Consider the following 288,358-nt stretch of genomic DNA (forward strand, 5'->3'; position numbering starts at 1 on the left):
TCTCCCTCTCCCCCTCCCCCCAGACCCAGGGGAAATGTAGATATTTGCCCCCTTGGGTGGAGGGCAGCACTGGGACCTGAACTCAAAGGCTCATGTTCTTGCTTAGCTTTTTCACTCCAGGCTAGTATTCTACCACTGGAGCGCCATACCTCCACTTCTGGCTTTTGGAGATAAAGGTCTCCTGGACTTTCCTGCCCAGGCTGGCTTTGAACTGTGATCCTCAGATCAGATGGGATTACAGGTGTGAGCCACCACGCTGGACAGGTTGCCCTATTTTTCTCATGCTGCTGCAGCTCCTTCTCAGTTCCCGCTCCGTGGGATTCCTGAACGTGTGAACCAAGGGTGAGGGGAAGTCCTCTGAACAGTTGCTATAACTAAGCAGCAGCAGAGAAAGTGATTTATTAAAAAATACAAAAACAATGAAAGGCTGCTTTTGCTTTGCTGGGGATTGAAGGCAAGTGCCCAGCCACCGTGCTACACCTCAGTCTCAGAAAAAGAAGTTTCTCTGCTGCGTGATTCTGAAAGTCAGGCAGCTGCACCTGCCAGCCCCGTGCTGTGTCGTGACGCAGGCGACAGGCAGGCGAGCAAGAGACACATCCAGAGGAAACCTAACACGAGGAGAGCCTGAGCCCTCGGACCTCGCGGCACTAATCCATTCCCGTGAGAACTGCCCTTGCCCCGCTGCGGACCTCACCACGTCGCCAGCTTCCCACCTCCTCAACACAGAAACACTGGGAACCAAACGAGCGTGGGCTTTGCAGGGGCCCAGCCCCACAAAACCCTAGCATCTCCTGGAGGACAACGGAGGTGGGGAGGCCGCAGCGCGAGCCACAGTCACGCAGCAGGAAAGACACAGCCCGCGCGAACCCCCGATCGCCACGTCCCGTGTCCTCCTAGCTCACCCACGTTTCCCAAGGAAACCAGGAAGCTGTGGCTGGGGGAAGGCCGCAGATAGCCTCTCTGCCCAAACGGCTGTGAGGATGCTCCAGAACCCCAGCCAGCACGGCTGCAAGCCCAGCCCCGAGTCCAACCAACGGCCCTGCAGGAGGCTGAGGTGGACAGACCGCCCAGGCCGGCCCAGCACAGGCCATCTGACACAACATTCAAAGAGCAGCTTTGGTGACTACCGAAGGCGTAAGCCTGGCACAAGATTTTTCTGGAGCAGAGGAATTGTGCCTGGCAAACTATCGGTGCAAGCAATGGTGGCAAAAAATAAGTAAAAGTACAAAGCAGACACGGTGGTAGTCTCCCATAGCCCTGGCTCCTCGGGGAGCTGAAGCAGGAGGATCACTGTAGTTTGGCTTGCGTTTGGGGCTAACGTGAGCCGAGCAGCACAGTAGGACAGTCTCCCTCTCTCTCCTTCTCCCGCCCGCTCGGCAACGTGCGGTTTGAACTCAGGGCCTTGACTTGCTAGGCAGATGTTCCACCATTTAACTCCCCGTATCCTCTCTGCTTTTTGCTTTCCTGGTTGAAGTGTTATTGCTTTTGTCATGGACTGGGCTGTCTCCCCGCCCTTCCGCATGCAGAGAAGAAAGCTCATTCCCAGGAAGCCTGGACCAGGCCCCGCTCCTCAGGTGCACCGGGAAACCTTTCTGTTCCACCAGAGCAGGTTGCGTGTGGGAAAACGGTACCCTGCTGCCACCTAGAGACCTTTGTGCGCAAATTCAGACAGGTTAGTGGGTTTGAACCAGACTACACCAGGTTTGCACTAGGTGGAAAAACAAGCTTTGGGAGGGAGTTAGGCCTGGCCCAGGGCCCTAAATCCTCCCTCCAGGGAGGCTGGCACTGGGGGAGGGAGGAGTCTGCCCGCTCCTCAGCCCCAGCCTTAGAAGCTGGTCCTACAACAGATGTACAACTCCTTAGCTTTGTAAACTACCGGGGCTGGTCATCTCTTCCAGGAAGAGAGAGGATTAGCAACTGCTTCAGGTGACACTTGACCCTGGCAGGGTGGCCACAGACCCAGCCTACCCTGCAGCCTGTGGCAGGTTTCCCAAGGAACTTATTTTTTTCTGTAATGGCTCTGGGACTTACACGGCACAAAGATTTGACAAACAGGGAAAGTTAGAAACTAAAGTGAAGCCAGAGTTGGGAAGCAGGACTGGACTCAGAAGTCAGAATCCCAGAAGCTTTCTGTTCTCGCTTAATGACCTAATTTGCATACATCATTCTTGTACTATTGCAGTTTGTGTCTGTCTTCTTGAAAAAGTGGAGTAAACCTACCAGTTTTGTCCAGGTCACTGAGTCATGGAAATTTCTAATGGCTCAGTTTTCCCTTGCCTTTACCTCCGTCCTGACATCTCATATTTTCTTAATTGCTTTTTCAGTGCAGACAAACAAGGTTTTTTTCTCCCAGCAGCTGCTCTAGATTTTTGCTTCTGGAAGAATGGGAATTCCCACAGCTCAAAAGCAGCCTCTTGATTAACACAAGAAAAAAATGGCCTACTTGAACCCTCTTGTCTGAGACCAGAAACACCTGAGTCCTGGGCTCCAAGCGGAGTTCTCCAGCAGGTGAGAGGAGGGTTAGGAAAGGCAGAGGAGGCTGAGGATGGGAGACCTGAGGGAAGAAGGCAGGAGAAAAGGACTGGATGGGTCCTAGGAGGAACTTGGCTCCTTAAATGTCAGATTTGAGGCAAAAAAGTCCGGGTGAAGACATGAAGATGACCAAGGAAAGGCATGGATACCATCTTCATCCACATATGGAACCCTTGAAGTATGGACACTGGGTCTAACTGGCACCAACTTGGCATCTTGGTGGCAGATGGGGACTTTCTGGAAGCTCTTAGAGGTGAAATCCACCCTCCCACCCCCAGGTGATAGGCCCACCTGAATTCCTAGAGGCAGGGACTTGGACAGTAAGTTACTGGACCTGCCAGACCTGTACCGTGAACTCGAGAGACTCTGAACTCTGCAGGTCCCTGTGACCTTGCCCCCTGGCCATGACCCTATTTAGGCCCCTGGCCCCCTCAGCCGCCATTTCTGCCATGCCTGGTGTCTCCGACGTTCCTCAGGTCGCCATGGTACCCCTCCTCAACTCTCCACTACAGCTGATCTGGTTTGTTGGGATGCTTTTTCTGCTCTTTCTTTACTAGCCTCGTGGCTCAGTTTCCTAACAGTATTAAGTGCATTCAAGGTTGTAAGCTTTGGGGGGACACATCCGCTGGCAGCTGCTGGCTTTCTAATAAAGACTCCCAATTCCACCTCTCAAAATGTGGCTTCTGGGTATCTCGTGATTGAATTCCCGTATTACACCCTTACTCCGCTCCGCATTTGTTTCCCCACCCAACAATTCTATGGAGGAATAAAAGGCTAATAGATCAGTGTCACTGCATGAGAACCACTATACAGGCTTCTTAAAAGCAACTTTCTGGCTGGGAAGGTGGCTCAGTGGTAGCATGCATGAAGCCCTGAGTTCAATTCCTCAGCACCACATACACAGAAAATGCTGTAAGTGGCACTGTGGCTCAAGTGGTAGAGCACTAGCCTTCAGCAAAAGAAGCTCAGGGACAGTGTCCAGGCCCTGAATTCAAGCCCCAGGACTGGCAAAAAAAAAAAGGCAACTTTCTTTGCTACAAGAGTGGACAAAGGGTGCTTGCTTCAACAGCACAAGAGTTAAAATTGGAACGATACAAAGAATACTTCTAGCAAGAGCTGAGACATGGGGATGTAGTCTCACGAAATTCTTCCCTCTTCTCTTCCAACAACTAGTTTTCTCCATGGCCCTGGGTCAGCCGCTCGGGTGTCCAAGCACGTTCAGATGGCAGTCTTCCCACTCCTCACAGAGTGACAGACAGTGTTCCGCCTCCTGTCGTTCTTGGGCTTAGCCAGACTTCCTGCAGTCTGGAGGCACAGCTCTTTCCGGGTACAAGTGGCAGTGCGATGGTGACAACGCAGCCTGTCCATCAACACGGAGAGAGGGGACAGATGACTCCATCAGCAGAAAACCAGCCCCGGCCCTGCCCCTCTGGAGAGCCAAGGTCCCCCGGGTTGCTGTGGATTAGTGACCCGTGCCCACACGGCAGGGCGGGGTGAGGCTCCAGAGGAAATCAACACCTGCAGTCAAGAGATTCCACATGCCTTCCTTCTAACTGAAGGCCTTCGCCACTGAGGACAATCGGCATTTTACCTAAGAAAATATCCACAGGGATCATTTGAGAAGGAGTGGGGAAACATCATTAAACACAGCAGAGATGTTGTTGGCTTTTATTCCCCACGAGGACTTAAGACTCTTCAGTCGATGGATTCTGGGTCTGAAAAATATCTCAGATCCAAAACTTGGACATGGAGTTGTCACTTTTTATCATGGCAGCTGTAGGTTGTTTGAACTGGGCAATGCCTGGATTTGGTGTCCATCAATCCACAGTGCTGTAGGAACACTGTGTTCTGTTCCACACCTCTGGAGTTCTGCCCAGGCCAAGTGGAGTTACCCCCATTTCTTGACACTCATCAAAATCCTAGAGCCTGTCTCTGACAGCCTGTCTCTATGACGTTGGAACCATCCTTGCCCTCCAGGAGTCCAGCTCTACAATGGCATCGGTACCATCGGGGGGAACAGAACAATAGAATGTAGAACTGTCACAGGAGATTAATCCAAACAATGGCCATCTCAGCCAGCCAGGGCATAGAGGCAGAGAAAACAGCAGCTGCTCAGTCTAAGAAGCAGGAAGCCTCAAAACAAGAGAGCAATCATGATGAAGCCAGTGCAAGGTGGAAGCCAGGGATGTGACCTACACAGAGGGTGACATCAGCTGCAAAAGAAAAATAACAACTATGCCCTCTCAAGAAGGCTGACCGTGCACCACGCAGCCTCTACCTTTCCGGCCCATGGGGTCCCGGCCCAAGCACGTCCAGGGCAGGCACTCCCCTCATTTCGCTGGCGCCCACTCCAGCCCTCTCTGGAAGCACCTTCACAGACACACCTGAAAGTGCTTCATCAGCTCTCTGGCTGTCTTTCAATCCAGTCAAGTTGATGCTGACACTCGCCATCATAAGCACCTCCTACAATCCGCGCTGGGCTACAGAGTACAGCCACGGCCCAACTTGCCCCCAGTGCTCCTCTCCCAGACCTTCACCTCTCAGCCGACTGGCCGGGCCCTGCCACGTCTGCGCTCTTCCAGCCTCCCCAGGATGAATGTTCTCCAGGTGCCCACACCGCGGACCTCAGCTCTCTCCCTCCAGTGGACCTGTGCCAGCAGTCGAGCACAGTACAAGACTGCGCATTGCTAAGCCAGCCGCTCAGGACGTCTGCAGGCAGCGTCTGCTCTTCCTCCCAGGCTTTGCCTCGCACTACTCCATCTTGGATCCAGTGAGAGCATCACTAGTTCCTGCTGAGGGCTGTGATGTTCCCTCCACTTGGAGTTTTTGTCCCAGGTGCTTGACTTCGGTCGCTGAGTAAGAATTCCAGGACAAGTCACAATGGTAAGAAAACGTGGCCGGCTTGATTGAGTCAGCTAGCAAGTGGAAGTCAGAGGCATGCTAACAGACTGGGGGTGTGAGCTCTCCCGACATCAGGGGCGGCCCTGGTAAAAGGCAGGGTTTGACTTAAAGTTGTTCCAGGATGAGTGGTTTTTCTTTGTTCCCACACCCGGCCTTATCACTTGGGCTCAGGCTCTCTAAGACCGACCTGCTCATTAAACTTTGGTCACTAATGGCAGGACATTATGACATAATGACGTAAAGGACAGGTGCACTCTGCCATACACTTTTTTTTCCAGACATTGTCCGTCCTTGAGATAAATGCTTTGTGCCGAAGGCGCCTGTGCTTTTCCAGGCGCGTCTTGTGCCAGGATAAACAGCATTCTGGGACGTCCTTGCCCCGTTGACACAGCACACTGATTATTTGGGGCCAGCGGGCGAGGTCAGACAGAAGCTGCTCTCATTCTTTTCTCTTTCCTTGTATGAGCTCCGCAGCTCAGGCATACAGCAAAGACTGCGCCTCTGGGTTTCTAACAGATCCACTCACTAAATACAGTGTTGGTTTCTGAATTCCCGGCTGCTGTTTATCACACCTCTTTTTCCCTATCTGTCGGGTCCCAAGAGTGTTCCCAAATCTATAGAATTCCCTTTGCCCAGGACTTGTTGACCTCACTCAGGGTAAGACAGAAGCCTTGGAAGTGACGGTCAGGAAGGAAGTTTCAGCAAACAGGAAGCACCGTGCCCACAGCCTGTCCTAGCACCAGCACAGGAAGGAGCGGGCAGGGGTGGGGACGCACATGAGCTTGGGGTGGGATGCTGTGAATGATTTCACCAAGCTCTAGGCTGCAAAGAGTGACTCCCAGTCGGGTTCCTGGACGTGGGTGGTTTAGGGCCGGGAACACAGCAGCTCTGTTCAGGAGTTGGGTGAAGGAGAGAGCTCTGGGACTGAGGTCTGCTTGATTGGTGGGGACACCCCAGCTGCTCTCCCAGGAGAGCTGACAGCTTCAAGGAACTGGGTCACTGTGGAGTCTCCCCGGGAGGATGCTCCCAACGGCAGCGCACAGAGCCAGACGCGGTGGCTTACCCCTAGAATCCCAGACACCCAGAAGGCAGAGATGGAGAGAATCCGGGGTCCATCTCCACAAGCCAGCCCAGCGTGATGAGTCACAGCTACAGTCCCGGTACACAGGAGGTAGGGCGGGAGGATCATGGACCGAGGCTGGCCAAGGAAAACAGAAGACTATCTGAAAACTACCTGAAGCAACAAAGGGGTAGGTGCGTGGCTCACATGGTAGAGTGCCCGGCCCAAGAGCCCTGTGCCCGCCGTGAGTTCAAACCCCAGCACCACACTCAAAGTCGCAGAGGACAGCCTGAGAGTACAGCGGAGAGGTTACTTCACGTGCACAATGGCCTGAGCTTGACGGCCAGCGCCCACAAATTAATTTCATTAAAGAGAGAAAAACAGAATATAAGGAAAAAACAAAACTGGGCCATTAAACCCCAGCCTCTCGGTTCTACAGGCCCAGCCCCAGGCCTGTCTACACCGGCCTGCTCGCCCAGCCCTGTCTACACCGGCCTGCTCACCCAGGCTTGTTTACACCGGCCTGCTCGCCCAGCCCTGTCTACACCGGCCTGCTCGCCCAGCCCTGTCTACACCGGCCTGCTCGCCCAGCCCTGTCTACACCGGCCTGCTCACCCAGCCCTGTGTGTCTACACCTGCCTGCTCACCCAGCCCTGTGTGTCTATACCGGCCTGCTCACCCAGGCTTGTCTACACCGGCCTGCTCACCCAGCCCTGTGTGTCTACACCTGCCTGCTCACCCAGCCCTGTGTGTCTATACCGGCCTGCTCACCCAGGCTTGTCTACACCGGCCTGCTCGCCCAGCCCTGTCTACACCGGCCTGCTCGCCCAGCCCTGTCTACACCGGCCTGCTCGCCCAGCCCTGTCTACACCGGCCTGCTCGCCCAGCCCTGTCTACACTGGCCTGCTCGCCCAGGCTTTTTTACACCTGCCTGCTCACCCAGCCCTGTGTGTCTACACCGGCCTGCTTACCCAGGCCTGTCTACACCGGCCTGCTCACCCAGGCCTGCACCAGAGGGCTTGCCCAGACCCATGGACACCGGCCTCCAGGGCACAGTCCCTCCCCTTGCTCTGCAGGCCGCACTTCCTCTGGCCTGATGTCACCGAGGAGGGGAGGGCAGCATGGCTGGGGCGGCCTGGGTCCTGCAGAGACAGGGCCTGGTGTCTTGGTGGGGGGGCACTGCTAATCAGGACTTTCAGTATCTCCTCATTCCACTCTTTACTATCAGAGCCCTGACCAGGCAGAGCAGAGGCCTAGGTTGCGAGTTTCGCCCATTCCACGATTCTCCTGTCCTCACAGTTGCTCCTGGAGCCGTCCTCAGCCTTTCCTGTTCTTTAGTCCCTGGACAGGAGATTCGCTGCGGCATCTCAGGGCGCCTTGGCCTTTCGCACCTCGCTTGGATCTGTGCACGGCTGCCAGCGAGTCCCTGGTCTTCTAGACCACCGGAGCAGCCACCTTCCTCAGAAGAGTGAGTCCTGGGGGCGACCCGGGGGTCTGCAGCCCCTGACCCCCCCTCCTGGCTGAGGACAAGAATGCTCGGAGGCCGCGGCGCTCTGTGAGACGTAAAAGGAAGCTGTGGCGATGGTGGGTACAGCGCCGTGCGAGCTGCCGGGCGGCGGGGGTGGGGAGGGTGCCAGGCCAGCCTGGACAAAACGCGCCGCACCTGGTCTCACCCGCAGCAAGGTGCGGGGATAAATGCCTGTCTTCTCACCTGTCATGAAAGCATAAATCAGGGGCTCGAGCTCCAGGCCAGCCCCGGCAAAAGACCCAGTTCCATCTCAACACGGGACTACAGTGAGCCAGGTGCCAGCAGCCCACACCTGTAATCCTAGCTACTCAGGAGGCTGAGAGCCCAGGATCAGGGTTAGAGGCCAGTCCACGCAGAAAAGTAAATGAGATGCTTATCTCCAGTTAATCAGCAAAAAGCCAGATGTGGAGCTATGGCTCAAGCCCCAGTACACACACACACACACACACACACACACACACACACACACACACACGAAAAAAAAATCATCTCCCACTTGACACTCGATTCTCCCCTTTTCTCCTCATGGAGACCTGGAGAGCCGCTGAACTGGCTCACCCAGTTTTGGGAGCCCCAGGCATGGCTGGAACCGGAAGCTCCCGTGCCTCTGCCAGTGAACCCTTGAAAAAGGGTCAGCACCTCCCACTTACTCTGAGCTAAAAACAGAGTTTGTTTGGGCTTTAAGAACATAACTCCAGCTATGACTCAAGCCTGACTCAGCTCCCTGACCCGTGATTTGTAGGACACACACACACACACACACAGATCTAGGCTGGAGGTGTCACATGGAGCTGGCCTCCTGTCCCCAAAAAAATCTGACCTGACTTCTTAAAAGAACTCCTTTTGGAGAGATGTCAGGAGCATTTCAAACAGCTTTCTTCACGTGCATACATACGAAGGCTGAGGGCCACAGTGGGGCAGTGCTCAAGCAGCACAGCACTTGCCTCGCAGGCCCCAGACCTGGGGTTCAACCCCAGCATCACACACAAAAAAAGAGGAGGATATTCTGATACAGACAACATACATGTGATTAGAGCTTGCAATAAAACGCTTTTATTCAACCACTGTCTGCCATTACTACTACTACTACTACTGATGATGATAATATTCTGGTCTCATTTCCGCCTGTCCCACGCCAAGCCCATTCGCCAGCCACACTGAGTACCACACATATAGGCCAAGGGTTAAAGTATTTCCTTCCAAAAAAAAAGCCCTAACCTTCAATACCTCAAACTATGGGCTTCTTTGGAAGTGGGGTTGTAGTAGACTAAAGACGAACTCATTCATCAGCAGCACGCCCGAGACACAATGTGTCTGGTGTCAGAAGGGGAGATGCTGCCACCACAAGGAAGGCAGAGACAGGCCGAGGGAGGGGGTCATCCTACAAGCCACAGAGCCCCAGGAGTGCCAGGAGACGTCCACCCTCGGGGGACGGGTGAGTGGCGGTCCTCCCTGCCCAAGCCTGGAGGATTCCAGCCTGCAGAGCCATGAGACACTGAGGCTCATATCTTAGTGGGTTGGATCCATGGATACACCATTCTGGATGTCCCAGACACAAACAGGCTATATGGACGTGGGCGTGGACTTTCCACCAGTGCCAGAACCTTGAACCAGAAACCCTTTCCTCCAGGCCACAGTTCAATACCATATTGTACCTAAAATCAGAATTAACCCTTTGAAGATGGGACATAGGGCCCCAGGAGGCCTTCTCAAGCCCGAGGCCTCAGGTTCAAGCTCCAGCACCAGTAAATAAAAACTAAAATATAAATGAAGAGGGAAAAAATCTCCTTGTTGTATATGTGCTGTTCAGAGCTCTTACCACAATGCATGTGAATTATGAGCTAACTGGGACTGTGCCAGTCTACCTACAGGACAAGTAACATGCATTTCTATTTGTGCGCACATGCACGCACACACACACACACTCACACTCACACACACACACACACACAGAGTATAGATTACAAGTCACAACCCAGTTTTCAAGAACAACTTTTTTATTTTCTGGATTTCTTTTCATTTGTGCTAGTCCTAGGGCTTGAACTTGGGACCTGGACTCCATCTGGTAGCTTTTTGCTCAAGGCTGATGCCCTGCTACTTGAGCCACAACTCCATATCCAGCTTCTTGGTGGTTGATTGAAGAGTCTCACAGACTTTTCTGCCTAGGCTGTCTTCAAACCAAGATCCTCAGCTCTTAGTCCCCTGAGTAACTAGGATTACAGGTGTGAGCCACCAATGCCCAGCAAGGACAAAGCTTTTTAAAGCTAATCTTAGATATCAGTAAATCAACATAGTACAAGACCCATCACATGACTGTATGTGAAGGAATGACCTGCAAATGATTAACAAGGCAATCAGTAACTGTAGGAATGTAAATGTGTCAGTAAACTTACAAGATACAATATAATTAGCATGCACTTTGGACATTTATAAGGGTGATTCCTAAACCAAAGCCAGCCACAGGGCAGTTGACATCATACCTTACACAGCTACACCTGACCACACTGGTAGTTTCCACCTAGTGTTAAGTTGATTCCTCTCCTCGTTTAGAGGGGTGTTTTTTAATCTAGTTCGTGGGTTTGTAGTTTGGGAAGTCACAAAGAGAAATACAAAGTAGATACATCAGCGTGAATCAGATTTCCTGAGGCTTGAGCTCAAGATCTTGTACTTTTGCTTGTTCTTTTGCTCAAGGCTGGAGCTCTACCACTTGAGCTGCTCCTCCACTTCAGGCCTGCATATTAGTTGAGATGGGATCTTGCTAACGTTCTACCTCAGCTGGGCTTGAACCAATATCCTGATCTCAGTCTCTTGAGTAGCTGGGATTACAGGTGTGAGCCACCACACACCCAGTCATTTTCTCTAGTTTTTCTATCCATTGTAAAGACACAGAGGTGTTAACATCATCATAATGGTGATTTTGTAGTTGTTTACTTGCCTCTTTCATTCTATCCATTTTATTGCTTCCTGCATTTGAAACTCTTAAAGCATAAGGTGTCTTTCCTAAGTCATTAACCCCTCAATCACCATAAAAGTCTCCAACTGTTAATACAGTTTGTGGGAGTTTTTCAGCTATTTTATCTGTTATTACTGTAGCTACTTTAGCCTTCTCATGCTAACTGCTGGAATGGTGTTTCTTGTTACATGATTTTGCTTTCTTCCCGGCCCAGGCTTTTAAAGGGAGTGTCCTGGAGCGGTACACACTGGAGCCCCATGGCCCTTGTGACACTGTGAAACAGATCCCTGGTCTCTTCTCTGTTCCTCGGCAGACAATGTCTAAAACACTTGGAATCGCCAAAGAACAAGTGTTGTGCACGCTAATGAGCTGTGTGCTATTGATGGCTTGGGGCTCTCAGGTGACAACAGGATGGAGCTGGTTACCAGGGGAACCAGCCCTGGTTCCCTTGAGACCAGAGCTCCCACTCCACACCCACCTCTCCCACTCCAAGCTCCAGGCAGGGAGAGGGGCTACAGCTCGAGTGGATCGCCGCAGCCAGCGATGCGATCCACCGTGCCTACACAGGAAAGCCTCCACAGACATTCAAGGCGCTGAACACAGAGGCAGCGGCAAGCTGGGCACCCCCCTTGCCCTGGCCATGTCTCCCCTCCACATCAGTGTTAGTATTATTATTAGGGTTATAGTCATCACCCTAAAAACAATCCAGTAAATGCACATGAGGATCTCTCCAAGTTCTATGAGCTGTCCTGGGAAATTCAGGATGCCTGAAAGGGGCAGGGGGTGGGGCTTGTTGGAGAGCCTAATCGAAAGCTGACTTATCAGAAGCATAAGGCATCAACCAACCAAACTCAGACCTCAGACGCTGTAAATGTCAAGGACTTTACTCATCTCCCTAGACATGGCTCTGAAACTCTGTTCCGACCAAAGCAGGAAAAGCAGGAGCCCATGTGGGCTCTAGGGTGGTGAGGAGGAGCAGAGGCTGTATGACCAAGAGAAGGTGAAGGAAACACTGTAGACATAGGACGGAAACTTCTATCAGCCAGGGGTCTGACAGCGCCTCAATGTGTACCGAAGCTCTGGCACCATCATTCCCCGGCTTTCCCCGGCCTGAGGTCACAGGGAAGGAGGTGACCCTGTTCACATTCCGGAAGAGCAACAGGAACCCCAAATGGACGCCCAATGCCATTTTGAAAAGCTCTTTCAAAGTGACTTTCATTATACTTTCCCTTTTATTTATTTAAGACTCCTTTGCAAAGGGACCTATCAATCTGTTTTCCAGAATCCTAACTCATTTTGATATACACAAAATCCCTGCTGGGTTTAAAATTCAGATCGCTGAGCTAAAGGTTTTGGCTCAGCACACACTGGTGTAACTAGTGTGGTCAAGATGGAGTCAGGCGAGAACACCTAAGGCTCAGGAACTGGGTCTTAAAGAACTGCCTTAGTTCTATCACTCCTCTTCTCAGGATCTGATGAACTCCATGCTCTTTTTGTTAGTCACTGCATAACAAAACGCCTGAGATACACAACTTAAAAGGATCTCCAGTTCAGATCAAGGCCTGCTAGGACCCGTTTTCACGACTCAAGTGGAAACTTTACCCTAGCACACAACGTGTGGCCTCATGGGTTAGGGTTCTATAAAATGGCTTGACAGATTGGTTAGTGGTGGTATTATGTTTGTTTTTAGGTCTTTTGTTGTTGTTTTTGTATTTTTAAGGGAAGCAAAAGGAGGGTGTAGAAATAGAGGGAGGAAAGGTGAACAGACGCATCACGGTATTCAGTGTACATAATGTGATTAATGAACTACATAACTTGTAGGCAGGAGGAAACGGGGAAGGCAAGGGAGGAGTGAAATCGTCCAAAAGCGAAATGTACTCATTACCTGACTTCTGAATGGCAACTCCTCTGTACACCTTAACAATAACAATAAAATTCTACTTTTAAAAAATGCCTTGACAGAGATAGTGTTTTCCTTTTTTGGCCTTCCTCCTCCTTGCCCATGAGGACAGTGCTTCGTTCTCTCCAGAGGCCACCATCTTGGAAGAAGACAGCAGCCCCCACCTGAGATGCCTGTGCCCTTGATCTTAGCTTCCCCAGCCTCGAGAACTGGCAGAAGTCAATTTCTGTTCTCTATAAATTGCCCAGTCTCAGGGACTCCACACAAAATAATCCACTTCTTGAGCTGGACCGGTCTTTATCTCACAGCTACCAGGAAACTCTCTGCTCAGGTTCAATCTCGTAGGAAGATATTTATAGGCATCGGCTTCAGTTTCATGTTATCTGACTCTCCGTGAAAGGACTGTATTGAAAGCTGTGGTGTCTTCGGAAGGGAGATGGAAGTCACGCCACATGGTGAACCAGCCTTAGGCATGCACTTTAGGCCTGGAACCCTCACTGGGTGAACTTGTCAAGACAGCTGTAGGCACACTGCAAGCTGGGAGTGGTCAGAAATACAATCGGGGAGCAACAGCCTGGATAGCTTGCAGATGGTAGGATATGCTAATAACCCAAACCTGCCTGCCGATCAAATGGAGGTGGAGGGGCTACAAAAGACCAAGGAAGAATGACAAGGCATTGAGGGAATGAGGACAGGTCAGTAAGTCTTCAGTACCAGTTCCTTTTAGGAAACAGAAGACTCGCCAACCAGATAGGTTGACCCGGGTCAAGATGGCAGAGCCCCAGCTGAAGTGTGGCTTTCCTGTGGCATCTCTGTGTCCCAGACTCTTTATCTGTCATATTTTTTTTTCTAATTAACTTTCCTCTCACCTTTACTTATGTTCAGGTCTTGCCTGCATTCGTCTCTTGCCAGACATAAAGACCAAAGTCAACTCAACCGCCCTAACCATCTGATAAGATGTTTGGCTGGCAACTTAGGAATTAAGTAGTAGGATTTTTTCTTTTTTTTTTTTTGGTGGGGGGGTACCAGTACTGGGCTTGAACTCAGGGCCTGGGCACTGTCCCTTCGCTTTTTTGCTCAAAACTGGTACTCTACCACTTGAGCCACAGCTCCACTGTGTCTCTTTACTAGTTAATTGGAGATGAGTCTCACAGACTTTCCAGGCTTTAGACCGAGATCCTTGTCAGCCTCCTGAGTCTGTTAAGCCCGAGCCTAAGTGTGGCTTTTCCAGATGTGGATTCACTGAATGGCAGCCCCAAGACTGAGAAGACAGCATGTACATCACGATAAACCCACTCTGGCCCACCAGCCACATGACCAGCACCCCGCCCAGCTCCACAGCTCTGCCTCCCTCCCTCTCCCTGAACTCAGCCATTCAGTCTTCCACAGAGTCCTGGGATTTCCTCAGCCTCTGGTTTGGTTGTGTGCTATCAGAAACCCCTGGCTTTCTCTCCCTCTGGGAACCACCAGTACTTGCCATGTCTCCTAGAAGTAAGGCCCAGCACAGATACCTTTCAGGACAGGGGGTGGGGGGAGAGGGAGGATGGACTAACACAGGCCAAATACTTTTACCATCCTCGCCATTATCCCTGAGACTTGCATGTCCCTTCATGGCTGGCTACCTGCCGTGTGCAAGGCAGATGCAGTCCTCCAATCTACACATGAAGATGCTACTGCAGCTCTGAGACAAGGACATTCCCCAAGGTCACCTGGCAGGGAGGCGGAGGAGCAAGGATTTGAGGTACAGTGGGAAACTTTGCCCTTACCATTCACCCCAGGCTCCCAGGAGCTGGAGCTCAGCTCCACTCCTCACTGCAAGTGAGTCTGGGTCCTTACTTGCCAATCGCTACCCGCCATTCAGGGCCTTTTTCCTCCTTTGGCACTGAAGATGGAAGCAGGGCTTTACCAAGGTGATCATCTGCCCCGCAGCCCAAGGCTCGGACCTCTCCCCTCTGAGGGCCCCTCACTTGCCCCTCTATGTTACCAACCAGCTTTTGAGAGGAAAGCCAACTCTCTGGGGTCAACCATGAGCTTAAGACTGATTTGGCCACTAAGTAGCTTGTTCTGTGACCCTCAATAACTGCTTGCTTCTCGAAGCCTGCTTTTCTCCTCTGCAAAGTATGGTGATAAAAGCTGCCTCACTGAGCAAGGGAGGTGGCTCATGCCTGCAATCCTTGCCACTGGGGAGGCTAATAGCTAAGAATGACATTTCTAAGCCAGTCCAGGCAGGAAAGCCTGTGAGACTTCTGTCCAATTAACCACCAACAAACCAGAAATGAAGATGCTATTCAAGTGGTAGAGCGCCAGGCGTAAGCAAAAAAGCCAAAGGACAGCACCCAGGGCCCATTGCAGTCACACACACAAAGCTGCGTCACTGTAGCGAACTACAAGATGCAAACCTGACTACCCTCTTTCAACCTGCCACTGCAAAGCTGCTTTCTCTGCCCATGAGTCTGGACTCATTGTTTAAATCTCTTTGTTTTAAAGCCAAGTTGTAAACCAACGAAACTGTGGTGCCACTTGCACAGGCTTTCACAGATGAAGTTCCTATTGAAATCTGCAAATTTGCATGTACACAAAATAGGGTATAACAATGTCACTCTGGCATGTATTCCAAACGCAGCCATTAAACAACAAAGACGCTGCACATCTCAAAACACAATGCTTCCTGAGGACCCGAGGACCATGCCGACAATTTTCTTCAGGCCCCATCAATGTTTTTCGTTGTTTAAAGACACATTAATTTAAAGTCTCCTCCCATTCTCTCTGTAAATTACAGCATTCAGAAGAAGTGGCAGCTGCTGTAATTAAGACACAGTTAATTGCCTATCTCCTTAATTGCAATGATAGGATTTTGACAGTTTGGTAAATAAGAATTGTTTGGTTTCCTCCCGCAACTTCAGTCTCAGCAGCTCTCCAGACAAGTGCTGAGTCACCCAGTGCTGGGACAAAGGGCCGTGGTCCCCGGGACAGGGTGCGCCAAGGGATCCACCCACTGCCCACCCTACTGCCCGGTGAAGTCCTTCTAGAAGTTTCCTCCCAAGTTACTCAACCACCGCCTGAGCTGCATCACAGTTAGACCCTGGAAGTGGTTTCCTAGGCGGTGGGCTAGTTCCGTTTTCGGGGTGCAGTCCGTACTCAGTGGCCGGGGGCACAGGCAGCGGCGGAAGGGGAGCCCCGGGGCCGGGCCCGGGCCCGCAGGCCTCTCGCAGGCCTCCAGCTCCCCAGCACTCGGGCTGGGCGAGGCCGGCTCCTCCTCCCGCGGGCCTCCGGCTCCCCAGCACTCGGGCTGGGCTGGGCGAGGCCGGCTCCTCCTCCCGCAGGCCTCCAGGCCTCCGGCTCCCCAGCACTCCTCCTCCCGCAGGCCTCACCCACCTCCCGGCAGTAGGAAGGCTAACGCAGGAGGTCGGCCTGGTGGTCAGGGCTCGGTACAGGGAGGGGATGCAGGCGATGTCGACGACGTGCGAGCGTGTAGACATGAAGCTAGGAACAGCGAAAGGCGGGGAAGGAAGGAAGGAATCCATTGAACGCAAGAGAACAGATTTCAGCTGTGAAAATCGCAAAAACAACAACAAACCTGCCTCGGGTGGGGAGCAGGAGGCGGGGCTTCCGGCAGGGCTTCCGGCGGGGCTTCCGGCGGGGCGGCCCGCAGCAGCCCCGCGCGTGCTACCACTTCCCCCGGCCCCGCCCCCGGGTCTGAGCATGCGCTACCCTGGGCGCTTTTCGTTGGCTGAGCGCGCACCCACGGCATTGTGGGAGGAGGGGGAGTGGAAGGAGGCCCTGGGACCGGAGCCCGAGGCACTATGGGAACCAGGAGCGCCATAATGGAAGGCCTGTCACCCGCCACGTGGGAGGGCCGCCGCCGTCCGCCCCGGCCGCCGCCTGTCGGAGCAAAGAGGACTGCGAGCGCTCGCACGCTTTCGTTTCGTATTCCAGTTTTCCATAAACCTAATTTTTAGGGCCGTCTGCATTCCAGTTCCCATTCCGGCCTGCCAGGGCGGGGTCTCGCGTCATGGCGCCTCGGCCCGGGGCGCTTCTTGGGACCTAACGCTCGAGTCCTCCTAGACCTGGAGACCATTTGCACTGCCCACGGTGCTGTAAGAGTACTAGGAAGAAGAGAAAAGCCATTTGCACGAAAGCCGGTACACACTCCTGTCGGGCCGCGCCCGTGGCTGCCAGCCCTGCCCGTGTTCTGGAAATCCTATGTTGAGTAATAGCTTCATTAGTCACTTCCCGGGTCCCAAAGAGCATACCGGGCTCGAAAGCTACAAAGAGGACGCAGTGTTGAAGCTGGTTTTCTGTTGTTTTTTGGACCCTAGGCCCAGGAGGTAGACATGTCAGGTTCGGCCACTCACCCCAACAGGCCAAGTACAGAGAAGCGTGAGGGACAGAAGTAGCCACAGGAGGCAGCGCTTCCGCACTTCTTCAGCTACCTTCCAGCAGTAACGTCGTCTGCCTTAGGTTTGGGGGCTGGGAATGAGAAAGCCATAATACAGAGTCCCAAGTCATGGTGTGTTCAGAGGTGGTTTGGTCGGGTGGGGCCTTTAAAGAGGCACTGAGAAGCTGGATAGAAAAGACAGGAGACCGCCAGGTTGTATTCTTTTCAACAAATAGCAAAAGGACCAGACTCAAGTTGAAACTAGGAAGTAAACAAACAAAAAAACCACGGATACCTCCCTTTCTGTTAAATTACAAGTCTAGATGTGGCAAGTGCTATCTAAGTCCGCCTTGCATCTGTATTTCAAATATAAAAGCTGTCTAAATCTGCCTTTTTGAAATGGTAAAAAGCTGGCAACTTCTTTGAGTGGGTAGAGACAAAGAATGGCAGGCATGTCTGGCAAAAGGTAGTCCTCACGGTTTCCTGTGTCATGGGTGAGCCTCGCTCACCTGCCTTAACCACTCAGCCAAGGGTCTGTTAAACCACATGGATTTGCCCAGCTCATAGTAGAAAAACTACAGCTTTAACTCCCATTTCCTGCTTGGGGAACAGGAAATGTTTCCTATTTCTCCCTTCTGAAACCCTGTTATAAGGAAAATCCTGGCTAAAACTTTCAAAAGAAAAGTCACTGATAACCTGGCAGGTGGTCTGACCTTCCCTGGCTTACAAACTGGCTTATGGATGGAATGGCTGAGGACAAAAGTCACAGGTACAAAATAGAGGAGACTGGGATGCCCAGACTTTATCCTGCTCCCAGGAAAGGAGTCAGTGTTTCTAATAAAAAGAAGCAGCTTTAGCCAGGTGCTGTGGCTCACGCCTGAACTCCTAGCTACTCAGGAGGCCGAGATTTGAGAATCAAGATTCAGAGTCAGGGCTGGGAAGGTGTCTCAGTGGTAGAGTGCTTGCCTTGCATTGCATGAGGTCCGGCAGAAAAAGCCGGAAGTGATATTGTGGCTCAAGCGGTAGAGTGTTATTAGCCTTGAGCTGAAAAGCTGAGGGGACAACACCTAGGCCCAGAGTTCAGGCCCATGACCAAGAAAAAAGATTAAGTAAGCCCAGGCAGAAAACACTGTGAGACTCTTAGTCAAATTAACCACCAAAAATCCTGAAGTGGAACTGTGGCTCAAGTGGTAGAGCACCAATGTTGAGCAAGAAAGCTAAAGGACAGGGACCTGGCCCTGAGTACAAGCCCCAGTAATGCCACACACACAAAATGAGATGAAATGTGGTGTTTTGGGGGGTTTTGTTGTTGTTTTTTTTTTTATGGGAGGGGGCAAAGGAGGGCATAAAAATGGAAGAAGGGTAAACAAATGTATGTATTTAGTATATAATATGTAAAAAATGAACTATGCAATTTGTGGGCAGAGATGGAAACAAGAAACTGGGAGAAAGTGAAGGAAGGGGTAACATTTGTCCAAGAAGCATTGTATTCCTTTCCTGACTTACGAAACTGTGACCCCTTTGTACAACTCCTAATAATGATTTTTAAAAGAATAATAATTTTAAAGAGAAGAAATAAAAAAGATGTAATAAATTAAGATTTTTTAAAGCTTAAAAAAAATACATGCTGCAAGCTTTAAAAAGCATCAGGCATAGGGCTAGGAAGGTGGCTCAGTGGCACAGTGCTTGTCTTGCATGCATGAGGCCCTGGGTTCGATTCCTCAACACCACATAAGCAGAAAAAGCCAGAAGTGGCGCTGTGACTCAAGTGGTAGAGCGCTAGCCTTGAGCTGAAGAGCTGAGGGACAGCGCCCAGGCCCAGAGTTCAGGCCCCAGAACAGACAAAAAAAAAGCACCAGGCATAGACTGGCAATAGCTTTATTTTTGTTTTTTTAGTGGCTAATAGGAGATAAGAATCTCATGGACTTTGCTGGTTTGAAATGTGGTCCTCAGATCTCAATCTTAAGAGTAGCTAGGATTACAGGTGTGCACCACCAGTGCTGGCTTTGAATTGTATTGTAGGACAATTAAGAAGCCTTAGAAGCCGAGCGCTGGTGGCTCACACCTGTAATCCTAACTACTCAGGAGGCTGAGATCTGAGGATCGGTTCAAAGCCAGCCAGGGCAGGAAAGTCTGTAAGAATCTTATCTCTGATAAACCACCAGAAAACAGGAAGTGGCGATGTAGCTAAAGCGGTAGAGTGCTAGCCTTGAGCTGAAGAGCTGAGGGATAGCGCCCAGGCACAGAGTTCAAGCCCTGCGACTGACCAAAAAAAAAAAAAAAGAAGAAGAAGAAGAAGCCTTAGATCTCTTTAGTAGCAGCTGGATGGAGCCTAATCTAGTTCTAGACCAGAAAGTCTGGACTCCTCTGCTCTGGTGCCAACCCAGCTTCTTCAATTCCTGCTTGTAAAGGACAAGCACAGCACCACCCAGATTCTTAACCTTCTGTCATCCTTGGAACAGTCTTTACAGGGGAGAAAGTTCTAGCCAGGCTTCCATGGAAACTACAGGAACTTTTATATTCATTCCTGAAAGGTACTACTAGCAAAGCCTAACCAGCCTGCATCATAATCTATGAGTGATGTCAAGCATTCCGCTTCCTCCACTGTGCAGTGTACCCTTGCACTATCACCAACACCAGAGGGTAGCTGAACATTTGCTGCCCCAAAGGACTGCATGTAAGAGCGAGGAGGTCCCGGCTCACGGCGGCCTGTAGGTATCTTCAGCATGGCAGGGCTGCTTGTGCCTCTCTCCACTCCCTAGCTACCTTGCTAACAGCCAGTCATATTTTGAATATCCTAGAGACGGGAACTCACAACTTTAGGGCAAATCCTATGGCAAACTCTGTGCCAAGAATTGTTTGAGACAGTGAGGAGTTTTAGGAGTTTGAACTCAACATATTTGGTTGTTTTTTAAGTTTTTGGTAGTACTGGGATTGAACTTAGGATCCTGAGCTTGCTAAACAGGCACTCTAGTACTTGAACCATACTCCCACATGGGAGCATGTTTTGTCAGTCATGGGGCTTGAACTCTGGGTCTGGGCACTGTCACTGAGCTATTCAGCTCAAGGCTAGTGCTCTACCACTTTGAGCCACAGCACCACTTCCACTTTTCTGGTGGTTTATTGGAGATAAGAGTCTCATGGATTGTATTGCCTGGGCTGGCTTTGATCCACAGTCCTCAGATCTCAGCCTCACGAGTGAGTAGGATTACAGGCTTGAGCCACCACACCTGGCACTCCAAGCCCTTTGTTTTGTTTTGTTTTCTAACAACATCTTGTGTTTTATCCTAGGGCTAAACTGAACCTTGACCCTCCTATTTATGCTTCCCACATAGCTGACAGGAGCACACCACTAAACCCAGCTTATTGGTTGAGATAAGATTGTATTAACTTTTTGCCCACGTGAACCTTGAACCTCAGTCCTACTTTCTTTACCTCCTGGAGTCACTGGAGTGAAGTCTCCAGACTGCCAGGATGCAGACCAAGTCCTTAACATGTCTTTGAGAACAGTCCACCCAAAGTGACTGAGTGCATGATTGGAACTCATTTCTGCCCCAGGAAAAGTTTACTTAAGATGCACCAAAGTAAAAATCTTCTATTAAGTCAACTAAAAAAATATATTTGAAAGATGAAAGTTATATTATTATTGATTCTGAGCATAGCCACTGTATTGGCTATGTTCATACGTAAGTTTATCATTTTCAGATTTTCTATTTGGCTCTACTTTTAAGACTGACTAAAGCAAAGTACCAGTGGTTCACATCTGTTCAATCCTTGCAAGTTGAGAGGCTGAAATCAGGAGGATCACAGATCCAGGACAGCCTAGGTAGAAAGCTCTGCAAATTCCATCTCACTAGAAGAAGGCATGGTTGTACACATCAGTCATTCCAGCTACAACAGGAAGCCTAAAATAGATCATGCACCTAAAATAGGTGCATGCTGGGCAGGAAGCAAACCCTGTCTCAAAAACAATAGTCAGCTGGGTGTCAGGTGTCCCAGGATTCCCCAATGACCTATCTTCTTCCCACTAGGCCCCACCTATGAACTGTTTCATGGCCTCCCAAGAACACCACATCTTCCATATATGGTCCTCTGGGGATCCTCCAGGTCCAGACTGTAGCAAAAGCTTTTATCTTGAAATGTGTGCAACCTAGCAACAAGACAATTCACTCCATAATTATTTTGTTTTAGATTTCCACCTATCATGGCTGCCATCCGACTACGAGAATTTCATGAACGTCGTCCGATGATTCCACCCAGGTAAAGTTCTTAAAGCTGGAGTTTTTAGAGACCTCATGCCTAAACTCCAGAAGTTCCACATGTCCAACTGGGACAAATAAAGACACATGATGAAAAACAGAAAGGAGTTGTATTGTGTGGTAGGCGCTTCAGCACTTCCACAGCCATCTTTGGGGGTTAAACAGGGAAAACTGAGGGGAAGGGCTGAGAAGATATCCATAATTAAAACAGTCCCAAGTCTCAGAGGTAGCAATCAGGTGGTCTGATGGCTGATCCAGACCCTTCCTGAATTCCAAGATGGCCACAAATGGCTGCAGGATGGGATAGCTCAGGACAAAGCACACGGGCACAACATGGAGGAATCTGGGGAGCAGACAGCCTTTATACTGCTCCCAGCTCATCTGTGGGCCCAAATAAGGTCTTCCATTAAGGTCATTGATGCATTTCAATTTGCTCTTTGTACTGAACAAGAGGTAAGGATCTAGTTTCAGTCTTCTGCATGTGAATATCCAGATTTCCCAATACCATTTGTTAAAGAGGCTGTCTTTTAGCTGGGCGCTGGAGGCTCACGCCTATAATCCTAGCTACTCAGGAAGCTGAGATAGAGGTTCAAAGCCAGCCCTGGCAGGAAAGTCTGTGAGACTCTTATCTCCAATAAATCACTAGAAAACCAGAAATGGAGCTGTGGCTCAAGGGATAGAGCGCTTGCCTTGAGCTGAAGAGCACAGAGACAGCACCCAAGCCCAGAGTTTTAAAAAAAAAAAAAAAAAAAAAAGCTGTCTTTTCTCCAGTGTATGTTTTTGATACATTTGTCAAGAATCAAGTGGTTGTAGCTGTGATACTTTATGCCTGTGTTCTCTATTCTATTGCACTGGTCTATGTGTGTATGTTTTTTTTTTTTTTTGGTCCGGTCGTGGGGCCTGAACTCTGGGCCTGGGCGCTGTCCCTCAGCTCTTCAGCTCAAGGCTAGTGCCCTACCACTTGAGCCACAGCGCCACTTCCGGCTTTTTTCTTTTTGCTTATGTGGTGCTAAGGAATCGAACCCAGGGCCTCAGGCATGCAAGGCGAGCACTCTACCACTGAGCCACCTTCCCAGCCCGTGTGTATGTTTTTGTTCCAGTACCATGCAAGTTTTTTATATTATTATTCTGTAGTATGATGTAAATAGGTATACTGTGATATCTCAGTATTTTTGCTCAGGACTACTCTAGCTACTCAGGATTGTTTTGCACTTTAATGTACATTTTAGGATTTCTTGTTCTATTTCAGTGAAGCATGACATTGGAATTTTGATAGGGATTACATTGAATCTATAAATTGCTTTCAGTAATATGACCATTTTCACAGTGTTCTGTCAATCATGAATATGGAAGGTCTTTCCATCTCCTAGTACTTTCTTTAATAGATACACTTTCTTCAGTGTTTTATACTTTTCATGGTAGGGGTCTTTGATTTCCTTTGTTAAATGTATTCTTGGTTTAAAAATGGCCCCCCTCCACTCCCCCAGTTTTTGGTGGGGAAGTTTTGTTATTGTCGTTTTGGTTTCATTTTTGATTTGGTAGTTGGGGGGAACTGCAATGAATGAGATGTAATCCATGTTTTTCTCAGTATGTTCATTATTGGTATACAGAAAAGCTACTGACTTTTGTATTTTTATTTTTGGTACTGAGACTGTAGCCTCTTGTAATTGCTTGGGTTTTTGCTTAAGATTGGAACTCTACCACTTGAGCCACATCTGCAATTCCTCTATTCTGATTTTGTGCCCTGCTATTGCAGAAGGTGTTTATCAGACCTAGGAGGTTTTTCTTTCTGGTAGTCTTCATGGTCCTTTTTGTGCGTGTGCTGATCCTCAGGCTTGAACTCAGAGCCAGGGCACTGTCCCTTAACTCTTTCTCTCTATGCTAACATTCTCCCATTTGAGCCGTGGTTCTGCTGTGGAGATAAGAGTCTCAAGGACTTTCCTGCCTGGGCTGGCTTTGAACCATTATCCTCAGATCTTAGCTTCCTACATAGCTACAATTACAGGTGAGAGCCACCAGTGCCTGATCTCATTCTCTCCTCCCTCTCCCCTCTCCCCTCCCTTCCTCCTTCTCTCCCCTCCCTTCCTCCTTCTCTCCCCTCCCTCCCTCCCTCCTTCCTTCCCTCCTTTTCATGACAAGGTCTCACCATGTAGCCCAGCTGGTCTGGAACTCACTGCAGGCCTGGCTGGCCTCAGTGCCTGGCTGGCCTCAGTCTTGCTCTCTGCCTATCTCAGGCTCGCTAGTTATGCTCTTACAGGTGTGGACCATCATACTAAGTTTCTTTTAGTTTGTTCCCTCTCCCGTTTTAATTGGCATGTGATATGTACTTGCTGTCTGCCCTTAAGTGGAGGAATCATGTAGTTTATTAGAAATAATGCTCTTCTGAAAAACAAGTCATCATACACACATAAATGATTCGTGGCTCTGGCTTAGTTCATTTAACCTGTCTGAGCCTCTTTTTGCTGTGATGGAGCAAGGTGCTCTTACTTCTCACAGGTGGCTTTGGAACTAGGAGTCTTCTTTTCTGCATGAGGCATGAAGCCCCACACACGGGTGGTGTGGAGGAGCGCAGTCCCCATGAGTGGCACAGCTCCCTTGGGCCGCTGCCCAGGCCTTCACCTGGGCATCTTGAATCTTGTCTGTGGCTAAGCCCAGACCCTACTTCAGTTATACTCCTCTCCTGGGGGACAAGTTTGCTCTTGAACACCTCGCGGGAGAGTCCAGCTGTCAGAACCTTTAAATAATGCCCAGGGGAAGCATACCGGCGTGACCACCTGCTCCCACCGAGGAGAAGGCATGCAGGGCTGATTCAGAGATCGAGCAGAGCCCTGGAGGGCTTCGACGCCCAGGCTGGGGTCACGGCATTCGCTTCTGTGCATGGGAGCAGTCGGCATTGCACAGTGGCGGGCTCACCGAGGCATTTCCTCCTAGGAGGGAAAAGGTCTCTTCTGAAGAGTGGAGTTTTTTTATCTCCAAATTGCAAGCTTTTTCGTGTTTGAGAAGGCCACATGGGGAGCTTGGGATGTTTATCCACAGAGTTCCAGGCAGCGTGTGTCATCTTTTCCTCCCCCCGCCCCTGCTCTCCACTTCTCTCTCCATGCTGCCCTCCTTCCAACGCCAAGAGCCTGGCATGCTTTCCTGCCCTCTCCACACTCCTGCCAAGCCTGCCTAGGGAGCTCCCAGATTTGTCACTGGGTGCTGGGGAGGAAGCTAGGTGCTGCACTCAGAGCAGCTGGTGCAGACCCATCTGGGGCCGTGCTGGGCTCACTTTAACCAGGAGCCCCAGGCAGCAGCACCGCTCCTGAAGACCGTGGATGTCCACCCAGCACCCGTGGGCTCTCCACCACTGTCAGGCAGCTCCAGGGAGCCTTGGGAGGGACAGGACAGGTGCCTAGACAACCACGTTCCAGCCCTGCACCCAGACCTGTCATTTGTTCCTCCTTTGAAGCCAACTTCTCTCTCCCCTGCTGTAATCTCCTGCTGTAACTCAGGGCTCAGTCATATTATTCCAGCCACTGAGCAAGTCTAGACAGTCTGTGGTTTGTGGAAAATCTGAACTCCCAGTGTCCTGTTTGCACAGACAAAAGCACAGCCTGCCCTATTCTGGACTTCCTTTTATACAAGAAAGGCAGCCCCCCAGACCCTTGCTGGAGCTCAGATTTTGAACACTCTCCAAAGGTCCATGCGTTGGATGTTTGAGCTTCAGCTGGTGGCCCTTTGGGGAGGTGGTCTCACTTTTAGGTGGGGCCTGGTGGGAGGAAGTTAGGTTATTGGGGGTGAGCTTTAGCCAGGAATTCTGGGGCTCAGCCCTTCCTCTTCTCTGTTTTCCAGATGCCAGGAGGTGAACAGCTTGCTCCACTAGGCACTTCCTTTATTTTTGGCAGTAATGGTGGCTGGACTCAGCCTCACCCTTGTTGAGCCTGTACCCCTGTACCCCTGAGCCAGGCCTGCTTCACCAAGGACTCTTGCCACGATGCATTTTGAAGCCACAGTCAGCACAAAGCAACAAGACCAGCTGGTTATAGACTGGAAACCTCGTCCACACTCTTCTCAGAACCCCTTCCCCATCCCATTTGTTCCCTCTTCACAGGCCTTGGAAGGACCAGAGCTGCTGCTTAGCTCTGTGTCCATATACCCAGCGGAGTGCAGGGTACCCTACCTGTCTGCATGCCGCAATGTGGGCTGACTGGCACAGTTTTAATTTCTGCTCATCACATAGATTCACTGTAGACATAGTGCATCTACTTCATGCACACTGCGTTCCTTCCCACTGGCTCCCCCCCCCCACTACCAAGGGCTCAGAATCTGAGAACGATTAACAGAGACCCAACATACAGACATCTTCCCAGCAATGCTCATCTTCCTGAGGTCCTTCCCAAGGACTAGCAACATTCTTCCCAGTGTCTGAGGCCTGTGCCTTTTCCCGGACACTTCTCCACCCCTCCACATCTGAACCAGTGGCTTCCCAAGAGTGCTGAGCGGGACATCCTGGCTTTACAGGCTCATGTTTATGACTCAAAACAGCCCCACAGGGCCAAGGCCAGCCGGAGACCGCTTCCACACTCCCCAGTGCCTCACAAAAAACAGGGCTATGAAATCTTGTAGCCATATCATAAATAAAGCATGTTTTAGCAATGATCATATCTATCCCATTAGCTTTGTATATTCTGTCTGTCTGTCTCTCTCTCTCTCTCTCACACACACACTCATACACTCATATGCTAGTACTAGGGCCTCATGCTCTTGCTTGGCTTTGTTGCTCAAGGCTGGTGCTCTGCCACTTGAGCCACACCTGCATTTCTGGCTGGTTAATTGGTGATGAATATCACAGACTTTCCTGCCTGAGATGGCTTCAAACCGCAATGCTTGAATCTCAAATCGCATCCTCCTGAGTAGGATTACAGGAGTGAGCCAACTGCACTCAGCTTTTTTTACCCCTGATACTGAACCTGATGTGTCAAATAGGTTCTGATGAATCCTGAAAACAAGTAACATTTGATTACAGCTATAGAGGCTGGGTGTGGGGGTGGGCAGGTCTGGCACAGAGAAGCTTATCAGATGCTGCAAGAAATCCCTGGGCTTTTAGCTGCTAGGAGCCAGAGACAAAGTTCAAAGCTAGTATCCTGTAAAAAAATGATGGTAATGATTGCTGTTTTCTTCCTACTTTCTCTACTAGCATATTCATTAGTCACCAAGGAAAGGACCTCCAAGGTTACTACCCTGGGCAACTAGCAAGACTGCATCGTGATTCCAGTGCAAAGATACACAAGTAAGGCCCATTCCTTATCTTCATTTCCAAGGCCATCAAAGGGAGAATGATAGCATAAGGTGATATAAAGGAACCACATGATCTCAGAAATAATGGTGACGGTAATAATGGTCTGTCCACTTAATAGAAAGCCTTAATAGTTTAAATTTTAAGGCTCATACCTATAATCGTAGGTACTCAGGAGTCTGAGATCTGAGGATTCTGGTTCAAAGCCACTCTGGGCAGAAAAGTCTGCAAGTCTCTTCAGTTAACCATCAAAAAGCAGGAAGTAGCCAGACACTGATGGCTCAGGCCTATAATCCCAGCTTCTTGGGAGGCTGAGATCTGAGGATTGCAGTTCAAAACCAGCCTGGGCAGAAAAGTGTCCATGAGACTCTTATCTCCAATTAACCATCAGAAAACCAGAAGCAGCACTGTGGCTCAAAGTGGTAGAACACTAGCCTTGAGTGAAAAAGCTCAGAAACAGGGCCCAGGCCCAGAGTTCAAGTCTCATAAAAAAAAAAAAAAAAAGGAAGTAGAGCTGTGTCACAAGTAGTAGAGCACCAGCCTTAAGTTATAAAGCCAAGGGACTGAGAGATCTTGAGCTCAAGCTCTGGTACCAGCACAAAGCAAAACAAAAACAAATGAAAACCACTCTTTAGAACATTTAGAAAAGATGGAAAAGCTGGGTAGTCAAAAATTTTTAAATTGAAGATTACCCAAGTCACTGTCCCAAAGTAATTCTTCAGAACCTATTATGCAAAAATCTATTCTAAAATAGTACAGAATGGTATTGTGATACTTCATTTTCATTTTATCTATTTACTATTTTTGGTAACATTTCTATTGGGATAAATCAAATACCATTCAAATAATCCACTTAAATTGTGTTTATACTTAATATGTTATAGGCTTTTTTCCATCTCAAAATTAAAAATCTAAGCCAAGCACCAGTGGTTCATACTGTAGTTCTAGCTATTCAGGAGGCTGAGATCTGAGATTGAAGCCCAAACCTAGCCAGGGCAGGAAAATCTGTGAGACTCTTACCTACAATTAACCATCAAGAAGCTGGAAAGGACTCTGTGACTCAAGGTGGTAAAGCACTAGCCTTGAGTAAAAGAAGTTATGGACAGTGCCCAGGCCCCGAGTTCAAGGTCTAGAATAGGCACCAAAAAAAGAAAAAAGGCACAAAGAGGTTTAATTCTACAGCATTGTTTTTAATTTGCACGTCTATATTACCAACTTAATATTTCCCTATTCTTTAAAAATATTCTTTTTCTGATTGCCATATAGCAGTTGTACACCTGACATTGGGATTGAAATCCATGAACACAGTGTGAGAGTCAGAGCAGGGTAACTAGTATATCTGTCATCTCAGATGGTTCCCTATTTTTTTTTTTAACATGGAAGAATTCCTACTCTTTCTGTGATTATTAAAACACTTTGACAAGCACTGTTAGCACTACATCTTTGCTGATGGGCACCTCCAATTGCTAGACTAGCTACAACAAAATATATGGATATTTTTAAGGTCTCAATACTTACCACCAATGTGTATTTACATTCATATTACAAACAAGTTGTAACAGTGAACTGATACTTTCACAAGGGTCAGGAGGTATGTTGGCTTTACGTTTTGTTCTTGTTAGGTGAGGACAGGTTTTAGGTCTATGAAACGTTCAGATGTACTGCAGGGCTGGTCTGACAGAGAAGGCATTGGCGCCATGGACTCAGCTTCCCGGGATGCTAGGCTGAACCTGGGCTAACTCTCTCGCACCTTTGCTCTGCCCGGCCTCGGGAGGGTGGGGTTCTAGAAGTTCTTGGTCTTCTGGTCACTTCCTGGGGGTAGATGCCTGATGAGAGAACGAAGCGCTCCTCTCTGAGGCGCTCATCTATCGTTTTTGTTTCCATTTAGACCACTCATAGACTTGTCCATTCCATCCAAGGCTCCCTATCAGCCTGAATTAGACCAACAGACGCTCATTCACTATATCTGCTTTCGAAAACACCAAAAGCCTCCTGAACCATGGTATAAGGAAACCACTTACCAAAGAGACTTTTCTCTGCCATTCTACAAGATTGGTAAGTCCAGTCAAAGTGGTCTTAAGTCAGTGAGATCAGCCATGCCTGAGGCACGCTCAGCACCTCCTGTGGGCTGGCTATCTCAGGAAGTGTGCTGAGGACCCACCAGTATGCTGCGGTCAGAGATGTGAGCAAGGGTCTGGTGCAGAAAGAAGTGACTAGGACCCACAGTGCCTTCTTCCTGCTTTGCTGGCTGCCGGTGTGCGGCACTTCAGGATGAAGATGAAAAGGGCAGCTAGGAATATGGCCTAGTGGTAGAGTGCTTGCCTTGCATGCACGAAGCCTGGGTTCCATTCCTCAGCACCACATAGACAGAAAAAACCAGAGGTGCTGTGGTTCAAGTGGTAGAGTGCTAGCCTTGAGCAAAAGAAGCTCAGAGACAGTGCCCAGGCCCCTGAGTTCAAGCCCCAGGACTGGCCAAAAAAAAAAAAAAAAAATGAAAAGGTGTCTTTCTTGGGACACAGCTGGAGTGTGAGCCCAGCCACAAGATAGAACAGTGACCACACCTAACATACAGCTGGAAAAACTTTCCCTCGTTTGCCAGCTTCAGTGATTTTATGACACAACCTGACATATTGGGGCATGGTCTAGAAATTCTGAACTGCCCTGTGGTGTTTCTGTCTGGCAACACAAGTGAGCAGGAAGGGAGGGAGGGAGGGCAGAGGTGATCCCAGATGCACATGACACCAGTTTCCACATTCCTGGCAGTGCTGTCATCCTCAGTGCTGGGCTTTGAGTTGGCAGACCATGCTTTTTTTCTTTGCAATACTGGGTTTGAACTCAGGACCTTGAACTTTCTAAGTAGGGTCTCCACCACTTAAGCTGTGCCCCTGATGTTTCAATTTTTTTTTATTTTTTGTTGGTCGTGGGGCCTGAACTCTGGGCCTGGGCGCTGTCCCTGCGCTCTTCAGCTCAAGGTGAGTGCTCTACCTCTCGAGCCACAGCGTCACTTCCAGTTTTCTAGTGGTTTATTGGAGATCAGAGTCTCATGGACTTTTCTGCCCGGGCTGGCTTTGAACCATGATCCTCAGATCTCAGCCTCCTGAGTAGCTAGGATTACAGGCGTGAGCCACCGGCACCTGGCACATTTTAATTTTTTAAATAAAAGTCTCATGTTTATGCCTGGTCTAGTTCTGAAAGTCCAGTTCTTCTATTTTCACTTCCCAAGTCGTTAGGGTGACAAGCATGAACCAAGTGTACCCAGCTCACTGGCAGACTTCGTGATAAAGGAGAGCAAGGGAGCTCAGGATAAAAGGAAGGAATTGTGAGGCTGGGAGAGGATGCTACTGGATCAGGAAGGGCCAGGATGCCAGCAGGGCTTCTCGCCTTCACAGCTGGAGCACACCTTTCCTTTCTAGATGACTGGGTGATAGCATCTCTTTAGTAGGAGGGAAGCCAGCTAACCTCGGCTCCCAGTGATAGGAAACAGAGCCTTCTTTCCCTATGGGACAGAAATCTTATTAGACAGATTGACATTGAAGGCCTTCTCCTTTGGCTTATTTTACACAGTTCCGAATGAATTCCAAATCTATGAACATTTAGTAAAGCCATGGTCTATTTGCCACCTACTATGTCCCCCAGAAAGTCACCAGGGAAGGTGAAATGTGACACACTAAAGTCTTAGAAAGTAAGTTACTACCAGGTAGAGAGCAGGAGCAGCCTGCCTGCCAAATTTTTGGCTGATAGCACACCCTTCTGCAGAAGTAAACTTTGCCTTTGTTCTTGTCTATGATTATGACTCTGCTAGTTCTTGGAGAGCATATTTATGACAATTGACAATTTGATGTTGGGCTCATTTTTGTTCAGTCCTGCAATAAATTCTTAATAGCGCCTATTTATGTGGCCGTCAGTGTGCTTGGCTTTGATCAATGCTACATGAAGCAAAGAGAGACAGTTTCCACACGAGATTCAGTGGGTGAAAACAGCACAGGCGCACCATAAAATGCCACTTGTTAAATGGTTTGAAGTAGAGACTCTATGTTGCTATGGCAGCCTATTAACAGACCAGAAGTTTTCCTTGCAAAAAAGATTGACTGAGAGCTGAAGGGCAAGGTAAAAGTTAAACTAGACAAGGAAGAGAACAGCACGGTGTGTCCAGGCTGCCCAAAGGTAGGCCAGCTGTCTCAGGAACCTGGCGACAGGTGACAGCCTGAGAGGCCAAACTGATAAGGACTCGGGTGACACCTGCTTTTTAAAGAACCTGCAGATAACAAGACTGAGGTGGCTCATGCCTATGATCCTAGCTTCTCAGGAGGCTGAGAGCTGAGGAAAGTCTGTGAGATTCTTATATCCAATTAACCACCAAAAAGCTGAAAGTGGAACTGTGGCTCAAGTGGTAGAGAGCTAGCTTTGAGCAAAAAAGTCATAGGGACAGTTGCTAAGCCAAGTTCAAGCCCCAGAACCAAGCACAAAAACAAAGAAAAAAAGAGCAGACAGGCAAAAGTTGTTCTGCCAGAGGCCTGATAAGAATGCCAGGAATCTGTGGGAAAGGTTTTCCACAGAGAAGTAAGGTTAAAGTATGTCAAAGCACAGGCCCTTAAGCCACTTGGCCTGTCTCTGGGATTAGATCTCCTCTCCTCCACTTTCTTTCCTGTGCAGTATGGAAGCCAGTGCCCAATACTCACAGGCAAGTATGCCAGCACTGAGCTGTGCCTATGATTGGGTGTTTGAGCACAGTGCTTTGTCTAGATCAACAATGAGATCTGCATTTCAAGCTCAGTGCTCTGAGGCTTCTGACTGGGACTTGTTACAACAGACTAAATATAGACCATGATAGGTGTGGTTATTCCCTTCAAAGAATTCTTCCTCAATTAAAATTCTCAGCCCATTCTATTTCATTGATTTATTTAAGAACTGCTTATGAAACACTGACTACCGTGGAGGAGGAAGAGCAGACTCGTCTTCAGCGTGCTGCCTGGGGGAGGAGACCAGCCCGGGAAGACTTTGTCCTTGTATTACTCACCCCAGTACCCAATGATTCCTCTTTTAAGCTGAGCACTCCTAAGCAGAGCACTCCTATAACCCTAGCAATGCAGGAGGCTGTGAGATCTAAGTGCAGAGCTATCTGGGGCAGGAAAGTCCATGAGACTTACTTGTAATTAACCACCAGAAAACCAGAAGTGGAACTGTGGCTCAAAATGGTGAATGCTAGCCTTAAGCAGAAAAGCTAAGAGATAACACCAAAGACCCAAGTTCAAGCCCCACGACAAACAAAAAAGAAAAAGAAATTTCTTTACATGTAGTTGACTTGCTAAGGATGGTAGAATAGAACAGTAAAAACCTAGGGACTTGGGAGTCTGAGAATCCTGGTCAAACTCAGGCTTCACCTCTGAAGCACTGACAGGGCTTGGCAACCTAGAATTGGGACATTAAATGCAAACTTATGAGGGTCATTTCATTTTACTTACATGTTGGCGTACCTAATAATAATCCTTATCACTTGGAGACTATAAATAAGTCTTTTTTCCATATATTAAACACATTCTTTCACCTTAAATCTCATAAATTATTTTGTTTCAGGGCACAAATGCTAAGAGGAGTATCTGTTAAAATATTGGGGGGGCACTCAAAGCATAGCTCAGGAGGTATCACCCCTGATAAGCAGTCACAAGGGCGAGTTCAAACCCTAGTCCCATCAGAAAATAAAAAGTAGAAGTGGGTAATCTTAAAATAAATCAATTGTTTTAAATTCCAGGCTGGGATCAGAAATTAGCCACAGTTTCATCAAATCCTGCACCACTGAATTCACTACCAGAGATGTATCGTTGTCAAGAGAGAAGCAGCCTTGGGAGAGATGCTTTTAACTAAATAAATCACAGCATTCATATAAAACAACTTTTGGCATTCTTAGTGACAATGGTTGCAGTACTTTTAATTCTGATGTGTATGTGGATAACTCTTAATTCTATATCTACATGTTGCCAATTCTTTTCAGATGAGGTTGTTCAGCCTAGACCCAGGAATCATGACCCAGCCTTCAGAGAACTGACTGGCAGAGCCCTTGCCTAGCCAGGCCCTGGGTCATTATGGGTACTGGTGAGTACCCATAATATTTCCACTCCCAATCCTTGACACCCCCTACCCCCATCCCAGACCCATTGGGAAAAAAGCAACACACACACAACTCAGAGCCCAGGCAGAAGCTAGAGACCTTAGTCTCAGCCCTGTGAAAGGTTACCATGTAGCTGGTGCCTGTGGCTTTGGCAGGGGGAACATGGAAGACTATTGAACTCCATGAGTGTAGGCCTGTTGCTATTCTTTTGCTGTGATGTTAGAGTCCTCATCAAAGAAATAACGGTATGGTAGATCAGGCATTCGGGAAGGTCCCACGCAGCAGTTTGGGCAGAAGTATTGCATGTAAGAAAGCCAAATTGGTATCCAGAGCATCTATTCCAACAGCAGCAAAATACTGCTCAGCCCATAATGGAAACAAGTCAGCTGTCACTAGGAAGCTGGTAATCACTCCAGAGAAGGGATGGTACCATACTGCAGGCTCACATTTAGGTTCTCATTCATCACACCCAGTACTTTCCTATGGTAGCACATAAACCTCATTCACAAGTGTGTGTAGAATCTTATCCCCTACACAATGAATTTCAACAAGACTGTGCTTGCCTCCTAGCACATTCATATGCATAGCATATGTAATTACACCTAGCACATTCATATGCATAGCATATATAATTACATAACTTCCAATACAGTTGAATACTTATCAATGATTTTAAAGACAAAACAGATTACCTCTCGTATTAACAATATTTCACTTCTAAAAAAACACTTGGCCAAAGTTGAACCATCAGTATCATAGTAGCAATATGTGTATTTTTTAATTTCACCAGTCCTGGGGCTTGAACTCAGGGTCTGGGCCCTGAACTTCTATTCCTCAAAGCTAGCACTCTACTACTTAAGCCATAGCGCCACTTCTGGCTTTTTCTGTGTGTGTGGTATTGAGGAAGCGAACCCAGGGTTTCATGCATGCAAACACTCAACAACTAAGCCACATCCCAAACCCGTTTTTAGTTGTTGTTTTTTTTTTAAGGTATTGCTGACTTCTGATTTGGAAAGGAAAAATGAGTTAACTGTATATTTCCTTCTGAGCCATTACTGAAAATGTTTCAATAATGCAGTGCTTATATCCAAGATAAGGATATGGACTTTAAAAGCCCATTCAATTTCCACTAATATGAACAGAATTCACATATTTTAACATATTTACATATTTCAACATACAGATCACTAATCTGTATGGACTTGTAATACCACCTACACTGTTTATTTATTGAGTCTAATGATCTGCTCCTATTTTAGAACTCTTCTTGGACCAAGTATTAATAAAAATCATACACTGGAGAAATATTTAGACCTTCACAAAGATTTTGTTTCTAATGGCTCCTTACCTTGCCCACACCCTGAAAGGAAGCAGCAGCTCCTTTACACCATGTCTCTACTGCCAGAACAAAACACAATACACATAGCATACTAGAAATATTTGGTTCTTTTTAATCAGCTGTTGATGGCATAATAAAATAAATTTAAGTGGTAACTAATTTAAACATTTACTAGTTCACAGAAGGATAATCTACAACACAATATGTTATGCCTAACTATCTAAATAACACACACACCCCTTTTTTGTTTTTCCAAATAAAGGAGAAATGAAGGCATGATCAAATTTATGGCCAACAATTTGGGTTCTTTAGACACTTGCATATGATTTTGTAGATATACTGGCAGGCACAATGTTGAAAACCAATCCATTAGATTTCGATTTTTAAAAAAGGAAAGCTACACATCTCAGTTCATGTCTAAAACTAAACAAAAATATCCACTGAGTATCATAATAGATTTTTTTAATGACTATTTAAAAAAAAAAACATTATGGTAGTTGTTTTGGGGAAGCATCTTTTCTCTTTAAACACTTAACGCATTAAATAATCTGTAGAGAGAAGCAAGTTCTGTACAAAGGGACCCATTGTAACACGCCCCTTCTCCCTGCCAAAGCTCAATTTTGCAATGGTCTCTGCCAAAAATACCAGTTCATACGTTAAGACAGAATCCATGGCATTACGGAGTTCACAAAGCCCATCCTGCCTTCACTTTTTCTAACAACAAAGTTACAATGAAAGAATGATCAGAATGTAGAAATGCTTGTGCAAAACTGCATTGTTCTTACTATCTACAGTACTAGGGGGCAAAACTAAGGAACATACAATGACAATGAAGAAAACCTACACTGGAGGTGACTCAGGTTCAAACAAAAAGGGTTCTACCTATTACTAAACATTGAAAGGAAACGTGGCACCATGAGCGGCAGGAGCAACAGGCGATTCGGCCATTATGCCAGGTGAGGAAGCTGGCACCAGAATATGTCCAAGTCTATCTCCACAATAGCCACCACCTCACAGCCTGGAAACCGGTGCCAGGCTCCACACACATTCCATGTCTTCATTCTGGAACTTGTAAGTCGTAAAGGAATATTTGAGTAAGTCTCTTCCCTCCCTGGTAGGAGTGTTTCTTACATCCCTGGCCATCCTTAAAAGAGTTGAATCATAGACTCTCTGGATTTACCCACACCAATCCATTTCACTGGAAAACAGAACAAAGACAAAAGGACATAAAGAGCATCAATCATCCATCCAAACTTCTCAGGTCACCATTTTCCCTAGAAGCTTGTGCTTTCTGCTCGCAGACAATGCCTGTTCCTAATGGGCCACAGACACAGTCAAGGTAGTCACCTCTTTTCTGCTTTTTTGTGGTTGGTAGTACTGAGATTTGGGCTCAGGACCTCATATTTAGTAGTCAAGTGCACTTCCACCACCCAAGCCATGTTCCCATGCTAACACGCTACTTGAAATGTACAACATTTATAACTTCTTAACCCCTAGTGACTAGTAAACTAAAATACTGGTCTAAACCAGCAGAGACTGGAAGAACTTTTGATTATCTGATACCTAGAAAAGCATCTTTGATAAATAGATAAGTAGAAGTGTCACTGCACCTTCTATACCAAGTAGATACTGAAGTGTCACTGCACCTTCTATAGCTCAAAAAGTAGAATTATAGACCAGCTTGCATGGCCTGCCACACCAGCATGAGGAACCCCTAATCATTTGCAGCCCCTGGCTTTAGGGGATCTGTGAAGTTACTGGGTTCCACATCACTGTTAGCAAAAACTTTTATAAGTGTTCACCAAAGTCTTTGTTAGATTCACTGCTATTTAGTTCAGAAAATGGTAGCCAGTAACAGTAGGCAAATATGCTTACTCAATTTGACACCACACAGAAAGGCTACTGCTCATCAGGAAAACAAGAACCACAATACAAAATCAGTCTATGCATACTAGATTTTACATGGAAAATATCCTGTCTACTTTTTCTTTCAACTCCCATTCATGTAAGAAGATAAACAAAAGCATCTGGTAAGAGACAGACTCCACAGCCGGGCACTGGTGGCTCACGCCTATAATCCTAGCTGCTCAGGAGGCTGAGATCTGAGGATTGAGGTTCAAAGCCAGCCCGGGCAGGAAAGTCCATGAGACTTATCTCCAATAAAACCACTAGAAAACTGGAAGTGGTGCTATGGCTCAAGTGGTAGAGTGCTCGCCTTGAGCTGAAGAGTGCAGGGACAGCGCCCAAGCCCAGAGTTCAAGCCTCAGGACCAACCGGAAAAAAAAAAAAAAAAAAGACATACTGCACATAACTTTATTGTGCCTATCTCCCTGGCCAGCTTTAAGTGTTCATTTTTAATAGAGTTTATCCAGTCCATTTTTTATTTTCTACTAATGTGATTTCCTCTTGTATATAGTTATTTCCTAATGTCTATTCAAATAAACTTCTCCAACTCTTAAAGGTGGTTTCACTCAAATGTGGTGGTGGTGGGGGGGGGGGGGAGCCCATAAACTAGTTTTCAGTAAGGGTGAAAATCAAAAGAATGAACGGTCACGGGGTAAAAGCAAAAACATGTCAGAGAAGCTAAGAGGGAATCTACAAACTTGTGGTAAAGCGCTTGCCTAATAAGTGCAACTGGGTTAGATCCCCAGTAACAAAAAAGAAAAGAAAAAAAAAGTTGAAAAACCCAAACAGAAACAAAGTATTACATTATTGTAAGGTCTGCACCACGAAGGCAGGGCAGACTCCTCCCTCCTCTTGGCCAAGTCTCCACCTGTGTCACCTAGGTAACTGGCACACCTGGAAGCAGTCAATTCACCCTCCTCCAAGACCACATCTTGGGCTGGCCCTGGTCATGCCTCCCATCAGACCATGGGAGGGTCCCGGGCCCTGAGGTCATAGCTGCATCCAGTGTGGCCATACCCTTCCACACACCTGGCTGCACCTTCCCCTCAGTTTCCCACGCAGGATATCAGCTAGCCCCTTTCCACCGTGTGCTCTCCACCATGCACTGCGGGGTAGCAGTTCAGTAATAAACTTCTCCTTCCTGCCTGAATTCTCATGTGGTCTCTTCATCAGCTACCTAATTAAACCAACCTATTCAATTTACCTTACAATTATGTGTTCTAATATACTGCTGGGAATCCTGAGACCTCTTCAAACCAATAATCTTTGCTTCTGTTTGGAAGGTCAGTTAAGGCAGAAAGAGCAGGGCTAAGGTACAGCTTGACTAGCAGCACAAAGCCCTGAGATCCATATCCACTTCCCTGCTCCCGAATACAATGATTTTTTTCTTTAAATAGAAGATCCTAGTTCATAAAATGTTTACCTGGAATCTGAAGCTCATCTTCAACAAACCGAACATACTGTTGTGCATTTACAGGTAGTTCCTTAAACGTCCTTGCACTGGATATGTCTGTGTTCCATCCTGGGAGAGTCTTGTATTGGACTTCAACTTTATTTAAGACATCATGGTTAGCTAAAAGTGAAGGAGTAGATACGTTCATGGTACATCTTGTTCATGGTACATCTTGTTTATTGTCAAAAATCTTTTGGATGAGGGGGAGGGAGAGGGGGGACACACACACACACAAAAAAAAATCTTTTGGACAAAGTTCAAACACTTATCAAAACCCTTGGCATCAGAAATGTGTTGAAATTTAGAAATTTCGGGCTGGGAAGGTGGCTCAGTGGTAGAGCGCTTGCCTTGCATGCCTGAGACCCTGGGTCTGATTCCTCAGCACTACATAAGCAAAAAGAAAGAAGCCAGAAGTGGCGCTGTGGCTCAAGTGGTAGAGCACTAGCCTTGAGCTGAAGAGCTGAGGGACAGCGCCCAGGCCCAGAGTTCAGGCCCCACGACCTGACCCAAAAAAAAAAAAAAAAGAAACTTAGAAATTTCCTAGGTTTTAGAAAGGTAACAATTGCCAACAAAAAGTAACAACACTACATTCACCAAGTGGGGAAGTTTCCTGAAGCAAACATTTCTGGAGCTGTATGTGATCATTCACTCCAAGTAGAGAGAGGCCACACAGTTCTAACATCAGTTCACACCAAATCAGTCCTGCCTGGGAAATGACATTTAATGCCAAACTTAAAACTCCATTTTCAGAGCACCTCAGATTTCTATACTATCAGCTGTGGATGCTGTAACGACAGAACCTCCCAGAAGGCTTGCACATACTTATCTTCTTCAGAGCCTCCCCTGACCTCGTCCTTCACACAAAGGAACCACTGTCCACGTTCGATGGCATGTGGGTGTGGGAACACAGAGGACTGGGTCACTTGGCCTAATGTGGAACAACTCTGAAGAGCTATTCTAGCCCCACAACTCTCCAAAGGATCACCAAGGGCAGCACCACAGCTCAACTTTCTCCACCTGCCTGCTCCCATTTCCCTCACAGCATGCTGCTCACACTTACGAACCGCTGCAAATCTCCACACCAATCTGTTTCTAGAGAACTCAATTTTAGACGTTGATGCCAATAGTTTGAGAAGGATCTAAAATGGGAGCTGAACTGAATGAATCAGCCCTGTTGAGTCCCTTGGTTCCTCTTCCACTGTCTACCACAGCAGTTATGACGCGTCTGCTCCGTGTGGCCCATCCCAGCATGTTCTCAGTTGATCTCTGTCACACTCACGGGAGGGCGCTCTGTATCAGCATACACTCATCCCAAAGTCTCCCTCCACTGCTGCTCCCTTGGTTTGTATGTACCCTCACGCTCACTACCTGCTGTCACATGCTAAGCAGGTCCTTGCAGACCATGTAGAACCTGGTCCCTTTCTGCCTAAGTGCTTTCTTGGTTGGGATTTGGCCTGCTGATGAGGAGGGAAAATAGAGGTAGATCTATGTCACCTGGTGCCCCCTTTAAGGCAGAGGCCTCTACGCATCAAGCAAGGGAAGCCCTAACATTAGTAGATGGCAGTGAATACGCTACAGACTCTGAGGGTTTGGACTGCACCAACCCAGTGTCTCAGCCAACATCTCGTCATAGCAAGTGGCTTGGTCATAGCAGATTTGTTGGAGTTGAGATTATAACATTCTCTAGAGCTCTACTGTCTAGGTAGCCAAGTCCTGAGACTAATTTTCTTCCTTACCCCCCTCCCTATAGGACATGAGATTCTCTCCAGATGCTGCTGAGAAAGGCTTCTGACACATTTTACCTTAAACTGCCTCAGTCTTTATGAATGCATTCATCAAAGGCCATCCATTCCCACTGTCCCAGTGTGCTGAGTCTTCAATGCTCTTGGTTCTCAATTCCTCAGATTCTGCCAGTGTTTTGCTTTGCATTAGTGTGACAAGAACACTTAATAGCTTATTGCTTAATTGCCACTCCACTGCCCACTGGCAGTGATTACTGCCAGGGACCTCCCTTTCCAGCCATGATGAAACTCACAGTTCCAGACCAGTTCTGAAACTATGACAACTGAAGAGTTATCCCAGGAAATGAGACAAAGAGCAGAACAAGATGGTTTCCTGAGAGACAGAAAGGAAACAAGAGCAAGTCCTTTCAAGACACTGGCATGGAGACTGGGAAGGTGGCTCAGTGGTAGAGTGCTTGCCTTGCATGCATGAGGCCCTGGGTTCGATTCCTCAGCACCACATTAGCAGAAAAAGCCAGAAGTGCACTGTGGCTCAAGTGGTAGAGTGCTAGCCTTGAGCTGAAGAGCTGAGGGACAGCGCCCAGGCCCAGAGTTCAGGCCCTATGACTGACGCCCCTCCCCTTATCCCCTCCACCCCCAAAAAAAGAAGACACTGGCATGGACAGAAAATGGCAGCTCTACTAACCTCAAGTGAAGCAGAAACAGATTGGCAAGGGAGAAAGCAGAGGGAGCTGTAGACACAGGGCCCCTGAAGAATGGTCCAATGCCGCAGCCTCGGCTCAGCTCGGCTGGACTGTTGGGGCAACAGCAGAACTGTCAGATCTCAGCCGGTAGCTGTTGTGCAGCTGAGGGGCAACAGTGCTGGTGAAAGAGCAGGCTCCCCAGAGCTCAGTATTGCTGAAGTCTGGAAAGAGCTCGTGAGTACACTTTAGTAACTCTCCTGGCTTCCAGCTGATATGCCAGAAAGGCTATTTCTTAAGAATTAAAGCGGTACCCTTGAGTAAAACCTACCCCCAATCTCCCCACACCTCTCTCTACTCCAACCCCTAATAAAGCCAAATACCACCTCCCCTAAGATCCACAGAGGAGAGAATTGGAAGAATGACACACACGTTTAGGGCACATCTTGGGTTTCCATAAGTACACACTGGCAAAGCACAAAACAAACAATAAAGTTAAAGATGACTAGTCTCAATTTGATGGTGCTCTAAAATAACAATCATTACTACAGAGAGGAAGATAACAGAATCTCAGTCTCTGCACTATATATCTACAGTGTTCAATACTCAGCCAGTCACTAGGTGCAGAAACAGTCCTTAGGCATTTCACAACTAAGGAGTAGATTAGTGAAGAGAAACCAAACTTAAGATGATCTAGAAGTTGCAGTAACAGGAAAGTAGATAATATTAAGAAAATTCAATCATTAGGCTGGGAAGGTGGCTCAGTGGTAGAGCGCTTGCCTTGCATGCATGAGGCCCTGGGTTCAATTCCTCAGCACCACATAAGCAAAAAAAAAAGAAAAACAAGCCAGAAGTGGCGCTATGGCTGAAGGGGTAGAGCGCTAGCCTTGAGCTGAAGAGCTGAGGAACAGTGCCCAGACCCAGAGTAAAGGCCCCATGACCGGACCCCCCAAAAAAGAAAAGAAAATTCAATCAGTAAAAAGGCATGTTTCAAAAGAGAAAAAAAGGCCAGGGGCTGGTGGCTCACGCTAGTAATCCTAGCTACTCAGGAGGCTGAGATCTGAGGATTAAGGTTCAAAGACAACCTGGGCAGGAAAGTCTGTGAGACTCTCATCTCCAATTAACCATCAGAAAACTGGAAGTGATACTGTGGCTTAAGTGTTAGGCACTAGCCTTGAGCTGAAGAACTGAGGGACAGCATCCAGAGTTCAAGCCCCACGACTGACCAAAAAAACCCAAAAAATTGTGAATATGTGAACTATTGAAATATGCCAGTAAGGAACAAAGTATAAAACAGAACCAAGAGCCGGGCGCTAGTGGCTCATGCCTGTAATCCTAGCTATTCAGGAGGCTGAGATCTAAGGATTGTGGTTTCAAAGCCATCCAGAGCAGGAAAGTCCCTGAGACTCTTATCTCCATTAAACCACTAGAAAACCAGAAGTGGCACTGTGGCTTAAGTGATAGAGCACTGTTTTGAGCTGAAGAGTATAAGGACAGCTCCCAAGCCTAGAGTTCAAGCCCCCAAACAACAACAACAACAAAAAAGAACCAAATGGAAATTCTAAAAAACAATCTAGTCATTAAATAATTATATAGCCAATCATTAGAAAGTATCAAGTCTGAAGGACAAAGAAAAATAAGGACAGATAATGACAAGGATTATCACAAAAGGAAAAGAGAAAATACTTAAGAGGCCAGGAACTTACCAGATGATAAAATAACACAGGAATGTCTGTCTAGAAGGACCTCTTTTGAACTCACAGTAATGAGCTGCAGCAGTGAGAACAGCAGCAGTATTGTAAAAGGGTTCAGAGATGACTATCTCAACTCCAGGGCTGATGGAAGGAGATGCTATTATAGGACTAAGAAACCTGACATAGGAGAAACCTGACCTGATGAAAGAATCCCTAAAGACTAAAAGCCAGGCCACAGTGCCTCCTTCAGAGACAAGATGAGCTTCATTAGCATTGGGTATAGCAATCAAGGTGACAGCTAAGAGAGGGTAGTCATCAGAGAAGAAAGCAGTTGGAAGACAGACAAGTAGTCAACAAGGCCATCAGTCAGTCTGTAAAAGAAACTTTCACTTCAAAATGAAGTTAAGGATGGGTTATCAAGGGGCTGGGGATAAAGTCCCAATAAAAAATAATGACTACCAGGGCTGGGAAGGTGGCTCAGTGGCAGAGTGCTTGCCTTGCATGCATGAGGCCCTGGGTTCGATTCCTCAGCACCACATAAGCAGAAAAAGCTGGAAGTGGTGCTGTGGCTCAAGTGGTAGGGCGCTAACCTGAAGCTGAAGAGCTGGGGACAGCACCCAGGCCCAGAGTTCAGGTCCCATGACTGACCCCCCCCCCAAAAAAATGACTACTGAGTAACCTCAGAATCTAAATTAGTTTTCACAACCGTCACACAAGTGGCAGAGAGGCTAAAGCTAAATGGAGGCTCTGCCCCATTCAACACAACAGCTAGTTGACTGGGAAGGAGGACATCTAGGCATTCTGAAGACTTAGACACAAGGATCAAGGTGACACTGAAACCACAGCACCCTGTCAGTGACGGGGCCAGATTATAGATGGTATCTTGACCCAGCTTCAGCCCGCAGCATCTCACTGGCTTCACAGATTTACCTATTCCTTAATTCTCTAATCTTCAAACATAATGTAGGAACATGCTAGAAACTGTATATTGGTTCCCTGGAATGTTATCATGGAAAAGGAGACTTTGAAAATCTTTAAGGCCAGTAAATAATGGCTCACAACTGTAATCCTAGCTACTCAGGAGGCTGAGATCTCAGGATCACAGTTCCAAGCCAACCTGGGCAGGAAAGTCCATGAGACTCTTATCTCCAATAAATTGCTCAGGAAAAGAAAAAAAGGGCAGGAAGTGGCACTGTGGCTCAAGTGGTAGTGCTAGCCTTGAGCAAAAAAAGCTCAGGGACAGCACCCAGGCCCTGGCCCAGAGTTTAAGCCCGAGACTGGCAAAAATAAATAAATAAATAAATAAATCTTTAAACACAGACTGGGGGAATGGAGGGGGGGGGGGGTGTAGAGGAAGAGTACCTGGAAAATGAGGTATGGTTTCACCATCTAACTTGTAAGCAACTCCAACTTTGATTTCTGTAAACATGTCCAAAATGTCCAACTTGGTAAGAGCCAACCTAATTTTAAGGAAAAGGCAATGGTAAGCATCCACTCTTAATACCTATCTGATTGTTGTGACAGGAGGAGAAAACTCATGCAAAGTTCAAAGTTCCAAAGCAACTCTGAAAACAGGTTAGCACTGTATTTTAAGGCATGTCATACATAAAACACTAGAGAGCAACGCATTGGTGTACACTCTTCCGCTGAATTACTTCCTAGTGATGACCACAGGCCTCAATGGGAGCTCCACTCTTGCTCGGGCTTCTTATGACAACACCAACTATGGGAGGCCCCAGGCGCTGTTATGGATGCCTCTGTGCCATGCTCTGGGACACAGAGATCACCAACCCACAGGGGACCACAAGGTCAAGCACACTCTCACACATGCCCTTAAGCTCTCCCTTCTGGTTACCATCTTACCAGCACTTCAACCCTTCCGGTCAGAATTATGAATGAAGAAACTGGGGCTGGGAAGGTGGCTCAGTGGTAGAGCGCTTGCCTTGCATGCACGAGGCCCTGGGTTTGATTCCTCAGCACCACATAAGCAAAAAGAAAAAAGCCGGAAGTGGCGGTGGCTCAAGTGGTAGAGTGCTAGCCTTGAGCTGAAGAGCTGAGGGACAGTGCCCAGGCCCAGAGTTCAGGCCCCACGACCGGACCAAAATAAAAAAACAAAAAAAATTTAATGACTGAAGAAACTATCGCAGGGACCTCTTCATGATATATGAAATTTCCCCCAAAAAAGGTTTCTAAGGGAAAATCTGTGAAAATTAAATATACATTGTATTTCTTCTAGCTAACCTACTTAGCTTGCCTTCTTTACTTTCTTACATGTCAGACTATTGTGATTCTTTTGTGCCAACTTTGGAGAGCTAGAAATACAACTTGGGGTCTCTCTTCTACTTCTACCTAGAACTACAATTTTGATTTGGAGACTAGGAGTGGTATTTTTCTACCAAGGCTTTACCCTAAGTCAGCACTCCACAAAAATCAAACCTGGCCAACAACTCTCCTACGATTTCCTTAAAATGTGTGGAGAACACTCACGCAGTAAATCCATTGATCATATGAGCATATTTGATTGAAACAAGGTCCAGCCAACCACATCTTCTTTTTCTTCCAGTAGTGACACCAAATTCCATACCTCTTGTTTGTAATAATTCTCCAATTTCCTAGAGAATGAAAAACAGAACTTAAAAATTAGGATGCCAATGCTATACACCTAGAGAAATATAGTACCTTATATAATAAGCCAAAGCCTCTTCTGATAAACTCCGCAGAGATGATAGATTTTATCTGAGGGCAGTAAACAGATCACCTTTGGCTTCAAAATCTAATGCTACATAGGTAACTTTGTAAAGTGTAAACTGCAAGATTTTTAAAAAACAGCTAAATTATACCTATTTAAAATAAGTTGTTATGATCTGCACATGTATATGAAGTGTCCCCCCTCAAGGTTTACGTATTGAAGGCTTGGGTCCCAGCTGGTGGTACTACTGAGAGATGACTAGTTCAAGTGCACTAATTTATACATTAATACTTATTATATTAATATAGTAATAGATATATTACTATCTGAATGCATTAATGCATTAATCTACTGATAAACTCATAACTGAATGGACAGCTAGGAGATGGAGTTACTGAAGAAGTAGGTACACCAAGAGTGTGCATCTGAAAACTATTACGGATTCCTTGGCCTCTGCCTCCTCCTACCTTCCTGGCTGTCCTGAAGTGGGCAGCTTTCCTCCACCACACCCTTTGTCTCAATGCTCATCTAACTATTGGCCCAGAAACAGAGCCAGACCATGGACTGAAACCTCCGAAACCATGAGCCAAAATAAACCTTTCCTGTCTTTGTTTCCATAGGAAGTTTGTCACAACAGTGGAAAGCTAAGGCATAAGTAATTAATAAGTAATAGACAAATCCAGTCAATTGTTCTGACCATAGTCTGATATTAAATGAAAGGCATAGGAAACCAGAATACATTATAGTCTGATATTAAATGAAAGGCACAGGAAAAACCAGAATACATTATAGTCTGGTATTAAATGAAAGGCATAGGAAACCAGAATACATTAAGGGGAAAACCTACAACAGGCATGCCTTTTTCTTTCCATAGTTTTAACTGGATTTTCTAAGAACTAGACTTACATTGTCCTGTTCTGTAGGGAAGGCGCCAATACCAACTCTAGTGGTATAAGCCTTCACCACGCCATACACTTCTCCAACATTCCGAGGCGGCATACCCAAACCCGTACAAACGCCTCCAACTGTACAATTTGACGAGGTTACAAAAGGGTAAGTCCCTAAAACAGAAACAAACATTAAGATAAGCACACTTTCATCTATACTTTCAAACAGAATTACCTTGACAAACTCTGCACCTGAGTATATTGTAGGTTTCTGACAGACTTGACAGAGCAGAACTGTCCCTGCCCTCCTCAAGCCTCAATGTCTTCTTTTGTGTTGAGAGCTATAAGGGAAGAAGAGCTTCCCCTAGAGTGGAGCTGGTAGGTGCATGCTGACTCAGCTCTACAGTGGACACTCACTCAGAAATCCACCCATACATTTGAACAGAACCCCTACATTTCAAGCAGATCCAATTCCCCATATAAATATTTAAGGTGCAGCAGCAAGCTGGAGTGACTGTAACGTAGTAAGAATTATGTGAATTCCACATTATCCCCAGCTCTGGATGTCAAGCCACGTATAATCTCAAATTACAAGAATGGTTAAGAATGGTGTACTTTTTCCCTCCTTCACACTAACTGTTCACTCTGCTAGCTGAGACACAACTTTCCTTCCAGACTGGCTAGGCATATGTAATATCACAAGCCCATATCCATTACAGAGAAACACACTCACTTTAGTATATTAGGGGTCAAAAGCCAGTGAGGTGTCAGCCATAGCTGAGAACAATCAGCATAATCTGGGATAATTATGAATGGATGCAATCACCAATAAAGTTACCACCAATAAATAAGAGGGATAGTAGTTTGAAGAAGGTAAGCATTGACCTTCTGGGGATGAAGAAGATACTCTGAATCCACTCATAAATCCTCATGCTCAGTGGAAACAGGTTCTCATAAGTCTAGCAATATGCATGTTTAGTGTATACTTCTCTTTTTTTTTTTGAGCCACAATGCCAATTCCAGTTTCCTGGTAGTTTACTGGAGATAAGAGTCTCACTGACTTTCCTGCCTGGGCTGGCTTTGAACCATGACCCTCAGATCTCAGCCTCTTCAGCAGCTAGGATTACAGGCATGAGCCACCAGCATCTGGCTACTATATATTTATTTAAAGAAAGGTTGAATAAGATTCTTCCATTGAATTTGTCTTATTTTACTATTACAGAGAAATGAGACTTTGGATTAATGAGCCAACTAATGAACTTTACCATTTATAGAATTCCAAATCCACCGATTCAAGATGACTGCATTCCCCTCCCCCGCAGTGAAGTACCAAATTGAACACACATATTGTGTTTCCTACAATATTCCTTTAAAAATCTTGGCATAAGATGACAAACTTCCACTGTGCCTAAGCTCAAGCTAAAAGCATCACCTTGGAGCTCCCTGTGCTCACATGAATTATTTACACCTTAAGTACTTTAGGTTCAGTCAGGCTCCCTATGAATCACAGTGTCACTTACCAAAATCAATATCTAACAGTGCTGCATTTGCACCTTCTACCAAGATTTTCTTTGGTGGTCCATGTAGGGCCTCATATAGGAAATAAACTCCATCTCTCACCATTGGTTTAATCCTTTCCATATAACCCTATGCACAAAAACAAAAACCAGTTTCCATGTACACCAATGTATTCACAAAATAACCAGTATAAGTATAATTACCTGACTTTGTAACAGTGAAAACTGATCAATGCAGAGTAGAGCTGGGCACCAATAGTTCACACCTATAATCCTAGTTACTCAGGAAGCTACAATCTGAGAACTGGGCTGTGGAGCCAGCCCGGTAGACAAACTTGGAGACTCCTATCTCCAATTAACCAGAACAGCTGGAACTAGAAGCATTGCTCAAGTTGTACAGCATCATTAAGAAAAAAAAAAAAAAAAACAGAACAAAACAAAAAACAGGAACACCTATCACCTATTAGAATCTTCTTACCCAATTCCATTTACTATTCTTCATCTACTTCACATTCACATGGAAGATGTATAAGTAGACCTGAAAAGCCATATCCATACTTAGGCACATAAATTATTTCCAAGTTGTGAATAATAAATTTAAAATATTGTTGCATAATAGAACAAAAAGAAGATGGTAGTCTACTTTCTAAACAATTACAAATACCTAATATTTTGGAAATATTTTTTTTTTTTTTTTGGGGTCCAGTTGTGGGGCCTAAACTCTGGGCCTGGGTGCTGTCCCTCAGCTCTTCAGCTCAAGGCTAGCGCTCTACCACTTGAGCCACAGTGCCACTTCCAGCTTTTTTCTTTTTGCTTATGTGGTGCTGGGGAATTGAACCCAGGGCCTCATGCACTGCAAGGCAAGCGCTCTACCACTGAGCCACCTTTCCAGCCCTTGGAAATATTTTTTAATTTGTAAATACGGGCTATTCAGTGAAGACTATTCTAGAACAGCATATAGTCTGTAGCCTCCTGGAAATGATGCTGTTAATTAGCATACATACAGTTCACCAATAACTGTAGAGCCTCCACACTGCTGTCTAACTTAAGCACCACTGACACCTAAAATTTGCCAGTAGGGAGCCTCACCTATGCCCAGTTATTTTACTCTTTTTTTTAGAAATACAATGCTAAGGAAACTGACTAGGGATCACCACTCCTAAGTGGGCTGGTTAGTTTTCTTATCACCCTACACTGCCCCTTTGCTGATCTATACTATAGTAATAGTAAGTGCAAGTCTAGGCTCTTGTCTACTCAGAAGGAACCAACAGCTCTTCATACCCCAGAACAAAAGCTGAATTACCTGTCATTGCATGCAAGTCCCATGCTCTACTCCTGCTCCGTCTAATGTCCCGTCTGAGCCACACTGAGTCACGAACTCAAAAAGTGCTAGGTCCAGGCATAACTGGTAAATTTCTTTTGGCAGTTTTTAAACACAACTGGATTCACTAAAGATCTACTTATCAATTTGGAAACCAAATGTTTTAAGCATATTAAAGAGCTCAGAAAGCATTACCTTGAGTTTCTGTAATTCACCTTCAATGTCTACTTCCAAAGTAGGATATATAGATTTGTACTGGTTAGCCAGAACTTTGAACCTAAGAAATGCAGAGAAATTACAACACTCTCCTTAAAAAATATTTTGAACAGTCAATTCAAATGATTTCTGTAGAGCTTAAGTAGGCTTACTAGCAAATTATTCCTGAAACTCAAAATAGTTGTTTTTGTTTTCTTCTTTGTGCTGGTTCTAGGGCTTGAACCCAGGACCTAGGTACTGTCCCTCAGCTTTTTTGCTCAAGACCAGCACTCTTCCACTTGAGCCACAAATCCCTTCAGCTTTTTTGGTGATTAATAGGCGATAAAGAGTCTCACAGACTTTGCCTTGGCTGGCTTTGAACCACAATCCTCAGATCTCAGCCTCCTGAGATCCTAGGATTTCAAGTGGGAGCCAGCTACAGTGCCCAGCTACAGATAGTTTTTTGAGAAATAAAATTTGAGGGCTGGGCTGGTGGCTCAGTGGTAGAGTGCTTGCCTTGCATGCATGAAGCCCGGGGTTCGATTCCCCAGCACCACATAAGCAAAAAGAAAAAAAGCCGGAAGTGGTGCTGTGGCTCAAGTGGTAGAGCACTAGCCTTGAGCTGAAGAGCTGAGGGACAGTGCCCAGGCCCACAGCTCAAGCCCCACGACAGGACCCAAAAACAAAAAAAGAAATAAAATTTGACACAGGAAATCAGCTGTATGAATAAATGATACTCCCAGGATACTTATTTTCAAGTTTGAAACTAAGCATAAATGTGTATGCTGGGAGAAAAGAAACAGAATGATTGAAACCTGTAAAAACACAAAAAGACTTAAAAGATTTAAATCTGTATTTACTTTTAATTTTTTACTGTGTAAAAAAACCAAAGGCCTAGCTAGGCGCAGGTGGCTCACGCCTATCATCCTAGCTACTCAGGAGGCTGAGATCTGAGGATTGCGGTTCAAAGCCACCCCCGGAAGGAAAGTCCATGAGACTCTTATCTCCAATAAACCACTTGAAAACCGGAAGTGGTGCTGTGGCTCAAGCAGTAGAGTCCCTGCCTTGAGCTAGAGAGTGCAGGGACAGCGCCCAGGCCCAGAGTTCAAGCCCCACCACCGACAAAAACAAAAAAACAAAAAAACAAAGGGCAAGGTTAACATGATATGAGAGAGACAGAGGCAAGTGCTTGCACATTGGCTCAAGACTATCAGTGGAGCTGCCCTGCAGTGCACACACAGTGTTAAGAGAAAGGTGTGCAACAAGCTCGTCACTCCAGCCTTGATGGCACTCACTGATTAGTTACCACGTTTCTACTGGACAGCTCCTACAGAGAGCACCATCTCGCCGGCATTTCTGGTGTAAAGGGTACTTGAATAATTTACCAGGGGCTAGGGAGCTGACTGGTTTGGAAGGAGGACAGGACAGTCTTTGAGCTGCAAATCCCCGGGGTGTGGGACGTATGCCTCGGCACAGTTTCTCAGGAAACCATTTTTTTTGGGGGGGGGGGGGGGAAGTGAAGGGGGGGGGGGGTCAGTTAAGGGGCCTGAACTCTGGGCCTGGGCACTGTCCCTCAGCTCTTCAGCTCAAGGCAAGCACTTTACCACTTGAGCCACAGTGCCACTTCCGGCTTTTTCTGCTTATGTGATGCTAAGGAATGGAACCCAGGGCTTCATGCATGCAGGGCGAGCACTCTACCACTGAGCCACCTTCCCAGCCCTCAGGAAACCATTTCACACACCAAGCCTCCCAATCTGGCCTTGTCTTCTTGTGCTATTATTCCTATCTCATTACCATGTGATTTTCATGAGCTAAATCTGAAATTAAGAACCAGTCAGAAGGTGGTAAAAATAACTTTAGCATTTAAATGACATCTTTTAAAAATCTATCAACTTAACTAGAATACTGATTTTATTATTTCTTTACTCCAGGGTTAAACTTTTTTTTTTTTTTTTTTGGTCAGCCATGGGGCTTGAACTGGGCCTGGGTGCTGTCCCTCAGCAATTCAGCTCAGGCAAGCACTCTATCACTTGAGCCATAGCACCACTTCCAGTTTTCTGGTGGTTTATTGGAGATGAGTCTCATTGATGTTCCTGCCCAGGCTGGCTTTGAACCGTGATCCTCAGATCTCAGCCTCCTGAGTAGCTAGGATTATAGATGTGAGCCACCGGTGCCCGGCCAAGGTTAAACAAAAATCCATTTGTTCTTTCAAATTTGAAACACAAGTTAATTACCTCTCAGAGAAGCCACTGAAGTCAGATACAAGATCACACATCCGAAGTCCACTCCGAGCAGCTTTGGAAGAATAAACTGGGCCAATGCCCTTTTTTGTGGTACCCAAACTTGAAAACAAATTATAACAAGCTTTGAATTATCGGACAATGGCAGGTATTATAAGAATGAATTCACATGACTATTTCCTATTTATACTATTTCTTATAAATTTTCATAATTCTACTGGTTTTCTCTGAATTAAAAAAATATTTAAACTTCTAACCTGAAATTTATACATCAGGATATGGACATGCTTAAACTACAACCAAAACAATTTTAAAATTAGAAAAAAAATCATATTGGAGGGAAAAACAACATACTGGGGAAAGGCAAACAAAGGGGTGACATTGTCCAAAAAGAAATGTATTCATTACATGACTTTTGAAACAGTAGCCCTGTAAGCTAACGGTAACAGTAACATTGCGTATTTTTAATCATACTTTTTTCCTGCTTGCTCTTGTCTTTGTTGTTCCTGGATGCCATCAGCTGCTTGATGAAAATCAAATACTATGGAGAAATAAAACAAAATCAAAGTTGCTGTGGAAATAGACACAAGACAACATATTGTGCTTCAAATTACAGAAGTTCAAAATCCTTCAAAACTCATTATGACAAATTATATGGGTAAATCTGAACAAGTGGTAATGGCAGGAATAAGATTACAAAGCCAATTGGCCTATTAGTTTGAAAATATGCCTATGCTATCTATTACAGACTTTAGTATAGTCCAATTTTGGACCACCCAACCCAAAATTCTAAAGTTCCATTTGCAGAGGATCAGGCATGTAGAAGCTTCTCCAAGTGGAATATGCCAGGTACACACTCAGATTCTCTTCCCACCACCAAGATTCACAAGTATTAAGACAATATCAGTTTATTCTACTAGCTAACTTCCTATGCCAACAAGTTCTCAAATATTTACTCATTGAATTTATGGCTAGTGTTATGATGACGCAGCACTAGAATTCTGGTCCCTGAACAGGTAGCTAAGATTTTTCTTTTAAAACAGCTATATGGAAATAGAATTTAGCAATAAAACTCACCTAGTCCATTTTAAGTGTACAACTCAATGGTTCTTAGTTTATGATTTTTTTTCACTAATGAAGTTACTGTTTCCAAATTAAGAAGTTGAGATGTAGAGATGTTAAACAGAAGGACTGATGTAAGGATCTTGGAAGTAATGGTAATTTTTGTGAAAGACCTTCTAAACATACATAGAAGTAGCACTGGAAGACCAGTGAACTTCTGGACAATGAAACTTGACTGATTCCATGAAACTTAGCCTAGAAGCACAGTCTCCTAGTCTCCTGCTTTTCAGATACTATGACAAACTCTCTTGTTTGGCACAATGATAGCCACAGCTTTGGATAATCAGCAAGGATCTGATGCTCTCACTAGCAGAGCTTGACAGGGATTTTAAATTTCCATTATGTTATTTAAAATTATACAGTAAACCAAATACTTGCACTGGTGACACATAACTAGGTAAACATAACATTCTTAAAATTATATAGCCAGGTGCTGGTGGTTCACACCTAGTAATCCTAGATCTGAGGATCACTGCTCAAAGCCAGCCAGGTAGGAAAGTTCATGAGACTTGTATCTCCAATAAACTACTCAGAAGAAGCTAGAAGTGGCACTGTGGCTCAAGTGGTAGAGTGCTCGCCTTGAGCTGAAGAGTATAGGAACAGCGCCCAACCCCAGAGTTCAAGCCCCACAACCGACAAAAAAAAAAGAAAGAAAAGAAAAAAGAAAAGGAATCCTTGCATCAGTTGTTAAATATGTTGACAATGTACAGAAGCGGTCAACAGGGCTGGGAAGGGGGCTCAGTGGTAGAGTGCTTGCCTTGCATGCATGAGGCCCTGGGTTCAATTCCTCAGCACCACATAAGCAGAAAGAAAAAGAAAAAAGCCGGAAGTGGCGCTGTGGCTCAAGTGGTAGAGTGCTAGCCTTGAGCTGAAGAGCTGAGGGACAGCACCCAGACCCAGAGTTCAGGCCCCATGATCGGACCCCCCCCCAAAAAAAAGAAGTGGTCAACAATTTACTCTTAAAATTTTTAAATAGACAATTCAAAGCAAAGATATTAATAATGTACTGTGGAGTTTACAACATAAGGTAGTCATGAAATAAATTACAATAGCACAACAGTAGACAAGGACACGGAATCAAGCTATTGGAAGAATCTCAAGTCAAATATTCTTTGAAGGTAGATTTTGTTAAGGATGTATATTGTGAATCCTAAAGCACCTACTAAATGCGTAAATAAGTATATATAATAAGCTAGCAGTACAGATAATATAACAAATGCTTAAACAATGAAGACTCAACTCTTTTTTGTTGGTCTTGGGGCTTGAATATACAAATATATATCACATGTATTATTACTAACATCTAAATTTTAGTCTGAGTTCGTGTCTAGGATCAATCCACCTCCATCAGAAATTTTTTTTTGGGGGGGGTAGGTAGTGGGGCTTGAACTCTGGGCTTGGGCATTGTCCCTGTGCTCTTCAGCTCAAGGCCCGTGCTCGCTCTACTGCTTGAGCCACAGCGCACTTCCGGTTTTCTAGAGGCTTATTGGAGATAAGAGTCTCACGGATTTTCCTGCTCAGGCTGGCTTTGAACCGTGAGTCTCAGATCTCAGCCTCCTGAGTAGCTAGGATTACAGGCCTGAGCCACCGGTGCCCAGCATCAGAAATGTTTTTTGGTTTTTTTTGGGTCCGGTCGTGGGCCTGAACTCTGGGCCTGGGTGCTGCCCTCAGCTCTTCAGCTCAAGGCTAGCGCTCTACCACTTGAGCCACAGTGCCACTTCCAGCTTTTTTTTTCTGCTTATGTGGTGCTGAAGAATCGAACCCAGGGCCTCATGCATGCAAGGCAAGCGCTCTACCACTGAGCCACCTTCTCAGCCACCCAGAAATGTTTTTAAAGACATTTGTGGAAAAGGAAAAATATTATTAAAGGAACAATAAAAATATAAATAAAATAACAAGAATTTCTATTTGTCATGTTATAAGTCAACTACTTTGCTGCTACCCTGGATCTCGGGTCTTTCTGCATGAACGCTGCCTCTGGCTGCCTGGTAAGAGTAAAAGCAGCTAAGTAACTTGTCACAACACTAAGCCATGTTGAGCTGTACCGTGTGGTCAAGCCATGGCAGGAGCATCGGCATGGCAGGAGCATCGGCACGGAGGAGGGTGAACAGCCCTGCCTGGTGTTTTGGAGATTTTACATGCTCATACTGACAAATAGCTCTCAAAGTCCTGAGTGCAGTACAAAGATAACCAGCCCACTCAGAGAACACCTAGGGCAATGACACTCATGTAAAGATATTTTGCAGTGACAACACTGAATTGCTTTTAAATTTCACATATTAAGAAGCCCAATAGAGTGTTAACTATATGCTAATTTCAGTAGTTTAGTTCAAGTAAGTTATTTTATTGGTTACTAATATTATTCCCAGGCTCTAAGTCTGTCTGGCTATTTCTGAACACACTACTATCTGATTTTTTTTTTTGGGTCCAGTCATGGGGCCTGAACTCTGGGCCTGGGTGCTGTCCCTCAGCTCTTCAGCTTAAGGCTAGCGCTCTACCACTTGAGCCACAGCGCCATTTCTGGCTTTTTTCTTTTTTGCTTATGTGGTGCTGAGGAATCGAACCCAGGGCCTCAAGCATGCAAGGCAAGTGCTCTACCACTGAGCCACCTTCCCAGCCCTACTATCTGATTTTTATACTTGACTGAGACATTTTATGAAAACTGTGACAAGGCTGCCACTTAAATAAAGGTCAATACTAAATCTTTAGCTGCTATTGACTGAGGCTACATATAAATTTAAATAGTTTCAGTTCAGATCAATCATATAGAAGATTCTTACATGGTTTAGAGTTACTATTCTCTTTTGGCTAATTAACAATCCCACCAGTTCAGAAAGAGTAACAGGGAAGATAAGCCAAAATTTACTGGTAGCAGTTAAATTCTAATCTAGTTTATTCTAATCAATAGAGATTAAACTGGATAAAAGGCAGTAATTATTACATTGTAGGCACTGAGTCATTCTAAAGATTTGCCAAAGGGTAGAGGTACTCTAACAGGAGTTTTACTCTATGCAAATATGTGCTTTGTAATTTGATATGGCTTGTTCTTTAATAGAAACATAGGTGTCTTGTGAAAAACTGTTCATGTCATTCCTTTGCTAATCTTAATTCTGTCTTCAGAAATAGGTGTTATTTCAGCCTAGCCCTTGTCAAAACAGGAAAAAAAAAATCAGAAAGATCTCATATGTTTGGAACTCTACTATAATCCATCCTTCTAAAGTTAAATAAGACTAAAAAAATTAATTATAAATGATTTCACTTGAAAATTTTATAATAGATAGCTGAAATAAATAAATGTCCTCCATACCAATATGAGCTCGGTCAGATATGACAAGTCTTTTTTCCCAGCCTTCTAGACCTAAAGAAAGAGAAGAAAAGATACATTTTCTCAAACATTTTATGTAACAGCTTCTAAATTTAACTTTATAGAATGTCTGTTTCTTTTTTTGAAAAAAAAAAAAAAAATCATGTTAGTAGCTTTTTTCTGCATAGAAATATGTTCAACAAGTTTCTCATCTAACATTTATTCAATATAAAAATTTACTCACTTTCTTTGAGCAGTTCTGGAATTTAAACTCAGGGCCTTGCACTTGTTAGAAAGGTCCTTTATTGGGTCACCCCAACCACTTTCGCTTTTGTTATTTTTAAAATTAGCATACATTAGATGAATAAGGAGGTGTCCCCTGTGACATTTCCACACATAATAAAAATGTATTTCTGTACACCTCCCCTCTTGTTACTCCCCCGCCCCATCCTCCTCCCCTTGAAACAAGTAAACAGTTTCAGTTGGCTGCACTCACCTTCCATTCATCCCAATTCACCTTCTTCCTTAGCCCTCCTCATTGCTGCTGTCTGTGTCCCCCACAGCAACCTGGACCAGCTTAACTTTTCTGTCATTCATTAAGTGTGTATTAACTGCACTGAGGGGTTTCACTATGGTATTTCAGACCTGCATATGTGTTGTTTTGTTCAGAATAATCCTCTATTACTTTCTATTCTCCCAGTACCCTGAACCCCTATTAAGTGTTCACTGAACTTTCTTATGCAAAATGTTAGTGAGAAACAACCCAACAAGCTGGTGTGCACCTATAATCCAAGCTAAGGTAGAGGCATACAGGTAGAAGGACAGTAGTCCAAGGCTGACCTAAGTAAACACATTAAGACTGCACAAGAAAAATAACTAAAACAACAGGGCCAGGGTATGGGTCAAGTAGTTGAAACCCTACCTAGCAAGCACAAAAGCCCTGAGTTCAAACCTCAGTAATACCAAAATAAAAATAAAAATAAAAATAGATGGAGGGACAGATGTAGAGAAAAAGCTTTTGCCATGCACAGGTATCTGGGTTTGATTATTAACGTATCATAAGAATTAAAAACTAAAAAAAATTTAAAATTAGTAAAGAACTATTGTCAGTAATATCCAAGATTTGTTTTGGAAGTTCATTCTTTATAGACTAAGGAGAGCCTCCCCGGTAGTACACTACAAGGCAAGCTACTAGCTGAGCTCAGTAGGGCCTGTTCTAAGGTCAGGATTACAAAGCCTCAGGGGAGAGGATGCAGCAGGTGAGTCAGCCACCAAGGCCAGCAGAGCCGAGCACGGGAACCCCACGGGGGCCCGCACAAGACACAGGTCCTGATGGAGGGAGGACAACAGAGACAGTAGGTTCTGCAGCCAGATAGAATAGTTAAAGACACTTCGGGGCAGACAACATACTTTAACATCAGCAAGCTGAGTACTTTAAACTCTAAGGGGAAACTACACAATGAGTGTCAAATTCTCCTCCCATCGTAAAGAGGCAGCTTAACAGAAAGGGGATGGGGATGGACGGATACACTGCACAGAAGCAGCAATGCCCCTTGCTTGAATAGAAACAACCCCTGTCACCCTGGTCATCAGCCTGAGGGAGCACTCATGATCTAGGCAACTGGGGAATTCCCAAGAGTCCTGTCAAGCACTCATACATTCTAGACACCGTAAGGTCAAGTTTGCAAGTGAACAACCAATGCACAAAAATCTGAGACCTACATAAAGGTATTATTATGAGATGTCTCATGTTGTTTAAAATTTTATAATGAATGAAATTTAGTAAATGACCTAAAATTGCTCTACAATAAATAACCTAAAAATTGAAGTACAAGACAGAAATGTTACTCCTCTGCTAATAGAAGAAAACGACAGCTTAACCGCTGGACTGGCTCTTCCATACCTTTTCCTTTTTGAACGTTTTTCTCTACTTCTTCAAACAATCCAGGCAGATGAATTACCACACCATTTCCTAAAGCAAACACACAATCCTCCACTTTAAACATCTGTACTTACAATGCATACATATATAGAATATAAAACATAGACACTGATAATAATCGTTTAACTAGAACAGAAGCATAAGATAATGATGATTAGAACATTCTGAGTAACCAGGACTTACTCAGAAATTATTTGGGGTTTTACAAACTTTACAATTTTGGTGCAGAGGGTGGGGGGGGGGGGAGGATGGGAAGGGATGGGAAGGGGAAACAAAGGAGGAGGCTACAATGTTTGATAAGAAATGTACTCATTATCTTGCCCATGTAATTGTAACCCCTCTGTACAGTATTTTCACAATAAAAAAATAAATAAAAATAAAGAAATTATTTGGGGTTTTAAACAGTAGTGTAATGTAAACAAATAATACAATACAATATACTGAATATAAAACACTAAAATTATACTCAACAGAACTTGAAATTTGTTTGAAATATTATTTTGAAAAAACTATAGTTTTAGTCACAGTAGAAACAAGATCAATGTCCATCAATTAGGGAATCACATTCTACTAATAGTTATAAAATCAACTTGATGTGTGATTAAAATTTTTAAAGATGAAACAATTGAAAATAGCAGAGGGCGTCACTTGTTGTAAGGGCTCAGAACTAAATCTTCTTGCAGTAAAAATATTTAGAAAACTGATTTGATGTTCCATTACTTCTTTAAAGAATTAAGATTGAGCCTGGCGCCAGTGGCTCATGCCTGTAATCCTAGCTACTCAGGAGGCTGAGATCTGAGGATTGTGGTTCAAAGCCAGCCTGGGCACGAAAGTTCGTGAGACTCTTATCTCCAATAAATTGCTCAGAAAACTGGAAGTGGCGCTGTAGCTCACATGGTAGAGCACTTGCCTTGAGCTGAAGAGCTGAGGGACAGTGCTCAGGCCCAGAGTTCAAGCCCCGCGACAAAAAAAAAAAAAAAAAGAATTAAGATTGTAGCCAGGCTTTGGTGGCTCATGCCTGTAATCCTAGCTACTCAGGAGGCTGAGATCTGAGAATCACGGTTCAAAGCCAGCCCAGGCAGGAAACTCCATGAGACTCTTTTATCTCCAATAAACCACTTAGAAAACCTAATGTGGCTCAAAGTGGTAGAGCACTCGCCTTGAGCTGAAGAGCTGATGGACAGTGCCCAGGGCCAGAGTTCAAGCCCCAGGACCCACAAAAAAAATAAATAAACAAAAGACTTAAGAGTGTTAGCTGGGAATGTGGCTTAGTGGCAGAGTGCTTGCCTAGTATGCATGAAGCCCTGGGTTTAATTCATAAACAGAAAAAGCTGGAAGTGGTACTGTGGCTCAAGCGGTGGAGTGCTGACCTTGAGCAAAAGAAACTCAGGGACAGTGCCTAGGCCCTGAGTTCAAGCCCCAGGACTGGCAAAAAAAAAAAAAAAAAGACGAAAGAAAAGAAAAAGAATTAAGGTTGCCACTGATCACAGATGTACCCAAGCAGTCATCAAGGAACATATCACTGCTGGAAAATCAGAAGAGTTGCAAATAGCCGGTCTTAGGCACATTCTAGAAGGCATTATGGTCAAATTAACAAAGGAGCAGTGAATCACAGTCTAATGATGATTGAAATCAGCTTTTACACGAAAATAAATACCACCATCAATCCCCAAGTAGTTCCATTCCAATACTTACCAATGAATGCAGTAACATTTGGATTAATTATTCCACTGGGTAAAAGATGGAAATCATATTCCACAGAATCTACAACAACTGTATGGCCAGCATTATTTCCTCCCTGAAATATAAGGGAAAATTAAGTGTGACAGTAAGTAATGTATCTCCTTCCAAATTAACTAATAAAATTAAGGAATACCTGCTAGAATGTCAACATAACTTACAGAAGCCAAATATTCTGCATCATAAATCGACCCATTAAAGGTTTGGCTTGAAAAATACTTTCTGTCCATTTGTTAACATGGAAAAGCAAAACCTGAGATAGGTTAGGGAAGCAAGGAGGAAGGATGAGGGAGACTGCTGGCTATGGTGAGCTTGATACATTGTATACAAATATAAACTAGGGAAATGAAACCTCTTATAGAGCGAATTGATGATTTATTAAAAAAAAAAAAAGAGGCTTGGTTTTGTTATGTTCTTTCTCCCTGTATTATATTTGCCAGATGACCCTACAAGGACCTAGAAATTGGAGCATTCAAGTTTCTGGAAGGCAATTTAGGAAAAAAAAGTGAAAAAGTTTAAAATTCATTTATTTGTCTGCCTTTGGCAGTAAAGAGAATATATAGTAATCAAATTACTAATGATATTTAACATATACAAAAATTTCTCTCAAGACAAAACTATATTCATAAATTGCTTTATTGAATGGCAACTCCTTTATACAACTACTTAAAGATAATACATTTTAAAAATTTTCTCTAAGATAGAAAAAGGTCATCTTTATGGCTACACTAACTTGATTTAAATATTCACTTAATTCTCACCATCCTTAGAGTGTGTCATGAAACTTCATGATCTGAAATCTGTATTTGTACATGGACATAAATATTAGTTATCCTAATGCTCTAATTTGTACATTAGCCTTATGTCTTTGACCACCGACAGATCCCTAGAACCTGCTCATCTCTGGGTAAGGTCAGGGGATCTTCTTTTCTTAGAGACTTCTGAGCAACATCTTATCAGATAGCTAAGGCCCACCTTGAACTTACTCTGTAGACCTGCAACGCATCATCCCTGACTCTCTTTCTTTCCTGCTGGAATTTCAGGAATATTCTACTACATCTGGCTTATTGGGGAATCTTTACTGTTCAGAATCACAGCATAAGGCTATGGTGAATTTTCCATTCTTCAAAGATTTTGTCTACATAGTCAATAAAATTTAAGTGCCAAATTATAAAAATTATGTTCAGAAGACTAAAATTAAGTGACCAGATAATTTTCCTTTTAGGTTAAAAAAGCACAGAAGAAAACACAAGTGATGCTGAAACTTATACATCATATTAGCAAGTCACTGCAAGTAAACAATAAACTAGAAGTACACAAGTAAGAAATACCACTCAGGGCTGGGAAAGTGGCTCAGTGGTAGAGTGCTTGCCTTGCATGCATGAGGCCCTGGGTTCAATTCCTCATACCACATAAGCAGAAAAAGCCAGAAGTGATGCTGTGGTTCAAGTGGTAGAGCGCTCACCTTGAGCTGAAGAGCTGAGGGACAGCACCAGGCCCAGAGTTCAAGCCCCATGATAAACACAAACAAACAAGAAATAGCACTCAAAATTATTATTTCTTGCTGTCACTTTTCATTAAATCATTACCGATCCTGAGTACACAATAATGCTGGGAAACTAAGTCCCAACAAAAACACTTCAAGAAGTAAATATTTATCTACACTGGTTTTCACAGTTGTATATCATGTAATTAAAAATTAATCCTGAAACAGGACCCTGCAGAAGGGTCCTGAGGTGGAGCAGCTATACATATGGAATTTCTTGATAAGGTACTCATACATATAAGCTTTTAGTACAGTCGTATTTCATAAAATGAAACAAATGATGATTCACATTTGAAGTATATGCCGGGCGCTGGTGGCTCACGCCTGTAATCCTAGCTACTCAAGAGGCTGAGATCTGAGGATCCCAGTTCAAAGCCAGCCAGGGCAGGAAACTCCGTGAGACTCTTATCTCCAATAAACCACTAGAAAACCGGAAGTGGCGCTGTGGCTCAAGCAATAGAGCGCTAGCCTTGAGTAGAAAAGCTGAGGGACAGGGCCCAAACCCAGAGTTCAAGCCCCATGACCACCACCAACAACAAAAAATTTGATGTATCTAGTTAGATGTTAACCTAAAATATATCTGTATAGGATAGGCACAATTCACCCACAAATTTGGACAACTGTCATCAAATGCATTAAACTGTCAGAGGGAAAGATCACGTATGTTAGGAGATAGCAAAACAAAGTTTTCTGTAGAATATGCAATTCATTCTCAGAGCTCAGACACTTGCCCTCAGATGCACTGAACTACCAGGGGGGAGGTCATATATGCTAGAAGAGAGCAAAGCAAAGCTTTCAAATATGCCAGATGCCCAGCAGAAAACCAAGCTGCCCGTTTGGCCGCTGAATGCCAGGAGCAACCTTGCTGCTGGCCACCCTCACTTCCACCAAACAAATCCCACACATGACTCACAAAATAAATTCACTGCAACACAGTGTGGCTATAGCTGGTTTTCTGAGTTCACATCTTATTGAAGTGCTGACTGAATACAAACACATCATTAGTATTACATGCTACAATCTTAGTAATATTTTATGTTGTCAAGGACAGTACCTTAAAATATGGCATTTGCAGAACATGATAGTTCTTAGTCACTTTGTAATTGTTCATTTCCTCCTAATTTAATGTTAAATTGAAGGCAGTTATTTTGCATTTTATTTCCATACTCCATAGAACCAATTCTACACAAAAAAAACTCAAATAGAAAAATTATTGATATGTGTTAGAGTAATTATGAAGTTCCACGAGTACTGGAGAAGTTTATGGGAAAAAGTCTGTAAGGAAATAAAATCAGTCTGCAAAACTCCCAACTTTGCTATAAGGCTTTTCTTGTCCTTCCCCCAAACCACTCCCTCTTCACACCTCAAACCCTGCAGAACAGTCCAGAGATACAAGATTATCCCTTACTGAAGGAAGGGGTGACATTGACCAAGAAGCACTGTACTCATAACCTGACTGATGAAAGTACAACCCCTTTGTTCAACTACTTAAGGACAACAACAATAATAACAAAGAAAACAAAAGCACATCTAGCCAGTGTCAAGTGTTAAGGGTTGAGGGTTTCATGCACAGGGCCCAGAGCCATCACTCAGGCTACTTAGGCCACTAAAACCGAGGGTCTTCTCTGTCCTGTGTGTTCTGAATACATGACCACTGTAATCATAGAGCTCAAAGGAACTCCAATCAGAGGTCAGAGTCACCACTGTGGATTACTGCAGCCCCTTGTCCTGAACTACCTGGCAACAAAAGGGTGTTATTTCTTGTCTAGAGTGTTCAAGCTCTTAAGCTAACATTCTTCTGAGTCATTGCTCATTATCAATGCTGCTTTCCTGGATCTTTCCCTTTCCAGATGAAACATTTCACTATTCACCAAAACTAATACATTTGTCAAATTACACCAATAAAGTACTTATAAGTTAACTGCTCTTTTTTGAAAGTGTTCATATAATTGCAATGTTTGTGAATCCAAAGTAGACCAGGTTACTACCAGTACATTGATGAAATCATTAGATAGGGTAGAGAAAAATAAAGGTATCTAAACTCCTTTTTAGCAAAGACAAGTGGATGATCAGCAACCTTTGAAAGGTATAAAGATACCTAGTTCCCTTTGCTTATATCATTATATCACAAATGATGACAGCCTCAGTATTTTGAAACAACTCACTGACAGGTGAAGAGGTCTTGCCTTAGAGGAGCTTAGGTTTCTAATGAAGATGCTTTAGACTCTTGGGTACAAACTTAAACATCACACACACACTCACTAAACCATGTCACAGATAGGAGAATGGAGACATGTAAGGGGAGAAAAGTAAAAACCAATGATGTTATGAAGTTCTTTGTAAATGCTTTATAAAACTTTACCTAAGGAGCTATGGCTCAGGTGGTAGAGGGCAAGCTGGAGAACAAAGCTTGGGCACAGCACCTAGGCCCCAGAACTGAACACACAAAAAGAATTCCTTCAACTAGAAAATAAAGATATTTTCTTAAAAACATGCTGAACTTGAACTGGAGATCAAAAGTCAAAGATAAAGGTTTTATGATGAATAAAACCCTTTTTAAAGGATTTTAAAAGCTAGACATAAAAATCCTACTTCTGGCCGGGTGCTGGTGGCTCACACCTGCAATCCTAGCTACTCAGGAGTCTGAGATCTGAGGACTGTGATTCAAAGCCAGCCCGGACTTGGGCAGGAAAGTCCATGAGACTCTTATCTCCAATAAACCACTAGAAAACCAGAAGTGGCACTGTGGCTCAAGCAGTAGAGCGCTTGCCTTGAGCTGAAGGACAGGGCCTAGGCCCAGAATACATATATGTATATGTATATATATATATATGTATATATATATATGTATGTGTATATATGTATATATATGTAAATATATGTATGTATGTGTATATATGTATATATATGTAAATATATGTATGTATGTGTATATATATGTATATATATATATATATATATATATATATATACCCACACATCCTATTTCTGGAAACTTCATAGGGCATCATGTTTTTTAGGAAATTTGATTATACTGAATTAGATACCGTCCCTCATTCTCATGGCGCCAGAGCAGACTGGCTACCCCCCTTTCCTTCACTATTCCTTTCACTGCTGTCTCCAGGTAATACGAAGGACTTTAACATATCTTTTCCGATAAAGGAATTCAAATAATCACTTATCTTTTATGTCAAAACCTGACATTTCCCAAGAGATAATATAGCTAAATTTGTATCCAATTATAGTAACCTATTATGTACCTACCAATTTACTGATCACTCAAGATCTGTTCTAGGCAGTTATTTCTAGATACCTGAATCTATCCAACCAACCCAACCCACTCATTCCTGCCAAACTGAGAATCAGAACAAAATTGCGTTAGACACCACTAAGATTGTTGTGCATCACTTAAAAACTCATGCTTCAGGAAGTGATGATAGCCAGGTACCAGTGGCTTAGGTCAGTAACCCAAGCTACTAGAGACAAAAGGACCATACACAGTTAAAGGCCAACCTAGACAGAAAAGTTCCCTAGACTCCATCTCCAAAGTAACTAGCAAAAGCAAGCCTAGAGGTGTGCTTTAGTGGTAAAGTATCTTCCTATCAGGCAAGAAGAGGTCTCAGGGAGGGAAAGGATGATGGAATGTTAGTATTTAGCAGCCATTTTCCTTTTTTGTTTTGTTGCCAATCCTGGGGCTTGAACTCAGGGCATGGCATTATCTGAACGCTTTTAGCTCAAGGCTAGTGCTCTATCACTTGAACCACAGCTCTACTTCCAACTTTATTTTGGTAATTAACTAGAGAGAAGGATCTCAGACTTTCCTGCTTGGGCTGGCTTTGAACCTTGATACTCAGATCTCAGGCCTCCTTGTATAGCTAGGATTGCAGGCATTAGCCACCGGTGCCTGGTTCATTTTATTTTTGTGGTAAGTTTTCATATACAGCAAGCAGTAGGATATACTTTACAATTTTAATTCATACTTTGTATTACTTTAAAACCATGGGGGAATGGGGCTGGGAATGGGACTTAGTTGTAGAGTGCTTGCCTAGCATGCATGAAGCCCTGGGTGTGATTCCTCCCTCAGTACCACATAAGCCAAAAGCAGGGGCCGTGGCTCAAGTGGTAGAGTGGTAGCCTTGATCAAAAAAAGCTCAGGACAATACCTAGGCTTGGAGTTTAAACCCCAGGACTGGGTTGGGCGAGGGGGGGGGGAGGAAGAGGGGGAGACACGGACAGACAGACCACAAAGAAAGGGATTACTGCTCTAGGATTTCCAGCTCTTGAGCCAGTGCATGTTTGCTGTCTTGTCACCAAGACCACCAAGCTCTCTTTCTCCAAGAATAAAGAAGCCCTTTCTTTAAGCCTGGTATAAACAACCACAGTTAAAATGTCTATAGTTGCTAGTCAACAAAATAGAAGAAACACAGGTATTTTTACTTTGAGAGGATTTGGAGAAATATCACTAGATTTCCTAAGGAAACAACTTTTGTGTGGCCTGAAAAGAGCCTCTTGTTTCCACTTTGGAACCCTTGAAAAACCTGTCCTAGCACCATTCTCCAGCCCTGCCTTGTCTGCACTTGTTTACGTCCACTGGACTGTGGGGCCAGTATGTACTTGATGCTCCTGTACGTCTCTGGTCTTAAAGGTCATTAATCTGAATGCCATCGGTAGTCATTGCCCTTTATTCCAAGGCCTACATACTGACATAAGGATCTATAGGAAGCTATAAATGCCTCCACGTAAGTCCAGAATCTGAAAGACACAGGCCTTATGGTGAAAATGCCTTAAACTCTGCAAATATTCCTTCCAGACAGGCATTCTGGTGGAAAATGACTAGTTTATGTGAGATTTGTCTTTTTAAAACTACATTTCAATATCTCATATTGAGAAAAAAATATTTTATCCTTTTACTTTTAGAATATGGATACATCATTGTATATCACTTTTGGGAAATGATGCTTAGGTTCTGGAGAAATAAAACTTAAGTTCATTGCTTGAATATGACAAAAACCAATGTATAAGTCCTCCAACAGAGGACGTATTTCCACTTAACAAACTTGAAACATCTATACCAAGAGAGCCAAGCTAATAATGCCTTTCCTTAGACCTGACTTTCTTCTCCTTTCCATACAGAGTCGTTATAGCAGTCGAACATTCCAGTTTTCAACTTTACAACTAAGGATAACTTCACTAAGCAGATGCCAAGTTACTCACATGAATCACAAGACAAGCTTCTATCTATTCCTCAGCTACTTATGACTAAGGAGTCTAGTAAGAATTATATAAGGCCCAAGGATTACATAAGGAAGATTATATACCAGATAAGGTAGTTTACAAGTGAGGAAGTCAGCTAACAGGTCAGATCATTTACTCTCTCCATTACCTTCAGCTAACATTCCAATGTCAAACCTGGCTCCTTCTCAATCACATTGTAGACTTTCCAAAGGCATCAGATCAGAAGGGTGGAAGACCTCCCTTAAGACAGTCTTGGTGGGACTGGGAAGGTGGCTCAGTGTAAGAGTGCTTGCCTCGCATGCATGAGGCCCTGGATTCGATTCCTCAGCACCACATAAGCAGAAAAAAAGCTGGAAGTGGCACTGTGGCTCAAGTGGTAGGGTGTTAGCATTGAGCTGAAGAGCTGAGAGACAGGCCCAGGCCCAGAGTTCAGGCCCCACGACCACAAAAAAAAAGTCTCACAGGGAAGGGGCTGGGAAGGTAGCTCAGTGGTAGAGTTGCTTTCCTTGCATGCAAGAGTCCCTGGGTTCAATTCCTCAGCACCAGGTAAGCAGAAAAAGCCAGAAGTAGCGCTGTGGCTCAAGTGGCAGAGCACTAGCCTTCAGCTGAAGAGCTCAGGCCCCACAACTGACACTGACACACACACACACACACACACACACACACACACAAAGACATTCTTGGTAACATAGTAACAGGGCTTGTCTACAAACCAACATCAATCCACTTTCAAGGAAACATTAAAAGTGAGGGTGTTTTGGAATGAATGCTACAAATGGCTACACTGCTCAATCCTCAGAACCCACATAGCTCACCCTTTGCTTAAGGGTTACTGTTTCTAAGTACAGGGGATGTCAAGGACAGAGAGAGACAAACAGCCTCAACCTCTCCTACCCAACTAGAGTTAGGCAAGCTTCTGAGTCTTCCCTGGAAGTGAAGAAGCAGGTGAAGACCGGTCTGAACAGTTCCTACAGCAGTAGGGGCAGGGTTCAGTCATTAAGTGTGTGCTGCCACACAGGTAGTAAGGGTTCAGTCATTAAGTGTGTGCTGCCACACAGGTGGTAAGGTGTTCTAGCTGATGGCTCAGGGATGTGAATTTCCGCATTCAGGCTCAAAAAGACAAGAAAATGAAAAAGGAAAAAGAAAAATAAGAAAAACCAAGTGAATTTGGAGGGCATTTGCATTTCCCTTTCACAGTGCTTAAATGACATTCAGCTATAGGTAGAAAGCTTCCGGTCCCGGGGGCCTGGACACGAACTTGCGGGGCACCCTCGGGGGGCCTCGTCACGTGGCCCACGCACGCGTCCTCCACCCGAGCGCTGGGCCAGGGGGAGCCTTTTCCAAAGGCCTCGCGCGAGGCCGCTTCAAAGGAAGCGACACACACACAAGTCGCACCCCGAAAACCACGTGTCCGCGGGAGGAAGTGCCTCCGCGCTCCATTTCCCGAAAGTGAACTTTCTAATGGAACCGGCAGCGACACCGCTCAAGGTCCAATTTGGTGCCCGGGAACCGACGCGCAGCTCCTCGGGGACCGAGCCCGTCCCCCCCCGACTCGGCAGCCCACGGGATCGCGGAGCCCCGCGGGGGGTTCGGATGTCAACAGGCCCGGCGGCGGGGGAGGCCCGCAGGTGGAGGGGCGGCGAGCCCGCCCGCCGGGGCGTGGCCCGAGCCCGCCCGCCCGCAGGATGCGGGGCCGCCGGCACCCCGGGCTCCGGGCCACGCCCCGGGCGGCGAGCAGGCCCCGGGCGGTGCGCTCGGCTCCAGGTCCGGACCGCGCCCCACCGCGCCCGGGCGGAGCCGCCCGCGCCCGCCCCGGAGTCCGCGCCCGCCCGCCGCCTCCCGGGGCGCCGCCGCCCGCGCCCGGGACGCCCAAGGTGACACCGGGCGGCCGGCGGCCCGCGCGGCCCGGCGCCTCACCTGGCAGCGGCACACGATGTCGGCGTCCTGCGCCAGCAGGTCCACCACCTTCCCCTTGCCCTCGTCGCCCCACTGCGCGCCCAGCACCACCGTCACCCGGTTGCCCGCGCGCCGCGCCGCCGGGCGGCCGCAGTCGCCGTTCGGCAGGAAGGACGCCGCGGGGTTGGCGCTGGCGAGCGACATGGCCCCGGTGCGCTAGAGCTGAGGCGGAAGCAGGCGCGGCCACCGAGAGCGCGCGGGCCGGACTGCGCGGCGCCCGCCAGCCACATGCAGGGGAAGGAACCCGAGGCCGGCCCCGCCCCGCGGCGCGGCGGGGGCGGCCCGGGCCCGGCGGGATCCACACCGCCCCGCGCAGGCCGCTCCCGGCAGCGCCGCCCGCAGGCCCAGGCCCCGGACGCCTCAACGGCCGCCGCCGCCGCCGCCCACGGCGAGGCCACGCCCCCTCCCCTGGCGCGAACCCCGCCTCCGGGCACGCCCCGCCCACCCGCCTTTAAACCCGGGAGGCGCGGGCGGATGTGGGGCGCGAGGGACTACAACTCCCGGCGTGCACCGCTCTGCGCGCGGCGGCGCCGCGGCGCCCCGGAGCGGGCAGTCTGCAGGTTTCCGCCCCTGAAAAGAGTCCTTGTGTTGGGTGTTTGATTTATTCAGGAGCCAGGTCGCGTGTACAGAATACTAGCAGAAGTGCTTCCGAACCTCCCGAGTTTAGAATTGAAAATGAAAGGTCTGGAACTAGGATCAGAGCCGGTGAAGGGCATTAGAAGGGCAAAGTTAAGGGTGAAACGACGCAGGACGAGGACACTAGAATATAAGGGGCTAATCCTTGTCATCCCACTCCAAGCGAGGCTCAGGCAGGAGGGGCACAGGGCCGCTCCCTGTGGCGTGAGGGTCTGTGGGTCACTTGCTCTCCTTGGTGCCGTTATTAATCCTACTGCGTGTGCTGGTGGTGGGGCCTGGGCGCTGTCCCTGAGCTTGCTCACGGCTGACACTACTACCACATGAGCCGCAGCTCCATGCGGACTTTCCTACCCAGCTGGCTTTGAACCACCATCTTGAGACCTCAGCTTCCTGAGTAGCTAGTCATCAGCACCCAGATGATTTTTGTTGTTTTGTTTTTCTGCCAGTCCTGGGGCTTGAACTCAGGGCCTGGGCACTCTCCCTGAGCTGCTTTTGCTCAAGGCTAGCGCTCTACCACTTAAGCCACAGCGCCACTTCCAGCTTTTATCTTTTTTGCTTATGTGGTGCTGAGGAATCGAACCCAGGGCCTCAGGCATGCAAGGCAAGCGCTCTACCACTGAGCCACCCACCCAACCCATAAGGTTTTGTCTTAAACTAGTTTATTTTCAAGATGGAATTACAGCATACCCCAAACTGTTCAAGAAATAGCTGAGAGTGTGGAAATATTTTAAGATTACCTGTGAACTTTTCACCTTTGTAACTGTTTTATTCTGACTAGTCAATCCTGAGCAGATTGTGGACCTGAGCTCAGCCAGTCTGAGCAGAGGGGCAGCACCTGCTGCTAGGGGTAAACACCTGAGCTGACGGCCTGCTCTGTGTGCTGGCTTGCCAGACTTTGGGTTGATGGAACAGAAGACAAGTTTGCCTGGCTGAGACAAATCTTTGTTTTTGTGTCTATCATTGTGAGGGCGGAGGTACTTGGGAGAGCATTATTTGTGAGCGTGGTTAATTGCAGATAAGAATCTCATGAACTTTCCAGCCTCCTGAGTCTAGGACTACAGGCGGGCCTACCAGCACCTGGCTTGCCCTAGTTATTTTCGAGCTAGAAATGAGTGGTAAAAAGTGACGATAGCTGACGTGATGAGGGCTGGCCCGTGAGCTCGAGGAATTGAGGTTTCCCTTTTGTTTGAACACCAGAGGTCACTTTTTAGGCTTTTTCTGGCGATACAATGTAAGCTACATCTACCGTGCCCGTGTGTGCACACTCGCGGGGCGTGCGCCGTGCCCGTGTGTGCACACTCGCGGGGCGTGCGCCGTGCCCGTGTTTGCATGGTCTCGCGGGGCGTGCGCCGTGCCCGTGTGTGCACACTCGCGGGGCGTGCGCCGTGCCCGTGTGTGCACACTCGCGGGGCGTGCGCCGTGCCCGTGTGTGCACGGCCTCGCGGATGCGCGCTGCGCCGGGTTTTGGAAGCAGTTTTGCTCTCCCGCCCCCACAGCCCGGTTCCCGCTTTCCTCCCTCCCCTCCCCTCCCTCCTTCCCCGAGGCGCGCTCCCGCGGAGAGTGTGGAGGACGCACGGGGGACACGCGTGCCGATGGAGAAGAGGAGGGGACGCGCGTGCGTGGAGAAGACGCGTGCCAGGAGGGGACACGTGTCCGAGGCGGGGGAACACACGTGCACGGAGGACGCGCGTGCCCGACGAGGGAGGCGCGCGTGGTGAGGACGGCGCGTGCGCGGCGCGGCCCGGCGGCGGGCTGTTGGGCGGCGGGCGCCATGTCCGCCGGGGCCGTGGCGGCGCTGCTGTGCTGGCTGAGCTGCTGCGGCTCGGCCTTGTGGAGGTAGGGCGCCCCGGCTCCCGGCGCCCCGCGCCCCGATCCCCGATCCCCGCGTGCGTGGAGGCCGCCCGCGGCCGGACCGCGGAGGAGACGTCAAACGACCTAAAACGGAGAGGCCGGGGAGGGTGTGGGCGATGGCGGAGCCGGCCTGCGACCCCAGTGTGTGTGTGAGCACCAGCGACCCCAGCCGCACCCGCGCCGGCCAGCCTGGGCCGCGCAGGTCCCGGCGTCCAGGCCGCGCCGGACGCCCGCCCCGCGTGGGAATGGCGCCGCGCCGTGGTCGCGCGCTGCATTTAACCCGGCACCAGCAGTAGCCAGCCCGGGCAGGGAAGGCCTTGAAACCTCTAGCTCCAATTGAGCACCATCACCAAAGGGGGGGGTGGCGGGGGGAGGCCTGCTGGCAGTGGAGGGGGGGGCTGGCAGTGGAGCTGTGGCTCAAGTGGTAGAACACCAGCCTTGAGTCCAAAAAAAGGCTCAGGAACAATGCCCAGGCCCTGAGTTCAAGCCCCAGAATTTGCACGGAGAGAGATGGAGATTGGGGGGACTCCGGAGGGGGTTTCCTTAGATAATAGTTAAAGATGATCATGGACTCTGAAATCTTCAGTGTTCTGAGTAATAAAAACAAGTTCTTCCTAATCTTATTAATTTTCATGTTAACTTAGGTTATAAATGAAAAAATCAGAGACAATATCTATAACGGTTTTTATCCTACCAGCATATGTAGAGCGTTTACTTCCTATGTCACTTAGTAACTTACTGTAGTGAGCCAACCCAAACACAGTACAGAGAGGGAGGGGTCCCCTTCCCAGGAAGTGGGGTACCAGCCACACAGTCCCTTTCCTTTGGTGGAGAGCACACTGTTAATATTTCCATATTTGCCCTTTTCTCTACAGGTATTCCAGTAACAGCCCAGACTATCGCATTTTTAGCACCAGAAGTGCTGTAAGTGTTGAATGAGCAAATCTATGAAACAGCGGGCATTATAATCATTTATGATCTAAAAAAACAAATCAGTATATCCCCAGACCTCCCTGAGTACCAGTCTCCAGGAGACTGGTAGATGATGGTTGGAAGTAGAATGGGACATGCGTTTGGCCTGGGATGCGACGCAGTGGTAGAGCATGGTCTTCTTGTGTGTGAGGCCTGCATCAATCCTTAGCACCGCGAGTTCAAGCGCCAAGACAGGCAAAAAAAAAAAAAAAAAAAAGCTTAACTTTTGGAGAGAGGAATGTCTCAGGAAGTTGTGATTCCTTTGTCATATGACTTTGCACAGCTTTGAAAAAAACTGGATTTCAATCAATAACCAATAACCAGAAAACTGAACTGTAGAACTGAGTGCTGAGGGGAACATTTTGAAGCACAGCTGCTTCTTTAAGCGTACGATTGAGTCATTTTATGCTATTCACCAGTCGCAGCCAGCACCCTCACTTCCATAGGGAACAAGTTCATCAATCTTATTCCCCCTCCAGCCCCAGCCAACCACAGATCCCCTTTTGTCCCGATGGACGGGCCTGTGTGGGATATTTCACAGCAAGAGCCCCACAGGGTATGGTCCTAGGTGCCTGGCTGCTTTCCCTGAGCATAATGTCTGCAAGGTTCAACCCTGCTTTAGCACAAATCTGGTCCTCGTTCCTTTTTAATGACTGAATACTATTCCAGCATTTGAATTTACCATGTAGTTACCCTTTCATCAGCAACAGGCATTTGAGCTGTTTCTGCTTTGAGGCTGCTGTGAGTGTTGCATACGAGCATTCACCTACCGGTTTTAAAGAGATTTTCCATCTGGGCTCCTTTCCTTCCTTTTGTAGATTAAATTAGAGTATGAAGGAACAGCATTTTCTGAGTGGAGTGTGCCAGCAGCTTGCATTATCCAAGATAAAAGGTACTGTTTACACCACGAAGATCTACACACGTCGATATCTACACCTGCAAGTAAAAAAGACTCACAGTGTAGACATTCAGAATTAAAGCTGTGACATAGGATAAATTTCCTTCCATTAAACAGATGTGGAAGGAAAGACAAATCACTTTAAAATAGAAGTAAAATATTATTATAAAGTTTTCTCCTATTAGAATACAATTGAAGGTTTAAAATTTTAAAATAGTGGGAGGCACTGGGAAGGTGGCTCAGTGGTAGAGCGCTTGCCTTGCATGCATGAGGCCCTGGGTTCGATTCCTCAGCACTACATAAGCAAAAAGAAAAAAGCCAGAAGTGGCGCTGTGGCTCAAGTGGTAGAGCGCTAGCCTTGAACTGAAGAGCTGAGGGACAGCACCCAGGCCCAGAGTTCAGGCCCCATGACTGGACCCAAAAAAAATAATAAAATAGTGGGAAAGCTAGGCATGCACACACACACACAGACACATAGACACACACACACACGGCGTGGGAGAGTGTTTATTCACCTCATATGCATCTCTAGTTACTGCTTTCCTGTTCTTTCTCCACATTAGCGCACCCACAACAGAATTGCGTTGTCCCATTCCTGGTGTTCAGATTATAAAACCAATAGTTACAGGCCCGGTAAGTTGATTTTAGTGATTTATAATTTATTGGTTCATTCTTGCTTAATCATCCTTTTGCCTTTCTTTTGAGCTCGTCAACATAAGTTAATATGTTCTTAAATAGTATTAACTATAACTATAAATAATAATTGTTTAAGCTGGCTGCTGGTAGTTCAGGCTTGTAATCCTAGCTACATAGGAGGCTGAGCTCTGAGGATCGCTATTCAAAGCCAGACCAGGCAGGAAAGCCAATTATCTCCAATTAATCATAGAAAAAGCTGGAAGTGTCCTGTGACTCAAGTGGCAGCACTAGCCTTGAGCACAAAAGCTCAGCGACAGCACCCAGGTCCTGAGCCCAAGCTCCAGGACTAGCACCAAAAATAATAATAACAGTAATAATAATTATTTGAAAGTTGTCAGTGTGCTGTTCTGTGGTTTGGGTTTTTTTGTAATTTGCTTTTTGGTTGTCTAGGGGTTTGTTCTTGCTAAGCAGGTACTCTACCACTTCAGCCATGACACTAACTTATTATTATTACTTCCACTATTACTACTATTAATAATTGTATTTTTGCCAGTTCTGAGGTTTGAACTGTGGGCCTCACCACTCTTGGGTTTTTCACTTGTTGCTTGTGCTCCATGATTGGGGCCATTCCTCTACTTCCAGCCTTTTGTGGTCAGTTAGAGATAGGATTAGAGATAGGATTACAGGCGTACACCAGTGCCCAATGCTTTGTTATTTTTGAATAGGGTCTCATTTTTTGTTGACCTGGACCATGATACTTCTACTAAGGCTTCCCACGGAGCTGGGAATGACAGGCGTCCACTACCCTGCCCAGCTTTGTATTGGTTGAGATGGGAATCTTGTAAATTTCTTCCCTGGGCTGGCCTTGAACCACAGTCTTCCTGATCTTCACCTCCTGAATTTTAGGGTTACGGGCATGAGTCACCATGCCTGATCTGGTTTTGCTTTGTTGTTGTTGTTGTTGTTTGCAGTATTACAGATTGAATTCAAAGCCTGGTGCTGACAAGCATTCTACCACTCGAGCTAGACCCCCATTGCTTTTATTTTTCAAAACAGTATCGTGGTTTTGCCCAGACCAATCTTGGAATAAGAATCCTCCTGCCTCTGCCCCTGTGTAGCTGGGACCACAAGTGTATACTACTGCCTCCAGCTTGCTGTGGGGATAGGTCTTGCTAGGTTTTGCATAGACTGGCCTCAAGCCATGATCCCCCTATCTCCACCTCCTAAATTGTTGGGATTATATAGATGCTCCCACTTTTCCTGCATTGTCGTAATTCTTTATTTAATAGAGAAAAGGATCCACAATCCCCAGGTGGTATCAATAGGAGCGCCCACAGCCAGTGCCTCATTTATTCATACTTTCAGGTCGATGTCTATACTTGATGGCAATACCTAGGGTTAAAAGCAATTTTTTGTTTCTTCCTCTACTTGATTTTCTTCCATTCAAGAACACATATGTGGTGCATTGCATCTGTGAGTGAAGACAGGGAACTGAAACGCACCGAACGCTGTTGAATGATAGGTCTTGAGTGTGGGAACGCGCACAGGAGTGGGCGTGGGGAAAACCCTTTGAGCAAAACATGTGAGTGACAGGAATGGAAAACGGTCCCATGGTGGGAAGAGGGAGGGTGGACAGGGAGAGTGAGTATGGTCACAACACTGCATGAACAGGTGTGAAAATGGAACGTGAAAGGCGTTGGGGAGGGACACAGCGGAGGGTGAGGGAGGGGATGACTGATCAGTCAGGCTGCTTAGCAGGTTGCACTTACCAGGGACAACTCGTTATTGCTAATAAAAACGTAATAAAGCTATGACCTGTAACTCACACCTGTAATCCTCGCTACTTGGGAGGCTGAGATTTGAGGATCACTGTTCAAAGCCAGCCTGGGCAGGAGAGTTCATGAGACTTTAATCCCCACCTAACCACCAAAAAGCTAAAAGCAGAGGTGTGATTCAAGTGTTGGTAGAGCGCTAGCCTTCAGCAAAAAAGATGAAGGATAACACACATACATACAAGGAAGAAAAGAAAACGTGTGTGAATGCACATGAGAGTGATGTTGAATCCTCTTCAGTGTGCCAAACAAAAGCAAAGACAATATAAAGCATTTGAGGCCCTCACTTTAAGTATTCACAAGGAGATACCAGCCAGGTTGGCATGTGGCTGACAGCTGCTGTCCCATGGTGTATCTGACAGATTCCTTGAGAAGCTGCCGACACTCCCTCCCCACGCAACACACGCCTCCTCCCCTCCCTCCCCACGCAACACCCCCCCCATCCTACTCTACCCCCCCCACCCCCCCGCCTCCTCTTAAACAACGAACCTGATTTTCAGGACACCATGGACAGAGTGCTCTGGGAGAGGACTCATTTGTCAGCAACTCATTTGTCAGCCTCCACAGGTTGGGACAATTTGATGCTCTTTTTGAGCCTATGAGCATTTACAAGTTTTAGGTGCAAAGTCATGAGACATACAAGAATCTCTTCCCTTGTTTTTACCCGAAGCCCCTATCAATGTATAATGTGTAAAAATAATGCACACATACATGCATGTGAATGAATACCTTTGTCACGTATGAATCTGAGTGTCATCAGATCCTACAAACAGCTGAGGAAACATACCAAACTTTTGGCATATATTCAAAAACAGTTGTAGCAACCAAAAGGGTTCCCATGCGTCACCAGATGCTCCCTGAGGGGAAGAATCATCCCAGTGAGAACCAGGGAACCAGAAAACTGCAACTCAGTGAGGAAGAAAAATATAATAGAAAGAAACAATAAAGACAGGAAGCCCTTGAAACACCTTCTACATTTGTCCTCTTGACAATGCATTATCAGTTACAGAGAGTAGCTATAGAATGGAGCTAGAGTCTTCCACTCTGAAATCTACTGGTGCCTCTTCCTTTGATCTTAGACGAGTGACTTGGGTGTTCTGTGACTTTTTTGCCACGTTCACATGTGTGTCCATGTGGAAGTCAGTCGGTACAGCGCAGTCTGTTTTTGCTTTTGCGTTTAGGAAGAAGAAGCACGACACTTGGTTGTTGAACACTCTCATGTCTGCTTCATGTGGTATTACACAGCTATGTAAGTCATGCGCCATGGAGTACAGTGTGATGGGACGGTACTTAGCTTTTAATTACTCTCAAATGCACCCTCTGTATTATGGTTTTCACACAAATTTTCATTCACCAGCCAAGATATTCTCAAAGTAATATTGATCAACAAATAATTCAAACATTATACAAATTTATACGACCTGTTCATACTTTACATAAATGTCCTCAATTCTTGGAATAACTACATGAGTGCAAATTATTTATTTAATAGATAGTAGAAGTATAAGTTTGGGTGAGTTAAACAATTAGCACAAAAATTCAATGTTTAGCTAGGTGCCAGAGGCTCACACCTGTCATCCTAGCTACTCAGGAAGGTGAGATCTGAGGATCAAGGTTCAAAGCCAGCCTAAGCAGGAAAGTCTGTGAAACTTTTATTACCAATTAACCATCAAACATCCAAAAGCAGAGCTGTGGTTCAGGTGGCAGAGTGCTAACCTTGAGCATAAAAGCGTGAGCACCAGCACCCAGCTTTAAATATCATTATAATATAGGCTCTCTCCTCTGCCCTCTTCTTGCTCTGCTTTTCAATCCACTTTAACTCAAGAACACCAAGGACACTGAGGAACATTCATCAGAGCTGCTAAATTAGCTTTTTTTTTTTTTCAATATCATCATTTTAATCTCAGCAGAGACTAACTCCTGCTCTACAAGGTGACAGTATCAATGCCACGGCTTCTTTTACCATCTGCACATGTCTTCTGCTTTCAGATTTGCCTTCCCTGATGACTGGGAACTCACTGGTACACCTCTTTTCTTCTTTTTTGTATATCTGATATGTGATATAGAAAAAAGCAGATCTTATTAGCCCTGGAGTCAGGGACGTTTGTGTTTATGTGTGTGTGCACACGTGTGCATGTGTGCCAGTACTAGAGCTTGAACTCAGAGTCAGTGCTGTCCTTTAGCTTTTTCTGCTCAAGACTGGAGCTCTTATCACTTGAGCCACAGATCCACTTCTAGTTTGTGCTGGTTAATTGGAGCTTAGGGTCTCATAGACTTTTCTACCTACGCTGGCTTTGAACCATAATCATCAGATCTCAGCCTCCTGAGTAGCCAGGATTACAGGTGTGAGCCGCCAGCGAGGTTGCTTTGCTCACCCTCAGATGTCACCCACTTAGCTATCAAAATCTTTAGCTCCTTCCTTTGTCATCGACTGAGCACACAAGAAATGCTGTGTTCATGGTAGAGCCTCAGAAACTCACTGCATCTTGTTTGCTGATTATCTACATACCAGCATTTTGTTTTAAGCAGAATAATGTCTAAGCACTGTTTAGTAACCTACAAGTGGAAGATATAATCCTGAGGTGATATGACAAAAGCATATACAGATAGCCAGGAAGTGAGGGGGAAAAAACCTCACTTTCTAAAAGGCATACAACTGGACTTACAATTAGAATCGTTCCTTTCAGGGCTGGTGAATGGATGTAAATCACACCTGTAGACACTGGGCTCTTGGGATGTGAAATGAAGACATCAGTTTGAAGGGGAGGCTCTGGGCCTTGGTGGTACGTGCTTGCAGCCTGGTAGGGAAGCCTGCTAGCACGCACTTGTTCCCGCTGCTGTGGCTGCCGAGGAGAGCGGTCAGTGCACTGGTAAAAAACAAATAGTAATTCCCCGATGTCTGCCTTTGTTCTTGTCTCTTACACTTAGCCTCTAATTATGTAAAAGTAATGGAATATGAAGAGAATAGTTAGAGTTACAGGCCTCAAGCTGTTAGCTAAAAAGTATCTTTCCTCATTTTTTTCTTAACAGAAATGTTATGGAGAATTTAACCCAGGTAAATTGCGTTTTCAGTTTTGTATATCCTTTATTTTTAAAAAAAATCACTATTGGGGCTGGGAAGGTAGCTCAGTGGTAGAGCACTTGCCTTGCATGCCTGAGGCCCTGGGTTCGATTCCTCAGCACCACATAAGCAACAAGAAAAAAGCTGAAGTGGTGCTGTGGCTCAAGTGGTAGAGTACTAGCCTTGAGCTCTAGAGCTGAGGGACAGCGCCCAGGCCCAGAGTTCAGGCCCCACGACGGGACTCAAAAACAAAAAACAAAAAAAAATCACTACTGTATTTTTCTCTTGTGTTTTTCACGTTTTCTAGATGAATATTTTCCCAAAGTAAATTTTGCCATAAAACCTATTTGTGTGTATGTATGTGTGTGTGGTGGTGATCCTGGGACTTGAACTCAGGGCCCAGGTGCTGGCCCTGAGCTTTTTTGCTCAAGGCTAGCACTATACCACTTTGAGCCACAATTCCACTTGGATCTTTTTTGTTTAATTGGAGATGAGAGTCTCTTGGACTTTCCTGCCAAGGCTGGCTTCAAACCATGATCCTCAGATCTCTGTCTCCTGAGTAGCTAGGATTACAGGCATGAGCCACCTCAGCTTCATAAAATCTTCTTAGAACTGTAGGTCTCCACAGACCTTTTCAGGGAACCCATGCGTTCTACCGCAAGCATACCTGAGGATGAGTTGTGGGTTTTTTCCCATGAAAACAAAGCACACAAACAACAGAGCAGAGATGGTGATCTGGCTGTCTTCCTTTGCTACAGATATGAAGGAAATTTAAGAAATATATATTTATATATATTAACAGCCACTTTTCTTACCTCACTAGGTCTTTAGATTGTTTCAGTCTTAAAAAAAAACATATGAAGGCCAGGCGCTGATGATTCACGTCTGAAATCCTAGCTACTCAGGAGGCTGAGATCTGAGCATGGGGTTCAAAACCAGCCCAGGCAGAAAAGTCCGCAGGAAACCAGAAGTGGCACTGTAAATCAAGTGGTACAGCTCTTGCCTTGAGCTGAAGAGCTCAGGAACAGTGCCCAGGCCCAGAGTTCAAGCCCCACGACTGACCAAAAAAAAAGAGAAAAACCAAAAAAAAAACATCTGATTATTTGTGATGTTTTTAAATGGAACAAATGGAGCAAAATCATAAAAAAATGAAACCATTCTGTGGTTATATGGCCATAAAGGAAAAGTGTGATATGTCGAATGTGAAGATGCACACATGTATTTTCTTGCAGATTGTTAGAATCTGGGTGTATGATCCTGAAAACGCAAACGAGGAAGAGATAATGTGGAAAACAACCATCCCATCATCAGTAAGTGGAAGCAGCTTTGCTGGTCAGATAAGATACTTGCTTTCTTCTAGAAGGGCTGTGAGTAATTTATAAGCATATGATAGGATTTAAGTGTCCAGAGCTACCTTAAAACATTGTTGTTACCCAGCTCTTTAGCCATTACAGAAAATTTGAATTTGTGCTTCTTTACTAAAATTAGAAACTTTTCTGGTGTACTCTTTTTTTTTTTTTTTTTTTTTTTTTGGTCGTGGGACTTGAACTCTGGGCCTAGGCGCTGTTCCTCAGCTCTTCAGCTCAAGGCAAGCGCTCTACCACTTGAGCCACAGCGCTACTTCCAGTTTTCTGAGTGGTTTATTGGAGATAAGAGTTTAATGGACTTTCCAGCCCAGGCTGGCTTTGAACCACAATCCTCAGATCTCAGCCTCCTGAGTACTTAGGATTACAGGCATGAACCACTGGCACCCAGCTTTTGGAGTATTCTTACTGAGCATTTTTCTTATTTTCTATAAGCTTCATGATAGGTAAAGAAACTAACCATTTTCTGTGAGCTTCATAATAGGTGAAGAAACTAGCCATGAACATGCTTACATTGAAACCCTCCCTCAAAAATCTTTAGGATTTCCTGAATTGTCAACACAATGAAAATAGAAGTCCTTTCTTTTTTTTTTTTGTTTTTGGGTCCGGTCATGGGCCTGAACTCTGGGCCTGGGCGCTGTCCGTCAGCTCTTCAGCTCAAGGCTAGCGCTCTACCACTTGAGCCACAGCGCCACTTCCGGCTTTTTTCTTTTAGCTTATGTGATGCTGAGGAATCGAACCAAGGGCCTCATGCATGCAAGGCAAGCACTCTACCACTGAGCCACCTTCCCAGCCCCGAAGTCCTTTCTTTAATTTGTTATAAATTTACCTCTTCAAGCTTTAAGTTCTGTCTCCTGTTACAAATGAAATGTACTAAAGCCAGGCATGGTGGCTTACTACTAGCTGCTGGGAAATGGATAGCATGGGACTAAAGTCTGAGGCTAGCCCTGGCATAAGAGTTCATGAGACTCCATTTCAACAAATGGCTGGAGACAGTGGTATACTCCCATCCCATCGCAGCACGAGGAGGCACAAAACTGGAAGCTGCAGTCCAGGCCAGCCCTGGCCTCAAAAACAACTAACAGCCAGGCATGGTGGCTCATGCCACCGGTAATCTTAGCTACTCAGGAGGCTGAGATCTAAGGATCAAGGTCCAAAGCCAGCCCTGGCAGGAAAGCTTGTAAGACTCTTATCTCCAATTAAGCTCCTCCCCCCCCCAAAAAAAAGACAGAAATAGAGCTGTGACTCAACTGGTAGGACATTAGCCTTGCACAAAAATGCTCAGGGAGAGTGCCCAGGCCCTGAGTTCAAGCCCAAGGACCAGCACAAAAAACAGGATGATGGACAGAGTGGTTCAAGTGACAGAGTGCCTGCCACATAAGAACAGGACCCTGAGAAAAAAAGAAAAGAGAAAGTAGGATAAGTAAGCAAGCCAACCATTCCTGTCGGAACTGTTTGTGTAAGAAAAGAAAAAGAGCAGAGTGGTGAACTCAGCAGTCCAACAGGTTTTATTCAGAAGGAAAGTCTGGGAAGGGCTAGTTGGCCTCAGCCGGGCTGAACAGGAAAGGGTCCCTCCCTCCTAAACATTACGTGAAAAAGGTGAAGTCAGGCAGGCGGCGGGGAGCAGGATGAGCTGGAGGCAAGGTGGTTATGACTGAGGCGTTCCAAGGGTTCAACAGCATCCGTGACATTCAGAAGCATTAGCACCAGATGTGGCCTTGGTCTCAGGCTCTCTTCAAGAATGCAGGGTCTAGATGGATTCACAGGAGAATTCTATAAGACCTTTAAAGAAGAACTAATACTCCTCAAGCTCTTCAGAGAAACAGAGAAGGAGGGAGCTATCCCAAATTCATTCTACGAAGCCAATATCACACTCATCCCCAAACTAGGCAAAGACCCAACCAAAATGAAGAATTACAGGCCAATTTCCTTGATGAACACAGATGCAAAGATCCTTAACAAGATTCTAGCTAACAGAATCCTGAAATACATAAAAAAAAAATCATACACTATGACCAGGTAGGCTTCATCCCAGAGATGCAGGGATGGTTTAACATATGTAAGTCAATAAATGTAATCCAACACATCAACAGAGCCAAGGTCAAGAATCACATGATTATCACCACAGATGCAGAAAAGGCCTTTGATAAAATTCAACATTCATTCATGCTGAAAGCTCTGGAGAAAATAGGAATAGAAGGAACATTTCTTAAAACAATAAAAGCCATTTATGACAGACCAATAGCCAATATTATACTTAATGAGGAAAAGCTACAACCAGTTCTCCTAAAATCAGGAACAAGGCAAGGATGCCCACTGTCTCCACTCCTCTTCAATATAGTCCTGGAACCCTTATCCAGGGCAATAAGGCAAGAAAAAGACATTAAAGGGATCCACATAGGCAAAGAAGAAGTTAAACCATCCCTTTTTGCAGATGACATGATACTATACCTTCACGATCCCAAAAATTCCATCCCCAAACTCTTAGAAATCATAAATCACTTCGGCAAAGTAGCAGGATGAAAAATCAACCCACAAAAATCAGTTGCCTTCCTGTACACTGACAATGTACAAGAAGAGAGGGAAATAAAGTGAGCAACCCCATTCACAATAACCTCCCAAAAAATAAAATAGGAATTAACCTAACCAAAGATGTAAAAGAACTATTTAATGAAAACTATAAAAAGTTAAAGAAATTGTAGAAGACACTAGGAAATGGAAAGACCTCCCATGCTCTTGGATAGGCAGACTTAATATAATGGAAATGTTAATACTGCCAAAATTAATATACAAATTCAATGCAATTCCTATTAAAATCCCAATGACACACATCACTGAAATACAGAAAACAGTCTAAAAATTCATATGAAACAACAAAAGACCTAGAATAGCCAAAACAATTCTAGGGAATAAAGACAACATGGGAAGGATATCCATGCCGAACTTCAAACTCTACTATAGAGCCATAATAACAAAGACAGCATGGTACTGGCACAAAAACAGACCCAAAGACCAATGGAACAGAATAGAAGATCCAGAAATAAATCCACAGGCCTACAGTCAGCTGATATTTGACAAAGGAGCCAAAGACATACAATGGAAGAAACACAGCCTCTTCAACCACTGGGCGGCCACATGCAGAAACTAAAAGTGGACCCCAGCCTATCACCATGCACCAACATCATCTCAAAATGGATTAAAGACCTTAACATTAAACCTGAATCTCTGAAACTACTGCAGGACAGAGGGAGAGACACTTGAACTAATGGGCACAGGAAGGAACTTCCTGAACAGAGTCCCAGGGTCACAACAAATTGGAGAGAGACTCGACAAATGGGACTACCTTAAAATAAAAAGCTTCTGCACAGCTAAATCTATCTCAACCAAGCTAGAAAGACAACCAACTAATTGGGAAAAAATATTTACCAGCAATATATCAGACAAGGGGTTAACTTCCAGTATATTCAGGGAACTCAAGCAACTAATCCCTCCCAAACCTAACAAACCAATTACTAAATGGGCAAGGGAACTAAAGAGGGACTTCTCAGATGAAGAAATAAAAATGGCAAAGAAACACATGAGGAAATGTTTACTATCCCTGGTGGTGAAGGAAATGCAAATTAAGACAACCCTGAGATACCACCTTACCCCAGTCAGAATGTCCCACATCCACAAGTCAGCCAACGACAAATGCTGGAGGGGATGTGGAGAAAGAGGAACCCTATTACACTGCTGGTGGGAATGTCCACTTATACAACCACTTTGGAAAGCAGTCTGGAGGGTCCTCAGAAAGTTAAAGATTGACCTCCCTTACGACCCAGTCATACCACTTCTAGGCATCTACCCTGAACAACAGGAACCAATATACAAGGACACATGCACCTCCATGTTTATTGCAGCACTGTTCACAATAGCTAGGATATGGAAACAACCCAGATGCCCCACCACAGATGAATGGATCCAAAAATTGTGGTATCTATACACAATGGAATATTATACAGCCATTAGAAATGACAAAATAGGGACTGGGAAGGTGGCTCAGTGGTAGAGCGCTTGCCTTGCATGCATGAGGCCCTGGGTTCGATTCCTCAGCACCACATAAGCAAAAAGAAAAAAGCCGGAAGTGGCGCTGTGGCTCAAGTGGTAGAGCGCTAGCCTTGAGCTAAAGAGCTGAGGGACAGTGGCCAGGCCCAGAGTTCAGGCCTCACGACTGGACCAAAAACAAAAACAAACAAAAAAAAAGAAATGACAAAATAATGGCATTTGCAGGGAAATGGATGGAGCTAGAAGAAACCATGTTGAGCGAGGTAAGCCAAGAGCAAAGAGACAAACGGTACATGGTCTCCCTGATAAGTGGATGTTAAATTCAAAATGTTAGGTGATACAACAAAATTAACAGGACTTAAGAAACAAAGAACTTCCACTCATCTGGTCGAACCACTACTAAATAACCATGCTGCTGATCACATGTATGGTGTATTGTGTACACCGTTATATGTTATAGACCGTGATAGATTTTGCTCCAGGAAAGTTAGAATGAGCTTGTGACTTTAAATGAGCATCATTATTCCACAATACTGTGAAATTTGGGAAATTATGTAATCACTTAATCACAATAAAAAAAAAACAAAAAAAACACCAGAAAACTAGAAGTGGCATTATGGTTCAAGCGGGAGAGCATGAACCTTGAGCTGAATTGTTCAGGGACAGCTCCTGGGCCTAGAGCCCCACGACTGACAAAAAAAAAAAAAAGAGATCTTTCATGCGATTGTTTCTAACATATTTATAAGATTATGTCTTTGTTGCTTTGTATGTCCCTCCCCCAAGGTACAACCCCTGCTTTCACTATATATGATGTTGGTATATGTGGAGGGGAAGGGAAAAAACAAATCGTTAAAACAGGGATGCAGGAGGACCTATTGCAACAATGAGATGTACAAGTCGTTATGTCGAAAAACGAACTTTACAACTTTGGTGGGGGTGAGGGGGAGGATATGAAGGGATGGGAAGGGGAAACAAAGCAGGAGGCTACAATGCTTGATAAGAAATGTGCTCATTATCCTACCCATGTAATTGGAACCCCTCTGTACAGCATTTTCACAATAAAAATAAATAAAAAGAATGCAGGGTCTGTCTGTTTAGGGCCAGGGGAGGAGAGGTGACTGAGCAGGGTCACAGCAAGGACACTTCTAAGCTATGGCTGGCAGGGGAAGGTGAGTGCTTTCAGTTTAAGTCATTTTCCATGAGTTTATCTTTTCTAAATAATTTTAATTGAGATTAATTACATAAACTTCATAGGATTGGAGGATAGTGATACTTAGTTAAAGTCACACACTTATGGCTGATTTTAGAAATTCATGGCATTAACTCAGATTAAAAGAGTTATAGCCAAGTACCAATGGCTCACACCTAAAATCCTAACTACTCAGGAAGCTAAGATTAGAGGGTATGCTTCAAAGCCAACCCTAGCAGGAAAGTCTGTAAGACTCTTATCGCCAATAAACTACAAAAAATAAAAAAAAAATAAAAACAGAAGTGGCACTGTGGTTCAAGAGGTAGAGTGTAGCCTTGTGCAAAAGAAGCTCAGGGACAGGGCCCAGGCCCTGAGTTCGTGTACCAGGACTGGCACAAAGAAAAAAACCAAGAATTGAGGGTTATAGGTCCTCAATGAGACCCTGATCATTCACGGTGTTTGCAGCAGGGTGGGTGCTGAGCTATGCTTTGATGGCCACTTTGCAGGCTTGGGATAGAAGCCAGGGCTCTGCTCACATGGGACAAGGGCAGCTCCGGGCTGCATCTCCGGCAATTCCTGCTGTTCTCCCGCGGAGGAAGCCAGATGGCTCAAAGAACTGGAGCTGCCTCCTGACAGTGTAGCGCACTCCCAAACACAAACGGTGTGTTAGCTAAAACAAATCCAATACATTGTGGTATTTTTTCAGAAAATAAAAGCCAATTTTGTGTTTTTTAACAGAATTCCCTGGTATTAACCAAGGTGCTGTCTACCTTGGGACAGAAGCCTATAATACATACACTTTTGAAGAGAAGAACATACTCCCCTGATGACAGCATGAATGAGGGGTATGTATTCTGTGTGTTGGGGAGGGAGGGGGAGAGTGGGGGGTGCACATGTATGCACACCCATGTGCACATGCCAGTCCTAGGGCTTGAACTCAGAGCCTGGTTGTTGTCCCTGAGCTTTTGTGCTTAAAGCTAGCAGTCTACCATTTGAGCCACAGCTCCACTTCCAGCTTTTTTTTGGTAGTTACTTTGGGATAAGAGATTCATGGACTTTTCTACTCCAGGCTGGTTTTGAACCACGGTCCCCAAATCCAACCTGAGTAGCTAAGATTAGAGGCATGAGCCACAGGTCCTTTTTTTCTTCTTCTTATTTCAAATATTTTTAGAAATCAAGGACCTTAAGAATTTTTTTCAAACCCTACTAGGATTTTATGGAATATCACTTACATGTCATTTCCAAGAGATTTGTTTTCTTAAAACAATTATGAGAATGACTCCCTGTTTCTCCAGCCCATGGCACTTCTAATCTCCTGTCCGTGGCTCTGCCCTTTTTGGAGATTTCAGCTAGCATCGCGTCTTCTGGTCCTGTGCGCATCGCGTTAGAGTTGCCACATGGGTGCCTCACTCTTGTTCTGTCTGGGGTGTGGCTGTATCGCATTTGGCATAGCCATGCTGCCATCAGTCACAACCCCTCTGGGGCTATGGTGAACAGCACTGTGTAAAGCTCTGGCTCTGGGTCTCCAGCCGCTGTGTGTTCCTTCCTCTTGGGGATGTGCCCAGGACTGAGCTTGCCAGCTATCCTCATGTGTTAATGCCTTGAGCTGCCATGCTGTTCCGCACCGCCACACACCATGTTACATTCCTATGGGTAGTATGCCAGGGGTCCCATGTCTCCTCCACACTCTCTCCAACACTTGTTATAATTTCATTTTTAAATGATCTAACTACCAGAGAGGGTGTGAAGCACTCTATTCCAGGTTCTTCTGTATTTTTCTCATCACTAATGACGCTCAGCATATTTTCATATGTTTATTTTCTACTTAAATATCTTCTTTTCAGATATTTTCGCATTTTGTCTTTTTTTTTTGGGAGGGGGGGCTCTGGTTGTGGGGCCTGAACTCTGGGCCTGGGCACGTCCCTCAGCTCTTCAGCTCAAGGCGAGTGCTCTACCACTTGAGCCACAGTGCCACTTCTGCTTTTTTTTTTTTTTTTTTTGCTTATGTGATGCTGAGGAATCTAACCCAGGGCCTCATGCATGCGCTCTACCACTGAGCCACCTTCTCAGCCCCCATTTTGTCTTTATTTTTGAGTGTGTGTGTGTGTGCATGCACACACATGCGTGCATTTCATTTCAGGACACCAGTCCTGGGCCTTAGGGCTTGGGCACTGTCCCTGAGCTTTTTTCACTCAAGGCTGGAACTCTACACTTGAGCCACAGCTCCACTTTTTGGTGTTTAATAGGAAATAAAAGTCTCATGGGTTGTCCTGCCTGGACTGGCTTTGAACCACAATCCTCAGATCTCAGCTTCCTGAGTAGCTAGGATGACAGACATGAGCCACTGGTGCCTAGTATAATTTCTTTTATTTATTAATCCTAATCACTTTGGTAGATTCTTTAGGATTTTTTTTTTTTTTTTTTTTTTGCCGGTCATGGGGCCTGAACTCTGGGTCTGGGCGCTGTCCCTCAGCTCTTCAGCTCAAGGCTAGCGCTCTACCACTGGAGCCACAGCGCCACTTCCGGCTTTTTCTGTTTATGTGGTGCTGAGGAATCGAACCCAAGGCCTCATGCTTGCAAGGCATGCGCTCTACCACTGAGCTACCTTCCCAGCCCCTCTTCAGGATTTTCTATGTACAAGATCATGTTACTTGTAAATATAATTTTGCTTCTTCCTTTCCAATCTGGAGGTTATTTATTTCTCAGTACCTTTTCATGATAAAATAAATAAAAAATTAGGTATACAGAGACATCACCTCAACACAATGAAGAGCGTGTTTAACAAACCTACAGCCAACTCACCACAACACAATGAAGAGCCTGTGTAACAAACCTACAGCCAACTCATGCTCACTGGGAATTGAAGGTTTTTCTTCAAGGATGTCCACTCTCAACACCTCTTCTCAACAGTACTAGAAACCCAAGCCAGAGAAATAACAGGCATCCTCAAAGGGAAAAGACATGAACTTGTCTCTGTTTGCTGATGACAAGATCTCACACTCAGAAAAACAAAACCAACCAACCAAATCCTTAAGCTCTACCAAAAAGTACTAGAACTCATGAACAAATTCAGTAAAGTTTCACATACAAAACCAACATTGGAAAATATACAATGCTTTCGTATTATCTAAAAATGACAATGAACTGTAGTCCATTACCCAATAAGAATAATGTACCGTAGAAGGGCTCATTGGCCCATCTGCCACAAGGCCCCTTCCCTGTCCGGCCGCAGAGGATCAGCTCCTGGCTGTCATAGCTCACTTCTCAGGGATCCTGATCAGCTTGTGCTTCTCCAGTATACCACTCAGATAAACCCGCATTTTCTCAGTGGTTTGCTGCTCACTGTATCTAGTATGCAAGAAGTAGTAGCACCTCTCTTGCTATTGGCAAGGCATTGGAGTGTGAGTGACAACTCGGGCCATCAACCTCAGCGAAATTCCCAGGGGCCCAGTTGTGGAGTGAGCTGAATGAAAGGTGTGATTGTTCCATCTGGCCCCTTCCAGAAGCATGATGCCCAGTGAACCTCTGTGATTTTGGAGGCACCCTTTGGGTGTCTTACTCCAGACCTTTTACTGATTGCCCCAAAGAACTGCTAGTTTTGAAGGGGCCCAGGACAAGCAAAGGCTCTGCAGGGATCCCTGGCCCCTGTGCTGGCTGCTCTACTCCACACGCCGTACAACCCCACAGATCTGTCAGTGGCGGACTGGGGTGCTGCTTAGAGCCCTCAGCAGGCCCTGAGTTACAGCACAGGCCTGAAGGTACGGATGGTGAAGGACTTCTGAGGGAACCAGAAAACTGGTGACAAATTTGGAGATCAGGTATCTGGGCAAACTCCATATGGACAAAAACATCGTTGGGTCATTCGTGTCTCCCGTGAATGCCCACCAAGGGCAGTGGAAAGGATGACCCACTCGGGGGCTGCCAGTCACTGCGGCTGTTGCACGATGGGCTTCTGAATGAAGTGGCCGAGGGCGCAGCGGCGGCGGTGGAGGTCAGGCACAGGCCCTGCCACAGGGACTCGCATTCACCAAGGGCATGCTGGCCAAGGCCCCTGCCCAGGGCCCCATCTGCCAGCAGCAGGAGCCAACGCAGAGCTCCGTTCATAGGGTGACCAGCCAGGACCTAGTGGCTAGGGGGTGATTAAACACTGGACCTTTCACGATGGAAAGGGAAGTGTTCGTGCCCTTCCTGATGTATGGAATGGCCTCCATGCCCAAAACGCTCTCTCCACAGTTAGAATCTGTAGACTTTCCCAGCACCTCTCCTCCACCCTGGAGGGCCACATGCCACTCATCTTGTTCTTACTTTACTTCCCTCCTGTGTCCCTCAGGACCTGGACAGTGCAGATACCCATGGCCAGCGACGATGTGCTGAAGGAGATCAAGGGGAACCAGGTGGCTTTCCAAGATTGCTTTATCGCGCACCTGCCTTTCCTGCTGACAGTGCCCATGCCCACCATACCTGAGGCTCCTGGCTCTCTCCCACTCATGTCACCTAGTGGGACACCGCTAATAACTGTCTGGAACGCGTGCGTCCCTTCGTTTGTGGTGGTGGTCACCAACATGGAGACCTTTCAAACCAATGATTCCTTCCACACTTGGACCAGAGTGAGAGTGCCTCCCAATGCGCTGAGTGATGCGGAACGGCGCAGTGTGACCGACGTCATCCTGCTGGACCAGGGGACAGTGTTTTTAATAAAGGGCTCGCTCTACCTGAGAACCTTGCAGGAATTTAAGAGGCTTCAGAGCAACAATGGCCTTCCTAAGGGTGGAATCCGGGGCATCGAAACCAGAAGATGGTGTGGGGGCATGTACGTGTATAAGGTTAGTGGAAGATTTCCGTATGTCTATGTCCGCTGTAAACTCTAGGGGTGTTCACCGTATAGTCTACTCACTGTCACCTCAGAGATGAACAGCATTCTGCACTGTCATTTAACCTGAAGCTCTGTCTTTCCCAACTCAACTTCTCAGAGGAAAGATGCATCCCCAATAACAAACAAATTGATTTTGTTTGTTATTATTCAGCTGCTTAGTCATATATGGGGGTGGGGGGTGGGGTACTGGGGCTTGAACTGAAGATCCCACACTCTCCTTCAGATTTTTCGCTCCAGACTGAGACTCTGCCCCTCAACCCATGGCTCCAGAGACAGCATCTGCTTGGCAGTACTCCTGGGTGGCTTGGAGCCATGTGGATATTGTTAGGGTTGAGCATACATTTACTATTCTGGTGTCTGTTTCCTATTAACCCCATTTATTCTCTGTTCCTTTGTTTCTCCTTTCTCACCTCATTCTGGATATATCTACTTTTTTTTGGGCGGGGGGGGGGTGTCCAGTCATGGGGCCTGAACTCTGGGCCTGGGCGCTGTCCCTCAGCTCTTCAGCTCAAGGCTAGCACTCTACCACTTGAGCCACAGCGCCACTTCCGGCTTTTTTTTCTTTTTTCTTTTGCTTATGTGGTGCTGAGGAATCAAACCCAGGGCCTCATCCATGCAAGGCAAGCGCTCTTCCACTGAGCCACCTTCCCAGCCCCAGTGCTTTCTTTTTTTATACACTGTGATTGTATTGATATGATTAAGGTGTTGTACGAGGGGTTGCTATTCCGTACGTCAGGTCATGAGTACATTTCTTTTTTTAGCAGTGTTCCCCTTCCTTCTCTTTTCCTCAGTTTCTCCCTCCCATCTCTACTACCCACAAGTTGCATAGTTCATTTCCACATAGTATATATTGATTTGCATTATTGCATTTATTCACTCTTCCTCCCTCCCTTTCTGTGACCCCCTTTATGCCCCCCCTAAAAGGCAAAAAAAATTAGAAGCAGAAACAAATATTACTAACAACAGCAACAACAACAAAGCCATGTTTCCATTTCCTGAAATTCATTTCAATAAATAATATTTTACATTTTCAGAGGAGTTAACAGCTTTGGGTTCCTGCCTGAAGGGTACCCCCTCTAATCTGTGTGTGAACGCCTAGAGTCCTGTGTAGTTTACCATGTCTGCTTGTGTTTTAGATCTAGCTTCCACATGTGAGAGAAATCATGCGCTGTTTGTCTCTCTGAGCTTGGCTTGCCGCACTTAACCTGATCTGTTGTAGGTCCGTCCATTTCTTTGCAAATGACGTATTCTTTTGTTATTCTTTTGAATGGATGAGTAGAATTCCACTGTATATGGGTACCACATTTTTTGGGATCCACTCATCTATATTGTAGGCCACCTGGACTGTTTCCATAACTTGACTATTGTGAAGAGTGCAGTGATGAACATGGATGGGCAGGTGTCTTCACCATATCCTGACTTGCAATGATCTGTAGATGCCCAAGAGTGGAATGGCTGGATCATAGGGAAGTTCTGTTTAGTTTTCTGAGGAATCTCCACACTGCTGCCCAGAGTGGTTGTATCAGTTTATATTCCCACCAGCAGTATAGTAGGGTTCTTTTTTCCCTATCAACCCACTAACATTTGTTGTTCGAATTCTTGATGTTGACCAATCTAACTGGGGTGAGATGAAATTGCAGGGTTTGATTTGCTTGGGCAGGGGTGATAAGCATTTCCGCGTGAGTCTGTTTGCCATTCTTACTTCTTCCTCTGAGAAGTCTCTAGCTCCTTTGTCCACTTGTTGATTGATTGATTATTTTTGTGATAAGTAATTGTTTTAGTTCCTTATTTGCATATTTTAAATCTTAGGCCTTTGTTGGATCTACTACTGATAAAGAGTATGCTTTCACTTCTCTTCAACCTAGAGAACTTCTCATATTTTCTTATATCAAATGCTCAGCCTAAGTTTGTTGGTGATGTGTGGAGGTGGTTTTGTGTTGTTTTTATTTACGGCAGGGTCTGCTCTTGAAGTCCTAGGCTCGGTAGATCCTTCTGCCTCAGCCTTCTGAGCTCTAGGAGGCCACAGCCTCGTGCTTCTGCGTGGGACTTGCATTTGTCTATATAAAAGTGTTTATCATCTCCACTTTAAAAGCTGTTTTCACTGAGTAAAGAACTATGGGATGTCCTATTATTGTTTTGGATTCTATTATTGTTTTGTTTCAAAAGCAGTTTATAAGCCAGGTAGATTCTATTATTGTTTTGTTTCAAAAGCATTTTATAAGCCAGGTGCCAGTGGCTCATGCCTATGAACTAGGTACTCAGGAGGCTGAGATCTGAGGATCACAGTTCAAAGCCAGCCAAAGCAAGAAAGTTCATGAGACTTAACTCTAATAAACTACTCAGAAAAAGCTGGAAGTGGCACTGTGGCTTAAGTGGCAGAGCACTAGCCTTGGGCACAAAGAGGCTCAGGGACAGTGCCCAGGCTGAATTCAAGCCCCAGGACCAAAAGAAAAAAAAAGCAATTTATAAAGATATCATTCCATTCTCTTATGGCGTCTAATGCATTTTGGCAAAGAGTTGGCCTTCATTTCTATAATTGGTCTGCAGTTCTACAGTTGCCACCATTGCTGTAAGATTTATTCTTATCTTCAGTTTGAACCTATTTTGTTCTGATTATCTCTAATTATCTGCTTGAGGGCCATTGGGGCTTCTTGGGTCTTGTCTGATAATAATTCCAGAAGGTTGTTGGCTATAACATCTTCAAATCTGTCTTATCCCCCATTTCCTGCTTTCTTCTTTTAGGATCTTGGAAGCATGTGGACAGGATGCTTGATACTGAGCCAGAGCTCGAGCTCTCGGAGGGGTCCTTCATTATTTTTTCACTCTGGCTTTCTTTCTTTGTATTTTGGTTTGTATAAGTGCTGTGAACTTGTCTCAAAGTTCATTGCTTCTTCTTTTTTGTTGTTGTTGGTCTTAGAGCTTGAACTCAGAGCCTGGGCACTGTTCTCTGTCTCTGTTTTTTTGCTGAAGACTAGCACACTACCACTTTTAATTCACAGTGCCACTTCTGGTTTTCTGGTGGTTAATTAGAAATAAGAGTCTCACGGACTTTTCTGCCCAGACTGGCTTCAAACCTTGATCCACAGATCTCAGCCTCCTGAGTAGCTAGGATTAGAGGCATGAGCAACTGGCACCCAGCAAGATTTTAAAAGGGAATTCAGATTTGTTATTCTGCTAATAGAAATAATATGTAGCAAGGCGCTGGTGGCTAACGCCTGTAATCCTAGCTACTCAGGAGGCTGAGATCTAAGGATCACAGTTCAAAGCCAGCCCAGGCAGGAAAGCCCATGACACTCTTATCTCCAATGAACCACCAGAAAATCGGGAGTGGTGCTGTGGCTCAAGTGGTAGAGCGATAGCCTTGAGCTGAAGAGCTGAGGGACAGCGCCCAGGCCCAGAGTTCAAGACCCATGACTGACAAAAAAGAAAAGGAAACAGAAACAGTATGTGAGAATAAAGTTGGCATAATAGTTTATTTTTTATGATTTTTATATGATGTGGTATTTTTTTTTTCCATTTTGATTCATTTATGTCAGTTATGGAGGGAAGGTCATTGTTACAGCTCCACACATTTACATTGCATGCCAGTCACTCATCCTTTATAATGTGATGTATTTTTATTTAATACACTTAGAAGTCTGAAGTACCATTCTCAAACATACTACTACAGAATCTACCACTAGTGCAATTTGATTTAATAATGTATTTTCTTGGCACTAGAGGGACCAGGGGCTTCATCGCCTGCTCACTCCAAACCACAGCCCCGCCCCTGCCTTTTCTTTATAAATGGAGTACGCTAGACATCAGACATTGTTAGATGTTTGTCTAAACCTCATTTTTCTGTATTTCCGTTTTTCTTACAGATAAAAAGAGGCCAAAGTGTCATATTGGCCTGGACAGAAAATGAAATTTACCTTCAATATTCTTCCTTCAAGTTTGTCAAATTAATAACCACGACGGAACTGAAACGTATTCTGGGTCTTCCATCAGATGACACCCTGACCGTCCTGAACCTGGAGTACACACTGCACCCCGAGGAGTTTGCCGTGCTAGTCCAGCACTGTGACTCCTGCACCACCACCAAAAAGGTTTACGTCATGATCTATAACGAGTACTCAACACACTGGGTCTGCCAGGACTTCGCCCTCGAGATCCCCATGGATTCTTCACTCATTCCACATTTCTTGTACTCAGCCACGCCAGATATGATACTGTGGGACAGACACAGAGTGTACTATTGTTACCAAAATTTCACTGTGACTGGAACTATACGCACAACTACCGGAGAGGAAAATCTGTCACTGTTATCCGGTGACAGCAATATTCATGACGTTTTTGTAGGTGAGATGCCAACATCCTTCCTGCTGAAAGTATTGTAGCTTTCATCGTAACTTCCCGGAGGGTGTGGTCATCTCAGAGGCTCCATTTGTGGGGCTTTTGATGGTTGGCGGCAAGCCAATGAATAGATCTGAAATTCAACTACTGTCAACTATGATCTCATAGAGCAGCCTGGTACATCCAAATTCTTCTTTCCAGCTTCCTACTGGTCAATGATGCTAAGGAAGCAATTTATATACATAGGCATTGCTGGGGCAGGGGGCCTGCTCTCTAAAGCCTGGAGAGGACCCTTCTTGTGGCTGCTAGAAATCCATGCCTCCCCTGGAAATCCCTGCCTCCTCTGGTCTTTCAGCTCAACCTTGTCATCATATGGCTTCTCCGTGTGAGTCTCTGTCTCCACATGGCCCGGTCAGACTGAGTGCAGGACCACTCCCAATCCAGGAAGAAAGACATTGTCTTAACAAAGTTCAAGGGGCTGGGAAGGTGGTAGAGCGCTTGCCTTGCATGCCTGAGGCCCTGGGTTCGATTCCTCAGCACCACATAAGCAAAAAGAAAAAAAAAGCCGGAAGTGGCGCTGTGGCACAAATGGTAGAGCGCTAGCCTTGAGCTGAAGAGCTGAGAGAAAGTGCTTAGGCCAGAGTTCAGGCCCCAGGACTGTACCCAAAAAAAAACAAACAAAAAACAAAGTTCAATAATCCTATTTCTAAAAGTGTCCCAACTCTAAAGTGGTCCTGGTGGTCAGAACTTCAATGCGTCTTTTAAAAACTATTCTTAAAAAGTGTTGTAGAGCCTGGCTCAGTGGCTCATGCCTGTAATCCTAGCCACTCAGGAGACTGAGATCTGAGGATCACAGCAACTCTGGGCAAGAAAGTCCCTCTGTGAGACTTTTTTTTTTTTTTTTTGGGGGGGGGGGTCCAGTCGTGGGGCCTGAACTCTGGGCCTGGGCGCTGTCCCTCAGCTCTTCAGCTCAAGGCTAGCGCTCTACCACTAGAGCCACAGCACCACTTCCAGCTTTTTGCTTATGTGGTGCTGAGGAATCGAACCCAGGGCCTCATGCATGCAAGGCAAGTGCTCTACCACTGAGCCACCTTCCCAGCCCTCCACCCCCCCCCCCCCTCGTGAGACTCTTATCTCCAGTTAATCACCCAAAAGCCAGAGTGGAACTGTGGCTAAAATACTAGAATACTAGCCTATCAGAAAAGCTCAGGGATGTTGCCCAGGCCCTGAGTTCAAGTCCCTGGATGGGCAAAACAAAACAAAAACCATCATAGATTTTAGATATATTTGTCTTCAAATCCACAAATAAGCCACTGAAGTCATGAGGTCTCTAGACCTCAGTTTCCTAATCTATACTATAAGGCTCCTGTTTCAATTAGATAAGGAATTGTGCCTAAAATGCTTAGAAAAAAAATGCTTGTCATTTGTCATTGTCATCAGAGAACCTCTTACCAGTTCTTACCTTAACAGATCAGATGCACACTCGTTTACTAATCAGGTCTTCCACAAGAAGCTGATCTGGGACTTTGTTCTATTTGCTGCTTCTAGTTCTCCATGTCTAGAAAAGCGTATAACCCGTGCACTTTGGAATAAGTGAATGAAAAAAAATATTCACTAAACATCAACTAAATCAGACACAGTTCTACCCTCTTAGGGTTCACAAAGTTTTTAGCAGAGGATGAACATGCAGGTCAGGATTATTTATTTCTGTGGCAGAGCCGGTATATGGCGCTATAGACAAACGTACAAAGGAATCCTTGCCCAAATTTGGGGGGCTGAGTAGGGACTGAGGAAAGATTCCTAGAAGAAATGGAGTCTAAACTGCGATCTGGGAAATAAACAGATTGTTGAATAGGAAGACAGTGATGGCCCAGAGGCACAGACAGTATGAGAGAGAGAGTCAGCAAACTAGACACACATTTCTCCTGGAAGAAAAGGGTTTCTTCAGCAAAAATAGTCAGGTGATGAAAAGCCAGACAAGTCTTAAATGTTCCCTCTCTCAAGGCCTTAGAGAAGCTGAGATGTGTTTTAAGCAAGAGGGAACCAGGATTATGTTAGTGTTTTTGTTTTTATCTTTTTGTGCCAGTCCTGGGCACTGTCCCTAACCTAAGACTAGCACCCTACCGCATGAGCCATAGCTCCACTTCCAGCTTTTTTTGGTGCTTAATTGGAGATGAGTCTCGGGCTTTCTTTTTGGCCTGGGCTAGCTTCAAAAACCCATCCTCATATCTCAGCCTCCTGAGTAGCTGGGATTACAGGCATGAGTCTCTGGTGCCTGGCTTTATGTCGTGTTTTTTAAAAGCCCATGGGCCACCATGATCAAGAGATTCATCAGGAGGACACGCTGGGGGACATTTCAGAGGACTTCTAATACCAGCTGTGAATGGTGCCCCACAGAAACCTGCAATGGGACGCTTCGGCTGCCCAGCTTGCCTGAACTCCAGAGCCCAAGGCGCCTTTTTCTCGCCGTTCTGTCCCATCAGCTCACTCCTTCCTACACTTTTCAGACAGCAAATGCAGATACGAGCGTGCTTTCAACGCAACTCAATACATCGAAAATGAGCACCACTTTAGCCATTGCATAATGTTCCGTTGTTGTTTAATGAAGCTAGAGATATGTTCCTTTGCTCTTACAAGTGATGTTCAGAGAACATGAAGATACATACACAAGAATTTCTGTACAAATAATAGGATTTCTGAATGAAAGGCAAGTTAAAAGTGGATGAGTCCTCCAATCACCCTCCTGCACAGTTTACGGCGAACCAAACTCCTCAGATAATACATGAAAGTGTCTGCATGTAATCTCTCTCTCTTACCATTATGTAAGAAAAAAAAGTGATTCTCGTTTGATTACACATCTTGTAATCAGGCCTTTAGTGTCATGTATCAGCTATACTTTTTTGCTTCTATTCATATATTTTAGACACTTTCATTTTGTTGGTCATGGGGCTTGAACTCTGGGCCTAGGCGCTGTCCCTCAGCTCTTCAGCTCAAGGCTAGCGCTCTACCAGTTGTGCCACAGCACCACTTCTGGCTTTTTCTGCTTATGTGGTGCTGAGGAATCAAACCCAGGGCCTCATGCATGCAAGGCAAGCGCTCTACCACTGAGTCACCTTCCCAGCCCCATTTTAGACACTTTTATACAGAGTTATCTATATACATACTATTTCTTTTTTTTTTTTTTGCCCATCCTAGGGCTTGAACTCAGGGCCTAGTCACTGTCCCTGAGCTTTTGTATTCAAGGCTAGCATTCTACCACTTGGGCTACAGCTCTACTTTGACATTTGGTGGTTAATTGGAGATAAGTCTCATGGACTTTCTTGCATGAAAGATCTTTTTCCATCCCTTCACTTGGAACTTGGGTTTATCTTTGACTGAGACAAGTTTCTTTGACACAACAAATGGTTGGATTTTGTGTTTTGATCCAATCTGCTGTTCTCCATCTTTTGGTTGGGGAGTTGAGCCGTTGATGTTTAATGTTATGATGGAGAAATATGTCATGTTTCCTGCCATTTGTTTGTTTTCCTGTAGTGTGCTTCTTTCCTCTTGTCGTGTTTACTAGTCTTTTAGTGATTTTTATTCAATACTGTCTTTTCTTGACTTCGGTTGTTTTGTAGTTCTGACTCATGAATTCCATTACTTTTTGTTTGTCATGAAAGCTTTTCATTTCATCATCAATTGTGAATATTAGCTTCACTAGTGGACTTTATCTTCCTGTTATTCTGAGGTTACAGAACTATCAGGATAGAATGCTGGCAAGGCCTCTACTCCTGGTTTATAGACAGCCACGTGTCCCAGAGGTCCCAGGGGGAAGGGAGAAGGCTTTGTTCCTCTCCTAACAAGGACACCATCAGATTTGCACTCCACCCTAGGTCCTATAATCTCAGGCTCTACAGGCCTTTTCTCACAGTGGGGTCAGGGCTTCCCACAGGAATTAGGCAGGGGAGGGTGTGGGGGGAGAACAAGCCCACCTCAACAATACTATTGTAGCCATGTCATGCTCAGAAGCTCTTCCTATGTAATTGAAAGAGATCCAGTGACCAGAAGAGAAATGTGTTTGGGAAAGTAGAAGAGTTCTCCAGTGCAGGTAGAGTTCAGAGTTCACACTAAAAGCATATAGTGATTGTGAAAGAAATGATTTGGATTAAAAGTATGCTCTGGGTACCAGTGACGCACGCCTGCCTGTCATCCTAGCTACTCAGGAGGCTGAGAGCTAAGAACTGAGATTCAATGCCAGGCCAGGCAGAAAAGTCTATGAGACTATTATCTCCAGTTACCCAGCAAAGAGCTGGAAGTGGGGCTGTGGCTCATGTGGTAGAGTGCCAGCCTTGAGAGGAATAACCAAGCAAGAGTGTAAGGCCCTGAGTTCAAGCCCCAATATTGAAACAAAAAAGAAAATGCTTCAGTAAAACAACATGATTCCTGGTTATTTAAAAATAATACTTTTCTCTTTTTTCCCAGATTATTTTGGAAATATTATAGTACAAATGGAAAACAATATAATGTTTTATTTCAAGATTAATATTAGAGATGCAATAAAAATGCATGTGTGGAGAAGCGAGAGGGTGAAGTCCGCGCTCTGCCTCAGCGCCTCCTCCCTGGTGTACCTGGTGAGCGTCTTGGACGATGGCACAGTAAAACCGCAGGAATACCCCTTAAATCTGGAGGTCCAGAGTGTGACTTTGAGAACAGATGACAAGTGCCCATACATGGCATTTCATAATAATATTTTTCAGCTTTTTTATTTTTTGGACAAAGGAGAAAGCCTCACCGTTTGGTCTCAAATAGTTTATCCAGAAAATGTTGGTGTATATATTGTTGTGGAATCATATGGCCCCAAAATATTAACAATGCAAAAAGTAACTAACTATGAAATCGCCCTGGGATACTGCACGAAGACTACAGTAAGTTCATATTTTAAACTCCATTTGATTTTTAATAAATATAAAAAGTATAATATTAATATTTTTGTTTCTTGGGGGGTTTTGTGTGTGTGTGTGTGTGTGCACGCGCGTGCACATGAGTATGTGTGCCCCCTGTGCCAGTCCTGAGGCTTGAACTCAAGGCCTGGATGCTATCCCGGAGCTTCTTTTGCTCAAGGCGAACACTCTACCACTGAGTCACAGCTCCACTCCCAGCTTTACTGGTTGTTTAGTGGAGCTAAGAGTCTTAGACACTTTCCTGCCTGGGCTGGCTTTGAGCCGTGATCCTCAGGTCTCAGCCTCCTGAGTAGCTAGGATTACAGGTGTGAGCACCTGCATGTAGATGCTATGACTCTCCATGCAGCCTCACCCCCACTTTCCTGCTTTACATACATTTAATTTTCTTTTTCAGACAATTACATTTTCTCAGGATGCAAATTATGAGTCAGTACAGGATTACTTCAATGTGCAGTAAGTGTGGCTTTTAACTTTGCAACCCTGGTTATTGATTTGTAGGTATTCTTTTACTAAAATGGCTTCATGTATATTTCCAAATAGCCTTACCCCCCCTGGCTTCTCCCTCTGCCCTCTAACGGCCTGAGTCCCTTCATGTGGCTTTGGCTGGGGATATTTGCTGAGAATTACGTTGCAGAAGAATACACATTAAATTGCCCACATGTTTTTGTTTCCTCCTAGCTTTTTTTCCCCCAAAAGGGTACAATGTGTGAATCAGGCTTTTGAATTTTTTCTCCTATTATTTTGAAGCCTTCACATTTTGTCTGAACACAAAATGATTCATGCACATTTGACAGGAAAGATAGGCGTCGATGGCTCACACCTGTCATCCTAGCTGCTCAGGAGGCTGAGATCTGAGTCCAAAGCCAGCCCATGCAGGAAGGTCCATGAGACTCATCTCTTAATTAAGCACGCGCGCACGCGCGCGCACACACACACACAGCCAAGTTAGAGCCGTGGCTCAAGTGGTAGAGTGCTAGCCTTGTAAAGCGCTCAGATAGCACCTAGGTTCAGAGTTCAAGCCCCAGGATTGGCGCGCGTGCGTGCACACACACACACGCATCCTGTGTGACCTCCTTTTGGACTGCAGGCGGCTGACATCACGCATGGTTAGGAGACCGAGGGGTCGGGCTGAGCACGCAGCGGCTCCGTCCAGGAGGGGGCAGCGCAGGACGCCGCACGCTGAGGCCACGGCCCGGGAGGGGAGCGAGGCGGGCCGGCGGCCCCTCGGGGCGCTCTGTGACCTGTGCGTTGCTTTTCCTAGAGAGAAGAACTCGGGACTGGTGCTCATCCAGCTCCGACCGAGTGAATACTCAAAGACATGCCCCATCGCCCAAAAGGTGAGTGTCCGGTGGGGGCCGTCGGCGCCGCGGCCGGCCGGCACTGCGCTGACGTTGGCGGCTTGCTCCTGAGAGCCGGCCGGCTGCCCTGGGTGTGCGCGAGTGCCCGGCACACAGCGCTCCCGTCTCTGCGTGCGCGTGCGCGTGCGCGGGGAAGGCTCGACCCCAGAGCCACCCGAGCCACGCCTCCACTTTCCTGCCTGGGCTGGCTTCCCACAGGCGGAGGCCTCACCTCCTCACGGCGGCTGCGCGGGCGCGCGGGGCGGGGCGGCGCGGGGCGGGGCTGGCGCGGGGCGGGGCGGGGCGGCGCGGGGCGGCGCGGGGCGGGGCGGAGCGGCGCTGGCGCGGGGCGGGGCGGGGCGGCGCGGGGCGGGGCTGGCGCGGCGCTGGCGCGGGGCGGGGCGGAGCGGCGCTGGCGCGGGGCGGGGCGGAGCGGCGCTGGCGCGGCGCGGGGCGGGGCGGAGCGGCGCTGGCGCGGGGCGGGGCGGGGCGGGGCGGCGCTGGGCGGCGCGGGGCCGGGCCTCCCCTCCACAGCCCGGCCGGCCCGCGCCCCCTGCTGTCGCCGTCCTCGGTGGGTGACTCGCCCGGCCCAGGCGTGACCTGAGTTCACATCCGGGCTCTGCGGCTCCGCAGCCTGGCCGGGCGTCCCCTCCGCAGGGCCCGTCCCAGGGCGTGGCCCCACGTGACCGGCCCTGGGCGGGCGCCGGCCGAACCCCCGCGGAGAAGCAGGCCCCGGCCTGGGGAGCCGGTCCCGCGCCCGCCCGACCGCGCAGACCCGGTCACAGCTGCAGCTCGACCACGGCCCCGAGGCCACAGCCTGCCGGCTCGTGGCGGGCTTCGCGGACTGCCCGCGCTGTGCCCGGCTGGGCGGAGGAGAGGTGCCCCGCCGCCCCGGCCCCCCAGAGGGGGTGGCCACAGCGATCGGGGGCCCCCGGGCACCCTGGCATTCACGCGGACAGCGTGGTGGAGCTAACGGCCCGGGAGAGCAGACGGTGCCTTTGGAATGGGCCTTGAGGCCTGGGCTTGGGGACGCCGGGCCGGCCGGCCGGGGAAGCAGGCCTCCCCCGCGCCGGCCCGCGGGCAGAGCGCCCACCGGCAAGGTCAGCACAGCCCAGGAAGCCAGGAGAGGAGCTGGCGCCCGCGGCTCACACCGGAACCCTCCCTACTCCGGAGGCCGAGGCCTGAGGATCCCGGTCTAAAGCCAGCCCGGGCAGGGAGATCAGACCCTCATCTCCAGTCAACTACCAAACAGCCAGAAGTGGAGCTGTGGCTCAATGGCAGGGCGTGGGCCTTGAGCAGACAAACAGGGGCTCAAGGACAAACGTCCAAGCCCTGAGTTCAAGCCCAGCTCTGGCGCGCGCGAGCACACACCAAGTCCTGTCTCCTCAGTGGAAGCACCGCCATCTCTCCTAAGTTCTCAGCCCTATTCCTTTCAATGTCTGCTACCTTCCTAGGTTTTTATTTTATGTATATACCATACTGGTTTAAGTTCTGCATAATCTGAATGTTATTTTTAAGCATTCATAGTTAGGGTAGGGTTTTGGTACCACTCCGTTTTCTTAATGGAAGAGGATTAATGAAGTTAATCATCTTTCCATCTTAAATATAACCCAGTCCAGCTGCTAAATATAACCTATCATCTTAACATCTCTTTTAATTTAAACTTCATCTACGGTATTCACTTCACTCTGGGCTTCCTGGGGTGATCGCCTCTAATAGGAGAAGAGACGGGTTAAATGCAGTATGGTTAGCACAGCAGAGCCAGCAGCGTGCTGCTCATCTGCAGCCCCAGACATTTGGTAGCTGAGGCAGGATGATCGCTGAGCCTGTGACTTCAGGACCAGCCTGAGCACCACCACGAGGTGCTATCTCAAATACAGATAGATAGTCTGTGTGTATAAATGTACATATGTGTGTATAGATGTGCATGTGTGTGTGTATGGGAGTGAGGTTTTATTTGGTTCTCCCAGTGTCACCCGTTTTCCATACTGAAATGGCTTTCATGGACATTTCCCCCCGTGTGAAACAAGGCTCTGTGGCGCAGCATGTGTGCACAGGTCCATTGCTGGAAGCTACACTTGCCTTTTGCCACTGGAGCCCCAAATTTCAAGGCACCTGTGCTGTGCTAGCAGGGCGCCTTGCGGCCCTGGGGCGGACACTGGAGGCCCAGGCTCAGTGGGATAGTATTCACAGGGAGTTTATTGTTTTTTCAAAAAGCATAAATGCCCAGCGTGCTGGCTCATTTCTGTAATTTTATCTTTCCAAGGTTGTCACGTACATTTCTTGGTTGGATCCCTTTACCCCCGTTCTTTACCATGAATACAGGAATTATTTTACTGCAAGAAAACATTTTCTTTTAGACATCAGTAGTCCCAAATGTTTGTATCTAGTCACTACACAAACGCTGTCCATTGCCATCAACCAGGTGGCATGGGGCCCCTGCCCATGTTCCTGCCCTCAGCGGAGGAGGAAGAGCGATGAAGGCGCAACCCGAGATGCGCTCAGCACCCGGCAGCTGCGGCTGCGCAGAGCGCAATGCCCCAGAGACGCCAAGTAACTGCTCAGTGATTCCCAAGTCCCAAGTCTCCACAGACGGTCTTTTTTTTTTTTTTTTGTCGGTCATGGGGCTTGAACTCTGGACGTAGGCACTGTCCTTGCGCTCTTCAGCTCAAGGCAAGCGCTTTACCGCTTGAGCCACAGCGCCACTAAAAAAAAAAAATACTAATTTTATAATTCAAGAGGCTGAGGCAGGAGGCTGGGGAGTTTGAGGCTACCCTAGGCAACATAGTAAAAGCCTATCTCAAAAAGCTAAACCAGCACACACAAAAAGTCCCACAGCTGTGTGTAGATGTTATTACTTTTTTTTTTAATCTGCTGTGGGACTTGAACTCTGGGCCTGGGCACTGTCCCTCAGCTCTTCAGCTCAAGGCTAGAGCTCTACCTCTTGAGCAACAGTGCCACTTCTGGCTTTTTCTGCTTATGTGGGACTGAGTAATCAAACCCAAGGCCTCATGCATGCAAGGCAAGCACTCTACCACTGAGCCACCTTCCCAGCCCTGTTGTTACTTTTTAAGAAGCAGTTGTGGTGGTGCTGAGCTTCCCCCCCCTCCCCCCCCCCCCCCCCCCCCCCCCCCGCCCACAAGTGAACAAGCGGCAAGGCCTCCTCACCTGCTGTGGCAGGTGTTCCTCTGAACAGAGGAGAGCTCAGAGCAGGAGGCCCACACTCAGCACACGCACACGTGCTCAGGCAAACAACTGGTCTCTAAGAAAGAAAAACATCACGCTGGACGCCTGTGGCTCACGCCTGTCATCCTAGCTACTCAGAAGGCTGAGATCTGAGGATCATGATTCAAAGCCAGCCGGGGCAGGAAAGTCCTTGAGACTCTTATCTTCAATAAACCACTAGAAAACTGGAAGTGGCACTGTGGCTCAAGCGGTAGAGCACTAGCCTTGAGCTGAAGAGCGCAGGGACAGCGCCCAAGACCAGAGTTCAAGCCCCACCACCGACCAAAAAAAAGAAAAAGAAAAACATCACAGCCTAAGTAGCTGGGCCTGTGGCAGAGCCCATGGCTGTGGTGGGATGGTGGCCATCAGGGCAGGAAAGGCAGAAGGAAGCCAGGAGAAAGCAGTGGGCAGAGGAGGAGCATGGCAGGCTGCCTCCGCGGGGCCTCGTGAGAGCTGCAGGCTTTGAAATCCCAATATGCTCCAAAATCTGCACATTTTCCAACCCAACCGTCACCCGTGGGAATCCACACCGGACCTCAGGTGACAGGTGGCAGTCAGAATGAAGGGACATGGAGCACAGAATTGCCCCCAAACCACCCTGGGGCTGTGTGGACAAAAAGCACCAATGGGTTTCCTCGTTAGGCTTGGGTTCCCCGGCCAGACATCTCATTACGCATATGCAGATGCTCCCAGATGAGGAAAACCTGAAACTTCCGGCGCCACCCATGCGCAGTCTGTAGGTCAAGTCCACAGCGCTTGCCTTTAGCTGTGTTGGCAGCCTTAGCTCCTGTGAGTGACGCTGGACATTTCTCCATTTTCAGGTGTTCCAAATAGCCGTGGGCTGTGACGCTCATAAATACATCGGAGTTCGTGGGCAAGTATACTTCCACGTGACCTGCCCTCCTTTTAGATTTAAGATGCACAGTGTGGTTAGCGGCAGTCACTGGGGTACCATTAGCCTACTGACTGACAACGCCCAGCGTGAAATCCAAACTTGAACGGGCAGGGGTACACGGTTTCCATTCATTTGAACTTGTTCTCAAGTCAAATATTCCATGTGAATTCCCCTTGTAAGAGCCTGTCTCAGCCTCTGCTGATACTTCTCTGGGCTCTGCAGTGCCGTTTCCCAGAGACAACATAGAAAGAGAAGCCGTTACCTCTGCTTTGCACCGCAGTTAGAATTCCATTTCCCCAGGGCAGCCTACACGGCCAGGGAGGCTGGACTTCTGTACCAGCCCCTGGTGTGAGCAGCACATGGAGGCCGGCGCATGCCCAGTGCATGCCCAGCACACGCCCAGCGCATGCGGACGCAGCCAGCCTCGTGTTAGCATTCCTGACATGATTTTAATGGCAGAGCAGCGCTGCACGGTGTGGAATTTCACATTTGGGGATCCACCGGTTTGCAGATCTTGGCCCATTTTCATCTTTTGTACTGTGATGAGTACTTGGATCCAAGTTTTGTCTGAACACCTGTTTTAATTTGAGGTATGCTGGAATCACTGGGCCCGATGAAGTCCCGTGTTTAACTCCCTGAGAAACTACCACGCTCTCTGTCCCAGCGAGGCCACGCCGTGCCGCCCTGTGAGCCTCCAGGCCCTGCACCCCCCAAGGCTGCTGGCTTTCTAGTTGGGGGTTTTGCTTTGTTTTTCAATTGGAGAAAATTCTATGTGTTTTGTCACCTGTGGTGACGCGCTGTTTTGGCATCACTGTGGAGCGGCCACGTGTGGGCACCACCTCACGTCCAGGTCCTGGGGTGAGAACGTGAGCTGCTGCTGTGCATGGCAAGCAGCACACAGACGGCTGCAGCAGCCACTGCGCTCATTGACCGCGACACCCCGTCTCGAGGAATGGTTGGGCCTTTTGACCAACCTGTCCCAACCGCCTCTCATTTTCCATAATTTGTCAATAAACATTTACAAGGTAGAATTAGTGAACCGGTAGGTTTCAAATTCCATTGTCTTCAGATAACATTTAACGCAAAAAGAAAATGAAAGTGCTGGCAGCATGACTCAAGTGGTAGAGCGCCTGCCTAGCAGGTGCAGGGCCCTAAGCTCAAACCCCAGAAAAGAAGAGAGAGGGGGAGAAAGGAGGAGGACTAACAATACAAACCAACGCAGAGCGCGCTTCAGTGAGCAGGCCGTGGGCCGGCTGCGGTCAGAGCGCTGAGCGCAGCCTCGGCGGCGCTCGGGCCGTGGCCCAGGCGCTGACTTCCCGCCTCTCTGTGTTCCATTTTGCAGGTTCAATAAAACGGGGTGTCAACACCGTGATTTTTCTTACATGATTGACAAGTAAGAAATGCTTTCGAACACGAGAATTGCATTTGGTGTCCATGTACTACTAGTCATTTGTAAGCACTGAGTTCCTGTCGGCATCTGTGGGTCCGGCGTGACGCTTTAGTCAGTGACATCACACGTGTAGACGTGGGAATGAACCTCCTCTGAAGCACACTCCACCACGCCCCACCCTGGGTCTCCATGTGATTGGCATAGGCAGAGCACGTCTCAGGCTCCGAGCTATGCTATTCCTTCTGGGTTAAGGAAACACACAAGAGGATTTTCTTCCTACATCTTCTCTCCCTAAGCCTACATGACCGTAAGAGTCAAGCTCATCACAATTTGTAGAATTCCTTTGACTTCGTGAGAAAGGTTTCATGACAGTAAGACATCTCAGTTAGGAGGTAACTGAGCTATAAAGACACATCAATTGATACTGATTCTGAAGTGCTTTTTTTCTTTCATCTTTTACTATTCTGGGACAAATCACATGAAAACAACAATGAACATGGGCCTCATAATCGTGCATGTGACGAGCAGGAAGGAGAGCAAGGTTGTGGGCTTGAACACCTGCACACCTTGTCTGAGAATGGTGTGGCATGCACAGGTGGAGAACGGTGTCATGCACACCACACACACACACACACACACACACACACACACCGTGGAGGTGGTTGTGATTATGTTCATGGATGTGGAAATATGTGTGCAACATGCTCAGTTTTTAACCATGTTTAGCTACTTTTGTGAAACCTTCTTACCTAAGCAAAGTCATTATGTTTTTAAGTTTGAAAAGAGGAAAGGGAAATAATGAAAAATGTCTTTTTTTACAGGTCATATCTGCGACAGCGACCACCTGAAAACTTGGTAAGAAAACTAATTCTGTCCATGGGCCAAATACGTACCATAACGCAAGTGCTTTTCTTTTTCTAGAAGGTAAGGTATGACTGGGGAAAATATGGCTGCCCGTTGAAAATTGACTTCAGAGAGAAGTTTCAACCTTTGATTCAACTGTAAGTATAATTCTCATTTTAAAATATAAATTATTTAGAAGTTTTAAAGTATTACTCAGGCATTGAATGACATACTTTTGGGCACAAAATACATGTAACATTTAGCTTTGAGTGCTAGTGTTACAAAGTTAGGCAAAAGTAGTCCCTGTGTATTGAGGGAGATTACATAGTTCAGCAGCTGGGAGATGAAAGGGGCCTCAAGCGAGGCCTGGGGTTTGGGGGTTTTGTGTTTTCACTTATTTCCTTGTTTATATAATGCTTTATCCTGAGATATGTGTTATGTACATATATATGTTATGATATGTTATAAGTTATGTGTATGTTATATATGTGAGATAGATAGATGGGTAGATAGATAGATAAGAGCTACATTCTTCAGTCCTGCTCAGTTTATTATTTCCGATGCCAGGCACTGGGAATTCATAGGTGAATAACAGAATTTCTATATTCAGAAGCTCAAGAGTCTGATGCAACAGGTTTAGAGTGAGTAGGTGGCTAGCACTGAGGCTCAGAATGACAGAATCCAGCCAAGCCATGAAGAGAGATGGTTCCAGAAGCTGTTTCAGAAAACCTGCACTGAGTCACTGAGCCTTAAAGGATGATGAATATGTACTTAGCTGAGTCAGAGAGAAAAAAAGAGACATGCAGAAGGGATCCGTGGATATCACTGGGTAAGCCTTTCAAGCAAAAGTTTAAGGAAGGAGTTTAAGAGGAAAGGTCTGAGGTTCCAGCACAAGGGGAGTGGGGCGCGTCCGCAGCGAGCTGCGAAGCTGCCGCGCAGTCAGGCCGGGGACAGGGGGGGGGGGGGGCGGGGAGGGGGGGGGAGGGCATTCTGGCCACTCTTGCACTCTTCCTGTGGAGAGGGACGATGGAGTATCTGCTGAAGCCAATTGTACAGCTGTGGTATGGATGACGCTTAGCAGGGAGACTAGTCAGTAAAACTGGGTCCAGGAGGAGAAAAATGACTGAAAAAGTAACAAGTGCAAAGAAACGGAGTCCTCTCTGAGACGCGTAGATGACTGGAGCAGGCCCCACTCGATGGTGGTACATGGTATAAAGAGAAGGGAAAGACAGGCGAGCCGTGTGGGCCAGACGAGAACTACCAACCCCAGGCCATCTTCACGCCTGTCAGCACCCACGGGGCGCTGTCCCTCCACTTCTGCCCCAACCCCCCTTCCTCAGTGAGAGCGCTGCTTGCCAATCCCTTCCCGTCTGCCGCATGCCTCTACTGGAGCAGGCCTTTCTCTTAACCAATCAAACAACGGCAAAGCGCTCTCTGGATCTCCACCTGCAGCTCCTGGGCTGGCCGTGGCCAACGCGTCCCTGTTCTCCCCCGGCCTCGCTGGCTTCTGGATTGGCCGCACCGTCAGCTCTGCGGCCAGTCTGGTCGGTGATCTCATTTTGTAAGTCAGCGGTCAACTCTCATTTACAAAAACTGACACAATAGGCCACTCAGTCCTGCTTGAAATATGTTCTTCTCGGCTCTTCTTTTACACTGCATACCTAGTTCCTCACTGTCGTTCCTCATCGACTGCCGTGGAAGTTCTGCAGAGGAGGGGAGATCTGCGTCGCCCTCCTGGCTGTGTGCTCTGGTGCTCGGAAGCCCGCCTCGCCAGTGGAGCCAGGCTCAGGGTTACCGCTCTGCCTATCTGGAAGGATACGAAAACTGTCCATTGTGATACAAAATGGAGACCCAGCCATGGCTCCAGGGAGGGGGCCTGGTCGGAGGTCACACCCTGGGTCGGGCAGTCCGTTGGCACCGGGAGCTGTCGCCCCAGGAAGTGTGAAAGCGCAGCACCGAAGCTCAGGTGAACTGGCGGAGCTGGAGAGACGCGGGGAACCGCGGCAGTGGCACGAGGTTGAGAACGAAGGTCGCTGGGGTGTCTGGGAGGTCCGACTGTCACCCTCCTCCCTACCCAAGTCCCCGGTGACTGAGGATGACAAAGGAATCTGGATAAGACAGCTCAGAGCCACTCGCTACTAACAAAAATGCATTGGCAGATGTGGCTTCCATGTGAAGAAACAAAACTCTGCCACACCACAGAGACCACAGGGAAGGTGGAGGAGGAATGCCAGCAGCCACGGGGTCGGCCATGCGACCTCCTCCTCCTGGAGGCCAAGTAAAGCGTAGAACATAAGGTACTCAGAAGGACATGGAACCCTAAAAGCAAGCCATTCCCAAGATGAAGACACTGAAGCAGGGCCGCACGCCCAGCTTCTGTCCTCCAGAGACTGCGGCGTTCTGCTCACCGATCTCCCTCCACATGAAAGGGAACACCGGAAGCACTTAATAATATTCTAATGAGATTCCCCCAAGCGGAGGTACCTCCCTTAATAATATTCAAATGAGAAGCATTTGATCCCTCCTAAGACCATACAGCCCTCAAGATCGAGTAGAGGAAAGCATCCAGAATAAATTCCAGGAAGAACGTAAGCAAAAATGTAAGAACAATTTAGAGAAGGCAGAATTTCAGAAACCAAGGCAGTGAGAATTTTCAAAGGCAAACTTTTCTTTCCTGGAAAAAGACAATGAAGATTTAAAAGAAAGATTCACAGGCATAGTGAACTGATCCTAGCGCGTACCCACCGCATTTGACACTGCCTGCCACTTGTGATCTCTCTGAGAGTAACTTCTCTGCCGGGCTGAGGGCACAGGCATACTGCGGACAGCTGCGCGTGAGCTCGAAGAAAATGGAGGCAAATGCTATCTACGATTTCTCAACGCTCTGGAAAAGAGAGGAAGGAGAGGAATTTACCTAAAGAAAAACGTAAGAGGCTGGGAATTTGACCTAGTGGTAGAGTGCTTGCCTAGCGTGCATGAAGCCCTGGATTCCATTCCTCAGTACAGTGCTGTGGCTCAAGGGGTAGAGTGCTAGCCTTGAGCAAAAGAAGCTCAGGGACAGTCATATGACCTAAGTTAAAGCCCAGGTACTGGCAAAAGAGAAAGGAAGGAAAGGAGGAAGGGAAGGAAGGAAGGAAGGAAGGAAGGAAGGAAAGAAAGAAGGAAGGGAAAAACATAAGCAAAGTGCTGGTAGCTCATACCTATCCTTGCTGCTCAGGAGGCTAAGATCTGAGGATGGAAGTTCAAAGCCAGTTCAGACAGGAAAATTCCATGAGACTCTTAAGTCTAATTAAGCTGAAAAAAAGGCCAGAATAGAGCTCACTTTTTAAAGAGAAAAGATAGATAAGCATATTTACAGTTGGAGGATAAAGGTTAAAAACAAGTCATTGTAACTATAGTGATATGGCAGACTGAGCTAATGAGTCATCTCCACCCATAATAGATGTGCATGGTTATGGATAAATCAGAGCAAAGATGCATTGCTTATTCAAGCAAAGCTTGCAAGAGGAAGGAACAGCAGTCAGGGGCCAGAAGTAAATCAAGAACTCAGACACTCAGTAACCAGCAAGGCCTGTCTTCATCCAGGATATTGGATTTCAGGATTGGAAGCTGGGCTTTACAGCCTCTGTGGGGTCCAAAGGCTCTTTTATCAACCTGGGTTTATGAAGAGTTTTTTGTGAACTAGAAGGAAACTAGAAAACTCTGGAACTAAGCTTGGTAGTGCATGTCTGTAATCCCAGCACCTAGGAAGCTGAAGCAGGAGAATCATGACTTTAGGCCAGCCTGGGCAGCATACTGAGGTTCTATCTTAAAAAGAGAAGGGAAGGGGAGGGGTGGTATAAAAGGGGAAGGAATGAAGGGAGGAAAGAAGGAAGGAGGGAAAGAAAGGAAGGGAGGGAGGGAGGGAGGGAAGGAGGACTCTGCAGTTTTGAAAACCAGTCTGGCTATGGCTGATTAGGCTTGGAATGTGGCAGCAGCGGCCCACTGTGTAAGTCTCTGGATTCTAACAAAGTCGCTGCCTTCGCAGGGAATGACTGGAGCAAGGTCAGGCAGAATTGTACAGAATTGTACAACTAAAAGTCTCACAAGCTGGGTACTGGTGGCTCATACCTGTAATCCTGGCTACTCAGGAGGCTGAGATCTGGGGAATCCAAGTTTGAGGCCATCCTGAACAGAAAAGTGTGCTAGATCCCATGTCAAAAATAAGCAGCAGCTGGGCTGGGAAGGCGGCTCAGTGGTAGAGCACTTGCCTTGCATGCCTGAGGCCCTGGGTTCGGTTTCTCAGCACCACATAAGCAAAAAGAAAAAAGCTGCAAGTGGTGCTGTGGCTCAAGTGGTAGAGTGCTAACCTTGAGCTGAAGAGCTGAGGGACAGTGCCCAGACCCAGAATTCAAGCCTCACGACCGGACTCCCCCCTCCTCCCCCAAAAAAAAAGCAGCCGCCAGGCGCCAGTGGCTTACGCCTATAATCCTAGCTACATAGTAGCCGGTTGGTGACATTTCTGAATCTCTCAGGTTTCATTAGTATTCTCATCTATACTGAGATATTAGTGAAAATGAACACTTCTTGTCAAGGCATATATATTTATCACATATTCTTAATGAAATGAATAAAAACATTATCAAAGGTAATTATAACCAGAAGTCACAGGTCATGCAATGCAGAGCTATGGCCACAAGATGGCACTGTGGCTCTTTGCGCATGTGAAAGTCAAAAGCTGGCAGTTCAGATGGGTCAATAAAGATTTTTTGTAGTTTTAGTTTTAGTTTTTGGTTGTTTTTCTGTTTTTGAAAAACATAGCACTTTGCAACTAGTTCTTAATAATCCAGGAGCTTCATGACTTCTGGAAGATAGGGTAAACACTCCACTCCTTTAACAAAGCTGCTACAGTTAGAGCTTTGCAAATCCTTACTTAACTAGACAATGGCGTGTGTACCTCATTCATTTTCCTGTGATGAGGGGGGGGTAAGTGCTCAGGCTGGAATTTTAGGGTGCTCCTCAGCCGTCTCTCCCACCACCAGGCCAAGCACCAGAAAGCCAGATAGAGCACAATGTACAGCTGAGAGCCGGGGAATGAGGCACGGTCTGGGACTTACATTTTATGATGCATCAAGTGAGATATTCACATCCCAGGGGAGGGCCGGCCTGAGACCCGGGTGCCCCGAGGGTTGCGGAGACGGCTTCACTCGGAAAGATGAGCAGTAACCTGGAGAGGGAAGCCAGCCCTGCTTTGGCTCTTGTGGGCCCTCCAATGCAAAGCTGTGTGTTCCGCACAACTGCGCTTGAGCGTGAGTCTCCAGGCTATCTGTATTCTTATGTGGCAGGAAAAGCAGTGTTGGCGGGAAGCAGCCTCTGACCCCCAGGCTGGGGGGGGTGGCTGCAGGGGGAGGGAGGGGGAGTGCTCCCAGCACTCGGCCCAGCGCCCTGACCCCCACCCCCCACCCCCACCCCCACGGCCCAGGCCTACTAGCGCATAGGCATCCTCATCCATTCTCTAAGCTCACCCCCCTCTCAGCTCAGCTCATGCCTGTGCTGCTGACCCTCCGAGACCCAGCACACCTTCCAGTATTTCCTCCGGGGAACTCTGCAGAAGCTTGGCTCTCACTGTGGTGGTGTGGTTTCATGCTACTTGAGAGCAGGCAGCCGATGAGTGATGAGTAGCCTCGCCTAGCCCTTCCTCCTCCACCACACAGGCGCCTCCGCCATCACACAGCCCCTCTCCATCACACAGACCCCTCCTCCATCACACAGACCCCGCCTCCATCACACAGCCCCTCCTCCATCACACAGACCCCGCCTCCATCACACAGACCCCTCCTCCATCACACAGACCCTCCTCCATCACACAGCCCCTCCTCCATCACACAGACCCTCCTCCATCACACAGACCCCTCCTCCATCACACAGACCCCTCCTCCATCACACAGACCCCTCCTCCATCACACAGCCCCTCCTCCATCACACAGACCCCTCCTCCATCACACAGACCCCTCCTCCATCACACAGACCCCTCCTCCATCACACAGCCCCTCCTCCATCACACAGACCCCTCCTCCATCACACAGCCCCTCCTCCTCCATCACACAGACCCCTCCTCCATCACACAAACCCCTCCTCCATCACACAGACCCCTCCTCCATCACACAGACCCCTCCTCCATCACACAGCCCCTCCTCCATCACACAGACCCCTCCTCCTCCATCACACAGACCCTCCTCCATCACACAGCCCCTCCTCCTCCATCACACAGACCCTCCTCCATCACACAGACCCCTCCTCCTCCATCACACAGACCCCTCCTCCATCACACAAACCCCTCCTCCATCACACAGCCCCTCCTCCATCACACAGACCCTCCTCCATCACACAGACCCCTCCTCCATCACACAGACCCTCCTCCATCACACAGCCCCTCCTCCATCACACAGACCCCTCCTCCATCACACAGACCCCTCCTCCTCCATCACACAGCCCCTCCTCCTCCATCACACAGACCCTCCTCCATCACACAGACCCCTCCTCCTCCATCACACAGACCCCTCCTCCATCACACAGACCCTCCTCCATCACACAGCCCCTCCTCCATCACACAGCCCCTCCTCCTCCATCACACAGACCCCTCCTCCATCACACAGACCCTCCTCCTCCATCACACAGACCCCTCCTCCATCACACAGCCCCCTCCTCCATCACACAGACCCCTCCTCCATCACACAGACCCCTCCTCCATCACACAGACCCTCCTCCATCACACAGACCCTCCTCCTCCATCACACAGACCCCTCCTCCATCACACAGCCCCTCCTCCATCACACAGACCCCGCCTCCATCACACAGCCCCTCCTCCTCCATCACACAGACCCTCCTCCATCACACAGCCCCTCCTCCATCACACAGACCCTCCTCCATCACACAGCCCCTCCTCCATCACACAGACCCCTCCTCCATCACACAGCCCCTCCTCCATCACACAGACCCTCCTCCTCCATCACACAGACCCTCCTCCATCACACAGACCCTCCTCCTCCATCACACAGACCCCTCCTCCATCACACAGCCCCTCCTCCATCACACAGACCCCGCCTCCATCACACAGCCCCTCCTCCTCCATCACACAGACCCTCCTCCATCACACAGCCCCTCCTCCATCACACAGACCCTCCTCCATCACACAGCCCCTCCTCCATCACACAGACCCCTCCTCCATCACACAGACCCCTCCTCCATCACACAGACCCCTCCTCCTCCATCACACAGCCCCTCCTCCTCCATCACACAGACCCCTCCTCCATCACACAGCCCCTCCTCCTCCATCACACAGACCCTCCTCCATCACACAGCCCCTCCTCCATCACACAGCCCCTCCTCCATCACACAGCCCCTCCTCCATCACACAGACCCTCCTCCATCACACAGCCCCTCCTCCATCACACAGCCCCTCCTCCATCACACAGCCCCTCCTCCATCACACAGACCCCTCCTCCATCACACAGACCCTCCTCCATCACACAGACCCCTCCTCCATCACACAGCCCCTCCTCCTCCATCACACAGCCCCTCCTCCATCACACAGACCCCTCCTCCTCCATCACACAGACCCCTCCTCCATCACACAGACCCCTCCTCCATCACACAGACCCCTCCTCCATCACACAGACCCCTCCTCCATCACACAGACCCCTCCTCCATCACACAGACCCCTCCTCCATCACACAGACCCCTCCTCCATCACACAGACCCCTCCTCCATCACACAGACCCCTCCTCCTCCATCACACAGCCCCTCCTCCATCACACAGCCCCTCCTCCATCACACAGACCCCTCCTCCATCACACAGACCCCTCCTCCATCACACAGCCCCTCCTCCATCACACAGCCCCTCCTCCATCACACAGCCCCTCCTCCATCACACAGACCCCTCCTCCATCACACAGACCCCTCCTCCATCACACAGCCCCTCCTCCATCACACAGACCCCTCCTCCTCCATCACACAGACCCCTCCTCCATCACACAGACCCCTCCTCCATCACACAGACCCCTCCTCCATCACACAGACCCCTCCTCCATCACACAGACCCCTCCTCCTCCATCACACAGACCCCTCCTCCATCACACAGACCCCTCCTCCATCACACAGCCCCTCCTCCATCACACAGACTCCTCCTCCATCACACAGACCCCTCCTCCTCCATCACACAGACCCCTCCTCCATCACACAGACCCCACCTCCTCCATCACACAGACCCCTCCTCCATCACACAGCCCCTCCTCCATCACACAGCCCCTCCTCCATCACACAGGCCCTCCTCCATCACACAGCCCCTCCTCCATCACACAAACCCCTCCTCCATCACACAGACCCCTCCTCCATCACACAGACCCCTCCTCCATCACACAGACCCCTCCTCCATCACACAGACCCTCCTCCTCCATCACACAGCCCCTCCTCCTCCATCACACAGCCCCTCCTCCATCACACAGACCCCTCCTCCATCACACAGACCCCTCCTCCATCACACAGACCCTCCTCCATCACACAGACCCCTCCTCCATCACACAGACTCCTCCTCCATCACACAGACCCCTCCTCCTCCATCACACAGACCCCTCCTCCATCACACAGACCCCGCCTCCATCACACAGACCCCTCCTCCATCACACAGACCCTCCTCCATCACACAGACCCCTCCTCCATCACACAGACCCCTCCTCCATCACACAGCCCCCTCCTCCATCACACAGACCCCTCCTCCATCACACAGACCCTCCTCCATCACACAGACCCCTCCTCCTCCATCACACAGCCCCTCCTCCATCACACAGACCCCTCCTCCATCACACAGACCCCTCCTCCATCACACAGCCCCTCCTCCATCACACAGACTCCTCCTCCATCACACAGACCCCTCCTCCTCCATCACACAGACCCCTCCTCCATCACACAGACCCCTCCTCCTCCATCACACAGACCCCTCCTCCATCACACTGACCCCTCCTCCATCACACAGACCCCTCCTCCATCACACAGACCCCTCCTCCATCACACAGACCCCTCCTCCTCCATCACACAGACCCCTCCTCCATCACACAGACCCTCCTCCTCCATCACACAGCTCCTCCTCCATCACACAGACCCCTCCTCCATCACACAGACCCCTCCTCCATCACACAGACCCCTCCTCCATCACACAGACCCCTCCTCCATCACACAGACCCCTCCTCCATCACACAGACCCCTCCTCCATCACACAGACCCCTCCTCCATCACACAGACCCCTCCTCCTCCATCACACAGACCCCTCCTCCATCACACAGACCCTCCTCCTCCATCACACAGCTCCTCCTCCATCACACAGACCCCTCCTCCATCACACAGACCCCTCCTCCATCACACAGCCCCTCCTCCATCACACAGACTCCTCCTCCATCACACAGACCCCTCCTCCTCCATCACACAGACCCCTCCTCCATCACACAGACCCCTCCTCCTCCATCACACAGACCCCTCCTCCATCACACTGACCCCTCCTCCATCACACAGACCCCTCCTCCATCACACAGACCCCTCCTCCATCACACAGACCCCTCCTCCATCACACAGACCCCTCCTCCATCACACAGACCCCTCCTCCTCCATCACACAGACCCCTCCTCCATCACACAGACCCCTCCTCCATCACACAGACCCCTCCTCCATCACACAGACCCTCCTCCATCACACAGACCCCTCCTCCATCACACAGACCCCTCCTCCATCACACAGACCCCTCCTCCATCACACAGACCCCTCCTACATCACACAGCCCCTCCTCCATCACACAGACCCCTCCTCCTCCATCACACAGCCCCTCCTCCATCACACAGACCCCTCCTCCATCACACAGACCCCTCCTCCATCACACAGACCCCTCCTCCATCACACAGACCCCTCCTCCATCACACAGACCCCTCCTCCTCCATCACACAGCCCCTCCTCCATCACACAGACCCCTCCTCGTCCATCACACAGCCCCTCCTCCATCACACAGACCCCTCCTCCATCACACAGCCCCTCCTCCTCCATCACACAGACCCTCCTCCATCACACAGACCCCTCCTCCATCACACAGACCCTCCTCCATCACACAGACCCCTCCTCCATCACACAGCCCCTCCTCCTCCATCACACAGACCCCTCCTCCATCACACAGCCCCTCCTCCTCCATCACACAGACCCCTCCTCCATCACACAGACCCCTCCTCCATCACACAGACCCTCCCCATCACACAGACCCCTCCTCCATCACACAGACTCTTCCTCCATCACACAGACCCCTCCTCCATCACACAGCCCCTCCTCCATCACACAGACCCCTCCTCCATCACACAGCCCCTCCTCCATCACACAGCCCCTCCTCCATCACACAGACCCCTCCTCCATCACACAGCCCCTCCTCCATCACACAGCCCCTCCTCCATCACACAAACCCCTCCTCCTCCATCACACAGACCCCTCCTCCTCCATCACACAGACCCTCCTCCATCACACAGCCCCTCCTCCATCACACAGCCCCTCCTCCATCACACAAACCCCTCCTCCTCCATCACACAGACCCCTCCTCCTCCATCACACAGACCCTCCTCCATCACACAGACCCCTCCTCCATCACACAGCCCCTCCTCCATCACACAGACCCCTCCTCCTCCATCACACAGACCCTCCTCCATCACACAGACCCCTCCTCCTCCATCACACAGACCCCTCCTCCATCACACAGACCCCTCCTCCTCCATCACACAGACCCCTCCTCCATCACACAGACCCCTCCTCCTCCATCACACAGACCCCTCCTCCATCACACAGACCCCTCCTCCTCCATCACACAGACCCCGCCTCCATCACACAGACCCCTCCTCCATCACACAGCCCCTCCTCCTCCATCACACAGACCCCTCCTCCATCACACAGCCCCTCCTCCTCCATCACACAGACCCTCCTCCTCCATCACACAGCCCCTCCTCCATCACACAGACCCCTCCTCCATCACACAGACCCCTCCTCCATCACACAGACCCTCCTCCATCACACAGCCCCTCCTCCATCACACAGCCCCTCCTCCATCACACAGACCCCTCCTCCATCACACAGACTCCTCCTCCATCACACAGCCCCTCCTCCATCACACAGACCCCTCCTCCTCCATCACACAGACCCCTCCTCCATCACACAGCCCCTCCTCCTCCATCACACAGCCCCTCCTCCATCACACAGCCCCTCCTCCTCCATCACACAGACCCTCCTCCATCACACAGCCCCTCCTCCATCACACAGACCCTCCTCCATCACACAGACCCCTCCTCCATCACACAGACTCCTCCTCCATCACACAGCCCCTCCTCCATCACACAGACCCCTCCTCCTCCATCACACAGACCCTCCTCCATCACACAGACCCCTCCTCCTCCATCACACAGACCCCTCCTCCATCACACAGACCCCTCCTCCTCCATCACACAGACCCCTCCTCCATCACACAGACCCCTCCTCCTCCATCACACAGACCCCTCCTCCATCACACAGACCCCTCCTCCTCCATCACACAGACCCCGCCTCCATCACACAGACCCCTCCTCCATCACACAGCCCCTCCTCCTCCATCACACAGACCCCTCCTCCATCACACAGCCCCTCCTCCTCCATCACACAGCTCCTCCTCCATCACACAGCCCCTCCTCCATCACACAGCCCCTCCTCCATCACACAGACCCCTCCTCCTCCATCACACAGACCCTCCTCCTCCATCACACAGACCCTCCTCCTCCATCACACAGACCCCTCCTCCATCACACAGACCCCTCCTCCATCACACAGACCCCTCCTCCTCCATCACACAGACCCCTCCTCCTCCATCACACAGACTCCTCCTCCATCACACAGACCCCTCCTCCATCACACAGCCCCTCCTCCATCACACAGCCCCTCCTCCATCACACAGACCCCTCCTCCATCACACAGACTCCTCCTCCATCACACAGCCCCTCCTCCTCCATCACACAGCCCCTCCTCCATCACACAGCCCCTCCTCCTCCATCACACAGACCCTCCTCCATCACACAGACCCTCCTCCTCCATCACACAGACCCTCCTCCATCACACAGCCCCTCCTCCATCACACAGACCCTCCTCCATCACACAGACCCCTCCTCCATCACACAGACCCTCCTCCATCACACAGCCCCTCCTCCATCACACAGCCCCTCCTCCATCACACAGACCCCTCCTCCATCACACAGACCCCTCCTCCATCACACAGACTCCTCCTCCATCACACAGCCCCTCCTCCATCACACAGACCCCTCCTCCTCCATCACACAGACCCCTCCTCCATCACACAGACCCTCCTCCTCCATCACACAGACCCCTCCTCCATCACACAGACCCCTCCTCCTCCATCACACAGACCCCTCCTCCATCACACAGACCCCTCCTCCTCCATCACACAGACCCCTCCTCCATCACAGAGACCCCTCCTCCTCCATCACACAGACCCCGCCTCCATCACACAGACCCCTCCTCCATCACACAGCCCCTCCTCCTCCATCACACAGACCCCTCCTCCATCACACAGCCCCTCCTCCTCCATCACACAGACCCCTCCTCCTCCATCACACAGACCCCTCCTCCATCACACAGACCCCTCCTCCTCCATCACACAGACCCCTCCTCCATCACACAGACCCCTCCTCCATCACACAGACCCCTCCTCCATCACACAGACCCCTCCTCCTCCATCACACAGACCCCTCCTCCATCATACAGACCCCTCCTCCTCCATCACACAGACCCCTCCTCCATCACACAGACCCCTCCTCCATCACACAGACCCCTCCTCCATCACAGAGCCCCTCCTCCATCACACAGACCCCTCCTCCATCACACAGACCCCTCCTCCATCACACAGACCCCTCCTCCATCACACAGACCCCTCCTCCATCACACAGCCCCTCCTCCATCACACAGACCCCTCCTCCATCACACAGACCCCTCCTCCATCTCACAGACCCTTCCTCCATCACACAGACCCCTCCTCCTCCATCACACAGCCCCTCCTCCATCACACAGACCCCTCCTCCATCACACAGCCCCTCCTCCATCACACAGACCCTCCTCCATCACACAGACCCTCCTCCATCACACAGACCCCTCCTCCATCACACAGACCCCTCCTCCATCACACAGACCCTTCCTCCATCACACAGACCCCTCCTCCTCCATCACACAGCCCCTCCTCCATCACACAGACCCCTCCTCCATCACACAGCCCCTCCTCCATCACACAGACCCCTCCTCCATCACACAGACCCCTCCTCCATCACACAGCCCCTCCCCATCACACAGCCCCTCCTCCATCACACAGCCCCTCCCCATCACACAGACCCCTCCTCCATCACACAGACCCCTCCTCCATCACACAGACCCTCCTCCATCACACAGACCCCTCCTCCATCACACAGACCCCTCCTCCTCCATCACACAGACCCTCCTCCATCACACAGACCCTCCTCCATCACACAGACCCATCCTCCATCACACAGCCCCTCCTCCTCCATCACACAGCCCCTCCTCCATCACACAGCCCCTCCTCCATCACACAGACCCCTCCTCCATCACACAGACCCCTCCTCCATCACACAGACCCCTCCTCCATCACACAGCCCCTCCTCCATCACACAGCCCCTCCTCCATCACACAGCCCCCTCCTCCTCCATCACACAGACCCCTCCTCCTCCATCACACAGCCCCTCCTCCATCACACAGACCCCTCCTCCATCACACAGACCCTCCTCCATCACACAGACCCCTCCTCCATCACACAGACCCCTCCTCCATCACACAGACCCCTCCTCCATCACACAGACCCCTCCTCCTCCATCACACAGACCCTCCTCCATCACACAGACCCCTCCTCCATCACACAGACCCCTCCTCCATCACACAGCCCCTCCTCCATCACACAGACCCCTCCTCCATCACACAGACCCCTCCTCCTCCATCACACAGCCCCTCCTCCATCACACAGACCCCTCCTCCATCACACAGCCCCTCCTCCATCACACAGCCCCTCCTCCATCACACAGACCCCTCCTCCATCACACAGCCCCTCCTCCATCACACAGACCCTCCTCCATCACACAGACCCCTCCTCCTCCATCACACAGCCCCTCCTCCTCCATCACACAGCCCCTCCTCCTCCATCACACACACCCTCTTCCTCCATCACACAGCCCCTCCTCCTCCATCACACAGACCCCTCCTCCATCACACACACCCCTCCTCCATCACACAGACCCTCCTCCATCACACAGACCCCTCCTCCTCCATCACACAGACCCTCCTCCATCACACAGCCCCTCCTCCTCCATCACACAGCCCCTCCTCCATCACACAGCCCCTCCTCCATCACACAGACCCCTCCTCCATCACACAGCCCCTCCTCCTCCATCACACAGCCCCTCCTCCATCACACAGACCCCTCCTCCATCACACAGACCCCTCCTCCATCACACAGACCCCTCCTCCATCACACAGCCCCTCCTCCATCACACAGCCCCTCCTCCATCACACAGCCCCTCTTCCTCCATCACACAGCCCCTCCCCATCACACAGACCCCTCCTCCATCACACAGACCCCTCCTCCATCACACAGCCCCTCCTCCATCACACAGACCCCTCCTCCATCACACAGACCCCTCCTCCATCACACAGACCCCTCCTCCATCACACAGCCCCTCCTCCATCACACAGCCCCTCCTCCATCACACAGCCCCTCTTCCTCCATCACACAGCCCCTCCCCATCACACAGACCCCTCCTCCATCACACAGACCCCTCCTCCATCACACAGCCCCTCCTCCATCACACAGACCCCTCCTCCATCACACAGACCCCTCCTCCATCACACAGACCCTCCTCCATCACACAGCCCCTCCTCCATCACACAGACCCCTCCTCCATCACACAGACCCCTCCTCCATCACACAGACCCCTCCTCCTCCATCACACAGCCCCTCCTCCTCCATCACACAGCCCCTCCTCCTCCATCACACAGACCCCTCCTCCATCACACAGACCCCTCCTCCATCACACAGACCCCTCCTCCTCCATCACACAGACCCTCCTCCATCACACAAACCCTCCTCCATCACACAGACCCCTCCTCCATCACACAGACCCCTCCTCCATCACACAGACCCTCCTCCATCACACAGACCCCTCCTCCTCCATCACACAGCCCCTCCTCCATCACACAGCCCCTCCTCCTCCATCACACAGCCCCTCCTCCATCACACAGACCCCTCCTCCATCACACAGACCCTCCTCCTCCATCACACAGCCCCCTCCTCCTCCATCACACAGACCCCTCCTCCATCACACAGACCCCTCCTCCATCACACAGACCCTCCTCCATCACACAGCCCCTCCTCCATCACACAGACCCCTCCTCCATCACACAGACCCCTCCTCCATCACACAGACCCTCCTCCATCACACAGACCCCTCCTCCTCCATCACACAGCCCCTCCTCCATCACACAGCCCCTCCTCCTCCATCACACAGCCCCTCCTCCTCCATCACACAGACCCTCCTCCATCACACAGACTCCTCCTCCATCACACAGACCCCTCCTCCATCACACAGACCCCTCCTCCATCACACAGACCCCTCCTCCATCACACAGACCCTCCTCCATCACACAGACCCTCCTCCTCCATCACACAGCCCCTCCTCCTCCATCACACAGACCCCTCCTCCATCACACAGCCCCTCCTCCATCACACAGCCCCTCCTCCATCACACAGCCCCTCCTCCTCCATCACACAGACCCTCCTCCTCCATCACACAGCCCCTCCTCCTCCATCACACAGACCCTCCTCCATCACACAGACCCCTCCTCCTCCATCACACAGACCCCTCCTCCTCCATCACACAGACCCTCCTCCATCACACAGACCCCTCCTCCTCCATCACACAGACCCTCCTCCTCCATCACACAGACCCCTCCTCCATCACACAGCCCCTCCTCCATCACACAGACCCTCCTCCATCACACAGACCCTCCTCCTCCATCACACAGCCCCTCCTCCTCCATCACACAGCCCCTCCTCCATCACACAGCCCCTCCTCCTCCATCACACAGACCCTCCTCCTCCATCACACAGCCCCTCCTCCTCCATCACACAGACCCTCCTCCATCACACAGACCCCTCCTCCTCCATCACACAGACCCCTCCTCCTCCATCACACAGCCCCTCCTCCTCCATCACACAGACCCTCCTCCATCACACAGACCCCTCCTCCTCCATCACACAGACCCCTCCTCCATCACACAGACCCCTCCTCCATCACACAGACCCTCCTCCATCACACAGACCCCTCCTCCATCACACAGACCCTCCTCCATCACACAGCCCCTCCTCCATCACACAGACCCCTGCTCCATCACACAGACCCCTCCTCCATCACACAGACCCTCCTCCATCACACAGACCCCTCCTCCATCACACAGACCCTCCTCCATCACACAGACCCCTCCTCCATCACACAGACTCCTCCTCCATCACACAGACCCCTCCTCCATCACACAGACCCCTCCTCCTCCATCACACAGACCCCTCCTCCATCACACAGCCCCTCCTCCATCACACATACCCCTCCTCCATCACACAGCCCCTCCTCCTCCATCACACAGCCCCTCCTCCATCACACAGACCCCTCCTCCATCACACAGACCCTCCTCCATCACACAGACCCCTCCTCCATCACACAGACCCTCCTCCATCACACAGCCCCTCCTCCATCACACAGACCCCTGCTCCATCACACAGACCCCTCCTCCATCACACAGACCCTCCTCCATCACACAGACCCCTCCTCCTCCATCACACAGCCCCTCCTCCTCCATCACACAGCCCCTCCTCCATCACACAGACTCCTCCTCCATCACACAGACCCCTCCTCCATCACACAGACCCCTCCTCCTCCATCACACAGACCCCTCCTCCATCACACAGCCCCTCCTCCATCACACATACCCCTCCTCCATCACACAGCCCCTCCTCCTCCATCACACAGCCCCTCCTCCATCACACAGACCCCTCCTCCTCCATCACACAGACCCCTCCTCCATCACACAGACCCCTCCTCCATCACACAGCCCCTCCTCCATCACACAGACTCCTCCTCCATCACACAGCCCCTCCTCCATCACACAGACCCCTCCTCCATCACACAGACCCCTCCTCCATCACACAGACCCTCCTCCATCACACAGCCCCTCCTCCATCACACAGACCCCTCCTCCATCACACAGCCCCTCCTCCATCACACAGCCCCTCCTCCTCCATCACACAGACCCCTCCTCCATCACACAGACCCCTCCTCCATCACACAGACCCCTCCTCCATCACACAGACCCTCCTCCATCACACAGCCCCTCCTCCATCACACAGCCCCTCCTCCATCACACAGCCCCTCCTCCATCACACAGACCCCTCCTCCATCACACAGACCCCTCCTCCTCCATCACACAGCCCCTCCTCCATCACACAGACCCCTCCTCCATCACACAGCCCCTCCTCCATCACACAGACCCCTCCTCCATCACACAGACCCCTCCTCCATCACACAGACCCCTCCTCCATCACACAGACCCCTCCTCCATCACACAGACCCTCCTCCATCACACAGACCCTCCTCCATCACACAAACCCCTCCTCCATCACATAGCCCCTCCTCCATCACACAGACCCCTCCTCCATCACACAGCCCCTCCTCCATCACACAGACCCTTCTCCATCACACAGACCCCTCCTCCATCACACAGACCCCTCCTCCATCTCACAGCCCCTCCTCCATCACACAGACCCCTCCTCCATCACACAGCCCCTCCTCCATCACACAGCCCCTCCTCCATCACACAGACCCTCCTCCATCACACAGACCCCTCCTCCATCACACAGACCCCTCCTCCATCACACAGCCCCTCCTCCATCACACAGACCCCTCCTCCATCACACAGCCCCTCCTCCATCACACAGACCCTCCTCCATCACACAGACCCCTCCTCCATCACACAGCCCCTCCTCCATCACACAGACCCCTCCTCCTCCATCACACAGCCCCCTCCTCCTCCATCACACAAACCCCTCCTCCATCACACAGACCCCTCCTCCATCACACAGCCCCCTCCTCCATCACACAGCCCCCTCCTCCATCACACAGACCCCGCCTCCATCACACAGACCCCTCCTCCATCACACAGACCCCTCCTCCATCACACAGACCCCTCCTCCATCACACAGCCCCTCCTCCTCCATCACACAGCCCCTCCTCCATCACACAGACCCTCCTCCATCACACAGACCCCTCCTCCATCACACAGCCCCTCCTCCATCACACAGCCCCTCCTCCATCACACAGCCCCTGCTCCTCCATCACACAGCCCCTCTTCCTCCATCACACAGCCCCTCCCCATCACACAGACCCCTCCTCCATCACACAAACCCCTCCTCCATCACACAGACCCCTCCTCCTCCATCACACAGCCCCTCCTCCATCACACAGACCCCTCCTCCATCACACAGACCCCTCCTCCATCACACAGACCCCTCCTCCATCACACAGCCCCTCCTCCATCACACAGACCCCTCCTCCATCACACAGCCCCTCCTCCTCCATCACACAGCCCCTCCTCCATCACACAGCCCCTCCTCCTCCATCACACAGCCCCGCCTCCATCACACAGACCCCTCCTCCATCACACAGACCCCTCCTCCATCACACAGACCCCTCCTCCATCACACAGCCCCTCCTCCTCCATCACACAGACCCCTCCTCCTCCATCACACAGCCCCTCCTCCATCACACAGCCCCTCCTCCTCCATCACACAGACCCCTCCTCCATCACACAGCCCCTCCTCCTCCATCACACAGACCCCTCCTCCTCCATCACACAGACCCCTCCTCCATCACACAGACCCCTCCTCCATCACACAGACCCCTCCTCCATCACACAGACCCCTCCTCCATCACACAGACCCCTCCTCCATCACACAGACCCCTCCTCCATCACACAGCCCCTCCTCCATCACACAGACCCCTCCTCCATCACACAGACCCCTCCTCCATCACACAGCCCCTCCTCCATCACACAGACCCCTCCTCCTCCATCACACAGACCCCTCCTCCATCACACAGACCCCTCCTCCATCACACAGCCCCTCCTCCATCACACAGACCCCTCCTCCATCACACAGACCCCTCCTCCATCACACAGACCCCTCCTCCTCCATCACACAAACCCCTCCTCCATCACACAGACCCCTCCTCCATCACACAGCCCCTCCTCCATCACACAGACCCTCCTCCATCACACAGCCCCTCCTCCTCCATCACACAGCCCCTCCTCCATCACACAGACCCCTCCTCCATCACACAGACCCCTCCTCCATCACACAGCCCCTCCTCCATCACACAGACCCCTCCTCCATCACACAGACCCCTCCTCCATCACACAGACCCTTCCTCCATCACACAGACCCCTCCTCCTCCATCACACAGCCCCTCCTCCATCACACAGACCCCTCCTCCATCACACAGACCCCTCCTCCATCACACAGCCCCTCCTCCTCCATCACACAGCCCCTCCTCCATCACACAGACCCCTCCTCCATCACACAGACCCCTCCTCCATCACACAGCCCCTCCGCCATCACACAGACCCTCCTCCATCACACAGACCCCTCCTCCATCACACAGACCCCTCCTCCATCACACAGACCCCTCCTCCATCACACAGACCCCTCCTCCATCACACAGCCCCTCCTCCTCCATCACACAGACCCCTCCTCCTCCATCACACAGACCCTCCTCCATCACACAGACCCCTCCTCCTCCATCACACAGACCCTCCTCCATCACACAGACCCCTCCTCCATCACACAGACCCCTCCTCCTCCATCACACAGCCCCTCCTCCATCACACAGACCCTCCTCCATCACACAGACCCCTCCTCCATCACACAGACCCCTCCTCCTCCATCACACAGCCCCTCCTCCATCACACAGCCCCTCCTCCATCACACAGACCCCTCCTCCATCACACAGACCCCTCCTCCATCACACAGACCCTCCTCCATCACACACACCCCTCCTCCTCCATCACACAGCCCCTCCTCCTCCATCACACAGCCCCTCCTCCATCACACAGACCCCTCCTCCATCACACAGACCCCTCCTCCATCACACAGACCCCTCCTCCATCACACAGACCCCTCCTCCATCACACAGACCCTCCTCCTCCATCACACAGACCCTCCTCCATCACACAGCTCCTCCTCCATCACACAGACTCCTCCTCCATCACACAGACCCCTCCTCCATCACAGAGACCCCTCCTCCATCACACAGACCCCTCCTCCATCACACAGACCCTCCTCCATCACACAGCCCCTCCTCCATCACACAGACCCCTCCTCCATCACACAGACCCCTCCTCCATCACACAGACCCCTCCTCCATCACACAGACCCCTCCTCCATCACACAGACCCCTCCTCCTCCATCACACAGACCCTCCTCCATCACACAGCCCCTCCTCCATCACACAGCCCCTCCTCCATCACACAGACCCCTCCTCCATCACACAGACCCCTCCTCCATCACACAGACCCTCCTCCATCACACAGACCCCTCCTCCTCCATCACACAGCCCCTCCTCCTCCATCACACAGCCCCTCCTCCATCACACAGACCCTCCTCCTCCATCACACAGACCCTCCTCCATCACACAGCTCCTCCTCCATCACACAGACTCCTCCTCCATCACACAGACCCCTCCTCCATCACACAGACCCCTCCTCCATCACACAGACCCCTCCTCCATCACACAGACCACTCCTCCATCACACAGACCCCTCCTCCTCCATCACACAGACCCTCCTCCATCACACAAACCCCTCCTCCATCACACAGACCCCTCCTCCTCCATCACACAGACCCCTCCTCCATCACACAGACCCCTCCTCCTCCATCACACAGACCCCTCCTCCATCACACAGACCCCTCCTCCTCCATCACACAGCCCCTCCTCCATCACACAGTCCCTCCTCCTCCATCACACAGCCCCTCTTCCTCCATCACACAGCCCCTCCTCCTCCATCACACAGACCCCTCCTCCATCACACAGACCCCTCCTCCATCACACAGACCCCTCCTCCTCCATCACACAGCCCCTCCTCCATCACACAGACCCTCCTCCTCCATCACACAGACCCCTCCTCCTCCATCACACAGCCCCTCCTCCATCACACAGCCCCTCCTCCATCACACAGCCCCTCCTCCATCACACAGACCCCTCCTCCATCACACAGCCCCTCCTCCTCCATCACACAGCCCCTCCTCCTCCATCACACAGCCCCTCCTCCTCCATCACACAGACCCTCCTCCTCCATCACACAGACCCTCCTCCTCCATCACACAGACCCCTCCTCCATCACACAGCCCCTCCTCCATCACACAGCCCCTCCTCCATCACACAGACCCTCCTCCTCCATCACACAGACCCTCCTCCTCCATCACACAGACCCCTCCTCCATCACACAGCCCCTCCTCCATCACACAGACCCTTCCTCCATCACACAGACCCCTCCTCCTCCATCACACAGACCCTCCTCCTCCATCACACAGACCCCTCCTCCATCACACAGCCCCTCCTCCATCACACAGACCCCTCCTCCATCACACAGCCCCTCCTCCATCACACAGACCCCTCCTCCATCACACAGACCCTTCCTCCATCACACAGACCCCTCCTCCATCACACAGACCCCTCCTCCATCACACAGACCCCTCCTCCATCACACAGACCCTCCTCCTCCATCACACAGACCCTCCCCATCACACAGACCCCTCCTCCATCACACAGCCCCTCCTCCATCACACAGACCCCTCCTCCATCACACAGCCCCTCCTCCATCACACAGACCCCTCCTCCATCACACAGCCCCTCCTCCATCACACAGACCCCTCCTCCATCACACAGACCCCTCCTCCATCACACAGACCCCTCCTCCATCACACAGACCCTCCTCCATCACACAGACCCTCCTCCATCACACAGACCCCTCCTCCATCACACAGACCCCTCCTCCATCACACAGACCCCTCCTCCTCCATCACACAGCCCCTCCTCCATCACACAGACCCCTCCTCCATCACACAGACCCCTCCTCCTCCATCACACAGACCCTCCTCCTCCATCACACACACCCCTCCTCCATCACACAGCCCCTCCTCCATCACACAGACCCTCCTCCATCACACAGCTCCTCCTCCATCACACAGACTCCTCCTCCATCACACAGACCCCTCCTCCATCACACAGACCCCTCCTCCTCCATCACACAGACCCTCCTCCTCCATCACACAGACCCCTCCTCCATCACACAGACCCCTCCTCCATCACACAGACCCCTCCTCCATCACACAGACCCTCCTCCATCACACAGCCCCTCCTCCATCACACAGACCCCTCCTCCATCACACAGACCCTCCTCCATCACACAGCCCCTCCTCCATCACACAGACCCTCCTCCTCCATCACACAGCCCCTCCTCCATCACACAGACTCCTCCTCCATCACACAGCCCCTCCTCCATCACACAGACCCTCCTCCATCACACAGACCCTCCTCCATCACACAGACCCCTCCTCCTCCATCACACAGACCCCTCCTCCATCACACAGACCCTCCTCCATCACACAGACCCCTCCTCCATCACACAGACCACTCCTCCTCCATCACACAGCCCCTCCTCCATCACACAGACTCCTCCTCCATCACACAGCCCCTCCTCCATCACACAGACCCTCCTCCATCACACAGACCCTCCTCCATCACACAGACCCCTCCTCCTCCATCACACAGCCCCTCCTCCATCACACAGCCCCTCCTCCATCACACAGACCCCTCCTCCTCCATCACACAGACCCTCCTCCATCACACAGCCCCTCCTCCATCACACAGCCCCTCCTCCTCCATCACACAGACCCTCCTCCATCACACAGACCCCTCCTCCTCCATCACACAGACCCTCCTCCATCACACAGCTCCTCCTCCATCACACAGACTCCTCCTCCATCACACAGACCCCTCCTCCATCACACAGACCCCTCCTCCATCACACAGACCCCTCCTCCATCACACAGACCCCTCCTCCTCCATCACACAGACCCCTCCTCCATCACACAGACCCCTCCTCCTCCATCACACAGACCCTCCTCCATCACACAGCCCCTCCTCCATCACACAGCCCCTCCTCCATCACACAGACCCCTCCTCCATCACACAGCCCCTCCTCCATCACACAGACCCCTCCTCCTCCATCACACAGACCCCTCCTCCATCACACAGACCCCTCCTCCTCCATCACACAGACCCCTCCTCCATCACACAGACCCCTCCTCCATCACACAGACCCTCCTCCATCACACAGACCCCTCCTCCATCACACAGACCCTCCTCCATCACACAGACCCCTCCTCCATCACACAGACCCCTCCTCCATCACACAGCCCCTCCTCCATCACACAGACCCCTCCTCCATCACACAGCCCCTCCTCCATCACACAGACCCCTCCTCCATCACACAGACCCTCCTCCATCACACAGCCCCTCCTCCATCACACAGCCCCTCCTCCATCACACAGACCCTCCTCCATCACACAGACCCTCCTCCATCACACAGACCCTCCTCCTCCATCACACAGACCCTCCTCCTCCATCACACAGACCCTCCTCCATCACACAGCTCCTCCTCCATCACACAGACTCCTCCTCCATCACACAGACCCTCCTCCATCACACAGACCCTCCTCCATCACACAGACCCTCCTCCTCCATCACACAGACCCTCCTCCTCCATCACACAGACCCTCCTCCTCCATCACACAGACCCTCCTCCTCCATCACACAGACCCTCCTCCTCCATCACACAGACCCTCCTCCATCACACAGCCCCCTCCTCCATCACACAGACCCTCCTCCTCCATCACACAGACCCTCCTCCATCACACAGCTCCTCCTCCATCACACAGACTCCTCCTCCATCACACAGACCCCTCCTCCTCCATCACACAGACCCCTCCTCCTCCATCACAGAGACCCCTCCTCCATCACACAGACCCCTCCTCCATCACACAGACCCCTCCTCCATCACACAGACCCCTCCTCCATCACACAGACCCTCCTCCATCACACAGCCCCTCCTCCATCACACAGACCCCTCCTCCATCACACAGACCCCTCCTCCATCACACAGACCCTCCTCCATCACACAGACCCCTCCTCCTCCATCACACAGCCCCTCCTCCTCCATCACACAGCCCCTCCTCCATCACACAGACCCCTCCTCCTCCATCACACAGACCCTCCTCCATCACACAGCCCCTCCTCCATCACACAGCCCCTCCTCCTCCATCACACAGCCCCTCCTCCATCACACAGACCCCTCCTCCATCACACAGACCCCTCCTCCATCACACAGACCCCTCCTCCATCACACAGACCCTCCTCCATCACACAGACCCCTCCTCCTCCATCACACAGACCCTCCTCCATCACACAGCCCCTCCTCCATCACACAGCCCCTCCTCCATCACACAGACCCCTCCTCCATCACACAGCCCCTCCTCCATCACACAGACCCCTCCTCCTCCATCACACAGACCCCTCCTCCATCACACAGACCCCTCCTCCTCCATCACACAGACCCCTCCTCCATCACACAGACCCCTCCTCCATCACACAGACCCCTCCTCCTCCATCACACAGACCCCTCCTCCATCACACAGACCCCTCCTCCATCACACAGACCCTCTTCCATCACACAGCCCCTCCTCCATCACACAGCCCCTCCTCCATCACACAGCCCCCTCCTCCATCACACAGACCCTCCTCCATCACACAGACCCTCCTCCATCACACAGCTCCTCCTCCATCACACAGACTCCTCCTCCATCACACAGACCCCTCCTCCATCACACAGCCCCCTCCTCCATCACACAGCCCCTCCTCCATCACACAGACCCTCCTCCTCCATCACACAGACCCTCCTCCATCACACAGCTCCTCCTCCATCACACAGACTCCTCCTCCATCACACAGACCCCTCCTCCATCACAGAGACCCCTCCTCCATCACACAGACCCCTCCTCCATCACACAGACCCCTCCTCCATCACACAGACCCCTCCTCCATCACACAGACCCCTCCTCCATCACACAGACCCTCCTCCATCACACAGCCCCTCCTCCTCCATCACACAGACCCCTCCTCCATCACACAGACCCCTCCTCCATCACACAGACCCCTCCTCCATCACACAGACCCCTCCTCCATCACACAGACCCCTCCTCCATCACACAGCCCCTCCTCCATCACACAGCCCCTCCTCCATCACACAGACCCCTCCTCCATCACACAAACCCCTCCTCCATCACACAGACCCTCCTCCATCACACAGACCCCTCCTCCATCACACAGACCCCTCCTCCATCACACAGACCCCTCCTCCATCACACAGACCCCTCCTCCATCACACAGCCCCTCCTCCATCACACAGACCCCTCCTCCATCACACAGACCCCTCCTCCATCACACAGCCCCTCCTCCATCACACAGACCCCTCCTCCTCCATCACACAGCCCCTCTTCCTCCATCACACAGCCCCTCCCCATCACACAGACCCCTCCTCCATCACACAGACCCCTCCTCCATCACACAGACCCCTCCTCCATCACACAGACCCCTCCTCCATCACACAGCCCCTCCTCCATCACACAGACCCCTCCTCCATCACACAGCCCCTCCTCCATCACACAGTCCCTCCTCCTCCATCACACAGCCCCTCTTCCTCCATCACACAGCCCCTCCTCCATCACACAGACCCCTCCTCCATCACACAGCCCCTCCTCCATCACACAGACCCCTCCTCCTCCATCACACAGACCCCTCCTCCATCACACAGACCCTCCTCCATCACACAGCCCCTCCCCATCACACAGACCCCTCCTCCATCACACAGACCCCTCCTCCATCACACAGACCCCTCCTCCATCACACAGCCCCTCCTCCATCACACAGACCCCTCCTCCTCCATCACACAGACCCCTCCTCCATCACACAGACCCTCCTCCATCACACAGCCCCTCCCCATCACACAGACCCCTCCTCCATCACACAGACCCCTCCTCCATCACACAGACCCCTCCTCCATCACACAGACCCCTCCTCCTCCATCACACAGCCCCTCCTCCTCCATCACACAGACCCTCCTCCATCACACAGACCCTCCTCCATCACACAGACCCCTCCTCCTCCATCACACAGACCCCTCCTCCATCACACAGACCCCTCCTCCATCACACAGACCCCTCCTCCTCCATCACACAGACCCCTCCTCCATCACACAGACCCTCCTCCATCACACAGACCCCTCCTCCTCCATCACACAGCCCCTCCTCCTCCATCACACAGCCCCTCCTCCATCACACAGACCCCTCCTCCATCACACAAACCCCTCCTCCATCACACAGACCCCTCCTCCATCACACAGACCCCTCCTCCATCACACAGACCCTCCTCCATCACACAGACCCCTCCTCCTCCATCACACAGCCCCTCCTCCTCCATCACACAGCCCCTCCTCCATCACACAGACCCTCCTCCTCCATCACACAGACCCCTCCTCCTCCATCACACAGACCCCTCCTCCTCCATCACACAGCCCCTCCTCCATCACACAGACCCCTCCTCCATCACACAGACCCCTCCTCCATCACACAGCCCCTCCTCCTCCATCACACAGACCCCTCCTCCATCACACAGACCCCTCCTCCATCACACAGACCCCTCCTCCATCACACAGACCCCTCCTCCATCACACAGACCCCTCCTCCATCACACAGACCCCTCCTCCTCCATCACACAGCCCCTCCTCCATCACACAGACCCCTCCTCCATCACACAGACCCTCCTCCTCCATCACACAGACCCCTCCTCCATCACACAGACCCCTCCTCCATCACACAGACCCCTCCTCCATCACACAGCCCCTCCTCCTCCATCACACAGACCCCTCCTCCATCACACAGACCCCTCCTCCATCACACAGACCCCTCCTCCATCACACAGACCCCTCCTCCATCACACAGACCCTCCTCCATCACACAGACCCCTCCTCCTCCATCACACAGCCCCTCCTCCTCCATCACACAGCCCCTCCTCCATCACACAGCCCCTCCTCCTCCATCACACAGACCCCTCCTCCATCACACAGACCCCTCCTCCTCCATCACACAGACCCCTCCTCCTCCATCACACAGCCCCTCCTCCATCACACAGACCCCTCCTCCATCACACAGACCCTCCTCCTCCATCACACAGACCCCTCCTCCATCACACAGACCCCTCCTCCATCACACAGACCCCTCCTCCATCACACAGACCCTCCTCCATCACACAGACCCCTCCTCCTCCATCACACAGCCCCTCCTCCTCCATCACACAGCCCCTCCTCCATCACACAGACCCCTCCTCCATCACACAAACCCCTCCTCCATCACACAGACCCCTCCTCCATCACACAGACCCCTCCTCCATCACACAGACCCTCCTCCATCACACAGACCCTCCTCCATCACACAGCCCCTCCTCCATCACACAGACCCCTCCTCCATCACACAGACCCCTCCTCCTCCATCACACAGCCCCTCCTCCTCCATCACACAGCCCCTCCTCCATCACACAGCCCCTCCTCCTCCATCACACAGCCCCTCCTCCATCACACAGACCCCTCCTCCATCACACAGACCCCTCCTCCATCACACAGACCCTCCTCCATCACACAGCCCCTCCTCCATCACACAGCCCCTCCTCCTCCATCACACAGACCCCTCCTCCATCACACAGACCCTCCTCCATCACACAGGCTCCTCCTCCATCACACATACCCCTCCTCCTCCATCACACAGACCCCTCCTCCATCACACAGCCCCTCCTCCATCACACAGCCCCTCCTCCATCACACAGCCCCTCCTCCATCACACAGCCCCTCCTCCATCACACAGCCCCTCCTCCTCCATCACACAGACCCCTCCTCCATCACACAGCCCCTCCTCCATCACAGAGACCCCTCCTCCATCACACAGACCCCTCCTCCATCACACAGACCCTCCTCCATCACACAGCCCCTCCTCCATCACACAGCCCCTCCTCCTCCATCACACAGACCCCTCCTCCATCACACAGCCCCTCCTCCATCACACAGACCCTCCTCCATCACACAAACCCCTCCTCCATCACACAGACCCCTCCTCCATCACACAGACCCCTCCTCCATCACACAGACCCTCCTCCATCACACAGCCCCTCCTCCATCACACAGCCCCTCCTCCTCCATCACACAGACCCCTCCTCCATCACACAGCCCCTCCTCCATCACACAGCTCCTCCTCCATCACACAGGCTCCTCCTCCATCACACAGACCCCTCCTCCATCACACAGACCCCTCCTCCATCACACAGCCCCTCCTCCTCCATCACACAGACCCCTCCTCCTCCATCACACAGCCCCTCCTCCATCACACAGCCCCCTCCTCCATCACACAGACCCCTCCTCCATCACACAGACCCCTCCTCCTCCATCACACAGCCCCTCCTCCATCACACAGACCCTCCTCCATCACACAGACCCCTCCTCCATCACACAGACCCCTCCTCCTCCATCACACAGCCCCTCCTCCATCACACAGCCCCTCCTCCATCACACAGACCCCTCCTCCATCACACAGACCCCTCCTCCATCACACAGACCCTCCTCCATCACACACACCCCTCCTCCTCCATCACACAGCCCCTCCTCCTCCATCACACAGCCCCTCCTCCATCACACAAACCCCTCCTCCATCACACAGCCCCTCCTCCATCACACAGCCCCTCCTCCATCACACAGACCCTCCTCCATCACACAGACCCCTCCTCCATCACACAGACCCCTCCTCCATCACACAGCCCCTCCCCATCACACAGCCCCTCCTCCATCACACAGACCCCTCCTCCATCACACAGACCCCTCCTCCATCACACAGACCCCTCCTCCATCACACAGACCCCTCCTCCATCACACAGACCCTCCTCCATCACACAGACCCTCCTCCTCCATCACACAGCCCCTCCTCCATCACACAGACCCCTCCTCCATCACACAGACCCCTCCTCCATCACACAGACCCCTCCTCCATCACACAGCCCCTCCTCCATCACACAGACCCTCCTCCATCACACAGCCCCTCCTCCATCACACAGACCCCTCCTCCATCACACAGACCCTCCTCCTCCATCACACAGACCCTCCTCCATCACACAGCTCCTCCTCCATCACACAGACTCCTCCTCCATCACACAGACCCCTCCTCCATCACAGAGACCCCTCCTCCATCACACAGACCCCTCCTCCATCACACAGACCCTCCTCCATCACACAGCCCCTCCTCCATCACACAGACCCCTCCTCCATCACACAGACCCCTCCTCCATCACACAGACCCCTCCTCCATCACACAGACCCCTCCTCCATCACACAGACCCCTCCTCCTCCATCACACAGACCCTCCTCCATCACACAGCCCCTCCTCCATCACACAGCCCCTCCTCCATCACACAGACCCCTCCTCCATCACACAGACCCCTCCTCCATCACACAGACCCTCCTCCATCACACAGACCCCTCCTCCTCCATCACACAGCCCCTCCTCCTCCATCACACAGCCCCTCCTCCATCACACAGACCCTCCTCCTCCATCACACAGACCCTCCTCCATCACACAGCTCCTCCTCCATCACACAGACTCCTCCTCCATCACACAGACCCCTCCTCCATCACACAGACCCCTCCTCCATCACACAGACCCCTCCTCCATCACACAAACCCCTCCTCCATCACACAGACCCCTCCTCCTCCATCACACAGACCCCTCCTCCATCACACAGACCCCTCCTCCTCCATCACACAGACCCCTCCTCCATCACACAGACCCCTCCTCCTCCATCACACAGCCCCTCCTCCATCACACAGTCCCTCCTCCTCCATCACACAGCCCCTCTTCCTCCATCACACAGCCCCTCCTCCTCCATCACACAGACCCCTCCTCCATCACACAGACCCCTCCTCCATCACACAGACCCCTCCTCCTCCATCACACAGCCCCTCCTCCATCACACAGACCCTCCTCCTCCATCACACAGACCCCTCCTCCTCCATCACACAGCCCCTCCTCCATCACACAGCCCCTCCTCCATCACACAGCCCCTCCTCCATCACACAGACCCCTCCTCCATCACACAGACCCCTCCTCCATCACACAGACCCTCCTCCATCACACAGACCCCTCCTCCATCACACAGACCCTCCTCCTCCATCACACAGACCCTCCTCCATCACACAGACCCCTCCTCCATCACACAGCCCCTCCTCCATCACACAGACCCCTCCTCCTCCATCACACAGCCCCTCCTCCTCCATCACACAGCCCCTCCTCCATCACACAGACCCTCCTCCTCCATCACACAGACCCTCCTCCTCCATCACACAGACCCCTCCTCCATCACACAGCCCCTCCTCCATCACACAGACCCCTCCTCCATCACACAGACCCTTCCTCCATCACACAGACCCCTCCTCCTGCATCACACAGACCCTCCTCCTCCATCACACAGACCCCTCCTCCATCACACAGCCCCTCCTCCATCACACAGACCCCTCCTCCATCACACAGACCCTCCTCCATCACACAGACCCTCCTCCTCCATCACACAGACCCTCCTCCATCACACAGCTCCTCCTCCATCACACAGACTCCTCCTCCATCACACAGACCCCTCCTCCATCACACAGACCCCTCCTCCTCCATCACACAGACCCTCCTCCTCCATCACACAGACCCCTCCTCCATCACACAGACCCCTCCTCCATCACACAGACCCCTCCTCCATCACACAGACCCTCCTCCATCACACAGACCCCTCCTCCTCCATCACACAGCCCCTCCTCCTCCATCACACAGCCCCTCCTCCATCACACAGACCCTCCTCCATCACACAGCTCCTCCTCCATCACACAGACTCCTCCTCCATCACACAGACCCCTCCTCCATCACACAGACCCCTCCTCCTCCATCACACAGACCCTCCTCCTCCATCACACAGACCCCTCCTCCATCACACAGACCCCTCCTCCATCACACAGACCCCTCCTCCATCACACAGACCCTCCTCCATCACACAGCCCCTCCTCCATCACACAGACCCCTCCTCCATCACACAGACCCTCCTCCATCACACAGACCCCTCCTCCATCACACAGACCCCTCCGCCATCACACAGACCCCTCCTCCATCACACAGACCCCTCCTCCATCACACAGACCCTCCTCCATCACACAGACCCTCCTCCATCACACAGACCCCTCCTCCATCACACAGCCCCTCCTCCATCACACAGACCCTCCTCCTCCATCACACAGCCCCTCCTCCATCACACAGACTCCTCCTCCATCACACAGCCCCTCCTCCATCACACAGACCCTCCTCCTCCATCACACAGACCCCTCCTCCATCACACAGCCCCTCCTCCATCACACAGACCCTCCTCCATCACACAGACCCTCCTCCATCACACAGACCCCTCCTCCATCACACAGACCCCTCCTCCATCACACAGACCCCTCCTCCTCCATCACACAGCCCCTCCTCCATCACACAGACTCCTCCTCCATCACACAGACCCCTCCTCCATCACACAGCCCCTCCTCCATCACACAGACCCCTCCTCCATCACACAGACCCCTCCTCCATCACACAGCCCCTCCTCCATCACACAGACCCTCCTCCTCCATCACACAGCCCCTCCTCCATCACACAGACCCCTCCTCCTCCATCACACAGACCCTCCTCCATCACACAGCCCCTCCTCCTCCATCACACAGACCCCTCCTCCATCACACAGACCCTCCTCCATCACACAGACCCCTCCTCCATCACACAGACCCCTCCTCCTCCATCACACAGCCCCTCCTCCATCACACAGACTCCTCCTCCATCACACAGCCCCTCCTCCATCACACAGACCCTCCTCCATCACACAGACCCTCCTCCATCACACAGACCCCTCCTCCTCCATCACACAGCCCCTCCTCCTCCATCACACAGCCCCTCCTCCATCACACAGACCCCTCCTCCTCCATCACACAGACCCTCCTCCATCACACAGCCCCTCCTCCATCACACAGCCCCTCCTCCTCCATCACACAGACCCTCCTCCATCACACAGACCCCTCCTCCTCCATCACACAGACCCTCCTCCATCACACAGCTCCTCCTCCATCACACAGACTCCTCCTCCATCACACAGACCCCTCCTCCATCACACAGACCCCTCCTCCATCACACAGACCCCTCCTCCATCACACAGACCCCTCCTCCTCCATCACACAGACCCCTCCTCCATCACACAGACCCCTCCTCCTCCATCACACAGACCCTCCTCCATCACACAGCCCCTCCTCCATCACACAGCCCCTCCTCCATCACACAGACCCCTCCTCCATCACACAGCCCCTCCTCCATCACACAGACCCCTCCTCCTCCATCACACAGACCCCTCCTCCATCACACAGACCCCTCCTCCTCCATCACACAGACCCCTCCTCCATCACACAGACCCCTCCTCCATCACACAGACCCCTCCTCCTCCATCACACAGACCCCTCCTCCATCACACAGACCCCTCCTCCATCACACAGACCCTCCTCCATCACACAGCCCCTCCTCCATCACACAGCCCCTCCTCCATCACACAGCCCCCTCCTCCATCACACAGACCCTCCTCCTCCATCACACAGACCCTCCTCCATCACACAGCTCCTCCTCCATCACACAGACTCCTCCTCCATCACACAGACCCCTCCTCCTCCATCACACAGACCCCTCCTCCTCCATCACAGATACCCCTCCTCCATCACACAGACCCCTCCTCCATCACACAGCCCCTCCTCCATCACACAGACCCCTCCTCCATCACACAGACCCCTCCTCCATCACACAGACCCTCCTCCATCACACAGACCCCTCCTCCTCCATCACACAGCCCCTCCTCCTCCATCACACAGCCCCTCCTCCATCACACAGACCCCTCCTCCTCCATCACACAGACCCTCCTCCATCACACAGCCCCTCCTCCATCACACAGCCCCTCCTCCTCCATCACACAGACCCTCCTCCATCACACAGACCCCTCCTCCTCCATCACACAGACCCTCCTCCATCACACAGCTCCTCCTCCATCACACAGACTCCTCCTCCATCACACAGACCCCTCCTCCATCACACAGACCCCTCCTCCTCCATCACACAGACCCCTCCTCCATCACACAGACCCCTCCTCCTCCATCACACAGACCCTCCTCCATCACACAGCCCCTCCTCCATCACACAGACCCCTCCCCATCACACAGACCCCTCCTCCATCACACAGACCCCTCCTCCTCCATCACACAGCCCCTCCTCCATCACACAGACCCCTCCTCCATCACACAGACCCCTCCTCCATCACACAGACCCCTCCTCCATCACACAGATCCCTCCTCCATCACACAGCCCCTCCTCCTCCATCACACAGACCCCTCCTCCATCACACAGACCCCTCCTCCATCACACAGATCCCTCCTCCATCACACAGACGCCTCCTCCTCCATCACACAGACCCCTCCTCCAACACACAGACCCCTCCTCCATCACACAGACCCCTCCTCCTCCATCACACAGACCCCTCCTCCATCACACAGACCCCTCCTCCATCACACAGACCCTCTTCCATCACACAGCCCCTCCTCCATCACACAGCCCCTCCTCCATCACACAGCCCCCTCCTCCATCACACAGACCCTCCTCCTCCATCACACAGACCCTCCTCCATCACACAGCTCCTCCTCCATCACACAGACTCCTCCTCCATCACACAGACCCCTCCTCCATCACACAGCCCCCTCCTCCATCACACAGCCCCTCCTCCATCACACAGACCCTCCTCCTCCATCACACAGACCCTCCTCCATCACACAGACCCCTCCTCCATCACACAGACCCCTCCTCCATCACACAGACCCCTCCTCCATCACACAGACCCCTCCTCCATCACACAGACCCTCCTCCATCACACAGCTCCTCCTCCATCACACAGACTCCTCCTCCATCACACAGACCCCTCCTCCATCACAGAGACCCCTCCTCCATCACACAGACCCCTCCTCCATCACACAGACCCCTCCTCCATCACACAGACCCCTCCTCCATCACACAGACCCCTCCTCCATCACACAGACCCTCCTCCATCACACAGCCCCTCCTCCTCCATCACACAGACCCCTCCTCCATCACACAGACCCCTCCTCCTCCATCACACAGACTCCTCCTCCATCACACAGACCCCTCCTCCATCACACAGACCCCTCCTCCATCACACAGCCCCTCCTCCATCACACAGACCCCTCCTCCTCCATCACACAGCCCCTCTTCCTCCATCACACAGCCCCTCCTCCATCACACAGACTCCTCCTCCATCACACAGCCCCTCCTCCATCACACAGCCCCTCCTCCATCACACAGACCCCTCCTCCATCACACAAACCCCTCCTCCATCACACAGACCCTCCTCCATCACACAGACCCCTCCTCCATCACACAGACCCCTCCTCCATCACACAGACCCCTCCTCCATCACACAGACCCCTCCTCCATCACACAGCCCCTCCTCCATCACACAGACCCCTCCTCCATCACACAGACCCCTCCTCCATCACACAGCCCCTCCTCCATCACACAGACCCCTCCTCCTCCATCACACAGCCCCTCTTCCTCCATCACACAGCCCCTCCCCATCACACAGACCCCTCCTCCATCACACAGACCCCTCCTCCATCACACAGACCCCTCCTCCATCACACAGACCCCTCCTCCATCACACAGCCCCTCCTCCATCACACAGACCCCTCCTCCATCACACAGCCCCTCCTCCATCACACAGTCCCTCCTCCTCCATCACACAGCCCCTCTTCCTCCATCACACAGCCCCTCCCCATCACACAGACCCCTCCTCCATCACACAGACCCCTCCTCCATCACACAGACCCCTCCTCCATCACACAGACCCCTCCTCCTCCATCACACAGCCCCTCCTCCTCCATCACACAGACCCTCCTCCATCACACAGACCCTCCTCCATCACACAGACCCCTCCTCCTCCATCACACAGACCCCTCCTCCATCACACAGCCCCTCCTCCATCACACAGCCCCTCCTCCATCACACAGACCCTCCTCCTCCATCACACAGACCCTCCTCCATCACACAGACCCCTCCTCCATCACACAGACCCCTCCTCCATCACACAGCCCCTCCTCCATCACACAGACCCCTCCTCCATCACACAGCCCCTCCTCCATCACACAGACCCCTCCTCCATCACACAGACCCTCCTCCATCACACAGACCCCTCCTCCTCCATCACACAGCCCCTCCTCCTCCATCACACAGCCCCTCCTCCATCACACAGACCCCTCCTCCATCACACAAACCCCTCCTCCATCACACAGACCCCTCCTCCATCACACAGACCCCTCCTCCATCACACAGACCCTCCTCCATCACACAGACCCCTCCTCCTCCATCACACAGACCCCTCCTCCTCCATCACACAGCCCCTCCTCCATCACACAGCCCCTCCTCCATCACACAGACCCCTCCTCCATCACACAGACCCCTCCTCCATCACACAGACCCTCCTCCATCACACAGACCCCTCCTCCATCACACAGACCCTCCTCCTCCATCACACAGACCCTCCTCCATCACACAGACCCCTCCTCCATCACACAGCCCCTCCTCCATCACACAGACCCCTCCTCCTCCATCACACAGCCCCTCCTCCTCCATCACACAGCCCCTCCTCCATCACACAGACCCTCCTCCTCCATCACACAGACCCTCCTCCTCCATCACACAGACCCCTCCTCCATCACACAGCCCCTCCTCCATCACACAGACCCCTCCTCCATCACACAGACCCTTCCTCCATCACACAGACCCCTCCTCCTCCATCACACAGACCCTCCTCCTCCATCACACAGACCCCTCCTCCATCACACAGCCCCTCCTCCATCACACAGACCCCTCCTCCATCACACAGACCCTCCTCCATCACACAGACCCTCCTCCTCCATCACACAGACCCTCCTCCATCACACAGCTCCTCCTCCATCACACAGACTCCTCCTCCATCACACAGACCCCTCCTCCATCACACAGACCCCTCCTCCTCCATCACACAGACCCTCCTCCTCCATCACACAGACCCCTCCTCCATCACACAGACCCCTCCTCCATCACACAGACCCCTCCTCCATCACACAGACCCTCCTCCATCACACAGACCCCTCCTCCTCCATCACACAGCCCCTCCTCCTCCATCACACAGCCCCTCCTCCATCACACAGACCCTCCTCCATCACACAGCTCCTCCTCCATCACACAGACTCCTCCTCCATCACACAGACCCCTCCTCCATCACACAGACCCCTCCTCCTCCATCACACAGACCCTCCTCCTCCATCACACAGACCCCTCCTCCATCACACAGACCCCTCCTCCATCACACAGACCCCTCCTCCATCACACAGACCCTCCTCCATCACACAGCCCCTCCTCCATCACACAGACCCCTCCTCCATCACACAGACCCTCCTCCATCACACAGACCCCTCCTCCATCACACAGACCCCTCCGCCATCACACAGACCCCTCCTCCATCACACAGACCCCTCCTCCATCACACAGACCCTCCTCCATCACACAGACCCTCCTCCATCACACAGACCCCTCCTCCATCACACAGCCCCTCCTCCATCACACAGACCCTCCTCCTCCATCACACAGCCCCTCCTCCATCACACAGACTCCTCCTCCATCACACAGCCCCTCCTCCATCACACAGACCCTCCTCCTCCATCACACAGACCCCTCCTCCATCACACAGCCCCTCCTCCATCACACAGACCCTCCTCCATCACACAGACCCTCCTCCATCACACAGACCCCTCCTCCATCACACAGACCCCTCCTCCATCACACAGACCCCTCCTCCTCCATCACACAGCCCCTCCTCCATCACACAGACTCCTCCTCCATCACACAGACCCCTCCTCCATCACACAGCCCCTCCTCCATCACACAGACCCCTCCTCCATCACACAGACCCCTCCTCCATCACACAGCCCCTCCTCCATCACACAGACCCTCCTCCTCCATCACACAGCCCCTCCTCCATCACACAGACCCCTCCTCCTCCATCACACAGACCCTCCTCCATCACACAGCCCCTCCTCCTCCATCACACAGACCCCTCCTCCATCACACAGACCCTCCTCCATCACACAGACCCCTCCTCCATCACACAGACCCCTCCTCCTCCATCACACAGCCCCTCCTCCATCACACAGACTCCTCCTCCATCACACAGCCCCTCCTCCATCACACAGACCCTCCTCCATCACACAGACCCTCCTCCATCACACAGACCCCTCCTCCTCCATCACACAGCCCCTCCTCCTCCATCACACAGCCCCTCCTCCATCACACAGACCCCTCCTCCTCCATCACACAGACCCTCCTCCATCACACAGCCCCTCCTCCATCACACAGCCCCTCCTCCTCCATCACACAGACCCTCCTCCATCACACAGACCCCTCCTCCTCCATCACACAGACCCTCCTCCATCACACAGCTCCTCCTCCATCACACAGACTCCTCCTCCATCACACAGACCCCTCCTCCATCACACAGACCCCTCCTCCATCACACAGACCCCTCCTCCATCACACAGACCCCTCCTCCTCCATCACACAGACCCCTCCTCCATCACACAGACCCCTCCTCCTCCATCACACAGACCCTCCTCCATCACACAGCCCCTCCTCCATCACACAGCCCCTCCTCCATCACACAGACCCCTCCTCCATCACACAGCCCCTCCTCCATCACACAGACCCCTCCTCCTCCATCACACAGACCCCTCCTCCATCACACAGACCCCTCCTCCTCCATCACACAGACCCCTCCTCCATCACACAGACCCCTCCTCCATCACACAGACCCCTCCTCCTCCATCACACAGACCCCTCCTCCATCACACAGACCCCTCCTCCATCACACAGACCCTCCTCCATCACACAGCCCCTCCTCCATCACACAGCCCCTCCTCCATCACACAGCCCCCTCCTCCATCACACAGACCCTCCTCCTCCATCACACAGACCCTCCTCCATCACACAGCTCCTCCTCCATCACACAGACTCCTCCTCCATCACACAGACCCCTCCTCCTCCATCACACAGACCCCTCCTCCTCCATCACAGATACCCCTCCTCCATCACACAGACCCCTCCTCCATCACACAGCCCCTCCTCCATCACACAGACCCCTCCTCCATCACACAGACCCCTCCTCCATCACACAGACCCTCCTCCATCACACAGACCCCTCCTCCTCCATCACACAGCCCCTCCTCCTCCATCACACAGCCCCTCCTCCATCACACAGACCCCTCCTCCTCCATCACACAGACCCTCCTCCATCACACAGCCCCTCCTCCATCACACAGCCCCTCCTCCTCCATCACACAGACCCTCCTCCATCACACAGACCCCTCCTCCTCCATCACACAGACCCTCCTCCATCACACAGCTCCTCCTCCATCACACAGACTCCTCCTCCATCACACAGACCCCTCCTCCATCACACAGACCCCTCCTCCTCCATCACACAGACCCCTCCTCCATCACACAGACCCCTCCTCCTCCATCACACAGACCCTCCTCCATCACACAGCCCCTCCTCCATCACACAGACCCCTCCCCATCACACAGACCCCTCCTCCATCACACAGACCCCTCCTCCTCCATCACACAGCCCCTCCTCCATCACACAGACCCCTCCTCCATCACACAGACCCCTCCTCCATCACACAGACCCCTCCTCCATCACACAGATCCCTCCTCCATCACACAGCCCCTCCTCCTCCATCACACAGACCCCTCCTCCATCACACAGACCCCTCCTCCATCACACAGATCCCTCCTCCATCACACAGACGCCTCCTCCTCCATCACACAGACCCCTCCTCCAACACACAGACCCCTCCTCCATCACACAGACCCCTCCTCCTCCATCACACAGACCCCTCCTCCATCACACAGACCCCTCCTCCATCACACAGACCCTCTTCCATCACACAGCCCCTCCTCCATCACACAGCCCCTCCTCCATCACACAGCCCCCTCCTCCATCACACAGACCCTCCTCCTCCATCACACAGACCCTCCTCCATCACACAGCTCCTCCTCCATCACACAGACTCCTCCTCCATCACACAGACCCCTCCTCCATCACACAGCCCCCTCCTCCATCACACAGCCCCTCCTCCATCACACAGACCCTCCTCCTCCATCACACAGACCCTCCTCCATCACACAGACCCCTCCTCCATCACACAGACCCCTCCTCCATCACACAGACCCCTCCTCCATCACACAGACCCCTCCTCCATCACACAGACCCTCCTCCATCACACAGCTCCTCCTCCATCACACAGACTCCTCCTCCATCACACAGACCCCTCCTCCATCACAGAGACCCCTCCTCCATCACACAGACCCCTCCTCCATCACACAGACCCCTCCTCCATCACACAGACCCCTCCTCCATCACACAGACCCCTCCTCCATCACACAGACCCTCCTCCATCACACAGCCCCTCCTCCTCCATCACACAGACCCCTCCTCCATCACACAGACCCCTCCTCCTCCATCACACAGACTCCTCCTCCATCACACAGACCCCTCCTCCATCACACAGACCCCTCCTCCATCACACAGCCCCTCCTCCATCACACAGACCCCTCCTCCTCCATCACACAGCCCCTCTTCCTCCATCACACAGCCCCTCCTCCATCACACAGACTCCTCCTCCATCACACAGCCCCTCCTCCATCACACAGCCCCTCCTCCATCACACAGACCCCTCCTCCATCACACAAACCCCTCCTCCATCACACAGACCCTCCTCCATCACACAGACCCCTCCTCCATCACACAGACCCCTCCTCCATCACACAGACCCCTCCTCCATCACACAGACCCCTCCTCCATCACACAGCCCCTCCTCCATCACACAGACCCCTCCTCCATCACACAGACCCCTCCTCCATCACACAGCCCCTCCTCCATCACACAGACCCCTCCTCCTCCATCACACAGCCCCTCTTCCTCCATCACACAGCCCCTCCCCATCACACAGACCCCTCCTCCATCACACAGACCCCTCCTCCATCACACAGACCCCTCCTCCATCACACAGACCCCTCCTCCATCACACAGCCCCTCCTCCATCACACAGACCCCTCCTCCATCACACAGCCCCTCCTCCATCACACAGTCCCTCCTCCTCCATCACACAGCCCCTCTTCCTCCATCACACAGCCCCTCCCCATCACACAGACCCCTCCTCCATCACACAGACCCCTCCTCCATCACACAGACCCCTCCTCCATCACACAGACCCCTCCTCCTCCATCACACAGCCCCTCCTCCTCCATCACACAGACCCTCCTCCATCACACAGACCCTCCTCCATCACACAGACCCCTCCTCCTCCATCACACAGACCCCTCCTCCATCACACAGCCCCTCCTCCATCACACAGCCCCTCCTCCATCACACAGACCCTCCTCCTCCATCACACAGACCCTCCTCCATCACACAGACCCCTCCTCCATCACACAGACCCCTCCTCCATCACACAGCCCCTCCTCCATCACACAGACCCCTCCTCCATCACACAGCCCCTCCTCCATCACACAGACCCCTCCTCCATCACACAGACCCTCCTCCATCACACAGACCCCTCCTCCTCCATCACACAGCCCCTCCTCCTCCATCACACAGCCCCTCCTCCATCACACAGACCCCTCCTCCATCACACAAACCCCTCCTCCATCACACAGACCCCTCCTCCATCACACAGACCCCTCCTCCATCACACAGACCCTCCTCCATCACACAGACCCCTCCTCCTCCATCACACAGCCCCTCCTCCTCCATCACACAGCCCCTCCTCCATCACACAGACCCTCCTCCTCCATCACACAGACCCCTCCTCCATCACACAGACCCCTCCTCCATCACACAGACCCCTCCTCCATCACACAGCCCCTCCTCCTCCATCACACAGACCCCTCCTCCATCACACAGACCCCTCCTCCATCACACAGACCCCTCCTCCATCACACAGACCCCTCCTCCATCACACAGACCCCTCCTCCATCACACAGACCCCTCCTCCTCCATCACACAGCCCCTCCTCCATCACACAGACCCCTCCTCCATCACACAGACCCTCCTCCTCCATCACACAGACCCCTCCTCCATCACACAGACCCCTCCTCCATCACACAGACCCCTCCTCCATCACACAGCCCCTCCTCCTCCATCACACAGACCCCTCCTCCATCACACAGACCCCTCCTCCATCACACAGACCCCTCCTCCATCACACAGACCCTCCTCCATCACACAGACCCCTCCTCCTCCATCACACAGCCCCTCCTCCTCCATCACACAGCCCCTCCTCCTCCATCACACAGACCCCTCCTCCATCACACAGACCCCTCCTCCATCACACAGACCCCTCCTCCATCACACAGACCCCTCCTCCTCCATCACACAGACCCCTCCTCCTCCATCACACAGCCCCTCTTCCATCACACAGACCCCTCCTCCATCACACAGACCCTCCTCCTCCATCACACAGACCCCTCCTCCATCACACAGACCCCTCCTCCTCCATCACACAGACCCTCCTCCTCCATCACACAGACCCCTCCTCCATCACACAGACCCCTCCTCCATCACACAGACCCCTCCTCCATCACACAGACCCCTCCTCCTCCATCACACAGACCCCTCCTCCATCACACAGACCCCTCCTCCTCCATCACACAGCCCCTCCTCCTCCATCACACAGCCCCTCCTCCTCCATCACACAGCCCCTCCTCCATCACACAGACCCCTCCTCCATCACACAAACCCCTCCTCCATCACACAGACCCCTCCTCCATCACACAGACCCCTCCTCCATCACACAGACCCTCCTCCATCACACAGACCCTCCTCCATCACACAGCCCCTCCTCCATCACACAGACCCCTCCTCCATCACACAGACCCCTCCTCCTCCATCACACAGCCCCTCCTCCTCCATCACACAGCCCCTCCTCCATCACACAGCCCCTCCTCCTCCATCACACAGCCCATCCTCCATCACACAGACCCCTCCTCCATCACACAGACCCCTCCTCCATCACACAGACCCTCCTCCATCACACAGCCCCTCCTCCATCACACAGCCCCTCCTCCTCCATCACACAGACCCCTCCTCCATCACACAGACCCTCCTCCATCACACAGGCTCCTCCTCCATCACACAGACCCCTCCTCCATCACACAGACCCCTCCTCCATCACACAGACCCTCCTCCATCACACAGCCCCTCCTCCATCACACAGCCCCTCCTCCTCCATCACACAGACCCCTCCTCCATCACACAGCCCCTCCTCCATCACACAGACCCTCCTCCATCACACAAACCCCTCCTCCATCACACAGACCCCTCCTCCATCACACAGACCCCTCCTCCATCACACAGACCCTCCTCCATCACACAGCCCCTCCTCCATCACACAGCCCCTCCTCCATCACACAGACCCCTCCTCCATCACACAGCCCCTCCTCCATCACACAGACCCTCCTCCATCACACAGCTCCTCCTCCATCACACAGACCCCTCCTCCATCACACAGACCCCTCCTCCATCACACAGACCCCTCCTCCATCACACAGACCCCTCCTCCATCACACAGCCCCTCCTCCTCCATCACACAGACCCCTCCTCCATCACACAGACCCCTCCTCCATCACACAGACCCCTCCTCCTCCATCACACAGACCCCTCCTCCATCACACAGCCCCTCCTCCATCACACAGACCCCTCCTCCATCACACAGACCCCTCCTCCATCACACAGACCCTCCTCCATCACACAGACCCCTCCTCCATCACACAGCCCCTCCTCCATCACACAGCCCCTCCTCCATCACACAAACCCCTCCTCCATCACACAGACCCCTCCTCCATCACACAAACCCCTCCTCCATCACACAGACCCCTCCTCCATCACACAGACCCCTCCTCCTCCATCACACAGACCCCTCCTCCTCCATCACACAGACCCTCCTCCATCACACAGACCCCTCCTCCATCACACAGACCCCTCCTCCATCACACAGCCCCTCCTCCATCACACAAACCCCTCCTCCATCACACAGACCCCTCCTCCATCACACAGACCCTTCCTCCTCCATCACACAGACCCCTCCTCCTCCATCACACAGACCCCTCCTCCTCCATCACACAGACCCCTCCTCCTCCATCACACAGACCCCTCCTCCATCACACAGACCCCTCCTCCATCACACAGCCCCTCCTCCATCACACAGCCCCTCCTCCATCACACAGACCCCTCCTCCATCACACAGCCCCTCCTCCATCACACAAACCCCTCCTCCATCACACAGACCCCTCCTCCATCACACAGACCCTTCCTCCTCCATCACACAGACCCTCCTCCATCACACAGCCCCTCCTCCTCCATCACACAGACCCCTCCTCCATCACACAGCCCCTCCTCCATCACACAGACCCCTCCTCCTCCATCACACAGACGACTCCTCCATCACACAGACCCCTCCTCCATCACACAGACCCCTCCTCCTCCATCACACAGACCCCTCCTCCATCACACAGACCCTCCTCCATCACACAGACCCCTCCTCCATCACACAGACCCTCCTCAATCACACAGGCTCCTCCTCCATCACACAGACCCCTCCTCCATCACACAGACCCCTCCTCCATCACACAGACCCTCCTCCATCACACAGCCCCTCCTCCCTCACACAGCCCCTCCTCCTCCATCACACAGACCCCTCCTCCATCACACAGCCCCTCCTCCATCACACAGACCCTCCTCCATCACACAAACCCCTCCTCCATCACACAGACCCCTCCTCCATCACACAGACCCCTCCTCCATCACACAGACCCTCCTCCATCACACAGCCCCTCCTCCATCACACAGCCCCTCCTCCATCACACAGACCCCTCCTCCATCACACAGCCCCTCCTCCATCACACAGACCCTCCTCCATCACACAGCTCCTCCTCCATCACACAGACCCCTCCTCCATCACACAGACCCCTCCTCCATCACACAGACCCCTCCTCCATCACACAGACCCCTCCTCCATCACACAGCCCCTCCTCCTCCATCACACAGACCCCTCCTCCATCACACAGACCCCTCCTCCATCACACAGACCCCTCCTCCTCCATCACACAGACCCTCCTCCTCCATCACACAGACCCCTCCTCCATCACACAGCCCCTCCTCCATCACACAGACCCCTCCTCCATCACACAGACCCCTCCTCCATCACACAGACCCTCCTCCATCACACAGACCCCTCCTCCATCACACAGCCCCTCCTCCATCACACAGCCCCTCCTCCATCACACAAACCCCTCCTCCATCACACAGACCCCTCCTCCATCACACAAACCCCTCCTCCATCACACAGACCCCTCCTCCATCACACAGACCCCTCCTCCTCCATCACACAGACCCCTCCTCCTCCATCACACAGACCCTCCTCCATCACACAGACCCCTCCTCCATCACACAGACCCCTCCTCCATCACACAGCCCCTCCTCCATCACACAAACCCCTCCTCCATCACACAGACCCCTCCTCCATCACACAGACCCTTCCTCCTCCATCACACAGACCCCTCCTCCTCCATCACACAGACCCCTCCTCCTCCATCACACAGACCCCTCCTCCATCACACAGACCCCTCCTCCTCCATCACACAGCCCCTCCTCCATCACACAGACCCTCCTCCTCCATCACACAGACCCCTCCTCCTCCATCACACAGCCCCTCCTCCATCACACAGCCCCTCCTCCATCACACAGCCCCTCCTCCATCACACAGACCCCTCCTCCATCACACAGACCCCTCCTCCATCACACAGACCCTCCTCCATCACACAGACCCCTCCTCCATCACACAGACCCTCCTCCTCCATCACACAGACCCTCCTCCATCACACAGACCCCTCCTCCATCACACAGCCCCTCCTCCATCACACAGACCCCTCCTCCTCCATCACACAGCCCCTCCTCCTCCATCACACAGCCCCTCCTCCATCACACAGACCCTCCTCCTCCATCACACAGACCCTCCTCCTCCATCACACAGACCCCTCCTCCATCACACAGCCCCTCCTCCATCACACAGACCCCTCCTCCATCACACAGACCCTTCCTCCATCACACAGACCCCTCCTCCTCCATCACACAGACCCTCCTCCTCCATCACACAGACCCCTCCTCCATCACACAGACCCCTCCTCCATCACACAGACCCCTCCTCCATCACACAGACCCCTCCTCCATCACACAGACCCTCCTCCATCACACAGCCCCTCCTCCATCACACAGACCCCTCCTCCATCACACAGACCCCTCCTCCATCACACAGACCCTCCTCCATCACACAGACCCTCCTCCTCCATCACACAGACCCTCCTCCATCACACAGACCCCTCCTCCTCCATCACACAGACCCTCCTCCTCCATCACACAGACCCCTCCTCCATCACACAGACCCCTCCTCCATCACACAGACCCCTCCTCCATCACACAGACCCTCCTCCATCACACAGACCCCTCCTCCATCACACAGACCCCTCCTCCATCACACAGACCCCTCCTCCATCACACAGACCCTCCTCCATCACACAAACCCCTCCTCCATCACACAGACCCCTCCTCCTCCATCACACAAACCCCTCCTCCTCCATCACACAGCCCCTCCTCCATCACACAGACCCTCCTCCTCCATCACACAGACCCTCCTCCATCACACAGCTCCTCCTCCATCACACAGACTCCTCCTCCATCACACAGACCCCTCCTCCATCACACAGACCCCTCCTCCTCCATCACACAGACCCTCCTCCTCCATCACACAGACCCCTCCTCCATCACACAGACCCCTCCTCCATCACACAGACCCCTCCTCCATCACACAGACCCTCCTCCATCACACAGCCCCTCCTCCATCACACAGACCCCTCCTCCATCACACAGACCCTCCTCCATCACACAGACCCCTCCTCCATCACACAGACCCCTCCGCCATCACACAGACCCCTCCTCCATCACACAGACCCCTCCTCCATCACACAGACCCTCCTCCATCACACAGACCCTCCTCCATCACACAGACCCCTCCTCCATCACACAGCCCCTCCTCCATCACACAGACCCTCCTCCTCCATCACACAGACCCCTCCTCCATCACACAGCCCCTCCTCCATCACACAGACCCTCCTCCATCACACAGACCCTCCTCCATCACACAGACCCCTCCTCCATCACACAGACCCCTCCTCCATCACACAGACCCCTCCTCCTCCATCACACAGCCCCTCCTCCATCACACAGACTCCTCCTCCATCACACAGCCCCTCCTCCATCACACAGACCCTCCTCCTCCATCACACAGCCCCTCCTCCATCACACAGACCCCTCCTCCTCCATCACACAGACCCCTCCTCCATCACACAGACCCTCCTCCATCACACAGACCCTCCTCCATCACACAGACCCCTCCTCCATCACACAGACCCCTCCTCCTCCATCACACAGCCCCTCCTCCATCACACAGACTCCTCCTCCATCACACAGCCCCTCCTCCATCACACAGACCCTCCTCCATCACACAGACCCTCCTCCATCACACAGCCCCTCCTCCTCCATCACACAGCCCCTCCTCCATCACACAGCCCCTCCTCCATCACACAGACCCCTCCTCCATCACACAGACCCTCCTCCATCACACAGACCCCTCCTCCTCCATCACACAGCCCCTCCTCCTCCATCACACAGCCCCTCCTCCATCACACAGACCCCTCCTCCTCCATCACACAGACCCTCCTCCATCACACAGCCCCTCCTCCATCACACAGCCCCTCCTCCTCCATCACACAGACCCTCCTCCATCACACAGACCCCTCCTCCTCCATCACACAGACCCTCCTCCATCACACAGCTCCTCCTCCATCACACAGACTCCTCCTCCATCACACAGACCCCTCCTCCATCACACAGACCCCTCCTCCATCACACAGACCCCTCCTCCATCACACAGACCCCTCCTCCTCCATCACACAGACCCCTCCTCCATCACACAGACCCCTCCTCCTCCATCACACAGACCCTCCTCCATCACACAGCCCCTCCTCCATCACACAGCCCCTCCTCCATCACACAGACCCCTCCTCCATCACACAGCCCCTCCTCCATCACACAGACCCCTCCTCCTCCATCACACAGACCCCTCCTCCATCACACAGACCCCTCCTCCTCCATCACACAGACCCCTCCTCCATCACACAGACCCCTCCTCCATCACACAGACCCCTCCTCCTCCATCACACAGACCCCTCCTCCATCACACAGACCCCTCCTCCATCACACAGACCCTCCTCCATCACACAGCCCCTCCTCCATCACACAGCCCCTCCTCCATCACACAGCCCCCTCCTCCATCACACAGACCCTCCTCCTCCATCACACAGACCCTCCTCCATCACACAGCTCCTCCTCCATCACACAGACTCCTCCTCCATCACACAGACCCCTCCTCCTCCATCACACAGACCCCTCCTCCTCCATCACAGAGACCCCTCCTCCATCACACAGACCCCTCCTCCATCACACAGACCCCTCCTCCATCACACAGACCCCTCCTCCATCACACAGACCCCTCCTCCATCACACAGACCCTCCTCCATCACACAGCCCCTCCTCCATCACACAGACCCCTCCTCCATCACACAGACCCCTCCTCCATCACACAGACCCTCCTCCATCACACAGACCCCTCCTCCTCCATCACACAGCCCCTCCTCCTCCATCACACAGCCCCTCCTCCATCACACAGACCCCTCCTCCTCCATCACACAGACCCTCCTCCATCACACAGCCCCTCCTCCATCACACAGCCCCTCCTCCTCCATCACACAGACCCTCCTCCATCACACAGACCCCTCCTCCTCCATCACACAGACTCCTCCTCCATCACACAGACCCCTCCTCCATCACACAGACCCCTCCTCCTCCATCACACAGACCCTCCTCCTCCATCACACAGACCCTCCTCCTCCATCACACAGACCCCTCCTCCATCACACAGACCCCTCCTCCTCCATCACACAGACCCTCCTCCATCACACAGCCCCTCCTCCATCACACAGACCCCTCCCCATCACACAGACCCCTCCTCCATCACACAGACCCCTCCTCCTCCATCACACAGCCCCTCCTCCATCACACAGACCCCTCCTCCATCACACAGACCCCTCCTCCATCACACAGACCCCTCCTCCATCACACAGATCCCTCCTCCATCACACAGCCCCTCCTCCTCCATCACACAGACCCCTCCTCCATCACACAGACCCCTCCTCCATCACACAGATCCCTCCTCCATCACACAGACGCCTCCTCCTCCATCACACAGACCCCTCCTCCATCACACAGACCCCTCCTCCATCACACAGACCCCTCCTCCATCACACAGACCCTCTTCCATCACACAGCCCCTCCTCCATCACACAGCCCCTCCTCCATCACACAGCCCCCTCCTCCATCACACAGACCCTCCTCCTCCATCACACAGACCCTCCTCCATCACACAGCTCCTCCTCCATCACACAGACTCCTCCTCCATCACACAGACCCCTCCTCCATCACACAGCCCCCTCCTCCATCACACAGCCCCTCCTCCATCACACAGACCCTCCTCCTCCATCACACAGACCCTCCTCCATCACACAGACCCCTCCTCCATCACACAGACCCCTCCTCCATCACACAGACCCCTCCTCCATCACACAGACCCCTCCTCCATCACACAGACCCTCCTCCATCACACAGCTCCTCCTCCATCACACAGACCCCTCCTCCATCACACAGACCCCTCCTCCATCACAGAGACCCCTCCTCCATCACACAGACCCCTCCTCCATCACACAGACCCCTCCTCCATCACACAGACCCCTCCTCCATCACACAGACCCCTCCTCCATCACACAGACCCTCCTCCATCACACAGCCCCTCCTCCTCCATCACACAGACCCCTCCTCCATCACACAGACCCCTCCTCCATCACACAGCCCCTCCTCCATCACACAGACTCCTCCTCCATCACACAGCCCCTCCTCCATCACACAGCCCCTCCTCCATCACACAGACCCCTCCTCCATCACACAAACCCCTCCTCCATCACACAGACCCTCCTCCATCACACAGACCCCTCCTCCATCACACAGACCCCTCCTCCATCACACAGACCCCTCCTCCATCACACAGACCCCTCCTCCATCACACAGCCCCTCCTCCATCACACAGACCCCTCCTCCATCACACAGACCCCTCCTCCATCACACAGCCCCTCCTCCATCACACAGACCCCTCCTCCTCCATCACACAGCCCCTCTTCCTCCATCACACAGCCCCTCCCCATCACACAGACCCCTCCTCCATCACACAGACCCCTCCTCCATCACACAGACCCCTCCTCCATCACACAGACCCCTCCTCCATCACACAGCCCCTCCTCCATCACACAGACCCCTCCTCCATCACACAGCCCCTCCTCCATCACACAGTCCCTCCTCCTCCATCACACAGCCCCTCTTCCTCCATCACACAGCCCCTCCCCATCACACAGACCCCTCCTCCATCACACAGACCCCTCCTCCATCACACAGACCCCTCCTCCATCACACAGACCCCTCCTCCTCCATCACACAGCCCCTCCTCCTCCATCACACAGACCCTCCTCCATCACACAGACCCTCCTCCATCACACAGACCCCTCCTCCTCCATCACACAGACCCCTCCTCCATCACACAGCCCCTCCTCCATCACACAGCCCCTCCTCCATCACACAGACCCTCCTCCTCCATCACACAGACCCTCCTCCATCACACAGACCCCTCCTCCATCACACAGACCCCTCCTCCATCACACAGCCCCTCCTCCATCACACAGACCCCTCCTCCATCACACAGCCCCTCCTCCATCACACAGACCCCTCCTCCATCACACAGACCCTCCTCCATCACACAGACCCCTCCTCCTCCATCACACAGCCCCTCCTCCTCCATCACACAGCCCCTCCTCCATCACACAGACCCCTCCTCCATCACACAAACCCCTCCTCCATCACACAGACCCCTCCTCCATCACACAGACCCCTCCTCCATCACACAGACCCTCCTCCATCACACAGACCCCTCCTCCTCCATCACACAGCCCCTCCTCCTCCATCACACAGCCCCTCCTCCATCACACAGACCCTCCTCCTCCATCACACAGACCCCTCCTCCATCACACAGACCCCTCCTCCATCACACAGACCCCTCCTCCATCACACAGCCCCTCCTCCTCCATCACACAGACCCCTCCTCCATCACACAGACCCCTCCTCCATCACACAGACCCCTCCTCCATCACACAGACCCCTCCTCCATCACACAGACCCCTCCTCCTCCATCACACAGCCCCTCCTCCATCACACAGACCCCTCCTCCATCACACAGACCCCTCCTCCATCACACAGACCCTCCTCCATCACACAGACCCCTCCTCCTCCATCACACAGCCCCTCCTCCTCCATCACACAGCCCCTCCTCCTCCATCACACAGACCCCTCCTCCATCACACAGACCCCTCCTCCATCACACAGACCCCTCCTCCATCACACAGACCCTCCTCCATCACACAGACCCTCCTCCATCACACAGCCCCTCCTCCATCACACAGACCCCTCCTCCATCACACAGACCCCTCCTCCTCCATCACACAGACCCCTCCTCCTCCATCACACAGCCCCTCCTCCATCACACAGACCCCTCCTCCATCACACAGACCCTCCTCCTCCATCACACAGACCCCTCCTCCATCACACAGACCCCTCCTCCTCCATCACACAGACCCTCCTCCTCCATCACACAGACCCCTCCTCCTCCATCACACAGCCCCTCCTCCTCCATCACACAGCCCCTCCTCCATCACACAGACCCCTCCTCCATCACACAAACCCCTCCTCCATCACACAGACCCCTCCTCCATCACACAGACCCCTCCTCCATCACACAGACCCTCCTCCATCACACAGACCCTCCTCCATCACACAGCCCCTCCTCCATCACACAGACCCCTCCTCCATCACACAGACCCCTCCTCCTCCATCACACAGCCCCTCCTCCTCCATCACACAGCCCCTCCTCCATCACACAGCCCCTCCTCCTCCATCACACAGCCCCTCCTCCATCACACAGACCCCTCCTCCATCACACAGACCCCTCCTCCATCACACAGACCCTCCTCCATCACACAGCCCCTCCTCCATCACACAGCCCCTCCTCCTCCATCACACAGACCCCTCCTCCATCACACAGCCCCTCCTCCATCACACAGACCCCTCCTCCATCACACAGACCCTCCTCCATCACACAGACCCCTCCTCCATCACACAGACCCCTCCTCCATCACACAGCCCCCTCCTCCATCACACAGACCCTCCTCCATCACACAGACCCCTCCTCCTCCATCACACAGACCCTCCTCCATCACACAGCTCCTCCTCCATCACACAGACTCCTCCTCCATCACACAGCCCCTCCTCCATCACACAGCCCCTCCTCCTCCATCACACAGCCCCTCCTCCATCACACAGACCCCTCCTCCATCACACAGACCCCTCCTCCATCACACAGCCCCTCCTCCTCCATCACACAGACCCTCCTCCATCACACAGGCTCCTCCTCCATCACACAGACCCCTCCTCCATCACACAGACTCCTCCTCCATCACACAGCCCCTCCTCCATCACACAGACCCTCCTCCATCACACAGACCCTCCTCCATCACACAGCCCCTCCTCCTCCATCACACAGCCCCTCCTCCATCACACAGCCCCTCCTCCATCACACAGACCCCTCCTCCATCACACAGACCCTCCTCCATCACACAGACCCCTCCTCCTCCATCACACAGCCCCTCCTCCTCCATCACACAGCCCCTCCTCCATCACACAGACCCCTCCTCCTCCATCACACAGACCCTCCTCCATCACACAGCCCCTCCTCCATCACACAGCCCCTCCTCCTCCATCACACAGACCCTCCTCCATCACACAGACCCCTCCTCCTCCATCACACAGACCCTCCTCCATCACACAGCTCCTCCTCCATCACACAGACTCCTCCTCCATCACACAGACCCCTCCTCCATCACACAGACCCCTCCTCCATCACACAGACCCCTCCTCCATCACACAGACCCCTCCTCCTCCATCACACAGACCCCTCCTCCATCACACAGACCCCTCCTCCTCCATCACACAGACCCTCCTCCATCACACAGCCCCTCCTCCATCACACAGCCCCTCCTCCATCACACAGACCCCTCCTCCATCACACAGCCCCTCCTCCATCACACAGACCCCTCCTCCTCCATCACACAGACCCCTCCTCCATCACACAGACCCCTCCTCCTCCATCACACAGACCCCTCCTCCATCACACAGACCCCTCCTCCATCACACAGACCCCTCCTCCTCCATCACACAGACCCCTCCTCCATCACACAGACCCCTCCTCCATCACACAGACCCTCCTCCATCACACAGCCCCTCCTCCATCACACAGCCCCTCCTCCATCACACAGCCCCCTCCTCCATCACACAGACCCTCCTCCTCCATCACACAGACCCTCCTCCATCACACAGCTCCTCCTCCATCACACAGACTCCTCCTCCATCACACAGACCCCTCCTCCTCCATCACACAGACCCCTCCTCCTCCATCACAGAGACCCCTCCTCCATCACACAGACCCCTCCTCCATCACACAGACCCCTCCTCCATCACACAGACCCCTCCTCCATCACACAGACCCCTCCTCCATCACACAGACCCTCCTCCATCACACAGCCCCTCCTCCATCACACAGACCCCTCCTCCATCACACAGACCCCTCCTCCATCACACAGACCCTCCTCCATCACACAGACCCCTCCTCCTCCATCACACAGCCCCTCCTCCTCCATCACACAGCCCCTCCTCCATCACACAGACCCCTCCTCCTCCATCACACAGACCCTCCTCCATCACACAGCCCCTCCTCCATCACACAGCCCCTCCTCCTCCATCACACAGACCCTCCTCCATCACACAGACCCCTCCTCCTCCATCACACAGACTCCTCCTCCATCACACAGACCCCTCCTCCATCACACAGACCCCTCCTCCTCCATCACACAGACCCTCCTCCTCCATCACACAGACCCTCCTCCTCCATCACACAGACCCCTCCTCCATCACACAGACCCCTCCTCCTCCATCACACAGACCCTCCTCCATCACACAGCCCCTCCTCCATCACACAGACCCCTCCCCATCACACAGACCCCTCCTCCATCACACAGACCCCTCCTCCTCCATCACACAGCCCCTCCTCCATCACACAGACCCCTCCTCCATCACACAGACCCCTCCTCCATCACACAGACCCCTCCTCCATCACACAGATCCCTCCTCCATCACACAGCCCCTCCTCCTCCATCACACAGACCCCTCCTCCATCACACAGACCCCTCCTCCATCACACAGATCCCTCCTCCATCACACAGACGCCTCCTCCTCCATCACACAGACCCCTCCTCCATCACACAGACCCCTCCTCCATCACACAGACCCCTCCTCCATCACACAGACCCTCTTCCATCACACAGCCCCTCCTCCATCACACAGCCCCTCCTCCATCACACAGCCCCCTCCTCCATCACACAGACCCTCCTCCTCCATCACACAGACCCTCCTCCATCACACAGCTCCTCCTCCATCACACAGACTCCTCCTCCATCACACAGACCCCTCCTCCATCACACAGCCCCCTCCTCCATCACACAGCCCCTCCTCCATCACACAGACCCTCCTCCTCCATCACACAGACCCTCCTCCATCACACAGACCCCTCCTCCATCACACAGACCCCTCCTCCATCACACAGACCCCTCCTCCATCACACAGACCCCTCCTCCATCACACAGACCCTCCTCCATCACACAGCTCCTCCTCCATCACACAGACCCCTCCTCCATCACACAGACCCCTCCTCCATCACAGAGACCCCTCCTCCATCACACAGACCCCTCCTCCATCACACAGACCCCTCCTCCATCACACAGACCCCTCCTCCATCACACAGACCCCTCCTCCATCACACAGACCCTCCTCCATCACACAGCCCCTCCTCCTCCATCACACAGACCCCTCCTCCATCACACAGACCCCTCCTCCATCACACAGCCCCTCCTCCATCACACAGACTCCTCCTCCATCACACAGCCCCTCCTCCATCACACAGCCCCTCCTCCATCACACAGACCCCTCCTCCATCACACAAACCCCTCCTCCATCACACAGACCCTCCTCCATCACACAGACCCCTCCTCCATCACACAGACCCCTCCTCCATCACACAGACCCCTCCTCCATCACACAGACCCCTCCTCCATCACACAGCCCCTCCTCCATCACACAGACCCCTCCTCCATCACACAGACCCCTCCTCCATCACACAGCCCCTCCTCCATCACACAGACCCCTCCTCCTCCATCACACAGCCCCTCTTCCTCCATCACACAGCCCCTCCCCATCACACAGACCCCTCCTCCATCACACAGACCCCTCCTCCATCACACAGACCCCTCCTCCATCACACAGACCCCTCCTCCATCACACAGCCCCTCCTCCATCACACAGACCCCTCCTCCATCACACAGCCCCTCCTCCATCACACAGTCCCTCCTCCTCCATCACACAGCCCCTCTTCCTCCATCACACAGCCCCTCCCCATCACACAGACCCCTCCTCCATCACACAGACCCCTCCTCCATCACACAGACCCCTCCTCCATCACACAGACCCCTCCTCCTCCATCACACAGCCCCTCCTCCTCCATCACACAGACCCTCCTCCATCACACAGACCCTCCTCCATCACACAGACCCCTCCTCCTCCATCACACAGACCCCTCCTCCATCACACAGCCCCTCCTCCATCACACAGCCCCTCCTCCATCACACAGACCCTCCTCCTCCATCACACAGACCCTCCTCCATCACACAGACCCCTCCTCCATCACACAGACCCCTCCTCCATCACACAGCCCCTCCTCCATCACACAGACCCCTCCTCCATCACACAGCCCCTCCTCCATCACACAGACCCCTCCTCCATCACACAGACCCTCCTCCATCACACAGACCCCTCCTCCTCCATCACACAGCCCCTCCTCCTCCATCACACAGCCCCTCCTCCATCACACAGACCCCTCCTCCATCACACAAACCCCTCCTCCATCACACAGACCCCTCCTCCATCACACAGACCCCTCCTCCATCACACAGACCCTCCTCCATCACACAGACCCCTCCTCCTCCATCACACAGCCCCTCCTCCTCCATCACACAGCCCCTCCTCCATCACACAGACCCTCCTCCTCCATCACACAGACCCCTCCTCCATCACACAGACCCCTCCTCCATCACACAGACCCCTCCTCCATCACACAGCCCCTCCTCCTCCATCACACAGACCCCTCCTCCATCACACAGACCCCTCCTCCATCACACAGACCCCTCCTCCATCACACAGACCCCTCCTCCATCACACAGACCCCTCCTCCTCCATCACACAGCCCCTCCTCCATCACACAGACCCCTCCTCCATCACACAGACCCCTCCTCCATCACACAGACCCTCCTCCATCACACAGACCCCTCCTCCTCCATCACACAGCCCCTCCTCCTCCATCACACAGCCCCTCCTCCTCCATCACACAGACCCCTCCTCCATCACACAGACCCCTCCTCCATCACACAGACCCCTCCTCCATCACACAGACCCTCCTCCATCACACAGACCCTCCTCCATCACACAGCCCCTCCTCCATCACACAGACCCCTCCTCCATCACACAGACCCCTCCTCCTCCATCACACAGACCCCTCCTCCTCCATCACACAGCCCCTCCTCCATCACACAGACCCCTCCTCCATCACACAGACCCTCCTCCTCCATCACACAGACCCCTCCTCCATCACACAGACCCCTCCTCCTCCATCACACAGACCCTCCTCCTCCATCACACAGACCCCTCCTCCTCCATCACACAGCCCCTCCTCCTCCATCACACAGCCCCTCCTCCATCACACAGACCCCTCCTCCATCACACAAACCCCTCCTCCATCACACAGACCCCTCCTCCATCACACAGACCCCTCCTCCATCACACAGACCCTCCTCCATCACACAGACCCTCCTCCATCACACAGCCCCTCCTCCATCACACAGACCCCTCCTCCATCACACAGACCCCTCCTCCTCCATCACACAGCCCCTCCTCCTCCATCACACAGCCCCTCCTCCATCACACAGCCCCTCCTCCTCCATCACACAGCCCCTCCTCCATCACACAGACCCCTCCTCCATCACACAGACCCCTCCTCCATCACACAGACCCTCCTCCATCACACAGCCCCTCCTCCATCACACAGCCCCTCCTCCTCCATCACACAGACCCCTCCTCCATCACACAGCCCCTCCTCCATCACACAGACCCCTCCTCCATCACACAGACCCTCCTCCATCACACAGACCCCTCCTCCATCACACAGACCCCTCCTCCATCACACAGCCCCCTCCTCCATCACACAGACCCTCCTCCATCACACAGACCCCTCCTCCTCCATCACACAGACCCTCCTCCATCACACAGCCCCTCCTCCATCACACAGCCCCTCCTCCTCCATCACACAGACCCCTCCTCCATCACACAGACCCTCCTCCATCACACAGGCTCCTCCTCCATCACACAGACCCCTCCTCCATCACACAGACCCCTCCTCCATCACACAGACCCTCCTCCATCACACAGCCCCTCCTCCATCACACAGCCCCTCCTCCTCCATCACACAGACCCCTCCTCCATCACACAGCCCCTCCTCCATCACACAGACCCTCCTCCATCACACAAACCCCTCCTCCATCACACAGACCCCTCCTCCATCACACAGACCCCTCCTCCATCACACAGACCCTCCTCCATCACACAGCCCCTCCTCCATCACACAGCCCCTCCTCCATCACACAGACCCCTCCTCCATCACACAGCCCCTCCTCCATCACACAGACCCTCCTCCATCACACAGCTCCTCCTCCATCACACAGACCCCTCCTCCATCACACAGACCCCTCCTCCATCACACAGACCCCTCCTCCATCACACAGACCCCTCCTCCATCACACAGCCCCTCCTCCTCCATCACACAGACCCCTCCTCCATCACACAGACCCCTCCTCCATCACACAGACCCCTCCTCCTCCATCACACAGACCCTCCTCCTCCATCACACAGACCCCTCCTCCATCACACAGCCCCTCCTCCATCACACAGACCCCTCCTCCATCACACAGACCCCTCCTCCATCACACAGACCCTCCTCCATCACACAGACCCCTCCTCCATCACACAGCCCCTCCTCCATCACACAGCCCCTCCTCCATCACACAAACCCCTCCTCCATCACACAGACCCCTCCTCCATCACACAAACCCCTCCTCCATCACACAGACCCCTCCTCCATCACACAGACCCCTCCTCCTCCATCACACAGACCCCTCCTCCTCCATCACACAGACCCTCCTCCATCACACAGACCCCTCCTCCATCACACAGACCCCTCCTCCATCACACAGCCCCTCCTCCATCACACAAACCCCTCCTCCATCACACAGACCCCTCCTCCATCACACAGACCCCTCCTCCATCACACAGCCCCTCCTCCTCCATCACTCAGACCCTCCTCCTCCATCACACAGACCCCTCCTCCATCACACAGACCCCTCCTCCATCACACAGACCCCTCCTCCATCACACAGACCCCTCCTCCATCACACAGCCCCTCCTCCATCACACAGACCCCTCCTCCTCCATCACACAGACCCCTCCTCCTCCATCACACAGACCCCTCCTCCTCCATCACACAGACCCCTCCTCCTCCATCACACAGACCCCTCCTCCATCACACAGACCCCTCCTCCATCACACAGACCCCTCCTCCATCACACAGACCCCTCCTCCATCACACAGCCCCTCCTCCATCACACAGACCCCTCCTCCTCCATCACACAGACCCCTCCTCCTCCATCACACAGACCCCTCCTCCTCCATCACACAGACCCCTCCTCCATCACACAAACCCCTCCTCCATCACACAGCCCCTCCTCCATCACACAGACCCCTCCTCCATCACACAGCCCCTCCTCCATCACACAGCCCCTCCTCCATCACACAGACCCCTCCTCCATCACACAGCCCCTCCTCCATCACACAAACCCCTCCTCCATCACACAGCCCCTCCTCCATCACACAGACCCTCCTCCTCCATCACACAGACCCCTCCTCCATCACACAGACCCTCCTCCATCACACAGACCCCTCCTCCATCACACAGACCCTCCTCCATCACACAGACCCCTCCTCCATCACACAGACCCTTCCTCCTCCATCACACAGACCCTCCTCCATCACACAGCCCCTCCTCCTCCATCACACAGACCCCTCCTCCATCACACAGACCCCTCCTCCTCCATCACACAGACCCCTCCTCCATCACACAGACCCCTCCTCCATCACACAGCCCCCTCCTCCATCACACAGCCCCTCCTCCATCACACAGCCCCTCCTCCATCACACAGCCCCTCCTCCATCACACAGACCCCTCCTCCTCCATCACACAGACCCCTCCTCCATCACACAGACCCCTCCTCCATCACACAGACCCCTCCTCCTCCATCACACAGACCCCTCCTCCATCACACAGACCCTCCTCCATCACACAGACCCCTCCTCCATCACACAGACCCTCCTCCATCACACAGGCTCCTCCTCCATCACACAGACCCCTCCTCCATCACACAGACCCCTCCTCCATCACACAGACCCTCCTCCATCACACAGCCCCTCCTCCATCACACAGACCCTCCTCCTCCATCACACAGACCCCTCCTCCATCACACAGACCCTCCTCCATCACACAGACCCTCCTCCATCACACAAACCCCTCCTCCATCACACAGACCCCTCCTCCATCACACAGCCCCTCCTCCTCCATCACACAGACCCCTCCTCCATCACACAGCCCCTCCTCCATCACACAGACCCCTCCTCCATCACACAGACCCCTCCTCCATCACACAGCCCCTCCTCCATCACACAGCCCCTCCTCCATCACACAGACCCCTCCTCCATCACACAGACCCCTCCTCCTCCATCACACAGACCCCTCCTCCATCACACAGCCCCTCCTCCTCCATCACACAGACCCCTCCTCCATCACACAGACCCCTCCTCCATCACACAGACCCCTCCTCCTCCATCACACAGACCCTCCTCCTCCATCACACAGACCCCTCCTCCATCACACAGCCCCTCCTCCATCACACAGACCCCTCCTCCATCACACAGACCCCTCCTCCATCACACAGACCCCTCCTCCATCACACAGCCCCTCCTCCATCACACAGCCCCTCCTCCATCACACAAACCCCTCCTCCATCACACAGACCCCTCCTCCATCACACAAACCCCTCCTCCATCACACAGACCCCTCCTCCATCACACAGACCCCTCCTCCTCCATCACACAGACCCCTCCTCCTCCATCACACAGACCCCTCCTCCTCCATCACACAGCCCCTCCTCCATCACACAGACCCCTCCTCCATCACACAGACCCCTCCTCCATCACACAGCCCCTCCTCCATCACACAGCCCCTCCTCCATCACACAGACCCCTCCTCCATCACACAGACCCCTCCTCCATCACACAGCCCCTCCTCCTCCATCACACAGACCCCTCCTCCATCACACAGACCCCTCCTCCATCACACAGACCCCTCCTCCTCCATCACACAGACCCTCCTCCTCCATCACACAGACCCCTCCTCCATCACACAGCCCCTCCTCCATCACACAGACCCCTCCTCCATCACACAGACCCCTCCTCCATCACACAGACCCCTCCTCCATCACACAGACCCCTCCTCCATCACACAGCCCCTCCTCCATCACACAAACCCCTCCTCCATCACACAGACCCCTCCTCCATCACACAGACCCTCCTCCATCACACAGACCCTCCTCCATCACACAGACCCCTCCTCCATCACACAGACCCCTCCTCCATCACACAGCCCCTCCTCCTCCATCACACAGACCCCTCCTCCATCACACAGCCCCCTCCTCCATCACACAGACCCCTCCTCCATCACACAGCCCCTCCTCCATCACACAGCCCCTCCTCCATCACACAGACCCCTCCTCCATCACACAGCCCCTCCTCCATCACACAAACCCCTCCTCCTCCATCACACAGACCCCTCCTCCTCCATCACACAGACTCCTCCTCCATCACACAGCCCCCTCCTCCTCCATCACACAGACCCCTCCTCCATCACACAGACCCCTCCTCCATCACACAGACCCCTCCTCCTCCATCACACAGACCCCTCCTCCTCCATCACACAGACCCCTCCTCCATCACACAGCCCCTCCTCCATCACACAGCCCCTCCTCCATCACACAGACCCTCCTCCATCACACAGACCCCTCCTCCATCACACAAACCCCTCCTCCATCACACAGACCCCTCCTCCATCACACAGCCCCTCCTCCATCACACAGACCCCTCCTCCTCCATCACACAGACCCCTCCTCCTCCATCACACAGACCCCTCCTCCATCACACAGCCCCTCCTCCATCACACAGCCCCTCCTCCATCACACAGACCCCTCCTCCATCACACAGCCCCTCCTCCATCACACAAACCCCTCCTCCTCCATCACACAGACCCCTCCTCCTCCATCACACAGACCCCTCCTCCTCCATCACACAGACCCCTCCTCCTCCATCACACAGACCCCTCCTCCATCACACAGCCCCTCCTCCATCACACAGACCCTCCTCCATCACACAGACCCCTCCTCCATCACACAGCCCCTCCTCCATCACACAGCCCCTCCTCCATCACACAGACCCCTCCTCCATCACACAGCCCCTCCTCCATCACACAAACCCCTCCTCCATCACACAGACCCCTCCTCCTCCATCACACAGACCCCTCCTCCATCACACAGCCCCTCCTCCATCACACAGCCCCTCCTCCATCACACAGCCCCCTCCTCCATCACACAGACCCCTCCTCCTCCATCACACAGCCCCTCCTCCATCACACAGCCCCCTCCTCCATCACACAGACCCTTCCTCCTCCATCACACAGACCCTTCCTCCATCACACAGACCCCTCCTCCATCACACAGACCCCTCCTCCATCACACAGCCCCTCCTCCATCACACAGCCCCCTCCTCCATCACACAGACCCCTCCTCCATCACACAGACCCCTCCTCCTCCATCACACAGACCCCTCCTCCATCACACAGACCCCTCCTCCATCACACAAACCCCTCCTCCTCCATCACACAGCCCCTCCTCCATCACACAGACCCCTCCTCCATCACACAGACCCCTCCTCCATCACACAGACCCTCCTCCATCACACAGACCCTCCTCCATCACACAGACCCCTCCTCCATCACACAGCCCCTCCTCCATCACACAGCCCCTCCTCCATCACACAGACCCCTCCTCCATCACACAGCCCCTCCTCCATCACACAAACCCCTCCTCCATCACACAGACCCCTCCTCCTCCATCACACAGACCCTTCCTCCTCCATCACACAGACCCCTCCTCCATCACACAGACCCCTCCTCCTCCATCACACAGACCCCTCCTCCATCACACAGACCCCTCCTCCATCACACAAACCCCTCCTCCTCCATCACACAGCCCCTCCTCCATCACACAGACCCCTCCTCCATCACACAGACCCCTCCTCCATCACACAGACCCTCCTCCTCCATCACACAGACCCCTCCTCCATCACACAGACCCTCCTCCATCACACAGACCCTCCTCCATCACACAAACCCCTCCTCCATCACACAGACCCCTCCTCCATCACACAGCCCCTCCTCCTCCATCACACAGACCCCTCCTCCATCACACAGCCCCTCCTCCATCACACAGACCCCTCCTCCATCACACAGACCCCTCCTCCATCACACAGCCCCTCCTCCATCACACAGCCCCTCCTCCATCACACAGACCCCTCCTCCATCACACAGACCCCTCCTCCTCCATCACACAGACCCCTCCTCCATCACACAGCCCCTCCTCCTCCATCACACAGACCCCTCCTCCATCACACAGACCCCTCCTCCATCACACAGACCCCTCCTCCTCCATCACACAGACCCTCCTCCTCCATCACACAGACCCCTCCTCCATCACACAGCCCCTCCTCCATCACACAGACCCCTCCTCCATCACACAGACCCCTCCTCCATCACACAGACCCCTCCTCCATCACACAGCCCCTCCTCCATCACACAGCCCCTCCTCCATCACACAAACCCCTCCTCCATCACACAGACCCCTCCTCCATCACACAAACCCCTCCTCCATCACACAGACCCCTCCTCCATCACACAGACCCCTCCTCCTCCATCACACAGACCCCTCCTCCTCCATCACACAGACCCCTCCTCCTCCATCACACAGCCCCTCCTCCATCACACAGACCCCTCCTCCATCACACAGACCCCTCCTCCATCACACAGCCCCTCCTCCATCACACAGCCCCTCCTCCATCACACAGACCCCTCCTCCATCACACAGACCCCTCCTCCATCACACAGCCCCTCCTCCTCCATCACACAGACCCCTCCTCCATCACACAGACCCCTCCTCCATCACACAGACCCCTCCTCCTCCATCACACAGACCCTCCTCCTCCATCACACAGACCCCTCCTCCATCACACAGCCCCTCCTCCATCACACAGACCCCTCCTCCATCACACAGACCCCTCCTCCATCACACAGACCCCTCCTCCATCACACAGACCCCTCCTCCATCACACAGCCCCTCCTCCATCACACAAACCCCTCCTCCATCACACAGACCCCTCCTCCATCACACAGACCCTCCTCCATCACACAGACCCTCCTCCATCACACAGACCCCTCCTCCATCACACAGACCCCTCCTCCATCACACAGCCCCTCCTCCTCCATCACACAGACCCCTCCTCCATCACACAGCCCCCTCCTCCATCACACAGACCCCTCCTCCATCACACAGCCCCTCCTCCATCACACAGCCCCTCCTCCATCACAGACCCCTCCTCCATCACACAGCCCCTCCTCCATCACACAAACCCCTCCTCCTCCATCACACAGACCCCTCCTCCTCCATCACACAGACTCCTCCTCCATCACACAGCCCCCTCCTCCTCCATCACACAGACCCCTCCTCCATCACACAGACCCCTCCTCCATCACACAGACCCCTCCTCCTCCATCACACAGACCCCTCCTCCTCCATCACACAGACCCCTCCTCCATCACACAGCCCCTCCTCCATCACACAGCCCCTCCTCCATCACACAGACCCTCCTCCATCACACAGACCCCTCCTCCATCACACAAACCCCTCCTCCATCACACAGACCCCTCCTCCATCACACAGCCCCTCCTCCATCACACAGACCCCTCCTCCTCCATCACACAGACCCCTCCTCCTTCATCACACAGACCCCTCCTCCATCACACAGCCCCTCCTCCATCACACAGCCCCTCCTCCATCACACAGACCCCTCCTCCATCACACAGCCCCTCCTCCATCACACAAACCCCTCCTCCTCCATCACACAGACCCCTCCTCCTCCATCACACAGACCCCTCCTCCTCCATCACACAGACCCCTCCTCCTCCATCACACAGACCCCTCCTCCATCACACAGCCCCTCCTCCATCACACAGACCCTCCTCCATCACACAGACCCCTCCTCCATCACACAGCCCCTCCTCCATCACACAGCCCCTCCTCCATCACACAGACCCCTCCTCCATCACACAGCCCCTCCTCCATCACACAAACCCCTCCTCCATCACACAGACCCCTCCTCCTCCATCACACAGACCCCTCCTCCTCCATCACACAGACCCCTCCTCCTCCATCACACAGACCCCTCCTCCATCACACAGCCCCTCCTCCATCACACAGACCCTCCTCCATCACACAGACCCCTCCTCCATCACACAGCCCCTCCTCCTCCATCACACAGACCCCTCCTCCTCCATCACACAGACCCCTCCTCCTCCATCACACAGCCCCTCCTCCTCCATCACACAGACCCCTCCTCCTCCATCACACAAACCCCTCCTCCTCCATCACACAGACCCCTCCTCCTCCATCACACAGACCCCTCCTCCTCCATCACACAGACCCCTCCTCCTCCATCACACAGACCCCTCCTCCTCCATCACACAGCCCCTCCTCCATCACACAGCCCCTCCTCCATCACACAGACCCCTCCTCCATCACACAGCCCCTCCTCCATCACACAAACCCCTCCTCCATCACACAGACCCCTCCTCCTCCATCACACAGACCCTTCCTCCTCCATCACACAGACCCTTCCTCCATCACACAGACCCCTCCTCCTCCATCACACAGACCCTCCTCCATCACACAGACCCCTCCTCCATCACACAGCCCCTCCTCCATCACACAGACCCTCCTCCATCACACAGACCCCTCCTCCATCACACAGCCCCTCCTCCATCACACAGCCCCTCCTCCATCACACAGACCCCTCCTCCATCACACAGCCCCTCCTCCATCACACAAACCCCTCCTCCATCACACAGACCCCTCCTCCTCCATCACACAGACCCTTCCTCCATCACACAGACCCCTCCTCCATCACACAGACCCCTCCTCCATCACACAGACCCTCCTCCATCACACAGCCCCTCCTCCATCACACAGACCCTCCTCCATCACACAGCTCCTCCTCCATCACACAGACCCCTCCTCCATCACACAGACCCCTCCTCCATCACACAGCCCCTCCTCCATCACACAGCCCCTCCTCCATCACACAGACCCCTCCTCCATCACACAGACCCCTCCTCCATCACACAGCCCCTCCTCCTCCATCACACAGACCCCTCCTCCATCACACAGCCCCTCCTCCATCACACAGACCCCTCCTCCTCCATCACACAGACCCCTCCTCCATCACACAGACCCCTCCTCCATCACACAGACCCCTCCTCCTCCATCACACAGACCCCTCCTCCATCACACAGCCCCTCCTCCATCACACAGACCCCTCCTCCTCCATCACACAAACCCCTCCTCCATCACACAGACCCCTCCTCCATCACACAGCCCCTCCTCCATCACACAGACCCCTCCTCCTCCATCACACAGACCCCTCCTCCTCCATCACACAGACCCCTCCTCCATCACACAGCCCCTCCTCCATCACACAGCCCCTCCTCCATCACACAGACCCCTCCTCCATCACACAGCCCCTCCTCCATCACACAAACCCCTCCTCCTCCATCACACAGACCCCTCCTCCTCCATCACACAGACCCCTCCTCCTCCATCACACAGACCCCTCCTCCTCCATCACACAGACCCCTCCTCCATCACACAGACCCCTCCTCCATCACACAGCCCCTCCTCCATCACACAGACCCTCCTCCATCACACAGACCCTCCTCCATCACACAGACCCCTCCTCCATCACACAGCCCCTCCTCCATCACACAGCCCCTCCTCCATCACACAGACCCCTCCTCCATCACACAGCCCCTCCTCCATCACACAAACCCCTCCTCCATCACACAGACCCCTCCTCCTCCATCACACAGACCCTTCCTCCTCCATCACACAGACCCTTCCTCCATCACACAGACCCTCCTCCATCACACAGACCCCTCCTCCTCCATCACACAGACCCTTCCTCCTCCATCACACAGACCCTTCCTCCATCACACAGACCCCTCCTCCTCCATCACACAGACCCTCCTCCATCACACAGACCCCTCCTCCATCACACAGCCCCTCCTCCATCACACAGACCCTCCTCCATCACACAGACCCCTCCTCCATCACACAGCCCCTCCTCCATCACACAGCCCCTCCTCCATCACACAGACCCCTCCTCCATCACACAGCCCCTCCTCCATCACACAAACCCCTCCTCCATCACACAGACCCCTCCTCCTCCATCACACAGACCCTTCCTCCTCCATCACACAGACCCTTCCTCCATCACACAGACCCCTCCTCCATCACACAGACCCCTCCTCCATCACACAGACCCTCCTCCATCACACAGCCCCTCCTCCATCACACAGACCCCTCCTCCATCACACAGACCCCTCCTCCATCACACAGCCCCTCCTCCTCCATCACACAGACCCCTCCTCCATCACACAGCCCCTCCTCCATCACACAGCCCCTCCTCCTCCATCACACAGACCCCTCCTCCATCACACAGCCCCTCCTCCATCACACAGCCCCTCCTCCATCACACAGACCCTCCTCCATCACACAGACCCCTCCTCCTCCATCACACAGACCCCTCCTCCTCCATCACACAGACCCCTCCTCCATCACACAGCCCCTCCTCCATCACACAGCCCCTCCTCCATCACACAGACCCCTCCTCCATCACACAGCCCCTCCTCCATCACACAAACCCCTCCTCCTCCATCACACAGACCCCTCCTCCTCCATCACACAGACCCCTCCTCCTCCATCACACAGACCCCTCCTCCTCCATCACACAGACCCCTCCTCCATCACACAGCCCCTCCTCCATCACACAGACCCTCCTCCATCACACAGACCCCTCCTCCATCACACAGCCCCTCCTCCATCACACAGCCCCTCCTCCATCACACAGACCCCTCCTCCATCACACAGCCCCTCCTCCATCACACAAACCCCTCCTCCATCACACAGACCCCTCCTCCTCCATCACACAGACCCTTCCTCCTCCATCACACAGACCCTTCCTCCATCACACAGACCCCTCCTCCTCCATCACACAGACCCTCCTCCATCACACAGACCCCTCCTCCATCACACAGACCCTCCTCCATCACACAGACCCTCCTCCATCACACAGACCCCTCCTCCATCACACAGCCCCTCCTCCATCACACAGCCCCTCCTCCATCACACAGACCCCTCCTCCATCACACAGCCCCTCCTCCATCACACAAACCCCTCCTCCATCACACAGACCCCTCCTCCTCCATCACACAGACCCTTCCTCCTCCATCACACAGACCCCTCCTCCATCACACAGACCCCTCCTCCATCACACAGACCCCTCCTCCATCACACAGACCCTCCTCCTCCATCACACAGACCCCTCCTCCATCACACAGACCCTCCTCCATCACACAGACCCTCCTCCATCACACAAACCCCTCCTCCATCACACAGACCCCTCCTCCATCACACAGCCCCTCCTCCTCCATCACACAGACCCCTCCTCCATCACACAGCCCCTCCTCCATCACACAGACCCCTCCTCCATCACACAGACCCCTCCTCCATCACACAGCCCCTCCTCCATCACACAGCCCCTCCTCCATCACACAGACCCCTCCTCCATCACACAGACCCCTCCTCCTCCATCACACAGACCCCTCCTCCATCACACAGCCCCTCCTCCTCCATCACACAGACCCCTCCTCCATCACACAGACCCCTCCTCCATCACACAGACCCCTCCTCCTCCATCACACAGACCCTCCTCCTCCATCACACAGACCCCTCCTCCATCACACAGCCCCTCCTCCATCACACAGACCCCTCCTCCATCACACAGACCCCTCCTCCATCACACAGACCCCTCCTCCATCACACAGCCCCTCCTCCATCACACAGCCCCTCCTCCATCACACAAACCCCTCCTCCATCACACAGACCCCTCCTCCATCACACAAACCCCTCCTCCATCACACAGACCCCTCCTCCATCACACAGACCCCTCCTCCTCCATCACACAGACCCCTCCTCCTCCATCACACAGACCCCTCCTCCTCCATCACACAGCCCCTCCTCCATCACACAGACCCCTCCTCCATCACACAGACCCCTCCTCCATCACACAGCCCCTCCTCCATCACACAGCCCCTCCTCCATCACACAGACCCCTCCTCCATCACACAGACCCCTCCTCCATCACACAGCCCCTCCTCCTCCATCACACAGACCCCTCCTCCATCACACAGACCCCTCCTCCATCACACAGACCCCTCCTCCTCCATCACACAGACCCTCCTCCTCCATCACACAGACCCCTCCTCCATCACACAGCCCCTCCTCCATCACACAGACCCCTCCTCCATCACACAGACCCCTCCTCCATCACACAGACCCCTCCTCCATCACACAGACCCCTCCTCCATCACACAGCCCCTCCTCCATCACACAAACCCCTCCTCCATCACACAGACCCCTCCTCCATCACACAGACCCTCCTCCATCACACAGACCCTCCTCCATCACACAGACCCCTCCTCCATCACACAGACCCCTCCTCCATCACACAGCCCCTCCTCCTCCATCACACAGACCCCTCCTCCATCACACAGCCCCCTCCTCCATCACACAGACCCCTCCTCCATCACACAGCCCCTCCTCCATCACACAGCCCCTCCTCCATCACACAGACCCCTCCTCCATCACACAGCCCCTCCTCCATCACACAAACCCCTCCTCCTCCATCACACAGACCCCTCCTCCTCCATCACACAGACTCCTCCTCCATCACACAGCCCCCTCCTCCTCCATCACACAGACCCCTCCTCCATCACACAGACCCCTCCTCCATCACACAGACCCCTCCTCCTCCATCACACAGACCCCTCCTCCTCCATCACACAGACCCCTCCTCCATCACACAGCCCCTCCTCCATCACACAGCCCCTCCTCCATCACACAGACCCTCCTCCATCACACAGACCCCTCCTCCATCACACAAACCCCTCCTCCATCACACAGACCCCTCCTCCATCACACAGCCCCTCCTCCATCACACAGACCCCTCCTCCTCCATCACACAGACCCCTCCTCCTCCATCACACAGACCCCTCCTCCATCACACAGCCCCTCCTCCATCACACAGCCCCTCCTCCATCACACAGACCCCTCCTCCATCACACAGCCCCTCCTCCATCACACAAACCCCTCCTCCTCCATCACACAGACCCCTCCTCCTCCATCACACAGACCCCTCCTCCTCCATCACACAGACCCCTCCTCCTCCATCACACAGACCCCTCCTCCATCACACAGCCCCTCCTCCATCACACAGACCCTCCTCCATCACACAGACCCCTCCTCCATCACACAGCCCCTCCTCCATCACACAGCCCCTCCTCCATCACACAGACCCCTCCTCCATCACACAGCCCCTCCTCCATCACACAAACCCCTCCTCCATCACACAGACCCCTCCTCCTCCATCACACAGACCCTTCCTCCTCCATCACACAGACCCTTCCTCCATCACACAGACCCCTCCTCCTCCATCACACAGACCCTCCTCCATCACACAGACCCCTCCTCCATCACACAGCCCCTCCTCCATCACACAGACCCTCCTCCATCACACAGACCCCTCCTCCATCACACAGCCCCTCCTCCATCACACAGCCCCTCCTCCATCACACAGACCCCTCCTCCATCACACAGCCCCTCCTCCATCACACAAACCCCTCCTCCATCACACAGACCCCTCCTCCTCCATCACACAGACCCTTCCTCCTCCATCACACAGACCCCTCCTCCTCCATCACACAGACCCCTCCTCCATCACACAGCCCCTCCTCCATCACACAGACCCCTCCTCCATCACACAAACCCCTCCTCCATCACACAGACCCCTCCTCCATCACACAGCCCCTCCTCCATCACACAGACCCCTCCTCCTCCATCACACAGACCCCTCCTCCTCCATCACACAGACCCCTCCTCCATCACACAGACCCCTCCTCCATCACACAGCCCCTCCTCCATCACACAGCCCCTCCTCCATCACACAGACCCCTCCTCCATCACACAGACCCCTCCTCCATCACACAGCCCCTCCTCCTCCATCACACAGACCCCTCCTCCATCACACAGCCCCTCCTCCATCACACAGACCCCTCCTCCTCCATCACACAGACCCCTCCTCCATCACACAGACCCCTCCTCCATCACACAGACCCCTCCTCCTCCATCACACAGACCCCTCCTCCATCACACAGCCCCTCCTCCATCACACAGACCCCTCCTCCTCCATCACACAAACCCCTCCTCCATCACACAGACCCCTCCTCCATCACACAGCCCCTCCTCCATCACACAGACCCCTCCTCCTCCATCACACAGACCCCTCCTCCTCCATCACACAGACCCCTCCTCCATCACACAGCCCCTCCTCCATCACACAGCCCCTCCTCCATCACACAGACCCCTCCTCCATCACACAGCCCCTCCTCCATCACACAAACCCCTCCTCCTCCATCACACAGACCCCTCCTCCTCCATCACACAGACCCCTCCTCCTCCATCACACAGACCCCTCCTCCTCCATCACACAGACCCCTCCTCCATCACACAGCCCCTCCTCCATCACACAGACCCTCCTCCATCACACAGACCCCTCCTCCATCACACAGCCCCTCCTCCATCACACAGCCCCTCCTCCATCACACAGACCCCTCCTCCATCACACAGCCCCTCCTCCATCACACAAACCCCTCCTCCATCACACAGACCCCTCCTCCTCCATCACACAGACCCTTCCTCCTCCATCACACAGACCCTTCCTCCATCACACAGACCCCTCCTCCTCCATCACACAGACCCTCCTCCATCACACAGACCCCTCCTCCATCACACAGCCCCTCCTCCATCACACAGACCCTCCTCCATCACACAGACCCCTCCTCCATCACACAGCCCCTCCTCCATCACACAGCCCCTCCTCCATCACACAGACCCCTCCTCCATCACACAGCCCCTCCTCCATCACACAAACCCCTCCTCCATCACACAGACCCCTCCTCCTCCATCACACAGACCCTTCCTCCTCCATCACACAGACCCTTCCTCCATCACACAGACCCCTCCTCCTCCATCACACAGACCCCTCCTCCATCACACAGACCCCTCCTCCATCACACAGCCCCTCCTCCATCACACAGCCCCTCCTCCATCACACAGACCCCTCCTCCATCACACAGACCCCTCCTCCATCACACAGCCCCTCCTCCTCCATCACACAGACCCCTCCTCCATCACACAGCCCCTCCTCCATCACACAGACCCCTCCTCCTCCATCACACAGACCCCTCCTCCATCACACAGACCCTCCTCCATCACACAGACCCCTCTTCCATCACACAGACCCTCCTCCATCACACAGACCCCTCCTCCTCCATCACACAGACCCTCCTCCATCACACAGACCCCTCCTCCATCACACAGACCCCTCCTCCATCACAAGGCGTCTCCTCCTGCTGGTCCCTCTTCTCAGCTCACACTGTTCCTGTCTCCTTCAAAGTTGACACTCTGCCACCTGAGTCACACCTCACTTCTGGCTCTTGGTTGGTGAACTGGAAATAAGAGTCTCTTGATTTGTCTGCCCAGCCTGGGCTGACCTCAAACCACGATCCTCAGGTCTCGGCCTCCTGCGTTGTTGGACTACAGGCATGAGCCACCGACACCTGGCCGTTATTTAAGTCTTGACAAAAGAAACCCTTCCAGCAGATGCTCATTTTACACAGAAGCGGTGAGGGCTGGAGACTTTAACTTCCCCAGGATTAAATCTCAGAGCCACAGCTGATAAAGACTGGATGGTTGCAGAAGCCCATCTGACTTAGAAGCAGAACCACACAGACACACACACACACCCGCTGGCTCAGACTGAACCGGTGTTTCTGTTCATTGCTCCTTTCAGATATGATGAAAATGGCTACGTGAAAGACATTGAAGTAAACTTCATAGTGTGGGAGATACACGGCCGGGACGACTACAGCTTCAACACCACTATGACCCAGGTGGGAGCTTTGAACCTGAGCCACATTCCACACGCAGTTACACATGGCCTATCAGGAAACAAGGCAAACTCTGTTCCATGAATTCTTTTTTTGTCTGTCACGGGACTTGAACTCAGGGCCTGGGCGCTGTCCCTGAGCCCTTTTGGCTCAGGGTTAGTACTCTACCACTTTGATCCACAGCGCCACTTCCAGTTTTTTGGTGCTTCATTGGAGAGAGGAGTCTCACGGACTTTGTTGTCTGGGCTGGCTTTGAACCAAGATCCTCAGTGCTCCGCCTCCTGAGTAAGCTAGGATCATAGGAGTGAGCCACCAGTGCCCGACTTCCATAGAAGGTTTTTAAAGGCCTTATTACTTCTGTTTTAAATTCAATAGCTACTAAAATTCATTGGTCACAAAACAAGCCATTGCCATGTAAAACAGACATAAAGGGGTCAGAAAAAAAGTACACTGTGTGTAGAGGGGGTGCTGCGGTTCTGTGGTCTGGCCGCTCCGCACTGCAGTCGGTGTGCCATTGTTGGAGGGTGTGTCACTCCTCAGTGACCCCCCACGATGGCACCCTAGAAGTTACCCACATTAATTCCTGATTCCCCAGCCAGCTCAGACACAACCCCACGGCTTCCGAAGTGGCATTCTTCTGTGCCAGAGCTGCCATCCACGTCCAACCTGCCAGGTGTCCTCGTTCCGCTGGCCATCGCCGGGGAATGACACGACACCGAACCCCACCCAGGACGGGAGCCTCTGCTGCCCCTCCCTGCCCCACAGTCTCACCCCAAACCACTGTGTCTTCCTGTCCACACCCCACAAGTCCCTCTCCGGCACTGACTCTTGCAGTCATCCGGCTCACCTCGCGGCTCCAGGCGGAGGCCCTGCCTCCCGGCGCCAGCTCCCGGGCCTCGCCCTGGCCCTCGCTCTTGGGAGCTCCTCATGGCCCCCGGGTCCCGCTGCCCGGACCCAGGGGCTGCTGGGGAGACGGCCCATCCACGAGGCTGCGTCCCCAGGCCCCTTCGCAGCTACGAGAACCCGGACATACCGAAAAGGTGAGACCCTTCACCGGGAGCTCGCAACACTTCTGAGATGCGCCACCTTCACTTAATTGAGTTTCACTTATGTGGAACATTCGGCTCCACGCCATAATATAAGGCCAAAAGTAACCAGATACCTGATGCCACATGCATGCTTCTCATCCGCTGCTGCTGCTGCTCCTGCTGCTCTTGCTGCTGCTCCTCCTCTTCCTCCTCCTCCTCCCGCTCCTGCTCCTGCTCCTCTTCCTGCTCCTCCTCCTCTTCCTCCTCCTCCTCAACCTCCTCCCCCCCTTTCCAGGACTGGGATGTGAACTCAGGGTCTGGCGCTTTCACTCACAGCCTGGTGTTCTTCCACCTGAGCCGTATCTCCAGCTCCACAGGCTGCTTCCCAGTGGCCTTCGGTCTGTCCTGCCCGTACTGATGGTGACTGGTGATGTTGTATGGCCCTAAGGATGCTCATAGATACCCAAATGGCCTTGGCAGAAAAAAGAACTGGAAAAGGCAGAGGCACGTGGTAGGAGATTTTACCTTCACTCTCTCAGTAACTATCGATCACCACAGACAGGAAGTAAGGTAGAGAAGGGTTGGACAGCATGGTGATGAACCTGGCCTCCCGGTCCATATAAAACAGCACCTAGATGGGTGGTTCACGCCTGTAATCCTGGCTACTCTGGAGGATGAAATATGGGGTTCAAGGCCAGCCTGAGAAGGAAAGTCTGTGAGACTCTTATCTCCCATGTACTACTCAGAAAAGGCCAGAAGTGGCACTGCGGCTCAAGTGGTAGAGTGCTAGCCTTGAGCACAAAGAGGCTCAGGGACAGTGCCCAGGCCCTGAGTTTAAACCCCAGGACTGGAGGGAAGAAAAGTAAGAGGAAAGAAAGAAGTAAAGTTAAAGATATACATAAATAGATGAAACCTTAGGATACAGCAGGTCTACAAATCACAAATGGTCTCTTGGAACAGTTGAAAAAAAATCATTTGATGAGGAGAGATAGAAAAAAAAAAAAACAGAGAATGTGGCCTAAGGAGCTAATCTCAGGAGCCACCGGGCTCAGCGGTGAAGAGCCCACAAATGTGAAAACAGAAGGATGCCTGCCACACACTCAACAAGTGTGTCAGCACCTTACACACTGGGCGACTGTGTCAGCACCTTACACACTGGGCGAATGGAGAGAAAAACACAACTCACTGAGGTGTCAGGATACAAGGAAAAACGTGGAAACTCCAAGCCTACCAAACACTAAAGAAAAAATAAACCAAATCAATCAATCCTTCCTTCCATCCTTCCTTCCTTCCTTCTTTCCTCCCTTCCTTTCTCCCTTTCTTCCTTCCTTTGCCCTACTATTTGGGCCATACCCCAGCTCTTTCTTTCTCTTTCTTTTAGTTATTTTAGAGGCTGAGTTTCTCACCCAGGCCATTCTTCATTGTAATTCTCCTATCGAGGTCTCCTATATAGCAGGGCTACAGGTGTACATCACCATACCTGAGCAGAAATTTTTTTCTTCAGGTTTATAAAACATTTCCAGAGAATGGAATGACTTTCCGATGCATTCTGGGAAACCAGGGTGATATACTAATAATCTTAAAGGAGAAGAGAATTTCAGACCATTCTCACTCATAAATATAGATATTAACATGTAAACAAACCAGTACAGTGGCTCATACCTGTAATCCTAGCGACTCAGGAGGCTGAGATCTGAGGTTCATGTTCAAAGCCAGACCAGGCAAGAAAGTCCATGAGGCTCTGATTTCCAATTAACCTCCAGAAAACTGGAAGGGTGCTGTGGCTCAAAATGGTAGAGAACTAGCCTTGAGCAATAAAGCTCAGGGACAGTACCAAGCCCTGAGTTCACGCCCCATGACCAACACAAAACAAAAACAAAAAACATTAGCAAACCAAATTGGGTAATATCTTCAAGAATAATATATGCAATCCTAGTTTTATTTGTCTTCTGAAGAGTTGGTGTATCATTTGAAAAATCAAATATTCAATACATTAGCAGAATATGGAGGGGGGAAGGCTTAAGAGTATTATAGCTGATGAAGAATTATTAATAATTTATCATCTGGAAATAGTGACATTGATCAAGGTGCAATGTACTCATAACCTGACTAATGGAATTGAAGCCTCTTTGTTTCATTTAATAATAAAATCAAAATAAAAGAATTTATTATCTATACATAGCATTAACTTTTAAATCCTAGAAAATTATAAATAGTAGTAACTTCTAATAAAACGTAATAAAACCTCATAAAACACAGATACAAGAAACTATAGTAAACCTTACAGTTATTAGTGAAAAAGTGTTTTGTTTTTTTTTTCCTTTTGGTGTCTGTATTGAGGCTTGAACAAACCCTTGGCCTCTTGCTTAGCTTTTGTGCTCAAGGCTGCCACTCTACTACTTGAGCCACACCTCCACTTCCGGCTTTTTGCTGGAGATTAGAGTTTCTAGGATTTGTCTGTCCAGGCTGTCTTCCAAGTACAACCCTCAGATCTCAGATGTGAGCAGCTAGCATTACAGGCTTGAGCTGCCAGCACCCAATAATGGTTAAAATTTTTTAAACCTTTCCTCTGAAATGAAGAAAACAGGGATGGCTGTCTATCACCGTTCCTACACAGAATTGTTCCTGGAGATCTTTACAGTGTGGCAAAGAAGAGCCATCAAAATAAATAAAGGCATAGAAACTGGGAAGGGTGAATTAAAACCATCATATCCATAGCTGGGCCCTGTGGTTTACTCCTGTAATCCTAGCCACAGATCAGAGAAGCCCAGTTCAAAGCCAGCCTAGGCTGGAGAGTCCATGAGACTTTTATCTGCAATGAACCACCAGAAAAACAGAAGTGGAGCTGTGGCTCCACAATGTGGTAGAGCACTTTCCCTTGAGCAAAAAGAGCTCAGTAACAGTGCCCAAGCCCTGAGTTCAAGTCCCAGGACTGACAGAAAAAAATACCCTGTCATATCCATCCACAGGTGACAAGTGTTCACATGACATCACTAGAGTGTACGTTTGGGACATTCTCCCAACATCCCAAACACGGGAGTTGTGAAAAACGTACCAACTTTCAGGGCATTGTTGGTGTGAGTGTTACTACGAGTGTGCCCTGTGTGGTGTCTTTCATTGTTGTTTTGAGTTAAAGGCTGACGCACCTGAGGCTCGCCGGTCTGGAAGTCAGGTCGTGAGTTCTCTTTTCGGTCAGCCTCACCTCTTCCTTCTGAACTTGATGGTGTTTTGACAGAGCGGGTGTTTAAATGAAGCGCAGACCTGGGAGTCAATGGTGGCACAGAATGAGAGCCTGCCGCTGGACGAGGTGTGGGGCCCCGAGGTAAGAAGGCCGAGTGGGACACCCCAAGGCACAGGCCCGCTGCCCCGCGGCCCCACTGCCCCCGCTGCCCCGCGGCCCCGCTGTTCCGCTGCCCCCGCTGCCCCCGCTGCCCCCACAGCCCCCGCTGCCCCCGCAGCCCCCGCTGCCCCCCACAGCCCCCACAGCCCCCGCTGCCCCCACAGCCCCCGCAGCCCCCGCTGCCCCCGCTGCCCCCACAGCCCCCACAGCCCCCGCTGCCCCCGCAGCCCCCGCAGCCCCCGCAGCCCCCAAAGCCCCCGCTGCCCCCGCTGCCCCCAGAGCCCCCGCTGCCCCCACAGCCCCCGCTGCCCCCACAGCCCCCACAGCCCCCACAGCCCCCGCTGCCCCCGCTGCCCCCACAGCCCCCGCAGCCCCCGCAGCCCCCGCAGCCCCCACAGCCCCCACAGCCCCCACAGCCCCCGCTGCCCCCACAGCCCCCGCTGCCCCCGCTGCCCCCACAGCCCCCACAGCCCCCGCTGCCCCCCACAGCCCCCACAGCCCCCGCTGCCCCCGCTGCCCCCACAGCCCCCGCAGCCCCCGCAGCCCCCGCAGCCCCCACAGCCCCCACAGCCCCCGCTGCCCCCACAGCCCCCGCTGCCCCCGCTGCCCCCACAGCCCCCACAGCCCCCGCTGCCCCCGCTGCCCCCCACAGCCCCCACAGCCCCCGCTGCCCCCGCAGCCCCCACAGCCCCCACAGCCCCCGCTGCCCCCGCTGCCCCCACAGCCCCCACAGCCCCCGCTGCCCCCGCAGCCCCCACAGCCCCCACAGCCCCCGCTGCCCCCGCTGCCCCCACAGCCCCCACAGCCCCCGCTGCCCCCACAGCCCCCACAGCCCCCGCTGCCCCCACAGCCCCCACAGCCCCCACAGCCCCCGCTGCCCCCGCAGCCCCCACAGCCCCCACAGCCCCCACAGCCCCCACAGCCCCACAGCCCCCACAGCCCCCACAGCCCCCGCTGCCCCCACAGCCCCCACAGCCGCCACAGCCCCCGCTGCCCCCACAGCCCCCGCTGCCCCCACAGCCCCCACAGCCCCCACAGCCCCCACAGCCCCCGCTGCCCCCACAGCCCCCGCTGCCCCCACAGCCCCCGCTGCCCCCGCTGCCCCCGCTGCCCCCGCTGCCCCCGCAGCCCCCGCTGCCCCCACAGCCCCCACAGCCCCCACAGCCCCCACAGCCCCCGCTGCCCCCACAGCCCCCACAGCCCCCGCTGCCCCGACAGCCCCCACAGCCCCCGCTGCCCCCGCTGCCCCCGCTGCCCCCACAGCCCCCACAGCCCCCGCTGCCCCCACAGCCCCCACAGCCCCCACAGCCCCCGCTGCCCCCGCAGCCCCCACAGCCCCCACAGCCCCCGCAGCCCCCGCTGCCCCCACAGCCCCCGCTGCCCCCGCAGCCCCCACAGCCCCCGCTGCCCCCGCAGCCCCCGCTGCCCCCCGCTGCCCCCACAGCCCCCGCTGCCCCCACAGCCCCCACAGCCCCCGCTGCCCCCACAGCCCCCACAGCCCCCGCTGCCCCCACAGCCCCCACAGCCCCCACAGCCCCCGCAGCCCCCACAGCCCCCACAGCCCCCGCTGCCCCCACAGCCCCCGCTGCCCCCACAGCCCCCACAGCCCCCACAGCCCCCGCTGCCCCCACAGCCCCCGCTGCCCCCACAGCCCCCACAGCCCCCGCTGCCCCCACAGCCCCCGCTGCCCCCGCTGCCCCCACAGCCCCCACAGCCCCCACAGCCCCCACAGCCCCCACAGCCCCCACAGCCCCCGCTGCCCCCACAGCCCCCACAGCCCCCACAGCCCCCGCTGCCCCCACAGCCCCCACAGCCCCCACAGCCCCCGCTGCCCCCACAGCCCCCACAGCCCCCGCTGCCCCCACAGCCCCCACAGCCCCCGCTGCCCCCACAGCCCCCGCTGCCCCCACAGCCCCCACAGCCCCCGCTGCCCCCACAGCCCCCACAGCCCCCGCTGCCCCCACAGCCCCCGCTGCCCCCACAGCCCCCGCTGCCCCCACAGCCCCCACAGCCCCCACAGCCCCCGCTGCCCCCACAGCCCCCACAGCCCCCGCTGCCCCCACAGCCCCCACAGCCCCCACAGCCCCACAGCCCCCACAGCCCCCGCTGCCCCCGCTGCCCCCACAGCCCCCGCTGCCCCCACAGCCCCCACAGCCCCCGCTGCCCCCGCTGCCCCCACAGCCCCCGCTGCCCCCGCAGCCCCCACAGCCCCCACAGCCCCCACAGCCCCCACAGCCCCCACAGCCCCACAGCCCCCACAGCCCCCGCTGCCCCCACAGCCCCCACAGCCCCCGCTGCCCCCACAGCCCCCACAGCCCCCACAGCCCCCACAGCCCCCGCTGCCCCCGCAGCCCCCGCAGCCCCCGCAGCCCCCGCTGCCCCCACAGCCCCCACAGCCCCCACAGCCCCCACAGCCCCCACAGCCCCCGCTGCCCCCACAGCCCCCACAGCCCCCGCTGCCCCCACAGCCCCCACAGCCCCCACAGCCCCCGCTGCCCCCACAGCCCCCGCTGCCCCCGCTGCCCCCACAGCCCCCGCTGCCCCCACAGCCCCCACAGCCCCCACAGCCCCCGCAGCCCCCACAGCCCCCGCTGCCCCCACAGCCCCCGCTGCCCCCACAGCCCCCACAGCCCCCGCTGCCCCCACAGCCCCCACAGCCCCCGCTGCCCCCGCTGCCCCCACAGCCCCCGCTGCCCCCACAGCCCCCACAGCCCCCGCTGCCCCCGCTGCCCCCACAGCCCCCGCTGCCCCCACAGCCCCCACAGCCCCCACAGCCCCCGCTGCCCCCACAGCCCCCACAGCCCCCGCTGCCCCCACAGCCCCCACAGCCCCCACAGCCCCCACAGCCCCCGCTGCCCCCGCAGCCCCCGCAGCCCCCGCAGCCCCCGCTGCCCCCACAGCCCCCACAGCCCCCACAGCCCCCACAGCCCCCACAGCCCCCGCTGCCCCCACAGCCCCCACAGCCCCCGCTGCCCCCACAGCCCCCACAGCCCCCACAGCCCCCGCTGCCCCCACAGCCCCCGCTGCCCCCGCTGCCCCCACAGCCCCCGCTGCCCCCACAGCCCCCACAGCCCCCACAGCCCCCGCAGCCCCCACAGCCCCCGCTGCCCCCACAGCCCCCGCTGCCCCCGCAGCCCCCACAGCCCCCACAGCCCCCACAGCCCCCACAGCCCCACAGCCCCCACAGCCCCCGCTGCCCCCGCTGCCCCCACAGCCCCCGCTGCCCCCACAGCCCCCACAGCCCCCACAGCCCCCGCTGCCCCCACAGCCCCCGCTGCCCCCACAGCCCCCGCTGCCCCCACAGCCCCCGCTGCCCCCACAGCCCCCACAGCCCCCACAGTCCCCGCTGACCCCACAGCCCCCACAGCCCCACAGCCCCCACAGCCCCCGCTGCCCCCGCTGCCCCCACAGCCCCCGCTGCCCCCACAGCCCCCACAGCCCCCACAGCCCCCGCTGCCCCCGCAGCCCCCGCAGCCCCCGCAGCCCCCGCTGCCCCCGCAGCCCCCGCTGCCCCCGCTGCCCCCGCTGCCCCCGCAGCCCCCGCTGCCCCCACAGCCCCCACAGCCCCCACAGCCCCCACAGCCCCCGCTGCCCCCGCTGCCCCCAGAGCCCCCGCTGCCCCCGCTGCCCCCGCTGCCCCCGCAGCCCCCACAGCCCCCGCTGCCCCCACAGCCCCCACAGCCCCCACAGCCCCCACAGCCCCCGCTGCCCCCGCAGCCCCCGCTGCCCCCGCAGCCCCCGCTGCCCCCGCTGCCCCCGCAGCCCCCGCTGCCCCCGCAGCCCCCACAGCCCCCACAGCCCCCACAGCCCCCGCTGCCCCCACAGCCCCCGCAGCCCCCACAGCCCCCACAGCCCCCGCTGCCCCCACAGCCCCCACAGCCCCCGCTGCCCCCACAGCCCCCGCTGCCCCCACAGCCCCCACAGCCCCCGCTGCCCCCACAGCCCCCACAGCCCCACAGCCCCCACAGCCCCCACAGCCCCCGCTGCCCCCACAGCCCCCGCTGCCCCCACAGCCCCCGCTGCCCCCACAGCCCCCGCAGCCCCCACAGCCCCCGCAGCCCCCACAGCCCCCACAGCCCCCGCTGCCCCCACAGCCCCCGCTGCCCCCACAGCCCCCGCTGCCCCCACAGCCCCCACAGCCCCCACAGCCCCCGCTGCCCCCACAGCCCCCGCTGCCCCCACAGCCCCCACAGCCCCCACAGCCCCCGCTGCCCCCACAGCCCCCACAGCCCCCACAGCCCCCGCTGCCCCCACAGCCCCCGCTGCCCCCACAGCCCCCGCTGCCCCCACAGCCCCCGCTGCCCCCACAGCCCCCGCTGCCCCCACAGCCCCCGCTGCCCCCGCTGCCCCCACAGCCCCCACAGCCCCCGCTGCCCCCACAGCCCCCACAGCCCGCACAGCCCCCGCTGCCCCCACAGCCCCCGCTGCCCCCACAGCCCCCGCTGCCCCCACAGCCCCCACAGCCCCCGCTGCCCCCACAGCCCCCGCTGCCCCCACAGCCCCCGCTGCCCCCACAGCCCCCACAGCCCCCACAGCCCCCGCTGCCCCCACAGCCCCCGCTGCCCCCACAGCCCCCACAGCCCCCACAGCCCCCGCTGCCCCCACAGCCCCCACAGCCCCCACAGCCCCCGCTGCCCCCACAGCCCCCGCTGCCCCCACAGCCCCCGCTGCCCCCACAGCCCCCGCTGCCCCCGCAGCCCCCGCTGCCCCCGCAGCCCCCGCTGCCCCCCGCTGCCCCCACAGCCCCCGCTGCCCCCGCTGCCCCCGCTGCCCCCGCTGCCCCCACAGCCCCCGCTGCCCCACTGCCCCCACAGCCCCCGCTGCCCCCACAGCCCCACAGCCCCCGCTGCCCCCACAGCCCCCGCTGCCCCCACAGCCCCACAGCCCCCGCTGCCCCCACAGCCCCCACAGCCCCCGCTGCCCCCGCTGCCCCCCGCTGCCCCCACAGCCCCCGCTGCCCCCGCTGCCCCCGCTGCCCCCGCTGCCCCCACAGCCCCCGCTGCCCCCGCTGCCCCCGCTGCCCCCACAGCCCCCGCTGCCCCCGCTGCCCCCACAGCCCCCACAGCCCCCGCTGCCCCCGCTGCCCCCACAGCCCCCGCTGCCCCCACAGCCCCCGCAGCCCCCGCTGCCCCCGCTGCCCCCACAGCCCCCACAGCCCCCACAGCCCCCGCTGCCCCCGCTGCCCCCACAGCCCCCACAGCCCCCGCTGCCCCCGCTGCCCCCACAGCCCCCGCTGCCCCCGCTGCCCCCACAGCCCCCGCTGCCCCCACAGCCCCCGCTGCCCCCACAGCCCCCACAGCCCCCGCTGCCCCCGCAGCCCCCGCAGCCCCCACAGCCCCCACAGCCCCCGCTGCCCCCGCTGCCCCCGCTGCCCCCGCTGCCCCCCGCTGCCCCCGCTGCCCCCGCTGCCCCCACAGCCCCCGCTGCCCCCGCTGCCCCGCGGCCCAGGCCTCATGGAAACGCGCGGGGTTCACGTTTGCAAAGTCGGAGTTGACATCTTTTTTTCCTGTTGAGTTCTGTTCTCTCAGGGTTTTGTCTTTGGGGTTTTTCCAGGCGTGTTGCCACCAGTGTGTCACGGCTGAGATGTGCGGGTGTGGACTGTGGAGGTCCCGTAACTGTGTGGAACTATCTGGTCTTTCTGTGTATGTGGCGCTGAGGAATCGAACCCAGGGCCTGGTGCTTGCGAGCCCAGGCCTCTACCACCGCACCCGGCCCAGCCTCCGCCCTGTTGGGGCCTCGGGCCTTGCGGTTACTGCTAGGGGGGCCCTCCGCCCCTAAGCCACGCACGGCCCCATTGTTGGATGGCTGATTTTATATATTCTCAAACTTCCCGCCTCAACCGACCGGGCTGCGGGCGTGCTGGGCTTGAGCGGCCCTGGCTGCGGGGCTCACAGCGGCCGGGCTGCGGGACCTGGGCTGCGGGGCTCAGAGCAGCCCGGGCTGCGGGCGTGCTGGGCTCATAGCGGGCCCTGGCTGCGGGGCTCACAGCGGCCGGGCTGCGGGCCCGGGCTGCGGGCGTGCTGGGCTCAGAGCGGGCCCTGGGCTGCGGGGCTGCGGGAGTGCTGGGCTCAGAGCGGGCCCTGGGCTGCGGGGCTGCGGGCGTGCTGGGCTCAGAGCGGGCCCTGGGCTGCGGGGCTGCGGGGCTCAGAGCGGGCCCGGGCTGCGGGGCTCACAGCGGCCGGGCTGCGGGTCCTGGGCTGCGGGGCTCAGAGCAGCCCGGGCTGCGGGCGTGCTGGGCTCAGACAGGGCCCTGGGCTGCGGGCGTGCCGGGCTGGCGGAGGCGGGGGGGGGGGGGGGGGGGGACAGGCCCTGGCTGCGGGGCTGCGGGGCTCAGAGCGGACCCTGGGCTGCGGGGCTGCGGGGTTCAGAGCGGGCCCTGGGCTGCGGGGCTGCGGGGCTCAGAGCGGGCCCTGGGCTGCGGGCGTGCCGGGCTGGCGGAGGCAGGGAGGGGGGGGGCGGGGAGCAGGCCCTGGGCTGCGGGCCCTGGGCTGCGGGCGTGCCGGGCTGCCGGCATGCCGGGCTGCGGGCGTGCGGGGCTGGCGGAGGCAGGGGGCGGGGCGGGGGGACGGGGCCCTGGCTGCAAGGCTCAGAGCGGCCCAGAGCCCACGGCCCTGGGGCTGCTGCAGACAGCGCCCCTGGCCTCCGTCCCCTCCGTCCCCTCCGTCCCCACCTCGCCCGGACCCCGGGGAGCCCGAGAACCTGCCCCGCGCCCTCCTTGCCGCTCCGCGGGGAGTGGGTTCCCGACCCCCGGGTTCTCCCGGGCTGGGCCGTGGCGATGGGTGGTGGGCGCGGCCCTCCGGTGAGAGGAGCCCTCCTGCAGGGGGCAGCCTTACCCCCGCGCGACTGGAAAGGCGCGGGGCTGGGAGGCGGCTCGGCGCGCAGCGCTGGCCTGTGCCAGCGCACGCGTGAGGCCCGGGGTTCGACTCCCCAGCGCCACAGAAGCAGAAAAGCCGGACGTGCGCGGGGCTCAGGCGGTGCCCGCAGCGCCCAGGCCCGGAGCTCAGGCCCGTCCGCCCCTCGCTGCGCGCATGGACAGCCTGTGAGGGCCGAGCCGGGCACGCGGCCCCGCCTGCAGTCCTGGCAGCCCGGGACCGAGGCGGAGCGCCACAACTGCGGTGCTCTCCACGGAGGACCGGCGCGATGACCTGCTCCCGAGGGGCAGAAGGCCCGCGGGGCCCAGGCCAGCCAGTAACGATGCCGGGAGAGAAACCAGACCTGACGGACGGACGGACACGTGAAGGGAGGGGACGGCGCCCTGAGCCCCACGGAGAGCGCGGAGGGGCCCAGGAGGGCCGGGGCCTGCCCTGACCCCGTGTCTTGTTATGGGAAGAAGCGCCCTCCTCTCCGCGGACCTCGGGGTGTTCACACGCAAAGCACGGCAGCCCTGTGTTCACACGCAAAGCAGCAGCCCTGTGTTCACACGCAAAGCATGGCAGCCGTGTTCACACGCAAAGCACGGCAGCCCTGTGTTCACGCGCAAAGCACGGCAGCCCTGTGTTCACGCGCAAAGCACGGCAGCCCTGTGTTCACGCGCAAAACACGGCAGCCCTGTGTTCACACGCAAAACAGCAGCCCTGTGTTCACACTCAAAACACGGCAGCCCTGTGTTCACGCGCAAAACACGGCAGCCCTTGTGTTCACACGCAAAACACGGCAGCCCTTGCTTTCGGCACAGTTTTAACCCAGGGCCGCTGCTCAGCACCGCAGCAGCGAGCAGAGAGGAACAGCTCTGACAGCCCCGAGTAGTTTTCCAGGATAGATAGCTAGGATCTAGCTTTGTGTACCACTGAGGTCAGACGGTGATCTGACAGTATGGCCTTGGCCTCTCTTTCAGAATTACAGGCCCTGTTTTTCCTATGCCGTTGGAAAACCTGGAGACTTAAATCAGCCTTACGAGATCATCAACATTTCTAACAATAACCATTTATTGTGGCCGACGGACCACACCGGGATGTATGTGTTCCGTGTGAAGGTCTTGGATCCGAACTTTAGGTAAATAGACGTGTTTTATTACAATAATTTTAGCATTAATTCCTCAAAACAAAAGCATTATTTTCTTGGTTCATTTTGACGCCAACTAAGCATCCAATTGTTAATTATCTCTGTTTCCCTTGCGCTTTCTAGTAAGCACATCAGCAATTCTTTGGGGAGACAGGACATTGCGATTTGAAATTACATTCTGGAAACGTTGCCTTGTATGAGGGGCGCAGCGCGGCACTGTGGGCTGGCGGTGCTCAGGTCAGGCAGGTGGGGAGCCGTGTGCAGCTGCCCCAGCAGTGGGGGGGCAGAGGCGCAGCAGGGAGGCCAGGGCTTTCTCACGCTGCCGGTGTTGTCCACAAGTCCAGAGGTGCCAGGGCGATTCAGAGATGGGAAGATGGGTGGAGAACGTGGAAGGTCACTTAGCTGATGCGTGGAAGGACTACAGAAAGCTGGCTACCTCTGTATGCTCAGCATCTTATCCCCTCCACCTCTAGGCTCCAATTAGGATTTTGAACCGTTCATGGGAAATCCGCGCTTTAGAATTCCATTGTCCTAACAAATTCAAAGGCAAAACAACAACCCCGTACCAACCCCCAAAGAAAAACTACCCTGTTCGTTGGGGTGGGCAAATAAAATCTCATTTATTTTTTATGTTGTCAGTTGTGGGGCCTGAACTCTGGACCTGGGCGCTGTCCCTCAGCTCTTCAGCTCAAGGCACTCTACCACTTGAGCCACAGAGCCACTTTTGGCTTTTTCTGCTTATTTGGTGCTGAGGAATCGAACCCAGGGCCTCATGCATTCAAAGCAAGCACTCTACCACTGAGCCACCTTCACAACCCAAAATCCCATTATTTTAATCATGTAGTCTGGAAAACTTGAAATCATGTTGATTCCCTCTTTCCCTGCATTTGCCACATTAGGTCAAATGAATCTTTATTTCCTCACACACTTGTTAGACTCTCCCCTTTCCTTCTAGTGCTACTGCCTCCAGGCCTTAGGGAGAATTTCTTTCCTGTATTCTGCTTTTTCTGTTGCTTCAGGGAACCTCCTGGGACTTTGTGTTCACCCCTAGAGAGCACAAAAGGCTCTCAGACTGTAGGTTGAAACTTACTTAAAGATCACCAACTCCCCTAAATTTATCTCCTTTGCTGGACACCATTGGCTCATGCCTGTCATCCTAGCTACTCAGGAGAACAAGATCTGAAGATTGTGGCTCAAAGCCAGCCTGGGCAGGAAAATCTATCTCCAGTTAACAACCAAAAAGCCAGAAATACAGGTATAGCTCAAGTGGTAGAGCACCAACCTTGTGTGAAATGCCAAAGGGAGAATGCCCAGGCCCTGACTTTAAGTCGCAGCACGGGGGCGAGGTGGGGAGGAGGGTGGACGTGAAAATCCATTGGATGGCATTGGTGGAGTTTGAAGATATCATTTACCCCCAGGGGTCACTGACCTGGATTATCTGCTAGAGGAAAGCGAGCAGGAGCCCTCACAAAGGGTCAGAGATGATCAGAAGATCAGGCTTCCTTCCCACTGTCCAGTACCCACGTACAGTGTCACACATGCAGGCCTCTGTTCCCGATCAATCCTGGCTCCCTGAGGGAGAAAATCTACAAATCTGCCCTCAGTTAGATTTGAGGCCGGACTTAAAGTTAGATGGGCTCATGATAATAGTGATCGACCGCAGAATTTAAAGTAGTGCCGGTTTATGTGTGCTCAACAGAAACAAAGGCTTCTCCCCTCTGCAAGAAGGCGCTTGAAATGCAACCTCACAGAATTCCCAAAGGAAACATTTCAATAAACAAAACATGAGAGGAAAAAAAACAAAGCCATGAATAAGGGCCAACAGAAACAACAAAAACATCCTGCAACAACCTGGCTTTAGTACATATGGATTATAAAATATGTATGAATATGTGTCTATTATTCTTAAAGAAGGCTTTGAAAATGTAATGGAAGTGTCAGACACTATCAGAAAATTTAGAGAAGGAACACAAAACTCCTGGAAATGAAAACGATAATCAATGTAATGTTGTCTGACAAGATTAAGCAAGAGTCAAGACCCAGCTGAAGAGAAAATCAGTGAACTGAAACAAATGGCCATCCCAGACTGCATTATCATTGGTTCATTGGAAGCTCTGCAACTCCCAGAGAACAACTCCAAAACCAAGTCCACCTGTCAAAACACTTAATTAACCAGAGCCATGCTCGTTATACCACATGCTGTCTCACACCTGGCAAAGAAGTCCAAGCATAAGACAGCGAGAGAGACACGGCCATTCCCAATGACAGTAGTTAGTGGTTTGTGCTTCTCCGCGTCTTTACCCAGCCCTGCAGAGCAAGTACGGTCTTCCTTCTCGTGAGTCTTCCTCAGTGAAAAGGGAGAGACCCCACTCCCAGTCCTCTCCTCCAGTTCCTAAACTCGGGTTGGCTGGTGGGGAAGGATCGGTCTATCTTGGTCACAGGCTCAGAGAACTGACCTCATTGTAGGACTTTACAGTCTCCCCCGAGACCTCTCACACCTGCTTTATGACTTCCATCACTGTATAATTTATCACCCAAACTTCAGAGAGCATGGTAGGTCACCAGCAACGTATGATTACCTAGTAATAAAAGGCAGCCTTCAAAGTCCACGCCGCCGCTTGAGGCCAGTGAGCTGCAGCTCTGCCTTCCTTGGCTCTAAAGTGAGGTCCTTGGTCAGAAACAACAGGACGTGGTGGAACATGACCACGTGGAGCATCTCTAGCTAGTGTTGCAGGCAGACGCTAGGCAGAAAAGTTAAGGTTACGTCATAGGAAGAATCGCCATGCCTTCCACGTGAGGTTAACCGGTCACCAGGCGGCAGTCCGAGGCCTCTGGATACACATCCTTTGCAAGGATTAAGGAGGTTCTCCACGGGAGGCGAGCTGGACAGTGTCTGGACATCAGCTCTGGAGAGGGGAGATGCGGGCACTTCGGCCACGGGGTTTATGGGCCCACTGAACAGGCATCCAGTGGTTTCTCTTCTGAGAAACATTCCCATGAGACTCAGATATTCTAATTCTTTAGTCTTGCTCCAAGAAGTTCAACGGCAAGCCTTTCCCCTAAAACTACTCATCCGTTCTTACTTCTTCCACGTCCTGACCTGGCCACATCATCCAGACGTCGAGCTCATGTCTGTGATGATGCCACAGGCCATCTCCTCGAAAACGGACCCCGCGGAAAGCCCCTCATCCTGGGAGGCCTTCTTTCCTCCTTCAGTCGTCTGGGCCGCTCCTGGGTGGAGCTACAGCCCTCGTCTGCATTGAAGGCAGCCGCACATCCGTCTTTTTTTCTTTGCAGTCAACGGAGTCCTGAGGGGCCCCACGTGTCCAGCCAGCTTGAACGGTGACCCCCAAGACCAGCTCTGCGCGGAATCACTGCACTTAACAACAGGGGTCAGTTCCCCCCTACGCTGGAGATAAGCCTCCCTGGACAACAGGCAGCCCAGGCTTCAGGGTCGTCTAGGTGACCACGCTGTCAGCGCAGGTTCTGCCAAGGCCTTAGCCACGAGCTGTTTCTCAGGACCATTTTTGACAAATGGCGCTTGCATTTGCTTTAAAACCACAGAGCCGTCTTCTGACCTTACGTACATCTGACAGGCATGCCTCGTCTCCCTAATCTACCAGGGCCTCACCGAGCACCTTTAGATCTGCTAAACCACAGTGGTGTTCCCATCACCAGCGTAGTACTCCGATTTCCCTCTAAGATAGGACAGCACTCAGTCAGTCTGGCCTGGCTGGAAGCCTTTTATTAGCCATGTGGCGACTGTCTCCAGCTGGCAGAGCTTGGGAGAGCAGCCCTGTTTTCCTTTTCTTGGGGAATTTTTATAGGAAGGGGTTACACGTAGGTCAAGTTTGTCAAGGCATGCAAGCAGTTACAGACACTAAACAGCCTTGAGTCACAAGAGCATAAGCAAAACATAATCTGGACTTGGTCAGCATGACTGATACTATCGATGCTATTGAGACTATTGATACTTGATTACAAAAAGTCAAAACATATCCCTGGATTACAGATGTCAAAATACAACCTTGGGTGGGAGCAAGCTTCTGACTGACACCATAGTTCAGTTTAACCCGTGATAACTCTCCAGGCTGTCTGCGGTTGTCAGCAATGTTTGTGATGAACTGCAGAGCTGTCAATCTGGAGAGAGGGAGAGATGCTCTCTCTTTTGCTTTTTCGCAAGGATGGAAAAAGCTAAGGCTGACTACTGTCCATTCCATCTGGAGTCTCTCTACCCGGAGGTTTTGCTCTTAATCAATAATTTTGTTCTGTTTTCTGGTTTTACATTTTTTTAAAAAATGTTTTTTATTGAAAAAAAATACTGTACAGAGGGGTTACAGTGAGCAAGGTCATGAGTACATTCCCTTTGTTTTTCCCCTCCCCTCCCTTCCCTCCCACCTCCACAACTACACTCCCCTTTCCCCTCCTCCCCCCCACCTAAATTGTAACGTTTGGTTTGTTTTTCAACATAGTGTCTTGTGCATCTCCTTGTTACATGGACCAACCTGTATCCCTATTTAAGCATTTGGGTTTTTTCTTCCCCTCCCCAAGCTACGGAAGTGTTTATACAAGATGCAGGGCACCGACATCAAATACAGTGAAAAGAGGGCTTACACCTACCATGGGGGAGGAACATACAAAGAAACAAAAAAAAATCACATGGTATATTATAAATAGGTTAGGAACAATAGCAAGAAAGAAAAAGCCACTTGTGTCCCTATCTTGGGGTTCATTTCTCTTAACACCATCTTATCTGGTCATATGTACATAGCTTTTGACCTTTCCTGCTTGTCCCAGACATATACTAGATATTGCAAATAAGGGAAACCATGAGACCTGTTTCTTTGGGTCTGGCTTACTTCACTTAATATAATTTTTTCCAAGTCTTTCCATTTCCTAACAAATTGGGCAATGTCATTCTTTCTGATGGAGGCATAGAATTCCATTGCAAATATATACATGTATATATACACACACACACACACACACACACACATATATATCACATTTTCTTCATCTACTGAAGGGCATCTGGGTTGGTTCCATAAAAATATGGAATGCTTCATGAACTTGCGTGTCATCCTTGCGCAGGGGCCATGCTAATCTTCTCTGTATCATTCCAATTTTAGTATATGTGCTGCCGAAGCGAGCACTGGTTTTACATGTTTCTTCCTGTGGATATCCTTCTTTTCCAAGGGAAGAGGGCTCAGTGGAGAAAGGAAGTTTCCTGCAGCAGGAGGAACTGAGGCTTGACAATAGAAGGAACTTTCTGCCAGTGAAGAGTAATTCAGAGACCTTGATTTTTGGTGGGGGTCATCACAGCCAGGGCTGTCCGAAAGGGCAGCCTAGTCCTAGTCCTAGATCTCAGGACCTACCTGTCATGCATATTTTATGGAAAGAAGCATGTCTAAGTGTGGCAGGTTATCCTCAGACTCAAACTGGAGCAAAAACTTAAAATAAGCCTCCTCCTCTCTTCTGGGCGGAAGCCCGAGCAGCAGCATGTCTACACTCTGGAAGGTGCATCGTGCGCTCCACAGGGCATGGCACTTGTATCTGCAGGCTGCAATGCTTCCGGCCGAATAAAGGACCAGCAGGATGTCCTGTGAAACCATGAACGCAGCAAGCTCCCTGGCAGTGACGTCCTGAAGTGGATGTGGTATAACTAACGCAGGGAGCATGAAAGCAGCCTGCCTCCAGTCTTCTCCGCCTTCTCTGCTGACTCGAAGAAGGCGGAGGGAATGCTTTGCCTCATTCATGGCTGCTTCAGTTTGCATTGATTTGCTTCAGTGATGCAACTTGTCCTGAGAAAAGCCACTGATGATCTCACGACCGTCTCCTAGCCGTTCTCCAGATCCATCAGTCTTTCAATTCAAAAGGGAGAGACAAAAGTTGGGTCTCAGTTTGTGACTCAGATTCCCTAGGAAGTGGACTTTTGAGCTGAAGACTGGCCTGTCGGAAGTGTATTGAGAAGTCTTCTGTGATCACCAGCTTTGGAGGCAGCAAAGAAAGTAAACTTGGGGAGCAGAGGTGCTCAGGGCTGCAGTGTGGTTTGGCGGAGCCCTGGGCGGGTCTCCCGGGGAGCACAGGGCCTGCAGTGGCCTTGCAGAGTTGTTCTGAACTGGAGGCCAGGAAACCAACAGTCACTGGGGCAAACAATGGGGAAGGGTGGGGCCTGGGTGGAGGGCAAGTTCTAGGATGGACTCCACCAGCTGCTCCCCAAATAAGAAAATGAGTACTCCGGTCCTGAAAAGAGAATAGAGAGCCATCCATGACGCTAGGAAGTGCAGCGCTCTGGCCGACAAGATCAAGCCTCAGCAATCCTCCCAGGAATGGAGTGTGATCTTACTTGATTTTGTTTTTCTACTACTTCTAGTGCAAGGCTCCATCCCTGGGCTAGCGCATGCGAGGCAGGTGTTCTAGCGTGAGCTACCTACAGCCCAGACCTGGTGGCAGTGACTACCATGTGTGCTTTCCATGGTCTTACTCTTCCACTCCTAATAGCTCTTTTCCACGGGGCTATTTGCAGAATTCAGCGTAGGGAATTCCACCATCTATTAAGACACTTAGCACATCTTCCCCAATTACTCATTCAGGAATAGAAGGATAATTATAGAAGGTGACATGGGAGCCGCTGTGAAGCGAAGAGTCAGAACTCCATCTGCACCCACCTTCCCTGTGCTCCCATTCCACCCAATGACCACCTGTAGACTGGTTCCACTGGGAAAATAAAAGCCATTAGTGCTGGGCATTTCTGCTTTCCCAGTGCACATTTACCCTGCAGAAAGCTATGGGGAAGGTTTCAGGCAAAGGTGGTTTTCCTGGGTTTCTTCCTTAAGGATTCTCATAAAATCAAGGGGTTGTGAATATACCAGCAGGCAGGTGTAGGAATAAGGTAAGCTCCATGGTCCTCTATTATAATGGCTTATGTCAGCTGTTGTACATTAGGTTTCTTTTGGTTGTTAGGATTGAGTGGGGGCTTGGAGAGCTGCTTGTGTATTCCAATCCTAGAGTCCCCATAATCCACCAGGATGCATCCACATCTACTCACATGGAAGATATAGTTCATTGAAGGAACACAGCCTCCTTCATCTCCGTTGAGCTATTTGGCCTCCGCTGTAAAGGGTCCCTTCATCCTTACTGACATGGAAGAGCCTACTCCAATGCAACTGTCTCCTTTCTGATACCTCAGCCTAGAAAACCACCACAAAACACTGCTTCTGAGCCCAGTAACTTACATCTGAGAAATCCTCCTCAACAGCCCTCTTTCCCTTTAGATTCATTTCTAAACTGTGCAGTAGAGATTCCAGCATCTGGATTTTTATTTGACTGAGGAGAGTACTTTTTCTGCCTACTGGTCCTACTCTCCAAGTATACTTAGGGACTTGCCTGTTTTACGTTTTCATTCTGTCAGATTTGTTGTTTTGCAGTCCTGGGGCTTGAACTCAGGGCCTAGGTACTGTTCCTGAGCTGCTTTTTGCTCAAGGCAAGCACTCTACCACTTGAGCCACAGCTCCACTTCCAGCTTCATTTTTTTTGGTAGTTTACTGGAAGTAAGAGTCTCAATGGACTTTCTCCACTCATTTCAAACTGTGATCCTCAGATCTCAGCCTCCTGAGAAGCTAGGGTGGCAGGTGTAAGCCTCCAGTGCCCAGCTAGCTCTATTTTGGGTTCCCATATTCCGAAGCTTTGTTTAAAGGGATACACACTGGAGATTATTATGCCATCTTCATGGTTCGCTGGTGTCCTCTTCCTGTTCCTTCCTTGTTCTGACCAAGAACAATTCAGGCTTACGCAAATCACCCATTTCTTTATTTGCTCAGTGGGTTGGTAAGCCCTATTTTATAATTTTTTTCTTGAGACATAGTCTTACTATAATAGCCCAGGCTGGCTTAAAACTTGCTAAATAACCCAGTCTGGCCCCAAACTTGTGATCTGCTGCCTCAGCCTCCCAAGTGTAGACCCCCCGTCCAGTCATCTTAGGGTATTCTGAGACGTGACTAACATTGCTGAATATTTAGCAAATAACTCAATAGACGTCAGCTCTTCTGTCCTCTCCCACGTGACGGCAGAGGAAGTCCCGCAAATGGTTCTTCACTCACATCCTGCCTCTGTGCCAGCATCTCGCTGTCATGCGCACGGACTCTGCCAGCCCCTCCTTGGAGCTCCTGACACTTGCAGCCAACAGGAGACAGCCCTCATCAGTGGCCGCACGGCTCCAGGGCAGGGGCCAGTGGCTCACACCTGTCAGCCTAGCTACTCAGGAAGCTGAGATCTGAGAACTGTAGTTCAAAGCCAGCCCAGGCAGGAAAGCCCATGACACTCATCTTCAATTAGCTATCCAAGGGTTGGAAATGAAGCTGTGGCTCAAGTGGTGGAGCACTAGCATTGAACCAAAAAGCCGAAGGACAGAACCCAGGTCCTGAGTTCAAACTCCAGGACTAAAAAAAAAGTCTGAACTCAAACCCAGGCTCTGTCAAACAACGGTGCAGACTTTTGCAAGTTTCTTAGCCTATCCAAGCTGCCTGTAGAAGGAAGGGTTTCCACGAGGACACAGAGCACACAGATCGCCCCAGCGCTCGCCGAGCTAGCGAGCGCTCGGCTCGCACTCACCTCCAGCGAGCAGTAACGCGCTGGGCCTTCGCTGTTTGCCATTTCTGTGGCTTCCTGAGTGCCCAGGAGCGCAGTGACCACGATCCCGTTGTCTTGGGAACCACTACGAAGATGCTGTCATGCGGAAGGAGGGACTGGGGGGCCTGGCACCTCAGAGATGGAGCCCCCACGAGGAGCCTCCTCTTCTGAACCTAGTCAGGAAAATGACGCCTTAACCACACCGGTTTGATTGTTGCCGTAGAGACGGGCAGGGAGGTTTTAGGTGATCTAATTTAATCTTCAGTATGACTTTTCTGATTTGCAGTTTCTGTAAACTGTCGACCATATTTGCGGTGGAGACCTATGGAGTGATTCCCAGGTAAAGACCTGAGCGCGGGCTGGGGGTGGGGCGGGCTGGAGAGGCGGGAAGGAAGGGCAGCGCAGCGCAGGGCGGCCACAACCCTGTTACACAAGTACGTGGACGCCACGGACACGAATCCAAGCCTAAGAGCTGACATGCACAACGTGTTCACTGCAGAGCCGGTGGCTGTGTTTCCCACTGCCTTGGCTTTGTTGTGATCTGGCTCTCTAGGAAGCGTCTCCCAGATGATAGAAACGTGCGACTTTCCTGAAGTCCTCCTATTTCCATGTCCAGGTAGGATGGCTTGCACACAGTGTCTGTGTGGTACGGACCAGGGACTCCCGCTCATCCACCATGCATCCCGTTGGTTCTAAACCCACTCAGCCACCCGGCCCATTCTGCCCCCAGCACGCCTCCCTGGCAGGCTGGCAGAAAGCCGAGGTAGGGACCGGCTGGGCCTTCTCACTCCACCCTGAGCCACTGCTGCTCCTGCCAAAGCATTCGGAGCACAAGCCATGAAGGCCTTCATTTCTGTCTCTGGGTTCAGCACCAGTCCTTGGCAGAGCCGCGCGGTGTTCACACTTAAGGGAGAGCCTCGCACGACTTGGCTTCTCTGTCTTGGGTTTTGTGTACAAGGTGCAGTATAAGTAGAAGACAGGGATTGGAGGCAAGCTGGGTACAGGAGTGCACAACACTCCAGGATCTACCCCTTGCACCCAGACAGTTGTTTCTTGTGCTCTATTTAAAACATTACTGACTTTGGGCTAGGAAGGTGGCTCAGTGGTAGAGCGCTTGCCTTGCATGCATGAGGCCCTGGGTTCGATTCCTCAGCACCACATAAGCAGAAAAAGCCGGAAGTGGCGCTGTGGCTCAAGTGGTAGAGCGCTAGCCTTGAGCTGAAGAGCTGAGGGACAGTGCCCAGGCCCAGAGTTCAGGCCCCACAACCGACAAAAAAAAAACACAAAAAAGAATACTGACTTTATATTTGTTTTATGCCTGTGCAAATACAAGGGTGGAGATCTGAATAACCCACCAGTGGGAAAAGGCACAAGCCAAGCTTTTTTTTTCCCTCTGGAATGGGTTTGGAGGCTTGAACTCAGGGATTAGACACTGTCTCTGAGGCTGGCTCTCTACTACTTGAGCCGCAGCTCCACTTGTGGCTTTTTTTTTTTTTCCTTTTGTTAGCTCATGGGAGATAAGACCCTCACAGACTTTCTTGCCCCTACTGGCTTCTACCTGCCACGCTCAGGGCGCAGCCTCCGGAGCAGCTAGATCACAGGTGGGAGGAGTTAGTCCTGCACAACTGTGGGAAATGGACCTGTTTTATAGCGCCTTCTCTTCCTCCCGGAGCTGGCATGTTCGGTTACTGAGCATAGGAAGCAGTTGTCTGCGCACATAGCCACCATCAGGCAGGCGTGGCCCTGTCCGCTTGTACCTGCGCCCCTGTGGTATGGCCGAGGCTGAGCTCCTCTCAACACCAGGGCTCCAAAGGTGCCCCGGCCGGGGCTGGTGTGCGGGGCCTGTGTGCAGGAGCCAGGGCTGCGCACCGCTCTGGAGAGCCTGGTTCTTCTGGCTTCAGCGTTCAACCCTTCCCCCTCTTCTCCAGCTTCTCCATTCTGTTCTCTGGGGTTGCCCCCCCCCCAACCCACAAACTCACCTCCCACTGCTTCCTGAGGGAGCACGAGGCTCTCCCGAGGACGCCGCTCACCTGCGATGTGTTCAGGTGTGTGCCACGTGCCTCGGGGCCCTTTCCCTCTTCCAGATCATTCCTGACCCTGGGTCTCACTCTAAAAAAGCAGAGACTCAAAAAGCCAGCGCAGCCTGGTGCTGGGCTGGGCACAGGCTCCGGCCTGAGCTCGTCCGGGCCTCACTGCGGCCTTGCCTACAACCTGGTTCGCTGCTGACCACAGCCCTGTCCTCGCAAGGCCCGCCCCGTGTCCCGTGGCAGCCCTCCCAGGCGCTCTGTCTCTACCATTGGGTCTTCTTTTGGTTATTGTATAACTATGGAGTTTCCTCTTTCTCTCCCCCGCCCAGCCCTCTCCCCAGCAGCCATTAAACCTCCCCCCCTCCCCCCCAACCTTGAAGCCTCGCCCTGTCTTCTGTCATCTCCAGCAGCGATCTCCACCTGTGCACACCCGACTCCAGACCCCTGGTCTTAACCCGCTTAACCTCTCCTCCTGCATTGCTCAAAGGCTCTTCCAACTGGACATGTTTCCCCTCCCAATCCTGCACTCCTTCGTCTGTCCTCCAAGGGGCTAACTGCATCCACCATGGTGGGACCATCCTGGTCCCACCATGGTGGATGCGATGGTGGTATGAATCGCGGCTCTTGGTGACTCTGTTTTCCAAAGTTCCCTCTCCTGGGAAATGGCGCACCCGATGCCAAGCCCGATGCCAAGCAGTCAAAACCCTGGATTCACATTGCTTACTCTCTCTGGCTCTGTTCCCATTCACCCTCCTCAGCTTCGGACCTTCCAGCCTTCATTCAGTCCACAGCACTCCCTGCACCACAGGGCCTTTGCACAGGCGCTTCCTCTATATGGAATGGCTTCCTTTCCTGCTTTACCACATATGTAGGTATGGAAGCACACGATCAACTTCACCTCTAAAGACTAAACCCTGCTACTGTGGCTTGCACCCACCACGCAGCATCTCTCTGCTTCTTGACTCTTAACAGTTTGCGATTCCAGACCTCTCTGCTCGTTACTTGGTTAATGAGCAGTTCCTCACCGTAATGTTAGCTCCCCAAGGATGGGCTCACATCCACCTTTACTCAGTGTCCACGGCACCACCTTGCACGGCGCCTGGCAAGCTGTCCAGTGGTTATGGCACTTAATTAAGGTCCAAAATAAACCATACTCTGGAACCAGCTTATGTGTATGCAGCTGAGAAAGAAAATCAGAGGGCGATAGCACCCACAAAAAGAATCATGGCATAAAAGGAAACCAAAAACCAACACAGTACTAGGACAGAAAATGGAAAACAGCACGAAGGTGTTTGACCTAAGAAGTGAAGCTACTCTCATGAGAGACTCCACTCAGTCCTGAGCAAAGAGCCGAGGCCTGGCGCCCAACGGCAGTGCCACCCAATAAACACACACACATGCACACACGCACACGGACACACACATGCACACCTGACTGGCCCTCAAAGCCAACACACCCCAAAGTAAACCACCTAGAACCTCTTGGGCCCAGGAGTTTATTTTTGTTTGTTTGTTTTGCTTGTTTGTTTTTAAAGCCAACCTGGCAACTTAAAGATACCTCATGTCCCCATCCCTTAAGAAAAAACAAAACAGTGTTCCCTGTGCATTTCCTCAGCCATCTCTTTCCATCTCCTCAGCCACTAACTTAGTAAAAAACCCACATCCTCACTCACCTGGCTATTGTAACACCTCAAAACTGGCTTTCCTGCCTGACACCCGAGGTTCCCTGCTACCACTCAGAGTCCTCCTCTCCCCCCACCCCCTTCCTCTTCCTCTCGCACTGTGCCTAAGCCCTGGCGCACAGCCGCAAGCCTTAGCAGTCTGTACTCTCCAGCAAGGCTCTAGTACTTCTGAGTAAGTGAACTAACAGGCAAGTGTGAAGGAAGACTTCCAGTGAGTTCTGTCACTGTTCTTATTCCAGGCCAAACATCTACCTGGTGATTTCCTTACTCTTTGTCCTGGTACTCGTGTTCCTGTCCATCCTGGTCTTCAGCTACTTTTACTACCTGCGAGTTTACAGACAGTTCATCTATGAACCACTTCACAAGCCGCAGAATAAACAAAAGAAAAATTAGGGGTAGCGAAAGTTTGCTCTGGAAATGTGGATATAATGTGGGTGTGTGCGTGTACGTATGTAGTCACATGGAGTGTGTTTGACTAAGAAATACTTGAATCAAATTCAAGATCTGAGAAATGTTCTCAAATTACTCCCCAACACTTTCTATAGATTGTGTTATTAAGGCATTTATTCTCATTTAAAGATATTCAATATTGTCCTACTGAATTTTTAAGACAAACTACTTTTGGTTATTATAATCCTTCCCAACAATGAAAGTACATTGTAAAAACTGTACAGATGTGCCAAATGGTATTTTGCATAAAAATTTTTCGTATGGCTGTAGTTAATGTATGTCAAAAGTGTGCAGAATTAAAGAAGGTCTTAAACAGATTTCAGAGGGTTTCTAGCGGTGGATTCAGGCATGGAATGAGGCAGCTGGAGCTAGGCTCCAATCCTAACTTTCCACATTCCACTCTGGTGCTCAGAATAAGTTTCTTAACCTGTTAAAATATTAGTGCTATCTAAATAACTAGTATTAGGGCTCAACAGGATAAGCAGGAGGAGCTGGAGAGTGGGTATGTCTGTGTGTGTTGCATGTATATATGTATTGTGTACAAGTGTACTCTGTATTGGCACGTGTACCTCTATGCATGTATTCATGTGGTATGTATATGTGGACTGTGGGGTGTAGAGGGGCCCGATAAATCCAAAACCCACAGCGTATGCAGCAGGAATGGACATTCATCGGCGAAACAGAGTTGCACAGGACAGACAAGGCTGCTTTCCCCAAAGAAATCATTGTTTTACAAAGATCAAGAATAGGACAGGTACTGGTGCTTACCCCTGTAGTCCTAGCTACTCTTTGGGCTGAGATCTGAGGATTGAGGCAAGAAAGTCCATGAGACTCTTATCTCCAATTGAGCACTCAAAAGCTGGAATCGGGGCTGTGGTTTAAGTGGTAGAGTAGCAGCCTTGAGCAATAATCTGAAAGGACAACATGTAGGTCCTGAGTTCAAGCCCCAGTGCTGGCAGCATGTGCACACACATACACACACGCACAGAATCAGATGGGGATACCTACGATTTTATACATGGAAGTCCCAGCAATAACTACTGTACACTTTGGGGAAAAGATAAAATTCTCTCCTTAACTAATAGAATTCACAAAGCCAAAATCCATGAGCTGAATCAGAGCTGCAGAGCACAGCAGTGACCACGGCTTGTGCAGTCAAGAGCCGACTCTGCCATCAGGACAGACCAGGGGCAGCCAGTTCTCGATCTACAACAACTGAGTCTGTGAGGCTCTGGTTAGCATCTATTCACACACACACACGCACACACACACACTATGGAGGGGAGGGTCCTTGGAGCAATTGTCTCAATAAAAAGTCATGGTCTGAGCTGGGAAGGTGGCTCAGTGGTAGAGTGCTTGCCTAGCATGCATGAGGCCCTGGGTTCAATTCCTCAGTACCACATACACAGAAAAAGCCGAAAGCAGTGCTGTGGCTCAAGTGGTAGAATGCTAGCCTTGAGCAAAAGAAGCTCAGGGACAGTGCCCAGGCCCTGAGTTCAAGCTCCATGACTGGAAAAAAAAAATGTCAGAGTCCCTTATGAAGTTCCCAAAACAGATTAAGTATTCAGATCCAGAACTCACCAGGTACTGGTGGCTAGGCTTGTAATCATAGCTACTAAAGAGGGTAAGATATGAGCGTCCAGGTTCAAGCCAACCAGCAGATAAATCTGAGAGCTGCTTATCTCTAACCAGCTAAAAGCCAGAAATGGAGCTGTGGCTCAAGTGGTAGAGTACTAGCCTCAGGCAAATAGCTCAGGAATGACATCCAGGCTGTCCCAGGCTTCCTGCGCTGTGATAGGATGTTTGCTCTGAGCTGCGCTAAGATCCTCAGATCTCAGCCTCTTGAGTAGCTAGGATTACAGGCATGAGCCCCCAGAACCTGACTTCACAGCTTTTTTTGTGGTGCTGAGATTTGAACTCAAGGCATTGTGCTTGCTATGCAGGTACTCTATCACTTGAGCCATGCTGCCAACCCTTTTTGCTTGAATTATTTCTGGGATTGTGTCTAGCATTTATGTTTTGGCTAACTTGGACCACAATCTTCCTACATTCCAACATAGTTGGAATGACAGGCATGTCCAGCTGTTAGGTGACTTTTAAATTTTTTTTGAGGGGCTGGGAAGGTGGCTCAGTGGTAGAGCGCTTGCCTTGCATGCATGAGGCCCTGGGTTCGATTCCTCAGCACCACATAAGCAGGAAAAAAAGCCGGAAGTGGTGCTGTGGCTCAAGAGGTAGAGTGCTAGCCTTGAGCTGAAGAGCTGAGGGACAGTGCCCAGGCCCAGAGTTCAGGCCCAATGACCGGACCTCCCCCCCCCAAAAAAAAAAAAAAAAACACTTTCCCTGTTCTTTGGGTGGTGGTGCATTTGGTGAGGGGGAAGGTGACTGGACTGGAGGAGATGGTTTAGGAGAGTTTGATGCGCGTCAGGGTCAGATGTCAGCTGGATGTGGGTAATGACGTCACCTGTGTCCCTTGTCGTCCATCAGGTGACCCCAAACTCATTCACACAGCGGTGGTTGCCAGGCTTCAAAGGCCAGCAAGTCTCCACTCCAGAGTGGGGCTCTGTCTCATCACATTCGTTAATCTCCCATAGCCAGAGGGAGTCACAGTCCAGATACTTCGCAGTGGTGAGGGATAACTGGAGACACTGGCCACTTTCGCAAGCGACCACACTGACCTTCCTATTCCCACCTCCTTTGCTTCTCTGAAGTCCATTTTTCTTTACACAGAAACAAGTTATCTTTTTTTTTTGGTTGCTCATGGGGCCTGAACTCTGGGTCTGGGCGCTGTCCCTGAGCTCTTCAGCTCAAGGTGAGCACTCTACCCCTTGAACCACAGTGCCGCTTCCAGTTTCTAGTGGTTTATTGGAGATAAGTCTCATGGACTCTCCTGCCCAGGCTGGCTTTGAACCATGATCCTTAGATCTTAGCCTCCAGAGTGGCTAGGATTACAGGCATGAGCCACCAGCATCTGGCTCAGAAGTAATCTTTTTAAAACACACAGTACAACACTATGCCACGTATTTCCGTGATCGTGTCCTGTGTCCTGGCTTGTCTCCAGTCGTCCTGGGCTCCCAATTCGCCTCTCTATTGAAGCTGAGTTGATTTGTTGGTATTGTTTTTGTTCTTTCTTTCCTCTCTGGTCTGTTTCCTAGCTATGTTACGTGTAACCTTTGTTACAATGGGCGGCCTGCAGCCTGCTAATAACTGTGTAATAAAGACTCCAAGATTTGATCAATCCTCCCAAATAAAATAAATACACAGTACATATTTATGTGGTTGCCTCACTCAAATTTTCTTTAAACCTAAGCCCTGACCCAGTGCTGGTGCTCACACTTGTAATCCAAGCTACTCAAGAGGCTGAGATCTATGGAGGTTTGAAGCCAGCCTAGGCAGGAAAGTCTTATCTCCAATTAAGCACCAAAGAAGCTGGAAATGGGACTGTGGCTCAAGGAGTAGAGCACTAGTTTTGAGTAAAAAAAAAAAAAAAAAAAAGGTTAGGGACAGTGCCATCAGAATTTCAAGCCCCGGGAACATAAAACAAAAACAAACAAAACCCCCAGCACCTGAGCCTTAGCACAAGTGTAAAATCCCTTCCAGGGTGTGGCTTCTACCTGCCTGCCTCATTTTACTACCAAGGCCTCCGCTCCTGGAAAGGTGGTTCATGCCCTAGGTCGGGCCCTTCTGTGCCCTTCGCCTGGAAAGGCCGGAACTTCTGGTATATGCAAGGCTGACTCTGTCCTTCAGATCTCAGCCTAAAATTCACGAAGTCCCTCCCGTCAGGCCGGGCGAAGGTGACTCTCAGTGGCTTCACCTTTGGTTTTCTGCAAGGCACCAATGACGGACCTGTCTGCTGAGTGGACGGGCCCCCCGAGCTGGGCTCCTCCGGGGGCGTCGGGCGCTGTCCCCACCTCACGCCGAGGACCTGCCGTCCTCTATTGCTTCCCCCTTATCCCAGCCCCAAAAAGGGGGCGAGGGGCTAGAGGGTGGCGGGGGGGGGGGGGGGGGGGGGGTTGGGGAAACTGAGTCACCGTTGGTTTTTGGTCACATTTCGTTGGCTCCATCAGGCTGAACACAACTTACATAAAAAGCAGCAGAACCGGCGCTGGAGGCTCAAAGACTTCTCCGCCTGCCAAGGACAAACAGCGAAAGATGCGTGACAGACCCACGGCACTGTGCATGCCGGGAAATGTAGTCTTTCTCCTCTCCCCCCCCCCCCCAATGCCCCAGAGCCCCAGAACATGCTGGGAATTGTAGTCCAAGGCGCCGAGACCCGCCTCTGAATGTCCAGTAGCGAGCAGGGGTGGGGGTGGGGAAATCGGGGAATCCCGCTCTGCATGCTGGGAATTGTAGTCTTTCCAAGACCTCGAACCTCCAAGAACGTCTGGAAGCCGAGGCTGCCGCCATTTTAGGTCCCGAGGTGCGGCGTCCGAGAACCAGAGCGCAGGCGGGCTGAGCCCCGGCACCGAGGCGGGGCCGGCCCGGGGCCCGCCCTCGCTCAGGCTCCGCCTTTCCCCACGTGTCTGCGGCCGAGGGGAGGCGCCTGAGCCGGAGCGGGCAGCCACCGGCCCGGCCCCGTCCTTCCTCAGGCGCCTGTCGGCGGCCCCGGCGCGGCCCGGCTGCCCGATGCTCCCGCCTCGGTTGCGGCGGGCCGGGCTGGACGGTTAGTGCCCGCCTCAGGCCCCGGAGACGCCCGCCGGGTGGGAGCGGCCCCCGCCCTGCGGACGCGGAGCGGCGTGCGGAGAGGCGGCGGCGGCGGCGAGGAGAATGGGGGCCAACCAGTTAGTGGTGCTCAACGTGTACGACATGGTGAGTGCGGCGCGGCGCGGCGCGGCCCCGCTCCCCGGCCTCCGGAGCCTCGGCGGCGGGCAGGGCAGGGGAGGCGGGCCGGGCCTTGCAGGCTCTCGCCGGCGCAGCCCGGGGCCCGGCCTCCGTGCCCTCGGGCCTTCCCCCCCCCCCCCCCCCGGGCTCCCGGGCTCCGACCCTGGCGGGGCCGTCGTGTCCTTCCCGCCAGGCTGGCGTCGTGGGGCCCTCCGGCCCCGGGCCCGGCCGCCCCCTCGGCGCTTCCCGGTCCCTGTCACCAGAAACTCCGGCCTCCCCGAGTGCCCCGGGCGGCGGCCGTTGGTGTGGGGGGCTACGGCCTCCCAGGGTGAACCGGAGCCGGCACCCCCTCGCCTCCCGAGCGACCTCGTGCACGTGGACGAGGGCGGGATTGGGGGGAACGGAGCCCCGCTGCGTTTGTAAACGATGCCCGTCCTGAACTGAAGACCACTTTACGGGCGATGCAACAGGTGGCCGGCGCGCCCACCCCGGAGGAGCGGGGAGAACTTGTGTGTCCTGTCGTCTTAACTTTGAACAACTGCGAGTTCGAGGACTGGCTCGCCCTGATCTTTGTAATTGAAAGACCTCCCCGATAAAAGCACCCACCAGAGTTCTAGGTGGCTGCGTGCTTGGGTTTGTTGGCTAGCCTTTGGCCAGCTTGTTTTGTAATGACCTCTTCCAGAAATGATCAAAAATGGTTGTAAGCAGACTGATCAAAGAAAAATTTCCCTTCGTTTCTGTTGGCTTACTGTGCTGAAGAGCAGAAAGGCTAAAGTCTGAGTCTTGATTGTCACTTACTTCTTATTCCCTCGCATTGTTTGTAACTGTAAGTGGAGAGCCTAATGTAAGTAGAAAGGAGCTGGGCTTGCATGTCTGGGAAAGTGGCATGGGGCACGGCATCTGTCTGCAAGTCTTCCCTTCTGCGTCTGATGTAAGCCTTGCGGAGCCTGTTAGCAAAAATTAGAAAAGACTAATCTGAACGAGAGATCCCACAAGAGTCCGGCACTTCATTGACCATGTCACATAATTCTGCAGATGTAGCTGGCCATCAGTAGCTAATGCCTGTAATCCTAGCTATCTCAGGAGGCTAAGATCTAAAATTTAAGTTTGAAGCCATCCTGGGTAGGAAGGTATGTGATTATTTCCAATTAACCATTAAAAAGCTGGAAGTAAAATTGTGGCTCATATGATACAATGCTACCAGCCTTAAGCAAAGCTAAGGGATACATTAAAGAAAAAAAAAATAAAGGTAAAGGACAGCACCCAGGCCCAGAGCCCAGAATTCAAGCACCAATATTGGTATAGAAGGACAGATTAACTTTTTGTGTTCCCCTAGATACTTTTCTTTCTTAGGGGTTGATTCTGCCCCCTCACTTGAGTTTTATTTCTTGTTTTTGTTGAGGAAGACTATTGCAAACCATTCTTTAGGATATTTCTTCTTGAAAGCATATGTTGAGATTTATCCTTTAGAAAATAATAAAATTAAGATTATGCAATGCCCAGAGGCCATAGTCTCAGAGCCTAAAAGAAATGGCTGAGAGTACAGTTTTGCTTTTAAAATTAAGCTGAAAATACATTACTTGGCATATAGTGAGTTGCAGTTGTTCTGTGAATCAAGAAAATTATCAGTAATTGTGGCAAACTGGTAACCACTAGAAATGGCAATAAGCCAATATTTTTTAGGGGAAGATTGTTCTGAAGGATTCTAAAATATAAACTAATTTAATAGAGACCCTATTTCTCATACCACTTTAGTAGTTACAGAGCAAGCAAGCAAAAAAAGGGGTAAGTGGGCTGCCCAAGTAGCTAAAATGTAATCTACAATTTGTAGAACATACCTTGATTCATTATATTTTCCACTGAAATTTTTCTGTTATTATTTCTTACATATTGCTTTTTCCTGTCAGCAGAAGCATATGAATCAGAGTAGTAGGTAGTTGAATTATATAAGAAACTTGATTTTGTATGTGTTCTTTTGGTCTATGAGTGTTTTAAATCTCTAATTCAGGACCTCAGTTAACTACTACTTATTTCATTGGGGTACTTTAGAAGCCACAGGATAAACTAATTATTCCCTGTTCTTCATGGATTTTAGAGTATCACAAGCAAGATGCAAGAGGAGTGACAGTTCATGACAATGGCATTGTTTTGACCAGAGCAGAAGAGGCAAAGGGGACTAGATGGTTGTAGGATCAGAGCATGCAGCCATCAGCAACCGCCCCCCTTCCCCTCTGCCCTGTGGTGGGGCCTGAACCCTGGGCCTGGGCACTGTCCCTCAGCTCTTCAGCTCAAGACTAACACTCTATCACTTGAGCCAAAGCACCACTTCCTGCTTTTGTCTGCTTATGTGGTGCTGAGGAATCGAACACAGGGCCTCATGCATGCAAGGCAAGTACTCTTCCACTGAGCTATCTGCCCAGCCAGTGAATTTCTTAAAAGTAAAAATTTGAGGCATTTGAAAATATTTGTAAATTCAGCCTATAAAGCAGTTTCTTTCTATTTTACAATAGTATCTGTACATCTTTGAAGTCTTAAACTAGAAACTCTTTAAGCACTTGTCTGATAGGAACATTTTTGTCTGATCTTCTGCCATTCTTATGGCTGCCTGTTTCCATTCAACTCCAGGAAGGTGTGAGGTTATTTGGTGTGATAGCTCTGACTTCTCATACATCTATAACCATTTCAGACTTTCTGACAAGTTCTATTTACATGGTCCCATCCATCTTTCTGTTCTTTACACTGTTCCCCTTCACTGTATGCCACCCTTCAAACACTACCACCTTGGTTGTAATTTTTTTTTTTTTTTTATTGTAAAGCTACTATACAGAGGGTCACAGTTACATGAGTGAGGTTATGAGTACACTTCCTCTTGAACATTGTTACCCCCTCCATTGTTTTCCCCCTACCATCCCCTCCCTCCCTCCCTTCCCCGAGGTTCTTTTTTTTTTTTTTTTTTTTTGATTGTGATTAAATGATTACATAATTTCAAAGTCACAAGTTCATTCTAACTTCCCTGGAGCAAATTGTCTACCACAGTCTGTAATATATAACAGTGTTCACATGTTATATACCATATTTGTGATCAGCAGCATGAGGATATTTAGTAGTGGTTCAACCAGATGAGCGGGAGTTCTTTGTTTCTTAAGTCCTGTTAGTTTTGTCGTATCACTAACCTTTTGGATTTAGCATCCACTTATGAGGGAGACCATGTACCGTTTGTCTCTTCGTTCTTGGCTTACCTCGCTCAACATGATTCCTTCTAGCTCCATCCATTTCCCTGCAAATGCCATTATTTTGTCATTTCTAATGGCTGCATAATATTCCATTGTGTATAGATACCACAATTTTTGGATCCATTCATCTGTGGTGGGGCACCTAGGTTGTTTCCATATCCTAGCTATTGCGAACAGTGCTGCAATAAACATGGAGGTGCACGTGTCCTTGTATATTGGTTCCTGTTGTTCAGGGTAGATGCCTAGAAGTGGTATGACTGGGTCGTAAGGGAGGTCAATCTTTAGCTTTCTAAGGACCCTCCAGACTGCTTTCCAAAGTGGTTGTATAAGTGTACATTCCCACCAGCAGTGTAATAGGGTTCCTCTTTCTCCACATCCCCTCCAGCATTTGTCGTTGGCTGATTTGTGGATGTGGGACATTCTGACTGGGGTAAGGTGGTATCTCAGGGTTGTCTTTATTTGCATTTCCTTCACCACCAGGGATGATGAACATTTCCTCATGTGTTTCTTTGCCATTTTTATTTCTTCATTTGAGAAGTCCCTCTTTAGTTCCCTTGCCCATTTAGTAATTGGTTTGTTAGGTTTGGGAGGGATTAGTTTCTTGAGTTCCCTGTATATACAGGATGTTAACCCCTTGTCTGATATATTGCTGGTAAATATTTTTTCCCAATTAGTTGGTTGTCTTTCTAGCTTAGTTGCGATAGATTTAGCTGTGCAGAAGCTTTTTATTTTAAGGTAGTCCCATTTGTCGAGTCTCTCTCCAACTTGTTGTGACCCTGGGACTCTGTTCAGGAAGTTCCTTCCTGTGCCTATTAGTTCAAGTGTCTCTCCTACTCTGTCCTGCAGTAGTTTCAGAGATTCAGGTTTAATGTTAAGGTCTTTAATCCATTTTGAGTTGATGTTGGTGCATGGTGATAGGCTGGGGTCCACTTTTAGTTTTCTGCATGTGGCTGCCCAGTTTTCCCAGCACCAGCGGTTGAAGAGGCTGTGTTTCTTCCATTGTATGTCTTTGGCTCCTTTGTCGAATATCAGCTGGCTGTAGGCCTGTGGATTTATATCTGGATCTTCTATTCTGTTCCATTGGTCTTCGGGTCTGTTTTTGTGCCTGTACCATGCTGTCTTTGTGATTATAGCTCTGTAGTAGAGTTTGAAGTTCGGCATGGATAGCCCTCCCATATTGTCTTTATCCCCTAGAATTGTTTTGGCTATTCTAGGTCTTTTGTTGTTCCATATAAATTTTTGGACTGTTTTCTGTATTTCAGTGATGTACGTCATTGGGATTTTAATAGGAATTGCATTGAATTTGTATATTAATTTTGGAAGTATCACCATCTTTACTATATTAAGTCGGCCTATCCAGGAGCATGGGAGGTCTTTCCATTTCCTAGTGTCTTCTGCAATTTCTTTCTTTAACTTTTTATAGTTCTCATTAAATAGTTCTTTTACATCTTTGGTTAGGTTAATTCCTAAATATTTTATTTTTTGGGAGGTTATTGTGAATGGGGTTGCTCCCTTTATTTCCCTCTCTTCCTGTGCGTTATCAGTGTATAGGAAGGCAACTGATTTTTGTGGGTTTATTTTGTATCCTGCTATTTTGCCGAAGTGACTTATGATTTCTAAAAGTTTGGGGATGGAGTTTTTGGGATCGTGGAGGTATAGTATCATGTCGTCTGCAAAAAGGGATAGTTTCACTTCTTCTTTCCCTATGCGGATCCCTTTAATGTCTTTTTCTTGCCTTATTGCCCTGGCTAAGGGTTCTAGGACTATGTTGAAGAGGAGTGGAGACAGTGGACATCCTTGCCTTGTTCCTGTTTTTAGGAGGATTGGTTGTAGCTTTTCCCCATTAAGTATAATATTGGCTATTGGTCTGTCATAAATGGCTTTTATTGTTTTTAGAAATGTTCCTTCTATTCCTATTTTCTCCAGAGCTTTTAGCATGAATGAATGTTGAATTTTATCAAAGGCCTTTTCTGCATCTGTGGCGATAATCATGTGATTCTTGACCTTGGCTCTGTTGATATGCTGGATTACATTTATTGACTTACGTATGTTAAACCATCCCTGTGTCTCTGGGATGAAGCCTACCTGATCATAGTGTATTATTTTTTTTATGTGTTTCTGGATTCTGTTAGCTAGAATCTTGTTAAGGATCTTTGCATCTGTGTTCATCAAGGAGATTGGCCTGTAATTCTCCTTTTTGGTTGGGTCTTTGCCTGGTTTGGGGATGAGTGTGATATTGGCTTCGTAGAATGAGTTTGGGATAGCTCCCTCCTTCTCTGTTTCTCTGAAGAGCTTGAGGAGTATGGGTATTAGTTCTTCTTTAAAGGTCTTATAGAATTCTGCTGTGAATCCATCTGGTCCTGGGCTTTTTTTTGTTGGAAGACTTTTGATAGCTTCCTGTATCTCATTATAGGATATTGGCTTATTTAATTGGTTAACTTCTTCTTTGCTCAGTTTGGGTAACTTGTATTTCTCTAAAAATGCATCCATTTCCGCCAGATTTTCTTCCTTTAGAGAGTATAGCTTTTGAAAGTAGTCTGTTAGAATTGTTTGGATATCTTGGGTACGTGTTGTGATGTTTCCCGTGGCATCCCTAATCCTATTAATATGGGTTTCCTCTCTTCTTTTTTTAATTAATCTTGCCAACGGGCCATCAATTTTGTTTATTTTTTCAAAGAACCAGCTTTTTGTTTGGTTTATTTTGGTTATGGTTTTCTGATTTTCTAATTGGTTAATCTCTGCTCTCAATTTGGTTATCTGGCTTCGTCTAGTAGCTTTAGGTCCCATTTTTTCTTGTTTTTCTAGCTGTTTTAGTTGCAACATGAGATTATTTACTTGGTCTGTCTCCATTCTCTTGATGTGGGCACTGAGGGCAATAAATTTGCCCCTCAGGACTGCTTTTGCTGTGTCCCACAAGTTTCTTTGTGAGGTGTTTTCATTTTCATTGAGTTCTAGGAAATGCTTTATTTCTTCTCTGATCTCTTCTGTTACCCAGGCCTTGTTAAGGAGTGTGCTGTTCAATTTCCATGTATTAGAGAAATTTCTGCGGTATGCTTTGTTATTGAGAGCTAGCTTGATTCCACTGTGGTCAGATAGGATACAGGGGATTATGTCGATCCCTTTGTATTTGCTTAAGTTCCTTGAATGAACTATGATATGGTCTATTTTGGAGAAAGTTCCATGAGCTGCTGAGAAGAATGTGTACTGTGTTGTTTTAGGGTGAAATACTCGGTAGATGTCAGTTAATTCCGCTTGAAGTATGGCCTCACTTAATTCGGTAGCTTCTTTGCCAATCCTCTGGTTGGTAGACCTGTCCTTTGGTGAGAGTGGCGTGTTAAAGTCTCCTAGTATTATCGTATTGGGATCTATTTTATTCTGTAAGTTTGAGAGCATTTGTTTAACATATCTGGGTGCACCGATATTTGGGGCATATAAGTTGATGATGGTTGTATCCTCCTCTTGGATTGTTCCCTTTATTAATATGTAATGTCCGTCCTTGTCTTTCTGTACTGATTTTAATGAAAAGTTTATTTTGTCAGATATCAGGATAGCTACACCTGCTTTCTTATTGGGGGAATTTGATTGGTAGATCCTTTTCCACCCCTTCACTCTGAGTTTGTTTGTATGTTTGGCTGAGAGGTGGGTCTCCTGAAGGCAACAGATGGATGGGTCTTGTTTTCTGATCCAGTCCTCAGTTCGTTTTCTTTTAATTGGCGAATTCAGCCCATTTATATTAAGAGAAAGTATAGAGAGATGCATTGTTGTCCCTGCCATTCCGTTTTCCTAAGTTTTTCTTCTTTCCTTTCCTCCTGTGCTTGCTCAGTTAGACTTTGAGTAATGCCTGTTTGGGGCAGGTCCCAGTTCCTGGTTGCTTTCTTCAGGTTGTGTCCCCCCTCTTAGAATTCTTTGTAATGCTGGCTTAATGTTTATGTATTCATTTAGTTTTTCTTTGCTATTAAAAGTTTTCAGTTCTCCATCGAATGTGAATGCTAGCTTTGCCGGGTATATCAGTCTGGGTTGGCAGTTATTGGCTCTCAGGGCTCGTATGGTGCTTTCCCAGGCTTTTCTTGCATTCATTGTTTGTGTGGAGAGATCTGCAGTGATTCTAATTTTTTTCCCGTTGTAGTATAGCTCCTTCTTCATTTTTGCTGCATGCAGGATTGTTTCCTTATTATTCAGATCCATCATTGTTACTATTATGTGCCTAGAAGTGTTTCTCCTGGGATCTTGCTTGTTGGGTGTTCGATAAGCTTTTGTGATGTAGTTAAGATGGTCGTTTTTGAGGTGGGGAAAATTTTCATTGACTATCTTGTTAAATAGGTGTTGCATTCCCTTGCTCTGGAATTCCTCACCTTCGTCCACTCCGATTATGCGAAGGTTAAATTTTTTAGCATTATCTGCTTGCTCTTGAATTTCCCTTTGGTTTAATTTGAGTGATTTTTCCATATCTGTCACTTTTTGGTCCAGTTGGTGTATTCTGTCTTCTGTATCTGACACTCTACCTTCCATTTCATTCACTCTGTTGACCGTGGCTTCTATTGTGGTTTGCATGATGGAAATGGATCCCTTTATGGATTCAATGTTGGTTCTCAGAGTACTGATCTCACCTCTCAATGAGGTGATATCAGTATGCATTACCTCTAATTTGGCGTTTATCTCACTTCTTACTGAGGTTTGTGCAGCTTCTATTTTTGCATCCAATTTTTGTTTGATATCCTGTATATCTTTTGATAGTTCATCCTTGTGCTCTTTCAATTTCTGATCCATTTCTCGCTTTATTTCTTGAGTCATTGCCTCCAGCAACCCTTGGATGTAGTTTTTGTCTTCCATTCCTGCTTTGCTCCCACTGGGGCTCTCCCCTGCGTGGCTGCTGGCTTTTGAGGTGAGCTTGCTGTCCTGGGTAGTGGTAAACCTTGTGATTTTTCTCTGTGATTTTCGCATGGGGGTTCAGGAGACTGCTCTTCAATCTTGTTTTGGTGTGTCTGTCTTTGCTTGGTTGCTGATTCTGTATTGGTAGAGAGAGTCTGTGTCTGATCTGGATTCTGTTGGGAGCCTATTTCCAGCTGCTATTCACTTAGGATTCTCAGCTCTCTGCTGTAGCAATTCCCGCCTTTGGAAGGGTTGAGCAGCCTAGACTGCTTGTGTTTGCTCCTGCGGGTGCTCTTGGGAAGATCAGATGCTCTGGATGCACTCTCCCAAATACTGGAGTCTGCTATGGGCTCCTGATGTGTTTTTGTTTGTTTTGGGCTGGTTGTGGGCTTGAACTCTAGGTTTGGGTGCTGTCCCTCAGCTCTTCAGCTCAGGGCTGGCACCCTACCATTTGAGCCACAGCCCCACTTCTGACCCTTTTTGCTTTGTTCAGGCGCCGGTCCCCTGGCCTGGTTCCGGCCCCAGCCTGGAGCGCGCTCGTTAGGCCTGTGCTAATGTGTATACCACCTTGGTTATGCAGCCTGGAGGACACAGTTCAAATTTCTTCTACTGTTGGTAGTCTTGACCCAGGGGCACTGTTCCTGGCTTGAGCATTTAAGCTCCCTTCCCGGGGCGCTCTTGCTCTGGCCTGGCCAGCAGAGTGTGCTCCACCGGCTGGTGGGGCTCTCGAACAGTTCCCAGTTTTAGTGGGTCCTGTGGTCCGGGTGTTGGGGTAGGGAGTCTAGGTCAGGGTCTGGGGATTCCCTCCAGCTCTGGTCTCCCTTGATGGATTCCCTGTCCCCTGATGGGTACTCACCCTGTAGGTCGTCAGTTGTTGTTGCAGTCCGTCAGTTGTTGTTGCAGTCCGAGTTCAGTTGGGGTGGTTGCGGGCTGGGTTGGGCGGCCCCCCGCCGGGTCGTTGCGATCGCGACAGGTCCCTTTGTGGCGCTGCTGGTGCCGGGCGGCTTTGGCGGGATGGAGCCTCTCCGCTCCGGTGGAGAGTGATGGGTGGGGTGGGATCCTCCTGGAGACTCCCGGCTGGTAGGTTTCTCTGTTCCTGGCGATCCGCTGTTCTGCAATCCCGTACCTGGTGATCTGCAAGCAGCCCCCTGTGTCTCTGTGGCTCCGGCAGCCCCCGCCGGGCCGGCTGGCCGGCGGCTTGGCGCACTGCCGCGCGGCCAGTAAAGGTTGGGGGAGGGGTCTTCGCTCTTCTCTGTTCTGAAATTCTTCTTTTCCTCTCTTTCTTTTTTTGTTATTTTCCACCTCTGGTTTTTCTCTGAGTGTTCGTCTTTTTGTTGTTGTCGGTCTCTTGGGGAGATTAAAGGTTGGAACTCGAACTCTCTTTTTGGTTGGAGAGAGCTGTGGCGTTTCCCTACTGCCCCGTCGCCATCTTGAGAACTCTCTCCTTGGTTGTAATTTTATCTTGGGAGCTTGTACTTTTTTCTGAAATTGATATCCCAAACCAAAACTTGGGAGTGAACCTAAATTTTATTTATTTATTTATTTTTGTCGGTCGTGGGGCTTGAACCCTAGGCTTGGGTGCTGTCCTTGCGCTCTTCAGCTCAAGGCGAATGCTCTACTGCTTGAGCCACAGCACCACTTCTGGTTTTCTAGTGGCTTATTGGAGAGAAGAGTCTCATGGACTTTCCTGCCCAGGCTGGCTTTGAACGGTGATCCTCAGATCTAAGCCTCCTGAGTAGCTAGGATTACAGGCGTGAGCCACAGGCACCCGGTTTGAACCTAAATTTTTATTTGCTTGTTTTCAATGTTGAGGTTGGAACCCAGAACCACGTTTGTGTTGGTCAAGTGCCCCACAACTGAGCTACATTGTCAGTCCTTTTTATTATAACTGCAGTCAGTCACCCAGCTTGGTTTCCTTTATTTTATTTGATCTATCTGAAAGTATCAAAACTTGACCTGCAATAGCTTAAATTGATACTTGTTATTTGGACCAAAGATACACAGCAGTTCAGTCATCCAGGTCTTCAAGAACCAAAATTTTCCACCCTACTGTTTGAGGATTATTTGCTGGCTTTTGTCTTGGTTTATCCCTTCCTGATTACAAAATTATCTAGCACTAAGTTGGTATTCTCATTCAACAGGCTGTTCAGGAACACAGGAGCAGGGGCGAGGTGTTTCTCCTTTCAACAGAGGAAGAACTTTGCCAGATGCCAAATCCCTTCCCCCTCCCTCCAGGGATTGTTCAGAATTGGTTCACACATCACTCACTGCTGAAGCTGAGCAAGTGACTGTCTTTTCTAGCCTTTTAGGTGGGTTACACTAACAAGAGAGATAGTTGGAAATGGCAGGAGTTAAGTGTTTAACTTTCTGAATATTCTCTAAATTGGTTTTTTGTTTTTCTGTTTGTTTTTTTGTTGGTCATGGGTCCTGAACTCTGGGCCTGGGCACTGTCCCTCAGCTCTTTAGCTCAAGGGTAGCCCTCCTACCACTTGAGCCACAGTACCATTTCCAGCTTTTTCTGAGGAATCAAACCCAGGGCCTCATGTATGCAAGGCAAGCACTCTACTACTGAGCCACCTTCTGCATTTTCACTCTTACTGATCAAGTTCATATGCTGGTTATCTATTTTTGTATAATATAATGGCCTCCTTAGTTTCAGTCTGTAGGATTACAGACTAATCCACTTCCCAGCCAGGCGCTGTTGGCTCACACCTGTAATCCTAGCTACTCAGGAGGCTGAGATCTGAGGATCATGGTTCAAAACCAGCCCGGGCAGGAAAGTCCATGAGACTCTTATCTCCAATAAACTGCTTGAAAACCAGAAGTGGTGGCGCTGTGGCTCAAGCGGTAGAGCGCTCACCTTGAGCTGAAGAGCGTAGGGAAAGCGCCCAAGGCCAGAGTTCAAGCCCAATCCCCACAACCGACCAAAAAACAGAAAACAAAAAACCTAATCCACTTCCCATTCTGTTACCAAGTTAATATTGCTGAAACATCGGTGATTGTGCTGTTTCTGTGCTTCAAATTCACCTGCAGAATAGTCGAATGCCTTTGTGATATGGACCTAACAATTAAAGGCCCATCTCCTAGGCACCTTTCAGGTTGTTTTTTGTTTTGTTTTGTTTCTTTGTGCAGACCCAAGCTTCACAGTCATGCTTGGCTTGTTTGATCAGCTGTCACTCAACTCTTGAGCCATGCCTCTAGCCTGGCTTTTTGAATTGGAGATAGAATCTCATGTACTTTTCTGGTCTGGCTTTGAACAGTTAACCTCCAGGCCCTAAATAGCAGGGATTATTGGCCTGAGCCATCAGTGCTCAGCATTTCCAAAATCTTTGTAGCATTCACACAAGCTATCCTAAGCCAGTTTATACCCCACTGTCTTGACACAGGCTGCCCCTTCTCTCTGGAATGTGGACAGCTACAACCTCTTGTTCTTTTTGGCTGTAGTTTAGCTTTATTCTTCAGACTTGGGTGAACTCTACTGTAGTTGTTTCTATACATCTCAGATTACTGCTACAGTACCATGCATCCTGCTAGATTATAAATTCCTTGGTTAATATCATACTGTTACTGCTGTCTAGAATAAGGTGTTCTGTGTGTGTGTGTGTGTAACACACACACACACACACACACACACACGCGCCAAATTAATGGGATTTCTTGAGTGTGTGTGCATATGTGCATGCAGGGTGCATGCCCAAGTGTGCCCTTGTGTGTGTGCTAGTACTGGAGCTTGAAGTCAGGGCCTCAATTTCTCCCTTGGCTTTTTTTGCTGATACTTTACCACTTGAGCCATAACTCCCTTTAGCTTTTTTTTTTTTTTTTTTTTTTGGTGGTTAATTCTAAGAGTCTCACAGACGTCTGTTCTAGGATCTCAGCCTCCTGATTGGTTAGGATTACAAGCTTGAGATACCAGGCACCAGCAATGGGATTAAAAAAAAATCTTTTAGCAAAGGTTTATGTTAATATAACATGGCTAAAGTAGTAAGAGATAGAAAATGAGAAGTAATTCCTCTGTATCTATCTGTAATTGTTACACTTCACCCATACTGGGAACCTTCCGGACTTCCTTATGCCAATCTTGCCAACTTTTTTTTTTTTTGCCATTTCAAATGAGAAGATGAAAACCCTTCTCTAATCTCTTACTCTTTTTTTTCCCTCCCAGTTCTGGGGGCTTGAACTCGGCCTGGGCACTGTCCCTGAGCTGCTTTTGCACTGGCACTTTGCCAGTGGCCCAGCGCTACTTTCGGCTTTTTCTATATATGTGGTACTGAGGAATTGAACCCAGGGCTTCACGCATGCTGGGCAGCACTCTACGACTGAGCCACTTTCCCAGCCCCAGTCCTTACTTTTCTTACACTGAGATCACTGCCACTTTTTACCACTTGACCAGTGACCTATGAGTCTAGCTAAGGTACAGAAGAACCACAAAAACTGCTCTGCCTCATGTTATCCATGGCATTTTCTTTTCTCAACCCTCCTCCCTATGCTGATGGTCAAACCCAGGGGCTTACATGTGTTATGCAAGTGCTCTACTACTTAATTATGCCTCTCTCTCTTCTCCTCCCCCCCTCCCCCTCCTCTCCCTCCCTCTCCCCCCCTTCTCTGCTTCTCCTCTTTCCTAACAGTTTAATATATGAAGAAAAAAAAGAATTCAGTCTCTGCTTTTGCTGTCTATTGCTGCACTGTTGTTTGAAACAGTAGTTTCGGTAGTGTATATTAAATACTTCTGTAAATCAGAATTTCAAGTGTGGTTCCACACCACAAGGGTAAGTCCTGGTGCCAGGCTCCCAGGACAAATCTACATCCCAACTCATTCAGGTAGTTGGCAGAATTCAGTTGCTTAGGGATTGAGGCTTCAGGTCCAGTTCCTTGCTCGGTATCAACTGGGAAACTCAGCTACTTAAAGCATCTTCAAACCAACAATGGTCTGATGAACCCACACACTTTTGAAATTTCTGTCTTCTGCTACAGTTATTCTGTCTCCAGCCCAAGAAACCCAAACTATGTCTAAGGACTTGTGTAATTAAATGGTCCACCCAGTACTCTAGTGTCATTTTCCAATTTTAAACTTTTTTTTTTAATGATATCTAGAGGCTGGGAAGGTGGCTCAGTGGTAGAGTGAGTGCTTGCCTTGCAGGCATGAGGCCCTGGGTTTGATTCCTCAGTACCACATAAGTAGAAAAAGCTGGAAGTGGTGCTGTAGCTCAAGTGGTAGAGCGCTAGCCTTGAGCTGAAGAGCTGAGGGACAGCAGCCAGGCCCAGAGTTCAGGTCCCACAACCAAAAAAAAAAAAAGATATCTAGGGGCAGGGAATGTAACTTAGTGATAGGGTGCTTTCCTAGCATGCATGAGGCCCTGGGTTCAATTCCTTGATATCACATAAACAAAAAATTAGTAAAATACAAAAGGAAGCATAACCATTAAAAATTATTCCAAGAAACTATATCTAAAAGTCATTTTTCCATGTAACAAGCTCACAGGTTGTAGAGGTTGGGGTGTGGAGATATCTTCAGGTCATTCCACATGCCATATCATCTATAAGAGGTACATTGTAAACCCAGAGTTCAGTGTTCCCTTTGAACAGTTCCTTGGTCAGAAAATATTCATTTATTAGTTAAAGAGTCCAGGCACATAGGTGAGTAAAGTTGCAGGGATGTGGTATGTCAGCTCAGAATCCTGGTGGCCACATTTATGGTGGATGAAGTTAGCAAAATAAAACTCTTTTTTTCTTCTTTTGTGCTAATACTAGGGCTTGAACTACACTCTCCCTTAGCATTTTTGCTCAAGGCCAGCCACTTTACCGCTTGAGTCACAGCTCTACTTCTGTTTTTTGGTAATTAATTGGAGGTAAAAATGTCATGGACTTTCCTTCCTAGGCTAATTTTGAACCAAGATCCTCAATCTCAGCCTCCTGAGTAGCTAGGATTGCAGTCATGAGCCACAGGTGTCTGGCCAAAAGTTTCAACTTCTGAAACTTGTAAATTAAAAATTTACAAAATACCAAGGGCAGTCTATTATTTAGATAAAGACTTTTCCTTAATGGATTTTTCTTAAGTTACACTTTCCATTTGACAGTCAAGATTCTCCACAAGACTATTTGAATCCCAAAGCACCATTATTATTCAAGTTGGTTAATAGACTGTAAAGGGAAGACTTCCAAAATAATCTTAGACTATACAAATGCCAAAGCATAAAGGGCAGTGAGGAAATGGAATCCATGAAAATAATTTTGCTTTGCTTCAGCTACTATGTCTTTTGGTACGTATTTACTGTGTATTATGGCATGTGGCTCCTACATTTAACAATATAAAATTTAAGGTCTTTCCTGATATTGTGACATTGTCCTTACAACACTGTATTCTTGCCCATACCAAATTAGTGATTCAGCCTTATAACCACATTATTTTGATGAATTAATAATAAAAATAATTCATATTGTATATTTATTATCTGACTGGGCCAGTTTTCTTCATTAATTACTTCAGAGTTTTCTTGGTTTGTTTAATCTCGTTTTCTGAAACTCTCATTCCTCTTCATTGGCACCTGCCATTTTTCTGTCTTTAAATTTGACGAGGTGCCCATCTAAGTGATCGCAGCTTTCTCCTTATGTGACTGCATGGTTTCACTGACATGTAGTCTTCAAGGTGCATCTCTGGTAGCAGAGACTTTTTCCTTTTAACCCTGAATGTATTGCACTCTATGCATTTTGCATATCTAAACATTCTTGGGCAGTTACTGCCTTCCACCTGTGGCTATGGTTAGTGCTTCTGTGATCCAGAGAGAAAAATACCTGTTCGAAGCTTTTTCAGTTGGTCCGTGGGACTTGAACTCTGGGCCTGGGTACTGTCCTTCAGCTCTTCAGCTCAAGGCTGGCGCTCTACCACTTGAGCCACAGCATCACTTCTGGTTTTCTGGTGGTTTATTGGAGATAAGAGTCTCACGGACTTTCCTGCCTGGGCTGGCTTTGAACCAAGATCCTCAGATCTCAGCCTTATGAGTAGCTAGGATTACAGGCGTGAGCCACTGGCCCTCAGCTTTGTTTTCAGTTCTTCAGAATATATGCCCAGAAGTCTAGAAGTTGTTTGTCTGTTGTAGGGCTTGAACTCTCGGCTTAGGTGCTATCCTCAGCTCTTCAGGTCAAGGCTAGCGCTCTACCACTTGAGCCACAGCACCACTTGTGGTTTTCTGGTGGTTTATTGGAGATAAGAGTCTCACGGACTTTCCTGCCCAGGCTGGCTTGAACCGTGATCCTCAGATCTCAACCTCCTGAGTAGCTAGGATTACAGTTGTGAGCCACTGGTGCCCGGCATCCAGAGGTTTTTTTGGTTTTGTTTTTCAGTGTTTCAAAAGCTGGACTTGGACTCAACCTGTAAATGGAGAAAAACTAGTACCTCTTTTATCATTCTTTTTCTTCTCCAATCCCCATTGGTCAAAATGGAATTCTTTTTTCTTTTTTTTTGCTCCTGAAATTTTTTTTTTTTGGTCAGTCATGGGGCTTGAACTCTGGACCTGGGCACTATCCCTGAGCTCTTCAGCTCAAGTGAGCACTCTGCTGCTTGAGCCACAGTGCCACTTCCTTGAAATTTTTACCCAGAACATACATACAGATAGTTAAATAAGTTACCTTAGAGCATGCTCTTCTATCTAAACCTCCATGAATGGAATAAAACTTAATAAATAAGGTGTATGGTATATGCAGTGACAGTGAGTGCTAGAGGAAAACAAAGCGAGGAAGAGAGGGACAGAATAGATTAGCTGGGTAGCTGTAATAGCATGGATGGAAAAAAAGCATTCCTGAAAGACGGAGCTCCCTCCCCCCCCATTTAATATGGAGGGCAAATGCTTCAGACCAGAGCAAGCAAGCCAGCCATACTGTTGGGCTGAAAATCAGATTTAGAGTGGCAAGAGCAAAGAAAATCATCACATGGAAAGAAGATCTGCTCAAAATCATGCCACAAGTGGTAGAGAGTAATCATAACCTAGAGGTCTTGACATGAAAATCTATGCCTAAGCACAGATTATATTTGAGGGCTGGGAGGTGGGGCAGCATGTGACTCAATGGTAGAACACTTACTACCGTATTACTGGCCCTGGGTTTCATTTCCCACACAGGGGGAAGAAGGACTGTGTTTCCCTAGTCTAATTCTCAAACCTTTCTCTAAAGTAATTTCTACAGTGAACACTGTTTGAAACTCATGGCTGAGCAGAGACCAGCATGTCAGCAAAAACACTGCTTCCAAACCATTTTTGTAATGGCTAATTTTAAATGCCTGCTTGGCCAGTGTACTTTGTTTGTAGCCAAAAACGAGTCCAAATGTTGCTGTAGAAGTATGTTTTTAGATATTTGTTAGTAACATTTAAATCACTAGACCTTGAGTGAAGTATTGTTTTCCTCCATAATACAAGCTGGCTTCAATCTGTTAAAGCCTCAAGGGAGAGGACTGAGGGTCCCTAGGCAGAGGTCCCTGTGTCATTGCTTTTCTGGACCTGCAGGCCGCTCTACAACTGCCCATCATGTGGGCCAGTTCCTAATCACTCCCAAACCACCCTCTTTACCTGGGTTAGATTTTGCAGTCTGCCATTGTACTCATTCCCTCTGTCCTACTTGCTAGCTACTCTTGTTCAGAGTTTCTCAGTCTATACCTTAGCAGCTGAGAGTGCAGCTAGGGAAAACACCTGCACACCGACTGATCTCACTTAAAGGTGACCACAAATCCCAAGAGCACCCTAAATGCCATCCAGCAGTGTTACCTGAGTCCTCTGGTCAGTGGACTTACCCGCTCTCCAACTATAATGCTTGATTCTCACTCCACTACTCTGTTCTCAACTCAGACTTAGAGATAACTGACCTTATAGCTGACTTCATGAAAAAGGGGGAGGAAGGCAGTTGAAGAGAATTTTCTCATCTCTCCCCCAGCGCTGGTCCATTGCATCTGCCTTCCCTCCCGTTCCATGGAGTGAATTGTCCTTGACCCGCCGTGCAGCCTTGCCTGTCTGCCTGCTTCTCCCTCACACTTAACACCATTTTGTTCCTCTGCTGTCTCCTCATGTTCTTCATGTACTTTTAACACTACTTTTATTTACCATCCACCACAGTTGTACCATGCTCTGGAGATCAGAAATAGATTTTTTTTGTGTGTATATGTGTTTTTGAAACAGGTTTTTTCTGGGTAGCCTCAAACTCAAGATCCTCCTGTCTCGGCCTCCCTAGTGCTAGGATCACAGACTTATATCACCATGCCTAGCAGAAATGTATTTTTGTTATTGCTTTATGGTCTTATTAGTATTACTGGGGGTTTGCACTTGCTAGACAAGTGTTTTACCATTTAGCCCCTAACTTTATGTTTTATTTATTTTTCAGATAAGATCTTGTGCTTTAGGTCTAGATTAGCCTTAAACCATAACCCACCTCCTAGACCTGGAATTTACTGTGTGAATTGTCATACTTGGCTTCATTTTGTTTGAGTTGTTTGCTGCCCTTGTTTTCAGGTACTAGGGTTAGAATTCAGGGCCGTGTTTACCACTTGAGTCATGCTCTAAACCCCTTGTCTTTCTCCCCCCTTTTGCTCACACTGGGACCTCCAGCGTGTGCACTACCCGCCTCCCCCATCGGTCTTGCTTGCTTGGATTTTTGCTTCTCTGCAGGCAGTCTATCACTACTTGAGCCAAACCTCCACTCTGGCTCTTGACTAGTTGAAGATAAAGAGTTTTATTTACCCAGGCTGGCTTTAAACCTCCATCATCACATCCAGCCTCCTGATAGCTAGCTGCTTGGCTTGTTTTTGAGACAGGGTTTCACTAGCTTCTTACCTGGTCTGGCCTTCAGTAACGCTTCTTGCACATAGTTGGGATTACAGAGCCACAGTGTCCTGCAGAAACGTATTGCATATGAGACTAACAGATAGCAAAGATCTTTCATTCCCATTCCCTTTGAACTGATTCACCTCTGGATATATACGGTAGCAGCCTAGTTTTTCACTCTCTATGACCTCCAGGGCAGAGATGATTTCTCCTCCTTGCTCTCTCCCCAAGGTTGTTGTGTAGTAATTGTTTCAAGAAGGCTAACAGGGCTTGCCCTAAGTTCACCCACGATTCCTCATCTTGTAATAATCCCTTCCTTACCATGTCTCCTATTCATGGTTGCTGCTTGCATGAGGGTAGTAGAAGAAGCTTGCTGGTAGGGCCAGTAAATGGCTTGTCTTTATTCCAGGTTGCTGCTTGCTTCCAAAGGCCTGCTGCTCAGTTAAGCTTTTTGTCCTTGTTTTTGAGGGGCAAGGATTACTACTGTGTCACCCAGATTGGTCTCAAACTCCTCAGCCTCCAAGCCCACATCTCTTCTGGCCCCTTTGTTGTTCTCTAGCAGATTTTTCCCAGCCTGTCAAGTGACTGGTGTAAGAAGAGCAGACTTTTCTATCAAAATGGGTTATTTAAAACTTCCTGCTTTGGCCTGGCAGCTTGGCTCTTATTGATAATTCTGCTAAAGTAATATCAGAAAATAAAAAATGGAAAAGTGGAACTGTTTGACTGCTTTGGGCTAAGGAAGGATTTTTGAAATATAAGGTTTTGTCCTACCTCAGATTGTTCAAGAAATAGCTGGGTTGTGGGTGTTTTAAGATTGCTTGTGTGCTATTAATCATATCTCAAAGTCTTTGTGGGTTTTTTTGTTTGTTTGTTTTGTGTTTTGGTGCCAGTCCTAAGGCTTGAACTCAGGCCCTGAGCACTGTTCTTTTTTTTTTTTTTTTGGTCCGGTCGTGGGGCCTGAACTCTGGGCCTGGGCGCTGTCCCTCAGCTCTTCAGCTCAAGGCTAGCGCTCTACCACTTGAGCCATAGCGCCACTTCCAGCTTTTTTCTTTTTGCTTATGTATTGCTGAGGAATCGAACCCAGGGCCTCAGGCATGCAAAGCAAGCGATCTACCACTGAGCCACCTTCCCAGCCCAAGCACTGTTCTTTTTGCTCAAGGCTAGCCCTCTACCACCTGAGCTACAGCTCCTCTTCCAGCTTTTTGTTAGATAATTGGAGCTCTCAGGGGAATTTCCTGCCAGACCTGGTTTCAAAACTCCATCCTCACATCCCAAAGTCATAATGGTTACTTTATGGAAATACATCTTACCCTCTTCAAACTAGCCAGTTAGGAGCAGATTGTGAACCTGAGCTTGGCCAATCCTAGCAGAGGGGTGGGGCCTGCTGTGATAGGGATAAAAGGACAGCAGCCTGCCGGCTCTTGTGTGCTTGCTTGACAGTTTTGGCTAATGGTGCACCCTTCTGCAGAAGTAAACTTTGCCTTGCCAAGCTCCTTCCAAGATGATTTCCTTAGGTGACACCACAGCATCCCAAGCCATTTTTAACACTAAACCGTCTGTACTGCTTCGGAGTAAGCAGGGCAAGGAGGTAGAGAGGAACCAGCAAGATGCTATCCTCAGCAGTTCTTGCTCAGGTCTGCTTTCTGGATCTGACATAAGATATGATGGGATACAACTCTCCGTGGCATATTTTGCAACCAACGTACATGGCAAGATATAAATATATTTTATCTTCTCCTTTTTAGCTTTGTGACCTTGGGAAAGTTACTTCTGTACCTCAATTCCTCTCTAAGATGAGACTAATAATGTTGCCTTGTTCATAGCATTCTTGGGAGTTGTTGGTTGAGTGAATTTAAATTAAAATGCATGGAATAACAGTATACATGAGAATACATAAGCTATGGTTATTGTTATTGTCATTATTTGCAGAACTATATTAGCTAAGCAAGCTTCCATTTGTATGTTTTCCTTTACGGTTCCTTGAGAGTTGATTTGAAGGTTCTTGTTTGGAGCACAGCTACTGGTATATCCTTGACCAAAGATCTGTCCTTCCTTTATGGCTCCTGATGGTTGAATTGCCTCACTTTTTATTTAAAGAAGTGTTCCACTGTAGAGAACAGTGATACCCAAATTGAAGCAGTAAAGCTAGAGTTGGGTTCCATTTGATATTAGCTCCAAAATACTGTATGTATGTATGTATGTGCGTATGTGTGTGTGTTTGTGTGTATATACATGTGTTTATAAGGGTTATTTGGTTTTTATAATTCCTTTAACATTTGTGGAAGTTGCCTGAGATCAGCCCATATATACTGTAATATAATTCTAATTTCTGGCCTGTTATCTACCTGCAAGTCAAACAACCCACTAGATGAGAATGCCTCGAGCAGCAAAATCTCTTGTGTGCACCTAGCTCACCAAATAATGCGAGAGCTGTGTGGCTAAAGTACAGCCACAATTCCAGTTTCCAAAAAGAACACTATCCTCTTGGTTTCCCCTCTCCATCCAATTTGGGGTTTAGGTTCAGTCCTAAAATGCAAGTTTCTACGTTACTAAATTAGTGGTCCAACTCCAGACATTACACTCTTTCTAGACTTTTTCATTCACTGCTGATGCTTTAGAAGTTGAGCTACTCCTCCAGTCCAGAGTTTTGAGGTTGGTTGTTGTTGTTGTTGTTGTTGTTGCTCTGTTCCTGGGGCTTGAACTCAGGGCCAAAGTGTTATCCTTGAGCTTTTTTTGCTCAAGATAAGACTCATGGACTTTCCTGCCTGAGTTAGCTTTGAACTATAACCCTCAAATCTTAACCTCTACTCTTTTTTTTTTTTGTCGGTTGTAGAGCTTGAACTCTGGGCCTGAGTGCAGTCCCTCAGCTCTTCAGCTCAAGGCTAGCACTCTGCCATTTGAGCCACTTGCGCTTTTCTGAGTGGTTTATTGGAGATACGAGTCTCACCGACATTGTTGCCCTGGCTGGCTTTAGACTGCGATCCTCAGATCTCAGCCTCCTGAGTAGCTAGGATTACAGGCGTGAGCCACCAGTACCCAGCTCTGGCTTTGGTCCTGAAACTATTCAAGGAATATTTGACTCACTGTTAATTAAACTTTTTAAAACCTCCTTTAAACAACCTTAACCATTCAATGATTGTGGGTTGAGCTTTTTGTGGGTCCTAAAAATTAAATCCTATGACAAGTGCAATTATTTCCAAAATTTAGTTTGCCTAATGTATAAAGAGACCTCAGTTCTGTCCAAACTACTTAGTACCATAATCCTTAATTTTAGGCTACCACATAAGTACACTGTCACTTTTCACAGTTCCACTCATGGACTCAGGGTATGGGGCATTCAACATTGGGCTGCTTGCCTGCCAAGCATGTGCTGAATGCTGAGCTAAACACTCAGTCTTGTTCTTAAATGTGACCTCTCATTGAAAAGAAAGTCTTCATTCTTTCATTCATTCAACAAATGTTTGTTCAACACTGCTGAGCCCTAGCAGTATAGACATGAACATGGCAAAGTCCCTGTTCTCAGTCACCTCTGAGAGATGTCTTTCAAACAGCAGGCTGCAGCTCATTAATGAATCTGAAATCATTATTTTACATGAATGAAACAACAGAACAGAATTTAGCACAAAACACCTAATTAGGTGTTTCTTAAACATGTGGTTTTAGTTACATGTATGTAGTCAATATATGCTCCATTCATTCTGGAAAAAATTAAGAAATATGGTTCTAGAATCCCTGAATTGCAGTCCAGGTTAAACCTTGTTTTAATGTCCATCAGCAAAGTTATAAACAAAGTAGCCTTTTATTCAATATAGGCATACCTTCTACTGTGTCAGGGATAGAAACAGAAGCAGTCTTTGACCATAATGAACTGAGAAAGAATGTAAACAATCACAAATTAGTTGTTTCACTAGAAGTGGTACTGTGGCCCAGAATGGTAGAATGCTAGCCTTGAGCCAAGCCCTGAAACCAGCTCCCAAAGACATTTGAAAATTTGGAAAATGCAGATAATCAGAACTAGTGTGTGTGTTTAGCATGCATATAACCTTCCCCCAATATGTAAAACAAAAATATTAGGAAAGAATATTTTATCAGGGCTGGGAAGGTGGCTCAGTGGTAGAGCGCTTGCCTTGCATGCCTGAGGCCCTGGGTTCGATTCCTCAGTACCACATAAGCAAAAAGAAAAAAGCCAGAAGTGGTGCTGTGGCTCAAGTGGTAGAGCGTTAGCCTTGAGCTGAAGAGCTGAGGGACAGCGCTCAGGCCCAGAGTTCAGGCCCACGTCCGGACTCCAAAAAAAAAAAAAAAAGAATATTTTATCAGTAAATACATGCATTTGCAACTCACCTCCCCTACCCAACTCCCAAGTCAACCAAGGGCCTTTGCATCCCAGGCAAGCCCAGTACCATTGGCCTACATCTCCAGCCCTTGAGCGTCTTTTGTTGTCCTTATTGTGTGGTGGTTGTTGTTGTTGCTTATTTGGGATTTTTGTTTCTTTTTGTTTTTTGAGGCAGGGTCTTGCCATGTAGCTCAAGGTAACCCTGAACTCTTGAGCTTCCTGCTTCTACCTCCCCAGTGCTGGGATTAAACGTTTGTTCTGGGCCTGTATGTACTTGCTCATTCTAAAACGATGTTTACTATGAGTCAAGCACTCTCCACATATTCTCTCTCTCTCTCTCTTTCTCTCTCTCTTCCTCCCCCCTCCCTCTCCCTCTCCCTCTCTTTGTTGGTCGTGTGGCTTGAACTCAGGAGCTGGGCTCTGTCCCTGTGCCCTTCAGCTGAAGGCTAGCTTGAGCCACAGCGCCACTTCCGGTTTTCTGGTGGTTTATTAGAGATAAGAGTCTCTAGGACTTTCCTGCCCAGGCTGGCTTTGAACCAGGATCCTCAGATCTCAGCCTCCTGAGTAGCTAGGTTACAGGTGTAAGCCACTGGCTCCTGGCACACATTCATTCTCTTAACCCTTACAACAGCCCTTCTTAGAGTCCAGGTACTGAAAGGTTAAATATTTTCCTCCAGGTTGAAATAATGAAAAGTGAAATCAGAATTTGAGCCAAAGTACTCTAGCTCCAGGATTTTGAATTTGAATCAAATAGATATTTTTGTTGTTGGTAGGTAGTAGTGGGTTTTTTTTGTGTGTGTGTGGGCTGTGGTTTTTTTAGGCATATTAATCTTAAAAATGTATCAAATAGGGGCTGGGAAGGTGGCTCAGTGGTAGAGTGCTTGCCTTGCATGCCTGAGGCCCTGGGTTCGAATCCCCAGCACCACATAAGCAATAAGAAAAAAGCCGGAAGTGGCGCTATGGCTCAAGTGGTAGAGCGCTAGCCTTGAGCTGAAGAGCTGAGGGAAAGCGCCCAGGCCCAGAGTTCAGGCCCCATGACCGGACCCCCCCCCCCCAAAAAAAAAAAAAATGTATCAAATATAGCCCAGTGTGGTGGCTCACACCTATAATCCTAGCTACTCAGGAGGTTGAGATCTGAGGATCTGGTTCAAAGCCAGCCTGGGCAGGAAAGTCGTGAGAGTCTTATCTCCAATAAACCACTCAGAAAACCAGAAGTGGCTCAAAGTGGTAGAGCGCTAGCCTTGAGCTGAAGAGCTGAGGGACAGCGCCCAGGCCCAGAGTTCAAGCCCCAGAACTGGAAAAAAAAAATCAGGGGCTGGGAAGGTGGCTCAGTGGTAGAGTGCTTGTCTTGCATGCATGAGGCCCTGGGTTCGATTCCTCAGCACCATATAAGCAAACAGAAAAAAGCCGGAAGTGGCGCTGTGGCTCAAGTGGTAGAGCGCTAGCCTTGTGCTGAAGAGCTGAGGGACAGCGCCCAGGCCCAGAGTTCAGGCCCCATGATCAGACCCCCCCCCCCCCCAAAAAAAAAAAAAATCAAATTTACATGAAGAAACCAAGGCTAAACAGCTAAGTCTTCTCAGTCCAATGTCTTTTCTACTGCAGTTCAGAGACTTTAATTTGTATTCATTGTAATCATAGTATACCCTTTTTTATCTGTGATTAATTTGAATGTAATAGAAGGTGTCCTTTGATATAAACCAGAACTGAGGAGCTTGGAGAGCAACCCAATCCTGAGCTGTGTGGTTGGTGGGGATGTTGTAGTGATTCCTCTGTTGCTCTGTGGTCTGAGGGAGATGATTTTGTGCCAGCCTCTGGCTGGCTCACTTTTTCTTTAGTATATTGAAGTATTTGAGAAGAAAGCCGCAAGCTAAAGTTTAGATGAAACTAGGGGCGACACAGATGTCCACACTGGCAGAGCTTCATAGGTACCTCCTTCAGTGCATCCACCCCTTTGGATCAGAACAGATCCGTCCCTGGATCAGAACAGCATGGCCTTTGAGCGCAGGTTTTCTTGACAAGAGTGGCCCACAGTGTCAGTTTATGTAGCGCTTCAGCTTCCATAGTGCCCTCAGAGCAAAAGCTAAGCAAAACTAATTGTGCCCTTACGCTAGTAAGTGCCCTTACACAGTAGTCCTGCCCCAATTCAAATAAGCCAGCTTCTATCTAGGATTGTTCAGATAAAACATGCTAGATTATCCATTTTTCCCAAATATGTGTTTCTAGACTTCTGGCATCTGCTACTATTGAGACAACAAATCAATAAAAACATATACAAAACAAATTAGTGGAAATCTTACTGACATCCAGTCATATCTTGTTCAGCAGCTTGTTTGGTTTGTTTTTCATAGATTCATATTCTTGGCTGGGATTTCATTTTGCATATTTATAATATTTTTGGTTATAAACATTGCTTCTAGTTTGTAAGATGGAGTTAACAGCTCGGTATCACATGATGTCTAAGAGCATGGGTTTCTACACAGTGGGTTTTACACAGGCTCATTGAGCCTTGAAGGGAGTTTTTGCTCAAGAGGTACTAAATAAAATAAGTTTGGATGGTAGTAAGATAATTTTTTTTTAAGGAATGACAAAGAATGAAACCAAATTAGAGAAGCACTGAAAAGCACTACTACTAATTTTATGAATTTCACTATTAAAACGTAGCATGAATAGCTAGCAGCAAAAAGTCATTATCATTAGAGGAATTGCACAATTGGAATCATTCAGTAAAAGGTTCATCCCTCCTGTGGCTTTCATTTATTTACAGTTACCTCATTAGATCTCCACTTAAAATAGGCATCATCCATATTGCCTGCCTAGCCCTGGCAGGACTTTGAGGCAGAAGGACCTGATAAGTGTTGCTGACCTTGAATTAAACTCCTGTCTTCAGCAGGCAGCCTGCCCAGTGTTTAAAGATTGAGCCTCCCAGGCGTGTTCTCTAATAATAGATCGAGGAAATAAGCCCTAAGAGGAGCAGAAACATTTGGAGGACATCTCTTTATCGGGCCAACTCTGTCTGGAAGGGCTTACCCTCTTTTCTTCTGAATCAGTTCAGGGGGAAAAAATCATACTTTACAATGTAAATTCTGAACATTTTTTCAGAAAAGTGCTGCTGTTCGTATGAAGAGGTGGCTGATCAGAGAACATATGTGGAATTGTTTTTCCTGCTATGGTTGAGATGTGTAGCACAAGATATAAATGCTTTCCTTGTGACTAAAATTACTCACGTTTAGAATTAGGGCTGCATTTTTTAATTTATGAAGTAACTTATTTAAAAGGTGTTTGAGCCGGGTGCTGATGGCTTACACCTATAATCCTAGCTACTCGGGAGGCTGAGATCTGAGGATCGTAGTTCAAAGCCAGCCTGGACAGGAAAGTCCGTTAGACTCTTACATCCAGTAAACCACCAGAAAACTGGAAGTGATACTGTGGTTCAAGTGGTAGAGCGCTAGCCATGAGCTAAAGAGCTGAGGGACAGCGCCCAGGCCCAGAGTTCAAGCCCCACGACCAACCAAAAAAAAAAGAGTTGAAACTTTTACATTTAGGTCTTTGATGTTTTTTCCTTTTTCCTTTCCTGTTGTGATATACAGTGGGGTTACCTTTGCACACATCGGGTGTTAAGTGTACTTCCTTTTGCGTCCTGTCATCTGGTCCCTCATTCATGCTTATTCCCTCCCTCCCATCTCCACACACGAGTTGCATAGTTCGCTTTCATCTGTGTCCCGTGCAGCCAGTGTGCGCCATTGTACGTCTTCACCCTTTTCTCTCTGATTCTGTGTCCTCCCCCTCCCTCCCACAGATGTGCACGTGAATACCATATATAAGGTAAAGGGTACAGAGTCATCAGAAAATGAAAAAAATTCAGAAAAAAATCCTTTGTTTCCATGACTTTGGAGTTTCAGTATGTTTCTTACTTTCTATACATATGAAGAGACTGTCCTCTTTTGGTCTCAACTGCATGTGAGTATCTAGAATTCTGTGTAATGTGTCTTATCCCAGTGTGTTTTAGATCTTCCTTCTGCATGTCAGGGAGGACATCGGCTGCTTGTCTCTGGTCTTGGCTTACCTCACTTAACATGATTTGTTCTAGTTCTGTCCATTTCCCTGCAAGTAACATTTTATTCTTTCTAATAACTGTGTAAAATTCCATTATATATAGGTACCCCATTTTTTTGGATCCACTCATCTATTGTGGGGCATCTAGGTTGTTTCCATATTTTGGCTATTGTGAATGGTGTGTCAATGAACATGGATATGCAGGTTTCCTTATCCTATCCTGGCTTGTAGTGCTCAGGGTAGATGCCCAGGAGTGGTATGGAATTTTATGAACCTCCAGACTACTTTCCAGAGTGCTTGTATTAGTTTACATTCACACCAGCAGTGCCAGTAGTGTTCCTTTTCCCCCGCATCCTCACCAGCATTTATTGTTAGAATTCAAGATGTTGGCCAGTCTGACTGGGGTAAGATGGTATCTCAGGGTTGTTTTGATTTGCATTTCCTTTACTGCTAGGGATGATGAGCATTTCTTCATGTTTCTTTGCCATTCTTGCCTCCTGAAAAGTCTCTCCTTAGCTCCCTTGCCTATTTAGTGATTGCTGTATTAAGTTTGGGTGGGGTTAGTTTCTTGAGCTCCTTGTATGTATTGGACATTAGGCCTTTATTTGCTGTACTGCTGGTAAAGATCTTTTCACTTGGTTGGCTGTCTTTCTTTTTATCCATTTTGAATAAATATTTTGTGTATTCTGTGAGGTAGGAGCCCTGCTTCATTCATTTGTTTTCAGGTGTCCAGTTGTCCCAGTTCCATTTGTTGAAAAGACTGTTCTTTCCTCTAACGAAATTGTTGTACTGGTAACATGCTATATTAATTGCGGAATTCTGTGCTAAGTTTTGAAATAAGGTAGTGTGACGTTTCCAACTTCTTCTTGATTACCTTGGATGTTCTGATTCTTTTTTTTTAAATTTAATTTAATTTTATTTGTGAACATACTGTACAGAGGAGTTACAGTTACATGGGCAGGATAATGCATACATTTCTTACCAAGCATTGCAGCCTCCTCCTTTGTTTACCCTTCACATCCCTTCCCAGCCTCCCCCCTCCCCCCCAATCCCAATCCTTCTCCTTCCCCCCCCCCCCCCCCCCACCAACGTTGTAAAGCTCGTTTTGGACATGACAACTTGTACTTCTTATTGTTCCAACAGGTCCACCTGTTGGATGTTCTGATTCTTGAATTCCCACACAAATTTTAGGATTTGTTAATTTCTGCAAAACTATAGTTGATGAGGATTGCAGTGAATTTCCACCTCATTTGAGGGACAAGGGAGTATTATCAACTTAACAATATTAAGCCTTGTGGCTCATGAACATGGAGTGTTTTTCTATTCAATTCTTTTCATGTATAAGTCATATATGCCTGTTTATTTTTTGATGTAGCTGTAAATGGAATTATTTGGTTAATATCTTGTTTATGACTAGTATATAAAGCACTTGATTTTTGTACATTGTTTTTGTATATTTCTTGTGATTCTCTTTATGTAAAACCATATTGTTTGCAAATAGAGCTAGATGATTTTGTTTCCTTTTTTTTCCCCATCCTAGATGCTTTTTACTGTATCCTGGTTAGAACTTCCAGCACATACACATACATGTACATATATATATATATATATATACACACACACACATATGTATGTATATATATATATATATACACACACACACACACACACACACACACTTTTCTTTTTTGGGGTAGTCCTGAGCCACAGTGCCACTTCCAGCTTTTTCTGTTTATGGGTACTGAGGACTCGAACTCAGGGCTTCATTGCATGCAAGACAAGCACTCTACACTAAGCCACATTCACCGCCCTCCAGCACATATTAAATAGAAGTAATGTGAGCAGACATCCATGTCTTATTCCCATTTGAAAGGAAAAGCTTCAGTCTTTTTTTTTTTTTTGGGGGGGGGGGGGTTCCAGTCGTGGGGCCTGAACTCTGGGCCTGGGTGCTGTCCCTCAGCTCTTCAGCTCAAGGCTATCACTTGAGCCACAGCACCACTTCCAGTTTTTCTGGTGTTTTTAATTGGAGGTAAGAGTCTAATGGGGAATGGCGCTGGCTCAAGCGGTAAAGGGCTTGCCTTGAGCTGAAGAGCTGAGGGACAGTGCCCAAGCCCAGAGTTCAAGCCCCACGACCGACCAAAAAAAAAAAAAAATCTAGAAAACTTTTTTTTTTTTTTTTGCGGGGCGGGGGGGGGGGGAGGGAGATGGGAAGGGATGGGAAGGGGAAACAAAGGAGGAGGCAACAATGCTTGATAAGAAATGTACTCATTATCTTGCCCATGTAATTGTAACCCCTCTATATGGTATTTTCACAGTCAAAAAAAAAAATGTCTCATGGACTTTCCTCCCCAGGCTGGCTTTGAACTGTGATCAGCCTCCTGAGTAACTAGGATTACAGATGTGAGCCACCAGTGCCTGGCCTGTAGAGGTTTTCATAGATGCTCTTTATCTGGTTGTGGGTATTTCTTCATTGGTTTTGTTTGTTTTGCCATTCCTGGGGCTTGAACTCTCAGCCTGGCGCAGTTCAAAGTTTTTGCTCAAGGCTAGTGCTCTACCACTTAAAGGGTGTAGATATTTCATATTCCTGCTTTGTTGAGTTTCATCATGAAAGATAGAGATTTTTGTTAAATGCTACTCTACATCTATTGATAGGAGTTATTGAACTTTTTTTAAAAAATTGTATTTGTAAGATTTGTTGGTCTGTGTTTTCTTACACTATCATTGTTTGGTTTAGCATTGTTCCTTATAGAATAAGTTGAGCAACCCTCCCTCCTTTCCCCTCCCTCCTCCCCTCCCTTCCTCCCTCCCTCCCTTCTTTCCTTCCTTCCTTCCTTCCTTCCTTCCTTCCTTCCTTCCTTCCTTCCTTCCCTCCCTCCTTCCCTCCTTCCCTCCCTCCTTCCCTCCCTCCCTCCTTCCTTCTTGCATGTATAAGGCCGTAGATTTAATCCCAGCACCACAACAGGTTTGAAAATCGGACAAACTAACCTATAAAGCTAACTAAGATCATAATAGCTGTTGTATATATGAAGAAGTTTCTGTGAGAAAGGTTATGAAAAATGTTTCTGAGCTACTTCTTGACAATAGAGAGCTAGCGATGTCCCTGTAACACCTGATGGTGCTCGATAGTATTAGCCTGGATGTGCCGCTGGCCTTGTTAGAATTCCTGGAGGTGGGTAGAACATAGTTTTAGATATCAAGGGAATCCATAATACCTCATTTTCACATTCTTCCTCTCTTCAGTTTTCACAGGTAACAGGCAAGGTTCAGTGTTGCACACAGTAGTGCATGCCATATACCTTTTAATTCAGGAGCAATCCTGAATCCAATGGCTCTGGCTTTTTATATTCTTAAAGATTCTTGATTTGGGGCTGGGAAGGTGGCTTCAGTGGTAGAGCACTTGCCTTGCATGCCTGAGGCCCTGGGTTTGATTCCTCAGCACCACATAAGCAAAAAGAAAAAAAGTCGGAAGAGGCGGTGTGACTCAAGTGGTAGAGCGCTAGCCTTGAGCTGAAGAGCTAAGGGACAGCGCCCAGGCCCAGAGTTCAGGCCCCACGACCAGGACCCCCCCCCCCAAAAAAAACAAAAAATTCTTGATTTTTTTTTTTGTTCTGTTTCCTCCTTTAAACTATTTCTCTCTTTCCCTCTCTCTCTCTCTCTCCCCTCTTCTCTCTTTCTCTCCCCCCACCCCTCTAACTATGTGTGTGTGTGTATGTATGTATTTATCATTCCTGCCCCCCCCCCCCCAAAAAAAAGCTGGGTGCCAGTGACTCACGTAATCCTAGGTACTCAGGAAGCTGAGATCTGAGGATGAGATTCTAAGCCAGCTTGTTCAGGAAAGTCTATTAGACTCTTATCTCTAATTAATCACAGTAAAAGCTTGAAGTGGTGTTGTGGCTCAAGTGTTAGAGTGCTAGCCTTGAGCAAAAAGAGCTCAGGGAAGCCGGGCGCTGGTGGCTCATGCCTGTAATCCTAGCTACTCAGAAGTCTGAGATCTGAGGATCGCGGTTCAAAGCCAGCCTGGGCAGGAAAGACCGTGAGACTCCTATCTCCAATAAACCACCAGAAAACCGGAAGTGGCGCTGTAGCTCAAGTGGTAGAGCGCTAGCCTTGAGCTGAACAGCTGAGGGACAGCGCCCAGGCCCAGAGTTCAAGCCCCCCAACTGACCGAAAAAAAAAAAAAACTTGGAACCTGGAAAGACTCTCCTTGTGCCGTTATGTATGGATACGCTTACAGTTTTGAAAATTTGGAGACCAACCAGACAAAGCAAATGGTTAGTATTTTTATGGCACATTCTAAGATATGTTTCCACTTCAGCAAAGGCCAATGATCTGTCATTGCACACCTGACATACATAGGCCTTTTTCCAGGCTTATGACTGTCCCTCGTGTTTGTGAGAGAGCCTGATCTGTTTCAAATAAAATCACAGGTTTTACAGACAGAGGGCTCCCAGGCAGTAAGCGCTGTCAATGTGGACGGGTGGGATTGTTAGTTACTCCTCTGCTTCTCAAGTTCCACATGGTGCTTCACATAATTCACGAGTAAAACTTTTTAAAGAACTTGAAGGTGGCTCAGTGGTACAATGCTTGCCTCACATGCATGAGGCCCTGGGTTTGATTCCTTGACACCACATAGAAAAAGCCAGAAGTGGTGTTGTGGCTCACAGTAGAGTGCCAGCCTTGAGCTGAAGAGTTGAGGGACAGTGCCCAGGCCCAGGGTTCAAGACCCACAACTGACCAAAAAAAAAAATGGGCTGGGAAGGTGGCTCAGTGGTAGAGTGCTTGCCTCCCATGCATGAGGCCCCGGGTTCAATTCCTCAGCACTACATAAGTAGAAAAAGCCGGAAGTAGCACTGTGGTTCAAGTGGTAGAGCGCTAGCCTTGAGCTGAAGAGCTGAGGGACAGCGCCCAGGCCAAGAGTTCAAGTCCCACGACCAACAAAAAACAAAACAAACCAAAAACAAAAAAAAAAAACCAGAGTCTCATAGAAGGGGGGGGGGGGGAGGGAGGAGGATGGAAAGGGATGGGAAGGGGAAACAAAGGAGGAGGCTACAATGCTTGATAAAAAATGTACTCATTATCTTGCCCATGTAATTGTAACCCCTCTGCACAGTATTTTCACAATAAAAAAATAAATAAAATTAAACAAAAAAAGAACTTCAAGTACCAGAGACAATTAAACTCTGTGTGCCCTGGGTGCTTGTCTCCTCTATTCTGTCCATAGTAAAAGCCATAAGTTCAGGACCAGAAGTCATATTTCAGCTTACCAACTATAAAAATCTGTTTTTACCAGCCCTTCAAAACTATTTGCTGGGTCTCAGTTCTTAGGAGACAAAGGTATCTTTTTTTTTTTTTTTGGTCGGTCATGGGACTTGAATCCTGGGCCTGGGCGCTGTCCTTCAGCTGTTCAGCTCAAGGCTAGCACTCTACCACTGGAGCCACAGCCCCACTTCATTTTCTGAGTGGTTTATTGGAGATAAGAGTCTCTGGGACTTTCCTGCCCAGGCTGGCTTTGAACCAGGATCCTCAGATCTCAGCCTCCTGAGTATCTAGGATTACAGGCCTGACACACTGGTGCTTGGCAAAAGGTACCTTTTAAGTTTATGGAAATGATTGCCATTCTGAGCCTGGGTTGACCTGAAGCAGTCACCCTTTGTGGGTATGAGAGACAGCTGAAGGCCACAGCTGAAGAATGAGCACTTGCAATTCTACCTGAGTACAGACTGTTTAGGATTTCTGCTACTTAATATCTGAAGTGGAAGGTTGCTGAGTTGTCTTATCTCTGCCTCCTACAGAAAGTACATTTCCCTTTAGACAATGAGACCTTGTCAGGAGAGACTTTGGGAATTGGGTGGAACAACCTGCTGAGCTAGTTTCATAAGGTTTGGATAAAGACTTAGCAGTGATAGGACTGTTTATCTCCACTCAGGCTGAGAAGCTGGAGCACTGGCAAAGGTCATCTGTTTGGCTATGATGGTGACAAATGTCATATGAATTGTAGGCTGCAACACCTGAGCAGGATCTTGACTTAGGTAGCCTTTCCTTTTTTTGTTTTGTTTTGTTTTTGTCGGTCGTGAGCCTTGAACTCTGGGACCTGGGCGCCGTCCCTCAGCTCTTCAGCTCAAGGCAAAAGTACTCTACCACTTGAGCCATAGCCCCACTTAGGTTTTTCTGAGTGGTTTATTGGAAATAAGAGTTTCTCAGCCTTTCCTGGGATGGCTTTGAGCCTCATATCTCAGCCTCCTGAGTAGCTAGGATTATAGGCTTGAGCCACCATGCCTGGCAGCCTTTTCTTCTTACAGTGTATGATTGGAGGGTAACCTGTTCAAAAGGTTTGAAGTGGTTTTGGATTTGAACAGGACTTCAGTGTGATGTTTCGTCTTATCAAAACACCATCATCATTCTTGCCTCTGGATTCCCTCTGATGCTTCTTCAGTGGTTCTGGCTCTGGCTTTCCTTACTCAAGGAGAAGCAATCTGCCATTTAAAATTACTGCTTGGTTGAAGCAAGTGCTCCCTTCAGAGCTGTGGTTTTGTAAGTTATTTTATAAGCGATTGTTTTATGTGTTTCTCAGAAGGTATGAGTCCTTTCTGGGATCACGAGACCGTGTTGATAATGAACTATACAACTTGTGGGCAGGGACAGGAGGGGAAACTGGGAGGGAGCAAGGGACAGAGTGACATGTATAACTGTAACCCCTCTATACATCATCTTTATAATAACAATTAAAAATCCTTTCTGTTTGCTTTTCTATATTATAGAAGAGTTTGAAGAATCTTGTCCTGGGCAGTTCTTTGTGTGTAATTTTTCTCTTTAGAAGTTTGTTTGGATTTTCTGTTTGTTCTTCAGTTTCATTTTTGTTTGGGAGGGATTGTTGATATATATTTTTGTTTGTTTGTTTTTGTTTTTGTCAGTCGTGGGGCTTGAACTCTGGGCCTGGGCACTGTCCTTGTGCTCTTCAGCTCAAGGCGAGCACTCTACCCCTTGAGCCACAGCACCACTTCCGGTTTTCTAGTGGTTTATTGGAGAAAAGAGTCTCAGGGACTCTCAGGGCTGGCTTTGAACCGAGATTCTCAGATCTCAGCCTCCTGGGTAGTTTAGGATTACAGGCGTGAGCCACCGGCACCCAGCTGGGTTGTTGGTTTTGTTGTTCCTACTGCTGTTTTTATTGATGGTTCTGGGGTTTTGCACTCGAGGCTTCACACTTGCTAGCAAGTGCCCTACCACCTGAGTCTTGCACCAACCCCTTTCTTTGCTCTGATTATTTTTGAGATAGGATCTCTGTTCTCAAGCCTTCCCCCTACTTATGCTTCTCACTATAGCTGGCTTGACAGATGTGTGCCACCATGCCAGCTTAAAGAATCAAGCTACTTTTCTTGTGAATGTCCCAATATGTCTAGGCTTCACTGATTTTCCCTTGTGATTATGTTCTGTTTAATACATTTGACAAGAAAACTGACAAAGGAAATGTTATACCCTTTATGTTTGATAAAGTCTAGAGTCACATAACATCATCTTTTCCAAAGATTGGTAATAGTTTCATTTGGGTAAGGTGATATTCACCAATTTTTCCATTGCAAGTGTATCTTTTAGCCTTTAGGAAAAATGGGAGAAGGGGCTTAAATACCTTGTGACTACAAGGATGGATATCATTCTCCACCCATCCTTACAAGAGGTTTATCATCCATGATCATTGCCTGACTGAATTTAGGCCTACAAAATGATGGTTAATTACAGATAACCCTCTAACACAGAAGAAATCTAACAGATTTGCTGTGTCTTAAGTTCTTATTTAATAAACTTGTACAACTTGCTGACCTCTAGGTGAACCCTGCTCCACCCTTTTGACTCCTTCTCACCTCTGCAGGTCCTGTTCCTGCTTTGTACCTTCCTAACAAAACTCTCCCCCAACCCAGTCTTCTGACTGGGAAAATGACATTTGTTCCTGAAGACCCTGTTTAGATAATAATGTTTTCTGGAAAGTTATTCCTCATGCAGATGGTAGGAGCATAGTTCCTTCCTTCCTCTCTGTCCCTGTTCTCCATGTTATTTATTCCTTTACATTATAATTTTCAAACTGCAGGCTAAATGATGAGGTTATCTTAACACATGCCATAAATCTTTGTTGGAAAGTAAAATATCCCTGCCTTCATATATCAGAAAGAAAAAGCTTAAGATAGTAAGAAAGCAGCTATTGTGTGTTTGTGTGTGTGTGTGTGTGTATCATTAACAGGTGAACATACAGTTCATCAGTGAGTCATCATTACTGGAGTTTCAGAGTTTTAAGGGAAAATAGCAAGAATGGGTATAAAGACTTCTTGTGTTTGGTGAAGTTGACTTGTAAATTAATGACTGTTCTGAGTCTTTCTCTTGTTCTCTTTTTCCTTAGTACTGGATGAACGAATACACCTCATCCATTGGGATTGGAGTTTTTCATTCAGGAATCGAAGTGTATGGCAGAGGTATGTCTCCATACACACAGTTTAAATATATTCATTCTGAAGATTTTGGTTTTTTTAAGGAAATGCAAATCATAATTATAGGTCTTTTTTATTTTTTGTCACTATTTCCATGTATTATTTTAAAAAGGAACATAAACTCTCTCTGTCCTTGTTTGTTTATACTGTGTTTGGAAAAAATGACCAACATAGAATAAGTTTGAGAAGGTACTCAAATACAGAGTATACATTCATTTCATTATCTTTTATCCTAAATAATATGTCTTATACAACATTTTCATCTTTTGAGATTGTTATGCCATGATTCATTAGTTCTAATACAGTTTCTAAGAAACTTCCCACTTTGAAAAATGGCAATGGCATGACAAAAACAATCATTTTTGGTTGGAAAAGAGCTGATGCTAGAGAATGTGAAACTTGAAACACCAATTTCCTGAGGGAATTTCAGAAATAATTAGGTTTTTAGACCTGTGTGTAGATATACACATAGTTAAAAATATCACTAAACACATCTTTGATTTCATCTAGCATTTTGCTCAAAAATGATAGATTCTTCTTCTGTGTCACCTTTTATTATGGTAAATGTGAAAGGAGCAGCTGTGTTTTCATTAGCTTTTCCTTTGTCTGTTCCCCCTCTCCGTGCAAAGTGATCTGCTCTTGATCAGGTTGCAAGCAGTAACAGTCTGCCTCTGTAGATCACATTGCCGAGTTCACTGAGGTTATACTAACACATCAGTTGGAATAAAAAAACTTACCCATAGCAGAAATGTCTTTTTTTTTTTTTCAATACTGAGGATTGAATTTAGGGCCTTGAGCTTGCTAGGCAGACATTCTAACACTTGAGGCATGTCTCCTCCCTTTTGTTTAATTTGAGGTAAAGTCCTGCTTTATGCTGGGCTGTTCTAGGCTGTGATCCTCCTACTTGTACTTCCTGAATTGCTGGGAATAACAGGCACATGCCCCTGTGCCCAGGTATTGTGCATTTCCTGTGGCTGGGATAACAGATGGACACCCACCACCATGCCTATCTGTTAATTGAGATGGAGTCTTGCAAAATTCTTTTTTCTTGAGCTGTTTTTGAGCCCCAATGCCTTGATTATAGGCTTGAGACACTTCACTGAGCTCAGAAATGTCTTTATTGCTTGCATGACTGGGAAGTCGTTATAATTGCTGAGAAAGTATTATTATTATAGTTGACTCAGGGCTAGCTCGTGTGTTTTGTTTTTTGTGTTTTTGTTTGGTTTGGTTTGTTTTTTTTGCGGTTCTAGGGATTGAACCCAGGGCCTCATGTTTGCTGGCCAAGTACTCTATATATCACTTAAGTGTGTCAGTATAGTAATTATTGCTGTCTTAGGAGAGGGGTTGCTAGGGACAGAATCCAAGACCTCATACATGGTAAGCTGGGCTCTCCTCCACAGCCACACACTGCTAATGTCTAATAGAACCAGAGCTTGAACGCACATGCTCTTAAATACCAGTCTTCCTGCCTACTCACTGATCCTTTTCTTAAAATGATTTAGGAATAATTAGAAGCATCATCCAATATACATATATATCCATCTAAACTTAGCAGAAAACGAATGACTTGTGCATTTTGTGTTTGTTTGTTTGTTTGTTGTGCTGGTATCAGGGTGCTCATGCTTTGCTCAGCCTTTTCACTCATAGTTGGCATTCTTTATCACTTGATCCATGCTTCTACTTCCAGCTTCTTGCTGGTTAATGAGAAATAAGTCTCAAGGATTTGTCTGCCTTGGCTGGCTTTGAACTGTGATACTCAGATCTCAGCTTCTAATGTCCAGTCTGATTATCTACAATATTTTTTAATAAGATTCTGTCAATAAAATATTTAAAGGGGCAGCAGAAATAGAGGTAAGACTCAAATGATAGAGTACTTACCTAGCAAATTCAAGGCCCTGAATTCAAACTATACCACCAAAAAGAGTTGAGGCTGAAGGTGTAGCTGTGGTTGAGACTCTTGAATTTAGACCCCAGGAAGAGGCGCTGTGGCTCAAGCGGTAGAGTGCTCACCTTGAGCTGAAGAGCGCAGGGACAGCACCCAAGCCCAGAGTTCAAGCCCCACGACCGACAAAAACAAAACAAACAGACCCCAGAACTATCCTCAAAAAAAATTAGGGTTGGTACAGTGATACATACCTGTAATCCCAGCACCCAGGAGGCAAGGCAAGAGGATTGTGAGTTCAAGCCCTACCTGAGCTACATAGCAAGGCCTGTCTCAAAAAAATGGGGGGAAAACCCCCTATGGTTTCTGTTTCTAAATGGGATAGTAAACATTCTCATTTGCATCTTGAAAGTCTGAATCAAAAGTAACCTTATACCAGCCTCGTTCTTTTCTATGCTGTGTTCTAAGACCTTTTGAGGTTCCACTTGATAAAAAGTGAGTTTAAAAATTTTTATTGTCAAGGTGTTACATAAGGTAGTGAGTGTATTTTTGTCAAACTTGTTACTCTCTCCCTCATTTTTCTCCCACTTGCCCTCCCAACACCCCCCTCCCCTACCCCCTCCACCCCGCCCAACAATCATTTTAATAAGTAAGCAGTACCTAGGAATTGTAGCTAGGCATGTTCCTCTTTCCTGATGTGAAACCATTTTCCATTTTGTTCTAGATGCAAATTTGTGTCTGAGCTAGAATATATGTACTGTACTGCATGCTGTACTCTGTTAGCTAAGGGATTTGCTACGCAGTGTTGGGATTGGCATAAGTTAATTTTGATAGCTTATTGCTCCAATGAGGGAAATTGAATTCAATGTTTCAGTTTAATCTTTTGCTTTTGTTTCAGACAGAGCTCCATCCACTATGTAGCCCAGGCTGGCCTCAAGCTCACAGTCCTTATGCCTCCAACTCCCAAGTGCCAGGATTACAGGCATGAACACAATGTTTAGTATGAATGTTACACTTTTTTTTTTTTTTTTTGGTCAGTCATGGGACTTGAACTCTGGGCCTGGTGCTATCTGAGCTCTTCAGCTCAAGGCTAGCACTCTACTACTTGAGCCACAGCACCACTTCTGGCTTTTTCTGTTTGTATGGTGGGCCTCATGCATGTGAGGCAAGCACTCTACCACTGAGCCACCTTCCCAGCCCCAGATGTTGTATTCATATTCCAACATAAATCAGACGTTTTTAGTCCTAAGGATGTAGCTTGGTGGCTAAGTGCTTACCTTTCATGTCAAAAGCCCTACATTCCGGGCTGGGAAGGTGGCTCAGTGGTGGAGCGCTTGCCTTGCATGCATGAGGCCCTGGGTTCGATTCCTCAGTATCACATAAGCAGAAAAAGCTGGAAGTGGAGCTGTAGCTCAAGTGGTAGAGCACTAGCCTTGAGCTGAAGAGCTGAGGGACAGCGCCCAGGCCCAGAGTTCAGGTCCCACAACTGGCCAAAAAAAGCCCTACATTCCATCCCCAGCACTGCAAAGAGAAAAGTCTTCACCCCTAAACAGGAAAACTGAATACCATTAGGCAATTTGGATTCTTCAGTAAAGTGCAAACCCCTGGGCTGCCGACCTAGATTGCCATAACAGCTATGCAGAACCTCCCCTTTTGAGTTAGTTACTCGCTTCTTGTCAGCATACCCAGAGTACACATAGCACTCATTACTGTGAAGTGTCTTTCATTATTAAGAGTTTCAGATCTTTTTTGACAACTGTTCTCTACTAATAAGAGCTAAATGAGATGTTTGTGAAAGACTTTTATAAACTAAAATATTTATCATTATCTTCATCATTTATTAAAGCTGATTCAGCATATTCTGGTTAAATTTTATGTGATAAATACTAAAAATCATGAGTTTTCTCTTTTCAGAATTTGCTTATGGTGGCCATCCTTACTCTTTTTCTGGAATATTTGAAATTTCCCCAGGAAATGCTTCTGAACTAGGAGAAACATTTAAATTTAAGTAAGTAGGGAGGATAATTTTTATTACATTGTCTTAGGTGCCAAAGCTTGTTTGCAGGCATACAGAATTCATTCTGTAGGTCAAAATCTTTAAAAGTTAAAATGGTTCTTTTTTTAGTTGCTGACACTTTATTTGTAAATTACATTTATTTGTATATAAAAAAGCAGATCAGTCAAATAAAGTGTCTTAAGTATATTGTTTTCATTCAGAACCTACATAGTTATTCTGTTTTTTCAAATACTCACCTATTTGGGAGGAAAGGAAAGAAAGTTTGGTGTGACTTACCTTCTCGTTTCTCCCACTTAATTCAGAATACTTCATTAATTTGAAATGACTACACTTGTTTAGCCTGAAACTGTTAAGATAAAGGTATTACATGCAATAATATACCTAAAATATGTGGCTCTGAGTGTTCTCTGAAGCCCTAGGAGTTATAAGCAGAAGTGGAAAAATGTAAATAGTAGTAATCAAATTTCCATTCCATAGTTAAGTGTTATATTTAAAGTGATATTTAGAATCTTAGTTTCAAGAAGCAGTGTCTAGTTCTGTAATAGTAAACTTGCCAAATGAAAGCTAGCTAATGAAATGAAATTATAATACAGAAATTTGGCCTAGGGCTCACACCACATTCAAACATCTTAGTTTGAATTGAGCCATGTATACATTCCAGTGCAGTGACTTATCCTGAGTCTATTCCTCAGGCTTCCCTCTGTGCCCGGCTACTTGACAACACGGTCTTTCTGTTATTTTCAGCTGTCTTGAATGTGTAAATTGTATCTGACTGAAACTATATGCTTTTTATTCAATAATGTCTTGCACTTTCTGGGTTGTAGCTTTAAGTGGTGTAGTTTTGTGGTGTTTGTTTGCTTTTTTTTTTTAATACTTTTAAATATTGTCAAGTTCCGTAGCTCATCTTACTATAGTACAGTAGGATATGACTTTTAAAGTTGTTTCTCAGTAACAATATGGCAAGCCCTTTGCTGGCAGAAATATTTTGAATATGGATCATGTTCTCTAAGTCTCATTTACCTTTAGTCGAATTGCATTAACTCTGATCTGTTACATCCATCATAATGTTCCTGGAAATAAGCATGTATTTAAATATATCTGAAACTCACACAGCTTTGTTCTTTTTCTTTTTTCTTTTTTCTTTTTTTTTTTTTTTAAGAGAAGCTGTTGTTTTAGGGAGCACTGATTTCCTAGAAGATGATATAGAAAAAATAGTAGAAGAACTGGGAAAAGAATATAAAGGCAATGCCTATCATTTAATGCATAAAAACTGCAATCACTTTTCTTCAGCTTTATCAGAGGTAAGTTCCATTTTATACTAAAAGTTCTTCTGATAACTTTTTATGTTATATAAGTGCTGTCCCACTACATTCAGTCTTGATTCTTTTTTTTTCTAATTAGCCATGTTGTGTAAGATACCGTATTATATTTCTTTCATTGTTACCTTTCCAGAGCTTATAATTTTAGAGTTAGCATAGTAAGTAGTAATTTTGTTCATCATGTTAGTCATGTTCTGTGGTTATGACAAATACCTTGAGAAAGACATCTTAAATGGATTTCACCTCCCTGAAAATCTGTTCATAGTAGACTGCTGTTGGTTTGGGACCACAGTATATCATAGCAGGAAATGTATGATAGCCAGAGCTGTGCGTCTCATGGTGCTGAAAAGCAGAGACACAGGAAGGGCCTAAGATTCTAATGTTCCCTTCAAGGGCCTGTCCCCCAAATCCTAACTTAGTTCCACTAGGCCCCACCTTTCAGTAGCACACCACAGGCTGGCCTTTAGCAAGCCTTTTAACACAAAAAACAAACTTAAAACTTGCACTTTCAGAAAGTAAATGCCAAGCTAGGTGTGGTGGCTTCTACCAGTGGTCCCAGCACTTGTGAAGCAGAAGCAGCAAGATTGCAAAGTAGAGGCCAGCTGGGCCTCTTAAGTTCCAGGCCAGCCTGGGCCACCTAGTAAGACTGTCTCAAAAAGACAACAAGCCTAAAAGGACTTGTGCTTCTTAGCTATTGAGATTTTCTTTTGCGGAATTTTAGTTGCCAACCTTAATTTTTTCCCTAATTTTTGTTAACAAGTAATTAATTTCTTCTGTCTTGAAATTTTATTCTGCCAACTTATTACACAGGCACTTGGTTGCCTTACCAATTCTTTTTTTTTTGGGTCCGGTCGTGGGGCCTGAACTCTGGGCCTGGGCGCTGTCCCTCAGCTCTTCAGCTCAAGGCTGGTGCTCTACCACTGGAGCCACAGCGCCACTTCCGGCTTTTTTCTTTTTGCTTATATGGTGCTGAGGAATCGAACCCAGGGCCTCAGGCATGCAAGGCAAGCGCTCTACCACTGAGCCACCTTCCCAGCCCACCTTACCAATTCTTGAAACACAAACAGAAGACTAAAACTAGAGCAAGGCCTGGGATAATAGCTCAAGTGGCATAGTGCTTGCCCAGCAAATACAAAGCCCTGAGTTCAAACTTCACCACAAACATAAATAGATAAATAAAACTAGATTAGGATTTAAAGGACTGTAAAAAGAAGACGGAGAGAAGAAATGAATGATGATATAAATAAGGTATGGAGAATTAAATGGAGATGGCTTTGACTCTCAGCACATCATTGTGGTTGCAATATCAACGTACGACAAACTGAAAGGTATGGATGAGTTGCTGCACAGTGACTTCCTCTGCAGAGAGGCTCAGCTAGATGGCCTTTTGCACTTCGCCTCCTTGGCTTCACCATGATAGCTTTCAAATACCATGATAGCAGGTTATTACTGTGATAGTCAAGTATAGTTCATGAGCAAGCAGTGTCACATAGAAATTTGTGAAATACATCTGATCTCTGCTCCACTACATCTGTTCCAGATCAGAAACTTCATTTTTAATAGAATGCCCAGGTGATTTGTACAGTAGTAAAGTTCAGTGGATGCGTCAGTACTATAAGATGCCCTAGTCAGTTTTAGGGAAGGAGGGGTGGGAACCGAGCATCCTTGACCCCAGATAGGATATTTGTACAGGATGTGTTCAGAAGTTCATAAGATAGGAAATTTGGCAGAGATAATAGACAGTATCTAGTCTATTACCTCCATTTCAACAAGGAAACATGTTATGAGAATTCAGATTAGACTGTGACTTCTTCATAAAGTAGTCACACTTCATCATTACTTTTTCTTATTCCAGTTTATTTTCTCTCTCAAACTGACAACTTAGCACCAGTACTACTGCTTTAACCCTGAAACCATATTACAGTTGATACCTAAAGAATATTTGTACATGTCTGTCAGTCACCTTTTTACGACACAGTTTTTATGTTTTAAACTGATACATAGAAGTGATTTAGCCAAGACCACCCAACTTGTTAGTGGTGGCACCAAAACTAGAACTCTAGATAATGAAGGATGTGAGAAGCTAGTCTTGAGCTGGTGGCTTACCTATAATCCTAGCTACTTAAGAGGCTGAGGTCTGAAGATCATGGTTCTAAGCCTGCCTGAGCAGAAAAAGTCCATGAGACTCTTTATCACCAATCAAATGTGTACACGTCACATACCTCCCACACATATATAATGCATGTGTGTGCACATGCACAATTGCCACCCCCCCCCCCCCCAGCCATGATCTCCAAAGGCACCTATAATATTAAGTATTTAGGTATTTAGTAACACTGCAGTGAGGGAAACATGAGGACAGGAGGTTTAATGGTTTTGTATATTGTACTTATTGCATCTGTGGATGGGTAGATGATAGAAATGGAGATATAGCTTGTAATTTCACAAGTGCTGAAGTGATCAAGGAAAGTAGGCAAAAAAGTGTCAGTGGAGGGGCTGGGAGAGTGGCTCATTGAGTAGAGTGCTTGCCTTGCATGAGGCCCTGGGTTCAATTTCTCACACCACAGAAACAGAAAAAGCTGGAAGTGGTGCTGTGGCTCAAGTGGTAGAGCACTAGCCTTGAGCTGAAGAGCTGAGGGACAGCGCCCTGGCCCAGAGTTCAAGCCCCACAACCGACCCCCCTCCCCGGCCGCCCCCCCCCAAAAAAACAACTTTTTGCTGCTCTAGGTGAATAGAAGTTTAATCCCTTTGTGTATTAAAAGCAAACAACGTCCCCATGACTGATGATTTTTGTCTGTTGGAACCTCTGAAAAAAGGACATCCACATAAAAAGAAGCAATCTCTAGATAGAAATATACTATTATACTATTAATGTTGTTAAAGTACTCTTCAGTGGCTAATGAATGTCACAAATCAGATGTTTAACCCTTCGAGGCTGGTGAGTGCCCCTGCTGTGCTTATTTGTGAGTGGATCCTAGAAAGGGCTTAGGACAAGCCTTGTTTGCTTGTTTGAGCTTTGAAACATGGGTAACTGGTCTCCAGTACTTTACTGCTGCCAAAGAAAAGTCTATGGCTCATTTTAGAGTCCCAAGTTGAGATTCTAATTGTCTGAACTTGACACATGAGTTAAAACCTGACATCTGCTGCTCATGGTTTTTACCTCCGTGCAGCTCAGTCAGTCACGTGGAGGACAAGATTTCCACTTGGGAATTGTGACACACAGGACACCCTTCAATGAAGCCTAAGCTATAAAACATGGCTGTTGACGGAACTGTCTGGGGTACTTGCAAGTGGCCCCAAGAAGGAACTGCTTCTGTCTTCTGGCACAGAGGCTCAGTCTAATCTCATTACTCAGGAAGTAGTGAATCAGAAGGATCATTGTTCACGGCTAGCCTGGGCAAAATGTTAGCAAGAACCCATCTCAGTAAACCAGGTATGATGGCTTATTGCTAATCTGTTCGACCTAGCTATATGAGAAGCCATAGGTGCCAACCTAAGCAAGTGCAAGTCCCAAATCCAAACCTCAGTAGCACCAGAAAAAAAGAAAAGGCCTCTTCTCTGGCTAGGCCATCTAAAATGAAGTCTTGTGTTACCATAGAGGAGATAATTACTTTCCTGACTCTTGGTTATTGTCAGAAGCCACAGCGCCAGGAATGGGACCCAAGTTTGCAGCAGTGGACTGATGGCCCAGCCCCCTCCCCATTCTGGTGTACACATTGTAGCAAATGCAGCTCACAGAAAAAGAGAGACGGTGAAGATGAAAGGGGCAAATGACTATATACCCATTTTGAGTTTTTCTGAAAACTCAGGATTTGAGTTTTCTAACTTTTTTTTTCTGCTTATACAAAAATATTTCTCTATAAAACTTTGGTTCCTGCTGAGTACCAATGGCTCATGCCTCTAATCCTAGCTACTCAGAAGGCTGAAATTGAATATCAGGGTTCTGAGACATATCCAGGGAACTCTTACTGCATTAACAAGCAAAAAGCTGGAACTGGCTGTGTGGTTCAAGTGGTGCCAGCCTTGAATGAAAGAAGCTAAGCGAGAATATAAGGCCCTGAGTATTCGGTACTGGTGAGAGAGAGGGGGAGAGGAGAGAAGGTAGGTAGACAGATAGACAGATTTCCTCTTTGATACATACCTTCCCGAGAGTGGTGGATCATTTTTTAAATGTGAAGTTATGATTACAATATGAGATGTACTGATTTTGCAATGAGAAAAATAAACCCCTGGCACCTAGGGAAGCTCAAAGGAAAGACATTTTTTTCTTTCCATACTAAATTTCTGAGGTGGTCTTGTTGTTTTTTTGGAGGGGGAAGTTGTTTTCATGGCCTTACACTCTACCTACCACTTGAGCCCCAGCTCCAGATTCTCTGCTTTTCAATACTGCCTTTTCTCCCTTCCACTCTCCATGCTCCTTTTTAAACTGCTGCATGTACTTTCAGTGCTACCCACTGCTGACCCTAAGCTCACAGCCGTCAGTGCTCACTGAGCATGCATCCTGAACAAACCATTGAAATTGCGTTCAGTAAGATAGCCCAGAGGTGCCTCCAGACTTCACCTCTTCCTTTACCAGGCTATGAGTACTCTGCATACCGAGTCCTTGAGTCCTCTCAGCAAATGATCACAAGTGATGGTTGTTTTAGGGACCTGTGGCACCATTCCTATCTTTCCTGCCTTGAAAATGTGGTTTTGCATGTTTCTTCCTTCCCAGCTATAGACTTATCTTCTTTTTTTGGGGGGGGGGGGGGGTCCGGTCGTGGGGCCTGAACTCTGGGCCTGGGCGCTGTCCCTCAGCTCTTCAGCTCAAGGCTAGCACTCTACCACTTGAGCTACAGCACCACTTCCGGCTTTTTTCTTATGTGGTGCTGAGGAATCGAACCCAGGGCCTCGAGCATGCAAAGCAAGTGCTCTACCACTGAGCCACCTTCCCAGCCCCTAGACTTATCTTCTTTCTGCATAGTCACTGTCTGGGCCTCAGCTTTGATCAGTGATTGGGGGGGGGGGGTGTCTCACAGACTTTCCTGCCCAGGCTGGCTTCGAACCATGATCCTCAGATCTCAGTCTCCTGAGTAGGTAGGATTACAGGCATGAGCCACCAGCACTCAGCTTAACCAAGTTTTTGTTAATACACTTGGATTATTGGCTTTCTGCTATTGCAAAAAATAAAAAATAATATAATGAATTCCCCACATACCTCTTTATATCTCAGTGTATCTATTGAGATAGATTCTTGGAAAAAGGATTACTGGACCAAAGCTTAAAGGCAAAGCTGATTCTGCTGCCTGAACAGAATACTATTTGATTATTGACCACAGTAAGAAGATTTTAAATTATGGCCCAATTTATACACATAACATGTGCATACCTAAGACATTACAATTACCTCCCTATCAGCAGTCTACTTCATTTTAAATCAAAATTTAGATTGCAATGCTAAATGACCATGGCCTTGATTTTAAACTTATAAAACATTGACCCAAAAGTTGGCAAACTTTGGAAAGAGACAGATGGTGAATATTTTTGGTTTGTGAAGTATTCATGATCTCAACTCTGCTTTTCCCCATTGTAGTAAAGCATCATAGGGCAATATCTAAATGAATAGGTAAAACACAGGTGTTCCAATAAAACTATCTCTAAAAAAAAAAAGCTGGCTATTGATCACAGACAAGCTACAATTAGGATAGCATAGACCTCAGTTTCACCTTTATCACAATGAAATATGGAGGAGAATATAAAAAAAGAACTCAGCCGGGTACTAGTGGCTCAGGCCTGTAATTCTAGCTACTCAGGAGGCTGAGATCTGAGGATCTCGGTTCAAAGCCAGCCCAGGCAGGAAAGTTTGTGAGACTCTTATCTCCATTAAACCACTCAGAAAGCCATAAGTGGTGCTGTGGCTCAAGTAGTAGAGTGCTAGCCTTGAGCTGAAGATGTGAGGGACAGCACCCAGGCCCAGAGTTCAAGCCCCATGACTGACAAAAACAGCAACAACAACAAATAAGAACTCAAAAAGGAGAATGAGAGAAGTGGCCGTTGAATGTGATAGCCATAGCTATTAGCCACTTACGTGATAAATTTCCAAATACACAGAGAGCTCTGTTTCTCAGGTGTAAGAGACAGTATTTGTTTGCCTCTGCTTTTAGGACTAGGCAGGTATGAATGGTATTGTATAAGGTCATTGCTCAGCTTCCTCCTAGATCTTCCCACATCCACATTCCTCAAACATTTCATTTTTGTTTTGCCAGTCCTAGGGTTTAAACTCAGGGCCTGGGCTCTGTCCTTCAGCTTTTGTGCTTAATTCTTGTGCTATACCACATGTGCCACAGCTCTACTTCTGGCTTTTTGGTGATTAACTGGAGATAAGAGTTTCAGGGATTGGGGCTGGGAAGGTGGCTCAGTGGTAGAGCGCTTGCCTTGCATTCTCAAGGCTCTTGGTTCGATTCCTCAGCACCACATAAACAAAAAGAAAAAAGGTGGAAGTGCACTGTGGCTCAAGTGGTAGAGTGCTAGCCTTGAGCTGAAGAGCTGAGGGACAATGCCCAGGCCCAGAGTTCAGGCCCCACGACCGGACCCAAAAAAAAAAAAAAGAGTTTCAAGGATTTTCTATGATCTTCAGATCTGAGCCTCCTGAGTTGAGTAGCTAGGATATAGGCGCGAGGTGCCAGCGCCCAGCTCTGAAACACTTGAGGTACTTTTCTGGCCCTGCACTCTCAGGTTCTGTGACAGAAGCTGCACAGTCAACAATGACTGGTATTAGTTCTTCTATTGGAGATGGAGAGAGAAAAGGACTCTGGAGTTCTGGGTCACTAGGGGAGCCAGAAGTGTGAGTCACCCTCCAGGAAGGCTTCCACCCAGCACCCGTCTCTCCCCTACTAGAGTCTGGACTGAAGTTTGGCCAAACTTCCAGGTCTTGTCTGACCGTGGCTCTGCTTCTGCAGAGGTATCCTAGAGCCAAGTCTTCATGGGGGGAGGGGGGAGAGGCAGGGGGTACCTTTCTCTGGAGCTTCCCTTGAAACGAGTGGGTTAGGGTCAAGGCAAACGGGTAGTGTGTGGACTAGGAAAAACTGAATAGCCTGGGGAAAATTAGGAAAGGACCTGTGAAAAGTGAGAACTGATAAACTACTCAAGACTGACTCAGCTGCTAGGGCTTCTAGTACTCTGAGGATAACTTTGTGGGAGGCAGCATCTTCTGTGCTCTGTACTCCTCTTCCATTTGCCCTGAGGCCCTTCAAGGTGGACAGAAGCCGAGTGGAGTTGGCTAGACTCTGCTGAAGTGATTAAGCAAGCAGCTTGACAAGCTAGGGAAGTCCTGAGTTAGGGAAGGCTGGTGAGCAGTGGCCTCTGTACTGCCTCTCCCTCCTGCGTGGCAGCAGCCAGACCACCTTAACCCCGTTCCTAATGGAAAACTCTCTTCCCCACAGATTCTTTGTGGGAAAGAGATTCCTCGCTGGATCAATCGACTTGCCTACTTCAGCTCCTGTATACCCTTTCTCCAGAGTTGCCTCCCAAAGGAGTGGCTCACTCCTGCAGCCCTGCAGTCCAGTGTCAGCCAGGAGCTCCAGGATGAGCTGGAAGAAGCAGAGGATGCCGCTGCATCCGCCGCTGTGGCGAGCACTGCCGCAGGCTCCAGACCCGGGCGCCACACTAAGCTATAAGTGTCTCCAAAGTCACCTTCAAAACTGTCTCTGGCAGTTGAACATCGTTAGAGAAAAGAAAACAGAGTAAGCATCCTTTGGGTACTTTGTATGCAAAGATGGCTCTCCCCCAATCCCAGTTTTTCAGCTCAGGATTATATTTGTAATCTTTAAAAAAAAAAAAGTATATATATATAATATATTATATATATATAATCTATCTATCCCTTGTGTAGGAGGGAGAACTTTCTATGAAGCAAGCTACCCTCTGGTTTTTTACCCACTTGTAAATTTGGATTTACTTCTGTTTTATACAAGCTCTGTTAAGTTATGTTTACAGTATTTTGTATCGCTGTTTACAAATCTTGCATGGACTTCTGCCATTGTAAAAGAAGAAAATACTCATCTTCAAAAATGAGGCAGGTAATTTCATACACTTCCTGACAATTGCCAGAGCAACAGCATAAATAATAGGCACACAAAAAGTTCTACACAGAGTTCTATCACCTGCTTAAGAATTGTCTTTTAGATTTGTATTAGCATTGTTGGCAATCAGATGCAGAGAACCAAACTGGCCTGATAGGTAGGAACACACGGCCCCAAGGTCTTAGGACTCCAGCTGGGCCCTTCCGTTTCTGAGTAGCACATCTCCCAGGTGCCCATGGGACAGTTGCTTTCATCCCACATAGCTGTCCACCTAGGCTGGTGATACTCTCCTGTCTGCCTAGCTTGATGCCTTTGATTCAAAAAAATCAAGATTTCCATTGAAGACATTCTTGTAACTGACGAGTGTTTTTGCACATGTGCTAGGGAAGGAACTCCATTTTTAATAGCAAATAATTTCTTCCTCACACAAGATTTCATTGATGGGATAGGAATGACCTAAGTAGTAGCCTTCTGAGTAGCAGTATGAATTGACATCAACTGCTTTTAACTCTTCAGACTACCTTTTATACTAGTCCTCAGAAACTATAGCTAATGAAACACCACCAGATAGGTAATTCTTTGGTACTTCATACTTTTTAGGTTCCATGCCAGAAACAGTATGTCAGAATTGTTAGTGATGGGGGGTAGGCTCCCCTTGTAATAGAAAGCTTATTCTTACTGACTTCTTGTTGAAAAAAAAGTCATATTTATGTGTCTTTAAATTCATCTTTTTATATCCCCTCAAATGTATGTCTCTTACCTAACATACTCTTGAGATGGAAGTTGTCACCACAGGAAAGTCCTCATTAGCAAGGAATCTGTCTGCTTGTGTCTGCTCCCAGTGAAACTCTTACATGTAAGAAACAAGTCATTTCATGTCCCGTTCCATGAATGAATGTTCATTGATGACTGTCCTATATAAAATATTGGCAAGAAGAAAAATGATCCAAGGCAGTGACTTCAGCATTATATATGCTGTTGGGTTTGAAATTTTTTACATGTATTTAAACTTTTGGATTGGATTGTGTGCTATCTCTATGTGAACATACATGTCTTTTAGTTAACTACATTTTTAACTTTTCCATAAGCTGATTTTTATCAACTTAAGCACACCCTGTTCATAGGGAAAATAAGCCTTGGGTTCTAAGCATAAACCTGAGGAAAATGAAGCCACTTTATACTTTCTGACTGTTTTATATCTGCATCCAGCAAGGAAAGCCTTTACAGATCAGTGTCAGTTCTATTACAGGCTGAGCACTTGTTTTAAGAGATGTGATAAAGGCTGGGAATGTGGCTCACATGGTAGAGCGCTTGCCTAGCATGCATGAGGCCCTGGGTTTAATTCCTCAGTACCACATAAGCAGAAAAAGGTAAAAGTGCTGTGGTTCACATGGTAGCGTGCTAGCCTTGAGCAAAAGAAGCTCAGGGACAGTGCCCAGTCCCTGAGTTTAGACCCAAGAACTGGCCGAGAGAGACAGAGACAGAGAGCTGTGTTAAGAAAGGAGGAACATATGACCTTTGTGAAACACTGACTTGGTTCAGTTCTAGATGGAGAATGGGGATAAACATGACTCTAGCCGTAAGTTGTTCACTATGCAAAGAGTGCTAGCACCAAAACCCAGGTCAGTAGAAGAAGTGTTTGATGCCACTGGATTGGGATTTTAAAATAGTCTGGATCACAGCTTTTGAAATACGCATGTTTTAAACCTGGGCTACTGCTCCAGAGGAGTAGCCTGCCTTGGTTAGACGTTCCTGTGTACGGAGCCATGAACATCTCATTTTGTGCCTGCGTATCTAGAACAGAACACCTCAGCACACAGATGACTGTATGGTTATTTCATTGTAGCTGTTTTCATCGGCAGCTTTTGCAGCTTAGAAATAATGTGAAGGGCCCTAAGAAAAAATCAGTGGCATAAGGCCAATTATCTTACTTACAGCAGATAAACTTCTAGACGTGTGACTATTCACAATCTAATTGTAGCTGAAGATAAAGAAAATCTCTTAAGTTTGGTCCTTCTCTACAGCTCAAATTAAGAACTAAAAGCATCCAGCCTGCTTTTATGTTGCCCCTGAAGGCTTCAGAAAGAATCTTGTTCTTTCTACCTGGACTCATTCTTAAGAAAAATTCATGTTAAAAATATGGTTATAGCCGGGCGCTGGCGGCTCACGCCTGTAATCCTAGCTACTCAGGAGGCTGAGATCTAAGGATCGCGGTTCAAAGCCACCCCGGGCAGGAAACTCCGTGAGACTCTTTTCTCCAATAAACAAACACTCAGAAAACCGGAAGTGGTGCTGTAGCTCAAGTGATAGAGCGCTTGCTTTGAGCTGAAGAGCTGAGGGACAGCACTCAGGCCCAGAGTTCAAGCCCCACGACCGACAAAAATAAATAAAAATAAAATAAAAACCTGGTCATTAATGTTCATGTGATCAGTGGGGTCAGGTGAACTTTTTGTAGTTGTAACCAAGTAAAACAGATTTCTCCTGGTGGCTTGAACAGTAAGAATAGTGTTACAAGTCAGATGCTTCTAGTTTCTCCTATTTGTTTTCAAGACCCTTGGGTTTTTTGTTTGTTTGTTTGTTTTACCCTAAGCGAGGGACATCAGCTTTGGGAAGTGTGGTGGTACAGTCTGAGAGAGCCTCCACTTGATGCCTGAACTCCAGCCACAGCAGTAGTGTCGATGACCCATCACCAGCACTGGTGCAGAGCAGGGACTGCTGGTTTTAGCACACGGACAGCTGCGTTGTCTTCCATGGCCGCTTCCATCACACAGTAGGAGCAGCACTCACTGCTTCAGGGTTCTAATCTGTCTTATGGCTCCATTTCAGTAAGATACCCTGTCATTTTAACGCATACTATTTTTCATTAAGTGACTTAAGTTCGAAAGGCTTGTTTTCTATAGCAGATTAGCCATACCGTCTTGTATTCCCTTCTCTTTAGTATGGTTTGAGGGTGCAGCGTAATTTGTTAGACTTTGGCAGTCCGCTCAGTTCTTACACCGAAGTGCGCACATCTTCGTGTGGGAAGTGCTCAGCTGTCAAGACTCTCCACCGACGCCGCTGTCCGTCCTTCAGAGTGTCTAGAACAGTGCCGGGCGTCGTCACTTTTGCTACCTTGATAATAGCATTGGGCTATCATGTTATAACATTGAAATACATCAATTTATTAAAAAATACTTTCATAAGAAATGTTTTACAGTGCTTTCTGACCCCCAGGAGCCCACTCTGTTGCGGATCTGTGTCAGTCCCTCTGCTCCGCAGAGCGTGGCCTGCTCCGGCCGTCCTCCTCGGTACTCACTGGTGCTGTAGTCCAGCGTGCTGCTCTTGTGCTCAAGTCCATGCGCCAGCATGACCGCCGTGAGAGAACACAGACCACAGCACATGGGTGGGCGGCAGACGGCCTTCCTGGAGAATGGGGAGAGAGGCTGCAGAAGCTCCCCAGCCTTCCACACATGCGCACACATGCCATACACACACATCCTTCTCTAGGCAGCAGTCGAGTAGGAGGAACTGGGACGCCGGGGTTCCTTATCTGCCTGCTAGTTATCTCCAACCCAATCCTTCTCCCTTTCCTTCCATTGGCCCTTTTGTATCTAGCTGATACTCTCCTCTACTAATTTAAAATCTTCTCTTGAATGGAGTTCTATGAAAGATGCACTGCCGTCTGTCTGGGCTGTCCGTGTTTGTCCACTCTTTACCTTCTTCTCAGGACAGGAACCAAAGGAGAGCAATCCCTTAGGATGCCAGGATTCCTGGTAGACTGAGCAGGAGGTCACCAACTCAGATCTGCTACTGCTGCGCTAGACTCTTCCCTTGAGAAAACAGCCAAGCAAGGACCCTGGGGCACAGGAGCTATGTTGCTCCTCCAGAGTCAGACTTGAAACTCTCCTGTCCCCTAGGTATCAGCCTCGTTCTTTCTAACTCACAGAAGTCTGCTGAGCCATATGCTAGTGGCTCATACCTGTAATCCTAGTACTCAGTAGCCTGAGATCTGAGGATCATAGTTCGAAGTCAGCCTAGGCAGGAAATCCATGAAACTCCTGTCTCCAATAAAGCCAGACATGGAACTGTGGCTCAAGAGGTAGCGTACCAGCCTTGGGCAAGCTCAGGAACAGCACCCAGCCCCTAACTTCAAGCCCCAGAACTGGCGTGTGTGTGTGTGCACGCACACGGGTCTATACTATAAAGATGGGTCTGTAGTTGCTAAAGTTTTGAAAAATAAATTGGTGGTCAACATCTACCTGTTTTCTTTTAGATTTACAGCCTGAGGCCTGCTCCGCCTCTCAGACCTGTCCCTTCAATCTGCTTCCCTCCTGTCAAGGCCCAAGGGACCAGTAAAGGAACAAGAGCCTCCTCACCCAGGTCAGGAAGGCATTCATTTTCCAAAGACCAGATGATCATAGGTGATCATGCCAGGGCTTCATGGTCCTGCCCAGTCCGGGAAGGGCTGCGGTTCCAAGTGACCCTGGGCCACTGCAGTGCTGCCGAGGGCCACCACCCGGAGGCCATCCTGATACCACCACACCCCCACACACACACACCGGCAGCTGCCTGGCTCAGCGCTCCCTCTCGGCCGCTGGGTGGGCTGCTGCCCTTCCACTGTCCCTCATCCCACGTGGTCCACGGGCCTTCCTCCTTGGGCAACATTCAGATTGTTCCAAAGGCCCAGACATAGCTCAGCTCTCCATAGAGCCTGAAAACGAGCAAAGTCAACCTCATCTCTAAGCTCAACCTTCAGAGTAGCATGAGCGAGGCAAGCTCTGCTCTGCACTGAAGACACATTTGATAGGAAGAACGAATCAGGAAAAGTGATTCCTTCCACGGCACCCGGCAGCCCGGGCATACTTAGCCACTAGACTGGAGTGCAGAGCGCAGAGGTAGAAAGGCCCAGGAGCAGAGGCGCCACACTTGGCCCTCAGTGAAGAAATGCTTCCCCCCCGCCAGCATCAGGGAGTGGGGCAGGGCCACGAACTTTCCCCGGCATGGCCCTCTGTCAGGCAGTTGGTCATCCACGAGAGGCCAGTGCTCCTCGAGTGACAGAAAGTAACTGCCTCAGGTCGAGTAGGAAGAGCAAGCCTAGAGGCAAGTCCTCTTCTTCGCTGTGCGGGCAGTAGTGGGCACCACACACGTTTGTCTCCACAGCTTGACTAACTCCTGCTTCACCCACTGACAGTCCAAGAGCAAAGACGCCAGAGGAAAAGCCCACCTGTAAGCCTGGCCAGTTCTCAAGCTTTCCATTCAGGCACCCTGCTGGTGTGAGATGGAAGTTAGCATGTTCCCAGGCCCCCAGTGTCTCCGGCCCAGTAGGACCACACTTAAATTCTGTGCAGGGCTGTCTGCCATGACAAATGAGAGCTTCCTAGATGAGCTCCCCATTGAGTAGCCTAGACCAAAGGTAGTAGATGTGGGGCTGTCTCCATTTACTGGGTTTGCCTGGGTTATTGAAGTAGCTTGCGCTGGCGCCCTGGGGAGTTGTCCGGGTTGGTCACCTGGCAGCCCTTGTTCCAGCACTGAGGCCTGGGCTCGGTGTGGTGGCCCGTCCTCTGTGCTGGCAGCCCAGCTTGCCTCAGTCTTCACCTAGGCCCAGGCTTCCCCCGCCTCCCCCCCAGGGCCTGGCCCCATCTGCCTGCACTCAGTCCTTGCTGTCTGCAGGGCCCCCGGAGTCCCCAGTCCATGTCCAGCTGCTTTACCTGCAGCGCTGCTGCCTCTTGAGGGGCCGGCTCTCCTCCGACCCCCGCTGCTTCCTCCTCAGCTCTGCGGCCCTCCGCCCCACTGAGCCTTGTGCCACCGGTTGGCCCGCTCCCCTCTGCTCGCTACCATGGCTGTGTTGCCTCTCTTCGTCCTCTCTTCTAGGCCTTTTCCTGCCCTCGATCCAGTGGCCCCATCCACGCAGGGGGCCATCTTGTCCTCCATCCCAGAGTGTGGCAGCCGAGGCTCCAGCAGGACAGGCCTTGGTTCAGAAATACTCAGTGTCTGTCTGTCCAGCTCCTTACCTCGGCCATCACGGGAACCTTCATGGGACGTCACCACCATTTGTAAAACCCTAGTTTTATTGCTCAAACCACTCGCTCACTTTACACACACACACAGTAGCAAGCCTTTGACCTTAGCAAGATCCCACATCCATTATCCAGCCCTTGGAGAGAAGTCATGGCCACACTTGTTGCACACGTGTGTGTGTGTGTGTGTGTGTGTGTGTGTGTGCGCGCACGCATGCACACCTGCCCACCCCCAAATGGGTGCTTCCCCATCCCCGTGGAAGCCTGCCTGCCCACCCCCTTAAAGGAACTCCATCTGCTCTGCTCAGGCTCCAAGTTCCTCACACCTTTTAATGTCTTGACAAAAATACAACTGGCCTCTAGTTTCCCAATCTGAGTGACTGTCCGTGTTATCTGGGGACACACTTCCTCCTGCTGCCAGGCATGCCTCCCTTCTCTAAATTCACCACCACCCCCCACGCCCAGGCTGGCTTCAGGTTACTTTCTCTAGCTGCTCAAACATCAGACTACCACTCTCTCCGCGGGAGCTTTTTTTTTTTTTTTTTTTTTTGGTGAGGCCAGTCCTGGAGCTTGAACCCTGGGCCTGGGCACTGTCCCTAAGCCTCTCTGTGCCCAAGGTTAGCACTCTACCACTTGAGCCACAGCGCCACTTCCAGCTTTGTCTGTTTATGTGGTACTGAAGAATCGAACCCAGGGCTTCATGCTAATCAGATGACCATGGTATGAGACTGGGCCAAGGTAAGAATTTGAGACCTTTCCTGAAAAATAACTAACACAGAAAGCACTGGAGGCATAACTCAAGTGGTAAAGCATCTACCTAGCAAGCAGGCCCCGAATTCAAACCCCAGGATTGGCACCTATCTGCACACATACAGAAACTACTCTCCTTTGACAGCCTCCTCTACAGCGAGCAAGTGATGTTTTACTCTCCACAGCAAAAGGCCTTACTGCCTCCTGAACCACTCACTAATCCTAAAAACACCTTGTGAGGAGCTGGGAAGGTGGCTCAGTGGCAGAGTGTTTCCCTGGCATGCATGAGGCTCTGAGTTCAATTCCTTAGCACCACATAAGCAGAAAAAGCTGGAAGTGGCATTGTGGTTCAAGTGGTAGAGCACTAGCCTTGAGCAGAAGAGCTAAGGGACAGTGCCCAGGTGCAGAGTTCAGGCCCCACAACCAACAAAAACAAAACTACCTTGTGAATTACTTGTACAAATTGGTGCATTAGAAGTAGTTCAATGATAGAGTGCTTGCCTAGTATGCACAGAGCCCTAGGTTCCAATCCCAGCACCATACAAATGGTATCCTAGCATATGTAGGCTTTTCCCGGTCACCTCCTCTCTACCTATAGGCTAACACCAGCCGGAAATTGTATGAGTCATTCTGTGCGTTTCTTTACCATTCATCACCTACTTTTGCATGCTTGCTCTGTGATTTTGATTTTACCTATTTTAAAACTTTATATAAATAGATTCATATTGTATACTGTGATTTCTAAATTATATTTTTATCAATTCATGTGGATTAAATGTATCGTAATTCATTTTTGCTGCTGTTTTTGGTGTGTTCTGTGGTAGGAACACCATGATTTTGTTTATACATCATACTTTTAAAGGCCATCTGGACTGGAGTCAGTTTTATGGCTATAACGAGCAATATTCCTGTGAACACAGCCAAGCCCACCTTAGGAGCTTCCAGGATTTCTCTTGGACTGCTAGGTTCTGGGACTGCGTGTTCAGCTTCACTGGTGTGCAATAATGATAAACTCTTCTTATTGTACTTTTCTTAAATAAAAGCCTGTTTGGTCGGTCCTCTCTCCATCTGCTCATCAAACAGAACCCCACAGTCTAGTTCTTTCCTTATGATATCATACAAGGGGATTTCCCAGAGCATGGCCTTAAACATGTTTCAGAATTTACTGAAGGCATTAAGGATGGAAAGCATGCTAGCCTCCTCACTGCCCCTGGGAAAGCTAACTCAACATCAACTGTCATTTCTAAACAAATCTAGTGCACGGCTTGTTCTATGTAGAGTGAATACACGAACATTTAGCAATAGGTCTGGTCAGACTTCTGCACCTTTAGGAAATAAAAATCTTTGTGAAAATAACTAGAAGGTAACCTCCAAAAGAAACCTCTCTGACAGCTTGTCTTCCTTGAGAGTTTGTTGTTGTGAATGCCATCTTGGGATTCCTAAGTCACATGGAGAGTTCTCTGATAGCTCAGAAGAGCACCCTCTGAGAGTCCTCCACCCAAGGGAATTCAAAATGACTTGCAACATGGCGCTCACGGTTCTGCAGCAGAAGATGCTCATCCCAGTTACCTGGTTACGTGATGCTGACTGACTCTGGAAGGTGAGTTTCTTCTGTACTCTAGAAGAGTGAGTATGATTGAAATCATGTTCCTTACATTGAGTTTCTAGTGATGAGGATAGTGACACATCTGTAAACCCCAGCACTTGGGAGGCCAACTCAGGGTCACACACACCAGCCGGGGCTACAAAGTTAGTTTACTGGACCTCATGATTTTTTTTTTGTCAGTCAGTCATGGGGCTTGAACTCTGGGCCTGGGCGCTGTCCCTCAGCTCTTCAGCTCAAGGCCAGTGCTCTACCACTTGAGCTACAGTGCTACTTCCAGTTTTCTGGTGGTTAACTGGAAATAAGAGTCTCACAGCCTTTCCTAACCGGGCTGGCTTTGAACCGTGATCCTCAGATCTCAGCCTCCTGAGTAGCTAGGATGACAGGCGTGAGCCCCAGCCCCAGCTTCACCTAATGATTTCTTAATGGGAGTATTTCTAAATATTGATTCAGTTTCATTAGCAATTACAATGTTATTTGTACGTCCAGTTGTTTCTTGAATACATTTTTATAGGAATGCATCCATTTTATCTTTCAATTCTCAATATAAATTGCGAATCTGATTGTGGAGCATTGTGCATTTCAGGTTTTCAGGACAGGGCTGCTCCACTAGTAAAGCCTTAGAGAACTATTCTAAAAAGACCCCTACAGGCTCAAGTCCTTCTGCTCACGCATCTCGGATGAGGGATCCTCGACCTGTGTATCGCATCAACCTGTTAATAGTCTAGGAGACAGCAGCCAAGGTGCCAGGTGACTCCGGGGCGCCTGGTCTGAGCAGCAAACCCCTACTCGGAGCCTTCTGTCATCTGCAGCGAGCCCGAAGGAAGGGCGGGCGAGGTGGAAGGCCAGGCATGAGTGGACAGGTGAGTGGGCGGGAGGGAGGGAGGGAGGGAGGAAGCTGCAGCCCCTCGCTAGCATTCATGCCTTCCACTCCCAGAGTGACGGATTCTCCACAGCAGCACCGCACACAAACCGCATGTTTCTGGAACCTTCTCCAGCTCTTAATAGGATGGATGGTGCTCTCCCCCACCAGATGCACATGTTGACATTAGTAACCCCAGAGCCTCCGGATGTGACTGGATTTGGACCAGTGTCTTTGGGGCTAGAGGGGTGGCTCAGATGCTTGCCAAAAAGCATGACCCCCGGGTTCAAGTCCCCTGCAATGCTCTTCACAAAAAGCCCAATTGGACTAAAACGGTCATGAGCATGGGTCCCCACCCAGTGCAACTAGTTCCCTAGTGGGAAGAGGGGCCTGGGGCACAGGCAGACGCGAAGGTGTGGCATGTGCCCACAAAAGCTGAGGTGCAGGGGAGAGGTGGATGTTCATCAGAGCCGGCCACGCCCTCCGCTGCGCCAGCCCTTTGCACACTCCACACCCCTAAGGACACTAAAATCCTCATCAACCTCCCCCCCCAGCTGCACTCCGTCCCTCAGCCCTGCAGCCCGGGGTGAGCGCTCTACCACTTGAGCCACGGCGCCACCCCGGTGTTCTGGGGTTCACTGGAATCAGGCTGATTTCAGGAGAGGAAGTTCCCTTCCGGAGACTGCTGTCAGGTACAAAGCAAGTCTGTCACCTCTGCTGTCTTCTCGCCTTCTAGGAAACCTGCTGACATCACGGTGGGAGTCGTGGAGAACCCGCCACAGGACCGAGGGGTCCTGCTGCTGCTGCTGCTCTGCCGCGTGCCCAGCTCCCCAGCCCGGGGAGGCCAGGGGAGGTCCGGGGAGGGGAGGCCAGGGGAGGTCCGGGGAGACGAGGGGAGGGGAGGCCAGGGGAGGTCCGGGGAGGGGAGGCCAGGGGAGGTCCGGGGAGACGAGGGGAGGCCAGGGGAGGTCCGGGGAGACGAGGGGAGGCCAGGGGAGGTCCGGGGAGACGAGGGGAGGCCAGGGGAGGTCCGGGGAGACGAGGGGAGGCCAGGGGAGGTCCGGGGAGGGGAGGCCAGGGGAGGTCCGGGGAGGGGAGGGGAGGGGAGGCCAGGGGAGGTCCGGGGAGGGGAGGCCAGGGGAGGTCCGGGGAGGGGAGGCCAGGGGAGGCCAGGGGAGGTCCGGGGAGGGGAGGCCAGGGGAGGTCCGGGGAGGGGAGGCCAGGGGAGGTCCGGGGAGACGAGGGGAGGCCAGGGGAGGTCCAGGGAGACGAGGGGAGGCCAGGGGAGGTCCGGGGAGGGGAGGCCAGGGGAGGTCTGGGGAGATGAGGGGAGGGGAGGCCAAGGGATACCCGGGGAGGTCCAGGGAAGATCGAGGAGGCCAGGGGAAGACGGGGGAAGACTGGGGAGGCCAGGGAAGGCTCAGGAAGACAGGGGAGGCCTGGGGGAGGCTAGAGAAGACCCGGGGGAGGCCAGGGAAGGCCCGGGGGAGGCTTGCAGAGGCCCCCATCTGGGGGTCTGGGTTCAGCGCCGTTCCTGCCTGGCCCGCCAGCAGAGCCGCCTTCCTCCATCGGGTGACCTACCTGTCTGTCTGTCTGTCTGGCCCGCAGGCATGCACTCTAGCACTCCCTCTGCTATCTCACTAATGGTGGTGTAGCTGCTTCCTGAGATTAACCTCCAAGGTGGGAGAGGGAGGGCGGAAGGCCCTCGGCTCCCCCCCCCCCCCGCCCCCTCCCGGCTTGTGGGGCGCACAGAGGGCAGCTGCTGTTCCCAGGTTTTCCTCATGGTCATGGTAGCTCTTTTTCTTCCTAGTCTGCAAATGGCAGCATCTTTCCTTTTGATTCTGTCGATCCCAGGTCTTGAACTCTGGGCCTGGGCGCTGTCTCGGCTCTGCAGCCCAAAGCGCGCGCCGCCTCTTGAGCTTCCTGCGCCCTGGGCAGGCGCTGCCACCGGCCACGGCCGTGTTCCCCCAGGCCCAGGCCCAGGCCAGGTGCTGTCCCACCGCCATCCCCGCCCCCCCCCCCCAGGCCGCCGCCTCAGCTCTTTGACTAACACCCTGGCCAGGAGGCCTGGTCGGCTGGGAGGCTCTGAGCTCTGGTTACACCCTCCGTGAAGCCAAACACCTTGAAGGCTAGTCCTGCTCACCGCCCCAGCTCTCCCTGGGCTGGCTGGCTTCTCACCTCGTTTCCAGTACTGGGGCTGGAGTCTTTCAGGCAAAGGCTCCACCATGAGGCCATACAGCAGCCGCTGCTGTTTTCTTTTTTGTTGTTGTAAAGGTGATGTACAGTGACGGTTACATAAGTCGGGTAAAAAGTACATTTATTTTTGGAAATGTCACCCTTCCTGCACTCTCTAGTTTCTTATCTTTAAAAGGTCTTCAGCCTTGCCGGGTGCCGGCAGTTCCTGTAACCCGAGTTACTCGGGAGGCTGAGGTCTGAGGAGCAGGATTCAAAGCCAGCCTGGCAGCAAAGTCCATGAGTCTCTCTTTTGGTCGGTCGTGGGGCTTGAACTCTGGGCCTGGGCGCTGTCCCTCAGCTCTTCAGCTCAAGATGAGGGCTCTACCACGTGAGCCACAGCCACTCATGAGACTCTTATCTGCACTAAACTACCAAAAAGGCTGGAAGTGGAGCTGTGGCTTAAGTAGTAGAGAGTGAGCCTTAAATAAAAGAAGCTCAGGGCAGTGCCTAGGCACTGAGTTCAAGCTCCAGGACACACTCTGTCTCTGTCTCTGTCTGTCTCTCTGTCTCTGTCTCTGCCTCTCTCTCACACACACACAGTGGAAGTTTGAGTAAAGATTTTAGTAAAACAGGATTAAGCAGGGAAAAATTAAAAAGAAGGGAAGAAAAGACTTTGTGCTTTGTGCATGGGTGCTGGTTAACCTCAAAACCCAGTGGCTTTGGGTTGGGAAAGTGGTTCAGTGGTACAGAGCTTGCCTAGCGTGCATGAAGCCCTAGGTTCAATTCCTTAGTAACATATAAACAGAAAAAGCCGGAAATGGCGCTGTGGCTCAAGCAGTAGGGTGCTAGCCTTGAGCAAAAGAAGCTCAGGGACAGGGCCCAGGCCCTGAGTCCAAGGCAAATAAATAATACCAGTGGCTTTCCCCGAGTTCCCCATTTTCTGGGCTGTTTGAATGGTCACAGAACAGCCTTTAATCATTACAATGGGTTCTGGTGGACCTATTATCCAAAGCGTGGCAAGACATTTGGTGTTCATTCTGTCCATGGATAGATGGTGTAGGCCTACCCAAACACACGGCAGCGCATCCCTGCTGTGTCTGTACAGATTCTGCAGCTCTTTAGTCTCAAAGGCGAAGGTGGCTGTCTGGGCCTGTCCATTCCCCCTGGCATCTACAAGGAGGTGTAAGGGCCGCGTCCTGCTCAGATTTCTGTCTTACTTCCTGGCTTGTTTCGTTTTGAAGGAGGCTACTTTTATCTTCCTCCCACAGTCCCCTGGTCCTCTGCTTTCCAGCCTGTAGCAAGAAGTCTCCTCCTGGTGGCAAGGTGTGCCAGAGCAACTCGCTTCAGGGTAGAAAAAGCATCAGGAAGGGCCAGGTTGTGTCAAAGGCTTGGTGGCCAGACTGTAGCTGCTGGAGATGGAATCCCGGGCCTGACGCATGCCAGGCAAGCACTTCACCAGACCCGCTGCACCCCCAGCTCAGGGCCGTTCTGGTTCATGTGTCTGTGCAGATGATGGTCATATGCATGATCACTGATAAGCCTGACTCAGTGCTGTAACAGAGACCTGACAGTCTTTCAAAACGCCCAGGAAGTGGATACAGGGCGATTTTAAGCAACACAAACCCAACTTTTTTTTTTTTTTTAAATTTCTAACCTTGAGCTTTCCATCCTCTTCCTCAGCCTCCTGAGTGCTAAGGTTACAGGTGGACACCCCACACTGATTTCCCATATACTTGGAAAGAAATGGAAACTGAGCCGGGCACCAGTGACTCACACCTGTAATCCTAGCTACTCTGGAGGCTGAGATCTGAGGATCGAGGTTCAAAGCCAGCCTGGGCAGGAAAGTCCGTGAAACCCATGAACATGGGCCGTGGCAAAAGCATAACAGCTGTCAGTAAATACCGTCAACGTGCATCTCCCAGAGCCAGCCCTTTGGTTGGCACCACCAATTCTGCCACTGTGCAGAGGTCCCGGCCAGAAGTGCTTCAGTCCACACGGCCTCTGCCTGCGTTGCCGCTGCCGCCGTGCACACCTCCAGCCAGCCCGGGCAGAACTGCTGCTGGCCCTGTACCAGATAAGCTCTGCATCTAGCAAAGGTTGATCCTTCAGCCGGCTCGGATCCCATGTCCATGAGCCAGAATATCAGCCAGTCATGGAGCGGAGCTGCTAAGTCTGGGTCAGGCAGCAGGGTAGCAGGTTTAATGTGGCCGGCGCCTGAAATGTAACTCTGGGAGGACTTGGGAACAGGCCTTGACAATGGGTGGGCTGGGCCGGCGGTCGGGGGGTTGTTTAAGGACCCCTCGGTAGCAGGAGGGCTGGTGATGTACAGCTCCTGCCCCAGAATGAGTTTATCCGCATCCCCGACGAGCAGGGCGGCGTGGCTCTCATCCGCAGACATCCTCTCATCCAGCGGCCACAGGATTCAACTTCTTGGAGAGGTAGGCTACCGGTCTCCGCCAGGGACCCAGATATTGGGTGAGCACCCCTTTTGCTATGCCCTGTGCTCATCCACACACAGATAGAAGGGTTTTCTCGCATCAGGCGGCGCAAGGGTGGGCGCCGGCAGCAGGGCCATCTATTGCTTGAAAGATGTCTCCAGAGAGCTGCCTCATGCCACGGCTGTCCCTCTTTAGTGGCTTCAGAGAGGGGCTTGGCCCGCTCCGCACGCCCGGGGATCCACAGTTTGCAGAAGCCAGCTGACCCCACGAAATCCTGCACCTGACAAGCGCTGCGGTCGGGGATTGGAGCGCAGCCGCTTTGCCAGCCTTGGTTAGCTGCCTCTCGCCCTCCTCCAGCGGCTCTCCCAAATCGTTTGCCTCAGGTTGACAGATCTGGGCCTTCTTGGCTGACGCCCAAGCCTCCCAGAGTCTGGAGTAGGTCCTTGGTCCCCTGCAGGCGTGTTTCCTGACTCTGGGCTGCAATCAAGAGATCGTCTCCATACCGCAAGAGTGTCAGGTCAGGATGATTAGAACGGAACCCAGACATGTCTCATGAAGCGCTTCGCGAGGTAATCTAGCGCAGGCCAGCTGCCCATCGATGCCCTTCTCAGGGTCAGTCCACTGGAAGGCAAACAGCTCTTGACTCTTTGGAGCCAGGGGCAGACTAACAAAGGCATCTTTGAAATCTCGGGCAGTAAGCCACTGCCATCTGGAGGCAGGGAGCTGAGGGGAGTGTACAGGCTCGGGGCAGTGGGATGTTCGGGACAATGGGATGTGTCCATCGCCCGCTTGCTTACTCTTAGATCTTGGACTGGCCGGTGGTCATTAGACTGTGGTTTAGAACTGACAGCAATGGGGTGTTCCAAGCAGCTGGCAGGGCCAGAGCAACCCCCGCTCTAGTAGGCGCTGGATGTGAGCCCCACCCGGGCTTCCCGTGGCAGAGGGTACTGTGGAATCCTAACCGGATCCACTCCGGGCCTTCCTTCTGTGTAGACCGCAGACCGCAGGTCTGTGCCTGGCTGGTCCATCTCCCCAGTCTCTGCGCAGCCTCAGGAAATGTTCGTAACCAATAGTCTGGGTTGGCCGCGGGTGGCGGCAGCCGTGGATGCAGTCGATATTCTTCATCTAAACTAAGAGTTAAAACCTGGACGGGGCGCCCTTGGTGATCCAGAACCAAAGTTCCATCTGGTTGGAAGTAAATCTGAGCTCCTATTTTGGTGAGCAGGTCCTGCCCAGCAGGGGGTAGGGGCACTCTGGGATGACCATGGGTTACCAGGCCCGCGGCTCTTCAGGTAGTCCCTGAGCATCGCTCATCTCCAGGGCTCCCTGCACCAAGAAGTTCTGCCAGATAACTTACCCCGGGGGGGGGGGGGGGGGCCTGAGCAGGACCGAGTGCTGAGCCCCAGTGTCCCCTTCACTCTGAGGGTTACCCTGGGCTCGGGGAGAGGGGCCAAAGCCCGTCCCCCCAGCCACTGAGCTCGTCTGCTTCTGTGACCAACACATGACGAGGTTCCTGTCCCAAATCACAGACTCTTCGTGCCAGTTTCTTGGGGCAGTTATTTTTTTTTTCTTTTTTCTATCGGATGTGGGGCCTGAACTCTGGGCCTGGGCACTGTCCCTGCACTCCTCAGCTCAAGGCAAGCTCTCTACCACTTGAGCCACAGAACAGTACTTCCAGTTTTCTAGTGGTTTATTGGAGGTAAGAGTCTCATGGACTTTTCCTGCCTGGGCTGGCTTTGAACCGCGATCCTCAGATCTCAGCCTCCTGAGTAGCTAGGATGACAGGCGTGAGCCACCGCCGCCCGCCCGGGGCAGTTCTTAACCCAGTGCCCTGACTCTTGGTCCCTCTGCAGTGGGGCCGGTCCCCTGGGTGAGCCTCTCTGCCTTCATCTCTTGCCAGCCTTCGCAGTTGGTGAACAACTCGTACTTGGCGTTGTATCTCCTCTGGGATCTGGAGGGGCTGCTGGAAGAATTCTCGCCATGGCCCGCGTCTGCCTGGCACTCTCCTGGCTCGGCCTCCTCTCCTCAGCCCCGGCTCCCGCCTGTTCTTCTATTGTTATCCCCTCTCTCTGCCACCGCCATCCAGTCCTGCAAACTCTTTTCTCCAATTCTTTCCACTTTCTGCAACTTTCTTCTAATGTCCAGTGCTGCCTGATCTACAAATGCCGGTACAGCTGCTGCCGTGTTCTGGGGTGCCTCGGTCCGTGGGGGGCACTGTCCAGGTGCCTCCGTCACTCTAAAAAGGCAGCTGGACTTTCATCCTGACCTGCTGCCCATCTTCTACCTTGGCCAAGTGATTGGGCTTTGTGCAGCCGCTATGAGACGTGGCATTAGGGTCTGGCGATCGATCCGGGGCCCAGTCAGGACCAGTTAGAGGGAAGGTGTCGTTGATGTGGCGCCATTCACAATGGGTTGTCCGTTGTCTCCTGGAACCAATGTCTGGGCTTCTTTCTGAATCCTTTCCCGTTCCTTGGTGAAAAGGACCTTGAGGAGCTGCAGGCAGTCATCCCGGGGGCTGATGAGCGAACGCAGCAGCATCTCGGAGGCTAATTAGATCTTGGGGTTGTCAGAAAATGGGGCATATTTGGTTCTCCAATTATACAGGTCACTGGTGGTAAAAGACCAGTCGTGAAGAGGTTGGTGACCAGTTGCATTGGGAGGTCCAGCGGCTCAGAAGGGAAGTAGGACAGTCGAATCCGCAGGCCCCTGGTCGCAGGGGGAACCGCCCTGTGTGCCCTGCCACAGGTCCCTCCGCGGCTGCCACCGCTCCACCTTCCTCTGGCGGTGGCAACAGCTCAGGCGCAGTGCTCCCTGGTGATGCTGGCGGCTGATAGGGAGGAGGTAAAGTTAAATCTTCCTCGGTCCCTTCCAGCAAAACTGGGTAAGGAGGCACTGAGGGTTTAGTCTCAGCATTTTTCTGCTTAGCAGCCTGTTCTTGTACTGCAAGAATCTTTGAGAGCGGTTTCTGTGGTGGCAAAGAGGGTTTCAACCAGGAAGCGGGGAATGGTTTCTACCAGATCTAGCCAAATCAGGATATATGGTATCTGGTCTGGATGACCGTGTCATCCTGGAAGAAAAATTATATATATATATATTTTTTTGGGGGGGGGTCCGGTTGTGGGGTCTGAACTCTGGGCCTGGGCGCTGTCCCTCAGCTCTTCAGCTCAAGGCTAGTGCTCTACCACTTGAGCCACAGCATCACTTCTGGCTTCTTTTAGCTTATGTGGTACTGGGGAATTGAACCCAGGGCCTCATGCATGCAAGACAAGCGCTCTACCACTGAGCCACCTTCCCAGCCCAAAAAATTATATTTTTAACCTTGTAGATGGTTGGAAGGTGAAGGCCCCTTGGGCTGGCCATCCTGCCAAGAAGCTGGGCCTTTCTGAGCTACGGAACCTGATTAGCTTTCCCTTCCTGATTTCAACACTCAGATTGTAGGCTCTGCCTTTAACATCCTTAACATGGCCAGTCAGAAGGGAGAGGGGAGTGGTTCGAGTCTGTCCTATACCGTCCATCAAACAATAATAAAAAGCAGCCGACAGACAAGGAAGCAGAACTGACGCACAGAAAGACAGAAAAATCCCTCCTGTGCCCGGAGGCTGAGAGTAGGGCGACAGCCTTACCGCAACCTTGAGACTTTGGGCCCCAGAAACAGACCAAACGGAACAGGTGAAGCAGGCAATGAGAGCGGGGTCTGACGCTCGGGCTGTGGGGCCTGGGGGATCCCGGACAAGCCCCCAACCGTCATGCCCACATTGTGGATCCGCGGAGACCACAAGGAGCCGATTCGATGCAAGCACAGCGCTAGGTGGTTTATTGCAGGCCGGGGCCTGGACTCCGGGACCACCGTCCCCGAGGCAGCCAGCCGCCCACCCCCCCGCCCCGAGGCAGCCCATCCCCCCCGCCCCGAGGCAGCCCGCCCCCCCCCCCGCCCCCCCCCGCCCCGAGGCAGCCCATCCCCCCGCCCCGAGGCAGCCCGCCCCCCCCCCCGCCCCCCCGCCCCGAGGCAGCCCCCCCGGGCAGCCCGCCCCCCCCGCCCCCCCGCCCCGAGGCAGCCCCCCCCCCGCCCCGAGGCAGCCCCCCCCCCCCCGCCCCGAGGCAGCCCCCCCCGGAGCCCCGCCCCGCCCCGCCCTCAGCAGGGTGCTGACTGCCGTCCGCAGCTCGGGATGGCTAACACCCTGCAAGGCTGGTCAGCTGACACTGCCTGGCCAGGGGCCGGAGCGCCCCCTGCGCCGTGGGCTGGAGGCGGCGGCGGGACGCGTGTGGGCCAGGGCCCGCCCGCCCGCGGGACGGAGTCGCTAGAAAAGGCCGAGCACACGCGCGCGCGCACCCACGCACACCCACGCGCGCACCCACAAGCGCGCACACCCACGCACACGTGCACACCCACGCGCACGCACACGCACTCACGCACACCCACGCACACGCGCGCGCCGCCTCGGGAGGCCGGAATCTCCAATAGAAGGGATCTCCAGCGGACGGTACAAGCAGGGCCTGTGGCTCGTGCCCGCGGAGTGACACCCGCGTCGGCAGCGCGGCGTGTGACCCCGCACAGGAGGAGGCGAAGACTGTCGGCCGAGCTTCCGGTAAGGAAAAGCCCACCGGCCCCACCCCGGCCCAGCGCGCGGCCGAGAAGTGAGAGCGCATGCGCGGAAGGCGACCCGAGGGCGGGGCGATGAGGGCGGGGCGGCGGGGCCCCGCCCCGGGATTGCCCCGCCCCGCCCTCCGCCTCGGTCCCGAACGTGGCGGCCGCGGCTGCGCCAGAGACACCTGGACGGCGCTCGCGTTCCCGCTCCCTGGGGAACGCTGACACGCCGCGCCCTGCCTAACCGCCTGTCTGCGGCAGGGATGCCGCTCCAGAACACCTGCCACGCGTGTACGACACGAGTCACCTTGTTCGCAACGTGGGGGCGAGGGGGGGCCCGCCGCGGGAGGCCCGCGCGCAGCCGCGCGCATGCGCAGTAGGCCGGGGAGGGGGCGGGGAGAAGAGTCTCCCTGTCCAGGGGGTGGTGGGGAGAAAAACGGCGCCAGGGCTACGCAGTGCATGATGGGAAGGGGGGGTGTCGGGAGCGGAGAAGAACGCAGCACAGCCGTGCGCGTGCGCAGTGGCGGCCTCAGGCTACGCCGCTCCCGCCCCCCCACCCCCGCCTCCGCGTCTCGGCGCACGTCCGCCCGCGCCAACGCCTCCATTTTGTCCCCGTCTCCTTCGGGTGACACGGCGATGCTGTTCTAGTCACTAGGAAACGAGAGGGCGAGGCAGGTAGCGGGGCCGCGCAGGGCGGGCCCGGGCCGGAAGGACAAAGGACACGAGGCCCGAGGCCGGCCGTGCTGGAGAGCGACTTCCGGCCGCCGGAGGACAAAGCGGCGCCGGGCGCGCGCCGGGCGGGGCTGCGCCTGCGGGGCGCGCGCCCGAGGCTGCGCGAGCGCGCGGCGGTTACAAATGGCGGTTGGGCCAGGGAGGTGGGGAGGGCACGAAGGCGCCGGGCAGGCCGGCCCGCGGCGTCCGGGCCCGTGACCCGGGGTCGCTTCCCGGGGGCGGCGGGGCGGCCGGGGGCCCGGACCAAGGCGGAGGCGCGGCCTCTGCAGAGCGGCGGCGGCGCTGCCTAAGATGGCGGCCGGGGCTGCGGGCGGCGCGCGTGCGGGGCGGGGCTGCGGGCGGCGCGCGTGCGCGGCGGGGCGGGGCTGCGGGCGGCGCGCGTGCGCGGCGGGGCGGGGCGGGCGCGCTTTTGTGCCGCCGGGGCGCGGGCCGCCCCAGCCCAGCGCGGGAGGCGCCGACTCGTCCGCATGGCCGCCGCGCCGGAGCCCGGCGAAGCCGGGAAGGGGAAGGTAACCGCGGCGGACGGGCGGGCGGGGGGACGGACCGGGGCTACCCCAGCTGCAGCCCTAGCCCCGCCGCCGAGGCGGGAGCCCTCCCCGAGAGCCCCGGGCTCGAGCGCGGAACCCCGCTCCCCGAGAGGCGCGGGCTCGAAGCCAGCCTCCTCCCCAGGAGTCAGGAGGGCCGGCGTCCTGCCCCGCCCGGGAGGCCGACACTGCACGCGGCCAGGGCCACGCGGGGGGTTGCGGGGCCGGGAGCGTCTACGAGCCGCCCGGCGCGGAGGACTCGCAGCCCCGGCCGGCCACCTTCCCCGGGATACAGGCCGCAGGCAAGGCCAGGCCGCCCGGGCTTCACGGGGATGGCCTAGACTGCACCCCCACTCACGCTCACCAGCCTCCGGAGTGAGCCTGTTCACATTGGAAAGCTCTAGACCCAGGCTTCCCAACCTATTTTTGCAGGGTGGCGGGCCTCTTGTGGGACTATTTAATGATTCATTAGAATACCAGGCCGGTGCTCAGGCCTGCAGTCCTAGCTGTTACTCTGGAGGTAGAGATCTTAGGACTAAGTACCGCCCCACCTGGCTCTGGCTCTGGCTCGGCCAGGGAAAAGCTAGTTTGACTACAGGCATCCATTCACCGGTGCAGTCTCGTGCTCCCATCAGCTTCCCCTCCCAGCTTTGCCTGTCCTGTCAATATGGCAGGCATGGCTCTTGGAGTAGGGACAAAGAAACAGACAAAGCAAGCATCCAAAAGTTGATTTTTATTTTTTTATATAAATGAAGCAAGTCAGTCTTCAGGAGATGCCTGGGCCAAATAAAAATGTGGGTGATTCACCTTTTTTTCCCACCCAAACCTTGTCTTTTATTGTCCTTCAGTTTCTTTTCCCCTACAATGTACTCTCTAGCAGCTGGCTTCCTTTTAAAAGCCATGTTACTGCAAATAGTCTACCAGGCCGTGCATGTCCCACCCTCCTCTGACTTTTGGGCGAGTGCTGGGATGGAACACAGTGCAGTAAGTCATAGCTCATGGCTTGCCCTGCCCCTGAAGCCAGAAAACTCTTACATGACAATCTGTGTAAACATGCAGGAGAAAGCCAAGTCCACCATTCTAGTGGAGTAGAAAATCATTTAAAACTATCCTTGCCCTGACCCTTTTTGTGGCCTCAAAGGGTTGGCTGGCAGAGCTAAGTTCAAGTAACCTAACTGTATACACAAGAACCAGGAATAACCATCCTGCCATGTTCACACGGGAAATGTGCATTCTTAACCTAGTCACCTCCTACAAAATCTGGGGGGCAGGGGGGGAGTAAGTAGCACTATTCAAATGCTATTTTGCAAACCTTCCCAAGTACTTTTCCAAAATTACTCAAACTATCTGAGCAAATCACACTTCTACATATACCTACATGTGGAATATGCAGATTTCCAAAACCCTTGATAAGTATTATCATAGCAAAAACTTAGATCTTTCCATTTAAAGGCACAGACTATGATTAGAGGCCATGTAACTGGTTTCAAGGTTGCTGAATGGCACATTGTAGTTTAATCCTATAAATGCAAGGGAAGTAAAAGTACTAGAAGTGAAACCTAAATTCTGTGTTTTATTCTAGACCTTCAGGCTCCTAGGAATTTTAGATGTTGAGAATACTCCCTGTGCTCGGGATTCAATACTGTATGGATCATTAGGATCTGTTGTGGCTGGGCTTGGACATTTTTTGTTCACCAGTGAGTATGTTTCAATATATTCAACAATTTCCAAAATTTTCCTGAAATTTTCAGTGACTATAGGTGCAGATAGGTATTCACATAGTGACTACTTATTTTTGACAGGCAGAATTAGAAGATCATGTGATGTTGGAGTAGGAGGATTTATCTTGGTCACTTTGGGATGCTGGTATGTTTTTAAGTTTTTCACAAAGCACATTCAATAGGTTTAGCTCAATCGAAAACCGAAACCTCTTTCAGAGATTTCCACTCCATTTTTTATAGTGAAAATCACTCTTACAAAGAATACTGCTAGAATGTCTTTACCACAGCTTGGTATTTAGCTGTTCAAGCATTCAATGCTTGAACAAAGTAATGGCAGCAGATAACACATTTAGTCTCTGTACTTAAGGCCTCAACTGCTTGTCCCATTGGTTATTTCTGCCTATTCAACACACTGAAGTTACAATTTCACGTCCACTCAATGCTGATGAGTCAGTACCGTGAAGTTGGTGTCCCAAGGCCTTGCTGCACAAGTGCTGTGTACCAGGTGAACATGCCTTCAGCTCATGGACAACTCTCAAATCTGTATTTTTGAGCAAAATACGCCAAACTGAAACATTCATACTTTCTGGCTCTTTCTACAACAGCAAAATCTTTTTCTTAACTGTATAATTACTTTAAGAAAAAGTGTTCGCCGATATTTTGCCCCAAATATAACACATTAGAACATTCGCCACACTAGTGTTGGGATCAGCATTTGTAAGCACTTTAAAATCCTGTGATTATAGAGTGTAACTGTTGGATCTCCATAATTCCTTTAGCAACCTTACATATCAGAAACATCCTTTTTCTCACATGATTCCAATGTGTGACCTATCCTTTCTTTTCTTTCAAGGTTCCATTGTAGGTATAATTATGCAAAGCAAAGGATCCAGGAGAGAATTGCTCGAGAAGGAATTAAGAACAAGATTTTATATGAAAGCACCCCCCTGGATCCTGAAAGGAAACAAGGCAACAGTAGCAACAGCACAGCTCAGCAACCCTGAGCACAAAGCAGGTTTCAAACAGTGTATGTACAGCAAGGAGGTGCTTGAAACAGTGTATGTACAGCAAGGAGGTGCTCGAGCATGCGTCCGACGTAGCCTTTCACCTCCCACTGACAGTATAATATGCCTGCACTATGTATATTGGACCTGTCATGCCAGAAGAGAAGTTACTGGCAGTATGAGGAGTTACTGACTTCAAGAAATAAAAATCAGGAGATTTATCACCATATATTTTCCAGTGCTCTTGCTCTGAAGTTGTGTTTTGGAAATATGCAAGGTTTAAAGTGCCACCCCCCCCCCCAAAAAAAAAAAAAACTGGGCTTTAATCAGGGCTTAAGACCTCATAGGCAACTAGGCTATTACTTCAGTCATGTCACAACCCAGGAATTACACATTAACAATGCAAAGCCCTTTAATGTATGAGCACCTCACTGCCTCATCCCCTTTCTTATGACATAACCAACTATCAGCACAGTATCACTGCTTTTTGTGCTAGTCCTGGGACTTAAAATTAGGGTCTGAGATGATTTTTGCTTCAAGGCTAGTACACTTCTAGCTTTCTGGGTAGTTAATTGGACAGTCTCATGAACTTTGCTGGCTAGCTGGCTTTAAACCAGTTAGAACTGGTTGAGTGCACTGTGGGGGGAGAAAAGACACTAGGACAAGATTTTGGCTGTTACCAGTCCTATTGTTTTGATGGGTGAAGGTCAGGCTCAGCCAACGGAGTAAAGCAGATGGCAGATGTCTTCACACTACTTTTAGATTGCTGTCAAATACTGGTAAGAGATTACTGAAGTTAAAAGGTTTGCCCACCCTCAATTAACAAAGAACACAATCAAACTGGTCATGACCACTTAACTGCAACTGGGTGTCAAGTGGCTCACACCTGTAATCCTAGCTACCCTGGAGGCTGAGATCTGAGGATCATGGTTCAGATAGCCTGCTTAGGAAAGTCTATCAGAGTTATCACCAAGAAGCTGTAAAGTGCTGCTGTGGCTCAAGGTGGCAGAATGCTAGCTTTGAGCAAAAAACTCAGGGACAGCCCCAGGATCACCACAGATACATGTGTTTATGTGAGTCACCCATGCTTCAAAAAGCAGCATTGCATGGACGGGGAAGAGTATTAGTAGGCCCTACATGGTAATCTGCCATTTAGCAAGCTGTACAAAAAGGCCAGCTATGCTCTCAGCTGTTTGCTACAGGGGTATCAAACAAAATCTGACAGCTGACTCAAGCCCTGAGCTCTATCAACACTGCATTAACAGCTTACCTTGGTCTTACCCTGTAAGAGAACCTACCTCTTCGTTGATAAAATTTCCAATGCCTTTATCATCACCAAGATTACTTCATTTCCATAGTACAGTGACCAGCAAACTGCAGACCTAGATGAAAAGCAAAATACAATTTGGTTTAAAACATTGGTTTTAGAATGTTATTACAGATATTATATTTCTAGGCGCTACAGAACAGTCTTGAGGTAGATTCGTCCCTACCATTTAATCTATTGCTACTGTCATTCAACTCTGCATCTGAAATTGAGTTCTGTCAGACACCGGGCACAGGTTGATTTAAAGTATTTTCACTTTGCTTTAGCTGAGTGCTGGTGATTTACACAAGTAATCTTAACTACTTAGAAGACTGAGCTGAGGATTTCAATTTGAAGTCAGCCTGAGCAAGAAAAGTCTATGAGATTCATGTGTCTCCATGAGACTATCTTCAATCAACCAAACACTACATTAAATAAAGCTGGAAGTACAGATGTGGCCCAAGTGGTAGAGAACCAGCTTTGAGTAGAAAACGCTGGGAGACAGCACCCAGGACCTAAGTTCAAGCCCCAGGACTGGCACTTTTTTTTTTCCTTTCCCTTTTCCTCTTTGGGCAAAAAGAATGGAATGAGAGCAAGCCATCTCCAAAAATAGTACCAATAACGTGGCCAGTTAATGTTAGATCATTACTGAGTGTCACTAACAAAGCCTGAGTTTCCCACATCAAACCATCACCAAGGGAAACGTAAGCCTACAGTACCTACCTTCCATGCCTATTCAGGGGCCTCCAGTGCACTGCCTCCTTCATTGTCCCAGTAATTCCACAGTTCACACTAGGTGAGAGGAGCAGTGGTACCAGCTAACTAGCTGATCAAAACAGAATTGTAATATTAGTTTAGACCCTTTGTGTAGCTGGTGTTATCATTCCTACTTCAAAAACTCTCTAGTGCTTTAGGCAACCCCCTCCCCTTACCCCTCCCGTTTTCTTTTTACTCCTTTTCCTTCTCAGTAAAAGGGCCTCAGAGGACTTACAATTAGTTTTCTGGACTTGTGATTTTATAAACTGAGCCTGGCAACAACCATGACTATGCTAAAACCAGGATTGATTTGCAAGCATCTCTTCAGTCTACGTACCTCTAACTCCATCGCTGGCTTCCCTTTGCTTCGATTATATAATGCGAGGAGGTCTATATAATAAATTCAGGATTCCTGTTTATGCACTTTTCAGCACAGAGCTAGGGATCAAATAAGGTTTGAATCCTTCTATTCCTAGATAAACATCTGTGACAGGGGCCAAAACACCCCTTTAAAAGTCATGTTAAATAGGCACTATTCTTTGGGTAAGCAAACCTTAATGAGTTCACAATTTTTTTAAATTCAGACTTGTAATGGTTTTCTGCTCATGTTTTAGAGCATCTTAAAGTCCAATATTTATCAAATTGGGTCAATATTCCAGTATCTATAACACCCAATATTGGTATCACACAGCTCATTCTGTACGTGAAGTTCCATTTAAAAACAGTTCTTTCCTGGAAAGGTTAACTGTTGGGACAAGAAAATTTTTATTATGAACATAATTTTGAAAGCACTGTAAGTTAAAAGGTTTCAGTGAGCACTAAACTAGTTGCAAATTATACATTAAGTGAGCTGTAAATATCACTGAGGTAAGGCCAAGCTGACATCTACTAATCATGTTCTTCCTGCCCTGAGTTTCTGGGATAACAGGACAGGCCATCACACCTAGCTGGAGATTCCTTTACTGCAGTTATCATACTCTTCCCTTCTCTAGAGGAATGCAAGACAATGAGAATCTCCTTTTACTAGTGGTAATAAACAAGTCCAGCACATTATAATCCTATTATATGGTATACCCTTTCATGACCAACTAATCTGCACACATTGTTTAATTAGACAATCCCAGACTATGCTTCTTCCACCGCCATGAAGACAAGCTAGGAACAATGAATGACTCCTTGCCACAGTTTATTTCTCAAGTTCACAGAAATCATTTTGAAACCATGAGTTGCTTCCACTTTGGAAGACAAGTTTGGAGTTCTTCTCCATTAAGCAACAATGCTATCAGAACTGCTACCAATTCTCACTTGGTAGATGATCTGGTGTAGGTGGTAAATTTCCTCTAAGCTTAGCTGATCAAGTCATGATTTCAGACAATAGATTAAATGCTCTGTATGTACTAATATAATCAACCCCCCCTGCTGTATGACTTTAAGCTTCCTTCCTCACTACATCTCATTACCCAAGCAGAAAGATATCCTATTTTCCCTGTTTTGCACTCCTGTTAAGTATTTAAATTCTACCAAGTAGATAGCATTTTAAATATCACCTAAAGGACTCTTAAACCTAAAAATAAGCATACATTATTTCACTTAATGTATGCAAGGGAGAAATGAGAAAACCTGTTAGATTTGTCCATCTGGTTGCCAATCTTAATTTTATAGATGCTCCTAGAACCTACCATAATGTTAAATACACAAGCAGCAATGAATTTGGAATACCTATTGGAATCTCTGGAACACATTTAGATGGGCCCTTTCTTTTACTCTTCCACACAGCACATTCACATGGACAGACTAAGGAAAAGGAGATGAAACTTATATCAGCACACTTCTTTTGCTTTTTTATTTTTACAAAAAAAAAGTACGTTGGAACCTTTATTATTTTACCTGTCCATAACTTTCCCATCTCTCTTAACTAGGTACTCAAGTTGCCAAATGAACTAATTTTCTGTCTATATAGTTTAATGCTTTTAGAGCATGATATATACATTTACAGATTAAATGTCTATTTCTACCCACTTGTTCTTGGTGGCTATCAATTTGTACCAATGTTTCAAGTGTTTGTACATATTTTACTGGGCAAAACTGACCACTTCTACTTTCATGGAATGGGACTGTCAAAGGAGAAGTACAAAAAACTGGATTCTAGGTTCAGCATTAGATGCAGCCCTGGCTGTCGAGCCTGCAACCCAGAATTCCTAACACTCTAAATGTTAGGCTGAATATACTCATGAGCATTTTGTCATTGCTAAACATAGAGTAACAACCTAAAGCCTATTATTTTTCTAGAGACTAGCCTAGTCTATACAGTTTCAAGTAGTTTGTCACACTCAGACTCAGCGGTTTTAAAGCAAAGCCTTGTTACTTAAGGATTGGCTAAACCTTGGCATATAAACAAACTACCAAGTTTGTATTCTCAGACCCATCTGCTAACTTTAAGGAAATTTGACATTTGTTTAAGTTACCAGACATGCCTAATTTCCATATCCTAATAATGTACTCTTTAAAAGCTGGTATCACCTACCACTTATCAGTAGTTCCTACCAAACTGGGTTTGCAATCACCAATGAATCCCCAATAATACATGTTACATGTTTTAGCCTATTACACCTTACAAATGAGTAAGTCTCTAGGGCAACTAATTTATCACCTTTATTTTTATTCAATAGGCAAGAATGTGAAGTATAATAGCAAGTTCCATCTATTTCTCTCGAGTTCACTTTCATAAAGTCCTGGTGTTTTGTATGATGATGTGCTCCACAGTGCTAACACCCAAAATGAGCTAGCACGTTTATCAAAATTATGTCTTCCACCCCAGTGCACTCGGGGGAATGTGCCACTTCAATCCTTTGCACACAGCAAGAATCCCATAGTATTAAGGTTAGGAATACAGGGTAATAAGACAAACTCCAACATGAATTAGTAAACAAAGTACTTTTTTAAAGCTTATTTGTCAAAGCACTTTAACTGAGTGCACTGTCTTCCCTCTTTTGATAAGCTGTAGAATGGATGCCTCTCAAACCCAACCTAACCATTGAAGAAGGCTCTCCTTTAATGGGATGAAGAGATCTGGGACTTCTATTTCTAATAAAACTACTCTTAATATTTCCTTTGTCATTTACTCTTAGGTATAAGTCCCAACAAATAGGCATAACAATCTAGTGCCAGATCTTAACATTACATACCCTTGCTTTTAATAGTAAACATGTTCGAAGTTATACTGTTTTCCACTCTACCTCTCAGAGTTCAAAGTTCATATCCAAAATAGGCCTTTTAGAAAAAAATTGGCTTTAGAAATTACTAGAGGGAATGAGTGGATAGCTACTCATTCTCTGCTACAAAATTCATTCTCACTTAAAAATTTTTTAAAGATCTATGAAGGAAATTATAAATTCCTTTCAAGCTTACTCTTTGAGGAAGTTATTAAAATACTCTATGCAATAGAACACAGTAACAACATGGTCCTAGAATTTAAAAAAACTATACTGAGCACCTTTATAAAAATTTTTTAACTTACAATATACAATCTATCAATATAAAACCCCCAAGTGAAAACACTTAAAAAAATAGTGGTTCCACTTTTCATAGAACATTGCTTTTCAGACTGCCTCCCTTCCTCATTTAATGTCAAATCGATGACAATTTCAGAGTACCTTCATACTTGTGAGTTAGGCCACTGCCTTCTTACAGGGCCCCTTTAAGGGCTACTTTATATAACCCAGAAACAAAGAAACTCTCTGTGGGACTATTAATTCATTTCTATCTTGGAGTCTTTTCTTTCCTGGTCACCTGTATACAAAAATTATCTTGTCAGTGCTGGGGGCTTTAACCAAGGGAAGTGTACATGCCGGGTGAACACTGAGCTACGCCCAAGCCACTCATCACACTGAGTGAGCATGTCTGACGAACCAAGGTTCCCATGAAAGCACCTCTTCAATTATGTTTTCTCTAGCCAGGATTTGTTTGGAACTAAGTTCTCTACTTGTTTTGCATGCTGTGGGGGTGGGTCATGGCAGGCAGGGTAAGAACTTATAAAAAAATGTCAAGATTGTATTCTGCCAGATCTTGGCATTTCTTAAAATAACCTCGTTTTTCTCCATTTTGCCTACTTGGTATGTTCCCTAAGATTTGTTTTTCCTTGATAAAATTAAAACTATTAGTCTTAAGATTGTTCAAATTTCTAAAGAACTCCGTTTATCTATTCCAGCTCCCTGTATTCTGGCTGCACATTGATATGCTACCTAATATAATTTAGGGTTGCAACAGCAACTATAAATCCTTTCAGCAATTTTCAACTAGTTATTGCCAAGTGTTTAACATGCACAAATAAAAACATTTAAAATACCCATGAGCATCAAGTTTTAATTTTCACTAAGTATATATACAACCCCAATGATGCATACTGAGAAGTTAACACATGCTAGTTGTGGCCAGTAGTTAACTACTAAAAAAAAAACACCTTCAGTACACTACCCTGTACTGGTTGGTATCTTATGGTAGTCTTTATTCCTATACCATCATCTAAGACTGATCAACTCCAGCCGGTAGAAAAAGTCCCTAGGAGAATGAGCTGGTTAAACATCTGACTTATAACTACAACAATATTGTAAGCAATATAGTAAACCTGAACTTACCAGAAGCAAGTTAAAAATATCATCAAAATACTAACTACTAAGCTGTAGTTAAAAGTTTAGTTCTACAGTTTGACTCCTGATCCCTCATATCACAGTGAGGGTCCTTTAGGAGATTTAAGTGTTCTTTGCAAACCCAATAAAATTACAATTAGGGGATCTAATGTTATTGCATAGCTAAAGTCAAGTTAGCAGTGGTGTGTAGTAGTGAGATCAATGACTGGCTTGTATGATGCATAAAGTCATCACTCCAGGACAGCCGTAAGCATTTTGTAAAGACGGTAAATTGAACTTTAACTTCTCCCAGCCAGTACTATTTCCCCTCAATAAATGTTAAATAAAAGCAGTCTGGGGGAAGGGGAAGGGAAGAATTCATATTAATCATCAGTGTACATTTAAGTTTTTAAAACCTAAATGTTCCAAGTACAGAGTAAAGAATAAGCTGTCCAGAAAGCACACACTTAGAATCTCTCCTCTTGGGGAGCAGTTGATAAAGGGATTTTGAACCTTGATGGCGAGAATCCCAAAACGAGAGTAAAATGAATTCTTTTTATTGCAAACAAACGTCTAAATTAATTTCTCCACCCACTTTCTTTAGAAGGAAAAAGAAATCAGCAGGCTAAGGAGATACCCATTCAATAACTGACATGATTAGAAATTAAGATATAAATGGGTGACTCACAATTTCATTAGCTTACAAAGATGGTGGAGTTAACTACTACAAGCACACTAGTTATACAGTATTTTGTGGGAGAAGGGCATACAGACATAGCTAACTTCATATAGATCCCATTAGACAACTGGATTTACAACAAGTTTTTTTAATAAGAAATGGGCAAAGCCAGCTTTCTTTCAGAATCAAAATGCAGAACAAATGGAAAAATTATGGTATTTAACCTTCACAAGTTTGAGCCTCCACAAATAATGCAACCAAGTTTTACATTGTTTAACAGCCCTTCTACATACACTCCATCTTCTCCACCTTGGTTCCAATTTTCACCTTCATTCCCAATTGCACCAATTCCATTGTTATTTAAATAGAAAAGGCCTTCCCAGTTTTTGTCACAATTTACTATTTAGCTTACCCCCTTGCACTATTTATTACCCAGAAAACTAGAGAGGATGGAGTGTAATATGAGCATTACAGAGTCTTACGAAATTCATGAGGACTGCTAGTCCTTACATGAATCTGGTTGCTAACATTTCTATTATATTGTGACAATGACTCCCGACTGTTATTCTCTGTGAGAAATGGGGGGAGTAAATTCTTAATAAAAGACACCAGGTACAAAGCAACATTTTACTTTTGTTGTGATAAAAAAAAGTCACATTTTACAGATAAAATGTAGAACCCTGAAATACTGACACATTCTCTTATCGTGCACAATGCTGAGGTTCTCTTACGATTCACTTTAAAACTGCAATTAAAAATGTACAAAAAAGAAAAGAAAAAAAAAATCAACCCACAAAGCTTCTAAAAAAGGAACCCGCAGGCACTTCCTCTTGTGGAATGTTTAAAAAGTTAGCCTACTAAAGAAAACAGTCGACTTCTTGTGAAGGTTTTGGAGAAATATGTATCAGTTCGTTTTATTTGGGTATTCAATAATATCCTTGGTGATAATGCTGACTCCATGGCTTCTGACCCCAGAATTGCTGTAAGAGAAAATTGTTTTTTTAAAGAAAAAACATCAATAAGCCACTCAAATTGCTTTTAGGAAATGACAATCTAATTCAGAGTAACTGCTGGAAACAAATTTATACTTGTCATACCTGATTTCTATCAAACCAAATTTACTTTTAATATCCCATTATTTACCAAAATACACATTACCAAAAAAAAAAAAAAAAAAAAAAAAAAAAACAACCATCATGACTTGGGTTAGTTTACACAATTAAATCTATCAGTAAAAAGAACCATTAAGTAATTATTTTATTAAAATAAAATAGTTAAGTTACTGTGAAATCCATCCTGTTTATAAGCTACATCTACAACACAATGTCACCTTAACTTTTTAATTCCTGGATATTTTCGAAACTGATTCTGGTAAATTGAAAATATAATGTACAGGATCACGTAAGAAATTACTTACACCCTGCTGCCACTGGTTGTAGCCCTGAGATTGATTTTTGTAACCACGATTGTTTCCTCGTCCTCTGAAATTCTGTAAGAAGAAAAATTGTTGTTCAGTGCTCAATAGTATTACCATGTTTGTAGAATTAGAAGGATGGGGTCATCAACTTGGCAAACAATCCTGGGGTACAGAAACCCCAGACAGCCTACAGTGGGTTCCATTTTTTTTATTCTCTAGAAATCTGACTTGGCTACCTGCAAAACAAAACTTCTCCATTACTGGGTTTTATGTTTGTTACTGCATACCAAAACCATGTTCTTTATTCCCCGAGTCTCCTCAACAAGCCTAAGTTAGAAAAGCTTCCAGGTTAAATTATGGAAGTACCAATGGCTTATATGGATCTTCAATCTCTTTACCTGGTTGTAGTTTCCTCTGTTGGGCATTCCACCTCTATTGTAGTTCCCTCTGTTTGAGTAGCCACCTCGGCCAGGAAACACAGGGCCACGAGGGTAGGGATAGCCAATGCCACCACTTCCACCACCGCCACCACCTCGCTGTGGCATATTGCCCCTCCTGTTGTAACCACCACGATTCCCAGGAGCTAAAAACAAATACAACTTGGGTTAATCCTTTAGTTGGGGGAGGCTTAAATTGCTCACTTAAGACTTTTCACTAGTTACTATGGTATAAAATCTTACGAATGAGGACCGTAGTTCCTATGTAAGTTAGCTAAATGGACAGATTCTAGCCACTATTACTCATTTCAATCTTGAATGAACTTGCCTCCCCCTCTGAAGTTGCCCCCACGCATATTGAATCCTCCACGTCCTCTATGACCACCGCCTCTGTTGAACTGGTTCTTGCCGCTCTTATTCTTATTGCTCTTCTTTGAGCCAGTGTTTTGCTTCTTTTCTGGTGGAAGTGCTTTTTTGCTTTCCTCTTTATAT

General features: G+C 50.5%; 6 protein-coding genes and 1 non-coding gene across 10 annotated transcripts in view; 4 read left to right on the forward strand and 3 right to left on the reverse strand.

The window, feature by feature from the left end:
* The first annotated feature begins 21,456 nt into the window (after positions 1 to 21,456).
* CUNH1orf100 (chromosome unknown C1orf100 homolog) lies at positions 21,457 to 32,648 on the forward strand. The gene is made up of 4 exons (XM_042701189.1): positions 21,457 to 21,512; positions 26,688 to 26,780; positions 28,675 to 28,841; positions 32,536 to 32,648. Exons 1-4 carry the CDS (start codon positions 21,457 to 21,459, stop codon positions 32,646 to 32,648), a joined length of 429 nt encoding a protein of 142 aa, XP_042557123.1.
* A 2,066-nt stretch (positions 32,649 to 34,714) lies between these two features.
* Adss2 (adenylosuccinate synthase 2) lies at positions 34,715 to 67,655 on the reverse strand. Its single transcript, XM_042701187.1, has 13 exons — positions 67,361 to 67,655; positions 58,618 to 58,720; positions 56,884 to 56,952; positions 54,984 to 55,034; positions 51,029 to 51,095; positions 50,549 to 50,656; positions 48,315 to 48,396; positions 46,802 to 46,928; positions 45,301 to 45,455; positions 44,193 to 44,317; positions 43,068 to 43,165; positions 37,560 to 37,709; positions 34,715 to 35,429 (listed from the first exon to the last, which is right to left on the reverse strand). Exons 1-13 carry the CDS (start codon positions 67,541 to 67,543, stop codon positions 35,377 to 35,379), a joined length of 1,371 nt encoding a protein of 456 aa, XP_042557121.1. The 5' UTR covers positions 67,544 to 67,655; the 3' UTR covers positions 34,715 to 35,376.
* A 2,151-nt stretch (positions 67,656 to 69,806) lies between these two features.
* Catspere (catsper channel auxiliary subunit epsilon) lies at positions 69,807 to 203,703 on the forward strand. The gene is made up of 22 exons (XM_042701289.1): positions 69,807 to 69,871; positions 70,762 to 70,810; positions 71,677 to 71,750; positions 72,320 to 72,389; positions 75,406 to 75,473; positions 77,255 to 77,279; positions 78,518 to 78,595; positions 84,621 to 84,727; positions 88,213 to 88,705; positions 92,619 to 93,096; positions 97,552 to 97,994; positions 98,425 to 98,483; positions 99,292 to 99,367; positions 103,414 to 103,466; positions 104,830 to 104,880; positions 105,699 to 105,732; positions 105,799 to 105,878; positions 178,146 to 178,245; positions 182,506 to 182,592; positions 190,445 to 190,602; positions 199,526 to 199,579; positions 203,188 to 203,703. Exons 1-22 carry the CDS (start codon positions 69,807 to 69,809, stop codon positions 203,339 to 203,341), a joined length of 2,856 nt encoding a protein of 951 aa, XP_042557223.1. The 3' UTR covers positions 203,342 to 203,703.
* LOC122126789 lies at positions 195,658 to 195,764 on the reverse strand. Its single transcript, XR_006151006.1, has one exon. It is a non-coding gene; the product is annotated as a U6 spliceosomal RNA (small nuclear RNA).
* Positions 203,704 to 207,945: 4,242 nt separating the features above from the next.
* On the forward strand, positions 207,946 to 257,042 carry Desi2 (desumoylating isopeptidase 2). Of its 2 annotated transcripts, XM_042701201.1 has the most exons (5): positions 207,946 to 208,204; positions 242,891 to 242,963; positions 246,775 to 246,868; positions 248,037 to 248,178; positions 255,618 to 257,042. In XM_042701201.1, exons 1-5 carry the CDS (start codon positions 208,163 to 208,165, stop codon positions 255,849 to 255,851), a joined length of 585 nt encoding a protein of 194 aa, XP_042557135.1. In that variant the 5' UTR covers positions 207,946 to 208,162; the 3' UTR covers positions 255,852 to 257,042. The 2 variants fall into 2 exon arrangements, with proteins under 2 accessions (XP_042557135.1, XP_042557136.1); XM_042701202.1 differs by lacking the exon at positions 246,775 to 246,868 and having other exon boundaries at positions 248,042 to 248,178.
* An 18,771-nt stretch (positions 257,043 to 275,813) lies between these two features.
* Positions 275,814 to 278,875, forward strand: LOC122126716 (cytochrome c oxidase assembly protein COX20, mitochondrial). Its single transcript, XM_042701178.1, has 4 exons — positions 275,814 to 275,906; positions 277,504 to 277,618; positions 277,724 to 277,787; positions 278,496 to 278,875. Exons 1-4 carry the CDS (start codon positions 275,865 to 275,867, stop codon positions 278,644 to 278,646), a joined length of 372 nt encoding a protein of 123 aa, XP_042557112.1. The 5' UTR covers positions 275,814 to 275,864; the 3' UTR covers positions 278,647 to 278,875.
* A 6,999-nt stretch (positions 278,876 to 285,874) lies between these two features.
* The window catches only part of Hnrnpu (heterogeneous nuclear ribonucleoprotein U), a 10,362-nt gene continuing 7,878 nt past the window's right edge, over positions 285,875 to 288,358 (reverse strand). For all 3 annotated transcript variants that reach the window (XM_042701177.1, XM_042701176.1, XM_042701175.1), the window contains 4 exons: positions 288,195 to 288,358; positions 287,828 to 288,012; positions 287,430 to 287,501; positions 285,875 to 286,992 (listed from right to left, as the gene is read on the reverse strand). The exon at positions 288,195 to 288,358 is cut by the window's right edge and continues 91 nt beyond it. In XM_042701177.1, the coding sequence (XP_042557111.1) occupies positions 286,939 to 286,992; positions 287,430 to 287,501; positions 287,828 to 288,012; positions 288,195 to 288,358 (475 nt within the window). In that variant the 3' untranslated portion in view covers positions 285,875 to 286,938. The remainder of the gene's footprint in view (positions 286,993 to 287,429; positions 287,502 to 287,827; positions 288,013 to 288,194) is intronic.

Source organism: Dipodomys spectabilis, unplaced genomic scaffold, assembly GCF_019054845.1.
Source record: "Dipodomys spectabilis isolate Male_0828 unplaced genomic scaffold, ASM1905484v1 ptg000288l, whole genome shotgun sequence".
In the NCBI taxonomy this organism is placed as follows: Eukaryota; Metazoa; Chordata; class Mammalia; order Rodentia; family Heteromyidae; genus Dipodomys; species Dipodomys spectabilis.

Coding starts and splice junctions, on each gene's coding strand:
- CUNH1orf100 (XM_042701189.1), top strand. CDS start 21,457: ATGGCTGCCATCCGACTACGAGAATTTCATGAACGTCGTCCGATGATT. Junction 26,781..28,674: donor TCCAGTGCAAAGATACACAA/GTAAGGCCCATT, acceptor GTTTCCATTTAG/ACCACTCATAGACTTGTCCA. Junction 28,842..32,535: donor TCTGCCATTCTACAAGATTG/GTAAGTCCAGTC, acceptor TTTAAATTCCAG/GCTGGGATCAGAAATTAGCC.
- Adss2 (XM_042701187.1), bottom strand. CDS start 67,543: ATGTCGCTCGCCAGCGCCAACCCCGCGGCGTCCTTCCTGCCGAACGGC. Junction 48,397..50,548: donor TTCAGTGGCTTCTCTGAGAG/GTAATTAACTTG, acceptor TGCATTTCTTAG/GTTCAAAGTTCTGGCTAACC. Junction 44,318..45,300: donor TCCCTACAGAACAGGACAAT/GTAAGTCTAGTT, acceptor TTCATTCTCTAG/GAAATTGGAGAATTATTACA.
- Catspere (XM_042701289.1), top strand. CDS start 69,807: ATGTCCGCCGGGGCCGTGGCGGCGCTGCTGTGCTGGCTGAGCTGCTGC. Junction 69,872..70,761: donor TGCGGCTCGGCCTTGTGGAG/GTAGGGCGCCCC, acceptor TTTTCTCTACAG/GTATTCCAGTAACAGCCCAG. Junction 105,879..178,145: donor TTTCAACCTTTGATTCAACT/GTAAGTATAATT, acceptor TGCTCCTTTCAG/ATATGATGAAAATGGCTACG.
- Desi2 (XM_042701201.1), top strand. CDS start 208,163: ATGGGGGCCAACCAGTTAGTGGTGCTCAACGTGTACGACATG. Junction 208,205..242,890: donor TGCTCAACGTGTACGACATG/GTGAGTGCGGCG, acceptor CTTTTTCCTTAG/TACTGGATGAACGAATACAC. Junction 248,179..255,617: donor TTTCTTCAGCTTTATCAGAG/GTAAGTTCCATT, acceptor TCTTCCCCACAG/ATTCTTTGTGGGAAAGAGAT.
- LOC122126716 (XM_042701178.1), top strand. CDS start 275,865: ATGGCCGCCGCGCCGGAGCCCGGCGAAGCCGGGAAGGGGAAG. Junction 277,619..277,723: donor TGGACATTTTTTGTTCACCA/GTGAGTATGTTT, acceptor TATTTTTGACAG/GCAGAATTAGAAGATCATGT. Junction 277,788..278,495: donor TTGGTCACTTTGGGATGCTG/GTATGTTTTTAA, acceptor TTTTCTTTCAAG/GTTCCATTGTAGGTATAATT.